Source organism: Primulina eburnea, chromosome 2 (genome assembly GCF_022965805.1).
Source record: "Primulina eburnea isolate SZY01 chromosome 2, ASM2296580v1, whole genome shotgun sequence".
In the NCBI taxonomy this organism is placed as follows: Eukaryota; Viridiplantae; Streptophyta; class Magnoliopsida; order Lamiales; family Gesneriaceae; genus Primulina; species Primulina eburnea.
In genome coordinates, this window is record NC_133102.1 from 5,589,179 (window position 1) to 5,832,971 (window position 243,793).

A 243,793-nucleotide genomic window follows, 5' to 3' on the forward strand; every position below is an offset into this window, starting at 1 on the left:
GTTTCAAGAATTTCAACAATGGTTTCCTCCAAATTCCCAGATGAACAGCTTAATACTTCACGAGATAGAGGATGCCAAAATTACTACTCCAGAAAACCCATTGTTTTTTATTTGTGCATAACTAATCAAACAAAATCTGCTAAAAATCTACCAATAAGAATATTAAAAATAACTCTCTCACATACACATTGTATATATATAGTTTTGATATGATGTTCATTCACTGTGCTCATATTCATTCTCATAAATGAGATGATACTTATGTATTGGATGTGAGGAAGTATATCTAAATTGTATATCAAATATGTGAGTTTCACATCATCGGTGAGTACGAAGGTGGAAATGGTGGATGTGCAACATATCAAAAATATATATGTGTGTGTGTGTGTTTTTTTTTTGGATGCAATAATTGTTCCTGCTGGGTAGAGCGGTCGAACCATGATGTTTGAGCTGTTGTATGATTTAAAAAATTAGAGTTGCACTGTTACCTGCTATTATAACCTTTGGTAAAACAGCAAGTGCTCGGTCCTACAATTGATATCAGAGTCAAAGTCATGACTTCGACACCTATTAATTACAATGATTGTGAGAGAGATTGTTGGAGTGCAATGATTATCTCTATTTAGTAAAACAATTGTATTGTGACGATTTAACTGTTATACGACATCGATGCCCTCAAACAGACGCCTAGAATAACATGACTACATATATATTCAACTATAACGATATGGTTACACCAACCAATCATTCATTTACTCTATTTTGAATTGATTCTTAATTGTCTAATTAATTTTTAAATTATTGTCCCTGCCTTTAGTTTCATTGGATTGCATTTATATTATTGGATTGAATGTATGGAAACTTCATCGATGGCTAATAATAATTGAAAACTTATCAATAGTTTTAAATGTTATAAATCCCTTTAATAAATACTAATTATGGTTGCACATATGAAATAATTTTTCTCCAAATTATGCAATGTTATGTAATAGTTTTCTCCAAATATTACTTTTAATGCTAAGAGTATTATTTTTTATTGTGAATATGGGTACGGTTGACCCGTCTTACAGATTATGATCCGTGAGACGGTCTCACATGAGACTCACTTATGTTTCTATATACCGAGTAAAACATTGCATTTAAATTTCCAATCTCAGTTAATACTTAAGAACAAGGAGAACAAGAGTATTCAAAAACTAAACCAAACCGAACTAAACTATAAAACCAAACCAAAACACGTGATTCATATCATTTTTATGTGAATCATGGTTTGGATTGGTTTCTATATCAATCAAACTGAAAAAATTTTGGTTCAAATTTTGAATAAAAATAAATGGAACCAAACCAATCCTAACATATTATATTAATATAAAAAAATCATGCAATAAAATTTGTTAATTTAATTTGGTGTTATTTTTTAGGATGTAAAAATGTTTTATTTGCCTTTTTTTATTTGTATTATATTATTAATGAACTTTGTAAAACGTCCAATTATATTAAAATTTATTTATTGTATATTTTAGCTCAAATAAACATAATCACGACTCTAAAATTTTAAACTTTTCTATAAGTTGCAAAATTATTTAACATGCATAAGTATTTTAATTTATGATATTTCACTTATGATCATTTTAGTTCTCTATCAAGTGTCAATAGTTATTTTTTTTCCAAATTACAATATCTCATGAAATAATTTACGATGAAATTCAAAAGTTAAAACGAATCGTCTAAACCAGACAAAACCGAGCCAAACCGAAATTCATGGTAAATTCATGGTCTGATTTTTGGTTTGGTTATAAATAATTCATGGTTTGGTTTGGTTGAAATTTTGTAAATATGGTTTGATTTCAATTTTTATGACTTTCCCAAACTTCTTTTGCTCTTTATATACAAACAAAAAATAGCTAAATTGGTTTGTTTTTATATAAAAAAATTTAACTAAATTCTACATCTCAGCCGTGGCCTCTTGGGTTTCGTAGATTGGACTCAAAAGCTGCAACAGAAAAACAATCAACAGTTAACTACCGACAGGAATCCACCCCAATACTAAACACTACCTCCATTTCGAGTATAAAATAGGAAAAGAAAAAGTTTATTGACACAGATCCAAGTAATATTTATGTAGGAAATACAAATGTTTTTGCTCTCTCGATGGAATGATAAGATTCATAAGTGACACGAGGTAAATACATAAATTACAACGGGGGTGAGTTTTGATTTCTCTATTTTTGTTGACTCTTTTTTTCGTTTCCCTTTGTATGCTCTGATTTCTTGATCTTATTTCCATTGCGTCACCGGTCTGAATTTTTTGTTTTGTTTTGGATATGATTTGCTTTTGTCCCGTTGCAAGAACGTTAACTCTTTTTTCGTTTTGTGTAGGTGTTGACTGATTAAAGGTTGGATTTTTTGGTCATATTTTTTCTGAAAGGGATCTGATTTTTTGGTCGGTTGCTCCATGTTGCAAATTTTTGGTGGTGGCACTGAAGATTCTGGGATAAGGGTTTTTTCAGCTAATTCAGAATAATATTAATTTTCTCCTTTGTTTTTTTTTTAAATTCCTTTTCTTTGCCTGATTCTTGATTTGAGGCTTTATATTACAATTCTAGCAAACTCGGATGGAAGAATATTTTATTGCCCTGGTTGTTATGTGGTTTGGAGTGTTGGATTGAATGGTTGGTAGTGAAAGAAATGGTAGAGACTGATGAAAGAACTCAAAGGGTTGAGGAAAGTGGAAGTGGCAGTTTAAATAGTGAAGAAAAGGGACTGGGATTTGGAAGGGATCCTTTGGTTTCGGGCTGGTGTGATGATGATGCCACTCATCCTTCTCAGTTAGAAAATAATAATGTAAATGGACAAGAGTTGGATTTTGATCTGCCTTTAGTTCAGAAAAATATGCCAGAAAATGGTATTTTAAATGGGAAGAGTTCCCATTTCATTAACATTCAACGGAGGATGGAGCATGGTAGAGACGTTGATGATGAGTCCATTAATGGTGTGGTGAATAAGAATGAGAGTTATTTGCCTTTTGACGTTGAAAGTGGTTATGCAATTGATAGAAGATATGAAACTAGTACAAGTGACAGTAATCAGATGGATCACAATGGTGCATCTAGGCCAAATACAAAGAACCCTATTTCTGTTGTGGATGTGCTGAAAACATTGTTTTTCATACTGGTTTGGTACACATTCAGTACAATCCTAACGCTGTGAGTTCTTCCTTTTTTTTATCATTAGAAATCTCTTATGGGATTATGTTTCTTTGAGAGTATGTTTCTCACTTATCATTTTACTTTGAACAGGTATAATAAAACTTTATTGGGGGATAATATGGGGAAATTCCCTGCCCCACTGTTGATGAACACTGTCCATTTTGTCATGCAAGCTGTTTTGTCAAATGCCATTACATGGTTTTGGTCGGACAGATTTCATGCCTCTGCTATGTCATGGAGGGATTACTTCGTCAGAGGTAGCAAATGGATCATTTATTTATTATTTAGTCTTAGTGTCGCAGATTCATGCTGATCTCACCCAAGTTAGCTTAAAAATTTTATTATTTAACGTCTAGCATTTTCATCTTTGAACACGCAGTCATAGTAAATGACACACTAGGTATTATTTCATTTTCTCTTTTTTTTTTGTAATTATGGAAATTTAATTGGCAAATAGGTTAGTATTAAATATTTAGCAATTGCCCGTGAAAATGGAAAAGTAAAGAGAGTTGAAATTTTATTTTTTATGTTAGTGAATGGTAACTCTTAGCTATGGCATTGTTTAGTGTTTTCTCTAATTGTAAGTACCATTATGGTGCTTCAATGGTTAACATGTTTCTGCTTAATCTCCTTACATCGTTTCCCTTTTTCCATTATGGGTATGTGTAGTTTTTACTTAGGCTAGAATGATAGATAAACTTGGATTTAAATGACTGATTACTCGGTCCTCACTTCAGTTCGTGCAGCATGGTCTCAATCATTTCTGGAATACTTTTGTCTAAGAGAAGTTTCATGATTCTTTGACCTTTGTTCTTTGGTGGGGGTGGGTCATGGTGATTTAATTTGCATGACATTTTTTTTTCAAAATAGTTTCGGGATTGTAGTTTCGGAATTTTTGTCCCTTGGAGGGGCATGCGAAACTTTGTCTGTAAACATGTAGGATGATGTCCTGATAGAATTGTTTCTACCCATTTCAGAAGATAGTTGTTTGTTTGTGTACTGGGATAACAGCTTATGATGTCATCCTGGGTCAACCATACTACTTGATAATACTCATGTGCTAGTACCATAGTGTGATCAAACAATCATCATCATCATAGCACATTCCCGCTAACGGGTTGGCTATATGGATACGAGTTATCCAATATTAAACAATGTTAAACATAATTAAACAATCAAGTTTAATTCAGATATTCGATAATCGTAATAATACTCTTGCCAAAAGTATTAATATTTATAGAATTATCAGCATGGTGTGGTAAAGCTATTCACTTATTAACATATTGCTGTTCTTTTATTCTCCTTTTTTGAAGAAACTTGCTTCTGGCAGCAAGTATCATTAACTTCTCTAACAAACTAATGCTACAGATGGCCTTTGCCTTTCACAGTTGTACCAACAGCTCTCAGCACTGCATTGGATGTTAACCTAAGCAACGAATCTCTAGTGTTCATCTCAGTCACATTTGCCACAATGGTTTGTCTTTCCTCTTCCATTATATTGTATGAACTGTGAAGATTGATTTAAACGTTGGATACTTGGATTAAAATTTTCAGAACTTTAGTTTCTTGGATTTTGTGTATATTGTCGAGAAATGCCACCGGCCTCTCTTTGCTGCAATTTCCTCCCCTGCATATCCAGTGGATGGAACTAGATAGTGGCTGATTGTAGTAAATCAGACCTTTAAAAAACTGAAGATGTCTTTAAGGTTTCGCTACCATAAGTTACGAATAGACTGCTGAACCCTTACGTAGTACAGAAATTGACATGCTTCGTGATGAGATATTATTTTTTTTATAAAAATCGAACAATACTACACTAGAAAATTAAAATGCTAAAAAAACTGATGACTGTGATCTTGATGAAGCCTTCTAGACTTACATGTCCCTTTTAGATTCCCCAGGAGCGCCATCTTGTTTACTCATGTTTATTATTTGGTTTACCCACTCGTTTGCTGCATACACTTGCTTCACTTAGACATTCCTGGTTATTTCTTTCTAATTAAGTTTGGTCTTCCTATAATTTGGTGCATTCAGGATTTAAATAGCATCATCAGGCTCAATCCATGACTTTTATTTTTAAACCAACTCTTGATCACTTAGTTAATTCTTCAGGTAGACGACACAAAGTCCTTATCTAAATCCATTACTTTTTGCAGTGTAAATCAGCAGCGCCTATATTTCTCCTTCTCTTTGCCTTTGCTTTCAGGTATTTTCCATGAACTGCGCTCGTTTTTAGCATAACTAAAATTTAGCATTGTTTCGAGCAAGTTGCTCTCACATTAAAGACTGAAAAGGTTATCCAAACTAATTTAAGCCTGAAGTGAAACTGCAAGTAAATTGGATATTGAATTTCATTTGGCTGAAGGAAGTTGGACAAACATGTGCATGGATTGGTGAGGACCTTTGGTGTGATTTGATTTTGGGTTGGTAAATTTGATTTGGCCAAAGGATTTGAAGCTTGAATTTCTAATGATATCAATTTGTATTTGAAATCTATAATAAATATTAATAAATAAATTTAAATTGAGATGGGATGGATTTGATATTTGCTGGAATTCAAAATTATCATTCAAATAACAAAAATGGATTTAAAATCGTAAATTTCAAGGATGCAAGAATTTAACTCTTTTTGGGCAATTTTGTTTAAATGAAATACACATAATAGATCAATATATTTCCATTCTGCATGTGAAAGCTCTAATCATATGCTGCACTATGTTAAAATGTATTCATCATTTTAACCTGCCTTTTGACTCGAAATTTTTGAAGATTGGAGTCACCAAGTGTTAAGCTGCTAGGAATCATTTTTATCATCTCTGCCGGGGTATTGTTAACTGGTAAGAACATTCTTTAGTTATACACTTCTAGTTCATTTTTGTCAGTGCATTAATGTTTAGCTATTGTTTTACGATATGTTGAAGTGAAGTATACTTTTTCAACATTGCTCACTCCATTCAAAGTAAAAGGCTAACCCTCACTTTATTTGAGTGCTTTTTGACCAGTTCAACAATATATTATCAAAACTGTGCCTTCAAATAATGGCTATTGCAGTACCTCTTGAACTTTGGAGAACTATCAAGGCAGTAGTTATTAACTGAAACAAAATATAGAATTTTCAGGATCAGAAAATTAGAATTTTTTTGCATGCATTAGTTTCTGTATTATTTGGCTTTACCACCGACATTTTTGTTTTTAATGCAGTTGCAAGAGAAACTGAATTTGAGTTTTGGGGCTTTATATTTGTTATGCTTGCTGCCGTTATGTCTGGATTCCGATGGACAATGACACAGATTCTCCTCCAAGTATGAACAATATTTATTTGTCGGTTTAATTTTGAATTCCTGGTTATTTCCTTGTTTCCATTTTTTTGTTTTTCTCACATGTCTTCTTCTCTGGTTTATTTTTTATTACTCGGTTTGTGCTGATCAAATCCGACATGAAGAAAGAAGTCTATGGTAAGTGCATTTAAAATCTCAGTTTGGCCTAAAATTTCTTCGCCTTGCAACTATGAGACTAAGTGAGGAGATATTATTGTGAATCAATGACACCATGTTTTGTTGTCAAATCACTTGGCAAGGATTTCAGGTTGACCATAATATCTAGTGGTTTGAAAAGTTGCTTCCCACCACCAAACCAGACAAAATATGTTATTTATACAATTAACCATTGCCACAATTAGATATATTAGATTAAATTCCACGACATTCATTTTCAGTCAAAGGCTAAGGTTATATGAGTCAAGGAAAGGGATTGCAATGCAAATTTTTTTTACTTAGCTACTCAATACGGGAAGGAGTAGAACTATCATCAATAAATTGGAAAAGTGTTGATGGATCAATTATTGAGAACAGAGCTTCATCTAACAGAGTTCTTCCAAAAGTTGTGTAGTAAAACCGACGGGGGAGGGCGGGAATAGAAGGTGTGGAATGGAGCACCGTTTACAATGTTTCTACGTCGTAATGGAAAAACTTTTTTCTGAGGAGGAGACAAAGAAATCAGTTTTTTAGAATCATAGGACATAAACACCGGGCATGGATGGGTTCACAATGGCAGTTTACCAACAGTGTTGGGATATAATCAAAAGGGACATGTTGAAGGTGTTTAGTGAATTTTTTGAAAGGGGAATTATCAATGATACCTACATTTGTTTGATGCCAAAAAAACAAGAATCGGTTCAAATTATATCTTTCGGCCCATTAGTCTGATAATAATCTTTACAATATCATTGCTAAAGTTTTGTCACTAAGATTAAAGAAGGTAATCTCTCACAGTCGCAGATTCTTAGAATGCCTTTATTGAGAGAAGACAAATTCTAGATTGTTTAATTGCAAATGAGCTGGGGGAGAAATGTAGGCTGCAAAAAAGAGCAGATGAGTCTTTAAGGTTGATTTTGAGAAAGCGTACAGTAATGTCGATTGTGGTTTTTTGGATTTGTTGCTCAAGAAAGGTTTTGGGGAGCGATGACGGAAATAGATTAAGGGATCCCTATCGAGTGTATCTTTCTGGATCTTTTTGTCAATGGCAGGCCTAGGGACAAATTCAGATGTGAAAAAGGACTTGGGCAATGTGAAAAAAGGACTTAGGCAGGGTGATCCACAACCACCTTTCCTCTTTAATATGGTGGTGGATGTGATGGGCAGATTGGTTGACAAGGCAAAAGAGATGGACATTTGTAGGGTCGGTTGGTATTAGACAGAGAGAGGGTGGAAATTTTCCATATTCAGTTTGCGTATGATACATGGACATGTTAGCTTGTGAAATTGGCTGTGGAAAGTAGTCTTGGCCCATAAGATATTTAGGGGTTCTTTTGGGCGGGAATCTTTTGAAGGTATCTTCTTGGGAGCCGAGTCCTTTTTAAGATGACTAAGAAGTTGACAAGTTGGAAGAAATTTTTTTCCTTAGGGTGGAAGACTGACTTTGATGTTAAGTGTTAAACGCATTGCGAGCGTATTTCATGTCACTTTTTATGGTCCCCAGGGGTATAGCGAATGCCATGGAGAATATCATGATAGATTTTTTAGTGGGATGGAGCAGAAGTGGATCACATGGTCACTAGGTGGCTTGGGACAAAGTTTGTAGGCCTAATGAGCGAGAGAGTTTGGATATTGGTAATATTTGTATGGAACAGGGCTTTTTGAGGGAAATGGTGGTTGAGATTTTCTAGTGAGGTGAGTCGTCATGGAAGAAGATTGTTGTTAGCAATTATAGGACTGAGTAACGGGTGGGACGCGGGCATTGCAAGAAGTGTTACCTTAAGAAGTCCATGGAAATTTATGTCTAGAATCTATCTGGCTTTTCTTCAGTCAGTGGGAGCAGTGGTCAAGAGGGGAGATACGATTAGGTTTTGGGAAGGTATATGGCAGGGGTATTACTTTTTTCAAGATCTTTATCCATCTTTATTTCTGATTTCAACGATCCATAATAGTCCTATTTCTTACTTAGCACAATTCAATTTTCATCCAACTTTCTACTCTCTTGGAATTTTTATTTTCAACGGGATCTCAATGAGGATGAGGCAATTGAGTTAAGTTCTTTGATCGAATCTTTAGATAGGTAATCAATTGATCGAGGGAGTAGAAGACATTAAGGAATGGGTTCGGGATTCTTCAGGGCAGTTTTATGTGAATTTTTTTTTCCGAGTGTTTAGATACTAGTTACCATTCGTTTTCTCTTTATCAAGCAATGTGGAAGCGCTTATTGTATCCAAGGTGCAAGCATTCTCGTGGATTGCAGTGCTTTTACAATCATATGAGATGTTGCAAAAAAGGTTCTCTTCTTGTTTTTTTTGCCTAAATTGGCATGTGTTATGTCGGTAAGAGGTGGAGACTCAGGACCGTTTGATCATCCGTTGTCCTTTTTCACGTTGTCTTTTGGTATAAAGCATTGGTGAAGTTCGGACATGATTTGGGGAGGAGGGACGTAATGTTTGGAATGAGGTGGTTCACTGTTTGAGTTGGTCTATGTGGATGGAGAGGAATATGAGGATCTTGGAAAACCAAGAAGACTTCGTTGAGGAGTGTTGGGACAAGATTAAATTCAAAATTTCATGCTGGAGTTTGAGAATTGTACGGTTCAAATCGTTCTCGGTCTCAGATTTGTATATGAATTGAGGTCTAATATTATGTTAATTTATTTTGACTTTTGATCTCATTTTGTTGTATGTGGACCATTGTTCGCTCTATGTAATTAATTTCATTAATCAATATAATATTGTTTTTTATTTATAAAAAAAATTCCACGACATTCATTTGGCTATCCAACTAATTGATTGTTTTCCTTTCTATGTGTCAAGGTCTTAAAAATCCACTTACTTTGATGAGCTATGTGACCCCAATTATGGCAATTACAACTGCTCTACTTTCTTTGATGTTGGATCCCTGGCGCGAATTCAAAATGACTAGCTATTTTGACAGCTCATGGCACATTACAAGAAGTTGTTTTCTATTGTTGTTTGGTGGAACACTTGCTTTCTTCATGGTAAATAATTTTGATATCATTCTTTTATTTACTTTTTTCCTAAAGATGGAGTACTATTTATCTGAGCAGTCTCAATAACTCAATGCAGCACATGCGGTCTTTGTTTTATATATTTTTTAAATAATTTTCTTGTGTCCGAAATGAAACCAAACTTATATCTCATTCTCCAATACAATCTCATTTTTATATCTCTCGATATAGTTATTTTTTTCTAATAAAACTTTTTATCGTTTCCTATAATTACTATATTGATATATTATATTTTAACCCAATACAAAACTTCTCAAATTTTAAAACACCTCACACACCATGAAAATTGCTAAAAATATGCGATTAGGCATCAGTAGTCCAACAAAATTGTTGCATGACACAAAATTTTCAGTGGAAAAAAAAACCATGGATATATTGTGTTTTCCAAGAAAATATCCCAAAATAGTTTCATAACATAGCCAAAAACATCAAGCGTTACCACTGTTTCTTATATGTATTATTGGTCAGCCATCTGTGGTTTTCCTTGATGCTCGATCAACATCATCAAAGTCAAATTGATTCTAACTGGTTATGTTTTATATGAATTCCCTGGTCTGTGAACAGCTGAACTTTTGTCTTATTGCAGGTATTGACAGAATTTATTCTCGTGTCAGTCACTAGTGCTGTAACTGTGACAATAGCAGGAGTGGTGAAGGAGGCTGTGACTATATTGGTATAAATTTGCATGCTTCATTTTGCTGTAAATTTTAGGTTTTACTTTTGTTTTCCCCACTACAAATTTGGATTCATGGGGAAGATAAATTTTTAGTTATTTTGATTTTATTCTGTTTCTTATAGAACCTATATATCCAAAGCCATTCTGTGAATCTTTGAAATTTTGATCAGGTGGCAGTCTTATATTTCCATGACCAGTTCACATGGGTAAAAGGTCTTGGCCTCCTAATAATAATGGTTGGTGTTGGTTTGTTTAACTGGTACAAGTAAGTGATCAAACTCCATCTAGTTATCATGTGTTTAAATCACATGACTGTGTATGTGCATAGGAAAAGTAAGACAGTTATCAAACACATACTGTTGACCTATAGTTTACTTATGATGAACCAAATTACTCTAGCAGTGAAACTTTTGGTGTTCCATGATTTTGGTATTGGGTTATTCGGTATCAGTGAGTGTGTAACTGTGAATGTTTTTACCATTTTTTAAAAAAAAATCTTTAGTTTACCTTGTGAAGTAGTATGCTCCATATTTCCATGCTGAAAATATAAAAGAAGGAAAACCTAAAATTTGCCTCAATGAGTCGTCGTTTTCTATATTTTCAGGCTGAATATGTAAAAGATTAGCCGTGTAGATGATAATCAATATCTATGGTCTGACTTCTGTTGTCAATTAACATTTCCAAATAACTCAACAAACTAACTGGGAAGCATTTTATTTTATAATTTTCGTGTTATGTTTGTTCTATGTTATCTATTCTATGTTTTTCCTTTGAACTTGAGAGAAAGAATAGAACTCGAGTGAATATTTGAGAAAGTGGAGGCTGTGTCTATTTTTTGCTTCATTTTCGAAAATGGGATTACTTATGTGGTTTTCAATCGAGAGAGTTTACCCTTAAAGAACAAGACAGGAGGTAAAAGGCGATTCACTTCCATCCTTTGAGTAATTGCATCGCTATAGCAAGAAAAGGTTGATGTTATATTGAATGCTGTTATTGCAAATATTGACAGAAGAATCATATATGACCGCGATTGTACCACTCTTAAAAAATGTGGACGACTTCACATCTTGATGGAAATCTTCAGCATTACTGCAGAATTGTACATTGATTTTGGTCTCTTTTATTTATCAGGTACCAGAAATTGCAGAAAGGCGAGATAAACGTTCACTCACCAACAGAGGATGGTCCTTCGAAGTACGTTATCCTTGATGAACAAGATGAAGAGGACACTCCTTGAGAACAACTTTGTGTAAATGCTACTAAATTTGGGTAAGCTTCTTACTTATTTTCCAGCCAAGAACCTTTGCTTTTGGCATTGTCGTCCTTAAAGCAGCAAAAATTATCCCACCATCTTTTTTTCTCATGTTATCTCTTCGATTTGGGCTGGAGAATTCTTCATAATTAGATGTAACTAAGTCGGGCTGCTCTGGGAACCATCAATTTGTTGGAGGGGTTGGTATGGACATATACTAGATTTCTCTAACTCATGGTTGATTATGTTTTGCAAAACTAAAACAAAAACAAAATAAGTTGGCTAGATCATTGCATTGAGTTTGATCACTTGGCGATATGATCCTGTGAGCCACATCGTGTGACACCATCTTTTTCGAGATCAACGGATATAAACACAAGGATTTGTTTACCCATCCAATGCAGCATTGTATTTCTCATGCAATTTGGCCTATCTCGTGTTTTACAACTTCAGCCATTTTGAGCTACATTGATAGTGTTGAGTCTGGTTAAAAGATTTATCCTCTTGGTCATTACAGGCAGTACTCGAGCTTCCTCTCGGCTCCTTTACCTACTTACATGAGCTTGGACTCAAAGTTTCACAACACACTGGTCCACAAAATTGTATGGATGCCTTTGGCTTATTTTTTGTTCTCTAATCTGTCTTTCTTCTGTTTCTCCACACGCCTCTTTGATATCTAATATTCATTATGATTTCATTTATTGAAATTTTTTGTAACATATTCGATAATCAAATGTCTGAATATTCGTTCCAGGATTGTAATAATTGTGCATTATATAAATTTTTTTGGTTGGTTTGTTTATGGTGTAGAATATATTAATGGACGGAATATATGTTCAGCTTACATAAATATTCATCGTGAGTGTTTTTATGATCAAACAATATATATATATATATGTATATATATATATATGTATATATATATATATATATATATATATATATTGTTTTATACTTCTAAACATAATGTGTAAGCATGTGTGTGTATATGATTCATTATATATAAAAATTTCAAGTTAATAATTAATATATAGTTAATAAAAAATGCTTGATGTACTTATGTACGCTTAAATTGATTGATATTCATGTTTATATTTTATATGATATAAATTACAAAAAAAAAATTAATTCAATTAGATTTTTTTTATTGTTTATTACTTTTGAAGATGAAAAATGTCATTGGATGTGTCAATCAAGACAACTCATTATTAATTTAATTTTTATATACGAGCATATAACATGTAACATAACATTTAAAATGAGATTTTAAAAAAAAAACATAATTTATGAATGATTTTATATTAGATTCATTAGCCAAGTTATTAAATTGAGGAACACAAAAATTCTATGGTAGTTCTTTTATCAAATTCGATTCATAAAAAATTATTATTTTTTATATTAAAATATAAGTACATATATTTATCTTATAAATTTATGATAATGTTAAAATTTTTAAAACTCTATAAAATATAAATTATTATATAATCCGAATCCGATGCGATTTGATTGGAACCAAATCCTGGTCTTGTCCACTGTTCACTTCTTGTGAAACTTTCCATTTCGGGCGGTTGCCTCTCTGCTTTTCCAATTTCTTTCCATCTCCTTCCTTGATTGGCCGGATGCCGTTCCAATTATGGATTCTAGCCTCCAACAATGGAACTCTCTTTCTCTCACTTTGGAAATGAGGCTCCCCTTCCAGATACTCAATTTGCTATGGAGGACTCTATATTTATCGGCGGTGGTGGCTGCGCAACCCCGCCTAGCGCCATAATGACATTCTGCTGGAACGATCGAGGATTGGTGGGGGATTATCTTCCTAGATGTTCTTTTGACAGAAACCCAGTTTTGGGGCCACAAGGCCATGTACATAAGAAATAAAACTGGTTTTCAGAATGGTTTCGTGGTTGATAGCCGAGGACATAGTGGGGGTCTAATGCTATTATGGAGCTCTCTTTGGCATGTAGACATTTTGAATTTTGCGGTGGCTAATTTGGACTGGAGAACTTTGTTCCTGTTGGATGCAACCAAAGTCCCACATTAGATTTAGAGAAAAATCATGGGTTAATAAAGATGGAATGATAGCTCTATTGCTATGAGGTTTTTTGGATGATTCAAAAGCAAAACCATGAGCCAGTGTGGAGATATCCGGATTCCATTGGTCCTAACAGTTTCGTCATGGGGATTTTTATGGCTCTGATCACCGGGCTGTTGTGGAGAATTATGCCATAGTGAAGATCTTTGTTTCATCGTGCCATAATGAAGATCTTTATTATCTGATCTTGGTTATGATCATGAAGGTCACTCTCATAAACGGCATTATCCAATTTTCGGATTTGAATCTATGTGGATTTCTTCTCCTTATTTCAAACAGATGGTGTCGTATTGTTGGCACCAATTGCATATTCTTCATTCGACAGGGAGTAAGCTGTTCTCCGATGCACTGGCATTGTGTGACATTTCTCTTCAATAGTGGGGTAAAGCTACTTTTGGCAACCTTTACTCTAAGATCAAGCAGGCCCATAAGGAAATAGCCAAAATGAATATGGAGCAGATTACTGATAATCTCAAGCTAAGGAAGGTTGCACTAGAAACAGAGCTTGATCGTTTGCTTTCACTCGAAGAATATTATTGGCAAGAACGATCTTCAGTTTTAGTCAGCTATCAATGTTCTCGAATTAATGCATATAATTGAGAAAACTAGAAATATATATCGGACTAATTCATGGTTTAATTAGCCCCAAATTTCACCCCTCTATTTGTATTTTTTTATATCATATGTGTGGGGACCCGGACGCTAATCAAGTTCTTAATCATCATTGGGACTAATTAATCAATTATAAAACAGGGTCTAAAATTTTTTTTTTTAAAAATGCGGAACGTAGTGAAATCAAACTCATATACATATCAGTATAAAATACAATACAAGTCCTGTACTGCATGCATTCAAAATAAACTAAGTTTAACATCTAAATATCCAGTGTCAAAACCCTATATACATCCAAGTCCGAAGTCTCCACTCTATCACGATCTCTCCTCATCTCCTGGACCCTGATCTTGTCCCACCTGTTGTCAGGTACACATACAGACAAGACAACAGCCGGATAACTCCGATGAGAATAATCCCAGTATAAATCAACGAAACATGCAACCATATAAACAAATATAAAGCATGTAATCAGGTAACAGATATATGTATCAAAATCTGAAACATAAACAATCCTAGGCTGTCGACAATGCTCATACTCTATCTTTCAGACTAGACTCAATCCTAGTCTAGGGATCCCGGTTTCCAGATGTGGTGTTCCTATATCGAATTCCGTAATAGAAGGAACTATGTTCCTATTACTCGATATAACCAAATATGGTGTTCCTATATCGAATTCCGTAATAGAAGAATTCCAATCCTAATTACTCGATATAACCAACATCCGGTGTCCTGACCTATCCGTCATGGACTGTAGCTCTATCGCTAATATCATTATCTTGAGACATTGTGCAATATTCCCGTGGCGATTCCACCACTATCAGGAACTTCTGTCACAAGACTACTCATCTGATACCTGCTATCTATAATTCAAGAAAACAAGTACATCAGTCAAATCAATGCAAATATCAATGCAATAAAGTAAAGTATGTGATTTAGGGAAACTCAAGTCTAATCCGACTCAAGTCGATCTCCCAATACCACATTGACTTATACATTTCTTTCGTCGGTTTCTGGCTCAGTCGAAGTCCTGAACTCACAGTCTGTCTGGCAATGACAATATCAATAATCTCATGTCAATATACCTTTCAAATCAATAACAATCTGATCAATCTTGATTTAATTCAAAATCACGGCATAACGGCACAAACTCAGTATCCCCGTCAATACCATATCACCAGATACAGTTACAATCCATAACTCATATCCAATACAATCCGTAATCCAATCACAATTCAAATCTGTCTGGTATAAATCAATATATCCCTAAAAATTCATAACAATTCCATAATCAGTCTGTTTCTCAGTCTGACTTCGATTCTACGATTTCTAACATATCAAGAACATCATATATGAGTTCCATTCAATTCTGACAATATCATAATTCTAAAACATGTCAAAACGTAGTAAAACTTACGTCCAGTTGTAGCCTACGTCGATAGGAACTCAATACCGCAGTCGGATTCAAAATCAGACGGACGGATTTCTCACAAAAGACATAAGGATTTTCAGCAAATTCCCTCAGACCTTTTCTCGATTTTTGGCTGATTATTTCGAAAGAATCATGATATATATAGCCATGCATGAATTCAACGAGGTGGCACCATTTTCACAAAACACGTAGCACCGCGGGTGCGGTAACTGCTAGACCGCTGGTGCGGTCATGCTTCGGCAGCATTTTCATTTTCTGAAATTCGACGATCGCGGGTGCGATCTTGTTTGCACTGCGGGTGCGGTCCTGCACCGCGGGTGCGGTCTTGTTCTCACCGCGGGTGCGGTCTCAGTTTTTCAAAAATTGCTACCCTACTGGACATGCACCGCGGGTGCGGTGTCTTCCTGAGCGCGAGTGCGGTGTTGCTTCGGCAACACATTCTGAAATTCAAAATAAATGGCCGCAGATTATCTTAAATCGTGTCTCAGTTGGCCCTTTCGTAATCACGTTAAATTATAAGTCAATAATCCTTTATTAACAGTGATTAATTCTCGGGCATTACAATATGCTACATGAATATATATGTATTTAATTATAAAAACTATCTTACCAAAGCAACAAAAAGTAAAAACTAAGAGGATATAGCATGACATGTTAAACAACATATATGATAAAACAGTCCCCGGAAGGATCTTGCGAGTTGGACGTGTGGGCACTGTACAAAATATGATGAGTGATACAATATAAAAAAAACTAGATAATCAATAATCTAGTAAATTTGATGCGGATTCTCCAAAATCACCAAAATATTTTCCAAACGTGTCAATATCTTGTTGTACGTGTCTCTCTCTTTTTTGCATAATTTTGCCTCATTCAATTCAAACTATTTTATGCATTTCTGGATCGTCAAGCGTACTTAAATCTATGTACATAACTCTATTCTCCTTTTGAAGGACAACCAATGTCATTTCTTGTTGTCGAGTTTCAATTTTCTAATTCCAATTTATCATTTCATGATTTTAGTATTTAAATATCATAATGTTGTTGAAGTTCAGTGGAACCCTTTTCTAGTATATTCATAAAATTGTGATGTCTTTGTTTCATTGTAGATAATAATTCTGAAATGTTATCATTTTTTTCCCTTTAATTTAGCTATGCAATCCAGGAGAACCTGATATTGAAATCTCTTGTGTCTGAGTTTCTGACTGTGACGAATCCAAGTTTGTAACGTGAATTTTAGATATTGGGCTTGATGGATTGATGTCACTTGAGAATTTTTCAGTATCTTTCATAATAGGCCATGCATGATCAACTTGAATCATCTACTATAATTAGGATCTTGCATGAACAGATCTTTTGCTCTATTCAACTGCGCAAAAATACACGACTTGTATAAGAGTTTAAACTAATAAAGAAAATAATCTATATAAAAAACACTTACAATATCATCTTCAGATTGACCACTTGGTTTGAGGGTTTCAATTTAGTGAATACATCATCTTAATCTTCCAAAGCGACGGAGTGCAACTCTCACGTGACACTGCAGTGATATTTTGTTACGTACTTGTAGAGAATTTGGTTTGGTGATGTTGTAAGCTTTTTCGACACGAGTCTAAAACTGGTCTTTGGATTGGTTGATACATATGATATGATTTTGTCTTATGTCAAAATATACATGACATAGAATGAGGTCTTCTTCAACATTGTAAGAAGCAGTCCTAGCATTGAATGCCTTTAGCTTGCTAGGAAAAGATAATAAGATTGAGATTTTAGGCGTCATGATTTTATGATCCGAATATAGTTTATTTATACCGAAAAGACAATAAGATTGTAATCTCATCAAAAGGTCAAAATGACATGCAATATGATCTAACAATGTTTTTGTAAATAGGATTGGAATCTAATCAAACGGTTATGATTTAGATAAGAAATATAATCATACGGTCCTGATGTAAATAGAAATGTAATCCATCAAACAGATAAGATCAAGATAGGAAATACAATGTAATGGTCCTGATGTAGATATGAATGAAATCCATCAAATCGCCATGATCTAGATAGGAATTCTAATCCAATGGTCCTGGTGTAGATAGTTATGAAATCCATCCAACGCTCCAGATGTAGATATGTAATCTAATCTAATGCTCTGGATGTAGAGATGAATATAATCCACCTAAATATCATATCCTTGACAACTATTATATAATGTGATCGAATTATCCTATTTTTCCACACCACACATTTTACAATCTCACTATCTTGAAATAAATTCTCATTTCTAATCTCATGTATCGTCTTTTAGCTCATCTTCGTTATCGGAAAATGAAGATGAAACATAAAATAATTGTATGAATATCGTTGATCATTTTGAAACAAAAGAAAATCAGTTTTAAATGTTATAGCTCAATAGCAAAACTTGGTTGTTGTGTACATCATCCAAATGATCTAAGGGGTTCGAAAAAAATATTTTGCATTGAAACAAGAATCCTGTAGAAAAAACGTGGAACACGCATTTGCCGTTATTCAATCATGATTTGCAATTGTGGTATCTCCAGCACGTGGTTGGAAGAAACCTCGTTTACATGACATAATGAAATCATGTATCGTAATGTAGAATATGATTATAGAAGATGAACGTAACATCAGTGCACCCATTCAAGATGCGAGAGAAACACCAACTCCAGACGTAGAAATGATTGTTGATGAGCATATCAAATTTCAAGAATTTTTCAGTCGATATAAAAGAATAAAAGAGAAAGATGCTCACTTCTCAATACGAAATGCTTTAATTGATTATTTGTGGGATGAATATAGTCATTCAAATGTTTGAAGTTGTATTCTTATTATATTTGAAGTTGAATATGCATTATGTTTGTATTTGTATTCGTATTTTTCAATTTAAATACTTTTCGTATATTAATTCATATTATATATAATTTAATTTATATTATATAGTTAACTTATAAACTTAAATATCATTATTTAAATTTATTAATAATATAATATTGATTATATGATATAATCATTAGTAATAATTAAAAATATATTAAATAAAAGATAATAATTAATATATGTAAAATAAAAAGAATATTTCGAAAAAATAGTAAGATTTGAAGTAAATGAGTTGGGATAAATGTTTTATTTTATGTAGGGATCGCACTATTTTAGTGTGAAATTTGCATCGAAATAGATTTTGTGGTTAGAGATGACCTCAGAATACATATATAGCATGGATTGTATCCTGAAACGGTTGTGTAAACTTTGTATTCGGGAAGAAAAAATATATGTAGTGCTGGTTGAACAACATTTTCTCTATAATATATATATCGTTGAATGAAATTCATATATTTGAATTCTGCGTGAAATAGATAAGATATCCATGTATTTAATGAATAATATTCCTGCAAACTAATTAATCAAATTAAAATAAGAAATTTTATCATTTGTTATGGTATTAAACAAAGAGTGGGTCTTATGTGAGACCGTCTAACGGATCCTAATCTGTGAGACGGGTCAATCCTACCCATATTCACAATAAAAAGTGATACTCTTAACATAACAATAATACTTTTTCATGGATAACTCAAATCAGAGATACGTCTCACAAATACGACCCGTGAGATCGTCTAATACAAGTTTTTGTCTTAAACAAATTAATTATATTAAAATAAGGAATTCATGGAATTTATTTATTCGGTATTTAATTTATACTTTATTATTAACAAAGTCTGACATCCTGATTGTCTTTTTACCAATATCAGATTTATTCTCATTTGATATAACATTTTTTATTCACGAAAAAAAAATCTATTATCAAAATTTATTAACAAATTATTATTAAAAATACCAAAATCATATACAAATAATATATATAATTTTTATTTTGATTAATTTTTAAATTATCTTTTATATATATTACACATCGCATACCTAATATTAATATTAAATAATTAAAGATATGTTGCCAAAGAGAGTTGCTCTGACCGGCCGCATATTTTTATTTATTTAATAATAATAACAATGGAGTTTCTAATCCGCCATGGCTTAAGTCACTATTCTTGAACTTTTCTTTGGGAAATGTTGGCTTCAGACATTTACTACGAGTTTGAAAATCCGAACTAACCAAACTCAAACCATTAATTTGGTTTTATTTTTAGTTGTTTAATACAATAATTATCTTCGTTGGGTAGAGTAATCGAAACGTATTGTTGAGTAGAGTAATCGAAATTTGATGTTTGAGTTATTCTATGATTTAAAAAATTTGAGTTGCATCATTACCACTAACTATATATTGTGGTAAAACGGCAAACGATCGGTCATATAATTTGTATCAGAACCAAAGTCAACATGTTCGATTCTTTTTGATTTGAATGAGTGCAATTATTGAGAGAGATTGTTTAGTGCAATAATTATATTACGTCGTTACCACCAAATATAACTTTTGATAAAGCGATAAGAACTCAATCCTATATTTTTTTTGAATTTTCAATCTAGGGTTCAATTTTTGGCACGCACACATTAATTAGTACATGTTCAACGTTTTAGCTGAATTATATTTTTATTCATATCCACCACATAAATTATAATTGTTTTAATGGAATATTTTATCATTGAAGAAAGTTCAAATTTTTTGTGCTGTATTCGTGGAGAAGAGTTTGAAACCCACGAATCTCGATTAAAGTTCGATTATTTATAACAAAACAATATATCAAATCAAAATAGAATGAATTTGAAATGACATAAATAATTTATTTAATAAATTTTAAATAGTTTATGATATGGGTGTTCATCGATCGGTTCGGTTCTGTTTTCGGTTGTTTATTTCAGTTTTTCCGTTTTCGGTTTTAAAAATATATACTCCGATATCCTAACCATTTTTCTTCGGTTCGGTCGGTTTTCTACCAAAACGGCTCAGGTTATTTCGATCGGTTAATTCGATTTTGATATAATTATCTAAATTAATAATATAAATATATTGTAAAATATAATATGTTAAATTTTTATATGTTTTCTTAGTAAGATATTTAAATATAAGGTCTAAATTAATTAAACAAACAACTAAAAACTGTTCAAAATGGTTTTTCATTCACTAAATATTATATCATAATATATAATATAAATACAAATATAAAAGAATTATTAATTTACTAAAATTTCGGTTTTTTCGGTTTTGAAAACCAAACCAAATAAACTTCGATTTTAACATATATATCTGAATTACAAAATTCGACTTTCGGTTCGGTTCAATATTCGGTTTTTTTGGTTTGAATTTTCGGTTTTTTTCGGTTTTATCCAAAGTTTAAATACCGTTATGTGAAAGCAACAAAATATATTTAAATCATAATTGACGTATAAAAGAAGTTTTAAAAGGGTGAACTTTTGAATTACCGCAAATATAAAATGATTTTTTTATGGTGTTCAATAATTTTTTCCAACGATAAAAAGTCTGTATTAATCTTCCCCCCCATAGAAACACGGTAGAGCAAGCAAGAGCAACAGTGATGGGAAATTCACAAGAACTGGTGTGCGCCATAATCGCAGCTTTTGTTGCCTTTGCACTGCTCGTGGCGAATTGGGTGTGGTTGAGGCCGAAGAAGCTGGAGAAACTGTTGAGGAAGCAGGGCTTCGATGGGAACCCGTACAGATTCCTCTACGGAGACTTGAAAGAGCTGCGGAAGATGGGTGAAGAGGCAAAATCAAAACCCATCAGTGTCGATGATGATATCAAGCCAAGGGTCATCCCATTTCCCGTCAAAACCATCCAAAAATATGGTATTGCCAGCCATTTCTTTTTTCTTGAATTTGTTGTTGTGTTCTAAGTTAGTTTTAAAGCTCGATTATGCTGGGCTTTGTTTATACATATATAATACTCACCAGAAATTTAGGGGATAATAACCATTTTCGTCCTTTTCGTTAACCGCTTTTTCCATTTCAGTCCCTCACGATTTTTTACTGCTTAATTAATCCTTCGTGTTTTCAAAATATTCCGAATTGGTCCCTACCGTTACCCTGACGTTAAGGTTAACGTTGACTTGTGAAAAACGGTAGAAATTAGCGACGGTTTTTCAAAAGCCGTCGCTAATTAGCGTCGCTACTATTTCCATAAAATAAATTTTAAGTTTTTTTAAAAAAAATTATTAAAAGTAATTTTTTATTTCATGGAAATAATAAACCGTCGCTAATTAGCGACGGTAGTTTTGAAAACCCGTCGCTAAATAGCGACAGCAATTGAAAACCGTCGCTAATTAGCGACGGCTTTTTAAAACCGTCGCTAATTAGCGACGGTTTAATATTTCCATAAAATAAAAAATTACTTTTAATAATTTTTTTAAAAAAACTTAGAATCGGAGTATGCTAACAATATTAATGATCTTAACTAACACTTAAAAATTTACAAAAAATTAAAGCGAAAAAGTTTACCCTAAGTCGAAACTAAAATCGTGTAAGAAAAAAAAAATTTAAGTGATGTGAAGTGGTGTGTATGAAAATGGAAAGAGAGTATATTTATAGACAGTTTGCTTTATGCTTTTGGTAAAATAGCGACGGTGATTGCAAAACCGTCTATACTTCAAGGTTAATAATATTACCGTCGCAATTAGCGACGGTGTTACCAAAACCAGTCGCAAACTGTCTATAAAAATACTCTCTTTCTATTTCATCTACACCACTTAAATTTTTTGTAAATTTTTAAGTGTTAGTTAAGATCATTAATATTGTTAGCATAGTCTGATTCTAAGTTTTTTTTAAAATTATTAAAATTAATTTTTTTATTTTTTGAAAATATTAAACCGTCGCTAAGTAGCGACGAAGTTTTGAAAATCCGTCGCTAATTAGCGACGGTTTTTAATGTCAAGTCAACGTTAACTTTAACATCAGGATAACGGTAGGGACCAATTCGGGAATATTTTGAAAACATGAAGGATTAATTAAGCAGTCAAAAATCATGAAGGACTGAAATGGGAAAAACGGTTAACGAGAAGGACGAAAATGGGTATTATCCCGAAATTTAGGATGCGATTTCAACGATTGACACTAGTCTATACGCAGGTTTCGAAATAATCTCGAGCCTGAAATCACGAATAAGATCCTTAGAAGAGCTTATCCGATGCTCATATCAGAAACTGATGATATAAATGGAGAGCAGGGTGCTGTCAAAAATAATATGGAGAAAATGATTTAATCGTACACTCAAACCTGATATTTATAAGAGAATATTGGGCTTTTTATAAGCCCTCCACTTTGGTTAGAGATGGGCCGGGTCCATCCATGAGATATCAAAATATATATATATATATACACCGGATAAACGCATGGTTTTAGTCCTAAATGAAAATACTGGATAAATCGCAACAAGTTTTAGGGTGGAGCATGACATGTTTAAAAAAAATATTCACATGTTACTTTGAATTAATTATTCCCTGTATATGTTTGCTTGTGAAGACTCATTTATTTATTAACGATTTCACATGTTACATTTTCCTATCATTATTTTTAAATTTAATTTTTCATCTTTCTAAAAGAAAGTCTCGGTTATTATGTTATCTTTTAATGAATAATATTTTGCTCTAGAAAACGATTCAAACGTAATACTTGGATTGTTATCTGGTTTAAAAAGTTGATTCAAACGTAATACTTGGATTCAAACATAACATGATTCATCAGTATTCATGCCTTTCAGGAAATGCGTCGTTTTTTTGGCTTGGATCAAAGCCTGTAGTTATTATCACAGATCCTGTACTTGTAAAAGAGGTTATGTCGAAGAGTGATCTATACCAGAAGCCCAAAACTGAGAATCCTCTGGCCAAGCTTATTGCGCAAGGATTAGCGAGTTATGAGGGAGATAAATGGGCGAAACATAGAAAACTTATCAATCCTGCTTTCCATCACGAGAAGTTGAAGGTTTTTTTTTTTTTTTTATTGGATCACACTCTTTATATACTGATTCCATTCCCAGATCATGATAGAAAAGTTAGGCAAATGGTCTGTATACTATCATTTCATATTGAGAATTGGGAAGCCTTACTATAGGCTGGCCGATGCAATTTGGTCCTGAATAGTTAGGACTGTATATGTTGATTCTTCTTTTGTTTTTATGCAGCTAATGATTCCGGCCTTCTATTCGAGTTGTGATGAAGTTATGAGAAAATGGGATAAAAGCATGTCCCCAGAAGGATCTTGTGAGGTGGATGTGTGGCCGCATCTGCAAAATTTAACGAGTGATGCAATATCAAGAACGGCATTTGGTAGTAGCTATCAAGAAGGGAGAAGAATATTCGAACTTCAAAAAGAACAGATGCATCACTTCTCTAAGGTTATACGATCCCTATACGTACCTGGGTGGAGGTAACAAATAAGATAATGTTCAGTAACCGCTACATCTCTGTATTATAATTTCTTTGGACTTCAAATTATCAAAGTTGATGCAGCATTAAGCAAAGCATATATGAAATTAGAATCGAACCATCTTCTTTAGTTTGATAAGATGTGAGGGCGTGTTGTATCTTCTCATTTCTTATCTTGTTGCTTTCAATATTCTCAGATTTGTGCCTACTAGAAGGCACAGAAGAATGAAAGAGATTGAAAAAGAAGTTCAGTCTTCGATAAGGAATATTTTAAGTAAAAGGGTGAAGGCAATGAATGCGGGGAGAGCACGACACGACGACTTATTAAGCATATTGTTGGAATCAAATTTCCAAGAAATCGAACAAAGTGGTGACAAGAGTTATGGAGTGACCATTGACGAAGTAGTAGAAGAGTGCAAACTGTTTTATTTTGCTGGACAGGAGACTACTTCTGTTTTACTCGTGTGGACGATGATCTTATTGTGTAAACATCCCGAGTGGCAAACGAGAGCTCGAGAAGAGGTTTTGCAAGTCTTTGGGAACCAATCTCTCGGATTTGATGGGTTGAATCGCCTGAAAATCGTGCGTAGTTCTCAATACAACATTTGCATTTACCTAAATGTCTGTCCAAGCATCTCTTGTTTGTAATTCTTGCAGTATTTTTTCCCAGGTTACCATGATTTTGTACGAGGTCTTGAGGCTTTACCCACCTATAGTTGCTCTTACTCGAAGGGCTACTGAAGAAATGAAACTAGGGGAATATACGTTTCCGGAAGGGATGCATTTGTGGATGCCAATAATGTTGCTGCATCACGAGCCCGAGATTTGGGGGGACGATGCATTGGAGTTCAATCCTGAAAGATTCAACGATGGAGTGTCAAAGGCACAAAAAGGCCAAGGCATATTCTTCCCATTCGGTTGGGGACCCCGAATTTGCCTTGGACAAACTTTCGCAATGTTAGAAGCAAAAATGGCAATGGCTTTGATCCTGCAACGATTCTCTTTCGAGCTTTCCGCATCCTATACGCACTCTCCACAGGCATATGTAATTCTTCAGCCTCAACATGGCGCGCACATGGTTCTGAAAAAGCGAATTATCGAGTAAAATAATTAACCAGAATGATACTGTACCGTGTATAAACAAAACCACCCTGTACTGTGTGGCTAGCTAATGTGACAGGGAGAAGCTACTATGTATAGCTAATATAAATAAATATGGTACAAAGATGTAATCAATGTAAATTATAAACAAAAAATCGTATTACATATTAAGTTTTAGCAGAAGGACCTCAAACAAATTATTATTTTTTAAAAAAAATTCTCAACAGGTGATATTACATTATCAAGCTGTGAAAACATTTATTGAAACTTGGAAATACTGATGAAATTGAGAAAGCACCGGAAGCACAGAAAAAGAAACAAAGAAAGCCAACCAGTGGGGAGATGAAACGGTAAGGACTCGTAATTTTTTTTTCTCGCATTTTGTCTTGTACATTCTATTCTACATACCTCTGTTCAATCTTCATTTGGTTCTTGAAAGTAAGTTAGAATGAAATAGCAGGAGTCGACCTTTCTCAAAGAAGGTTTAAAATACTGAATCTAATTACGAGCATGTCAGATAAATGTGTCTCCTAAAAGAAGAGTAGAAAAAACGTCAGAATAGATGTCGAAGACGATGAGATAGTTGATATTTGTTTAAATGTCAGAATAAATGTCGTGACAGGGAAGTGAACTACGAGCATGTCAGATAAATGAGATAGTTGATATTTGTTTCTAACGGAACCTTTGTGATTATATCAAAATGGTGAAGATGTATATTATAACAAATTACATAAGAGGTTTTCTAACTGTCAAATCAAGCAAGAACTGGATTGTGAAATGTCATGTGGATAAGAGAACGTCTATGATTCGTATACTATTTATAGTCATGATTTTTTTGTGGTTTGAATTGTTTCAATTGATAAATACTCATAGACACGTCGTTATTTGTACGTCTTTAAATAGTATCTAAATTTCAGACATATGTTTTCAGCAGTTAGCTATCATATGTAACGTACATGCAATTTTCTAGTACATATTGAGAGATAATATTGTATAAATATCGAAGTTGGGAGCTGGCTTAAGGTCTGGTATAAAAACCTTGTGTAGTAGCAATTGATAATGTTCAAAATAATTAATGGATTCTTCTCAATAGAAAGAATAGAGAAGTAAAAGGATTAAATATACATATCTCTACAAATAATTGTGCAATTTCATTTACTAGATTTAATATTCTTGTTGCTCTTTATCATATTTGTTTTATGTGCTCATTCGATCAAGATATATAGTACATGTGTGTTGAATTGAGTGTGCTTGTTCGAGAGAAGTGTAGAGATGAGCGATCTTTTGTGAAAGTTACATTCCTGTAATAAGTTGTGTCATGCTATTGACGTTGATGTATGATCATGTAAATATATCTTTTTCAACCAACATAATTTTCATAAAAAAATTTATGGAGAGTAACAATATCATTAAAATACAATATTATATTATTTATAAAAAATTTCATTTAAATATTTTTAAAAATTATTCATTTAAAATTTTAATATATTGTGTGTACCAACATAAAATAAATAGAGTCCATAGTATTTTTACTTTTACAAAATATGAATTTCATCACTAGATGATACATAGTATATATTTTGTTGATATAATATAAAAAATAGAACACTTAATCTTAATTTCAGATTTTAATTTATTTCACAATTTATTTTTCCAACTATTTATTGGAAAGTTTAAATATTGCATGAGAGATTTTGAGTGATGGAATGCACTTTATTTTATTGTTTTTTCTGTAATTTTCGGTTAACTCATCGCATATTTAATATGGATATTTATAAATTAAATCTAGCATTTTCCAAGGCGTATTAACTCCAACTTTTGACTAGTTATTCAAATTTCCTAAATTACTTTTGAAATACTAGTAAATATTTTTAGAAGACAAAAATTTGTTTGAGACGGTCTCACGAGTCTTATTTTGTGAGACATGTCTCTTATTTGGGTCATTAATGAAAAAATATGAGTTAGTCTTATGTGAGACCGTCTCACGGGTCATAATCCGTGAGACGGGTTGACTCTATCCATATTCACAATAAAAAGTAATACTCTTAGCATAAAAAGTAATACTTTTTTATGGGTGACCCAAATGAGAGATCCGTCTCACAAATACAACCCGTGAGACCGTCTCATACAAGTTTTTGTCAAAAATATTACTTTTTATGCTAAGAGTATTACTTTTTATTGTGAATATCGGTAGTGTTGATTCGTCTCACAGATAAATATTATTCGTGAAACCGTCTCACAAGAAACCTATTTTTTCTAGAAAATGACTCTAGAGATTAAAAAGTATTTATAGCACTCTCCTTAATTTGTGGTTTTTAATTCACACATTTTGGAGGAACTACTTGGATTGACTTTATTCGAACCATTGAGTCAAATTGGCATCAACTTCACATTGTTGAGCATCTTCCTTTGCAACTTGCTGATTTTTCTTTGTTTTTGATTGATACATCATCTTCACACTTTGTCTTGTAACTTTGTCCAATGCATTTCTCTTTCTTCTTTACCACAAAGATATTTTCTTTCTTTTCTTGAATTAAATTCGCAACATCCTTTAAAAAAAAAAAATTGAGGCTCACAAAAGAACAAGGCAACCCAATTAATGTCAAAAATCTTTTCGAAGATGGAGTTTATTGTGGCTTAAGGCTAGGACCAGTGTTCTAAATTTGACCTAGGTGACGCCTAGGCGACAGGCACTGGCCGACCAATCTATGCAGCAAGGATGCCTAGGCGGCCCTCGGTGCCGACTAATCGACCTCTGCATCCTACATGTCGCTGACGATTATGTATTTTAGTTTTTTTTTTTGGGATTTTTTTTAAAGTTTTATGAACTTGAAAAAATGAAAGGTAATTTTTCTATAAGCCCTTAACCAAAGTCTAACAAGAAATATGAGTTATTGGTTTATTCTAACATACCAAACTTCATCTTCCTCTACGATCTAAAAGGAGAGAAATTCACGAAAATGACTTTGCTCCGAAGATAAAGATGATGATCAGAATGATGATATTGAGTTTGTATCCGATGACCAACAAGTTGCTGAAAATTATGGATAATAAGAAGCAGAGTAAATTTATGATATTTTATTATTTGTCTAATTTTGAACGTATTTTAAATTTGACGATATTGTGTTAAAATTATAATATGTGTATTATTATGCTGATACTATGAAATTCTTCGAGCGGCACCTAGTCCCTACCTAAGCGCTAGCCGCTGGTCTAGCGCCCGAGTAGGGCACGTCGTTATTCTCTTTTCCAAACAAAAACAACCACTCTCGTGAGTTTGAAAATGCTACATATATTGTATTTTCTTCGTTCCTTCCATCTGCAGCTAGCTAGCTTTGACCATTCTCGTGTGAATTGCCTGAAATGAGTCAGGTCACAGCACCACTTAGTTGATGTAAAGAGAAGCATTTTGTCATCATTCAATTAATGAACACTCCTTATTAGACTTTCCACTTGACAATAAAAACAGCTAGCTTTCAACGCATAATCAAAATAGTAATGGTAAAGGGAGCACAAGAACTGTACGCCACGGTTGCAGCTTTTGGTGCCTTGGCACTGCTCTTTTTCGTATGGAGAGCGGCGGATTGGGTGTGGTTCAGGCCGAAGAAGCTGGAGAAACTGCTGAGGAAGCACTGTTTTTGTGGGAATCCATACAGATTCCTCAACGGGGACTACAAAGAATTGTGGAAGATAGCTAAAGAAGCTAAATCAAAGCCCATCAGTCTCGATGATGATATCAAGCCAAGCGTCATCCCATTCCCCCCTTCAAATCATCAAGAAATATGGTGTACCTGCCCAGCTTTCGATTCACATGTTACAATTTCATATCAATTATTATTTTACTATAATTTTTGATAAAGTAACGATCATTCAATCTAACAACTAACATAAGAGGGGAGGTCAGACGATCTTTGATTTCGATGAGTTACAAGGTGGTGGGATTATTGTGAGGAAGTGATTTGAGGATAAATATTTGCTTGTGAGAATGATCGAAATGTGATGCTTGTATTGTTGTAGAGTTTTAAAAAATTAGAGTAAAGCTATAATGTCATTTGTAGTTTTTGATAAAACCACGAGCTCTCAATCCTAAGAAATTTTGGGCTAAATGGATAGTTTTCAACAAAAAAATGTAACGATCATAATGCTTAAGAAAAAGATATTCGTTTGGTACGAACATGCAGATTTTTCTGTAAGCATGTTAAGTTCTTAAAGTAAATTTCATTTTAGTATTCATGCCTTGCAGGAAACGCATCGTTTTTTTGGCTTGGGCCAACGTCTGTAGTTATTCTCACAGATCCCGTACTTGTAGTACGGGATGTCAAAGAATATGGGATCACCGACAGCAATTTAGAGAGCTTTTAGGAATCATTATGGTGGCAAGTCGACATTGGATCGTATGAGAGTCATGGCCCTAGCTGCTACGTCGACATTGGATCGTATGAGAATCATGGCCCTAGCTGCTACTGTGTACCACGTTTGGAATGCAAGAAATAGGACAATGTTCGAAAATGAAGACCCGAGACTACAAGATATGGTGAAGCGGATCAAGATTGTTGTTTTGCGTTGTATACCGAACTCTATTGACTTATGTACTGCTTTGATTTGATTTGATGTCGTAGGTTGTACTGTGATTTGTTTTAGCCTGGGTATGTCCAGTGTATTTGTACTCGAATTTTTACCCATATTTTAATGAATTTCATTAAAAAAAAAAAAAAAAAAGAGGTGATGTCGAAGAGTAATCTATACCAGAAGCCCAAACCCGCGAATCCTCTGGCCGGGCTACTTGCGCCAGGATTAGTGAGCTACGAGACGGATAAATGGGCGAGACACAGAAAAATCATCAATCCTGCTTTCCATCTGGAGAAGTTGAAGGTTTTATTTCTTGGATCATACCCTTCATATGCTTATTCCATTCCGAGATCACAATAGAAAACATAGGCAAATAATCTGTATATGATTTCAAATTGAGAATCGGGAACTCTAATTGTAGCTCGGCCGATGAAGTTTTGTCCTGACCAGTTAGGACTCATTCATGTAGGCATGTATATGTTGATGCTTCTTTTGTTTTTGAGCAGCTGATGATTCCTGCCTTCTATTTGAGTTGTGATGACGTTTTGAGCGAATGGGATAAAAGCATGCCCCCAGAAGGATCTTGTGAGGTGGATGTGTGGCCGCATCTACAAAATTTAACGAGTGATGCAATATCAAGAACGGCGTTTGGTAGTAGCTATCGAGACGGGAGGAGAATATTCGAACTTCAAAAAGAACAGATGCAGCACTTTTCTAAGGTTGCCCAATCCATGTACATACCTGGATGGAGGTAACAAAACAAGATAATGGGCAGTAAACTCTACATCTCTATGTAATCATTTCTTTGGACTTCAAATTATTGAAGTTGATGCAGCATGTAGATTCTAAGTAAAGCATAAAGAATATTTGGCAAGAAACTGTTCTCGAGAATTGAACCATCTTCTTGAGTCTGATGAGTTGTGTGGCGCGTTGTACCTTCTCATTTCTAATCTTATTATTTCTCGTTTCTCTCAGATTTGTGCCTACAAGAAGGCACAGAAGAATGAAAGAGATTGAAAAAGAAATCCAGTCTTCGATAAGGAGTATTCTAAGCAAAAGGGTCGAGGAAATGAAAGCAGGGGAAGCACGACACGACGACTTATTAAGCATTTTGTTGGAATCCAATTTCCAAGAAATCGAACAAAGCGGAGACAAGAGTTGTGGAATGACCATTGATGAAGTAGTAAAAGAGTGCCAACTGTTTTATTTTGCTGGACAGGAAACTACTTCTGTTTTACTCGTGTGGACAATGATTTTATTGAGTAGATATCCTGAGTGGCAAACGAAAGCTCGGGAAGAGGTTTTGCGAGTCTTTGGGAACCAATCTCCGGGATTTGATGGGTTGAATCACCTGAAAACTGTGTGTTCTTCTCACAACTTGACATATGCATTTAGCTAATCATACAAGTCTAACGTTTGAGACATGTTTGTGCAAGCATCTCTTGTGTGTAATTCTTGTACTACTTTTTTTCCCAGGTTACCATGATTTTGTACGAGGTCTTGAGGCTTTACCCACCGGTAGTTGCTCTTACTCGAAGGCCTGCTGAAGAAATGAAGCTAGGGAAATTTACATTTCCGGAAGAGATGCATTTGTTCATGCCAATAATGTTAATGCATCACGAGCCCAAGATTTGGGGAGACGATGCATTGGAGTTCAATCCTGAAAGGTTCAGCGACGGAGTGTCCAACGCACAAAAAGGCCAAGGCATATTCTTCCCATTCGGTTGGGGACCCCGAATTTGCATTGGACAAACTTTTGCAATGTTAGAGGCAAAAATGGCAATGGCAATGATTCTACAACGATTCTCTTTCGAGCTTTCAGCATCCTACACGCATGCTCCTCAAGGATTTGTGATTCTTCAGCCTCAACATGGTGCCCACTTGATCTTGAAAATGCGTATTATCGAGGAAAATAATTAGCTAAAATGGAAGTATACCATGTGTTCAAAACCCTGTACCGCGTGACTAATGTGATGTGGCAAGGGTGTGATATAGTATATGAATAATTGGTATGATATTATAAAATATATTGTGTTTTATTTGAGTAATAGATATGATGTGATAAATTATTGTGTTCAGTATGATATACATATGAAGTGATAAAAAAATTTAGTTTGATAAAAGAGCACATTCATAAGGCATGCCTTCAAAAAGATTTGCGTCAATGGCAGCTAAATAATTTAACGACAGAAAATATGAAAAATAGCATCTAAGATGAACCAAGAATTAAGCAACATGGAAACTGAATGCAAGAAGTAGACACTCGGCAGTAACAGCCTTACCAGAGATTCGCTACAATGGCAGCTTTACAAGAGCAGATTGGTATCCCGTGGCTTCCTCCTAGCCATAAAAAGGATTTCAAGTTACAACGTAATACCATTTTAAGATAAGTAGAGCACCCTGGCCAAGAAACTTCACACCTCGAATAGGTTTCAGGATTTCAGATATTCCATATACAAATCTTGTTTGATGCTCAACAGAACATGATCTAATATGCAGACCGGATTTGCTAAATCATACTTGTTTGAATTTTTATAAGTAATTTTTTTTAAAAATAAAGTTTCACCCTGGGATCTAATTCTGTCATCTTTCTACACAAATTGCAATGCAAAACAAGTAAGCCTAACGCACAGCACTCGTTCTAGTTGAGTTATTAGACAATAAGATTTAATGATTTCAGGTAATCTCTTCCAAACATTCAAAAAAAATTAAAAATTAAAATAAATAAAGAACCTGAAACTTCAAGGAAAACCACACCCCATCTCCAGGGCCCTAATCTCACCCTACCCATTATAGTAAGCAAGCTTCCCGAGCAAATGAGTCTTCTCCGAGATTGATACTTTCTAACTCCCAAGCATGCTTCATATATAACAGGAAAATACTTTACAGGGAAACTAGAGTTTGGATTCAACTCGAGAAAGTGCTAACCGAATTCCAGTATTATTTCCGTACTGAAAGTAGTGGACAAGTCTAACAAATGCAACGAAGATCAGAATACAGTCGATATCTCACCGCGTCAATTGTAAAGTAAGTTCTATTACAAGGTAGAAGTAGATGATTAAAATTCAGTGGTGGTCTGAATTTTAAGTTACGAGGGCCACTTATCCCCGACCAAGATAAAATTTCAAACTTTTAAACTACGCTTGGATGTATAGGTTTGAGCTTCTTGGATTCATAATCCAGTCTCCCAAAATTTTCCTCACGTAAATTTGGCTTCAAAAATTGGAAATTTAAAATTCACTTTTCAAATGCAAATCATTGTTAGGCCATCTCTGCAGTAATCTCCAAGTTCATGTAATCCACTAATCTCCAAGTTCAAATACATGAACCCAATTTTATGAACTTCAATCAGAAAGATACAGTTAAAGACTTTGAATCTCTTTTACCAGAAATATATACACAGAAGCAAGAGGAAATTAAATGCAAATTGAAGTTTGTGACAAATTTCGAACAAAACACAATTCCATAACATGAAGTGATACATATCAATACAGATCCTTACACAGGAGTGTTTTTTTATTCTTAACAACAATTGTACGAAGATAATTCTATGAAGGATCAAACCACTTCCTTGGCAGGCTGCCCATCCTTCTTGAGGTCATCACCACGGTCAATCACCTTAGTTTCTGCAGGAATCTTAACGTACCCGAATTTCTTGGCGGCGCTGACGTCATCGTCTTCGCTATCAGAACCATCGGAAAAGTCAAAATGTCGGGGGGAGAAGAGTGCCCAAACAAAGAATATCGCGACGCCGGTGAGGACCCCGAAACCGACACCAACGAGAAGAGCCCCAACAACTCCCATGATATCTTTGCCGCGATCACGAATAGAGCTCGAGACGGATGAGTAGAATCTGACGGGAGCTTTGGATGACGCCAACGATGACGAGTGGGACTCGTCATCGAAGGAGTTCGAGTGGGAACTGAGGGAAGGCTGGCGGTGTGGGAATCGAGCGGTGGTGGTGGTGAATATGAGAGAGAGGTACCGGGGGTTCTGAAGAAGGGGATCTGGGTTAGGGTTACGGGGGTAATAGGTAGTGGTGGTGGTGGTGATGAAGAACAGGGTTTTGCAGGGGCGGGCGGATACGGCTGCGGCGGATGCGAGGAGGCAGAGGAGGAGGATAGAGGGTACGCACTTGACCATTTTCACAGCTCCCAGGTGAACGAAGAAAATGGCGGATGTGACCTCGTACAGAATCAAGAAACTCTATATATTGTGAGAGAAATATATATATATATATATATATATATATATATATATATATATATAACCAAATACTATTTACGTAATATCTCTAAAAAAAAAAAAAAATCAAGGCCAAGTACATTTAAGTTGATTGTGACTTCGATCGATTAGCTAGGAAAATTGGTTTGGAGGGTTGAAAAAGAGTGCCATACCCAGAAAACAAAGTATAATTTTATTTTAAAAAAATGGTTTTAAAATTTTAATTTAAAATCTTAATTTTCAAAATTTGCAAGGCCTCAGAGCCTGCACGGATTTTTGCCAAGTCTAAATAACACTTGATACATGTTGCTGTGGATATTAGCCCTATACGCCCATATGCGTTGTGACATTCTGTATTGCCCACACAAATATCTCTTGTTTTTATTTTCCCGAGTCAAGGGAGAGTTTTGTTTCAATTGGATCTGTCTAAAACTCGTTTAATATTGAAATATTGATATCAAATAAACTAAGAATCAGCCTAAAACTTATGTGAGACGATCTGAGTCGTATTTTGTAAGACGAATCTCTTATTTGGGTCATCCATGAAAAAATATTACTTTTTATTCTAAGGCTGCGTTTGGTTCGGGTGATTAGTCGGGATAGATTATTTTATCCCGGCTAATCACCTGTTTGGTTGGATTTTTATCAAATCAGACGGCCCGTGATAATAGGAAGAAGCCCGTACTGTAGCTACAATTTGTTGGACAAATAATACTGATAATTTAGGTGTGATAACTTATCCCACTCTTAATACCTCCTATTTTTCCAATTGTACCCTTCTCCTAAATTCAAACTCACCACCACTTACCGCCACGACCGCCGCCGGCCGACCACCGACGGACCGCCTACAGCGGCCGACCACCGGCAAACCAGTTAGCGACGGTTTGTAAAAAAATCCGTCGCTAATAGCGACAGTTTTTTCATAAACCGTCGCTAATAGCGACGGTTTGCAAGAAACTGTCGCCTATCTAAATAAGATCGGCGACGGTTTATCAAAAACCGTTGCTATATAAATCCGTCGCAAATAACGACGGTTTGTACAAATCCGTCGCTAATAGCGACAGTTTTTTTCATAAACCGTCGCTGATAGCGACGGTTTGTAAGTAACTGTCGCCGATCTAAACAAGATCGGCGCCGGTTGCTCAAAAAAAGGGAAGGGCAAATTGGTTTTTTCATCAAAAAATTCAAAATTATCCTACACTTAAAAATCGTACCAAACATAATATTATTTTACACCATATATTACAATCCTATCACAATCATTTTCTTTATCATTTACGTTCTAATCATTAGTTTACTCTATCCTCCAACCAAACGTAGCCTAAGAGTATTACTTTTTATTGTGAATATCGGTAAACTTGACTCGTCTCACAGATAAAAATTCGTAAGACCATCTCACAAAAGACCTACTCCATAAAATTAGTATCTCTCAACGAATTTATGATACTTTGGGGATGAGCTTTCGCGTTATCTGTGTACTCTTGACAAAGATGGCTTGGGTGTTACAATTTTTTTAGAAAGTTTACATTTCTCTAATCTAAAACTATACAAGCTCCGTAAAAATAAGAAAAGAGGAGAGACAAAAATCCTCAAATATTCCAAAACACTCTTCATTTATTATTATTTACCTATTTTTTCCTTTTCTGAGTTAAGCTTCCCCAGTCTTGGGGATACAATCCAAGATTCAATTTCTCCCAAGGATTAGCAAATAATACCTCTAAATATCAGAACTTAATTACATAAAAAAATATTTTGAGAAATGTGAAATTGACCTTAATTTTGATTCTTACAAAATATATATTTCATTCCATCAACTGGACAGAAGCAATAACTGGTATTTTCTCTCTCAACTTTTGGGTTAAAGCTACACGAACTGTCATCACTCCAGCCGCAGGTCCGCTCAGTCGAACTTTTACAACATAGTCGTTTATTTGAATAAGCTCGAGTATACCCCCTCCTGTTCCAGACAGATATGGCCTGATCTCTGATAGAATCTGGAAATGAATCAAAGCTCAAATCTTGGTCACTCTCCATTTACATTTTACAACATCTCGAGCCTGCGATTTACTCGAACTGATTTCAAGCTCCAAATAGAAACTCTTTTTCACTTGAGCTAAGCTCAAGTTGGAGTTCAAGACTTCTATTCATCATAAATAATCTTTTAGAATCAGGTTCCATCAAGCTAATGTTTGAATCATGGATAGAATTCGCAAGCTCAATTCATTTTCAAATATCGATAAATTTATTAAGAAAAATGAGTGCAGTGTTGTATTTCCTCGTCAAACTCCGACCCATGAACAAACTAGATGTAACAAACCTCCTCCCTCTAATCTATCTGAAAGTATCATATCGAGTTATCGCATAGTTATGAACTTTTAGATCATGAACGTTTATTGCTTTAAAAAGTAGTAGTATTGAGCTACTGGTGCCAAATGCCACTTTAAAGCTTGGTTACATTCCATTTTATAAACTGAAGTTATTTAGGGCATCTTTGGCGTCTTAATGGAACATTGAAATTCTCAAAATATAGTATGAAAGAAATTCTGGTGTTACCTTCTCCACATTTTCCTCATTCAATTCGAGCCCGGTTTCAGTATCAAGTATCTGCTCAACTGATTCAATCTCAGGGATCTTGTCCCTAAGGCGAGTTTCGATCCCCATTTTGAGGGTCATGGTGGAACTCGGGCACGACCCACAAGCACCTTGGAGCTTAAGTACCACAACAAGACCATCAATTTCATGTAGGACAACATTTCCTCCATCAGCCATAAGACCTGGCCTCACTTCATCCAACACTTTCTCAACATTATCCTCAGTTAATGGCAACACACAAATTGGTGAAACCACAAGTCCTTCAATCATCAAACAACTTAAATCACAATTTATGAGACCAAAAATTTCAAGAATCATGAACTTGGATCGAATTCAAAGAAAAAGGAGAGACATTCCTATCCCATTTGAAAAAGAGTGATTCTTGTGCAAACGAATCAATTATAGAAACTTAATAAATTTAGAAAACCAAAAAGAATGAAAAAAATTTCCACGATCATTGAAGATCAATGCCATGTCCCACTTCGACTTATGAGATCAATGTGAAAGTATTTATATGATTATACAATAGACTTTTCTAACAACTTGAATTAACCAATATTGCCAAGTATCTGGAGTCTATTGCGCCCAAGGGCCTGGAACTTGAAACCTTTTTCGCCTCATATGAAAAATATTCCAATTTAGATGTCATTTTCCTATAAAATGTAACTTTGACACCTTCAAATTGCACTAAACTACATTGATTTCAGCCTGCAACTATGAAGTCACCACAGATTCTGGATATAGCCCATGGATCATATCGTTAAGTTTACAAAGTTGAATTGCAGAAAATACCAAATTATTCAATCTCACTAACCAATCCTAAGGAATAACGATAACTTATTGCTGCAACACAAAATATCCATACATGTATAAAAAAAATACAACAATCTGCCAAAACAAACATAGAAAATAAACGTCTTCCGTCAAATTACCTGCATTATGTTTCCTTGGCCGACCGACTGTAAATCCAATAATGTTTTTGCTATGAAATCGACCTCCAAGAAAAGAACTCCATTTAGATGAAAACTGACTCCACTCTGAAATGGGTTTCTGCCAAGAAAAAAAAAGGAAATAAAAAGATTAATCACACGTTAAAACGTGGAAATTTCCAACAAAAAAAAATGAAAATCTTAGGTCAGTACCTTTCGAAAAGAAGGAACAATTTGCTGAAAAGAATGATTCATTTGAGCTGAGAGCGCACCCATTACGCACCTTGTTGTTTGTTTTCAAGGAATCATGAGAGACCCAACATCCAATCAGAGATTACTCGAATAGTTCGTACGTAGAACAGAAGTAAAACATACAAGATTTTGCGGGAGATATTGAAATGAAGAGCAGAAATGTGGTTGAAAGATACCATTTTTTTTAAGGAAGAAGACAAATGGGTTGGAATTCGTGGATAGAATCGGAGTTCTTGCAGTGAGCTTAAATGAGGCCACGTCATTAATCTTTTGGTTGATAATAATAACTAGCTACTATGCAACGCACACGTGTATAAATTTTTTTTAATTACCGAAAAAATAATTTGATAAATTATCGAGAAATTAAAATGCTATTTAAATTATTGTCATTAAAAAAAATAAAAACAAAAATATTTGTTGAAATTACAAAAAATAAAAATACAATATTGATATCACATAAGAGCCAAAAACAGACTAAGAGACTATTTTTATCTCTATTATATTATAGTGATTCTTAATAGAGTGGGTCTTTTGTGAGACCGTCTCACGAATCATAATCTGTGAGACGGGTCAACCATACTCATATTCACAATAAAAAATAATATTATTAACATAAAAAGTAATATTTTTTCATGGGTGACCCAAATAAATGATCTGTCTCACAAATACGATCCGTAAGACCATCTCATATAAATTTTTGCCTTCTTAATAATACTAATAGATTACTAGCAAGTTGAAATGGTTAATTTTTTTAACACAAAAAACCTTTATAAAATTTTCTGACTAATAAATTTTGTGATCTGGATTTTATATTTGATTTATAAAAAAATATTATTTTTATATCAAAATTATTAATTTTTAATATAAATATAAATTAAATTAACTAATTTCACGAATCTATATTCATGAAATCATTTTAACCTATCTTTTCAAAGTAAAACAACCAAAATATATAATAATATTAAATTAAGACCCAACTAAAAAAGGTAAAAATAAATATAAACAAAATGCTATTTTACACCTGTATTGTTTAATAACATTGTATCTCGAGATAACATTACTGTCTTCCAGTAAAAAATCACGCGTACCAAACGAAGGATAAAGTAGATTAAATAATATAAACCTACTTTATCCCTCAAACCAAACGGGACCTAATACTCTAATAACATTACTGTCTTCCAGTAAAAAAAATTTATCAAGAAATTACGATTTTTCTTGGCTTGAATTTGAGCAGGCCTACAGCAAGTATCATATATTTAGGTGATATAAAAAGTGCATCGAAGGATGAATTAGATGATTTTGATGATGGGTAAAAGCAAACGGAAGAGGAATCCAAAAATATTCAAAGTTCTACGAATGGGTCTTGCACATCAAACACCAACTAGCAACTTCTTGATACATTTTGTAGATGAGAATTAGAGCCACAATGCCAACACTGATATTGCAAAAAGAAACAATGTAACAATCGAAGCATCCAAAAGTTCATAAAAAGAAGAACAAAGACAAAAACCAAAAGAATGATGAATAATTTATCAGTTGTCACTTGACATTCTGCAAGACTTTATTGCGATTATCCAACCCATATGCACATATTATCTGTCTGGATCCCCTTCACGGAACAGAAAACAGGCAGCCATACTAACCTGTATATATAGCACTTTGCTGAAGTCAATAAAGCCAATCTGCATGGATAGGCCGCCACAATTGATCACTTCGAGTACACCATTGGCCAGGTAACACTTGGTTTCCTTTAGTCAACGAACAAGACTTCTAAGAACTTGAAATTTCACCTTGAGATCTGATTACAATGAAACAGAGGCGAAACCAACCTCAATATATCTCTCTCACTAGACTTCATGCTAGTTTAAAGAAGATATTCTGCTACTCTTTTATTGTAGCAAGAATCATTGTGATGCCAAAAGATCAGTCAAAGTCATTGGCTTACTATTTGAAAGAGCATCATAAGAATAGCCTAGGAAACTGATCTCTCAACTAGTTCCAGACTTCTACCTAGAATCACCCAAAGCATCTCATGTGACATGATCACAATGAACTGCACCTTTAGACGCGGCTAAAGTAAAGAATAGCAAGGAGACGACATGCGATAAACCAGAAGATTACAACATCTACATTCTTAAGTACCTAAAACCTGACACGAGAACTGAGAGCATGAACTGATTCTAGGGAGAATTTCCAATTGGAGAACTAGATAGATTCAAACAAATGAAACGTGACTGACTTTTCTCGGGGAGCTATCAGATTCCTCGTCAGATGAAGGAGAAGAACCAGTAGCTTTGGCTAGAGATTCTAACATTTCTATCACTTCAGATGAGTCATCCAGATAATATTTGGCTTTGCTTGGTTTTTGCCCTACTGTGCAGGCAAAAACTTCAGTGTTGTGATGAAGAAGTCGCCTCGACACAGCATTACCAATTATTTCAAACATGTCTTCATCAGATCTATCGTCACCCACACAGAGTACAAAATCAACCTTTTTCCCATTCTCGGCCATTGATGCAAAAACCTTTTCAGCGACTATGCCTTTTGTTACACCCTGAATCAAAGAGGGTTCACATTGTTAATACTCAACTTCAAATTATAATACAGAAACACAAGCCCAAAAGTGTCAAGTAGATAAATCCCTGCCTACACATGAAAAGGAAAAGGTAAACGAGAAAAGAGCGCGAGTTTAGATGCAGGTCACATAACGTGGGAGCGAAATATAGACAGTAGATGTATATGATTGCCAGCCTCTATTAAAATATTTTTAAAGAAAATTATGGGAACTAAAAACTATATTCAATGTTTATTTTGGTCAACTCTCCAAAATTTTCGTTTCTGGCTATACGAAGAGGAATTTACCTGTTTCATTTTATTTTTCGGAACAAGAAAACTTCCCATTTCAGATGTTTTAAGTTGTACACTACTAGTACGATATTCAATATCTCAATTCTGAAACAAGTTGCATTTGGCACAAATCCTCATTTATCAAATAGAATGGAATTTTATTGAAAGTCAGAGGGAAGATTGTGAAAACTTTAAGCTCAAGAGATGGACCCCCATAAAAGGCTCTGAAACCAAGGTTGAGATGCTGGACAAAACTAAATGAGACTACGCATTGGAAAAATATCAAAAGATATAGAACTAGTGGAAAAAGAAAACTGAAAAGGAAATATAAGGGCAGAAAGCCAGAGTTATTAATTCATGCCTGAGGCTTGATTTCTACAATAAATTGCCCACTCTTGACAGCGACTGGTTCATTAGCTAAAACACTCTCTAGATGATCCAACATTTCTTTCGCTTGTGAAAATCCAAATACAGGATCCGCATCCTGATAATGCCAGACCAACGCACTTTCCTTTCTTTCTATTCCAGAACCATCAGTAGCTTCAGTGTATGATTTCATAACTGGTTCTGCGAGGTGCATCCAACCAAAATCAGAACTCTGGGCAGATGTTTCCCATTCTTCAAGTTGTGGCCATCTGCAAAGTTTAAGGCCCATATTCCATAATGCAGCAAAACAGTACAATAAAACTAAAAAGGATAATAGAAAATTCAAAGGGGCCATTTATAATTTACTGAAATTACTAATGGTGTTTGCATACCCTTTCTCACCCACAACCCCCCAATAATGAAAACAACAACGGAAGGGGAAACAACTAAAGAAAAGTACGATCATCTGTGAGGACAACAAAAGTAAGATCATCTGCGAGGACAACATTGAGTTAAAACTTACTTGTAAGACAAGACACAAGAAAAAGAATCATCCAGTACAATAAATAATAAAGTCCATCCACGATCTTATGAAATGAGGACCAGAACACTGAACATAGCCTTCACACTAAATTGCACACTGCAGTTCCGCATGTGCATTTGACCTACGGGCATCTCCTCATAAACACTGGTCATACAAAAATCAGATGTGTATACAACAGACCAAGTAACATAAAGAAAAAGTAAGATACTCGGTCAAGAAATATTGAAAGAAGGAAAAAGGGTTAGATACTCACAATAATTCTCAAGCAAACATTTCCTCCATAATAAGATGCAGAAAAAGTTAACCATGCACAGTATCTCTCTAATTTTAATATATATGAAAGTATGTTTATTCAACACGATAGTTTCATACAATTTCCATGGTTACTACCTAAAGTCTTATCCAGGCAGAAACCCCACTCAATGGCAAAAAGCTGTCTAAATTTTCGCTGATACTCCTTACAGTAAAAGCAACTGATATTATATGGAACAACAAGAAGTCAAAAATACGACAAGGCAGAAAATAGGGATATACCTTAAAAAGTAGCCATGTTCTGCAGCAAGTCCCAATTTATTGCATGGAAGAAACCACCTGCTTAGGCTGTCCCTTCCTCTTCCACTTACCATAAAAACTATATTCCTCGGATCAGCAGAGAGTCTATTCAACAGAGAGATAACTTGTGCACTTGGAGTCTTAACAATTGAATTCTGAGGCATTAATGTACCATCATAGTCCAACAATATAGCCCTGCTTTTAGCCTGACAGTAAGCATCTACAATATCATCCACGGAAAGCTTTCTAAAATTAGGATCCAGGGCCACTACTCGGAAACCAAAACCAAGTCCAATGCTCCAGCATCTTTTCCTGAAGTGTTCAGCGCAAGTTCTCTCCATGTCTTGCAAGAAGCTTCTTGACCAAAAAGCTACATCATGGGTGCTAACATAACGATAGTGTTTCTCGTGTCGCAACTCTTTCTCTGGATCAGCCATTGATAAAGCCTCATTTATTGCCTCAGCAGTTGATTCAACATTCCATGGATTGACACGAATCGCACCACTCAAGGAGGGAGAACAGCCAATGAATTCAGACACCACTAGCATGCTCTTCTTAGGCCCACTCAAATCAGACCCTGGTTCTGCACCAGATACTCCTTGTCTGCAGACAATATATTCATAAGGAGTCAGGTTCATCCCATCCCTCACAGCTGTCACTACAACACATTCAGCAATGCTATAATAAGCCATTCTCTCAAAGATTGATGAAGGACGGTGAATTAAAACTATGGGTTCATATCCAGGCTTCCCAAGTTCCCTGTTAATTCTCTTGCAAGTCTCCTCTATTTCAGATTGAATTTCATCCACATCTATTCCTTTCCCTCTGCTAGGATTTGCAATCTGGACCAGAACAGCTCGTCCTTGCAAATTTGGATGTAGCTTGAGCATCTGCTCCATCGCTAAAAGTTTCAAATTGATACCTTTGAATATATCCATATCATCTACTCCAAGCAACACTGTTTTACCTTCGAACTGCTGCTTTAGCTCCTCGAACTTCATTTTTTTATCTGCGTGTCTCATTAGAGATTCGATATGGCCCATGTGTATTCCAACTGGCATGATCTTTATCCCAACAGTCCTTCCATAGTAATCCAATCCTATATAACCCCTTTTGGACTGATATTCCAAACCCATCATCCGGCTGCAACAGGAGAGGAAATGACGAGCATAGTCGAAGGTGTGAAAACCAATGAGGTCAGAGTTGAGAAGAGCCTTGAGTATTTCTTCTCTAACCGGAAGTGACCTGTATATTTCAGAAGAAGGAAATGGGCTGTGGAGAAAGAAGCCCATTCTTAATCGGAGGAAGCGCCTCCTCAAAAATGTGGGTAGAACCATCAAATGATAATCATGAATCCACACAAAATCATCCTCTGGATTTAGCACCTCAATAACTTTTTGCGAGAACATTTTATTTGCAGACACGTACGCTTCCCACATAGATCGATCAAAACGATTTCCGTGATCGACCGAATAAGGCAACATGTAGTGAAAAAGTGGCCACAACTGCTTCTTGCAAAAGCCATCATAGTATTTTGTCAGGATATTCAGAGGTAAGAAGGCAGCAACACATTTAAATTTCTCCAGAAGATAGTTGGCAACATCATCTTGTTCAATTGGATCAACATCAACAGCTAATGACCCAACATACAGCACTTCCATGTCATCCGGAAAGCCGTCCTTGACTCGTGAAAGCACAGAGTCCTCGTTCCAACTGAAACTCCACCCTTTATTGTCCAGCCTTCTCTTTGCTTTCAGCGGTAAAAGATTAGCCACGATAATTATTCTATCACCCGCAACAGAAGACTGATTTTCAGATGAAACACTAACGGCAGAATCATCATCTAGCTCGGCTATATTCCCAGGGAGAGTCATTACCCTTGGGAATCGCTTTCGATCCTTCTCCATACCCATAACCGGGACATTCCCAGATGCTAACTCCAAAAGATTAGTATACGATCTTGACATCATCTTGGCAAATTTTTCCTTTCAACAACCTCCAAAAAAATACAAACTTTTTTCTTCAAATCCCACACAATGCTAAAAATCACAATCCCGTCTCTGTTCAAAATCAAATAACCTGAACGAGACATATCAACACACCGTAAATGAACACCAATAAATTCCAAATCAATACAAGAACAGACAGTGAATCACACAACCTAATAAAGTAAATATTTAAACTAATTAATCAAAAAGAGATTTAACATAACAAGCACACTCCAACCAATAACTCATTAGAGCTTCTAGCATAAAGTAAATCGTCGACACATATGTGAAAGAACCCAAATCTTAAAACCCTAATTTCCAAAAACATCTAAGCTGAAGAAGCAACCCGAAAAAAGTACCTGAAATTGAGGATCAAATATCACCTCCGGCATGAAATTGGGTTGAAATCTTCTTTTCTTGAGATGTTCAAGGCCCGAATCTTCAGCGAAATGGGAGTTAGGGCTTCACGTGAACAGGGAGAAAGAAATGCAGGAGTCCTAGAATAATCTGCGGATATGGATATATAAAATGAATCAAACGCGATCGTTTGGTAAAAGAAATAATAATAACAATAATAATGTAAAAGGAAAAAGTAAATAATGGATATGAATATTCAAGCGAATAATTTCCAACTTTTTAATTATATTTTATATTAGGTAAAGTGAACAGAATATTATTTTAATAGTACATGATATTTTTTTCAAAAAAGGTATTTATTCTTTTGTAATTAAATTACATGTTTATTATGTTCTATGATATAAGATTGAGACATGTATCACATCATAATACAATTTTGTTATCGAAAAATTGACATTTTTTGTGAATAAATATTTAATATTCGACAAAAAAATCGGTGCTAGCAATAGCACATAAAAAGAAAACACATGCATGTTTATCGTTCAAAAAATAATATCTCAATATTTGAGGCAAGATATGAGAAATATCATCATCAATCTTTCTTTGAGATTATTTGATGAAAAACATCAACACTTGTTAAAACCTTGAAAATTCGATTATTAGAGGTCGTGAAATTATTTTTTCAATATTTTTGATATGTTTTTAACTAGGATCATGAAGAGTTCACGAGACGAGTCTCAGATTTGACCAAACTCGTTCCTAATCTCACATTGTTTTCATATCTAAATATTGACCAAACATGAGAGGATGGATCTTGCAAGAACTGTTTTTATGTTAAGATCAAATATTTCTATCAACATTCAACACAGTCATATGAGAGAAGGTTCACTAATTTGGGCAATATCATGTTCATCGACTTATTTTTGGCGTTCTTCGATAAAAAAAAAAAATCACATATTTATTTTTTATTTAAAAAATATTTTTTGGCTTTGTAGTCATAAAACATCTTTAATGGGGTTGTATCCCCCGAGGAGCACCAGAAAATAAATCAACATAATTAGCTGGTGCTTGGTTTCAATACTATTTTTATTAGCATATTTAATTTCTAATAACATTTTTTTTTATCTTCCATGTCAATAAAGGTACTAAAGTAAAATTTGAGGTTACATAAATATATATCATACAATAAGTTTAGATACATATATGTATTTGATCTAAAACATGGTCTATATAGCACTATCTAAATCATTTTTATATACCTAAAAATGGTAGCTAAATTTATATATTGGTGTTTTATGAAAAATTGAAATATTACGAAAAACCAACCCAAATATTATTAAACCGAGTTTTTCATAGTTTACATTATTCTGAAGATTTACTCAATATACACAGAAAGATAATGATAATAGATTATATCGTCATATTGAAAAAGTAAATTCTTTAACCTAAATGCAATATAAGAATATAATAATAAGGGAATATGAACCTTTTTATTAAAAAAAATCGTAGTTGGTCGCCTTTGTATATATTCTAATTCAATGAAAGTGAAATCATTATTTTTTTTTTGGAAAGGAAAAGTGAAATCATTAATTAAAACAATAGTAAAGACTGAATTTTTATAACCAAGATTTGATACATTTAATCCAACTCTCCTCCAATCAGAATTCCCCACCCAGAGAATAATTCACCTGTCCACACCGATATATACACACTACATACAAAGCATGGCTGCAGTTTCAGCAGCCCCACTCGCCGCCATTAACGGAGCTGAGAAAATGGCTTCTACATCACTGGCGTATTTGGAGAGCAGCAAGGTCAAAGGGACGAAGACCCTGATTTCTGAGCTATGCCGCCAATTCTATCACCTGGGTTGGGTTTCTGGCACCGGCGGAAGCATCGCCGTTAGAGTCCATGATGAGTCCATTCCCAGGAAACAGCAACTTATTGTCATGTCTCCTTCAGGTACAGCTGTATTTTGTGTGTATGCGCATCTTCTCTTGATTATTTTGCAGCTCGAATGGATGTGGTTTTTTCGCTGGATTTTTTTTGTTTTTTATTTTTATTTTGGTTTAAGTGGGTGTCTAATTGAGTGAATATTGGGTGGGTGTTTTGTAGGGGTGCAGAAGGAAAGAATGGAAGTCGATGATATGTATGTGTTGTCTTCGAGTGGGTCAGTGTTGTCTGAACCATTGACAAAGCCTTGGCCTTATAAGCCTCCCAAATGCTCTGACAGCAGTCCCGTGTTTTTGAAGGTACGCTGTTTATGAAAATCAGTGGTAGCTGTTAAATTATAGGTGTCAGGGGAACATATGGAACTGGATTGGGCCTAGTTTTAATTCGTTCGTTCCTGTCATGTTGTTTCACATGGATGTATTTGCTCTCATATAAAAATCGAGAGACTAGAAGAATGATTATGCCATTATAGATGAATTTATAATGCTAAAACTGTCTGAACTGAGTTCGTAAGTGGTCTTCGATTAATGTTCTTGAAATAGTCTTTTGTGGTGATCTTAATTTTCTGAGCTAACTGTGTCACTTGTGCTCTGAATCTTGTTGGGAGAGAATCAGGGCTTCATTACTATGTGAATTGACATATAATTAGGCGTGAAATTTGATTACCATATTGAGTTTCTATCTCATGTCTAGTTATACGAAATGTAAATTAAGAGCTATGCTTTCACTTTCTTTTCTCTGAAGGCCTCTGATCGTTCTGCTTATTTTTTTTGGGAACTACGTTATGATAACACTGATATATTTTTGTAGGCACATGAATTGCGTGATGCTGGTGCTGTTATCCACAGTCATGGGATGGAGTCTTGCCTGGTAACGATGATTGATCCATTGTCAAAAGAATTTCGGGTACATATATTGAATTCTGTCAAAAAAATTATATAAAGAAATTCCAATTATGATTTTTATCAGCTTGTGGTGGATTTTGTCAATTTATAGATTACTCATATGGAAATGATAAAGGGAATTCAAGGTCATGGTTACTACGATGAACTTGTTGTTCCAATTATTGAGAATACTGCCCATGAAAGAGAACTTACAGATTCTCTTGCTGAAGCAGTAAGGTTTCTTCCTGAATCTTTTCCATGCTACTGCATACTGCCCTTGATTGCTTGCATGATATAGTGTGTATGGTGTGTAAATCATTACACAATTGCATGAATATTTGAAGAACAAAGCACAATAGAGTGTCCTTTTTAACACTATCACACCATGGACATTGGTTCGGTGTCTCAATACAAAATCTACTTCTTTACGTGTGTGAAAATAAGTATGCTAGCTACCATTGGGCAGTTATTAATAGTCAAAGCTTGTCTCTCTTGATGGTTTTTATAGTTATTGGATGACATAGTCGTATGAGTGCACATTTTGAACCATATTATCATATCATATGTCAGAGATGTGAATCATGTGGTGCCATGTAATTACTGGAACCCACAACGGAAGAAACAGTTTGCCCGCTGTGATCGTTTTCAATCAGTAGACTCTCATAATTTGCAGAATAGAGCTCTCAACTGGTTGAACAGCCGAGCTTGAACACTTGGCCAAAGAGCATGACAAAATTTTTACTTTACTTTGTTCTCCCTACCGAGGAGTCGGTTGAGACTTAGTATCTGAATAGAAGATATAGTTCTGAAAAATACGGAAATCCTTTTACAACACGATAACTATAACAACACATAACTATCTTAAATCTAAAAATGTTGAACATTAAGTTTTCTAAGTCATGCTTGATTTTTTACCTTTTGAGTTCTCACTTCCCGAGCTTTTACTTAATTGTGGCCTCTCAAATACTTATTTGAAACACTCATTATATGTTGGATTTGCCACCCTAGTGATCACAAGTATCAAATAACATAATTTGAAAATAGACATACATAATATATTTTTGAAGGGAACATAATCAGTAACAGAACAGAAAATATTTAACTAAGCTTTAAACGAAAACACTAGTTAATCCAAATCAGAAAAGAGCACATATGATGCAAACAACGACTCATACGATGCTAAATCGAATACTTTTCTTCTCTTACAAGTGATTGAATCGTGAGTAGTCATCTCAGTTTATACTCATTGGAAGTATCTAAAAGCGAATGACGACTCTCTTGCCATGGATCATAATACTGCCAATGAGTCACATATAACAGTTACAGAACTAACCATGCCGTCTTGGATTCAAAATAAGCATTAACTCACAATTGGGACTGAGAATCTCCTCAATCACATGTTTTGATTATAACTAGAACTCTAGAAAGTTTATCTGCTGTATCAAAGTTTTCATGGTTGTCCGTCATAAAAATTCGGATTTTTTTACTGCTACGACTTGTAATCATCTGCTTAAAAATATTTTGTGAAAAGGGTGCCAAATTTATTACAAGTGCACACCCTTCAACTTATTGTTCTTGAACTAAAAGCTTCTTCGTTTCTCTGCTGGATACTGTCTTGGCACTTTGTTCATCCTAGCTCACGAACTTCTTGTAAGCGCGTTATATGATTGATATGATTTTAGTTCAACTTAGCCCAATATAAACTTGGAAGAGAGATTATAGTCTTACTTTAATTTGGAATACAAGTGAGCCATATATGGATCATAGTGAAATCTCCACTTGGAGGGTGTACTGAAGTAGTTTGGTAATTGTCTAAAATCATTGTGAAAGAAGGGGTCAATGGCCATATCTAAATTAAATCAATATTTAAGATCTGATTATTCAATGTTTACTATAATTTGAAAATATAAAGAACTCGAGTATTTAAATGTAGTGATATTGAGAGAAATGAAGATGAACGGGATTGGGCACATTTATCACAATGCATCTGTAGTTGGTCTAAATAAAGTCCTTACAAGTGTCAAGTTATGGTGAAGTTGCATTCTTTTGCAAACATTGAACACATTTCCTTGTTTTGCAGATCAAAGCATATCCAAAAACCACTGCTGTGCTTGTTCGGAACCATGGAATATACGTATGGGGGGATTCTTGGATCAGTGCTAAAACACAGGCGAGTGTTAAATTGAATAAACATGGTGCATAGAATAATGAAAGCTACACCATGTGTTATGTGGAATAATACATGACATATGGTTTTTGACTGGCAATTGGTCATTCTATGTTCTTGCATCTCGCAAGAAGAAAAGGTTGTGTACTTGTATTTCTGTTTCTAGTTAGTTTTTCTTATGTTTCACTATACTCTGAGATAAGCGATCATAATTATTTTCATGATTTAACTACTAATAGTGTCTTTTGTTTCACTATACTCTGAGATTAGTGATCATAGTTATTTTCACGATTTGACTATTAATGTTTTAAACTAATATTGTGAAAGTTAATTTTGCTGTCTTCTTAATTGGCAACTTAATCTTCCAGGCTGAATGCTACCATTACCTCTTTGATGCTGCCATTAAACTCCATCAGTTAGGATTGGACTGGTCTACTCCATCTCATAGTCCCATTCGCCATTTGAATGGAGTCATGGGAAGCCATCGAAATGCAAAAATATCTGCAAAGGCTGGCACTCTTTCTTTAAATAAAGGGATTGAGCCGTCAAGAGTAAGTTTCAAGTCATCGTTTATTGTGCAAAACTTTGTCTTTAGCTTTGAATATGTTTCAATAGCTTAATTCAATTTTTTGCAGCGTTGCATTGTACTTGATATAGAAGGAACCACTACTCCCATATCATTCGTCACAGACGTTCTCTTTCCATATGCTCGTGATAATGTGGGGAGGCATTTGGAACTGACATACGACACTGCTGAAACTCAAGACGATATTAAGCTGTTACAAGCTCAAGTAAGTCGATCATTTTGGGAGTCTTTATGTGTAAGCATATTGACTGAGTTGTGCTTTTGATGTCTGATGGTAACATATTTAATGGTGAGGTTTTAAAATTCGCTAGGTGCTAGTCGGACATCAAACCAGCGCCTAGGTGGAGACTAGGCTAGTCTGATTCTACAGTATCAATATAATAAATTACATACCATAAATACAACACAATAACATCAAGTTTAAAATGAGTTCAAAATTACACAACTAATAAAATACTCTCTATGGCTTCTTCGATTTTGCGATGAGAAATATTATCCCCAATTTCCTCCACTTCTTTTTCTCCATAATTTTCAACATGTTCTTTATCAGCCACAAATTCAATATCGTCGTTGTGATCTTCTTTTTCTTCTTCGGATGCAAAATCATACTCGTGAAATTATCTAACTCTAGAGTTCTTTGGGGTTGTAGATTTTTTTCTGCTCCATTTGCTTCATCAACTATTTTCTAAGTAAGCTTTGAACTTGGTTCTACTTCATCTTCTTCCCCTCCATCTCCAATTCAACCTTGTGCATTTGAAGCATCTTTTGCAAGAAGGACACCCCCAGCGCTTAGGACGCATAGGCCAATTAGTCAATGCCTGCGGTCGGCTGACGTCTAGCCGAATTTTGTAACACAATTTAATGGGTTTTCTAGTAATATTTCCATTCCACAAAAACAATCGATTTGACTTCCTAGTCAATCAAGAATAGAAATATAAAACATTTTGGAACGCAGCTCTTTCAACTTAATGGTACTTTTGGTGCGTTACTTTTGTGAGTAATGATACGTATAATTAGATTTACATATTAGAAAAATAAAATCACAGTTGGTAGAGTCGAGATTATGTGACATTTATGACGAAAAAAGTATAATTTTGTGTGATATGATCGAGATTGAAACAAATATGTGATAATGATTTTGTTATGTTATTGTTGGAAAGATCTCCCCTACCATGTTTGTCCAAGATAATTTCTTCTATTATGTAATGAGGTCATGATTGTATTAAAATTAAGAGAAAAATCACAATAAGCATTTTAGCCCTCTTGGATCTTGTAATTTCCCATGGGTGTAGGTTATATGATAGAACCGCTCGATTATTGTTTTGTCTCATATCTATTCACTATATTATTGTTATCATTTATTAAAAACAGAAGAAACAGAAAAACACACAAAGTAGTAAAATACAAGAAAAGTGTGGTAAATATGCTTGAAGGAAATATGAAGTTTCATCCACAGCTAGTCGTGTCAGATGCCAACTCTGGCCCGAATATTTTTGAGGCGGAACAGCCATGATAAGTAGAAGTTATTGCACTTGCATCTTAAAATCCCAGTCCTTGCGAATGTCTGTTGGTGATTCCTGTCCGTACTCTCAGTTGACCTATGAATTTTTTTACTGCTGACTGAGCTTGTTCTCAAGGACTCATGAAATGCATTTAGAAGTTTTTGCATAATAATATAATTCCTCGAGAAATTCTTTCTTATTCTGATATGTTGCTTTTTTTATGGACTTTTTTCAATCAGGTAAGTGAAGATCTAGAAAATGGTGTGGTTGGTGCGATTCCCATCCCATCTGATGGTGAAAAAGAGGATGTAATTGGGGCTTTGGTTGCTAATGTTGAGGCAATGATCAAAGCTGACAGGAAAATAACTTCCTTGAAACAATTACAAGTAAGATAAATATGATCTCTTTCATATGATCTTTTTTATTGGTATTTCTCCAAGTCTTTCAGAAAGAATGATTTTGAGTCTTTTGATACCAATGGTTTGATTTATCCTCGTTAAGGGTCATATATGGCAAACTGGATTTCAAAATAATGAGATAGAGGGAATCGTTTTTGATGATGTACCTGAGGCTCTGGAAAAATGGCATGCTCTTGGAATTAAGGTTATTCTCCATTCCAGCCTACTTCTAATGCATTGCATTTCTATTTTCATTACAATAGCTGAATGTTGCCTCTTCTAGTCAACAAATATATCGAACACCTTTTTGTATGAATGTACATAAAATGTTGGGAAATAACATCTAGCTCACCTGAGATATATCCAAATGACACAAAAATTGCCAAGAAAATCATGTGTGGTTTTGCTTCCATATGAGGTTTAAAATATTGTATAACAAAACTACAGAACATTGACTTCTGCCTTCTCTCCTGCAAAAGTACCAAAATGCTTACACCTGATTTCTAAATTTTCTCAGTGTACTTTCCCTTTATATTTGTAATAAATCGACGGGAAATTTTGTAAAGGAGCTTGAAAATGGTCTGAAATTTATCAATACTTTCTTAAATGATTTATCTTGAATCTTTTATTGAGTTGTTTATCTGATGAAGTGAAACATAACAGAGAACTAGCATTAAGGTACACGCGATGCAAGTTTACAATATATTAATATTTTTTTATGAATGATATATTTTTATTTTTGAATAATCAGTTTAATTATGCATTTTTATATCTAGAATGATAGATAAACAAACTGAAATTTTATTTATCTTGTTTACAGGAATTAGTTGGGAAAAAATGTTGAATTTTCTTTTTTGAAATATGCTAAAATTAGTAACAAGCATATGGAATGAAATTTAAATAACAAACATAATATTGGGTTATAATTGGAAAAAAATTTGGTGTCCCATATCATACCGAAAGTTGTTACTCTAATAGGCTCAAGTCAACTATGGTAATCTGGTATAGATATAATACGTGCCGGAATGGTGTATTAGCGAATTCAACTCATCACTACGAATCATTTATGCTTATTTTCCCTCAGCCGGGGACATGTCATATAGCCCATAGGGATGGAAACAAGTTTGTTCCACGTGTTTAGATAGAATGCCATTATCACATTCTTACTTTGTATCATATTGGTAATCCTTGCCTCTATTTATAGATGCAGAGCACCATGTCATTTTGGAATAAAAATCGTCTATGTTAGGGAATGGAATTTATTGTAACCAAGAATTTCGTTATCAACATAATTCTCATTAAATCTGAATTTGTTTTCTGATAAGAATTTGATTCCTGTGTTTTGTGCATTTGTCGGTCATGACAGTTGGTTTACACTTACCCGTGTCCTTTTATACGCCTTTGCCGATATTCTTCTTTGTACCAGATGCCTTGATTCTCAGTTCGGTCTAGCTTCCGTGTTTCCGATTGTCTTCTCACATTTTATCAATTTGAATAGTCTTCTGACCTCAGATCATACTTCAGATTATTCACTATTGTTTTGTCGAGCTCATGATTGCTTGTGTTTACGACTGCTTGCTTGCATTTCTGACCAACAAATTTTTCTTGTTTCTCTTTTTTTTTCTCTTTCGTCCATTAGGTATATATATATTCCAGTGGAAGCAGATTGGCACAAAGGCTCCTGTTTGGTAACACAACTTTTGGTGATCTCAGAAAGTACTTGTCTGGATTTTTCGATACTACAGTGGGGTGAGCTTAGTTCTCGCAAAAGAATGCTCTTTACTGGAAATGTTTGTGTTTCACTTTTCTAATAAAATGAAAAATTTCTCTGTATTGTTTGCAGTAACAAGAAAGAAACTAAAAGCTATATTGAAATCACTCAATCTTTGGGGGTTGATAATCCATCAGAGATATTATTCATTACTGATGTCTATCATGAAGCTACCGCAGCAAATGCAGCAGGTACGCTTTCGCTGTATCTTTCCATGTCCTTGCATCTTCCGTGAAACTACAAACTTGAGATTGTAATATCCCGTACTACATGGGATTGTGTGAGAGTTATGAATGATTTTATGAGATTAGGCAATTTATTTTTCTACAATTTGGGTCAATCATTTTTATAAATTGAGGGTGGGTACATGATAATTGGTAACAGAGTTCAGGGTGGACCTGGGATGTGACAGAAATAAGATAAATTTAAAATTTCAAATAATAATCCTATTTTATACATAGTTAGTTTTATACATAGTTAGTTACTTACCAGTTAGTTAGTTAGTTAATTATCAGATTAGTTAGTCAGTTAATTAATCAAGACGGTTAGATTGTTAATGGTAGTATACATAGAGATTTGTACTGAACAATATTATTCATTCAGAAATGGAAGGAATTCTTCCGCACTCTCGTTCTTAGTTCAATATGGTATCAGAGCAGAAATAATCACGCACTGCCGCTCCGGCATTCATTCCGATTCCGATTTTGATATTCAATTTCGCTTCACTCTGATTTCTTTCAATCCGAGTTGAAATCTCGCCATGGAAGGCATTGCCCCAACTCGTGTCGCCGCATCAACAGAGAGATCTCTCATTGATGATCCCCTAAATCCATTTTTCATTCATCATACAGACAATCCGGGAATGATTTTGGTGAATCAGGCCTTGACTGGTGAAAATTACTCCGCTTGGAGCCGTGCAATGGTCATCGCACTCTCAGCCAAAAACAAACTCGGATTTGTGGATGGATCGATCTCTAAACCAGAAGGTACTAACCTTGATCTTCTCCCTTATTGGACTCGCAATAATAATGTTGTAATTTCCTGGATTTTGAACTCCGTGTGTAAGGAGATTTCGGCGAGTATCATCTTCTCTGAATCTGCCGCAAATATATGGAACGATCTTCGTGATCGATTTCAACAAAGTAATGGTCCACGGGTATTTCAGCTTCGTCGTGATCTCATGAATCTCACCCAAAGTCAAGATACTATCAGTGTCTACTTCACAAAATTAAAAACACTATGGGATGAATTAAGCAATTATCGCCCAAGCTGTAGTTGTGGAAAGTGTTGTTGTGGAGGCATCAAGGAGCTTCATGAATATTTTGAGCGTGAATATGTCCTATCATTTCTTATGGGACTCAATGAATCATTTGCCCCTATCCGTGGTCAAATATTGTTGATGGATCCCCTACCTCAGATTAACAAGGTATTTTCTCTTGTATCACAAGATGAGCGTCAAAAGAAGATCGGATATCCATCAGTGCTTCATTCCGACGAATCACATACAGCAGCATTTGCTGTAAAGGAAGGGAAATTCACAAAAGGGAACACTAATAATTCCTTCCACCACTCTACACGAGGGCAAAGGCGAGAACGTCCTTTCTGCACAAAGTGCCAGGTACATGGCCACACCGTGGACACATGCTATAAAATACATGGGTATCCTCCCGGATTCCGACAAAATTATCGCCCCTCCACGAACTCCACGTCCCCTGCTGTTGTAAATCATTTGTCTACTATTCAGCACCGAGATACTCCCTCCAACTCTCCTACCAATAATCTGGGCAATCTCCTCCAAGCACTTAATCAAAATCAGTGCCAACAACTCATGACTTTCTTATCAAGTCATCTCACTACTACTGAAGATTCACCTTCATCAGACAAAGGGAACTTGCATTGCTTTCAAACAGGTACATGCTTGTCTATTATGTCCCACTCCGGTCTATCTCATCCACATGCTTGGATAATTGATTCCGGTGCATCACAGCACGTCTGCTATGATATTAAGGTTTTTCTTCATATGCGGCCAATATCTAATGCTTCAGTTACACTTCCGGATCAGTCATCTTTAGCTGTGACACTTTGTGGTGATGTTTGCATTGGGAAACACTTGCTCCTACATGATGTACTCTATGTTCCACAGTTTCAGTTTAATCTCTTGTCTGTCAGTGCACTAACGAAGAACTCGCAACTTACTGTCATCTTTTACCCTGATCATTTCCTAATTCAGGATCTCCCCAACAAGAGGATGATTGGCAAGGGTAGATGCGTTGCTGGGTTGTACGTGTTCGACGGTGATCCCTCGAAGCCTCTTATGCAACCTAATACATGTGCTGTAGTTGGTAAAGCTTCTGTGCATCTTTGGCACACTAGATTAGGCCATTTATCTGATCAAAATCTTGCTGTACTCAAACATACTTTACACCTTGATACTACAAAGATGTTTAGTCATACTCCATGCTACATTTGTCCACTAGCAAAACAAAAGAGGTTACCTTTTGTCTCACACAATCACATGGCTCAAAATGCTTTTGATTTAATACATTGCGATATTTGGGGTCCCCTAGCTACAACTTCGCATCATGGGTACAGATATTTTCTCACTATTGTTGATGACGCAACAAGATTCACTTGGGTATACTTACTCAAACATAAATCAGATGCTATTCAGTCTATTCCTCGGTTCTACAACATGGTGCTTGCTCAGTTTCAAGCTCACATCAAGATCATTCGGTCCGACAATGCTAAGGAATTGAATCTTACTGATTTTTTCCATCAGAAAGGTATTGTTCACCAACTATCATGTGTTGAACGTCCGCAACAAAACTCAGTTGTGGAACGGAAACATCAGCACCTTCTCAATGTCGCGCGAGCTTTATTCTTTCAAGCTCGTCTCCCTTTGATCTTCTGGACAGAGTGTGTGCTCACAGCCGCCTTTTTGATTAATCGGACACCCTCTCGCATGCTGCACAACCAGTCACCTTTCGAAAGGTTATATCATCTCCCGGTTGACTATAATTTCTTACGAGTTTTTGGATGCTTGGCTTTTGCATCTACGTTGTCTCAACATCGCACAAAATTTGCTCCTCGAGCCAGAAAATGCATATTCCTTGGATACCCACCTGGTATGAAGGCCTATCGACTGCTTGATCTTGAACATAATCAAGTCTTCACATCCAGAGATGTTGTGTTCCATGAACATGTTTTCCCATTTCACTCCAATAATCATCCTCAATCGATAATTGAGCCGTTTCCAAAGTTGGTTTTACCCCGATCTCAACCTGATTTTGAGGTCCCTTGTACAATAAATGACCAGAACCAGCCACCTCCGAATTTGCAGCCTCGGCGTTCCACACGTGTATCTCGAACACCTTCATATCTCCAGGAATTCCATTGCAACCTGCTGTCCAGCTTTCCGATTGCAGCACCCGTGGCATCCAAATACACATATCCCCTGTCAAACTTTGTTTCCTACACAAAACTCTGTCCAGCATTTAGGCAATTTGTTCTCAACGTCTCCACTCACTCGGAGCCTCAATTTTATCACCAAGCCGTGCTACATGATGAATGGCGCCAAGCCATGAAGACTGAGCTTCTTGCTTTAGAAGCCAACAATACATGGTCTATTGTAAGCCTTCCACCCGGGAAACAAGCTATTGGTTCCAAATGGGTTTACAAAATCAAGTTTAACTCTTCTGGAATCATTGATAGATACAAAGCTCGATTAGTTGCCAAAGGCTATAATCAACGCGAAGGCATTGACTTCCTTGAGACCTTCTCTCCAGTTGCAAAAATTGTTACGGTCAAGATTCTCATTGCCCTTGCTGCCAGCCACAATTGGCAGCTTATCCAACTCGACGTAAACAATGCTTTTCTCCATGGTGATTTGTTCGAAGAGGTTTACATGGATCTTCCACTTGGTTATCCACGACAGGGGGAGTGCAGTAAGGATAAGGGAAAGCTGGTCTGTCGCTTGCACAAGTCTTTATATGGCTTGAAACAAGCCTCACGACAATGGTACTCCAAGTTTTCAACTTTTGTCATTCAACTTGGTTTTCGGCAATCAAAATCTGATCACTCTTTATTCATTAAAGACTCGGGTGATTCCTTTGTTGCGTTACTTGTTTATGTTGATGATATCATCATCACTGGCCCCTCAGTCCAAGCTATTGACATCATTAAGCGCACCCTGCACCAACAATTTCATCTCAAAGATCTTGGCCATCTCAAGTACTTTCTTGGCCTTGAAATAGCTCGTTCAGCAAGCGGTATTGTCTTGTCTCAACGTAACTACGCATTGCAACTCTTAGAAGACACTGGTTTCCTCGCTTGTAAACCAGCGAATGTTCCCATGCATCCCAAAGCTTGTTTGAATTCTGTCGATGGGGAAGAACTTTCTGATATTTCTCAATATCGCCAGCTCATTGGTCGCCTCTTATATCTCACCATCACTCGTCCTGACATTTCCTATGCTGTTCACAAGCTAAGTCAGTTTGTTGCCCGGCCTAGATCTCATCACTTGATGGCCATCCATCACTTACTTCGATATATTAAGGGTCACCCAAGTCAAGGTTTATTTTACGCCTCTACTTCCTCATTACAGTTACGTGCTTTCTCCGACGCGGATTGGGCCTCTTGCATTGACTCCAGGAAGTCCACCACCGGTTACTGCATCTTCTTAGGTGATTCTCTAATTTCCTGGAAGGCCAAAAAGCAACCAACCATTGCTCGCTCCTCTGCCGAAGCCGAGTATCGTTCCATGGCAGCAACCACCAGTGAACTTATCTGGATTCGACAGCTACTTTCCGAACTATCCATCACCATTCCCTCCCCGGCACTATTGTTCTGTGATAATCAAGCAGCTATCCACATTGCCACTAATCCGATGTTCCATGAAAGGACGAAGCATATTGAAATCGACTGCTACTTCATTCGAGACAAAGTCAGTGATGGTTCTCTCAAACTTCTACCCATTCGCACTCATATGCAATTAGCGGATATTTTCACGAAGCCCTTACCAAAAGCTATATTGTTTCCTTTACTATCCAAGATGGCCCTCAAAGACATTTGTAGTCCCTCTCTCGTTCTTAGTTCAATATCCTATAAAGTTCAATTGGAAGTTTGTTTGTTTTTTTATTAGATTATATGTTTAATGTCAAACAAGATCTTCAAACAACCTCATGAACCATAAGAATCCAAATCCAAACACGTTTTATGACCTAGAAAGATTTATAGTCCTCGGGTTCCCAAAATCCCTACAGCCTCTCTTTCGGTCCCCCTCCATCATATTGTTTTCAATGGAATATTTATCTAAGTTTATCTTTCGATTTACTCGGTTTGCAGGTTTAGAAGTTGATCATTTCCGTTCACCCGTAAACTCTTATAACCAGAGAATCAGGCTTAGAAGAACCATCCAGTAATTTTCAGAATTAAAGATAGTATAGTGTGTTCACGTAACTGTAACACATAAAATCGAAAATATAATGAACATTCAAGAGAGCTTAAACATTGATATTCTTGAAATTTAAATTTTTTTCACAACCGAACTTTCTACGATAACTGATTGATATAGGACTATAATTTTTATTAGACATTGTGATATTTATATTCTTATAAACTTTATTAGAAACATTCAAGTAATATTAATTTAGTTATAAAAGTTTAGATTGTTAGGTTAACCAAAATTTTATATTGAAAACTGAAATCGAAACGAACTATTCTATATTTTAAAAATTAAACCGAACTTTCGAATAAACTAATATAGGACTAAACGTTTGTCGTTTTACCAAAAGATATAGTTGATGGTAATGGTTCAACTCAAATATTTTAAATCGCACAGCAGCCCAAGTGTCATGGTTCGATCGCTCTACTTAGTAAGAAAAATTATTGCACCTTAACATCGAACCGAATTTTCAAATTAATTCATTTCGGTCTGTTATTTTGATTGAAACCGGTGTTTTGTTCACTCATAGACTGTAATTGATGTTTGTCCATTATTTGTTGGTATATGCTTTTTTGGTTTAAAAATAACTTGAGAGTTTTTATTTTTTTCATTCCTTGAGTCACTTAACTAGAAAAATTCCATATTCCTAAAATTTTACAACAAATAATAAATTTTCAAATTTCATACTTATTCAGATTTTGGTATTATAAACAAAAAAATCACAAAACAAACTCGATAATAATTGCGCATCAATAATCATCAAACATTTCAACCAATTGATTATTATTCCAAATATCTACAACAATAGATTTTTAGGGTAATAATTAAAACTCCAAAATCCATATACATCATAAGACAATATATTATTGCAACTCGAATAATCACAACTAAATATTCAATATAATTTTAGAGTCGTTAATATCGTTTATGACTTATTCAGTACAGTTTACATTATTAGGCATAGTTTGGTACATGAGATAAGAGAGTGATTGATAAATAATCCTCCTTATCCCATGTTTGGTATCTTTTTAAAAAGCCCATGATATTATAAATAATTTTTTAGAATGATAAAATGTCTCTTCTATTAGGTGTGATAATTTTAATGTAATGATAAAATACACTATAAATGACTTAATTACCCTCAATTTATACATGGTTTTTATAAAGCTATGCTAGTATGTAGAAATTAAAATCAAATAAATATTTTTATTTATTTTTATATATTATATAATATGATAATTATAAAAATGAATTCGAGATAATTATATAAATAATTTTTATAAATCTCAATAAAATCATTAGTATCACTCGATTAACCTTAAAAATTGATATTTGACTTGACTCACAAAATAAAGGGCTCAATTATCATATTATATAATATATAAAATTAGGTAAAAATAAAAAAATCATGCAAGAAATATCGACGCATGAACAGTTAAAAAATATGAAGTCAAGCAACAACTTTGAAATTATAAAATTTATTATGATAAAATTAATTTTGTCATTACAATCTAATATATAAATTTAATCACTCTTATTAAAATCATATCAAACATTAAATATAATATCATATATATTATTTATCATTAAATTATCTTTATATTATACATCATATGTTTATCTTATAATGTGTAACAAACTATGCCTTCGAGTACTATTTCAAGTTGCATATGATTGGGCTTATTTTAAGAATTATAAAGCCCAAATCCTGAATGACCCAAGCCCAATAAGAAAGCGACGTCTAGTCATCCTCAGATCACCTCATCCAAAATCGTCTGCACTGCACCACTCTCTTCAGATCCTTCAACGATTGTCTCACACCCATACTGTGTGTATTCACATTCCTGGTGTGATGGAAACCCTGACTATACCTCGCGCGTCCTCTATTCCGTCGTCTTCCTTGCCTCCGCCGGCGGGTCCAACCCGGTCTTGCCAGGATTCTGTCAAATATTCCGCGTTCAGAGGACTCAAGAGTCATTCAGCTCACTCGTTGGCGTCGAAGCGTTTGCCCCCCAAGCTTGCTCGCCGTGGGAGTCGTATCTTCTGTGAGGCGCAGGAGACAGCTGTCGAAGGTTTGGCTTACTATGTTATTCGCGCGAAATATACATCTTTTGAAATATAGTGTGCCAATTTTACTGGAAGTAGCTGTTTTGTGAATTTGCACTTTAGCATGAAATTTACCATTATTCTTCTGGAAATTTAGTAAAAAGAGAGAGATATGCTTTGGCTTTCCTAAAGATGTAAAAAAAACAGCACATAGGTAATTTTGTGCTGTTGTTTTCTATTCCAAAGTTCTTATTGGTGTTTTCACGTTCTTGAATCATGCTTCTTAGGTTTTATCTGTTGCTTTAAGAAATGCACTTCAGGAGTTACGCTGCCCACAAGCATGGTTTGAACTATGCTTGGACAGGGGAGCTAAAGTGATAGCTGAAAATCTGTCTTTAGAGCAGCCTTCTGAAAGGCGCCGCCCGATTTTTAGAAAAAACTATGTTTTTTAGAAAAGCGATGTATGTGAGCTTTGCTACACACACACACACACACATATATATATAATTTTTTTTGAATATGATTTGCATTTTACTCCAGCAATTTGTGTTGGATGAAAAAAACGAATATGTCATGAATTTTGAGATTGAATCCAATGCATAGAAATTATTTAAAAAAATGGGAGATGGAACGAGGAGAATTAGATATTTATGCTAAATAACCGTCCAGGCGACCGTGCTTAGGCAGTGGGTAGGGGCGCTTGCTTACGGCCTATCGTTTTTCAGAACACTGTTTTAGAGTGTACATATATACGTTTGTTGTCATCAGATGGCACTTTAACGTTGGTGATCCAGAGAAAACATAAAAAGGGAAACCATTTTCAAATTCTTTCCGTATTAGGCAATCAAAAGAGAGAATAACAATTGGTATAAACATGTCCCGACTCCAACCCTTCGTTGCTGGCATTTATCCTTTTGTTGCTTTGTGTTTGTTGCATTTCATCAACGTCCACTATTTTCCATTGTCGATTAAGCCTAATTCTAGGACAAATCTGCTGATACCGATTGATGTAGCGGTGCATGTTGATGGATGATCATATGATTCTTGTTTTTCTATGTGTGAAAATACCAAAATATAAATGTTGAGTCTTTTTCCTTGACATAAATGAAGAATCTCATTAGAGCGCACTTACATGCTTTTATGCGAGTTTCAACTTGTGTCGGCAAGCATTTCAGCCTGGTGATGTCAAGCATCAATCACAAATATGATTTATAATTCCATTGTGAATAATCTGCAGTGGCTGCTGTTACTGATTCCAATTGGAAATCCCTTGTACTCGACAGTGATTTACCGGTTCTGGTTGAGTTTTGGGCACCATGGTGTGGACCATGCGGCATGATCCACCCCACTATTGATAAACTTGCCAAGGTATATGCTGGAAAGCTTAATTGCTTCAAGGTTAACACCGATGTCAGCCCTGCAATCGCCACCCGATATGGTATCCGAAGCATTCCCACCGTTATCATTTACAAGAATGGGGAGGAGAAAGACACAATCATCGGTGCAGTTCCAGAATCGGCACTAGTTACATCCATTGAAAAATTCATGTAGATTGGTCGGTGTGTAAATATGTTTTCCTGAAACCAAACTCTCATCTATTTGGTTTATTTTTACCTTGCTGAATCTTTCGTTCCAAAATAGTGTTTGATTCCCTTTTTCTTCTCCGTGGATGAAAGATGAAAATGCATATAACAAATTTGGAGGTAATTTGTTACATGCATCTCTAATCTTATACAAATGAATAATAGAATCAACTATTCTTTTGAACATGAGATATATTTAGTTATTTTGGTCATCTATTATATTGTTAATTTTCAGTTTGGTCCGTTATATTTGTTTTTCCTATGTGACATTGATGAAGCGTTGACATGTATAGTGTTTGTGTCATATCAGAGTTTCAAAAAAGAAAGATTAAAATTACCAAAAATCGAAAATATAATTATAAATTGAAATTTGATAAGATGACAAACCAAAATTATAATTTTCTGGAGAAGGTATTGATTTAGGACTATATCTATTTTATTTTTTACAGTTAAAGGCATGATAGTAACCACTTAAAAGACACCAATTTTTTCTCACCTTGATATTACATTTTTGTTTTATTTTTTTAAATTTCAAGACATTTTTTTTTATTTCAACAATTCAAATATCAATTTAGTACTTTCATAATTTGTCAAATTTGATTTTAGTTCATCGATAATGATAAAAAAATTGTACACACATATCGACGTGTACAGAATAACTAGTGTTTTATAACTACTCGTCATGTCCATGGAAGTGTTTTGTTTTGTTTTGTCAAACTAAATTATTCGGAGTGTTGTGTTGCTAACAATCAGGTCTAAAACTATAATTTTCAGAAACTATAGGATGAAAACGGTTTAATGATTAAAGAAGGGACCCTTATGCAATTAAGACTGTCCCTTTTCATGAATCACATTTGTCCGTTGACGGTTCACCTAAATTTCCATTCCCAGCTGATTCTGTGCTCCCTATCTCTACAGATTTGATGACGATCCATTGCTTCAGCTGTTTCTCTCTCTAGTTTTCTCGTTCGATCGATATTTCAAGGTACGATCTCTCTTTTTTGGATTGCTTCGTTTTCGTTCGTGAAATTTTATGCGGTTTGTTCTTTATTTTATTATTTAGATTTTTGTTCGAATTTCATGTCTTTCTTGTGGTTTTTATACATTGTAGCGTTGTTTCTGTACTTGTTTCAAAAGATCTCAGGCATTTTGTGTCTGCAGTTTTCTTTATTTTTCGTTTTGAAGAAGTTTTTTGGCTAAATTGTGGAATTAAAGGTGGGATTGTTGGTTATTTTTTGTTCTTTTCGTTCAGTTTATGGATTTCTTTTATTTTTCTGTTTTGTTGTTTCTCTAGTGAAAATATTTCTGCTTTATCTTGTCGATTCCTATATCTTGACAAAAGACAATTCACAATTGCAGTTTACGGTTGCATATTCGTACATACCTTTTCCATCTCTAACAAGGTGTCTTAGATTCGCCGTTTGGTTTAATCTCCTTTGTCATGCTTCGATTTTGAGTTTTGGATTTTAACTTTTGCGAAAAACCATGGTAAAGATTTTAAGATTCTTGGATTCTTATTAAGACTAATTATTAATATTTATATAGCTGAGCAAAGCTATGAAATCATTGATTTTCACGTCTTCAGAAACTAACAAAATAAGCCATATATCCACTTCTTACGGCTGAATATAATAGTTTGATGGGAGTTTGGTTATACTTAGATTCATGAATTATGATAAGCTGATCTTTTGGAACGAAGTTTTGTTGCTAGTGTGTAACAAGATTTGTTGGATTCTAGTTTAAGATTCTTATTTATTTTATCTAGTTGAATTTTTGGAATGAATGAAGGGTGTAGAGTTCATTGGAGTTCTAAGTTTGCAAGTGCTTTTTAACAAATCAAAAAGCAGAACAAATTTTATAGATGGTGAAATTTTTTAAATCCTGCAAAAAGCTTATGAGAACTATGACATCAAAGTCAGCATAATTAACCCCGAAAAAACAATATTTTCAAAAAATTAGAGAAGTTGTGATCCCCTATGACAGCTTTAAGAGGCTGTCATCGACACGTTATCTTTCTCAATATTTTTTTGGTGTTATAAGTTCTAAAAAAAGTTGGGATGCTATATGAAAAGGCGATCCGAGGGACTGCCGATTTTAGACATTTACGTAGAATTGTCCAGTTATTTTGTACAAATATTGTTTTTGGTGCCTTATACTCACATCACAAAAATAATTCCTTCTCCTGTGCCAACTTTGCAGAGTTTGGTCTCTCTTTATGTAGCTACCATGGCTTTTCAACAAATCTGTGATACCTCTGACATGCATTTTGGTTCCGAGGGGGATTTGTCTCTTAATCAAAAATGGAATTCAGTATCTCCAACAGTGACCACAGAAAATGTGACTGGATGTTTTGATTGCAACATATGTTTTGAATCATCACGTGAACCAGTTGTGACCCTTTGTGGCCATCTCTATTGTTGGCCGTGCATCTACGAATGGCTTCAGGTTCAAACCCCCTCGGTAGAGGCAGACGAGCAGCCGAAATGCCCCGTTTGTAAGGCTTACATATCTTCTTCCTCATTGGTACCCCTCTATGGTCGTGGCTCATCATCATCCGAGCCTGAACCCAAGAAACCCCAAATGGATGCGGTCATACCCAACAGACCCCCGGCACTTGGGACAAATGCTCTAGTTTCTGCTCCAATAACCATGGTTCCTGATTCTAATCAGCAGCAGCATCCACAGCATCAGGCATTCCATCACCAGCAATACTTTCCCCACCCTATCAGCAATCACACTTCAATGACCCCTACTCTTGATGGCACTATTACAAGCGGTTTCTCCAGTCCAACCGTCAATATGGTTGGTGAATTGGTGTTTGCTACAATGTTCAGGGCCTCAGATACAAGTTTGTTCGCCTATCCTCATGCCAATTCTTACTCACTTCATGGAAACAGCAGCCCACGGCTAAGAACTCAAGAAATGCTATTGGACAAATCACTTAACAGGGTAACCATCTTTCTTTTCTGCTGCTTTGCTCTCTGCCTGATTTTGTTTTAGTTTTCGCTGGTGATTATATATAGCTGTGAATGTATTGCGCGTGCTACTGGAAGCCAGTCAGAGATAGATTCGTTATATTAACTTTTTATGGAATTTACCGAATTGTTGTCTTTGGAATGAGGTTTTCTGAAATGTTACCTTCCAGAACATGATATTCTTTAAATGCAGCAGTGCTATGATTTTGGATTTTGGAACAACGTTTTCCTGTGTCTAATGATATATATTGAGTTATAGTTTGTATTGATCTCTCGCCTTTAAAAACTATTTTCTGCATCTTCTTCATCATGCATGGCTAATAAATCGATTTCAAAGTTTCCAAAATCTGATATTCACAACAAAAGAAAGCATACAGCTCAAAAAGAGGGATGCAGTTCACACAACTATTGATGTATCCCAGATTCAGAAGTCTCTCCTCTTGCTTTTAAATATCGAGTGAACCGGCATCCTGTCTAAGGAACGAGGTCTTGCGTTCGAGACACGGACACCAAGTTATAATTCCCTCCCCAAAATATCAACTAAAAAAGAAAACTCAATGTCCTCCAATAATGTGCCTTTTAGACCTTTTTCTCGCCTAACACCGATTAAAAAAGGTATACATATATATACTTTGTAAAAGTTTAGGTGTCTCTATATTATTCTTCTTCACGTCATTAATGATTTAAAAAAACTACATGTTGAGAATATGGTATTAAATAATGTGTATAATCCATGAAAACAACTCTGTTTATTTGATAACCTAAAGATGTGAGTTTATGTTATCATGAGTAAAGTGATGTCTAAAAATACCAAAACTAAGCAAGTATATTTATTGGAGTACGTCTAGTTCTCAGCGATATATTCAAAAATCATAAGAGGTAAAATAATTAATGACACAAAATTATCGCAAAAATTCACGAATTTTGAAAATAACAAAATCATCTTACTCAAATAGTTATTAACAAAAATATTTCCTAAACTTCTTAAAATTCTATTATGATTAGGTCTCTTATGAGACGGTCTCACGAATCTTTATTAGCATCAAAAGTAATATTTTTTCATGGATGATCCAAATAAGATATCTATATAACAAAATACGATCCGTGAGATCATCTCACACAAATTTTTGCCTTCTACTACAATCTCCTAACTTGATATAATTTTTTTTTAAAAACACGAGAAAATCAATTTTGCACAAAGGCAGAAGTCCACTAGTTATTATAAAATAATATCAATATTTTATTATTCTCAATTTCCCTTATAGTCAGTCTCACCGCCAATATATATATATAGATAGTTATGTGGGTCGCCATCCAACCGTCAACTAACCCTAGAGTGTTTGTGTGTTTGGGTGTCCATATATATATATATATTATATATATATATATAATATACAGTTTTGATATGATGCACATCTATCGTGCACATCTATGTGAGCGCCGATGAGGTGTCAATCACCCATTGGATGTGATGAAATATAGAAAAGTTGTGCATCCAATGGATGAGTGACACCTCATCGATGCTCACATAGGTGTGCACGGTAGGTGTTCAGCATATCAAAACTATATATATATATATATATATATATATATATATATATATATATATATATATATATATATATAGATATATATAAAGAAAATCAACTAGCATTTCCTATTTAGGAGGAAATTGCAATTTTGATTATATATGTATGTTTGTTTCCGATTTTGATCTTTTACATTGTGAATTCCAGTGTCAATCATGTATATTTTCATATTTGATATTTTTAGTTAATTTTCATTGAGAATGTTGATTAAACATATCATATATCAGCGTCGCATGACTGTAACATCAGAAAAATAAAATAAAATTGCCACACAATAAAAAAAACGAAGATACCGAACTAAAATTGAAATTTAACGGCACGGTAGACTTAAAATCGCCAAAAAAACAAATATACATATGAAAAATATGACTTAATTCTAAGGTATTGCCCTCTTAAAATTATATTATTCGTCTAAATCTTCACTATCGAATAAAAAATCATTGGCTAAACTATATTTTTGGGATATTATTATTTAAAGAAAATAAAAAGTAGTATTGAACTATTGGTTGGGATAACATAAAATCACCGACACACACATGAAAATGGCCCTCACATGCTCGTGTACCCTTCCGTAAATACCCAAACTTCTTTTCAAAACGCGTTGTGAGAAATCAAAAAACCTGTTTGCATTATTAAATAAGAAATATTGCATTCATATTCGATTTTATGTGAAATTAATATCGAAAATTAAGAGTAAAAAATCGTGTTCATATAACTTTCCCCAAGAAAATAACGAAAATAATAATCACGTTTTCAACCAACTCAGTTAGCTACTCACTGAGCTTTGAGTATGGAGCATCACAAACTCCTTGTCCCTAATACGTTATAGTAGGGTTGACGATTTCTTTCGAACTCTTTGAAGAATTCGATACTGATCTTGATAGAAGGGCGCATGGAGAAATTTTTTTAACCCGATGAAATAATTGAGTAATCGGGTATAAAGATTTTTATGTTCGGTGATGGAGACCGATCTAATCGTATTCTACACATATCTGACTAGAATACCCTATTAAATTGTAATATACGTGTATATATATACACACACACCTATTTATGTATTTATATTACATAAAGCTAGTTCTAATATGCTTTTGTTAAATGATGTTGAATATAATGAAGAAAATTATTAGTATATAGATTGTGTTATTTTTGTAGGATATAGTGTTGGGATTGACTATTTCTAATATCTTGTTATTTCTATGTGATGTTTAGTTTCTAATATTTATATTTAATTTTTTTTTCTTATCTTAAGAATTAGATTCATCGAAACAATTTAAAATTGAAAAGAAATTTAGGTGGTAATTATATGATATTTGGATAAAGTATTTATATCCGATTTTTTGATGGATATGAGAATAAAGATGAAGGTAAATATAATAAATAGATATGTGGACGGAGAGGAGGATATGAAATTTTATCCAAATACAACTTATTGTTCATCCCCTTGTTTTAGAGGTATTTCTCGAGGAATACAGCTCATATTTCATAAATATCGTGTATAAAATAATTTTTTTAAAAGGAGAAAAAAAATTTGAATTCATCTAGATCTTGCCTCCATTTCAATATTTTTCCCAAACTATTAACATTATTTTCAAATAGCATCGAAAATTTCTAACGTGACGAATATAAGTGGTGGAACAAAGATTTGATTGGTTCAAAACATTTAAGGGGCTATTTAATATATGAGACGGTCTCTTGTGAGACGGTTTCACGAATCTTTATCTGTGAGACGGGTCAACCCTACCGATATTCACAATAAAAAGTAATATTTTTAGCATAAAAAATAATATTTTTTTCATGGATGACTCAGATAAGAGATTCGTCTCACAAAATACAACTCGTGAGACTGTCTCACACAAGTTTTTGCCTTAATATATATTACATATAAAAATTACATTTAATCTATGGATCAAACTTGATTTTTTTTTATTAAAAAAATTGAGTTTTGGTTAAATATTAATAATTGAAAAAGGGACGAATATCGATCTTTTTAAATAAGAAAAAACATTTATGCATTATTTTACTTCTTACAATGCTCTAAGTTTCTCATTATTAACATTTTCAAGAACTCATTTTTAATTTGACGATGACTTAGTCACCGACAAACAAACGCGTACAAATTTAGTACTATGTTTGAGTGATCATGCATGCGAAGAAAATCTATATATATATGTGTATGAAAAAATATATTTCAACCATATTGTTTTTAACTCGATTTAAAACAAAATATACACATAAAAATCAAAGTTTAGTGAAAATATTATTGAAAAGGGATCTTAATTATGGCGATCCTCGATTTTTGTCTCTTAATTTTGAATTTTGTTTTGGTTTTTGAAGGGGTTAATGCCCAAAATGGTTGGCTTGATGCGCATGCGACTTTTTACGGGGCAACTCAAAATCCAAGCACCCTTGGTAAGATTTTTTCAGAGTTCGATGAATTTATTATGTTTGGATATATTAAAATTATTATTATATTTTTAATTAAGTGCATTATAAAATTTTTGAACTTAAAAAACAAAGCAAAACATGGGGTTAAGGGGAAAATGATGGTCGAGATCATTTCAGTCTATCTAAATATGTGACCAGGTGGAGCTTGTGGCTATGAAGACACCTACCAAGCCGGTTTCGGAGCTAACACGGCTGCGTTGAGCACTGCTCTCTTTCGGGGCGGTGAGGCTTGCGGTGCTTGCTACCAGGTAACGTGCAACTATGGACGAGACCGGAAGTGGTGCCTCGGCCGTGCATCCATCACGGTAACCGCCACCAACCTTTGCCCTTCCAACAACCGTGGGGGTTGGTGCGATCCGCCTCGCCACCACTTCGACATGTCGATGCCGGCTTTCTTTCAAATTGCTCGTCAGGGAAACGAAGGCGTAGTGCCCGTGCTTTACAGAAGGTATATATATATATATATAAACATGAATGTTATATCGCATAGACTTTTGTGAGACTGTCTCACGGTCGTTCCAATTCATGAAAAAAATATTATTTTTTATAAGAATTATGGATCAGATCAATTTATCTCATAAATATAAATTCGTAAAAATATCTCACAAGATACATATTCATGTTATCGAATAAAATATTAAATATGCATGTCTTTGATATCTAAATATAAGTATATACGTTTCTTAAAAAAAAAAAAAAGAGTATATATTTAGTAATATGTTTATACAACATAATTCCAAATCTTTTTCCATTGATGGAGTATAGGCTATAGCTTGAAGTCGATATTATCATATCGACAAATATAAAAATGGAGGAAAATATGTTTTTATTGAGAACTAAAGCGAAACTTTTATTTAAAAATTATATTTTAATTACTTTAATAAATGACAAAATTATGTATTTTTCAAATTTCTTTGTAGAACCTTCAATGTATAACAATGGTTGCTAATTAATTTGGTTGCTCGTAGGGTGGCATGCAAGAGAAGTTGGGGAGTCCGATTCACTATCAAGGGTCGACCCAACTTCAACAGGATCATGATCTCTAACGTTGGTGGAAGTGGAGACATCAAGAATGTTTTGATTCGGGGCTCCGAAACCGCAACATGGGCGCCCATGACCCGGAATTGGGGTGCCAACTGGCAGGCCAACGTCGATCTCCGGAGCCAAACGATGTCGTTTAAGCTCACTTTGGTCGACGGAAACACATTGGAGTTCTCCGACGTTGTCCCTTCTTCATGGAAGTTTGGCCAGACTTTTTCATCCCATAATCAATTTTCTTAATTCTTTCTGAATTCTAAACAGATCCAAAAGAAGTTAGATACTAATTCTTTATTTATATTTGATTCGAGCTTGAACTTCACTATTCGATCGGTTCGAAGCTCGAAAAATACGCTATTTTTTACTCAAATGTTCGGTGTGACATGAAATATGAATTCAGAGTTGATTTATTTGATTTACACTTTATTGGACTATTAAGCAAAAATTTAAATTATATTGTGGCTAACTTTTTGTAGCTTGTTTGGTTTTTATTGTATTCAGAAAAAAGTTGAAATATATACTAAAGTTTTGATTGAACGCAACTATTTGGTTTGAACTCGACTCAAATGTACTGTTAAAATTGGAACTTGGACTTAACTCAACCCAAAAGCTAGCTCAATAGAAGATTGTCAAGTCCCATATACAGGACTCTCAGAGATTTTATCCAACCGATGTTGGACAACTAACACAATTATGGACAGAGCGGGTAACCAACTATAGGCAGTCTAACACATAACGGTTGAACCTGAACTCTGATACAATGTTAAGATTGAGATTTGAGCTTAACTCAACCCCAAAATCTAGCTCAATAGAAGGGATTCTCCAAGTGCCATATATAGGACTCCCAGAGATTTTATTCAACCGATGTTGGACAACTAACATGTATCCCCGGAATCCATAGCCAAGATGTGGATGAAGCTACAAATAATTCGATTCAAGGATTCTACATATAATCAATCTGCTTTCCATTTATGCTAATTAATACTCAATTTATAAATATTTCGACATGAATAACTAAAACTAATCAAAGAAATATGAGTTTTGGAACAAATAACTGATTATTATTTATGCTGCATATTAAAATTATGGAAAATCAGAGACAAATTTACACGACAAGAAATGCAATTTTCCCTTCAAATTGAACAATAACATAATATAAAACATCAAGACAAAGGTTCATATACTAAAACCCGAGTAAAAAAATCAGTTTTCCCAAAATAAAATTCACAAAAAGTTGAATAAAATCCAAAAAAATACAAGTCTAAGTTAGAACATGATATCTCAACAAAGAGAGAGCTCACACTTCTCAGATCCTCGTGGCAACATGGAAACCCTCTGAATCGCACGAAACTTGGAATTGGAGTCATTACCAATACATTTGGAATATATGTTCATCTGCTGCAAGACCTCAGCATTCTTAAGATAAAGCTCACCATGCCATATTCCCAATCTCGACCCTCGTATGCGTAAATCGACACGGTCCTGATGTGTGATGATAGACAGAACGGAATGTACGCAGGATCCACCCATCCTTTTACATCACAATCAACCTGACAAGAAAGATAACATCAACACATCATATAAAACTGCAGAAGTACAACAAAGTATTACATAAAAAAGACTAAGATTTAGCAGTAATGTTTTTTTTTTTATCGAAATTAGTAGACCTTTCGGATGATGAGAATTTTCAGCATATGAGAAATTTGGAGCATTCTTGGCAAGAAATGCGTATCAGCTACCCAGTCTAGTTTGGTTAAATATCTAAACCTCGTCGTTGTAGCCAAGAATCCAGTGTAAACACACTGCAAATCAAAGAAAATTTCACCAGAATGAAGTTGGCATTGAACTTGTATCACTAACAACAAACAGGACATGATGATTAACACCTGCGGACACATACCGTCATTGTCGGACCGCTTGATAGTGTTAGACACTTAACTTTAGAGAAGCTTTCAAAAAATAGAGAGGAAATCCTCTGATCAATAAATTTACCCTTACAACTTTCCTTGCAAAGGCAAACTTCTGCTTGTACCAGGGATGATAGTTTTGGGGTATAGATATCAATAGATATAGAATCAACTACTTTGAGATATTGAAGTTGAGGAGTATCCAACTCCACAATGTGTTTCGCATAATCGCAGCCCTCGAAATTCAGTGCGAGGCGTCTTAGCACGGGCGACGAGACATATAAGTAGACCATATCTTTGGAACCATACATCATTCTATGAATGTTCAAATCCTCAAGCAGTAAGCAACCCGAGATTAACTTGGAAAGCGATTCATAATCGTCGTACATAACTGAGTCCAGAAACAACTTCTTCACCTTAGGTAAAGATACCGTAAGATTCGCATCGCATAAAAGGCAATTGTGAAGCCTCAAATCTACAAGAGTGTCGCACTTGAAAAGGCATTCGGGCAGCCTAAGTAGATAATTATCAAGATCCATCACCTGAACATTACGGTCAATGGCTTCACTAATCCATGAATCAAGCTTACAATTTTTGCTGTCTGCCCCAGATGAGAAGCTGAAACTGTTTATGCTCCGGGCGTTATGCTGCAAGAAAACCCCGTCAACGAAATCTGAAAAGCTCATTTCTTCCTCAGATTCTGAATCGGAATTTTCGTGTTCGAATTCAAGATTGACGACACGAGTCCAAAGGAACCTCCATCTTCTTGCTAGAATGCTAGTCGCCACCGCATATTTCGTCGGAAGAAACGAGAGGACGTGACAGAGAATGTGGTCCGGGAAACTGCTGATTCCAAGTTCATCACCCATCACCCCCATAATATCTGCTGCATCCTACGTCAAAAACACGTACAGGGCTCGTTCGATTCACTCAAAATCACAGAAAGGGTTTGCCCTGCATGATTTCGCTACCTCACGTAAAAATCTATTTGGTTCACCAGCCATTTTACTACGTGAATTCAGAAACAGAGTCCGTAAAATGAAGAAAAATGAAATAATTACTAATATATGAGCATCTTTTGATTAGTTTACGCAAGATTTTCAGGGTGGAAAATATATTTTTTAAGTTAGGGTTTTTTATCAGGGTTTATCTGATCGCGTGATATTCGGGAGAAAATTACAAAGACGGTTTTACCAATGAAGAAGTTGCTCATATTTATAATATAAAAATAATATTTTTTTATGAATCATTCAAATAGTCTTACAAAATTGACATACCAGCCCGTTTCAAATTAATTTTTTAATTTATTAATTCTTTCAAATTTTATCCATTTTATTTAGACTTTTTTGAAATGTAAAATAATATAACTATTGATACTATCATTATTATATAATTCTAGAAAATAAATTATTTTGATAAAGTTCATATTGAATTATTCTCTTGCATAGAAATAGTTAATCGACTGAATCAATCTCGAACCGATCCGAATTCGGTCATATCGATTCCAGGTTGATTGATCGGATTCAACACTAATAATAAATTGTTGAGACCGGACGCTTGGTCCAGTACTGGTCTCACCTGGAATTCTCAGTATATAGACTCGAGTTTGAGTCCTCCTCATCCCTATATTAGGAGTTCAAAAAAAAAAAAAAAAAACTAATCACGAATTGTTTGTTTGAAATTAAATTTTAAATTATTTTAATCGGATGTGTTTGAAACATTTAATTATCACGTGGTCAGACATTCGAATTCAAAAACAAAAAAGATATTTGAAAATATTTTTCATAAATCTAAAACTTACCTCAGATTTTGTATCTGATCTTAATGACTGTTTCCGATTCTCCACGGATTTTGAATTCAAATCATAACGAAAAATCAGCTAAAAACCCATTTTATTTACGAAAAATCTTGTGTGATGGTCTCACGGGTCGTATTTGAGAGACGGATCTTTTATTTGAGTCACACATGAAAAAATATTACTTTTTATGGTGAATATGGGTAGGTTTGACCCGTCTCACATATTATGATCCGTGAGACGTTCTCACATGAGACCCTCTTTTATTTAACCAATATTTATCATTAATGGGAAAATTTTGAAAATTAAAATATATAACTTAAACTTTCTTCCTAGTTTTACCCTCTTTAATTTTTTTATTATTCATGATCCTCTCATGACAAAAAAAAAACATATAATTCATAGAATAAAAGAATAATCGATGTAGATATGTATACACATATATATAAAAGAAAAAATAAGTGTTTTTTTTTAATAGATCTCATGCGATAATCTCAAAGATTTTATAAGTGAGACGGGGTCAACCATGTTAATATTTTCAATAATAAGTAATACATTTGGGTATAAAAAGTAATTTTTTCATTGGTGAACTAAATAAGAAATATGTCTCATAAAATTGACTCGTGAGATTGTTTTACAAAATTTTATGTGTTTTTTATATTTTATGTCTAATTCAAAGTTTTTTGGAGAATAACAGCAGTCAAACTTTTGATGGGCCAATCGAATTCTTAATAACAATTAAGTTCTAGATTTCATTAATTGATGAGATTATTATCTTTCATCAAATATATATGTGACTTTAAAAAATATTATTTTTACAGTTAGATTTTTAATGCAAGAAGTTCATAAATGCGTAATCTTGTCAACATTCTTCTATCGAAATTAAAGTCAACATTTGTAGACTATTATTTTTCAAATAAATGTGATAATACGGTCTCTTTGGGATCTTATACATAAAATAGTGGCAAAATGTCGCTTTTACGGTGATGTATGATCAATTTTAGTTTTTCAAGTTAAAATCATACAATTAAGAGTAGGTCTCTTGTGAGACGGTCTCATGAATCTTTACATGTGAGATGAGTCAAATAAGAATTTTAGTTTTACGATATTCACAATAAAAAGTAATAATTTTTCATGGATGACCCAAATAAGATATCCATTTCACAAAATACGACTCGTAAGACCGTCTCACACAAGTTTTTGCCTATATTTAAATGATAAATAATATTGTTAAAATTTTGTAATTATGCATTTAAAAATTTGAAATATGCATCTGTGTTTGACAATGTAGATGTAAAATTTAATAATAATATTAGTCATTAAGTTATATGATTTTGGTGAGAATGGACCGTTCTATAATGAAAGTCACATATCTCCCTAATGATATAAATTTTTTTACTTTGAGTCTATGTTATCATGGTTTTGCTTTTAGACTTTACCTAAAATCCCTTTTCCATGAAAATATCATTCTATTTTATTAACATATGATTTTCCTCTGTATTTTCAATGTGAGATTTGGTTGGATTCTCAACAATCTTCCCTTCAAATAAAAGAGCGTCAATTTTCTCATGGTCTCGGCATTCCCTCAATCTCATTCGTCCATCATCGAGGGCACTCATCTCCACTGTGTTTGGAGCACATGCTTTATGTGAAATACATGGAGCAACACTTGCCTCGATCTCATTATATATTTACTAGGGAGTCATTACCTCTTTCATTTAATATCCGATGATTCTAACCACATGACTCGATCTAGACCATAGCTTTTATATCACTTGTTGTAAAATATAAGTCACATAACGCCTACAATAGTATGCTATTGTCCATTGGGCTTAAGCCCACATGGATTCACTTTTGAACTTTTACCCAAAAACCTCATACAAATAAAGATATCATTCAATTTTATTAACTCGTAATCTTTCTTGCGCATTTTTAATGTGAGATTTAGTTGAATTCCCAACAATCATCCCCTCGGAAAGAAAGACCACCATTCTTCTCACGGTTCGGGCATCCTCTCAATCCCATTCGTTCATCATCGAGGCCACTCATCTCCACTGCGTTGAGAACACACGCCTTATATTAAATACTTGGAGTATCGTCTGTCTCGATCTCATCAAATATTTACCGGGTGCCCTAACTTCCTTCATTTAAGTACTCGAAGATTTCACTCACATGACTCAATCTAGATTATAGCTCTGATACTAATTATTGTATAATATAATTCACATATCTCGACAATGATATGATATTGTTCACTTTGTGTCTGAGACCTCATGGATTTGCTTTTGGACTTTGCCCAAAATGACTCATACTAATGAAGATATCATTCTATCTTATTAACTATTTGTTTACTTTGAATGTGAGACTTTTGTTGAATTCTCAACACAAATAAACATATATTCGTAAAAATATCAGACAGCAATACATACATATTAAAATTAACATTTACCGTGAATTAATATTTCTCTTATGTTATAATTCTGCTCAACCTCCATCAAATTAACATTATTAACTTCGAAATCGAAAAATTACGAAATAGTCATGTCTTTCTCTGGCTTATTTATTAGCAAGAAAATCTCTCAATTTTTATTTATTTCGGAATATCTAAGTGTGGAAAATTTTAAATTCTGATTAAATTTTTTTCATAGAAATCCGAAAATAAAATACCTTCAGAATCGGGTCAAAAATAAAACAAAATAAAAAATCAGAAAGATTTGTTTGAATGCAAATTTGGTCGAGGAGGGTCAATACCCTGTAATATTGGAACAACAGCCTATTTGGAGACTCCTTTTTTTCGATATTGCATTAAGGGGAAATTGGTGAAAAATCCCCAATCAAAACATTTCTTTAGATTCACTCCATACCTACAAAATGGTGGTACTATGTCATACAAAATGTGGTACACTTCATGTGTAAATATGTAGGGGTGTTCAACGGTCGGTTTGGTTCGGTTTTAATAAACTTCGGTTCGGTTTTTCGGTTTACGGTTTTTCGAATGCCTAATCCTAAACCAAACCATTTTAATTCGGTCCGGTTGGTTTTTTTGTATTACGGTTTGGTTATTACGGTCGGTTATTACGGTTTGTGTAATAAATTTAGTTATAAATAAAGTTGTACGTTATAAATTTAAAAAAAAAATATAATAAAAAACCACAATCAAATTTGTTTGATTATCTTACAAAAACCAAAATAAAGTAATCAAAAATAGGCATAGCTATCATTCGTGTTACCAATTTGTCAAGTATCTCACAAACATCAAAATAATAAAAATTACAGCAATGACAATTATAAGCAATTTGGAATTTGGATATATTGATAGTGAATAATTCCAGCAATGGATTTATCAACTCTTGCAATAAAAATTCTCATGTGTATGGAAATTAAAATATCAACACATTATAAAAAGAATAAGTTCATATAAATTAGATCAACTTAACAAACCTGATTGTAAGTCACAACTATATAGCAATAATGCAAGAATCTCTTCCATCATTGATAAAATCTAGAAAAATTTAAAAACAAGTATCATCAACCGATAAAGAATAAAATAACTATAACATTAAAGATATGAGATATATAAATTAGAGAGCAGAGAACTACTAAAGCAACACATGTTTCTTCTTCTCCAATCTAGACTCGTGTTGTTGGTTTATTGAAAAGGAAATGTGTGAAGCAAGGCACAAGCACAACAATTCAACAAAGGTGTGCGACTGCGGCTGAAATTTTGAATGTCAAAACCTAAGTTGGGACATGTTTGGTTTATTTTTAAGTTCTATTTTTAATTTTTAAGTTGGGACATGTTTGGAGTACAATATAATAAAAAAAACAAATAATTCTCATATATTCGGTTTTTTCGGTTTTTTCGGTTTTTTTTATGTGGAATTACGATTACACGTTATGGTATACGTGGTACTGGTACTAAAAAGTTACCACAGAGACTGAACACAAAAAAATCGACGGCTGAGGACTGAAGACCAATTTCCCGTTACATCAACACATCAATGTTTTGGTCATTACTCAAAGAGATATTTTTAGACATATAATTTTTATCATGTGTTTGTTCAAAAGATGCTATGATAACAAAAACATTGTTATATCACCATTAGGTCTCTTGTGAGACGATCTAACGAATATTTATATGTGAAACGAGTCAACTCTACCTATATTTATAATAAAAAGTAGCACTCTTAGCATAAAAAATAATATTTTTTCATGAATGACTCAAATAAGAGATATGTCTCACAAAATACGATCCGTGAGACCATCTTACACGAGTTTTTGCCTAGATATAAAGACGATGAAGTCAATTTAATTTGAATTTATTTATTATTTTCTTTCCATAGTTACGCACATTAATTTTATTTAATTTCAGGATTCAGGGTTCAATTAACCGTTCAGACCAAATTTAAATTTAAAAAAATCGATTTTCGGTTCAGTTTGGTCCCGAATGAACACTCCCACTAATTTTTCATGCATTTTTATAATGTGATTACTAATGTATTTGACTCAAATATTAGAAACTATAATTTGTGTACGTAGATCTGCTTTCAAATATTAGTGTACATGACTAAAAGGATATTAGTCATCATAAAATAAAATAAAAAATTCACTGATTATTTATTTATATTTTGATAATAAGTTTGGTTTGTGTCAGAGTAAGTATCTTGTGAGACGGTCTCACTGAATTTTTATCTGTAAGACTGATCAACCCTACCGATATTCACAATAAAAATTAATACTCTTAGCATAAAAAATAATACTTTTTTTCAAATAAGAAATTCGATATTCAAAATTGATCCGTGAAACCGTCTCAAATGAGTTTTTGTGTTTGTTAACTTATATGACATGTTTTTAGATGCATAATCAGTGATCAGATGCAGAGGTAAATCACATAATCCAAGAATTAGATTGCATATACTGGAAGTGGTAAATAAATAGATAATTCGGCATTTATCCTCTGCCCTCGTAAAATCACACAAAAAAAAAAAAAAAATTCCCTTTTTTACGTTTTAAAATAAAATCTGATTGTGAAATACTTGGGATAATTTACACTAGAAATTGGATTATCCAATTTTATAAGTATTCTTAACTTTGAAATCTGTTGAACTTTTTTACTCAAAAAAAAAAAAAAAAATTGGTCTTAATTAAACTGAAGCTGCTTTTTTTATTATTAATTATTAATTATTAATTATTAATTATTAATACACTAACTAAAACTGCTTTAAAGAAACACATTTCTTGAAAATTTAGCAGAAAAATATTCCGACAAACCCCTTGAAACTCGTTCCTTTTACACTGCCCTTCTTCTCCTTTTCACTCTACTTGCCCCAAGACTCTCCGTTCCTCTTTCTTTCGAAAGACACGCCCATTGCTTGCTCTGTTTTTCCTCCAAAAGTTCACTTGCTGCAAGGTTTTACTTGGGGGGAGTAAAGATGAGAGGGTCATTGGGTCCGGTTATAGGAAGATTCCTATCAAGTGATGGGAATGCAGTAAATGGGAATGGAAATAATGATATAATCAAACATCACAGGAAATGCAGAGATGTGGTTTATCTTTTTATGTTCATTGGATTTTGGGTGGCAATGATTGTGAACTCGAGCTTTGGTTTCAATCTAGGAAACCCATTGAGGTAAAGAGGGAAAATGTTGTTCCTTTTCACCATTTTCTTGATGCTAAAGATGGGTTTGTTTAACTTTATGCTGTTCTGATCTGGTTTTTAAGTCTTCACTATGTGAAAGATGGCGTCTTTTGCCTTCTTTTGAGCAAAAAACTGCATCTTTAGATTTTGGTTCAATGGCTTTGAGTTTTATTCAGTGTTTTTATTGTGTTCTTTTTCATTCGGAAGTTTGCGATCTTTCTTTTTCCTTCCTAGATATTCAAGAGTAGGGTATGAGACTGGATTCTTGGTTTTCCTGCTTGTTTAAAAGTTTCAGGAGCCGTGGCTTGCATACTTTAGTTAGAATCTTTTTTGTTTTTAAATGTGAATTTGCTGACATTATTTTAATAGTAACTACTGATATTTGATCTGTTCGATCTTTGGATGTTTTTCTTTTTAATGAGTAGTAACTGTGGTGGCGGGAGATGCATGAATTTTGTTGAAATGGGCAATGGAATGCGTTTTTGTTGAAATTTATGTTTTGATAAAATATTGCTTATAAGACTTGAAATTCTTTTCACTTATCTTTGGCCTCCCTGCTAGCTGAGATTGCTAAGCTAAGTTTTAACTTGTAAGAGCTTTGGGAGGAACCAAGTATCAGATCGAAAATTCTCATTGCTTTGATCAGTTGATGATAAGTTTGTTTCAATTCCTTAATTGTTTTCTCTCTTCATGTTTGATATCCGTATCTTGTGCTTGAAAGGTTAAATTATGGGCTGGATTATAAAGGAAATGTGTGTGGTGACAAACATGGTAATCCTGATCTCCGAGAACTCGAACTCCGGTATTGGTTAAACTCCAATCAAGTTTACCAAAGTGGTTTAAAGGATACCAAATCCCAGCTCTCAAATGCTCGGAGTATTTGCTTAATGGATTGTCCTATCCCGTCTGAAGATTCACTAAATTGGGTCTGTGACTATCCAGAAGGAGATATTCGTCTCTCGGTTGATGATTGGATCGACAGAAATTATGATTATTTTGCAGACCTTACTCCAGAACTAAGGAACACTTCTCTTCAGCTCCAGGGTCCATGCTATCCAGTTATATTTCCAAGTGTCAATGGTGATTTGATTGTTACCATTATCCCCTTTTGCATTTGAAAATACCAAGAAAATGGCATAAGTTATTAGCATGATGTTTCTCAATTACTTTGACTAATCAATGGTTTGGGTTTTCTTGATCAGCAGCTCCAAAAAGTTGGGTTTTTAACTGTGATTGTTTAATATTCATTGTTAGTATATTGGACCTGCCAGTTCATTGCTCGTGCATCAAATATTTCTTTGAAGCATTGGGAGGAGATGGGTGGAGTGAAAGTCATAGAAGACATTGCAATTGATAAAGCTATTCACAGATCAGTTAACTCTCGGTCATCAGTACTAAAGGTTTAATAAATTGCCGAGTTTTCTTTCAGTGTCACCATAGCAAGAATAAAATCAAATAGGGAAGGTTGAAACTCTGTACAAAAACAGAGATTGGAACCTTACTCAATTTATGGATTATATTTGGCCATTACATTGATGTGTTCAAGGACTGAGAGTATATTCCCTCTCTATTTAAACACTGAAAACATATTCCCTCTATGTTTGTCTGCAGAGATATGTTGCTGATATTGGAAAATCATGGCCTGTGTTGCTTGTTTGTGGAGGATTTTTGCCGCTATTTCTATCAATCCTGTGGCTTTTGATGATCCGTCATTTTGTTGCTGGAATGCCGTGGATTACTGTCATTCTTTTCGACATTCTTATTATATCTGTGACAATGTTTTATTACTTGAAAGGTTAGATTTCTTCTCTTGATTTTTTCATGGGCTCAAATCTACCAGGATTCAACTTTTCTGGGTCTATGTCTGATTTATGATGATAAAATCATTTTGTGAGGACTTGTCACTCGAATCTTAAAAATTTACAAACACATACTAACCCCATCATAAAGTACATAATTCATCGTGCTAAATCATTGAGAATTTGACCGAAAACTTAAGCGGAACCGTATTTGAAACCATAATCTTGACGCATTAAGAACGAGTTTTGATATTTCAGATCTACACATTCTTTTCACATTCTTTTCTTTGAGAGAATTCTTCAGTTTCTCTATTTCTATAATGAGGGCAGAGAATAGACAACATGATAACGCGCGATCTGAGAACCATGACTCATATATAGATAAAACAAAATTACACTTATGTCATTATACATGAAAGACATGTAACCTATTAGATGCATTGAAGCTCAATAGCCAAAACTTTAACCGATCACTTTAATTTTGGGCTTAAGTTAATAGACAACCACAACGAATAATTATTAACATATAAGCCAATATAAATAAAATTGATCCAGCTCGTCAATCGAATGTTAAAAATTTACAAACATGTACTGACCCCACCAGGAATTTTTGTGTCAAGTGCACAAATATAGGTCTGCTATTCTTCCTGATTTGGCGTAATTGGAAATTTTCTGTGTTTTTTAATAGCTACAAATGAGAAAAGGTTAATTAAATACCTTTTTTGGTTTATCTTCAGCCGGATGGATTGGAAATGATGCTGTCTCCCCCATCATCGGAGAGCACGACCCATATTACGATGTATCTGCAAGGGTAGGATGTTGAAGTCTAAATGCTCTCATTACCAGCTTAATTTGCCTTTGATTGGGTTTAAGTTGGCTTTTGTCCTTCACTTCCATTCTTCGCCACATTTTTTTTTTAGTTTTAAAGTTCTTATATGAATTGTCGTTTAACCAGGAAGTCAATCATCTCCATGTTGCTGCTGTTTTCATGACCATTGTGATGATTGTTGCTTTCTTATCTTCTATTGCTATAGTCCGTCGCATCCTCATGGCAACATCTGTGCTCAAGGCAAGTAATGTTACCTTGATAAAAATTTCAAAAGTGTAAAAGCCTGATAATAGAATTCAAGAAGTGATGAGTCAATAAGTTCGATTCCCGCTTATTCAAGACGTATGACCTATTATATAAACTGTAAGGTTGCAACAATTGCCCCAATTCTCCATGTAGTTCAGCTTTCTAAGACGTGCAAATTAAAAATTTCGAGTTTCCTTGTTTCTAATAACGTTAGCCCCTTTGGTATAATAGAAAGCAAGAAATAGCTGTAGTTTGTTGTACTTGGCACTGAATGCTTGTAAAACATTGTCTTCTTGTTGTTCTGATCATTTAACTGAAAAAATCATAGGTTGCTGCAAAGGTCATCGGAGAAGTCCAGGCACTGATATTTTTTCCAGTTATACCGTATGCCATTTTAGCAGTTTTTTACATGTTTTGGTTGTCTGCTGCCCTCCATCTTTTTAGTTCGGGAAGTATTATTCAAAACGACTGTGATGCCAATTGCTGTGCTTATGATCTCAAAGCAAAAAGAGTGAGCTGTGACGGTTGCTGTGGATATAGTATCCAGTATACTTCTCATATTGTCGCGGCTATACTTTTCCATCTATTCGGTGGTTTCTGGGCTACCCAATTTTTCATATCATGTTCTTCAACAGTTATCGCGGGATCTGTGGCTTCTTATTATTGGGTTGGTGGGGGAACATCGGTAAGACACGTAATGATGCTAGAATTTAACGAATAGAAAATATATAATTATCCGCTCACATTTTTTCCTTCTTATGTGCAGCCAGAGATACCCTTTCTTCCAGTTTTCTCTTCAATGAAGCGACTTGCGCGATACAGTCTTGGATCTATTGCTCTAGGTTCTCTGATCTTACCTTTCTTTGAATCAGTCCGTTTTATACTCGAAGCATTCCGCCGCAGACTTAAACTTGTCAATTCTACACCAACAAGCTGGATTGGGAAGGTTGTATTTCACTCTTCCCAGTGTTGCCTAAGGTGTATTGGATGGATCATCAAATCTGTAAACAGGAACGCTTACATCATGGTGAGTCCTGTGTTATAGTATTTAATCTCAGTTTCTGTGATAAATTTGATAGTTATTGTTTTACTTTGACATACTTTCATACGATAAAGTAAGTACATCAGGAAATTATTGTTAAAAACCACATTATGTGGAGTCTCATTTCTTTAGCCCCTATTTCTTGGGTGTGATACAAGTTCTCTAATTCTGCCTGCTACTTTTGAATTAACTGGGGATGACAGCGTTAAGAATGTGCAGTGCCCCTTCATCTGAAATATCATGTTTAATACTGTTTTTTCCAAGGGATTACATGTTTTCTTTGTTATCGTAGTTCTTGTTGTCTCTCCTTAATTCTTTCGCATTTGGTGATGACTATTTTCCAGATTGCAATAACGGGAAAAGGGTTCTTTAAAGCTTCTGAAATTGCGACAGGCTTAATAATGAGTAACATCCTGCGAATTGGAAAGGTGCACGTCATTGGTGACGTGATTCTCTTCCTTGGGAAGTTGTGTGTTAGCCTTATGAGTGCACTTTTTGCATTTCTGATGCTGGACATGCACGAATATAAATCAGCACACAACAAGATATCGTCTCCACTGTTTCCTGTACTGGTATGCCACACTAAATCTTACCCTTGGTTCAAATCTTATTATGAAACTCAAGAGAAGAATATTTTTCTCCTTCATTCTAAACTTGGAGACGTACACCATTTGTTATGATTAAAATTCGATCATGCGGGTCTCATAGGTCACATAATCGACTACGAATTTTGTTTTTTCCACTGATGCTCATGCACCTAATGTGCCTCGAGCACATACTTTGGTCTCAAGAGACCTACCATGTCATTGCTTAGTCTTCAACTTATTTGTACCTTTCCCACAATACAATATTTGACTTGGTTTTGCTAAGAAAAGAATTAGGAGTTTATCCGTGTCATCATACAGCGTGCTTGCAAAGACGACTGTATTTAACTTTATCTAACGGTAGTTTTGGAGGAAATTTATTATCACGAGTGTCACAAGAGTGTTGTTAAATGAGACAATGTATGTGTATAGTTGCTATAACTTTACATCATCACGCAGGTATGCTGGGGTCTTGGCTATATTGTGGCCACTCTCTTCTTCGGGGTAGTAGAGATGTCCATTGATACAATCATTCTTTCTTTCTGTCAAGATTCTGATGAACACCAAGGAACTGCTCAGTACGCTCCCCCATTGCTGATCGAGACTCTGAATGACCGGAATGAAGTGCAGAGATTGATGCAATGAACATCTTGAAACGATCTTCTGTTTCAGTTTCAGTGTAGCGTTAGTGAACACCGGTTATCGTGATGTGTAACATTGTTTTGTCTGAGAATTTTTAATGTATACTAGTAAATTATACGCACACAAAATGTGTGTGAAATTATAATCATCTTATATAAGATTGTTTTTTTATTTTATTAAATGATTAATTTCATGTTTAATTTAATAATAATAGATAGAAATCAGTGAGAGATCGTAATGTAATTTGAGATGAGTAATATTGAAAATAAGTTGTGACAATTTCGAGAAAAAAATATTGGTGTAAGGACAATTTGAAAACAAAAAACAGTGTCCTCTAAGTGAGATATTTATATATATATATATATATATATATATATATATATATACACACGTATGTCGACCTTTTCTTGGGTTTTTTTTAAAAATAATATAAAAATAATAAAATTTTACAAAATTGATGCAAAGTAAGCGATGTCACCTGCATATAAATATAACACGAATACCCATAAAATAAAAAAATGAAACCGGGACGGTCTATTGCGGATTTATCAGAATCCATAGCAGATTTTTCGGATTGCACTATTTTTGTAACATCTCTTGCTTTGCATCAATTTTGTAAAATTTTATTATTTTTTAAAAAAACCAACCTTCCTTGGCACCTAAAATTCTTCCCATAATCTTTTGTTTGACTAGTGAAGCCAAGGGTGGAAGTGATGGGAAGATCACTCTCATTCATTTAAAATAGAAAAGAAATTTCGTGATTCTTCCGAAAAATAACTTGCAATACATATACATTAATATATATTTTTCCTAAGCTGCTCCTCTTCGCCCAAAATCTTGGGTCTATCATCCTTGTGATTGAATATTTGAGACGCAGATATCTTTTAAAAATCATCATGCAAATTCCGTTTCCGTTTCTCAAAATTCACTAAATTTTCTTCACCCGTTGAAGTTACTAGGACAAACGTGTCTTGCATATTTTCTTCCTATCCTCTTTCATGGCCACAACCGAATACTTGTTGCTTACTCGGATCCAAATTCTCCATGCCACAAAAGCATATCCTGATTTCTAAATATTTCTGAAGAACTGAAAATCAAATGTAAAAAAATGTTCTCACAGATTTCTTGACTAGACTTCGATCACAATTTCAAGAAATGAAAAGATATACCACACTCTCAATGATTGTATTAAACTTCCTCGCACAACATCAGAGAAGCCATATCTATGCCAGTTGCCATGCTCGTAACAGCATTTGGCCTATTTCAACATCGACGTAAAGAAGCTACAAGGTAACGAAATGGTAGTTGTGTATCAGAAAGAAACAAGTCCCATTTGGCTCATTAGCTTGTCACTCCTTCCACATATCAGCAAACTCATCAACCTCTAATGGATTCTCCATCTCGTGCATCTTCCTCCTGGTTTTAGCTTTAACTTTCTTCGCATACTTACCAGCCTTTTGCCTCTTTTCCAATGAGCGAATCTATAGGAGTTTGTAATTAGATCAATAAATATTACAATTGACAGGTATGCAAAATTTCAGTTCAACCAAACTAAACAATTTATTTATTTCAGTAAGTCGGTTTATTACGTTTTCTGAATAATGAGAATTTAGAGTTTATTTTTTGGGTGTAGGTTTCGGTTAGGTAGGTTTGGTGTTTTGATTATTTAGGATGAGAGAAACATTCAGCTGGTCCGGTTCTTCCAGAAATAATTCGGTTTATTCAGCTTTAAAAAGCGTGGTGGATTGGTAACGGAACAGATTACACATCCCAAATAAATTTTGAGTAAGAATCATATGACTGATAAATAAGCCGAGTTGATCAATATATAATATTGAACAGCAAAACGAAAAACTGTAGAACAATACTAACCTGATTTGGCGAAACATAAAATGGATTTTCATATAGAGTTGGACCCCCAAAGCTGCCACCAAATATCTTAATTGGTTTCAAACAAAATCTTGGGCCAACCTACCATAGGAACAATTTGATAATCAAATACAACTAACGCATATCATGTAATATACAAAAACATGGTGTTCTGTTCTGTTACAAACCTCAACTAAAGTCATCTTCTCCAAGTCCCCGCGATCAACTTTATGTGTTCCAACGTGAGGGCATGAAATCTTAAAAAAAAGATAATTTGTTATGTAAAATATTTGAAGCTAGGTGGTTTATCAATAAACATAAATAAACATAAAAGCTGATTTGAAACTTTTCCCTGTAGTAGATGCTTAAGCAACCATATATGCTACAAACTTTGTAATAGTACCCTGAGCTGATTTGTGTGGTAAAAAAAAGGGAAATGGAGAGAGAAAGATAATGAATCATTTGAGCACTAAATGGAGTAAAGTGTAGTATTATTTGATAATTATTTTTATGTGAAATAGATTATGTGACATAAACTGAAAAAAAATGAAGTAGGGGCAGACTAATAAACAAGACTGAAGCTGATCCCCAATCAAACTAGTTTGCAGGAAATGTTCTTCAATGCTAAAGACCGTAAAGTATATAAAACAGAGATCATACATGCAATAACCTAATAAAAAAACTGAAGGCTGAACATTTTGTCATCAGCAAAATATTCAATCCTCACTACTTTACATCATCAAAAGATCAACTTATGATTCTTCACAAAACTATCACCAACCTGGTAATTTCGGAACCATATATGATCATCAGCAATTGAGAAGACAAAAATGTGATCGTGGTAAGGTTTAGATTTCCGGTGGTCCTTCGGGATGCCAAATATCTGAATAGAGGAAAACAAAATTGAAGATATTCAAAACCCAGACACATAGAGTTGTAATTCGTAAAGATACTTATCACAAATAATAATAAGAAACAAATGGAACAATGCAACAATTCACAAGCTTCAGCGTGAAAATACAATCTACTCTACATAACTCTAATTACACAATAATCTTCATCATCATATGACCATACGACCTACTCTACTGAAATACGAAAAAAAAAAGGAACCACAATGAACGGATTTCATTTTAGCATTTGAGGTGACTATCATAGGGGCAATTTTGCTATTTTACGCTAACACAATTTACAATTTCCAGATTCCGATAGCCTCCAAACAAAAAACATAAAAAATGTCAAATGTTTTGTGCACAAAGAAAATCCATATGATCGGAAGTCAAACCTGCATAATCATCTCCTTTAACAGCTTCCAGTGAGGCTTTTGATCGAAATCCGAGGAAAAGGTCAGGATGGGGCGAGAACCCTTGAGATGATTTCCAGTAAGTTTCAGTTCTTCCTTCGTGTGCACTTAGAAACATAAAGAAAATTTCCACAATAAGGACACCACTCTCTCTATCACAAAATAAGATGGGAAAGGAGGTGGAATTCATTAACCAAATGAACAAGTCGTCCAAAATTTAAAACAATCAATGCATACCTGCATTAACTAAAAACTTGACAGACGGGCCATTGGGGCACTTGACCATCCATAAATAGAGATCTCTACCTTTTCTGCACTGAATAAAAAAAATGGAAAAAAGTGTAAACGAGAATGCGAATGCAAAATCAGAAACACCAGCATATAAATACTCAAATTGGAATTTTCTAATCACATGCTGATATCAATGAAAATAAGACGTGAGAATTGACGAGAAAAAAATTCAGCTTTACACAAAATGTTACTGATTCCAAACACGTCGACACTACCAAGATAACAATAGTTCAACGGGCCCAATCCACAGCCTAAAATAACATAAAGAAGTATAAATCATGTATCACACGGCACCTCAAAAAACAAACAAGAAGAGCAACTCTTCAGCTCGACCAGTTCATTCAAAGCCGTGCCTTTGCTATTCTTCGATTCGACCTTGTTATCTTTCTTACAATGAGGTAAAAGATCCACCATATTCAACATCAAATGCCGATACCTGGTCACCCCAATCCCAAACAGATTAATAATCAAGCAAACAAAAAGAACAGCCAAATAACCCAAAACTAAAATTACATATTATACTATACTATACCTGAAACTGATGCGGCGCGTGCAAGTCACCAATACTTTCTCCTTATTCCTAAAACCAGCTGGAGCAATATCGTTTTCTTTTGTATCCCCATTGCTGTCTTTAAAGCCGAGAAGAGTCCGTTTAGGCCTTTCTTCTGCAACTTCATCCTTGTTTGCAATGGCGGCAGCCTCCGTTTCGCTGTGTTTCCGCTTCTTCCCCATTAGAAACTCGAAGACAATCGGTTCAAACGATCAAAATATACCGAAGAGAAATAGAAGAAATCGGATACAGGCTAAACCCTAAACCCTCTAAGATTGGATCGGGACCCTAATTTTAATGGGCTCGATGTTGAAATTGGGCTTGGTAACCGGCCCAAATATTAGCTCCATATCAAGGGTTATACTACACGGTGCCCCTTAAATTAGGATCATTGTCTATTTGACCTCTCGAAATATAAATAATATCAAATAAGCTATTATCGATCAAACCCTCTTTGTATAATCGCTTGCATTAATTTGAAATTAAATTATTAATCATTTCACCGATTGAATATTTTCTGACTTTAATATTTTTAAAAATATCTTCACTTCTATAAAGTAATAGTAGATCTGTGAGACCATCTTACATTAGATTTATCCATCACAATTAAAGATGTTCAACTACGGTTTGTTTCGGGTTTTGATAAAAATTCAAATCAAATCATATTATGTATGTCTATCGATTTCACAATATTTCAACCATGAATTGTTCATAATCAAACCAAACCATGAATTTTAGGTTACAAAATTTTGCATTTCTTAATTCATTTGATATTATTTTTCTTATTGAAAGTAAATTTATAATATGCCAATAAAATGAATGTGTTGAGTGTAATAATTGTCCTTGCTTGGTGAGCGATCGAACCGTGGTGCTTGAGCTGCTGTGCAGTTTAAAAGATTTGAGTTACGTAATTACTACTAGCTATAGCTTTTGGTAAAGCGGCAAGTGTTCGGTCCTACAGAATGTCAATATATCAAGTGTAATAGAAGTGGGCAAAAACTTGTGTGAGTTGGTCTCACGGGGGTTATATTTGTGAGACGGATCTCTTATTTGAGTAATCCATGAAAAAATATTACTTTTTATGCTAAAAGTATTACTTTTTATTATGAATATCGATAGGGTTAACCAATCTTATAGATTAACATCCGTGAGATAGTCTCACATGAGACCCACTCATATGAGTGAATACAAATTTATGTTGTTTCCCATGTTTCCTCGATACCATTTATTTGATTAAGACAATTGTTTTGAAAAATAAAGAGAAGATACCTCCGAGGGAAGATTTAACCAACCAAATAGTTAATTAAATAGCTAGTGGTTCACTTTGTGTCTTTTGGTGTTTTATTATTTATGAAAATGTCATTCGTCTTTGTAAAATAATAAAACTGATATATATTGCGTTTTGTTGACTATTTGTTTATGAAAACACAATATTTTTTAACTTTTATCATTTAGTTTCATTTAAAAAATAAAATATACAATCACACAACGCGTATGCCGGAGTTCTAATATTATATAATAATAGACGAAGTCGTTTTCAGTAAATGTTATTACGAGTTAAAAGTGTGTGTATACCGAAAGATTGGAAGTCTCCACTTTTTCGAGACTGCTTTTGACCATTTTTCTAGCATACATGTCATCATCGAAATCTTTAACTACCCATTTTCACATTTTATTTAGTAGAATTTAATTGGAGTCTTTGTGTCATCCCAGATATTTTCATTTCTTTATCTTTTTTTATTAAAAAAAACCATTTCTTTAGATTTGATATGAAAGCGGAAGTAGTCAACAGATTTTGACATTTTTCTCTCAATTTAATTCGCAAGTCAAAACGTGCCTTATAATTACATAAATTCTTGAGGCTGATATCTTCGAAGAATAATGCAACATAACTATATTTATATATGTAATATGTGAATTTTTAAATTTTGAAAAGCTGATTGGATATTATAATTATTGGTAAAATGAATTAATTTTTTAATTTAATAGGGATGTTTTTTGAAAAAAAAATTAATTAATGTCACAAAGTCGAACCAGATGTTACAAACAAAAGAAAAAACAAGATACGTGAACTAGTTGAAGATTTAGGATTTTTTTTTATAATGTTGAAACAAATAAAGAAAAGAAGCCGTGAATAGTTGTACATCTTCAACGCTGCAACCGTCCAGGTTCGCCTCTAATCTCTCCTGCTGCTTTGCATAATTTCTATACGCAGAAATTTAAAACCCTTTTGCATTTATTGTGCGTAGTGTCGACGCCTGATAAAATTTTGTATGATGATGATTATTTAAGCCATGCAAAGGAATGGCGTAATCATATGAATATATAAAGGACGACAGGTGTTTTCTTGATTTCCTGCAGGTGTCATTGTGAGGTAGGCGGCGGTGCTGAGGCGGAGGAGGGGCTATTTCAGGACGAGATGGGCACAGAGATGGTGGATGTGGAGGCGCAGATTGATCGGGAAGAATCTCCGGCCATTTTTGAGAAGGCCAATCGCCCAGTCACACTGAAGGTATATATATACATATATGAATAAATATGCATGCATGAACTTGATACAGATCTATAATGTGTAGAGTTTTATATAAACCTTAAACCCAAGTGCGATAAATTTAAACCTCTCGGGGATTTTGATGGGTTCTGTTATAAAAAATGGAAAATTCATTCAATAAGCTATGAAATGCTGAAAACTATATTTAACTAAATTTAAATTTTAATAGTTATTCATTTGAGAAAATAATTGTCAATTTCCTCGAATGTTATTTGCATCTAATTAACCTTGAGGAATTTTTTTTTGAAATTTTTAAAATATTTTGTTAATTTTTTTTTTTTTTTTTTTTTTTTTGCAAATAAAGATGATCATACCTCTTTTTTGATGGACTTCACCTGCTAATACCTGCTGATGATCAAACTTTGATGTAGTTCGAGGAAGTGGTCTACAATATCAAAATAAACCAAGGTGGGATCCTAAAGAAAAATGCACAAGCTGAAGAAAAACAAATCTTGAGAGGAGTCTCCGGACTGGTGCTTCCGGGCGAAATGTTAGCCATGCTCGGGCCATCCGGCAGTGGCAAAACTACATTGTTAACCGCTCTTGGTGGCCGACTTGGTGGGCGATTGGCTGGGAACATTACCTACAATGGCACGCCATTCTCAAACGCAATGAAGTGCAATACCGGGTTCGTTACACAGGACGATGCCCTCTATCCTCACCTCACCGTGACTGAGACGTTAGTATACACCGCACTCCTCCGCCTGCCTAGAACATTAACCAAGAAAGAGAAGGTACTGTTGTGTGAGTGTGTGTTTATTGATCCAACATGTGTAGATATATGTTAATTTGGTTGAAAGAAAAGATGATGGAATGAAAAAAAAACAAAGATCAAAGTTATATTTGTCCCGTCAAGTTTGAGTAATCTTTAGATTATTGGCTGTCATTAATTTTATAGATTCATTTAGAGCCTTCAACTTCAGTCTATTATCAATTTGTTATCCGATTATCATGGTCTGAACTTTTTTAATCTTTTAGTGCTCATAATACAACAGGTACAACATGCCGAAGCTGTTATAACTCAGCTTGGATTATCAAGATGCAGGGATAGTATCATAGGGGAACCTCTTCTGAGGGGAGTCTCGGGGGGTGAGCGAAAAAGGGTCAGTATTGGACAAGAACTATTGATCAATCCAAGCCTTATTTTTCTTGATGAGCCAACTTCCGGGCTTGATTCAACCACTGCTCAGAGAATTGTTTGCAAGCTTTGGGAGTTGAGTAATGGAGGACGAACTATAGTGATGACAATTCATCAGCCTTCTAGTAGGCTGTATTATATGTTTCATAAGGTTTTGTTGTTGTCTGAAGGTAATCCTGTATACTTTGGGAAGGGATCGGGTGCGTTGGATTATTTCGCCTCCATTGGATTCGCTCCTTCACTTGCTATGAATCCTGCAGACTTCTTGTTAGATCTTGCCAATGGTACGCTGAATAAATACATATCTATAATCATGATTTTGAAGAGGTGCTTTCATGTATGTTTATGTGTGCAAGATGACTACTTCACTTTATAGAATGACGTTTGTTTTGATTTTATTAGGAGTTTCAACCGCTGATTCAAATGAAGACCAGACAGCTATCAAGCAAAAGTTGGTGTCGGCATACAAGACTAATCTATCAAACAATGTGAAGTCGGAACTTAAAATCGACTACCAACACCATGAATCAACGATGGATGATAAGCAGTTTCGCCGATGGTCGACCACTTGGTGGGAACAATTTTCGGTTTTACTGAGACGAGGCATAAAAGAAAGGAAGCACGAATCTTTCTCACGTCTCAAGATAGGACAAGTGCTAGCCATCTCAATCCTATGTGGTCTGTTGTGGTGGCAATCTGATATCAGTCACTTACAAGATCAGGTTATAATAAATTTTTTTCGGTTTTCTTTGGCAAGGGCAAGTTAATCCTTATGTTTTTTCAAACGCATACAGGTGGGACTTTTCTTCTTTTACTCAGGATTTTGGGGTTTCTACCCGCTCTTTCAAGCTATTTTCACCTTCCCTCAAGAACGTATGATGCTAGCTAAAGAACGAGCTTCTGGCATGTACCGCCTCTCCTCATACTTCATGGCTCTAACCTTGGGTGACTTACCAATGGAACTAGTCCTACCCACGGTTTTCGTCGTCATAACTTACTGGATGGCCGGCCTGAAACAAACACCACAATGTTTCTTTTCGGCCCTATTCACTCTACTCTACAGCGTTCTATGTTCTCAAGGTCTCGGGTTAGCCATAGGCGCCATTGTTATGAGTCAAAAATCAGCCACTATCCTTGGTTCAGTCATCATGCTAGCATTCCTTCTGGCAAGCGGATACTACGTCCACAATGTGCCTAAGTTCATCGCATGGATCAAGTATATATCGATTGGTCAGTATACATTCAGGCTCTTGTTGGGATCACAATATAATCCTGGGGAAACATATCCCTGTGGCTATGGTAAGACTTGTTTAGTCGAAGATTTCCCGTCCGTGAAGCCGGTCGGGCTCGACGGACGAGCCGCTTCTTTTCTGGCCCTGGCAGTAATGCTTGTGGGTTACAGGGTTATCGCATATGTCGCACTTATTAGAATTGGTGTGCCAAAGCGGTAAAATTATGATCGAGTGTTGTGTTGTTTAGGGCTCTTTTTTTGTGTTAAGTGGGGCGTTGTTGCACTTCCATTATACTACATATATACATATATGTTATATTATATAATGCAAATTGGTGGATATGACTCAAATTTTTGATTAGTTGATTTTCGTTTCTCTTTATTTTTGGAGGTAAAAATAACTCTTTTTACTACTATATCCAAATATTAAAATTTTGAGTGGCTAGACCGTCTCACAGGTCATATTCTGTGAGAGGGATCAACTTTACCTATATTTACAATAAAAAGTAATACTTTTAGCACAAAAAGTAATATTTTCTCATGGGTGACCCAAATAAGAGATTCGTCTCACAAATACGACCCGTGAAACCGTCTCACCCAAGTTTTTGCCTAAAATTTTATGCTCATAATGGTATTTGAATTCATATGTTTTCCTTTCTGCCCTATCTTTAACAGGGGTTGGCTACACTTATAACCCAAATGGAAACCGAGCGTTTCGTGACACGTTAAAATCCATCAAGCAAAAATAAAGAAAATAATGAAAAAATTATGTCCGGACGACAATCAAAATAAATTTTTATTTTTTTTAGGTAGATTATAGTACATGTAATATATATTTTATTCTCATCACATTATCACGTATGAGAGCATCAATGTCAAATAAACAATATTTAAGTTCATAGATGAAAACCAAGTTTTGATAAATTATAATACTAAAATTAAAACATGTCAACTTTCATGAATAATATTTTAATTTCCCGAATTCCAAATTAATTGGATTTCAATTAATATAAAAGTTCTTATATATAAGACTGTTTTATATATCAAATTTATAAGACGAATCTCATATTTAATTTGACCCTGAAAAAATATTATTTTTAAGTCAAAAATATTACTTTTCATTTTAAATATGAACCAGATTGACTCATTTAACATATATAAAATTCATGATATTATCTCACAAGAGATATATTCTTAAACTAATTGTACAAACTGCTTTTCAGATTTCTTGAAATTCAATTTTTTTTCTAAAATTCAACCTTCGAAATTTTAAAAAAAAAATTAAGCAATTTCAGATGCTCTTGAATTCGTTCAAATAAAAGTGGGGTTATATTAGGACCAACTATCATATCAGTAACCATAGGTGAACGGGCAGCGGAACCGTTAGGTATAGATGGATTTTTTGTTTTTACGATGTTTATTATAATCGAGTTTCAAATATGAAATTTTATTTTAAATTCGAAGTTTTATTATCAAATTCGAAGTTATAGTATCAATTCTGGTATTAAAAGAAGTAACAGAATGCATTATTATCAAAAATTATCAACTTCCACTTTTCAGTTTTTCGTTTTTGATTTCAAACATTACTCACTTATTTATTTCTTCACACTACAAATTTTTTTTTTCGCGACAATTTTTGCGACGGATAATGACATTAGCGACGGTTTTCTGCAACGTCGCTAAAGTCATTGTCGCTAAATATTGCGACGGTTTCTCAAAACTTAATTAACGACGGTTTTGAAAACTAAATCGTCGCTAAATTAGCGAGGGTTTTTTAAAAAATGTCGTTAGTTTTTCATATTCCGTTGCTGATTGTTTCGTTTTTATAAAAAAAATGTTGTTTTATAATTTCTTAAATAAATTTATTTTAAAAATTATTTATACAAATATTTAAATAATCTACTCAACTCATTTAAATTAATGATTTTCAAATTTATGAATTGTAACACCTCTTACTGATTTTATAAAATAACACAGCGGAAATTAAAAATTTTACTTAGAAGGAAGAAGGATTAAAAATTTCTTGACTAAACACATTTTCAATATATACAATCAAAAGTATAAACATGATCAATCAAGTGTTGCATCAAAATACAAAATATCATTTTTGATCATGTCAAAATGCTAATAAAATAGTCTCTTCCTTCCCTCTTCTATGCATATGATTTCGGCTCCAATCAACGTCCTGGCCCGTCACCCTTATCTGCATCACATGAAATAACTGAAATGAGTATAAAACTCAGTAAGTGGAACTCTCACATAACAATATGTACATATTATACTCTGTAAAACATGACTTTGAAATCATTAAATACCATCTAACTCTTGAAACATGAATAACATAGTTTAACATAACAATAACGATGGTATTTCTTTTTTCTCTGTTGGATTGATATCTAAATAGTATTTCTATCTCTGTACATATATCTCATCGATATAAATCGATACTCTGTTGGGATATAAGCCTATGGTCGTTGATCAACTAATTGCATGCAATATCTGACTATCTATTTATCAATCCAATAAATCATTTGAACTCTCTCTTGGGCATTAAAACAAACACTTTGAATACTCTTTCCTTTTGTATTCCCTTTTACACAATTGAGACATATAAAAGCCTCTCATATACAACAAATTATATTCATACATAACATGAATCAAATGGAAGGGAATAGCATGTTAAATCATTGAAATACAATACATATAATACATGTGAGCACAAGGGATGAATTTCACTTACTACACTTGGAGCACTTGATTCGAAACTCTTGGTACAATCCTACAAACCAATAACTAACCATCACTACCCAAATAATAACATTAGATAATCATTAATCCAATACATCTAACACAACTATCGTCCTCTAACTACACCATCTTCAATAACTCAAGAACAAGAAGAAAACCCATTTACCTTAGCTCCTTAAACTCAAAAGAACCTTGTTCTCACTTCAATAATCCAATAATTAGCTTGAATCAAAGGATCAAAGATGGAAAAGTAGGAACCCTAGTCTCCCTTGCTGAAGAAATCGAGAAGTAGAGGAGAGAAATGAGGGAAAAGTGAACAACACTTGTATTTAATCACTTAAAACCGAAAACACGACTTTACTGTATATGCCCTGCGGGTACGCTAAGCCTTGGACCGCGGATGCGCAGCGTGTACTGGACATCATCCGAAAATCTGAAAACGACGACCGTGGGTGCGCTTCCTCTTTGATCACGGGTGCGGTCTTGCTTCTGTCCAACCACCGCGGGGTTCGGTGTCACCTGAAGCCAACAAAATACTTTGCAACTAAAAATCGAATCGCAACGTCGCTTCTCCTCACAATCTGGCAACACTCCCAACAAGAAAGTTGCACTTCTAAGTCTCATCTAACCACTCCAATTGGCCTCATACCAATTGGCTCAACGTACAAATTACCATGAATTAAATCGCAACGACGTACAATATAACCACACATCAACTAAAAACAACAATACTATAAACCATAAATCACAATTCTTAACATCAAAACTATACTTAAACTTAACCAAATAGTCCATAAACACAAGAATATTAAACCGTACCGTTCACCAAGCTTGGATATTACATAATAATATATGAAACAATTAAATATTCTGATAATAAGTAAACAACAAAATTACTTGAGAGAGAAAAATATATTACATAGATGAATATGTGTAATAAAATGGATCCAAATGTCCAAATTTATAGATAATTTGCGACGGGTTTTTTGAAAAACCGTCGCCAATAACGACGATTTCTCTGAAAACCTTCGCTATTAGGAACTGTTGCCGAGTTAAATCGGCGACAGTTCATAACAATGTCGCTATTAGCTACGGGTGTTTGAAAAAATGTCGCTAATTAGCGACAATTTTAAAAAATCGTCGCTACTTAACGGCGATTTATATACTGTCACTAATATTTTCGACGGTTTTGTCAAAACTGTCGTTAAAACCTGATTTTTTTTGTAGTGTAAAAATCTATAAATTAAATAATCTCTTAAAAACAAAAACCGTTACAATCACTCTCTAATTGTGTTCACAATCGAGCTCAGATATAATATTTTAGAATTTCAAATATAATATATTAACTGGTTAAAATGTGTGATATGAGTCATATGTACAATGTTTATTTTAAAGTAATATGTATAATGTTGCTGAATGACGCAGAGCCAAAACTTTGTGCACGTGGCTTTAAATCTCCAAGATCCATGAGTCACCTGTTCCACTTGTATTAATATTTACTCATTTCGTTTAAAAGTCCCCACGTGCCATAAAAAATAATATTAACAACCATAAATGACATCATCGTCGTTTTTGTTATTTTAATTATTTTTTTATACAATTTCCATTATGTTAACTTAATAATCTACAAATAAATCGTCTCAGGTAAATTTTGTACGACATAATCTTCCGAAAAAATATTGTTGAGAAAAATCGAATTTGTACCTCCGCAAAAAGCTGAGATATGGGCAAAAAGGTGAGTCTATGCTACATCGGAAGATCTATTCTCAATTTTTGTTTCATATAAGATGATATTCGATCATTTCACGGAGATCTAATATTTTTTCTTTTACAATAAGGGAGTGTTTGGTTTGCTTGATTAGGTGGGTTTATTTTTTTTAAACCCACCTAATCACTCGTTTGGTTCGATTTTATTAAACCAAGACAATCCCTCCTATGAATGATTAAGTTATATTAGGTAGGTTAAAATAATACATTCTCACCCCCTAGGATTATTTATCTCACTCTTAATACCTCATATTTTTCTAATTTTACCCTTCTCTTATATTCAAACTCACCACCACTTCCCGTCACCGCCACGACCGCCCCCGTCCGACCACCGGCCGACCGCCGACGCCGGAGCCGACCATTTCCGGCGCCGGTACTATGCCAAAAATCACTTTTTACTTCAGATAATATCTGAAGTAATAGGGTACTTAAGTGCCGAAGTATATGGACGTGAAGTAATAGATGTACCTTTTACTTCGCATAATACCCGAAGTTGTAGTATTGAAAATACCGAAGTCTTTTGGCCGGTTTTGGGAGAAAAACCGGTCCAGAATTGGACCGGTGTCGAAGTAATAAATGTTTTTTACTTCATCGATTATAGTGAATAATGAAGTAGTATATCATATAACTTCCTCTTAATTATTATTTAGCGACGGAATTCATGTTCAAAACTGTCGCTATTTTGCGACGGAATTCATGTTCAAAACCGTCGCTATTTTGCGCAGAAGTAATGTTAAAAACCGTCGCTAGTTTCGGACGGAATTTATATCAAAAACCGTCGCTACTTAGCGACGGGGTTCATATGAGTTCCGTCGCTAATATGTTAGGTAAATTAAAAAAAAATTTAATAAATCTGTGTTATGAATTGGTGCGGTAAAATATAAAAAATTTAATAAATCTATGTTATGAATTGGTACAATCGTGTAAAAGATAAAAATTTTAAGTATCGTAAAGTGGTAAAATCGTGTAAGAAATAAAAATTTTAAGTGTTGTGAAATTGTAAAATCGTGTTAGTGATAAAAATTTTAAGTGTTGTGAAGTTGTAAAATTGTGTAAGTGAGAAAAAATTTTAATTGTTGTGAAGTGAAGTGGAAGAAATTGGAGAGAATTTGTATGTATTTATAGAGAGTGGTGGAAGAAAATAGAGGGAAAAATAGGCGGGATTGAATTTTTTTGAAAATGGCGACGGTTTTGTAAAAACCGTCGCAACATTTTAAATCGGCGACGGTTAAAATGGAGGGAAATATATCCGGGGTGGAATTTTTTTGAAAATGACAACGGTGTTCTTTTAACCGTCGCCAAATTTTTAATCGGCGACGGTTGACTTTAACCTGTCGCTACTTTTAGCGACGGTCAAATAACAACCGTCGCTAAATATAGCGACAGTTTTTAAAAAACAGTCGCTAGTTTTAAATATGCGACGGTTTTTATTTGACCGTCGCTAAAATTAGCGACGGGTTAAATTAAACCGTCGCCGATTTAAAATTTGGCGACGGTTTAAAAAATTCGTCGCATGTTTTAATCTTTTTACTTCACTAGGTCGTATTTTCATTATTTTTTACTTCATCAAAATTGATATGCCGAAGTAAAATATATAAAAAAAATACAATGAAACCCGTGTTTTTAAACATCCGAAGTAAAATATATTATTTTACTTCGCTTGTGTTATTAATGAAGTTATTGGTAATATATTACTTCGTAATTTATTTTTGTCGAAGTAACGCCTGGCGAAGTAAAATGTCATTTTTCACATAGTGCGGTCGATTTTTCCAGCCGGCCGTTTCAGGCCGCCGCCCCCGTCAGCCGTTTCCGGCCGACCATTTCCGGCCGGCCGCCGCCGCCGCCGCGAAGGGAAAGGGCAATTTTGTCTTCTCATCAAAAAATTCAAAGTTATCCTACACTTAAAAATCGTACCAAACATAATATTATTTTACACCATATATTACAATCTTACCATATTCATTTTCTTTATCATTTACATATTAATAATTATTTTATCCTATCTTTCCAACCAAATGTAGCTTAAGAGTGAGATGATAATCAATCATTTGGTACAACACATCTGAAATAGAACTCTAATTATAACACATACTTACCCGACCAAACCACGTGCCTCCATAATATAGTTCTATGATTTATTTTATATAAATTTAAATAATTGGGTGGTCTCCAGGCACTGAAAATTTGGAGTTTTAATAAATATAAATATCTTAGTACTTCCAGGTAGCAGTCAACATGTATCATGCAGAATATAATATGATATAATATAATTAATATAATATAATATGGATATTCTTTTGCAATTTGTTTTATCTGTGTCATCGAAACCGCACTTCAATTAATTCGTGCCTCTAATTATTATAGTCAGTGTTTGTGCTTATTGCAGACTTATACTCAAAATCTGGCACATTCATATCCCTTAGCTCAAACACTATGTTGTAGGCTTGTAGCCATTTTGCGCCCCCCCCACCCCCCCCCCCCCAAACCACCCCACCCCACCCCACCCCACCGCACCTACAACTACCAGACAAGAATATGTGTTTTATGCTGAAATGGAATATGTTATATTTATCCTATTTGCTTGAATTCTACACAACATTTGTACACTCTCGGGATTTCACGAATTTTACATACCATTCTTGGGTAGAAAATTAATGATCTCAGTCAAACTTTATTTTTAAAAACTAATCTCCTTCGATTTATTTAATTACACGTGAGATCGTAACTACCAAGAGGTCAATGGTTCAATATTTCCTTATCTCTATTATCTCAGTTTTGATTTTTTTTTATAATGAGTTTTTCTAGTGCGATATGCAGACTACTACGTCGACTAGTGTGGTTTTTCAAGAAAAATAAAATAAAAATACACATAAAATTTTTAAAAAATGAACATAAAATTTTTGGATGTGATTGGCAACAAAAAATCAGTTAAAACGTTTTCTTCTATCCAAGTAAAAACAGTAATATTCGCGTCCGCTAACCTCCAAAATGAGGAAGATACCCGTGAATGGGAAGCGGACAAAAGCGGTGGCGGCTGACGTGCCCGGTATTCTAAGACCTAACACCAAATGACGAAACGTGGCTTCTGAATTGTCAAACGTATTTATCTCCGAAGGTCTTTTGTACACTGCATTTGGCCCAAAGACGAACTGGCTTCTTTCCCAATTCCCACCTACACATTATATCTAATATTTTTTTACTCCTAGTTACTTTCTGCATTCACGGTTTGTTTTTTAAGGAAATTTCTATAAGATATGTGTGTAATTTGACTTTAACTACACAATAACAAGATTCTTGTATATTATATATTATCGCTGGCTCTCTCCATGTTTCGATCTCCCATTGGCTAATCTATCTCTGGGTTGCCGCGTTCGCCTGCAAAAGAACAAAATAAAAAACGAGAAACATTTGAAAAACAAATTCATCAAATTCCGTGTCAAAATGGTTGATGATACGCTCTCGCAGATGAATTTGCCACCTGGGTTTCGTTTCTTCCCCACAGATGAGGAGCTCTTGGTGCAGTACCTCTGCAGGAAAGTTGCTGGCCAACATTTCCCCATGCAGATTATTGGAGAAATCGATCTGTACAAATTCGATCCATGGGATCTTCCCTGTAAGTCAAAACTCGAAACAATCATATCGAACTCATGCTAATTCTCTATAATCTAAATGTGTGTTTTTTTAAAAAAAAATCTCGGACGGTGAAGGTAAGGCTGTGTTTGGAGAAAAGGAATGGTATTTCTTCAGCCCAAGAGACAGAAAGTACCCGAATGGATCCAGGCCAAACAGGGTAGCCGGATCTGGATACTGGAAAGCCACCGGGACTGATAAGATCATAACCACAGAAGGAAGGAAAGTTGGCATCAAGAAGTCCCTTGTTTTCTACGAAGGTAAAGCCCCGAAAGGATCGAAAACCGATTGGATTATGCATGAATATCGGCTCTCTGAACCTTCAAGAAAACATGGCAGCTCAAAGGTAAGATGATCAAATATTCCGAAATTTTTCATCATTATATTGTTATGAAATTATCTTTGATGGTTTTATTTATTTTTTAGTTGGATGATTGGGTGCTTTGCCGAATTTATAAGAAGAATCCAAGCAAACGGAGCCTCAGCGCTAGTGAAGTTGAGAGCAGAGAGTACAGCCGCGCTTCTTCCCCGTCTTCCTCGTCTCAGTACGACGGCGTTTTGGAGTCTTTGGAACAGATTGACGACCGCTTCGCCAATCTGCCAAGACTGGATTCTCTGAAGCTGAACCTTCAGAATCTAGGATCCGGGAATTTCGATTGGGCTACGTTAGCTGGGCTTAACCCTCAATCCGAATTTGTCCAAGCCCAACAGATTCAGGCGAATAGGAATGTTGGCTGAAATTACTGTTATACCCCTGTCTTCCCGTTTGCTAGTGGGTGGGGCCGTGTGGTGTATAGATTAGGTATATTATGTAAAAATATATAATCCAATTTTATTGTTTTAGAAAAGTAATCCAGAGAAGTTTTAAATAGACTAGACAGACCTTCACGCTGAACGCCAGCTCTTTGTGCTTCCACAGGCTGTTCCTGGGCATTTACATAAATACAGGGTTTTTTTTATTTACCAGTATAATATGAAAATTTATCAGTGAGACGAGTCAACTCTACCGATATTCACAATAAAAAGTAATACTCTTAGCCTAAAAAGTAATAATTTTTTATGGATGATCTAAATAAGATATATGTCTCACAAAATACGACCAGAGAGACCGTCTCACACAATTTTTTACCATAATTTTAAGGGTTATCAAAATCCTACTCTCGATGCCAACTTTGATTCACTCGCGGGATCCGGACGGTTCGAAGGACCACCACGGCTCTTCTCTTCTCTACATTCGAATGAAATAATATAAGAATGTGACAAGCTTCACAATGAAATAATAAAAATATAAAACACTGTACAAATAAACATTCTCGAGTAAGATAATTTTCGCCTAAGAGATTATGGTTGGTTTGATCCTAATCTTGAGGTGTGGATTCAATTGCATGAAATGGACCACATATGATCTGAAAAACCAGATGTTTTTCATCATTTGACTGACACCACCTAGGATATTGCTTGTAGCATGGAATAAATCCAATTTAAGTCAAAATTCAAATTAATTTATTTTTCAACAGACAAAAAAAAGTTCGACCCGGTCCTAACAAAAATAAAGGCACACGTGAAATTTGGATATTATCATAATTAGTTCATTGAACTTGGACTTTTAAAATTAGTAGCATTAATTGTATCCAATCGAGCCAGAGGTTCGTGTCTGGATACAAATGTTTGAAATGGGGGGTGGGGGCGCAGGGGGCTCTTCCGGTTGATGTTGCCTGCTTGTGTATTTTTCCTAAAAAAAAATTAATATATAATAACAACATATAAATCGAGTTTTTTTTTTATTCGAATGACCGAATTTGTCACAATTGGATCTAGAATCCGATACTCCTTCACAAATTTCGGATCTTAGTACGTGATAGACTATGAGTCATGGAAGACTTACATTGATTTACGTAAAAAAACCCTGAAAATGATCCATTGCTTCAGAAGGACTACTAGAGAGTGGAAGATAAATTCTGAATAAACACAAAAACTCTTGTGAGACGGTCTCACGGATCAATTTCGTGGGTTGAATCTTTTATTTTAGTCATACATGAAAAAATATTATTTTCTATGCTAAAAGTATTACTTTTTATTGTGAATATCGGTAGGGTTGACCTCTCTCGCAGATAAAGATTCGTGAGACCGTCTCACAAGAGACCTATTTAAGAAAATACTTTAATATATCTTATTCGAACCAAAATGAGCCTAATTATTCATAATTCAGAAATAAAATTGGGATGACTCAAAAGAACATTTCCAAAAAGAAAAAGATTATAATTCACTATTGGTGGTTTTTTTAATTTATTTTCCAGTAATATAAACATGTAAGATATCAGAAGAAAATAATGTATGTTTATATCTTTGAATAGCTATAATAGAGGGGAAGAAATTGAAATTCCTTCAAAAAAATATACAAATAATTATAAAATGTTTAATTTAAATCAAATAACCATCAAAGCCTTAATGTGCTCTACACCATGTATCACATTTAGAACTGGAAATAAATAGAAACTACACATTCAATATAGTTGTTGTACGGGTTAAAAGATCCTTTTGCTTAGTGGCAAGTCGGTAAATTGTGATGTTCCAAAACTTACATGGTATTGAGTTCAAATCGAGCTTACGTAGATGATATATAGGTTGGATAGAAAATTCTTTACTAAATTGTAGTTTTTAAATAAAATATTGCTCTACCGTATATGATTTGTCAGATCTTATATTTTTTAACAATATATTTAAACTTTTGTACAGTTTTTTCTAAGCAATTTATACGTATTTTCATTACTAGATGAAGTGAATTTTTTTTTTTTTTAGAAAAAGATATTTACGTGAGAAGTTTCACATTTCAGAATAAGAATTATTTTCTCAAAACTCGAAGTGGTTGATGGGTAACTTTTCGTAAATTTGAATAATAAATTAATAATATACCACTCACAATAAAAAATATAGAAAAAAATTAACAAGGTCCCACCGAGATTTGAACTCGGGTTACTGGATTCAGAGTCCAATGTCCTCACCACTAGACCATGGGACCGATTTGTAAACTGTGCAATATAAAATATATATAGCAATTGTTAAAACAAACATTAATAAACTATCATTAAAATAAATATCTTTCATATAAAACAAAATCAGTCTAAATCTATCACATTAGATTGCAATAATTTTGCATTAAATCGGGCCTTTGAGATAACTTAGGATTTCATTGTCTAATTGATTCTTCAATTTGGTTTTGCTGAATTTAAATAAGTCACATATATTTCTGAAGAGATTAAAATGGATAAATAGAGGCAGAAAACATGAAGTCATGGTGTCTGAAAAAAAATAAATCAAACACAAAAATTCGTATAAAACGGTCTCGTCGATCAATTTTGTGAGAAGATATTCTATTTAGGTCATCTATGGAAAAATATTATTTTTATACCAAAAATATTACTTTTTGTTGTAAATATCGACATGAATGACTCATCCAACGAATAAATATCCTTGAAGTTATCTGTGAAACCTTCTCATGAAAAACTTACTCTAAATCAAATACTTGCAAATGATCACCTAAGTTGCATGCAAATTTGTTAATTTATATCTTACCTAACACAAAAATCGAAAATCTGAAGTTTGAAAAAAAAAATGATAGAACTGTCTCCAAACTTTCTTTTGAAAAAATCGCATCTACTTCTGAGATTGGGAGCCAAAATCGAATAGAGGTCAAATCAAATGCCAAGGCTCAAATAATAATTTTAAATATGTCAAATATTTTATGGATAATTAAATTATTTAATATTTATAATAAATAATATTTACTATTAGTTACGTATAATACTTTAAATTTTATAAAATTAAATCAAGCATAAACTACTTAGGCAGTGGCTTCAAAATTATTTAACACGTAAATTTATTGATCAATTTTCAATTAGATATTCAATGAAATGAAATAATTAATACACAAAAAATTGCTTTTTTTCGTTCAAGTATAATTATGGGTGGGCACAAAAATTTATAGAATTGTATCACTTCCCAACAACACCAAAGTAACAAAAAAATTCTTCTTAACTACGGAGACAAACGAACCGAGTAACTGTCAACTTTTCAATTCGACTCGAAAAATATTTGATTATTATTCGAATTCTGCCAAACTCGAACTTGAATTATGTTGTACAATAGTCCATGAGCCACTTGCGAATTTCTATATTTTATGAATATAATATAAAATATATTAAATCAGTATATTTTGATCTTTTTGAGTATTTATTTTCGAATAATATGTCAAAAAAATTCACTAATATATTCGAATATTTGAGTCGAACTCAAACTCAAATCTTTATTGAAACTAAATTCGAATAATTTTTTTTAAAATTTTCGACATTGCCAATAGAGCTGTATTCTTCAGTTTTCTAACTTTTCCCCGACTCGTTATTTCTTGAAAATAGTCGAAAGAAAAAGGAAAAGGACACGGTTGTTTGAAATTCCAATGTGGGGTTGAGTTTCTTCAATTATGGGACCCTTACTCGCCTTCCTTGTAAATTGACAGCCTAATCAACAGCTTGTAAAGGGACTTTTCTTTTTAATACAAAAAACCAATGCTACTACTTGAACTTGATTGTGTTTTTGAGATTTTATTTGGTGCAAAAACAGTTCACTCTGCGTCACATGATTGCAGGTATTTAAGCTGTGTACCGAGTAAGGTGAATGACATTGAGACCTCAATTTTGGTGGAAACGTATGAAGAAGGACATTGCTGAATTTATTTCTAAATGTCTTGTCTGCCAGCAAGTGAAAGCCGAGAGAATGAAACCGGGAGGATTGCTCCATAGTCTTGAAATCCCAAAATGGAATTGGGAGCATATTGCTATGGATTTTGTGACTCATTTACCTCGTTCTTATAACAATAGCTTTCAGACGAGTATCGGTATGGCTCCGTTTGAAGCTCTATATGGGAGACGATGTAGATCACCGTTATTCTGGGATGAGATTGGTGAGAGACAATTGACTGGACCTGAAATGATACAGGAAATGAACGATAAGGTTCAGTTAATTCGGCAGCGGATGAAAGCTGCTCAGGATCGTCAAACGAGTTATGCGAATAAACGAAGACGACCCTTGGAATTCCAGAAAGGTGATAGAGTGTTTTTGAAGATATCTCCCTTTAGAGGCACTGTTCGATTCGGCATGCGAGGGAAGTTATCTCCTCGATATGTTGGTCCATACGAGATTCTTGATCGAGTTGGTGATCTTGCGTATCGATTGGCATTGCCACCAGCTCTCTCCGCTATTCACGATGTGTTTCATGTTTCTATGCTGAGGAAATATGAACCAGATCCATCACATGTGCTTGCACCTGATGAAGTTGAATTGGATCCTTCTCTTTCCTATGTTGAACAACCTGTTCGCATTATGGATCGAAAGGAAAAGATATTGAGAAACAAATCAATTCCTCTAGTACGAGTGCAATGGACACGACATGGTGTTGAAGAATCAACGTGGGAATTGGAGAGCAAGATGCGAGATTCGTATCCGCATTTGTTTGATCCTACGACATCTATTCCATTGTATTCGATATATTCTGATCCTTTTACTGATTTTAGTTTTGATATGTACTATAACTGGTGACATATGTATGTTTACCAATGTTATGTGTATAGTGATGTTTGAGATTACGAGGACGAAATCTTTTAAGAGGGGGAGAAATGTAAGGACCGTGTATCGTATTATCGTAAATCTTATGTTGATTATCGATAATTAATGAAATTGTCATGGATTATGTATTTGATGTATATCGTGACAATGAATTGAGAAAATGAATATTGTATATGAATTGAGGTTGTACGAATTGATTTGAGAGGCCGGACGCCAATTTAGTACAAACATAAATATTTGTACAGAACGTGTGGCGCCCGGGCGGTAGAAAATGACCGCCCGAGCGCCAAGGAATGAAAACTTGATGTTCGGGCAGAACACTTCGCGCCCGAGCGGTAGTTTGTGACCGCCCGAGCGCGAAGCGAGTGGCATGGGACAGAACATGCCGCGCCCGAGCGGTAATGTTTGACCGCTCGAGCGCGGTACAAGCAACTCTCGGGGACAGAATGTCTCGCGCTCGGGCGCGAGAATTCTACCGCCCGAGCGCGAGAGCGGTGAGGATAAGAATCCTTTCTTTTCTCTTTCCTTCGCCATTTCTTATACGATAACTTCGAGGGAAAGTTAGAGAATTCGATTTCTTTCGTCCGATTCGACTTTGAAACGTTGTCTAAACGCGAAACAAATTATATATTTGTTATCGTCGCGTCGAAGGCTTCTGACTGAGGTAATTTTCTTCGAGTTCCAGCAGCTTTAAATATCATAGTGCTGGAATAGCATGTATTTGAAGTTGAATTTCTGATATGTAGTAAAATAACCGACAATAAACGTATATTCGAAGTCGGAATTGAATTATGATATGATTTGAATTTGATATGAATTTTTGAAGTTTCAAATGATATTTGAAACTCATATTAATGGTTTTGGAGCGTGTTATTGATTGGAATGAGTATGTTATTGATGTAGATCAAGTATTATATCAGTATCTTCAGGCTACATCAATTGGAACGAAGAATTGAGGTATGTTGCGACCGGGTAACATACGACAGATATCTGTATTATATGATATATGATTGGATTGATTTGATTGGATTGGATTGGAATACGTGTCTATGTGCCTATTTGATGATTTGATGTGGCATACATGACATTGAGATTTGAGTATCGATGTATAAAATAAAGGTTTTGTTAACACACATCATTTTATGCATACATCGATACATGACATGCACGTTGAGCTATGATCCTTGGATACCCTGATATGATTTGATTGGATTCCGGGGTTTGTGAACACAATCGCTATGCCGGTATTATATGACCCGTAAAGCATAGACAATTGTGGCCCCATATGATTAGATATGAGATGTGGGATTGACGACGCTTCGTCGACGTTGTCATATGTGTATTCCCATATCGGCCGGTGTGCCAGCTCGAGCATTGATTTGATTTGATAGCGATTCGATTGATTCTGACATGTGCTCAGTGGATGGGCATTTGACCCTATACCTCCACGACATACATGCATTGCATACCATATATCATTGTTTAGATATCTGTGGTATATATGATTGGTTGTTCCATACGGAGCTTTGCTCACCCCCAAGGGGGGCTGTTGTTGTCTTTGTGTGTGGACAATGGCAGGTACTCCAGGACATCAGGAGACCGGAGAGGGTACTTCTGGAGGGAGCCACTGTTGAGTTGAGGTTTTTATATGTTGTTCCCAGTATATATGTATATGTATCTATATACCGGGGCATGTCCCGAGAATATGAGTTGTTTGTATGTGATTGGTTTTGATTATGTGTGGGCGTGTTTTATGATTTGAATTTAGATACTATTTTTAGTATTTAAATATCAGAAGAGATATTTTGGGCTCATTGTAAAGAAATTTTAAACCCGTTTTCCGCTGTGATTAATTAAACCCTAATCAGATTGCATTGTAATAACGATTAGGAGTTAAGGGCCCCACACTAGATGGTATCAGAGCATAGCTGGGAATGCTCTATTGAGTCTTGTGTACACTTGAATAGGCACAAATGAACTGTGCGTATGTGTTTGACTTATTTGTATTACTTGCTCTTATGTGATTTGATTTGAGTAAGTATCTGATGAGATTGATGATATGAGATGATGAGATTATGAATTGATATGAAATTGTGATATTCATCTTTTGATTTGTAGATGGATCACACAAATGAAACTGCGAGTAGCAGTACTGAGAGGATTGTTGGGCAATTTGAAGGATTGTCCATGGATGTTGTGATGGCTCGATTCCAGGATCTGAAACCACCGAAGTTCTTTGGCACTGAGAGTGCTGAAAGAGCTGAGGCCTGGCTGAAGGATATCGAGCACTTGTTTAATATTGTTGAGTATTCCAAAGCTCGGAGACTGAAACTTGCTTTATATCAGTTGAAGGACCGAGCTAAATCTTGGTGGGAAGCCGCTGAGATTGGATTGAAAGAGGCCGGGACTGAAGTCACATGGGATGTCTTCAAGGCCCAGTTTTTGGAGCAGTATTCTCCTCCTTCCTATTATACTGCTCAGGAGAATGAATTTAATAATCTGCAGCAGGGAACGATGTCTGTTGCAGAGTATGCTTCGAAATTTTCTACGTTATTGAAGTATGCACCTCACGTGGCTGGGAATGCGAGGGCAAAATATAACAGGTTTGTAAATGGTTTACATCCTGTCTTGTATACCTATGTTGTTTCTGGATTGCCTACCAGCTACGCAGAGGCAGTTGAAGGAGCCAAGGCAGCCGAGGCTGGACTTAGGCGGGGAGGTCCACAGTATACTCCTCCACCACCGGTGTCAGCTCAGCAGCCTACTTTGCGACCGAGGGGTAAGAAGTTCAAGAAGACTGGATCTGCTTCTTCGTCTTCTTCGAGCTCTAGTGGATCACAGCGAGGGAGTCCTGTGATAGCTCCCTACTGTAGTCATTGTGGAGGCAAACATACTATCGAGCAGTGTCGAGGTATGTTTGGTACTTGTTATCAATGTGGGCAGGAAGACCATTTCTCTCGAGTATGTCCGAACAGGGGTACGACTTCTGTTCAACCCCAGCCAGGATTTAGAGGTGGCCCTAGTATGATGAGACCTGCTGTTCCTGTTCCATCTTTTCAGCAGTCGAGTGTCCCACGATATCGAGGACCGGGTGGTCAGAGTGCCCAAGTTCCTCCTCAAGTGAGAGTGTACGCCATGACTGAGGATCAGGCAAGAGAAGCTCCTGGAGGTGTAATTGCAGGTATTTGCACGCTTTGCGATTATCCTGCACGTGTTTTATTTGATACAGGAGCATCTCATTCATTCATATCTCATGAATTTGTTGCATCTCACGATATTGAGTGTACCCCGTTGTATGATACTTTGTCGATAGCCACGCCAGCAGGGAAGATTATATTGTCTGAGAAAGTTGTGCATAATTGTGTATTGATATATGAGGATAATGTGGTATTTCTGAATTTGATTGTCCTCCCAATGCACGACTTTGATTGTATTGTTGGCATGGATATTTTGACAACAAATCGAGCTACTGTTGATTGTTGTCATGGAGTGGTTCGATTTCGACCTATTGATGGACCCAAGTGGAATTTTTATGGCAAGGGTTCCCAAGCCAAAATTCCATTGGTATCTTCCTTGGAAATGTCTCGATTGCTGACTAGCGGAGATGAGGGTTATCTTGTCTACGCTATTGATATTTCGAAGAAGGAATCTGCTTTATCTGAGATTCCTGTTGCGAAAGAGTTTCCAGATGTATTTCCCGATGAGATTCTTGATTTTCCTCCTCATCGAGAAGTTGATTTTAGTATTGATCTTGTGCCGGGGACTGCACCTATATCTAAAGCTCCCTATCGCATGGCACCATTGGAATTGAAAGAATTGAAAGAACAATTACAGGATCTTCTCGATAAGGGATATATTCGACCGAGTGTATCACCTTGGGGAGCTCCAGTTTTATTTGTTCGGAAGAAAGATGGTACGATGCGAATGTGTATCGACTATAGGCAGCTGAATCGGGCTACTGTGAAAAATAAGTACCCACTTCCTCGTATTGATGACTTGTTTGATCAGCTTCAGGGTACTTCTTTATACTCGAAGATTGATCTTCGTTCTGGGTATCATCAAGTACGAGTTCGAGACGAAGATGTACCCAAGACTGCTTTTCGTACGAGGTATGGCCACTATGAATTCTTGGTTATGCCTTTTGGTCTTACGAATGCTCCTGCTATCTTTATGGATTTAATGAATCGTGTCTTTCGAGATTATCTTGACCGATTCGTTATTGTGTTTATCGATGATATTCTTGTGTATTCGAAATCGAAAAAGGAGCATGCTGAACATCTGAGACTGGTACTTCAAACTCTTCGTACTAGTCATTTGTATGCCAAATTGTCCAAATGCGAATTCTGGATAGACAAAGTGGTATTTCTGGGCCACGTCATTTCGAGACATGGCATATCTGTTGATCCTGCGAAGGTCGAAGCTGTATTGAATTGGCCGAGACCTACGAATGTTCCTGAGATCCGTAGCTTCATGGGTTTAGCTGGATATTATCGCCGTTTTATTGAAGGATTTTCGAAAATAGCTAAACCGATTACTCAACTGACACAGAAGAATCAGCGATTCATTTGGTCAGATGAATGTGAAGCTAGTTTTCTTGAATTGAAGACGAGATTGACCACAGCACCTGTGCTTACTATTCCCACAGGTACCGGAGGATTTGTGGTTTGTACAGATGCGTCTGGTAAAGGGTTGGGCTGTGTTCTGATGCAACATGGCAAAGTGGTTGCTTATGCGTCTCTTCAATTGAAATCTCATGAAACACGTTATCCTGTTCATGATCTTGAATTGGCTGCCATTGTGTTTGCTTTGAAGATTTGGCGCCATTATTTGTACGGAGAAAAGTTTGTTATCTATTCGGACCATAAGAGTCTGAAATATCTCTTTTCTCAATCTGATTTGAATATGAGGCAACGCAGGTGGATGGATCTCCTGAAGGATTTTGATTGTGAGATTCAATATCACCCCGGATCGGTGAATGTTACTGCGGATGCCCTGAGCCGTAAAGTTCATGATTCTGTTCTAGCTTCTGTCAGTGTCGCCAAGGTACATGAAGATATATGTACTTCTGGTTGGACTTTTCACTCGAATTGGAATTCTGTCACTGTCTCAGCATTGCAAATTGAGCCGAGTTTGATATCGAAGATACGAAAGGCCCAACGAAGCGATGCTCAGATTCAAAAGTCGAAAGAACTTATATCTGCTGGACATCAGTCTGGATTTCAGATTTCTTCTGATGGTTCTTTACGACTTAATAATCGGCTGGTAGTTCCTGATGACTCTGATTTGAGATCTACCCTTCTTCGAGAAGCACATTGTAGCAAATATAGTATTCACCCTGGAGGTCGGAAGATGTATTTGACATTGAGACCTCAATTTTGGTGGAAACGTATGAAGAAGGACATTGCTGAATTTATTTCTAAATGTCTTGTCTGCCAGCAAGTGAAAGCCGAGAGAATGAAACCGGGAGGATTGCTCCATAGTCTTGAAATCCCAAAATGGAATTGGGAGCATATTGCTATGGATTTTGTGACTCATTTACCTCGTTCTTATAACAATAGCTTTCAGACGAGTATCGGTATGGCTCCGTTTGAAGCTCTATATGGGAGACGATGTAGATCACCGTTATTCTGGGATGAGATTGGTGAGAGACAATTGACTGGACCTGAAATGATACAGGAAATGAACGATAAGGTTCAGTTAATTCGGCAGCGGATGAAAGCTGCTCAGGATCGTCAAACGAGTTATGCGAATAAACGAAGACGACCCTTGGAATTCCAGAAAGGTGATAGAGTGTTTTTGAAGATATCTCCCTTTAGAGGCACTGTTCGATTCGGCATGCGAGGGAAGTTATCTCCTCGATATGTTGGTCCATACGAGATTCTTGATCGAGTTGGTGATCTTGCGTATCGATTGGCATTGCCACCAGCTCTCTCCGCTATTCACGATGTGTTTCATGTTTCTATGCTGAGGAAATATGAACCAGATCCATCACATGTGCTTGCACCTGATGAAGTTGAATTGGATCCTTCTCTTTCCTATGTTGAACAACCTGTTCGCATTATGGATCGAAAGGAAAAGATATTGAGAAACAAATCAATTCCTCTAGTACGAGTGCAATGGACACGACATGGTGTTGAAGAATCAACGTGGGAATTGGAGAGCAAGATGCGAGATTCGTATCCGCATTTGTTTGATCCTACGACATCTATTCCATTGTATTCGATATATTCTGATCCTTTTACTGATTTTAGTTTTGATATGTACTATAACTGGTGACATATGTATGTTTACCAATGTTATGTGTATAGTGATGTTTGAGATTACGAGGACGAAATCTTTTAAGAGGGGGAGAAATGTAAGGACCGTGTATCGTATTATCGTAAATCTTATGTTGATTATCGATAATTAATGAAATTGTCATGGATTATGTATTTGATGTATATCGTGACAATGAATTGAGAAAATGAATATTGTATATGAATTGAGGTTGTACGAATTGATTTGAGAGGCCGGACGCCAATTTAGTACAAACATAAATATTTGTACAGAACGTGTGGCGCCCGGGCGGTAGAAAATGACCGCCCGAGCGCCAAGGAATGAAAACTTGATGTTCGGGCAGAACACTTCGCGCCCGAGCGGTAGTTTGTGACCGCCCGAGCGCGAAGCGAGTGGCATGGGACAGAACATGCCGCGCCCGAGCGGTAATGTTTGACCGCTCGAGCGCGGTACAAGCAACTCTCGGGGACAGAATGTCTCGCGCTCGGGCGCGAGAATTCTACCGCCCGAGCGCGAGAGCGGTGAGGATAAGAATCCTTTCTTTTCTCTTTCCTTCGCCATTTCTTATACGATAACTTCGAGGGAAAGTTAGAGAATTCGATTTCTTTCGTCCGATTCGACTTTGAAACGTTGTCTAAACGCGAAACAAATTATATATTTGTTATCGTCGCGTCGAAGGCTTCTGACTGAGGTAATTTTCTTCGAGTTCCAGCAGCTTTAAATATCATAGTGCTGGAATAGCATGTATTTGAAGTTGAATTTCTGATATGTAGTAAAATAACCGACAATAAACGTATATTCGAAGTCGGAATTGAATTATGATATGATTTGAATTTGATATGAATTTTTGAAGTTTCAAATGATATTTGAAACTCATATTAATGGTTTTGGAGCGTGTTATTGATTGGAATGAGTATGTTATTGATGTAGATCAAGTATTATATCAGTATCTTCAGGCTACATCAATTGGAACGAAGAATTGAGGTATGTTGCGACCGGGTAACATACGACAGATATCTGTATTATATGATATATGATTGGATTGATTTGATTGGATTGGATTGGAATACGTGTCTATGTGCCTATTTGATGATTTGATGTGGCATACATGACATTGAGATTTGAGTATCGATGTATAAAATAAAGGTTTTGTTAACACACATCATTTTATGCATACATCGATACATGACATGCACGTTGAGCTATGATCCTTGGATACCCTGATATGATTTGATTGGATTCCGGGGTTTGTGAACACAATCGCTATGCCGGTATTATATGACCCGTAAAGCATAGACAATTGTGGCCCCATATGATTAGATATGAGATGTGGGATTGACGACGCTTCGTCGACGTTGTCATATGTGTATTCCCATATCGGCCGGTGTGCCAGCTCGAGCATTGATTTGATTTGATAGCGATTCGATTGATTCTGACATGTGCTCAGTGGATGGGCATTTGACCCTATACCTCCACGACATACATGCATTGCATACCATATATCATTGTTTAGATATCTGTGGTATATATGATTGGTTGTTCCATACGGAGCTTTGCTCACCCCCAAGGGGGGCTGTTGTTGTCTTTGTGTGTGGACAATGGCAGGTACTCCAGGACATCAGGAGACCGGAGAGGGTACTTCTGGAGGGAGCCACTGTTGAGTTGAGGTTTTTATATGTTGTTCCCAGTATATATGTATATGTATCTATATACCGGGGCATGTCCCGAGAATATGAGTTGTTTGTATGTGATTGGTTTTGATTATGTGTGGGCGTGTTTTATGATTTGAATTTAGATACTATTTTTAGTATTTAAATATCAGAAGAGATATTTTGGGCTCATTGTAAAGAAATTTTAAACCCGTTTTCCGCTGTGATTAATTAAACCCTAATCAGATTGCATTGTAATAACGATTAGGAGTTAAGGGCCCCACAGTATTTGTGATGGGTGCTTGTTGACATGTACAAATCTAATGCTGAATTTACTCCCACTGATAATTACTTGCTTGCTTGTGGATCTTCGCAAAATGTGGCATTTGTTGGTAAGAACCGTGTTGAGAGAATATTTTGAATCGAAATAAATGAACTCCAAGTCACGTTTACAACGTTTTCTTTTTTCTCGCTTTAATCACATGAATATAATAAAAATTTCTCTCAAGATACAATGAAGATATTTTGTATTTGTGGGTGACTAAATCAAAACAAAAATTGAATACCTTTCTTCGACTAATGATGTCATATATATAGAAACGAAATTTCGATTCAGAACAGACGCGACTCTTCATAAAAAATGCACTTTTTCATGAAAACGAATCATGAAAAGGTGTTGGTTCCAAAGAGTTGCCTTACCCGTTGTGAAAGATTGTGTGGTTTCTGAATAGCGTCTTATTTTTATCCAATCCCGGGCAACAATTTTACTTCTGCGGAGATCATTGTGGTGACGGACGATTTTGTGCTCGTGGGCGTCATAACTTTTAAGCGCTACAATGGTTCTTACCTCTTCAAAGAATATGCAATCAATGTCACCACAGATAGCTTGTCGATCACTTTTGTTCCCGTGAATGGTTCCGATGCTTTCGTTAATGCCATTGAAGTTGTATCCACCCAGATAGCCTGATTCCGGAACAAGCATATGCAGTATCGCCCTCTGGTCATTCTGAAGGGCTTTCTGGACTTGCTCTCGAAACTGTTTATCGCCTAAATATGGGTGGCCCTCTGAATTCTGATCACATCTCAGAATGACACCCTGGGAAGAACTTGGGAGAATGATGAGAAGTACCTTCATGTGAATAGCTTTGGGGCTAATGTTTCTGTCGACCCTTCGAACATAAAATACGGTGCTTCCGTTTCACCAGAAATAGCACCGAACTATGTTTATGCTACTGCTGAAACAATCTGAGACACGGATGTAGCCAATGTGAACTTCACTATCACTTTTGGTCTTTTTAGCTTATCCGAGTTTCTCATATTTTATACGAGTTCATTTGTGTGATATTGTGAGCAAATCCATGAATAGTCTCATATTTAATCTCTTTATTGTCGGTCTCACGTACGGCAATTTGAGATAATAAATATGAAAATAAAGAATAAATTGGACACCGAGATTTACCTGAAAAACCCTAAAAATTATTAAGGTAAAAACCACGGGCAAGATGAAAAAGAATTCTATTATACTATTTTATGTTGTACAACTCACTTACTATGTTTCCAAAGAGAACGCACACTCTCTTAATACAAGAGAAAAAATATCTCACAAATATTATAGAACTAAGCACTTAAATGTTATAAGATGAGAGGAAACACTCTGAAGAGATGATTTCAGAATGAGGGGAGGGGATGCGTTTTCATCAAATGAAAACATATTTCCTTCATTTTCTGAATTCTCCTCTGCAAAGGATGACTTCTTCAATCCCCCCATTAATGCTTCAAATTTGTTGACCACAACAGAGAATCATCTTTGCCGGCATTTCTCCGATTTGATTGAGGATCAAACCCATCTCCACACATTTTTTTCAAACTCATCATTCTCTGCTGCTTACGATTTTGGTAGACCACTTGAGGATCTGCGCGACTCAAACTTATCAGTATGGATAACATACATGCGCTATGGAGGTGCTTTATACAAGACCGGTTTTGAATCCCGTTCTTCCCAGAAGCAAGTTAACACCGCGGAACGGGCAATGACTTGGCAAAAGAAGGGAATGTTGGACCAAATCACGGACAAGAACATCGTAGGAACGGTTAATTCTTGCTTCTCTGAAGAAATTCGGCGAGACCGCAGAAAAATGCTTGGCTGAACATGGTGTTGATAGGCCCTCAATGGGTGACGTTCTATGGAACCTCGAATACGCTCTTCAACTCGAGAAGACAGCCTCCTCTCTTACGGAAACTGATGATAGCAGTACGAACCATATCCTAGGATTCCCGACGAGTTACTGATATTTTGTCATGCCTACTTGTGTTCTTAAATTGTATTCATTTAAGAAAAATTTTACATGCAGTGGCCCAAACTATGGAAACGAATTTCAAGTTTTCAAATAAGATATGCCTAAACTCGTGATATATATAAAAAAAATCACGTAAAATTTTTACCATTTTAATGGCTGATTTACAATTTATCTGTTGCAAATCTACACTGAAAAATTATTTGCAGTTGTGCCTATTTTGTAGCCAGGCCAGCCATTCTCAGGTTTAACTATGTTCAAATGTATCCTAAGATTTGGAACTAAATCAAACCATCGAGATTATCTGTCTTAAATTGCTATATAGTATGTGATAGGTAATGTCCTTTTTAATTTTTGGTGGTAGTCCAATTATTAATTGTATTAATGGGCCAAGCCCAAGTTGCTTATGAAGGCCCAAGCCCGCTAGGCACTCTCCAAATTCCTATAAATAGAGGATGTCTCTCATTGCGCCAGGTATGCTCTCATTTTTCCTCTAAAGCTCTTGAGTTCTCTGAGTTTTCTCTGAATTGTTTACTGACTTGAGCGTCGGAGTGTCTACGCCGGGAATCCTCCCGGCGCTTCTTGACGAGTGTTTGTGACGCAGGTGACACCCAGCGATTTGCCGTGTATTGTCTACGTGGATCCGTTTACCAGCCAGGCGAGCTCGTTTACGGGCCAAGTGGACAAGTTTGCTAACCAGTCAGATCCCGCTTGTGCAGTCTACGCGACTCATTTATTTTAGCTGCATCAGCTTGGCGCCGTCTGTGGGAAACGTTACTTCGTCACTCGAGGATGCACACTCGTTCGCACTCTTCTCGCGATGCTACTAGGGAGGGGCGCCCGCCTCAGCCTCCTCCGCAACAAGAGATGCTCATCACCCGCGAAGCGTTGGAGGCCTTGATGAAAGAGACAGCCACTCGCGCCGCGGCCGAAGCAGTGGCCCAGGCGCTAGCACACCGCCAACATACTGATACCGGTGAAACAACTCCTGGAGATAATTCATCTTCTCGTGACCCTGGCGATACGTTAAGGAGCAAGGATAAGACGCGCAGAGAAGCTGAATCAGATGGTCGAACACATCGTCCCCACACACATAGAGAAAGTACCACACTCCCTACTTGTGCACAGGGATCACGCACTTTGAGTGGACTAGATAGCCGAATGGCCATTTTACCTGCTCGGCGCAGCCCTTTCACCACCGCCATTTTGGCTGAGTCATTGCCAGCAGGAATGAAAATCCCCAACTTGCCAGAGTATGATGGAACAGGTGACCCGCAAGAGCATCTCGACAAATTTTATGCCAAAGCTGACTTGTACGATATCAGCGATGCCGCTTACTGCAAGATCTTCCGAACTACGCTAGCGGGCCGAGCGCTTGCTTGGTTCAACAAGCTTCCCTCAGGGACCATAGATAGTTTGGAGAACCTGACTCAGCGTTTCCTCCACCAATTCTCTATCAACAAGAAGTACCCAAAAACTGCAGCTTACTTGTTTACTGTAATTCAGAAAGACGGTGAGGGCCTGAGAGAGTATGTACAGCGATTTACGCAGGCTGTGCATGAAGTTCCCCATGTTAACCATGACCTGTTAGCCGGAATAGTACAGCAGAACCTCCGTCACAGGAAATTCAAGGAATCGATAGCTGGAAAACCCCCTAATTCATTGGAGGAATTGTTGGAAAGAGCTGAGAAATATATACGAATAGAGGAGGCTATCGAACCGCGGTACTTGGGTAAAAGAAGAAGGGAAGAAGAGAGACCGGAAAGGAGAGAGGAGAAGCGAACAGCCCAAAGCCCACGGCTCCAGTATACTCCTTTGAAGGCATGTTTGTCGGAGATACTGGTAGTGGCAGAGCAACAGGGTTTGTTGCAACCCCCGCGTCCGATGAAGGAAAATCCTAAGCGTCAGAGATCTGACAAGTATTGCCGTTTCCACAAAGATAAAGGCCATTCTACCGAGGATTGTTTCAGCCTTCGGGCCGAGATAGAAAAGTTGATCAAGCGAGGATATTTAAGTGACTACGTGGATAGGCGTCGCGGTCAGCAGCGAGACAATAGGCGTCGTGACGACAATCATCCACGTGGACAGAGATATGAGCAAGGAGAGATGAGCGAGAAAGCCAAGCATAGAGATGAGAACCTGCCCACTGGGGGCATCATATCTGTTATAACTGGAGGGCCCGCTTGTGGAGATTCAAACCGTGCGAGGAAGAATCTCGCGCGCGCCGCCCGAGCAGATCACACTTCCTCGCACGTAGCCGCACTTCAGCCGATAAACGAGGTATCGATGACAGATGTTGACGTGACCTTTGGGGGTGAAGATTTGGAATCCCCTCGGGGAGAACACAACGATGCCTTAATAATTTCTGCTACGATTTCCAATTTTTGGGTGAAGAAAATATTGGTAGACTCAGGAAGCTCGGCAGACATCATTTTTCATGATGCATTCCAAAAGCTGGGTCTAAGCAATGTTCAACTAGCGCAAGTGAAAACACCTCTCGTCGGTTTTACAGGAGAAGTGGTTGAAGCAATGGGAGAAGTTATTTTACCCATTTCGTTAGGATCTTATCCAAGGCGGAGCACGAAAATGGTAAAGTTTCTAGTGGTGAAAGCTCCCTCGGCCTACAACGTAATACTAGGCCGTCCAAGCCTAAACTTGTTTCGCGCCGTCGCATCCACTTATCACATGAAATTGAAGTTCCCGACTTCTGACGGAGCAGGAGAAGCGGTGGGAGATAGCAGGCTTGCTAGAGAATGTCATGCTTCTATTTTGCAAGACGCGGTGGAAACTCGGAGGAGGCAAGGCCCCGGGATAGATTCCATAAGAGAGAAGAAGCAAAAGCTTGAACAAGACTCAAGCGACAATGGAGTGCACCTCGTAGAGGGAGAGTCAGAGGATAGAGAAAGAATGACCGCAGCAGAGGCTCTCAAGCGCATTGAAATAGTACCAGGTGACCCGAAGAGAACCCTCAAGATCGGATCCGATCTGTCAGCAGAGGTGGAGAGCGCTTTAGTAGCTTTTTTGCAACGCAACACCGATGCATTCGCCTGGGGTGACGGGCCATTACCTGGGATACCCCCTGAGTACGCGCTCCATCATCTAAATGTGAATCCACAGATGAAACCCATTAAGCAAAAAAAGAGGTCTTTTGGCCCGGAGAAAAACAAACATATAGCCGAAGAAGTTGAAAAGCTCATAAGAGCCAACTACATCAGACCTGTGTCATACCCGGAGTGGTTGGCAAATGTTGTTCTAGTCCCAAAAAACGGTGGAAAATGGCGTCTTTGCATAGATTTCACTGATTTAAACAAAGCATGCCCCAAAGATCTTTTCCCATTACCTCGAATCGATTTATTGGTTGACTCGACTGCAGGATGCGAACTGCTCAGTTTTCTCGATGCCCACCAAGGGTACAATCAGATAAGATTGGCACCCGAAGATCAAGAAAAAGCAAGTTTCATCACCGATCGAGGGATCTATTGCTATGAGGTGATGCCCTTTGGACTTAAAAACGCTGGAGCGACATATCAGCGATTGGTGAACAAGATGTTCGCGAACATGATTGGGAGGAATATGGAAGTATACATAGACGACATGCTTGTGAAAAGTGTTCAGGCAGTCAAGCATGTGGATGACCTCGAAGAATGTTTTGGAGTGTTACGAAAGTATCAAATGAAGCTGAATCCGGAGAAATGTTCTTTCGGTGTACGGGGTGGCAAGTTCCTTGGATTCATGGTCTCACAAAGAGGAATAGAAGCAAACCCCGAGAAGATAAAGGCGATCTTAAGCATGAGTCCGCCACGAAGTGTGAAAGGGGTACAAGAATTAATGGGGAGAATGACTGCGTTGAATCGTTTCATTTCTAGAGCTGCAGACAGAGGTTTGCCCTTTTTCAGAATTCTAAGACAGGGAAAGGGGTTCAAGTGGTCGGAGGAATGTCAGCAGGCATTCGAAGAGCTGAAGAAGTATTTGACTACACCACCACTCCTAACAAAGCCCCAATCATGGGACACGTTGTTGCTCTATCTGGCAACCTCGTCCGACGCGATCAGTGCTGTGCTCGTGGTGAATGTGGGAAGAGAGCATAGACCCGTATATTACGTCAGTCGGACATTGCAAGGGGCAGAGCTCCGATATACCAACATTGAGAAATTAGCGCTAGCCTTAGTAACTGCAACAAGAAAATTACGGCCATACTTACTATGTCACCAAGTGGTCGTGCTTACCAATCACCCTCTCAAGCAAGTGCTATCTGGTCTAGAGGCATCTGGGCGAATGGTTAAGTGGGCTGTTGAGCTGAGCGAATTCGGAATTGAATTCCAACCTCGCCCAGCTATTAAAGCGCAGGTCCTCGCAGATTTTCTCGTTGAAATGACGACTAATGAAGCAGAGTGCTCCATCCCAACTTGGGTGGTCTATGTGGACGGATCCTCCACCGTGCATGGGAGTGGAGCCGGGGTGGTGCTAGAGAGTCCTCAAGGTGATATTTTTCAGTATTCTATCAAGTTGCTGTTTTCTGCATCGAACAATGAGGCCGAGTACGAAGCGCTCATAGCAGGAATTAAGTTGGCCCTATCGGCTGGAGCAAGAAGTTTAGTGGTGCATAGTGATTCCCAGTTGGTCGTTAACCAGGTCAATGGAACTTATGAAGCCAAAGAGGAAAAGATGACCGAGTACGTGACTCGGGTCAATGAGTTACTCGCTCTTTTAGAGAGTTGTGACATAAAACAAGTGCCTAGAGCAAAAAATGAAGTGGCAGACCGTCTAGCTAAATTAGCTAGTTCTTGGACAAACATCGACAGTAGGAAGATCACCTTCTTGACGATCAGTAAGGAGGAAGCAGAAGAGACCACATGCAATATATTGTGCTTAGAAGGACAAGAACCAAGTTGGAAAGATGAAATTCTTGCCTACCTGAAGCACAACGATCTTCCCCAAGATCCTGCCGCCGCACGCAAGCTAAGGGTAAGATCTGCGCGATTCACAATCATAGATGGAGAGCTCTACAAACGTGGCTATAGTCAACCATTTCTGAAGTGCCTAACTCCTAGCAAGGCTGATTACGTTCTCCGCGAGATCCACGAGGGGATTTGTGGAAACCACTTAGGAGGGAAAGCATTGGCTGGGAAAACCTTACGGCAAGGTTACTTTTGGCCGACCATGAAGAAAGACGCATTAGAATTGGTGAAGCACTGTCGAGCTTGCCAAGAGCATGCCAATCTCCACCATCAACCCGCGACGTTGCTGCAACCACTGGAAAGTCCCCTGCCTTTCGCCCAGTGGGGAATGGACTTAGTAGGACCTTTTCCCCCAGCTACGGGACAGAGAAAATTTCTCATAGTTGCCGTAGATTACTTCACAAAGTGGGTTGAAGCAGAGGCGTTGGCAAAAATTTCGGAGAAAGAAGTGATAAGCTTCTTGTGGAAAAACATAGTGTGTAGATTCGGGATTCCCCGAGCGCTGATCTCGGATAATGGCACGCAGTTCTCTGGAAGAAAATTAAAGGAGTGGTGTGAAGGTCTCTCTATCAGACAGTTTTTTACGTCGGTTGGAAATCCACAAGCCAATGGGCAAACAGAGGTAACCAACCGAACTATATTGCAGCATCTGAAGACCCGTCTCGGCAAGGCTAAAGGCAATTGGGTGGAAGAATTGCCAAGCACCTTGTGGGCATACCGAACTACACCTCGCACGTCGACAGGGGAGTCTCCTTTCAACCTGGTACACGGTGTCGAAGCTGTAGCCCCCGCCGAGATAGGAGAGACCTCGTTAAGGGTAAAACAATACATGCAACTCGAGAACGATCGGGCCCTTCGAGCCTCTTTGGATATGATCGATGAACTGCGAGATGAAGCATCAGTCCGAGCAGAGAGATACAGAGCACGCATGGCCAGGGCTTACAATGATCGAGTAAAACCAAGAGCCTTCCAGGTAGGCGATCTGGTCATGAGAAAAGCGGATGTCTTGCACCCCGTCGGCAAACTTGACCCTAAATGGGAAGGCCCTTACAAAGTAGTGGAGATAATCAAGATAGGAACTTATCGCCTCCAACACCAAGATGGGAGAGTACTACCTCGACCATGGAATGTAGCAAATTTGAGGAAGTTTTACCCGTAGAGGGACGCAGCTGAATAAAAGAATAAAAGTTTATATCTTGTTGATTAGGTTTTTGCATTTTTCTCCATGTAATTCCACCATTGCGAGTTTCAATAAAGCTGTCAATTTTCTCTCCTTTAATAGCAATTACTAGTTGTTTGCAATGCTCCAAGCGCCAATGCTTAGATCGTCACATATATACCCATGTAGTCGTCGAAGGTTTCCCAAAAGAAAAAAAAAAAGAGGTCTGGCCAACCTCGCGGGATAGCCGGCATGACAGACACTATAAGAGGTCAACGACGACATAAGTCCCGGGATACCTCACCACCCTTAATGGGGGTTTAGGACTTCCCCTTGAGACAACATATTGGGAGATTGATCCCCTCCCAAGTATAAAATAAGCATTGCGTTAACATAACATACGAAGCTCCCGCATAAACAAATCCAGCAAATATATAGAATGAAGAGCGTTAATTCCCAAACAACTATCCAGTATACATGGAAGTACCAAAAAACAAAAACAAATAGAGTAACTACCATAGTAACGAATGAAAATCAAATATAAAGAATGACGATAAGTGCGACGTAATACTATGTTTCTTCTTCAGCAGCCTGAAGATCCAATGCCTCTATCATCTCGGCATCGCCCAAGGGGATATCGTCAATGGAGATTCTACTTATCTCCAAGACGCTAGGCTCGATCATCATCACTACCTCTTCTGGCACACGTCCAGTCTTCCTCAGCTGATCACGGCAGTCCAACACCACATCATCATGAATTGTCATGGCCTGATCAAGAACGTCGTCGCGAAAGGCATCAGACGCTTTGAAAGTCCGAACACTTTTTTCCTCAACATTTTTCAGAAAAGTTTTGCCTGCCTCAGACTCAAGAAACTGACCACCAGTATTCAACTCTGCAGAATGTTTCTCTTCAAGGATTGCAAGATTTTTTACTTTGTCAGCAAGTTTTCTCTGCACTTGAAGAAGTTCCGCACTGATTTTATTCTTCTCCTCGACAAGACGGCAATTCTCCTCCTTCACCCGAGAAACCTCTTCTCGCCACTTCTCTTGATCGTTCCGCAACTTTTCCTCCCGAACTCGCACAGCACATGCTAATGACAAACCCTGCAACAAGTAGAATAAACAATTAGCACGCCGACAAAATCAACAAGATGCTAACATGATCAACACACTACCTGACACGAGTTCCACGCAAGAGAGTGCGCAAATGAGTCTGTAGACAACGACACCAAATGGACCATGTCATGGTCCCCCACAATGCTCCGTCCCTTCTTCCACCCAATCTCTGGGTCTTCTAAGTCCCAAAAAGAGTCAGCCTTCTCCTTATGATTGACCCCATCTACGAAGATATGCTTGGCACGCGGAATCTTGGAAGACGTCCCTTGATCATCCACACGGACCCTCTTGACATTTTTTGGTATCTCTTCAGCATTCTTCTTTTGCGCCGCCTCTTGACCTCGTTTTTTATCCTCTCTTCCTCCATTCGACGGCTGCGCCTCCAAAGCTCTATGTGATGGAGAAAAGCCATTTTTCTTTGGAGTACTAGACTCCGGCCCACGGAAATGCTCGGAGCGGCCTCGAGGGAACCCTCTTCGGGCGGTGTCATGAGATTCTAGAACCGCACGATTTGTAAGTGCTCGACTATTCCCGGCAATCGGGGAACGCCTCCCTGCAATGGCCTTGCGAGCCCGGATAGCTGCCAAGTCAAATTTATTGCCTGCAAATAGATTATTGGTCAGAAATGTCAAATAATATGATGCGATCCAGGAAAAGAAAGGCTAAGGAGAAGCAGCAAGCAAGAAATAATTAAATAAATAAATTTATATATATATATATATATATATATATATATATATATATATATATATTTATACCCGCGATATTTAAACTCCCAATATTGAACAACTCTTCAAAGAGACCTAAGTCTCGGCATTGAAGTTGCAGCGCATGGTGAGTTTCTGTCATAGCAATCTTCCGGAGTCCCGAGCTCCAAACCGCAGGTATTCCCCACCCACAGTCCTTGACATAAAAAAATTGGGATTTCCAAAAACTCTTTGGGGAAGGAATTCGGGACAAAAATTTACATTTAGGTCGAGGTTGGAAGTAGATAAATGAATCCGGTTTACTCCTGCGTCCCGAGAAAAGTGAGTGGAACAATTCTACACTTGGAGGCATTTGAATTTCCTTTACCTTATGGCAAAAGGCCGTAAAGACTATAAGGGCATTCGGGGATAGTTGACTAAAGCTAATACCGAAACTGTCGACCAAGTTCACTAACAGAGTTTGTGGAGCAAACACCAAACCGTTGGTAAAATATTCAAGAAAAATAGTGAAATAACCCGACGGTGGGTTATGACAATTATGTTTAGGCCCCGGAACCTTAAGGTCGCACTCCGGTGATATCCTAAGCACTTCACGCAAACTCTCAAGATCTTGACTAGTCAGAGCATCGCCCAACTCGTCACCCAAAAGTTCACTCGGTTCATGGTCATCCTCCACTAAAGGACTCTTTAATGGTCTTTTGGAAAGTCCACATGGGGCTAAAGATCGAGTCTCAGGATTAATCCCAACGCACGACCCACCAAGGGATGGGAGCGTATCTGACTCTGAAAGGTAATAGTCGGAATCGTCATTCTCGCTAGAGCCACGTGTGGACATTTGGCTGCGTTTACGGTTAGCCATCAGCAGAGAGTATTCTTTTCCACGAGGGGCAGAACCTGCATTTATATTTCGGTAAAATAATTCATCAAAACATAATTGTGTATGTACAGGTGTTTATATTCGTAATCGGGAAATTTGTATCAACAGAAATCCGATTTGTCTTGCCAGCAGCATGGTGCGCGGCAAGCAATGATCCCAAAAAGTCATTCCCGAAGTTTTGTTCTTGTCCTTTGAACACTTTATCCTCTATTTTCCTCACTATTTCCACGATAGAATTGCATAAAGATTGTTCGATTTCATCTGATTCAACATCATCTTTGGTCTTGAAACCTTTGATCAAATCAGAAACTCGAACTTTGTCAACATTTTTGAATAAGAGAAGCCCGAGCTTCGTCAACGCAGCGGATATGTTTCGCCCTTCCAAGTAACTACTTCTAATGCATATGGAAATCTGGAACGGGAAAGGGTTTCTTTCCTTCACGTCGATGCGCCATTGGTTCTCCTGGTACTCACGCGGGCAGCACCCTCTTCTCGCAGCTGCTCATCATCATAACCTTTGTTGACGTCATCGCCCGCTCGAACAAATCCTCGACCCGTATAAGAGCAGGTCAAGATGAAGCACTGTCGCGCCTCAACTTTTTCACGGGATTTCGAAGGGTCTGGGCCGGGAGCTACGGTTACATTTTTCACCCGCTGAATGAGTACACAATGCTCTTGCAGTACAAGCCCACGATTTCTCCAAATGCAAAGGATCTTCGCTCGGAATCGTAGCGTGCTCTGCAGATGGGAATTGGGGAAAATTCTTGGAAGAATCGTTGGAAAAGTCCCCAAGGGATTTATCTCCATGCACTACGCCTCCACCCACGTAAAAGAGTTTTCCACTCCCAATCGCCTGTGAGAGCCGCGACACATTCGAAGGAGATCTCGAGGCTGAAAAGGGGGCAGAAAGGACGCCGGGTTGTCCAGCACCGCCGAGTTCATGGTATTTACCTCATTCAATATCCCAAAACTGGGGATATTTAGAGCTACTCAAATACTGATACGGAACCGAGACCATGAAAGCGTCACGGAACATCAGATGGTGAGAAGTGATACGAGCGGAAGCACGTTCAAGTTTCAACATTGATAATAAAAATAAGAAGTACAAGATAAGTCGAGAGTGGCAAAGGGAAAAGTAGTGCAGAAGCTTACCCATCGCAAGTATGCTGGACGTTTGCTGCTCTTGTTTCCACCTTCCTCTTTCTTTCTTTGTGGCCTGAGAGTATACGCATATATATATATATATATATATATATATATATATATATATATATATATATATATATATATATATAACCGCGAGCACAGATTGGTGTGGAAAGGAAATCCCGTGGATTCGGGTCGAATCGCTCAATTAGGGGGATTTTTTGGTTGCGAAAATATGTCATTGCAGCGGCAGGAGATTGCTATCTCAGCAATCGGCCACCCAAAGTGCACCGAAGATGAGATGGCACATTCTCGAGGGCCACGGTAGTCAAAAGCATAAAAGAGATTTAAATTCTAGTCAAATAAAAATTAATTAACAAAAAAAAAGAAGCGAGCAAAAAGCACAATTCTTTCAAAATTAATACAATTTACTCTCGATCACTTCGTCTAATTACAAAGTGACCGAGAGTGGGGGGCTTATGATAGGTAATGTCCTTTTTAATTTTTGGTGGTAGTCCAATTATTAATTGTATTAATGGGCCAAGCCCAAGTTGCTTATGAAGGCCCAAGCCCGCTAGGCACTCTCCAAATTCCTATAAATAGAGGATGTCTCTCATTGCGCCAGGTATGCTCTCATTTTTCCTCTAAAGCTCTTGAGTTCTCTGAGTTTTCTCTGAATTGTTTACTGACTTGAGCGTCGGAGTGTCTACGCCGGGAATCCTCCTGGCGCTTCTTGACGAGTGTTTGTGACGCAGGTGACACCCAGCGATTTGCCGTGTATTGTCTACGTGGATCCGTTTACCAGCCAGGCGAGCTCGTTTACGGGCCAAGTGGACAAGTTTGCTAACCAGTCAGATCCCGCTTGTGCAGTCTACGCGACTCATTTATTTTAGCTGCATCAGTATGAATACTCTTAATTTTTTTTCCCTGAAATATCGGACATGGATACGGATACGATACGCGTGTCGGTTACGAAAAATCCGTATCGTTGATCTTTTGTAGGTTTGACCAGTCGGATACATCTTGGATACAACTAAGATATGTTATGGACACATATATTCTAATAATTATCGTATCATATCCTTATCATGTCTTATATTTTAAAATTTTGTTATAACGTCGTACCCGTATCGTATTCGATAAGATACTCGTACATGAGGCATATTTCTACATGCTACCCTCAAATATTCTTCAAAGCTAAAAAAATTTGGGCGAGCCCCTCATCTCTTCTGTGCCAAGATGGCTTCTTGCTCATTTGTTTTGCAATGGTGGACGATGAATTTGTGAAGGTTAGTAATGGATGTTGTTCAAATCATAGACAAAGGACTGTTCAAAATGATCAATCTGATATGTTCAGATCATACTATATACAAAGAAATTATGGATAACGTACATGCGCTAATTATGTTAAAAACAATTATATCAGATAATTTGACATCAAGATCTCAAATTTCAAATATTCTTTGGTTTTATATGATATCAAAATCTCTAAGTTTTGAATACTCCAAATCCATCGTGTCCAATCCAAAATAGTAGTTCAATAAGTGAGGTAATCCGTGGAAGATTAAATTATTTGTTCCTTAAAAATTAATTTTAATACAAAAAAACAAAGATATCCCATTATGTAAAATAAATAATTGAATGGTATCCTCTTCACACAGCAATTAATTAAATGGCTTTTTTAAATAAATGGTGGGTCGTGGACTCGTGTCAAGTACTGAAAGGCTACACCTATAAATGACTATCGTCACCAGATAATCTTCATTATTGGACCAAATATTATATTACAATTTTTAATAGAAGCGACATTATTTCTCTTTTTTTTCAAAAAAAATTTATACTCATTTGCTGACTAAATATTTTGTATTTTCATAATATAAGAGGAAAATCGTGTTACTCAATTTTTCCTAAAAAAAACCAATTCGACTCGTCTCAAACTCGAGGATTACATTCAGATATATGATAACCTACAAAAATATATTTGAATATAATTTTTCTTTATTATCAATATCATCCTAAAGATAATTTTTAGGTGAACTTACTATTTAGATGTTTTCAACAGTTATTCGCTCCGCAACTTAGTTACTCAACGTTTACTGTGAGCATGATAACTAGTACATCAGAGATACGTCTTTCTTGATCCTCTTGTGCTAGGAAAATGTCATCTCAATACTGTGGCGTTCACATCGGATATAGATCAAACTGTCTCACTACTTTCTGAACTCAACTTACACATTGTTTTAATTGGAGAACAACTAAATCTTTGGAACATACTACAGTCACAAGTGACAGAGAGGCAAAATCGAGATGAGACGCCAAACCTTCTCGACACATAATTTTTATTTGATTTACTCGAACTCAAATTTGATAATGTTGATTTTTTGGAAGGTGAATAATCAAAACTTGAAAGAGTATCCGTTAATTTTTAGAAAGTCTACCGTAAAATATTAAATAATAAAATATTAATTTAAATGATAATTAAAATTAAATATTATATTTATATATATATATATACACACATTAAAAACGACGCCAGCTACGACTTCTATTTCTCTATCATTCTTCCTTGACGTTCAATCAAGGCGCAGGTCATCCAATCGGGGACGGTTCTCGGTGGGAGGAAGAGGGGAGGGGAGGGGAAACGATCTCGGCCGTCGAACTCTCATATTATTCTCTTACCTGCACGGATTTCGAGAATATTATCAGCTTTCACAATGAATGAGAAGGCCGGTGTTTCCAAAGAGCTCAATGCCAAGCACAGAAAGGTCTTCGTTTTTTTTATTGGATTGGATTTTTTTTCTCGATCTTAATTTTTCCATGATTGTTGATTTTCGATTCTCATCGATTTATATCTTGTTCGGATGGTCGATGCTTGTGTTTATCATGTTAAATTGATAGAATTGAAGTCTTTAGGCACGTGATGTGATTGTTTTGTGTTTGATTGATTGTCGGAGATTTGGCTTGTCAGATAAATTGTGATTTTTGCTTTGGTTTGTTTACAAAAGAGAGGAGATCTGGATTTGGTTTGGATATATTGAAGATTGTAAGGGGCTTTCTAACTTAGAGCCAGAGTTTGGTTGGAGAAGCCCATGGATTAAAAAAAATTATTTATATATTTTAAATAAATCACTTTTCTCACAAATTATATTGTTTGGTTGCAAAAGTAAATTTTAAAAAGTACTTAAGAAGCTAGAATCTTTTACTTTTAATTATATTTAAAAATAAATATTAAAGTACTTTTCAAACATTTATCAAATACCAAAATTGTTTATGTTTTTTTAATAAAAGTACTTAAAAATGCAGGACTTAAATAAATGCTTTTTTTAGATTACAGTTCATGTATCCAAACCACCTCACTTAAAAATGTTGGACTTATTTAAATGTTTTCTTTTTAAATCACAGCTTCTGTATCCAAGCTGACTCTTAACATGCTGCATATTTTGTTAATACCGGTGCTTTTTTGTAATCACTGAAGTGATTGTATATGCTTAATCGCTCATCTTATGGAAGAATTCTGAGTCGTAAATGGTAATTACTGATGATGGTTATTCCATCTGCTATCAAGGAGCAAAGATTCTGGATTAGAATTTTTGGTGGTTTTGTCTTGTTTCTGCGATTATCTGTTTCATATCTATCTTATTATGCTCTAATGATGAAAGTTGTTAAATATGCGATTACATTGATTGAAATTGGAAGAAACGAAAGTTATGAGTGTCATTTGATGGGGAATCAGGAAACTGGTGGATGTGCTTAGTGCTTACTGCTTCTTGTTTTGCTATTTCCATGCATTTGGTTTTTGACTTCTCTGATTGAGTTTCAATGACGTGTTCTTTTTATTAAGCAATTGGATTGCTACTTTGCTCGGTTGCTCTGCTGTATGTTTCCCAAATTTGATTTGTAATAATGTTTCTGTGTTTGCAGGTTTTGGAAGGACTTCTGAAGTTGCCAGAGAACAAGGAGTGTGCGGATTGCAAAAGCAAGTGCGTATTTCTAACATTTGATCGAGTTTATGATGTGCAGGATTAGGAGAAAAATGAGACTGATCTGGCATCATGCATCTTTTGTGGCTTCTGATTTCTGTTTTTTTAGTTGTTATTAGATGTTATCTTTTTGTTTGCTTTTCTTTTCACGTGTAGAGGTCCTCGATGGGCTAGTGTGAACTTGGGTATTTTTATATGTATGCAATGCTCTGGGATCCACAGAAGCCTTGGAGTTCACATCTCAAAGGTGACATCTTGATTCATAGTTATATTTTTCCCTTAAATATGATTCCTGCATGAATAAGGAAGGTTAATTTTACTCATACAACTATTAAGAGGTATGAGGTCTTGTACAATCATAAGCTTGTGTTCTACTTTTAGGGGCATCCATCTTTTCTTTTGTTCACTGGAATGTTGAGTTTTAGTCTGTATGGGTTTTAATAATGTTTGGATGCGTGAGTTGACTTTTTGGTTTGGTTCTTATGGTGCAATTGCACTATTAGTCATGCAGGTCTTTTGTTACTGAAATTTAAAAAATATAAGGTGGGAAAAATTTTCTGACGTTAGAATATGACCCTTCCAGGATTCTTCTTGTGTCTGACTACGAAATTTGATAGTAGGGACTTGCTTTGGGTGGCTGAATGCCTGAATCAAATGGATATGCTCATTTATTGATGAAATAAGAATTTTTAACCTTTATTACTTATTCTTATTTCAGATTCCAAAGTTGGGAGTTCATTTTGTAACTGTTGTCTTTTGAGTTTTGGCAAGGTTTTTATTTTGTCACTTACTTCCTTATTTAACAACTGCGAAAGAGTCAGACTCATAGTCCTTTTGTTTATACATTCTTGGCAGGATTATCTCTTTTATATGCTTTCTGTTTTTGAAATAGATGGTGGCATAATAGTTAATTTTGAATTTATGGTTGATATCCAATATCTTTGTAGGTCCGATCTGCCACACTAGACACATGGCTTCCTGAACAGGTTCAATTTATTCAATGTAAGAGTTTCCTGAGTTTGGACATTCTTGGTTAATTTTAATTTGATAATTTCCTTTACTAATCAATATTTATATTTATTGTTATAAATATAGCCATGGGAAATGAGAAGGCTAACAGCTATTGGGAGGCAGAACTACCCCCAAATTATGATAGAGTTGGGATCGAGAATTTCATCCGTGCTAAGTATGTGCTTTGCATATTCAAGGACTTGAGTCATGATTTGTACTGTGATATGCCTATGCAAAACTCAATTTTTTAAATGCTCAAACTAAGGTATGAAGAGAAGAGATGGGTATGCAAGGAAGGAAAACCAAAGTCACCTTCTAGAAAAACAGAAGAAAAAGCATCTGTTCAGTTGCAAAAACCTGGTGATAGAAGTAGTGGTGGACATGTAAGCAACTTTGGAAACTCATTTGATGGCAAGAAGAATGTCCCGGCGAACACTGCAAAGGGAAATATTTCTGCCACTGGGATCAGTGTTCCTGTGCCTCCTGAAGGGCCTGAACAAGTATGTTCAGTTGCTTATGCATTGTGCTTTTTCCCTGTCTCCATGATAGTTTCACCACTTCTTTTCGGAATCCATGTTATGGCGATAAGTATCTTATTCGCGCAATCATAATCTTCCCCATTTATCATGAAATATTATTGTTGGCAAGCTTGGCTTCTTTCGTTCTGCTTCCGAAAAACGGAACATGTGGAGAAAGGTTATAAAGGAAAGAAGTCAAGCTTGGGCTTAGGGCATTGCATTGTGCCACGAGCTTATGCAAAACTAATAATGGTGCTCTAGACACCATTGTTGCCATGCTTTATGAAATAATCGACGAAAATATTTTATTGCTGCATTGTGCTGAAGCTAGTTTATGTTACACGGTATACCTCTTGGATGGATGAAAATTCTGACCGTGGGCTCTTACTTTCCTGATGGCATACAGGTGGCTCCGGTTCCAGTGACTGAACAAGCTATTCTTAGAACAGAGCCTTCTCCTGAGGCAGTCACACCTCCTAAAGTTGATTACGCTACTGATCTTTTCAATATGCTTTCTATGGACGGCTCTAGTGAAAATGCTGCTGGGGCATCCGGTGATGACGATTCTTGGGCAGGGTTTCAATGTATATGTTTAAATGAATCTCATTTTCATTTTCTTCATGGTTGAGATATTGGTTTTTTGAGATACAAAACAATAGATTTGATAATTATTTTAGGTTGTTAGTTTGATGCATATCCATGTAGCCTCAATACTCAAAGTCACCTTTGGAAATTGCAGCTGCTGATGGGTCGTCATTGAAAGAGAATATTGGCCCAGCAAAACTCGTTGATACTAAGAGCCAATCCACTTCTGAGGTTGGAGATATTTTTAGAGATTCGCCTTCAATCACATCTACTTCCATGCCAGCAACACCTGAAGATGCCAAATGTGATATTATGTCTCTATTTGATAAGGTATGTTATCAGTTAAAGAAGTGCCAGCAGAATATAATCCCCTCACCCTCTCACCCTAATCTTCACTCAAAAAAATTATATGTTTTTCTTTTAACCAGAGTAAATAGACAAAATATTTTTATCTCGAACCCCACAGCTTCCAGATTTTTTAGGTTTTCATTCTGACTGTACTTCAATTGCTGCTTCTCCCAAGATTCAGGATCCAAATCAATACTATTTTTTCATGTGCAGTCTAACATGGTTTCACCATTTTCTGCTCACCAACTCTCCTTGCTAGCTCAACAACAGTCTCTTCTAAAGGCTGCCACAGTGAATAGTTCGGGTGGAATGCCAAATGTTCCTGACAATGTAATACAAAGGCCAAATGGCACCACCTCGTCTAATCAAAGTCGGCCAAACGTTGGCTACCAGTTCCCTGGAATGGTAATGCCAGCGACTGGAAAGGTTGATTTAGATAAATACATGCAGGTGGAATCAGGCTTTATATAATTCTGTTAATTGAAAATCAAAAAGATATTTGTTCTTAGTTTCTAGTATTTTTCTCATTGGACAGATTGGGAACATGGGAGCAACTCATCCGGTTGGGAACTCTTTTACTCTGTCCATGTCTAGGTATGCATGTTTAAGTGTTTGACGTAGTTGGCATTATCTTGAACTTCTTGGGATGTGGATCTAAGTGCTAATGGAGAAACTCCAGGCATTTTTCTTCTCATTTTATTTGATACAAGTTACTGATTATTTTGATCGGCGTTAGATATGCTTTGTCATCTCATCATATCTTTAATCAAGAAACAGCAACCTAACACAGAAATTTGCTCCAACATTTGACATTTGTCACATCCGGACTTGTACCAGAAATAAAAACAACAAACATGTTGTTTTAGGAATTTGATAACGTAAATACACACAATGTTTGCCTGCAATCATGAAATTAGAAGATTTTTCTTACCTACGCAGCATCCTGGGGTGCCGCAAAATGGAATTATAATGGTTTGCAATTTGCCATGAATTTACGAGTTTGTTGATGGTAGACCTGATAGCATGTGTTATTATTGACAATGCTATCAAGATTCTAATTTGTTTATTATCACAGCACATATACCACGGGTCCTAACATTTCAAACAATGGCAATATGCCTTCCAGCCAAAGCAGACAGCCGGCGGCATCTTCTATCCCCTCCTCTTCTCCACAATCAGGAAAAGATTATGATTTTTCTTCTTTGACACAAGGGTACTTCTCAAAACCTTGAACGGCCTTGTTATTTTGATTCCTTCGTAACATTCTACACGTACAAAGAACGAGGTGCTGGGCATTAATTTTCTCATCTGTTTGGAGATTGTAAAATATTGTAGGGAGCAGTTTGAGCATTTCATTTGTAGCTGTATGCCAGTAATAAATATGCTTAGCTTCAAACATTCTTTCTTGACATCTCTCTGGTCACCTGTTTGTTTGATTCATTTAGACCCACAAGGGAATAAACCGAATTATATTTGTAGCGAGTTTGTATTGTTTTGCGATGATCGTATTCATGTTGAACAAGTCATATCCTTTGGTGAGATCAGTATTCAGTATAGAGTCAGAGTGTTTCATGTTGTATAAGCAGCTATATGGTAGTTGGATGTTGTATTATATATATATTGATGTATTTATCTTTTGATGTCTTTTTATTTTCTAAATCATCAGGATACTTAAATAACTATACACATCCACTAATTTAGACACAAACATTGCATGTGCAATGTCGCTTATTGAATATTTCTATTATTTGCCTTTAGGGATTGAATCTGAAGATTCTATTTTATTTATTTATTTTTTGGATTGAAGATTCCATTTTATTCAGATAAACTACTGATTGTAATGGGAAGACATGGACGGCTAGTCATATAGTTTGGTTTCGATTTCATTTTATGATAAGAAATACAATTAAATAATCATTCACTTTGTCTATATAAATCTTTTAGCTGATGTTTGGATAGAATTAATTTGGTTTCGAATTCACATATCAAATCTGTTTGTATCTTTTGATTCAAAATTAAAATGAAAGAATTGATTTTTTTTTCTTGATTTCATATTCATGTAGATTTGAAATATCTCTCACGTTCAAATCGATCAAACACAACTTTAAGTTTTTTTAAAAAATTTATGTATGCTAAAAAAAGATTGTTAGCGTCTGGTACAAACCTCGCTGCTCTAAATTTTTGCCAAGTGTTTTGCACAACTCGATGCACGATTTGCACGGTGCAACACTGTACACAAATTGTTTGTGGGTATCTTCAAATATGTGTGTTACTGAATCGATCGATTTTTCAATATTAAAACCGAACAAATGGAATTTATAAAAAAAATTAAAATACTTAGTTTATTCAAGATTTTTTAAAGTCATTGTTAAAACTTTTTAAATATATAATGTTTCTTGGACAAGATAATATATGCATGAAATTCTCAAGGCTTTTCCCTCATCAAATCTGGGCCACACAAAATTAAAAAGCAATGCCCAACAAATCTTATAATTTAGGTCCTAACAATTTTAAATTATTTTTAATAAAAACCTAAATCGGTTTAATAGATTTTTGAAATCCAAAAAGTAGCCGAACCGATTAAACGAAATAACCTATAATTTTTTAAAAAATTAAAAAATGAACTTCCAAATTAACCTAATTGAATTTCAAAATAAATTTAATTTGGTTGGTTTCTTGGTTAAACGAAATTATGCTGACCAATATAGCCACACTTCCTTTTGTTCATTATTATATGTTACATATTATAGATTATGTCGGGGGGCTCGTGAAGAAGGTGTATGGGTTGGTATAGTAGATAGATGCTTAAATAATTGTCAGATATCGATTTTTCTACCAACAACTTTTCGTGTGAGTCTGTCACACATGACTTGTCCAATATGATTTACTTGAGCAGCATGATTTTCAGATTATTGCGTTAGCCCGAGAGTTTACCTAATATGTATCGAAAATAACAGTTACGGGTTCCACCGTAATTTTAATTACGAGCGACTTAATTTTTATTATGTACCATAGTCCATAAATATTGATAACAACGTGTATTTATTGACTGTTTATTGTTGTTGAATTAATTGCAATGATCAATAGATATAAATCGCAATGTGAACTTGATATCCCGTGTTTATTTTGGTGTGTCTTAATTTGAAGCAATCAAGCAGAGTCCAACACAGGAGAACACTCCAAGAGTGAGTCTTATGTGAGACCGTCTCACGGATCATAATCTGTGAGATGGGTCAACCCTACCCATATTCACAATAAAAAGTAATACTCTTAGCATAAAAAGTAATACTTTTTCATGGGTGACTCAAATAAAAGATCCGTCTCACAAATACAACCCGTGAGACTGTCTCACACAAGTTTTTGCCACACTCCAATTGCGGCAACAGGAACATAACATGACAGCCCATATTCCGTTTTGAATAATGATGCATATATTTAGACTTGGCATATGTGTTATGTGAAATGTGTCGATGTAGTTCATATCAACGGTGAAAAATAATATATCTGATAAAAAAATATTCATAGGTCAGTTCAGATATTTATGTCACAAAATAGAGTAATTCGACAGTTTCATACGAGTTTTTATATTTGTCAAAATATTTGAATTTTTTAATCTTAACAAATATGAAGACAAAAACTTGTGTGAGACGGTCTCACAGATCATATTTTGTGAGATATAATTCTTATTTGGGTCATTCATGAGAAAGTATTACTTTTTATGCTAAGAGTATTACACTTATTATTATTATTATGAATATTGGTAGGGTTGATCCGTATTATAGATAAAGATTCATAAGACCGTCTCACAGGATACCTACTCATAAATGAAATAGTCATATTTTGTTGCCGGTTTGCCTCATTTTGTTAGAAGCAAAAAGTCAATTTTAAAATCTGCGCTATATTTCATAAATAAATATAAGAAGACATCTTACTTTCTCGAGTTTAATTAAAGATCAGGAAAAATGAGACACAAACAAGTAAAATTCAGTGGGACACATCCAAATTCGAATTTCAATATAAAATTCTGATTATGAGAATTTAAAAACAATCCATTTTTTTCTCTATTTTTTTTCGATTTTTTTGGAAATAATATTAGATATCTAAAAGGTCCAATTTGAGAATACCTTCTTTTTTTCTTTTTACTGTTTCTATTAACTGATATATATTTTTATACTTTATTACATTCTTTTTTTTTTTTTGAAAAAAACCAAACAATAAGAAAAAAAATATAAATATAATCTTTGGTGATCTAAATATTTGAAGGTAATTAGAGACATGCATGTCAGCAAGAGGGCCTGCAGCTGACCTATTCAATAGAAGATATTCCATTCCATTTGGTTCCAGTTTATGATTAGATTCCAAGCATTGTCTAGGAAAAGGATAATCTGGATTTTTCTTGTCTCCCTCGATTTTAATTTTATTTAATTTCCTAGATCATATTCCCATGGTAGATTCTAGATTTTTCCTCTTTCACGAAAGCACGACCCATTAAATAAATCGTACATTTAATGTTAATGTATTTAATCTACTCAACACATGACATATATGATTAAAAGATTAATAATGGTTGTATGTTTTATATGCTGAGTGGACTAAAGACACTCCTCTTAATGGTAGAGTGGAATAAACCGGCTCGACCCTAACTCCATCCCGATATTGTAATAAAAAAACATAATTCCTCCAAACATCTTTTTGAAATTTTTAAATATTTCATTTTTCAATTTGCTTAGTCGAGATTTAAATTTCTATAGTATATTGGTTAAATGAATAGGCCATTTATATTTACTGGTGCGGCGGGCCATTAGAAATAAGTCATTTTGGCATTTTGCTACAAAAGTAGGAGATCATAAATTTTGAATTTAAATCTAGGATCTTGAATAAATTTAAAGAGTAGATTTCTTGTGAGACGGTCTTTACGAATCTTTATTTGTGAGACGGATCAATTCTACTGATATTCACGATAAAAAGTAATACTCTTAGCATAAAAAATAATACTTTTTCATGGATGACCCAAATAAGATATCTGTCTCACAGAACATGATCCATGAGACTGTCTCACATAAGTTTTTGTCAAATTGAAATCATCAAACGAAGTCACCTCGAAATTATAAAAAAAAACCAAAATGTTAAACTCAATGCATGTGGCTCAAATCGAAATATAATCAAATATCTGATGTATGATTAAATAGAACTCAATTAATGGTATAATTTTTTTTTATTAGTGTTAAATATTTGAATAAAAATGAGATAATCCCAATAAAATCCGAAATCTAAAAATTTACGAAGTGGAACCGACGGTTAAATTTTGGTTTTGTTCGAGTATGTGAATTTTACTATTTAATCGTGTATGTAATAAAGTTCAGTACTTTTTGGGGTTGTTTGGTTCATGGGATTAGGTGGGTTTATGATTGTTAAACCCACCTAATCAAGCGTTTGGTACGATTTTTATTTAACCAACTCGATCACTCGTATAAATGATTATGTTGTATAAGGTGATAAAATAATCACTCCTCACCTCTTAGGATTATTTATCCAACTCTTAATCCATCATATTTTTCCAATTTTACTCTTTTCTTATATTCAAACTCACCGCCACGACTGACGGCCGCCGCCTACTGCTGGCTGACAGCCGGAATACCGCAGCCGCCGTCGGTCGACCACCTCCGGCCGGCTGCCGCCTACTGACGGCAGCCGCCCGACCGACCATCGCCTCCACCGACCATCACATCGTCGCCGGAGTAAAGAAGGAGGAAAAAAGAAAAGGACAATTTTGTCATTTCATAAAAAAATTCAAAAATACAATTTTAAATTATATATTACATTTTTATCACAATCATTTCTTTTATCATTTACATTCTAATAATCAGTTTATTTTTATCTTCTAAATCAAACGTAACCTTAGTTATTTAATTATATGATTTTGAAGTGATTTATTACTTGATTGTCAGAATATAACTACGATATTGTAATTAAATTTAGTAAAAAAATATATAGGAATAAAAATATCAAACCTCATTAAATACAAGAAGTATAAAAATATCACGTGCATAGAGGAGGATTTATCAGATCGAAAAGTTTGGCACAACCCGACATTCTCCGAGGTTTAGTGGCATAAAAGGGAGAAAACATGGGTTAAAAATTTAATGTTCGGTACAAAACGAGAGTACGACTAAAAATTACATTAATATCTACATTTTAATTCATTATTTGAATCCTGAAATACGATGATAAATACTTATAGTATGAAGATAATGGATTGAAACATATAAATAACTAGAGGTGAGAAAAAATATGGAATTTTCGGTATGTCGATAATATCATATCGAAAAAATATCGAATTAGTGGAATTTTCGGTATACTGAAGATTTCGGTACAATATTGTAACGATACTGAATTTTTAGTTATGATAATGATATGGAATTAAAAAATTTTACTATATACCGAAAGAATATATAATCTTAAAATATAAAATATTTTAAAACAATAAATCTATAAAATTCAAAAAATTTAAGGTTTTTTCTATATATCGATATGGTACCGAAATACTGTACACTTTCGATGTAATCGATATGTTAATTATATGTATCGAAATTTTCGATATGTTGAAAAAAAAAAATCAAATCCCCGATATTACTTACTTGAACACCATAAATTAAAGTAGCAACTTAATACAAATACAAAAATCCAAATCAACTATAGAACTAGATTAATTTATGATTTATTAAATGCATAATTATTTTTTAGACAAAAACTTGTGTGAGACGGTCTCACGGGTCATATCTGTGAGACGGATCTTTTATTTGGGTCACCCATGAAAAAATATTACTTTTTATGCTAAGAGTATTACTTTTTATTGTGAATATGAGTAGGTTGACCCGTCTCACAGATTATGATCCGTGAGACGGTCTCACACGAGACTCACTCTATTTTTTAAATGTGTAAATTTACAAATTCATAATTATTTAATTTCAGCTCAAACTCTCTATCAACTTTGATAGGGATAATATCTATTTTCGTCCTTTTCGTTAACCGCTTTTCCCATTTCAGTCCCACATGATTTTTGGTCCCTACCGTCATCCCAAAGTTAAGGTTAACGTTGACTTGACATTAGCGATGGTTTAATATAAACCGTCGCTAATTAGCGACGGGTTTTCAAAACTTCGTTGCTAATTAGCGACGGTTTAATATTTTCATAAAATAAAAAAAATTAATTTTAAGAGAGAAAAATTAGAGTAGGTTTAATAGACAGTTTGCGACGGATTTTACTAGAACCGTCGCTAATAGTGACGGTAAAATTATTAACATTGAAGAATAGACAATTCAGCGACGGTTTTTAATAAACCGTCGCTAATTAGCGACAGGTTTTAAAAACTTCGTCGCTAATTAGCGACGGTTTAATATTTTCATAAAATAAAAAAATTAATTTTAATAATTTTAAAAAAAAACTTAGAATCGGACTCTGCTAACAATATTAATGATCTTAACTAACACTTAAAAATTTACAAAAAATTAAAGCGAAAAAGTTTACCCTAACTCGAAACTAAAATCGTGTAAGAGAAAAAAAATTTAAGTGTTGTTAAGTGGTGTGGATGAAATGGAAAGAGAGAAAAATATTTTCGACGGATTTTACTAGAACCGTTTGCGACGGATTTTACTAGAACCGTCGCTAATAGTGACGGTAAAATTATTAACATTGAAGAATAGACAATTCAGCGACGGTTTTTAATAAACCGTCGCTACTTAGCGACAGGTTTTAAAAACTTCGTCGCTAATTAGCGACGGTTTAATATTTTCATAAAATAAAAAAATAATTTTAATAATTTTAAAAAAAAACTTAGAATCGGACTCTGCTAACAATATTAATGATCTTAACTAACACTTAAAAATTTACAAAAAATTAAAGCGAAAAAGTTTACCCTAACTCGAAACTAAAATCGTGTAAGAGAAAAAAAATTTAAGTGTTGTTAAGTGGTGTGGATGAAATGGAAAGAGAGAAAAATATTTTCGACGGATTTTACTAGAACCGTTTGCGACGGATTTTACTAGAACCGTCGCTAATAGTGACGGTAAAATTATTAACATTGAAGAATAGACAATTCAGCGACGGTTTTTAATAAACCGTCGCTAATTAGCGACAGGTTTTAAAAACTTCGTCGCTAATTAGCGACGGTTTAATATTTTCATAAAATAAAAAAATTAATTTTAATAATTTTAAAAAAAAACTTAGAATCGGACTCTGCTAACAATATTAATGATCTTAACTAACACTTAAAAATTTACAAAAAATTAAAGCGAAAAAGTTTACCCTAACTCGAAACTAAAATCGTGTAAGAGAAAAAAAATTTAAGTGTTGTTAAGTGGTGTGGATGAAATGGAAAGAGAGTATTTTTATAGACAGTTTGCGACGAGTTTTGGTAACACCGTCGCTAATAGCGACGGTAATATTATTAACCTTGAAGTATAGACGGTTTTGCAATCATCGTCGCTATTTTACCAAAAGCATAAAACAAACTGTCTATAAATATACTCTCTTTCCATTTTCATACACACCACTTCACAACACTTAAAAAATTTTCTCTTACGCGATTTTAGTTTCGACTTAGGGTAAACTTTTTCGCTTTAATTTTTTGTAAATTTTTAAGTATTAGTTAAGATCATTAATATTGTTAGCATAGTCCGATTCTAAGTTTTTTTAAAAAAATTTATTAAAAGTAATTTTTTATTTTATGGATATAAAAACCGTCGCTAATTAGCGACGAGTTAGATCATCGTCGCTAATTAGCGACGGTTTGTAAAACTCCGTGGCTAATTAGCGACGGTGTAACAAACCGTCGCTAATTAGCGACGGTTTAATATTTCCATTAAATAAAAAAAATTAATTTTAATAAATTTTTTTAAAAAAACTTAAAATTTATTTTATGAAAATAGTAACGACACTAATTAGCGACGGCTTTTGAAAAACCGTCGCTAATATTTGCAGTTTTTCACAAGTCAACGTTAAACTTAACGTCAGAGTAACGGTATGGACCAATTCGAGAATATTTTGAAAACATGAAGGATTATTTACGCAGTCAAAAATCATGTGGGACTGAAATGGGAAAAGCGGTTAACGAAAAGGACGAAAATGGGTATTATCCCACTTTGATAAGTTCAAGTTTTTTTCCTTCTTTTGAGGTTGGAAGCTGAAAAGGTGGCAAATTAATTGGATTATTATTTTTTCCATTTTCAAACTCAAATTCCCTTTGTCAGATCTCAACGCTCCTCTGGTTGGCTGGCTCTGTGAAGTATTTCGAATGATTATATATTATATATTAGCAAAAGCTGGTCTAAAGAACTCAATTGCAATATTTTTACTCGAATTTACAATATCGAGCCACCTTATACTCTGTTTTTCGTGAATGTTGGCTTTTTGGTGTGGATAAAGCGTGGAATTTGTGTTCGATTCATGGTAATGCAGTCTTCAAATACGAAGGTTGTGGCCGTAATTTTGAAGTATTTGGGATTTTGATCTGGGTTTGGGTTTTATGCTCTTGTTTTGAGCAATGTCACCTTAGACGTTGTTTGGAACTTGCTTTCAGAAAAGAAGAGTAATCGCAGAATTTTTGATTGGATTCAGAGCTCTTTTGGGCGGAAATATGTTGTCTATATCGTCAAATTCGATGTCCCGGAGCTCTTTGGAGCAAATGTTGGATTTGCTCCAGCGAAGAGACGAGAATGAGAAGCCGAAGGACTTGCCTCCAGCACTTCCCGTCCGTCCCAAGCTCGCCTCTCGGGCAAGGCTTCCTTCCGCCAAGCGACCGCTGCCAACGGTCATCGAAGATGGGGAAGCTGAACCACATTCGAGTCCATCAGATTGCAATGTGAAGAAGGAAATTTTGAAAGGCTTGATAAGGAATGAGCCGAATAGTTTTATGGCTAAAAAGGTCAGAGGAATGGACGCAGGAGAATCGCCCTGTATCATGGTTTCAGCTGAGAAGGAAGAACAAGAGTCACAATTGGAGGAGGACACCGCCAAGCTCGTGGATTCGTCCCCTGGATCTCTCTTGGGGTTCAGGGACTTTGCGGGGAACGATAGCCTAAAACATTTCATGAAAAAGGTAGTCAATTCGGTTGATCTTTGTTTGTTTCTTGTTTGAATTAAGTGATATTTATGTTAAAATTTCTAAAAACGCAGTCATGATTATTTTTAACGACGGGTTTTGGATGGATAGAGGGGAATTAGACAAAGAACGTTTTATAGCCTGTTCAAGCTTCTTCATTTAAGCTCCAAAATGTACAGTTGAAGTTTGTAGAAAAAAAATTATCTCTGCTGTTTTGGGGTTATTATTTGCGTACTGTTCTTGTTACTATTTTGTGAAATTTTGGGACATCTTTGTGTACTGTACATTAATCAATTTTCTGAGATTAGGCCTTTTCTGCAAAATGGAAATCAATCGTTGCCCACATCTCTGCTTCATCATCTGGCTATTAATACAATTTACACATTTAGATCTGCACATTTAAACATTTTATTAAGTTGAAATTCTTATGATCTACATGATATTAAGATTCATTGACCATTGAATCATGTGTATTTTTAGCATCACTTTCTCATTTTTTTTCCAGAAACTTCGTGTTTGGTGTCAGCTACATAATGGACTTTGGGAATTAGGGAAAATAATTTCAACTACAGGGGAGAAAGCTTCTGTTGTGCTACCCGATAGAAGTGTTAGTTATATGTTTCACTATCTATCATAAAGTAATCACGTTGAAGATGAATAAGTAATGTTTTTTTTTAATATGGAAAATAGATTTCCACAAAGCGAGTTGCTTGCTCAACATTGTTTTTGGAGATATTAGTTTAGTAATTAGTTGATATAGCGTTCTTTTATTAGGGAGCTTTAAGTATGATTGGAATCAGCAAAGAAGATCAGGAACATGCCTTTGAGATGATTTCTGCAGTATTGTGGTTGGGAAATATATCATTTCATGTTGTTGACTTTGAAAACCACATCGAGGTTGTTGCTGATGAAGGTAAGTTAAATATCTGACTTCACTTTTGTTTCTTTTGCCTCCTCATTGCTTGTGTTTGTTCTATATGGTTCGCTTTGAAAGAGATAACATTTTTGAGTTGCATAAGAGGAGAAAAACTTTTTACATAAGATGAACTTCTGTTAGAAAAATCATCAAGCATGAACGTCTAATCTGTTGAGTCGGATGATGTAGATGATCGGCAGCAGCAGCAGCCTCACAGCAGCTTGTTGATATGAGAGAAGTAACCGATGAGATTAGATAACTTTTGTTGAGTATGAATGAGGACATATCTGTTCAGAAGCAACCTAGACATGTTTCTCCGCCCTAGTAAATTAGTTCTACACGATCTTAATGCACCTGTAATTATCTTAAATTTCTTTGTTTTCTTTGACTCGTAGCTGTTTTTAAGGTAAGGTTGAACACAGGTGCCTGAAATTTTTGATATCCATGCTAATGTATAGGTGCTTTCATTTACCAAATCATAGTTAGTTTCCTTTATCTGATGCAGCTGTTACCAATGCCGCTAGCTTGATAGGCTGCAGTGCACAGGACCTAATACATGCTTTGTCATCCTGTAGAATACAAGATGGAAATGTAGAAGTCACCGAGAGGCTGACACTACAAAAGGTTCATTAAAAAATATTTCATGTTTGTTCTTCAAAGATTAGCTGTTTCTTGGTCTCACAACCATACAGAGTTGCACCAATATTTCTTGCCAGTCCTCTGGCACATGCAATGCGTTCTTTGAGAAAGATTATGTATTCTTTAATAAACTCAACTACCAATCCGTTTTAACTAAAATAGAATCTATTTTTATTTTTGATTTAGGCAAGAGATACAAGAGATGCACTAGCAAAGTTCATGTATGCGAGCTTGTTCTATTGGCTTGTAGAAGAGATCAATTCAGCTCTTGCAGTGAGCAAACAGCACTCTGGGAAATCCATAAGCATTCTAGATGTTCACGGGTTTGAATCATTTGAAGTAAAAATTGGTCAAGTTTTTGTTGTTTCTGAATTCTGATATTATAATATACCCATATTTCACTCCTGTTCATTCTTCTTTTTTTTTGCATTTTTGCTCCAGAAAAATAGTTTTGAACAGTTTTGCATAAATTATGCTCATGAGAGGCTCCAGCAACATTTTACTCGGCATCTTTTCAAACTTGTGCAAGATGTAAGCAACGTATATGTTACCATGAGTGCAAAATAAGGCATGGCATGGTTGGTTCATACCACGCCCCTTTAACATGTCCATTTGCAAGAAATTGAACCACATTACTGCAGTTATCATTGATTATGATAATCTGCTAAAAGGCTGGGCTTCCTATCTGGCGAAACAATAAATCTGAGGCAGATTATTGTGCTTGCAATTTTATCCTATATGACTTATCTTGCACAATCAAGAATTTACTGAGACTCAAATATTTTTTTGTCCAGTTTCAGATTCTTACACTGTTTCAACACTTGTTTGGCATGACATTTTGAGTTTAGAAAAACTTGGGAAATGGCGGCTTTGGACATGGCTAGCATGCATATGGGGGTCACCCTGATATAGTTTAATCCCTGAGGGTGTGCCAACAGTTTAAAAATTGTAGAGAAGTTTTTAATAATTTTCAAATTCTTCACATGAATTTGAGGCTTGATTAATGACAAATTTTGTTGCTTGCATTCACTCTTTTGACTTTTATGCGAACATGAATCATTATCTAGATTTTTAATGTCGCAGACTTGCTTTAAGTGCTTTGTTAGTGTACATGTGGACATTTTGGTTCTTTATTAATGTATGCGTGGACATGGAATAGCATTGTCATGTCTTAAAATTTTCAAGAGTTCTGCCCCATCTGTGCACGTTGATGTGCCATTTCGTGCACAAGATAGCACTCCTTGGGCTTTCAGTAGCTCATAGATTTTCAGTTGAGTCTTTTTAGAAGATTCCTGGAATATTTTTCTAGTACTCTAAATGTTATGCATAATGATGACATAAAGATTCCAGGAGTACGAGGTTGATGGAATTGACTGGACAAAAGTTGATTTTGTAGACAACCAAGACTGTTTAGATCTCTTTGAGAAGGTATTTCTTTTCTCCATGTATTGTATGCTTAGGAGTCTATCATGTTTTCTTACCTCTTCTTTATTTTTTTATTTTTTCATTTTTTATCCTTTTGGTTTTCTTATTTCCTTTTAGAATTCCTTTTCTAATGCATTCAAGATTTTACATGGTTAATCTAAATATATGTTTATGTGGTGGGGTCCCTGTAAATTATGTCTAGGCCAAGACTTATTGTTGGTAGAGAATTGGTAACATTTCTTACTTCCAAATTCATGTGTGCTCCCTGCTTCCATCTTTAGATTTATGTTTAATATAAACCTGTAATAGACTTATAGGCATATTCACTCGTGCAAGAAAAATAGAAGGTTGTTGGAACAGTATAGTGTAATTCTTATAGTTTGTTTTGTCTATCGGCAGAGGCCTAGTGGGATAATATCTTTGTTGGATGAAGAATCAAGTTTCCTCAATGCCACAGCATTGACTTTTGCTTGTAAGCTTAAGCAGCACCTGAATGCTCATAGTTGCTTTAAAGGAGATAGAGATGGAGCATTCAGTGTCTACCATTCCTGTGGAGAGGTTAGTTTTAAATATCGTTGTGCCTTTGCTTCTCGGATGGTCTATGATAAATGATAATCATATTGTCAGGGAATGTTTTATTTTTGAAAAGCATTCAGCAAGTATTTGATTTTATATAATACTTTAGTATCTTATGCGTTGTCTAGTTTCATGTGAGTTTGCCCAACTTATTTATGTGCACATTAGATTTCCAAGTGTCTTGGGACTGCTGCTGCATCTAACCATTTGCTTCAAATTATTAAGACCTGGTCTTTCCAGCAACATATATCAGTTTCATGTATTAAGTTCAATCATGCAATAAAGTGATTTTAATAGCTAAGCCTTCTCTTCAATTTTTCTTTTTATGTTACAATAGTTCTGTTGAGAGGCAAAGCTGAAAATGCGTCTCTTCCGAAAATCTTAATAGAGTTATTTCACTGAATATCTTAACTGCAAGTTGGTTAGAAACGGGCATGTATTCAACACTAATGATGCCTTGCTCCAACTTTTCTTTAACAAAGTGTCGATCAACTTTTACGTACCTTGTCCTATCGTGATGAACAAGATTTTGAATGCAGATTGTTGTTTTGTTGTCACAAAAAGCTGTGGGATCCATGAATGTTAATTTTAATTTTTCCATCATGCGTCTTATCCAATTGAGTTCACATACTCCTTGAGTCGTGGCTCTATATTCTGATTCTGCACTACTTCTTGCAACAACAAACGGTTTCTTTTTGCTCCAAATAACCAAATTTCCCCAAATTGAAGTGCAATACCCAGATGTAGATTTGTGTCAGTGATAGATCCAGCCCAGTCTGTACCGGTGAAGTCCTTCACTCGATGATCACTGGTTTTTGCAAAAAGAGACCTCTGCCCGGAATCTGTTTTAAGTATCTCAAAATTCTGTATACAACATCTAGATGGCCCTAACATAGGGAGTGCATATACTGACGTACTAAACTCACATCAAAATCAATATCTGGGTGAGTATGAGACATAAATAAGTTTCCCAAGAAGATGCTGATATCTTTCTTTATACACCGGTTTTCCTTCGATACCCGACTCAATTGGAGTTTTACTAGGTTTGCAGCCAAGCATGCATGTTTCTTCTAGAAGGTCTAAAGTGTATTTTCGTTGGGAACTGAAATACCCTTTTGTTTCGAACAAATTCCATCCCCAGAAAGTATTTCAGAAGTCCAAGATCTTTGACTTCAAGCTATCATCGACTTGATATCTTCAATATCATGGCGATCATTCACTGTTACAATGATGTCATCAACATATACTGTAAAAATAATGATGCTTTCTTCTTTTGAATGTTTGACAAAAAGGGTATGATCTGCTTGTCCCTGGCTATATCCGAATTTTTTTATTGCCTTGGAAAACCTTTCAAACCATGCACATGATGACTATTTCAACCCATAGAGAGATTTGTTGAGTTTACAACAGTCTGCTTTCTCGAATCATGGAGGTTGGCTTATATAGACTTTTTCAGTTGGCTTATATAATGCATTTTTATATAGCAAAACTGATGCAGTGACCAGTCAAGATTTGAAGAAGATTTGTAAAAGCAGACTGTTTGTAAACTCAACATGGTAAGGATCGAAGAATTTGGCGACTGGTGCGAATGTCTAGGTATGATCAATGCCATAGGTTTGAGTGAATCCTTGGCTACCAGATGTGCTTTGTGCCTTTCAGTTGAACCGTCTGCCTTGTACTTGATTGTAACACCCATTTGCATCCCACTGTGTTTTTCCCTTTTGGGAATTCAACCAAGTTCCATGTCTGATTCTGTTTCAACACATTCATTTCTTCGAAAACTGTTGTTCGCCACTCAGGAACTGTTAAGTGCTTCTTGGATTAGACCCGAGAATCATCAGACTTGACAGACTCGAGGTAAATGCACATAATGAATTAGATAAATTTGAATAAGATACAAAGTTAGAAATCAGGTGTTGAGTGCAAGATCTCAAACTTTTTCTGACTGCAATTGGAATATCAATGTCATGACAAGTACCTGATCAAGAATCTACCACTTGTTTGTTTTGTTGGCTTAGATCAGAATTCACAATAAAGGATGTACACCAAAATGTTTTTAAGGGAAGACGGTTGGAATTGGATAAATGTTGATATGGTCTTCTAAGGAGAGATAACAGGGTGTCAAAATTGATGGTTCGACTGGGTAGGCGATCGATGATATATGCAACATTAAGGATGACATCCACCATAGGTACTTTGGAACATGCATGATAAACATGATGGCACAAGTGACTTTTAATAAAGGACAATCATTGCGTTCTGATACCCCATTTTGTTTTGGACTATCGACACAAGAACTCCGATGGATTATGCCTTGATGCCATAGGTATTCCTCGATAACCATATGGGAATATTCTCATTTGTTATCAATTCTAAGGTTCTGAATACCGCTTGGAATTGAGTTTGGACCATTTGGTGAAATGTTTTGAAGGTTTTGTTGGCATCAGATTTATTATGAAGAAGGTATACATACCCAAGTAGCTCGCGTGTGGTCATCGATGAAAGTTATGAACCATCGTTTCCCATGGGATGTAGTGATTGATGAGTGACCCCAAATGTCGCCGTGGATCAATGAAAAAGGTGTAGAAGGTTTGTGGGGAAAAGATAAACGAGTATGTTTGGCTAATTGACAAATCTCACAAGAAGAAAACCAATATTTTTGTTATCAAATAACGATAGGAACAATCGTTTCAAATAAGAAAAAGTAGGACAACCAAAACGATGATGCCATAGCATTATTTCCTTAGAACTAGAAACAAAATGAGAAACTACACTAGGCAAACAAGACTTAACGAACCATCAACAATCTTAATATGAGAGTGACTCGAACTATTGAGTATAAGAACAAAAAGGCTCAAGTCTCCTATCATGTGATCGGAGGCACCAGAGTCAATTATCCAAGATGGTTGAAATGATACACTAAAACTGACTGGAATTTATAAGATTGAGTCAAAGAATAAGACCCGCCCAACAATGGTGTTTGATTATCGACCAAGGAATTTTGGCCTTGTTTTAATTCTTTAAGCTTTGAATGTTGCTCAAATTATGAGAAGATTTTCCCGGTCAGAGTTCATTTTTCACGTCGCATCCCACACTTCTTTTGCGGTCTGAAACCAAAGATAGTGACGATTGATGTTTTAGTTTCCATGGAGTTGATCAGCCAGCCAAGCACAATTGAATTTTCTGCCATCCAAGTTTTATACGAGGAGTCGATTAATTTGGGTGCTGTAAGATTGCCCAAGAGATAGCCAACTTCCCTCGGCTGCAAATAACGATCTTGACTGACTGGGCCCATTTTGTTTGTCGAGTATGATTTGCAGCGACGAAAAATCACCTTCGGAAAGGAAGGAATTTTCTGTTGGGAGCTTGTCGCCTTGGATTTTAGAAGCATAAGACTTGTTTGCATCGGAATGTCGATGGAGAAGAACCCTTCGGCTCTTGATACCATAAAGAACAAATTGGGATAGGAAAAATATATGAGAAATATTTCCCGTATCATCTGCAGCATACAATACACAATAATATGATATAAGGCTAGAGCTAACCTCACTAAATTAGGCCTAATTAAATATTATCCTACCAAATACAAAATAAATTATTTATCTTATCAAATCACAATCAAATATTTTTAAATATTTAACCAGATTCATTCTAATCTTCACAGTTTAAGATTTAATCATGGCCATGAGATCATATTCAACAGAACTGGAACTATGATTTCCATATGTCGACCACTTAGCATGTGGCTCGACCGGATGCCTAATGTGCATAGACATAACTTCTTTTTTGTAACTTAATTTGAACAGTTGACATGTATGACATGCATTGCATTCCTGCCTTTTACTTCTTGTGCTGTGGTCCTTCTACTGGTGCAAGGATGACCACCTAAGATGGATGTTTTAAAATGGCAATGTTTTTATACACGGCTCATTTTTTTTTATTTCTCTGTTAAAATGATTTCAAACTTCTTACTGATGTTAAATTTTGTTTTTAGGTACTTTATGACTTGGGTGGATTCTTGGAAAAGAACAGAGATCAAATGCAATTTGATGTCATTCAATTATTCTCGTTATGCACTAGTCGGCTTCCTCAGTTGTTTACATCTCTATTGCTTAATGAATCCCAGTTAGCTTGTGAACAGCAAAGTGCAGCCACAAAATTCAAGGTGTCGCTTTTTCTCCCATTCCTAGCCCCATTTATTATTGGACCACTTACGCCAAAAGAATAAAAAGTTGGAAACAACTGGATAACTGCACTTCGGCAGATGGAAAAATGCTGAAACTGTTGAGCTAATTCTTCTTTTAGCATAATCAGTATGTTGGATAGTATAGAAATGATCGTAACGTCCACCCTTCATTTTTCCCTTTGGGCATAAACTTAATCGATAAAAACTTTCCGTGCAAGTTGCATGAGTTAAGAATGTTTTTTACTTTCTTTCGTGATTGCAGGGTCAGCTATTTAAATTAATGAGTCATCTTGAAAGCACAACGCCACACTTTATTTATTGCATAAAACCAAATACTAAGCAGCTTCATGATGAGTTTCAAAAGGATCTTTTGCTCAAGCAGCTCAGATGCTGTGGGGTTCTAGCAGGGGTTAGGATTTCAAGATCAGGTTACCCCGCTCGAATGGCACATCAAGAATTTGCAAGGAGGTATAATGTGGCTATCTTAATTTTTTTAGTCACTCCTTATGGTTGTATTGATATTTTATAATCTGCTGGGAGGGATTTCAGGTATCGCTTCCTGCTTCCAGAAAATAATGTTTGTCAAGATCCTTTAACCACATCAGTTGCCATTCTGCAGCAGTGTGATATCCTCCCAGAAATGTATCAAGTCGGTTTCACGAAACTGTACTTCCGTGCAGGACAGGTGTGTTTTTGTGTTTGTGTTGGGTTAGTTTCTAATATTTATTGTTCATGCTCTTCTTATATGGCCGCAAAGATTTGGATCTTGATAGTTTGGCTTTCATTATATTGTATTCCAGGACATGATATTTTTGAATTAATATCAATAAGTAACTAGCTTAAGACTAACAGCATTGCGGAAGTTTTGGTTTTCAGAATCTACTGGAAGTGTTACTAGTTGATGCACTTCTTTTAGATTTTATGGTTAGTTTCAGAAGTAGTAGAAGTTAATACTGAAGCAAAGAATGATTGAATCCGGTTTATCTTTCATCTAGCAATTTCAGTTGATCCTATTATTTTCTGGAGTTGCGCATCTGTTGCCAACATTTCCTGGAGATTGCTTCTAGGATGTTAGTCTCTCTCACAGATTAGTATGCCTCATCGTCTGTATACTGTGTGCAACAGATTGGTGCCTTGGAAGAAGTTAGAAAACAAGCTTTTCAGGGTTCTCTTGAGGTGCAGAAGTGCTTCCGCAGTCATCGCCCTCTTCAAAATTTCCTTGAAGTCAAGCAAGGAGTGACCAAATTGCAATCATGTAAAACTGATTTTTACTGTAATTTTTCATCATCAAATCAATCAACTCTCTTTGAAATTTTAGAGAGAATAATACTTTTCTTCTCTGATGATATATTTGAACTAATGCCCCAATCAGATTCTCTCTTTATTTTTGGGGACAGGTTGTATATAGCTTCAAGAATTGGTTTTGCAGAAAATATAAATATGTAAATATTAAGTTGTTTTGCAGCATATTTTTCTTGATAAATGATAAGCTCAATAAGCCAAAAAGGGAATCTGTTTTTAGATGTTTTTCAGAAAATATAAATATGTAAATATTAAGTTGTTTTGCAGCATATTTTTCTTGATAAATGATAAGCTCAATAAGCCAAAAAGGGAATCTGACTCCTCATATTGGATTTTTTTATATTTATATTGTTATTATTTAACAAGTTAAATACATTTTATATTCTTCGCATTTGAGTTAAATTTTAATCTTTTTACATAGTTCATTTATCTACATTCGTTTTCTCCTTAAATAAATATTATATTTTACATTTGATTGGTTTTTACTATCCAAATTATTTTTTGCTTTGATATTATTTACAAATTATTCTTTTTTTGAACATGTCTTATGAACATTTTTAATGTTTTATTGAATCTATTCGTTTTTATGTAATTTTATTTTTATATATCTCTAATTTTGTATTTACTAATAGGAATTTTACTATTTTTATTATTATATGCGTTTTTTTTATTTAATTTAAGAATAACAAACGCAAAAACTAAAAACTACTTACTGATGTTATTCTTCAGTTATTTCAACAAATAAAAATTGCTTTTGACCACTCATCTCAAAGAACTTGCATTGTTTTTAATCAAATATATTTTTAATTTCATCTTTTTTATTTCTTTTCCAAAAGATTGAATTATTTTCATCCAATAAGTAGAAAATGAGACAAGGAACAAAACATTTTACTCCTCTACTACCTATCTAAACTTAGCTTCCTGTTTGAAACCTTGTATCTGCTAATTTTGTTAATGCTTTTACTTTAAATTTTAAAATTTTATTCACACGACAGATAGACTTCGTTTTTCTGCCATTTTACTTTTTTCTTTTATTTTTGAAAAACACTCTGAATGTCAAGCTCTTATGTCTTGGGTTACATTGCAAGGAAATGCTTTATCAATTATTTCACGTTTTGGTTCTGGGTATGTTTAATTGGCAGTGAAGTGAATGTAAGTGCAATTGAACTGGTGCCCATTGGTCCACTTTACTGCAAATATCTTAGAATTGTTGTGGATGTAATCGTCTATGAAGGGAAGTTGAATAAAACTGATACTGGTTACAACAATACATGGAAAGCTGTTTGTGCAATCAGAATATGCCTAATTTCGATCTACTGAGCAGGATTTGCCACCACATCTGTTACCTTTGGGTGCTGAAGAACTTAAAAGGCAGGTACTGATGGCAGAGGTGACACTTGTACAGAAGGAAAATGAAATCGAGGTTTTGAGAGCGCAAGTACAGCAATTTGAGGCGCGGTGGTCAGAATATGATGGCAAGATGAAATCCATGGAGGAAATGTGGCAAACTCAGTTTTCATCTTTACAAGTGAGTTATTCTTGTTCTTTTGCTATGATTTCCAGTATATGGCAATGAACACTGTTGACAGGAAGCATCCAGCTAAAGGATGCCCTCAATTGCTGAAAGTGGGTTGCTTTTGAACTTATATATTAGTTAGCGGTAATCAATAGTTGCTTTGGTTTGTTAACATGAAGTTGATATTCAAGTCTGTCTAGGATGAAACTGAGCATACAGGCAGTCCTCTATTCACTCATAATGATCTATGGCTGAAGTTAGGCTAATGTGAGACAAATTATGATTCCAAAAAACGGAGGGCTAAAACATTTGTAATGTTAAATAAAACAGGGAATTAAATATATCAGCTTTTCTGAAGTCTAGCTTTATTGTCACAGCGGCTGTAGCGACATAGCCAGTTAACCCATGAAAAAAAGAAAGTATTTAAAACTAAATGATTTAATAACTATCTGTAGGGCTGCTCACTCCTTGTTTGTTATTGCAGATGAATTTGGCAGCTGCAAAAAAAAGTCTTAATAGTGACAACACATCGGGTCAACCTATGGGAATCCAGAATCCTGCTGGTAACATCCCCATCAAATCCTACAACAATGGTGTGGAGGCCAGGGCATGTCGTGAGATGAATGGTGGGTTAAATGCAATCATTCCTCTTGTGGAGGAGTTTGACCAAAGGAAAATTGTTTTTGAAGATGAAGCCTTGGCAATTGTGGAAGGCAAGTCTGGACAGTCCTATTCTGTAAATCCTGTTGAGGAAGTGAAGAAACTGAAACAGAGGTTCGAGGTTTGGAAAAAAGGCTACAAGGTTCAGTTAAGTGAAGCCAAGACAAAAGCCCACAAGCTGGGGCTGGACGACATGGAGAAAAATCGAAGGAAATGGTGGAGAAGGGCATGTATAATGTTTTAGCTTCCAAGTTTGAGATGCTTCTTTTCAAGACTGTTATTATCCCCATGTCGCTGATGGGGGACTATGTAAGTTAGACTAGGACAGAGATGAGCAAATGTATATAGATCTCTGTTTTCTATTTTCGGGGGAATTTCAACCATCATTCTCCTGAGTGAATGATTCTGTGTTTAGAACTAGTCTGTGTGTTGTAATTAGTTAGACACAGCAGGAAGAGAAACATCTGTATCATTTGACTTCTCCAGTAAGAACGATATTATGACATTATGGCACAAGTAAAAATTGTGGCAGCTTGTGATTTTCCCTAATTAAGTTTCTTAAATTACATCTTTGTTCATGAGATTTTAGCTCGTGTTTATCTTTAGTATGTTATCCGGCCAGGTCTTCGAGGTTGCTGAAGACAAATTGTCACAGTCATTGAATTGAATAAATCTGGCGAGGGGGTTCTCCCCGGAAAATTCGACCCTGCCCCTGCAGGCATTGCCTGCAGGGGCAGATCCAAGGGCCAGAAATTTTCTGGCCCTTGGTTTTTTTTTTTTTTTTAAAAATTCCCCCCCCCCCTCCCATGAAATGATCTGGACCGTTGATTGGGTGTCGGGGCACTGCCCCCACACTGAGTATCGACCAGACCGTTCTCCCCTATTATGGAATCAATACATTGTTTATGCAAACACTTGGGACAAAGTGTAAACTTGGTGGTATAAACCCAGGCATTATTAGCTACAGGGTTATCAAGATGATCCAACAGATTCTCCCGGGGACCTTTGCCCGTGAGTATTTTTTGTCAAGAATCCAACATGGAAAACATAGCCAGTCTTCCGTTCTTGATTTCCTTTACTTTAAGCTCAGCAAATGTAACAGGATCACCGGCTACGCCAAGAGGGTCAAAGTACTGGCCATCAGGGTAGAGATCGTTGCCATCTCCAACTCCATCCAAGCCTTCGATTCTATATCCTTCCACCAGTCCCATTAAAATAACTTGGAATCCAAGAACTGGGGGATGCTTTGTGCATGGACAAGATTTGGATTGCCCAAGTAGTCCAATCCACCATCGGTGAAGATCTGGGATCTGGCCTTGAACCACACGGGCTCTTTGAATTCAGCATTCAGCCGCTTTTGAAGAACATCAGGGGTGATGCATCCTAGAGCTCCGAGCATGGCCCAACGACCGTGGATCACCTGGACAAAATTTTTAGGCTGGGAGCAAGTTGCTAGCATTAATTTACATAATGATGCTATTTATGCTTCTTGAAAATGGGAGATAGGACTAATACACCATATATCTCGAGGCCTCTGTTCTTGGCAAATGCCTCAGGATCAGCTGATAGACCAGCAGTATCCCTATCCGGTCAGGTACGATGGAGCCGAAAAGGGTCCCAAGTACTTCACACGATCTGTGCCGTACCATAAGTCATTACCCTGTCAAGTATCACAAACAAATTCATATCGCAAGTGAGTATCACTCCCTTTACTTCTTTTTTAATGATTGCATCTGTTCATATGGCTGATGTGAATCCAGAAATTTAGTACGAACTTCAAAAAATAGTTTATAGTCTTTAACACAGCTCAACGTATTTTTCCCTATGTGTTCATGTGACTCTTATAATCTTGAAGGAGTACCATGGTGTATTTGCCATTCCCCATTGAGACAACATCTCTTAAAGGATTGACATTCTTGGTTTGACCCAAGAATGGAGTTGCCTGAACAACAGCCGCTGGCAGCCATTGATGCCATTTCTGCTTGTCACATTTGTTTCTGACTTCCTGTGTCTGATTCCCCTTGCTGGAGTTTTTTTATCGTAGTTTTTTTTTTTTTGGGGAATGCAAGTTGAGATATGAGAAGGGAAGATTATATCCTACAACTTCCTTGAAGGAGAATATCGGATGAAGGGATGGTGTAGATTGATTGTTATGGGAATTGTAGCTGTCGATTATATGATCAAACGGCCAACCAATCAGAAGGCTTCTAAAGATTCTGGTATCTCCAACTCATGTCTCTCCATCCCAGATTTTATCTAGTTAACTGAATAATTTTTTTATTTTACACTGTTAAATTTTGATTTTAGTGTCAAGCATTTTACTTTTATTAGATTTGTTTCCAACGCAAACTAAATAATAATAATTGTGGAAACAAAAAATGAAGTGGTGTTTGCGATATAATATGTCGTACTAGAGAAATCAAAATTTGTAACACTTCGGACCTTAATCGATATAGTGTAGAAATTATCAAATTAAAACTTTATATTCCTCAAGCTTGATCAAGAGTATAAAGGATGGATAGATAAAAATATAAAATTATTTAAGAATTCTTTTTTTAAAAAAAGTAATAACCATTTTAACTTGATTTTGTACAATGGTATTTAATATCTTAATTTGAGTTAAGTTTTTTGAATAAATCAAAGTTTTTTACCAAGGGCCAAAATACTATTTCCCATTTTAAGTAATTTAATTGATTTTACGTTTAGGATTGCGCATTGATTATGTAGTAGAATTTTGAAAATGTGCATACAATTCTACTGCAGAATAGTTAACATATGGATTAAATATGACTGTACATATGGTCTAAACAAAAAAAAAAGAAACAAACAAAAAAAGAAAAAAACTAATGCAACTACGTCTAATACTATTCAGCAGAACCAGACCTCCCGGGTCGATGTCTCCTCCTCACGTACCACCAGAAAAAATCCACAACGAAGCAGCAGAACAAGACGTTTCACCTTAACTAAGATGTGCCAAGTCAAGAAGGTCGGGTATTCGAAAAGTGTTGGCTGCACCTAACTTCTTTCGCTCCTCGGAGTTTTCATCTTCATTGCTGTCATATTCTTCATCATTGTCATCTTCGCAACTATACGGTGATGGAGGTGCATTTATGCTTCTGGATTGGCAGTGAGTGTTGGCAAGCATGCTGACTTGGCCAAAATGGGATATTTCAATCACAACAGTATCATCATCCATTGGAAGTGGTTGTTTCCAAGGTTCACCGTCAATCCTCATGAATGTGTGGTCGGTTGTGCCCTTGTGAAACTCGAAACGAATTCTGTTTGCCTATGTATGCATAAAGAGATTGATATTCAGGTAAAATATGCATGGCAACTATTGATGCGTCACACTCAGTCCTCAGAGCATATTTATTGATTGATTCAAATTTACCTGAGCAAGGCGAGTTCCATGACCCTTTGGAGCTAGCAAGACAAGTCCATGCCATGCATCTCGAAAACCAACCACTTCAATAAACCCATCATCAACATATGGAGGAGTTAAGTCCCTCTGTTAAAAATATGAACAAGAAACCTATATGTTATTGGGAACGAGGTACACATCAAAATACATCTGGATTCAAGCTATGTTGTAATGCCAAATGCATGATTAAATATGTGCTAACCGAATGAAGCTTCTTCCTACTAGGTCTTCCCCAAGGATTAAGACCCCCTGAAAAACTTGGCAAGTTAAGGCAGACAATGGACCTGATGCTGTGTATAAATAACAAAAGTACGTGAATTAGCTGACAGTTTAATAACATTACTAGATTCTGGATACAAGGCATTAGATAGGATATTAAAGTGCTACCTCTGAGGTATATGAAGATCTATCCATTCACCCTGCTTTTTCATTATTTTGACCTTTGTTAACTGGGCTATGTTTCTGTGAACAGAAGAAAGTTATCACACTCCAGTTATTAACATGAACTTGAAAAAAAAATTGCAGGCCAATGGAAAGAGGCAGTGTGGTAGGCAAATGCATTTGACGTTGTAAATCTAAACAACTATGTTATCCTTGAATAGAACAATAAGGTCAGAAAAAAATCAAAGATGGAAGTTGGAAGATTGGTGATGGAACCTTGAAGATGGATGCAAGAGAGATGCACAAAACCATCCTTGTTTACAACCAAGCTTTGCATAAGTACTCTGGGGAAATGAAGAAAAACAAATGTAAAACAGAATTACCCTAAAATTAAATGTGGGATGAACAAATTCAGCTGAATACCACATAAAAAGAATCATGAGCTACAACCAACAGGTAGGGTCCATAAAATACCCATCAGAGTTCCTACTCTAGTTTGACTTCACCGATCTAATAAGAATTCCTGTTCACTGCCTAACCATTTATGTTATGCAAATGCTGCAATGTTTTAAGAATATGGAAACAGTTCATACTTTCTTAAAGTGTGACTATTAATTTGGTAACAAAACTCTCCAAAAGTGAGGACAACACGGAAGCAGGAATGTCAAGCTTATATTAAGGAGTCACCCCCTTAATTAGAGTCAACATAAGATTTGAAACCCTTAAAACAAAACCAACGCACTTTCAATTAACATGCCTAATTCTGCAGCCAGTCATAGAAATGCTATGTTTCTCCATGTTCATATATGAAAGCATTAACTTCCTCCAAATTATTTTCCAACCGTATCTCATAAAATAATCACAACAAAATTGTGAGAAATTTCATTTTTATCATACCAAGAAGAGAAGTGAACCTGATTAACTAATTGATCATCTAATGTGGTAACCGATAAGTAGTAAAGAGTAACGCACCTGATTAACTAATTGATTTTTAAATTTCTCAGGGTGTAGCTTTCTCTCGGAGTGAAATACATAAGAAACTTGAGCATCCATTCCTGTAAGGGAAAATTTAAATGAAGATCCCAAATTAACAGCAAGAATTCAGGTCCTCTGGATATGCATACGTCAGCAAGAAAACAGAATCTTAACTATGCCAAATGATTACACATCTAGGCGATATTGCCCCCAAACCTAAGGTTAAAAAAACAAAGTTGGCATGGTCAGTTTTGAAAGAGTTTCAGAAGATTCTTGAGACTTATCAAAGAGATGGACATAATCACAAAATTAAGACCTAAATGGAGAAAATAACAGGAAACAAAAACCTACCCATGCTAAAATAATTCCAAAATCCACCACGAAATGTAAGGAATCCCTCCTGAAATGTATATGTTGAATATAATTAGTGCACTTTGGAGCCCTTTATAAATTTATGCATTGATTGCATATAATTTATAATCAAGCAGGGTTGATTATAAAAGATTGAATATAAAAGATATATCAGTTCTTTTCAGGTTCCTGTTACCACATTTTGAGTTCTTTCTTATAAATGGAATTACTTTATATACAGGTGGTAAGGAGATAAATAGCAGAAGGCTTTACATCTCACGTTTTATATTGCAAAACCTGTATATTGATGGTATGCATTTCATGTACAAGATATAGTTCGCAACCTTAGGAATCGTAAAATGAAAGGAAAGAGATATATGCAAAGTTAAACAAATAATAACAGTGAAGTCAAAGCAGAAGAAAAATAGCAGCAAGGTCAAGTACCTCATTTAATTCATCTCTTGGGGAGACACGGTGAAAGGCATGCAATGAGTGAGGTAGCTCAAGAGGTGCAATGGGATCACATGAACCTTCTTGGAGAGCTCTCATCCGCATGAGAATATGCCAGCTGAATGTGAATAGAATAGCTCATAATTTATAGCATATTATATGTCTATTTAACAAAGATACGGAACTCTGGTCCATGAAAGTTTATGTAAAATGGCAATGTGATGGAAAAGGATGACTGTAAATTTATTTTAAGCCAATCAATTAGTAGCATAAAGTGCCCCATACTAAAAAATACATCCCAACATCACTCAGCAGCACATCATATGGTCATCATAAAGAAGTCTGAAATTCACAATGGATCAAGCACTGAAGAAGTTTGATGGTCATCAAAGTCCAATCTTTATATGAGATTCATTAAAACCATAATCTGGAACTCATTAACGATGAAAAAAAGATGTGATAAGTTTTTGGGAATCATCCACTCAGTATACAGATCTCCTCTCAGCACACTACTCTACCAAAAACAAAACATTTTGAAGTACATGCAACTAAGTTGCCAAAGTTACAACAAACCTATTAAACTGTACATCGAAAACATAATTCCAAGCGCTGAAAATTTTAGGATTCAATCTACTATGTATTCTTGAACAGTAGAACTACAATAAGATCCCTATTTCTAAAGTAGCACTTCAAAGCTTATCTGTTGGGAACTACTTTTCGAATAGAAACGGTAAAAGTTCACGCTTTAACATGCACAACCTATGGATTCCGACTCTACACAATTTATATCTCCAGATAGGACACTAACTAGCAGAGCATGCAGAGTGAACATAGAGCACGGGCATCAATAATTAAAAAAATAAAACATAATAGCCATAAAAAATAACTTTACACCTGAAACCTGAACAGGTTCCTCGATATGAACAAGGAAACTGTATACTTGTTGATAGTATAATAACTGGAAGTAGAACCTGTTTACCTGTCAATTTTCATCTCTTTCGCATCCTTTACTTGATCCAAAAATAACTTAACAGATTGATAGTTTGTGCCAGGATTTTTCTTCCCCTGAAAATTAGCAAATAAGTTTTAGTACAACCACGTTATTCATGTAACAAGCATGTTGATATTATATTTTGCTGATCGTCAAACTAAAAATTCTTTTCATACACTACATCAAAGTTGTGTTACTGGTGGAAAAGAATCAGAGTAAGACAATAATTTTCTGCCATAATTAACTAATACAGAGGAGAATTCAGAGGTAGTTTTGGAGAGGGAAAGAAGTTGAGGAGGCTCAACAAGAAGATACGAGTTATATAAAAAAGTGAAATGCAAGAAAAACGACAAGCATACAAAATATGAGAACAGTCAAATGCCTTTTCGCAGTAAGTATCTACGTTCATGCACACTACTGGCAGGTATTAGATGCAAAAATATCAATTAGATAATTTGCATGAAAAAAATACAAGAAAAAAGCCACTGGACTTGCATGAGGTAATTGGTGCCAGTATAAAATATGCCGAAGCTAGAAATATATATATAAATGACGTGAGTTCAGTTGAGGTGTTGAAATTCCACACAAGTTATTTTATATAATTTTGGTGTGTTAAGAACTAAGCAATGATTAGCGGCCATACTAAGATATATATATAACTCACCCAACCAAATGAAAAAGGAAGATTGTTCCCAGTTCCTAGTGGCATTGTAGCAATTGGTGGTGGTCGTGCCAGCTTAAGATCACAAACTACTCCAAGGATCCACCCAGCGGTACCATCCCCACCAGCAACCTACAAAGTTAATTATGTATGAACTGATAAATGAATGTAACATGACCCGATCACATAGTTTTTGGATTTAATATTTTCTGTATGAACTATGTATCCAATGATCGGAACTTTGACCAAAACTATATCTCGAGAAAAAGAGTTTTAACTGAGGTTACAAGAAACAGTGACTTACTATGATTCTTAATCTCCTCAGAATATCGGCAGACAAACTATCACCATTTTGCTTATGCTTTTCTAAATTGAAATAGAGCTGGTGCAGCACTTCGTCGGGTTTCTTTTCTCCCAAATCAAGCACCTAAAAAATAAGAATCCGAAACTCAAAGTTTAAGTAAAGATCTCTCTCCATTTCTTTTGGCAGTTCTTCCATGGATTTGAGCAGCCAAACCACAGACACACGCAAATGAAAAAAGCAACCTGATTTCTGTTGAGAAGAGAACAGTATGTATGTAGAAGTTCACCGCCCAGCTGCCCTCCACTTTTCGTATTAATGAACACGATCACAGGACATGAAGGAACGTGACATCCTTTTACCGTTTCTGATTCAGGTAGAAGTATGTAATCCGGAATGTAGTGGTCATACAATATTTCCACTTCTTCAGGATTTCCAACAGCACATTCTTGACTGAAATAAAACTCAGATAAAATTCAGGTCTAGTTCAGCATAATGATGGCTGAAACGTGTAAATTACGAAAGCAAAACAAGATCTTTCGTCCTTCTCGTTTTCCAAAATACTGAAGGTTGGACGAACATATTGCTCAAAAAGTTTGCTCAACACCATGGCATAGTTGAACCATTTATAAATTTGAATTCAATTCTCTCGTGCAATCCTGACAAATAACACTCACTTTTTACTAAATAAATGGTGAACCGATTGTTTCAGCTCCTTGGCCTTCATTTGTGCTACCATGGACATGCTAAAAAGTTCAGCGAAATTGAAACAAAACCTGCCCACAAAACCCATATTATCTTTCTTTCTGATCGCCGATACAAACTAGTCGAAACAAAAAATAAAATAAAAATGATATGATACAACCGAAAAAAAATCTAATAAATAAAAAACCACATGATCATAATGCTTCCTTACCTGACAAACAATTCAGCTGGGAATCCACAGCCGAAATCAAAATTCCAACGTAAAACAATAATTTCCAAGGGATGATCAGTATCAAGGTCAACTGAAGGCAGTTACGTACTCACTTTCAAAACCAGATATTCAAATCTGATGGGTTTCACGCTTTTGTTTATAATATGCTGATTGGCAATCCTCAGATACAGTTATTTATATAGGATCGTCCGAAAGACAGAGAAAACGCGTGATTGACAGAGATTGGATGAAACAGATTTTGTCTGGACGTGATTGAATTGAATCGAGACGATCGTGGAAATTTAATTGCTCTGACTCGATTGATGAATGGAGACGAATTTGGATCGGAAGCTTCGCCTTTAAGGATCGGGACTGGTTCGCGCCTTCTTCCAGCTTTTCTTGGCATGGATGGATTCATACTATCCGAATCCGAGCCAACTTTTGGAATCTCATCTGTTTTTATTAGATTCAGTATTTCTTAAAGCGAATCATTGTAATATTTTTATTTCAATTAATAGAAAATAATTTTTTTATTTTTCGATTTTGATAATAAATTGTTGGATTAAAAAATACAAAAGAAAAATAATCAATAACAACAAGCATTGAGATATTAAGATAAGCGTATTCCTCTGAACTCATGTGTTTAACAATTCGATCCATTAATATAAAACAAAAACTTATGTGAGCCGATCTCACGGGTCATATTTGTGAGACGAAACTCTTATGTGGGTCATCCATAAAAAAATATCACTTTTTATATTTAAGAATATTACTTTTTATTGTGAATATGAGTAGGATTGACATGTCTCACATGAGACCTACTCCTTGGTAAAACAAGACATCATTTTAGTAACTACTTTTTGGTGAGATTATTTTCATAATTTAGGACAATTATCTCTAAAACCACTTCCATACAAGTTACTTTCCTTAATCAAACCTTAATCGTAGCTAAATTTAATATAAATTATTAGAATATTTTATAATAAAGAAATATATAAAAAATTTATGTCGAATAAAGCACGTACAAACGGGTGTGCTAGTATTATTTATTATCCACAATGTGCACGTATGTATATCTGTTGCCTTCAACAATTAATAAAGTTGCTTTAAAATTTGGAACATTGATTTCTTTTTTCCAGCAAACTCCAAAGCTGTTACATCACTTTAATTATATCGACAAAGTCAGTCACCTTTCTCGATATTCTCGATTTTATATACGGTTGCAACATTGTTTTTGAGATTATAAAACTACTTCAAATATATTTTTGAAACGCAAAAACTTGTGTGAGACGGTTTCACGGATCGTATTTGTGAGACGGTCTGTTATTTGGGTCATCAATGAAAAAATATTATTTTTAATGCTAAGAGTATTACTTTTTATTGTGAATATAGGCAGGGTTGACCCGTCTCACATATTATGATTCGTGAGACGGTCTCAAATAAGACTCATTCTTTTTTAAATTAAAATAAGTTTGTAATAGTTTTATGATCTAAAAAATAACATGTAATCGTATGTATAACTTTCATCGAAAAGTATGTCTCTTGTAAGATAGTTTCACGAATCTATATCTGTGAGATGAATCTTTATCTGTGAGACGAGTCAACTATATCGATATTCACAATAAAAAGTAATACTCTTAGCGTAAAAAGTAATATTTTTTCATATATGACCCAAATAAGAAATTTGTCTCACAAAATATGACTCGTGAAAATGTTTCAGACAAATTTTACTGTCAAAAAAATATTTATTCTGATTGTTCTGCTTTTACTTTTTTTTAGAATAAAAAAATTATGTTTTAAACAGAGTATAACTATATTTTTTCAATGGAACCATGCGGTTTTGGGTCCAAAGTCAATCTTATTTTAGTGGAACTGAAAACAAATGCCGGTAAAAGGTTTGGAATTGATAAATTGGGTCCGGCCCAGTCCAATATCAATCTTCTAGGACCCAATTTCAGGCCCAAAAACTGAAAACAGTAACATAAAGTTGCTTTATTTTTTTACTAGATATTGCATATATAGCAGTTAATATTAAATGCTAGAATATAATTATAGAATATTTTGTAGGGATAATTATCAATGTAGTCCATAATTTTTTGTAATGTTCCCGATTTAGTCCTCTATTTTCCGATTGACTCGAATTAAGCATCTATTTTTCGTTTGTTTTCTGGATTTGATCATCCCATTAATTTTAGTATTAAAACGGATGGAATTTCAGAGGATAATTCTCTATTCAGTCTCTCATTTTGTTGTACTTTATCGATTCAGTCCCGAGTTAATCTTCATTTTATTTATTTTTTCCGATTTAGTTTAATTTTTTTTTTTACCAAATGAAACATGTACACACGTCGATAATTTAATATATCAAATTAGGAGTAGGTCTCTCATGAGACGGTTTCATGAACGAGTCAACCATACCGATATTCACAATAAAAAGTACTATTCTTAGCAAAAAAAGTAAGACTTTTTAATAGATGACCCAAATAAGATATATGTCTCATAAAATACGATCTGTGAGATCGTCTCACACAAGTTTTTTGCCTCAAATTAGATACAATATAAACATGAATATATTTTTTGACAAATAAGATATGGAAGTAATTGTGATGCGTTGAAACATGTACCCAAATAAGAAATTTGTCTCACAAAATACAATTTTTTTAAAAAAACCAATAAATATATTTCTCGAATTTAGTTATTATGAATTAAATGTTTATTTTTTATCGTATAATTAACCTGAAACTAAAACGAAAAAAATGATGTAAAATGAAGGATTAACTCGGGACATTTGAAAAAAAAAAAAAGGATCGAGTAAATTAAGAAAATACATAAAAAAAGGAGGACTAAACGGGAATTGTTAGAAGCATTTGCTCACTTGTTAATAAGAAAACTAAATATATGAAAATGTCCCCTAAGCTTCCAACCTGATCTGATCTCCACCCAGTCAACCTTCCAATTAGAAGTAACCCAATCAAAACCCTAACCCCCTATTTTCCCACCGAAAATGCAGCACCTTCCGCCGGATTCCGATCTGCCGTCGCTCGCCTCCATCAAGGTACGCTCCTCCTCCCCTCGCTTCCCACCTCCCACCACTCCACTCGCCACTGAAACCCCTACCGCCAACGCCCAGCGCAAGATCGGCATCGCCGTCGATCTCAGCGATGAGTCCGAACTCGCCGTTAAATGGGCAGTCCATAATTACATCCGCCCAGGAGACGCCGTCATTCTGGTGCATGTACGGCCCACCTCCGTCCTGTACGGCGCTGACTGGGGATCTGTTGATCTTTCTATAGTCGATACTGGCAACGAGGAATCTCAACGAAAGCTTGAAGATGACTTTGACGCTTTTACAACCTCCAAGGCGGCTGATCTCGCTCAGCCGCTTGTGGAGGCGCACATACCGTTCAAAATTCACATTGTGAAGGATCATGACCTGAAAGAGAGGCTTTGTCTGGAGGTTGAGAGGCTTGGATTGAGCGCCCTGATCACGGGGAGCAGGGGATTTGGTGCGGCGAAGAGGGGACATAATGGGAGGCTCGGGAGCGTGAGTGATTACTGCGTGAGGCATTGTGTGTGTCCCGTGGTTGTCGTGAGGTATCCTGACGAGAAGGATATCGCGGAGGGCAACCGTCCCGTTGTTTCTGTGGGATCTGCGGAACAGTTTGAGGAGGAGCAGCAGGTGGAGCATGCTGCTGCTGCTGGTGATCGAAAAGGTCATCCATACCCTTTTTTCAAGATTTTTCAGTTGAATATGTTTAAGTTGTTTATATTGCGTTTCCCCCCCTATTTCACTGATCAATTTTGAGGTTGTGCATGCACTGAGCGTAGCTGGTTGACATTCTTTATTTAAAATTCGACTATTAGGTAGTTGATTATTTGGTAAATGAGAGTTATTGAATAGCACTTTGTTACAATTTCACATCTATTCCCAATAATTTGTTGAATGACATATAAATTCAAGAAGATCTCCCACTGGAGTGTTTTTGGTTTGCGTACTTCATTGGCACTCTTTTTCTTGGTGGCAAACTGGAAAAGGAACGTGAATACCATTGGGTTGATCATGCACACTGATCAGTGAATGGAGGGCTCCTCAGATTGCAGCCTGTTAATGTTACAAATCACATCGATTTTGCAAGCAATTATACAATTTCACGTAAGCTTAAGACGTTCTTTTGGGTTTTGACTCTTCTGTTAGAAATATGCCATAAAATACCTCCTGGTGGACAAATGATAAATGCTCTATTTCGATCTGCAGCGCAAAATATAAAAGTTTATTCTGTCATTAATATGTTCAAACTATAGCTCCTTTTTCCCCCTATCAATCTGAAAAAATAATGGTGCCAGATGTTTGTCTCAATATGCTGTCGTAATTTATCTTAGTCTACTCATTTGACAGACAGATGTCTGCCGAACCTTGACTTTATTTGTTTATTGCTTGTTTGTTTTTTGTTTCTGTACATTATGATTGGAACGCTGAAATTAAAAAAATATCTCAATTTTGGAAGTTTTAGAGTTCTTATTTCCTATTACACTCAAAATTCCTTATAGAAAAGCACTCGTGCTCATAAGTGATCACAACACTTTGTGTCCGGAACATTGCATTCTAATTGATTTAGGTTTGCCAACTTAAAAAAGTCTAGTTATTAAAAGTGCTAGAGGCATGTTCGTGGTGCAAAGTGCATGCAAGGTGCGAGTTAAGGAGCAGCCCTTAATGAATCATGTGTCTCGGCATTGAAATGCAATTCTTGGAATGTTTTAAAAGCTTGAGGTGCTTCTTGAGTGCCTTAAAATGCAGGGATTATGAACATTTGGTGAAGTGCATCAAATTTGTTATCGATGATCAATATTTTGGAAAGTAATAATTGGATGTTATATATAATAGTATTTTTTAGATCTAAATTGAAAATATTATTTTTTAATGCATTTGGATTAGGTCTGCTCGACTAGGTTCTGACATAGTTATTGCAGCACACATGGTATGCGCCGAGAGGCAGCAGCCTTTTAGTGAAGGGTGCATCTCGATGTTTAAATCTCTTGGCACTTTTTAGTGTGCTTCACATATTAATAACTATGGGCTCATGGTGCTTATGCACCCATTGACATCAAGCTTGATTTGCTGAACATTCCAATCCCGATCACAATGAAAGCAATGTTTTTGAAAAAAAATTGTGAGAGTGTTATGATCTAATGGCAGGGTTCTGCCTATTATTTGGTGTGAAATTTGTTCGCATTGTTTCCTGTTGGGACTTATTTCAAAAGAACAAAGCTTATACACTGACATGAGCTATCAAGATGCAAATAATAAGCTGATAAACTTTGGTCATTTGGATGAAATGGATTTGGTTTGCATTAGTAATTAGTAATAATTATGACGATTAGAATCGATTATAGTTGTTTTCAAACTTGTAGTTTGTTATTGTCACCAGAACTTGAGTTCATTATCACATACCAAAAATAAGGTGAGCATTTCTTTGGCTGTACTTGAATCACAGAATTTTGATTCATTGTCTCTTGAAAGATCTTCATGCTTTTGCTAGGAAAAACTATGAATTCAGTTTAAAACAGATATTTCCTTCTTTGTATGGGAGAATATTATTTTCTACTTTCATTCTTTTCCCCCTGAAGTATCTAGAGTTTTTTCAAGTCTTCCTTTTGTGTTCTTTTGGTGACATATTTGGTAGCCATTATTATCTATCCTCTTAGCCAGCTTGCTATTTAAAAGACTTGTTTACATCTGAGCTTTGACTGAATCTTGATCTTTATTCAAAGCAAATGCTTCTCTGATCGATTTTTCAAGTGTAGTTGATCAATGGAATTCCTGATTCCATGTGTGTCAACACAGTTCATTTCCCGACCATTTTACACACTTCTATTTCAACCTTTTATCTTGTCTATATACATGATGGGTGGCTGGACATGTTTTCTGCACTAGATTCTGGTTGGTCTAGTACTCTAGTTTTGAAGTCATAGTTCTTGGGCACAACTTGGTTCACTTAGTTCGCAGATTTTGAATATTTAGATAGGATTTTCTAAAGGTACCAATGTATGTGATGAGCTGTTGAATTTTCCTAGCACAAATGTAATTTGCTTATGATAGAAACAAGGAACAAATCTCTGAAATGGTTAGATTGTATTTTACACTCGAAGGAACAATCATCAAGGAAGACAATTTTAGTGCCTGGTCTTTTGACCAGTGCCACAATATCAAAATGAAATTACATTATATTGTAAAATTTGAATTTCATAGAATCATCAAATATCTCAGAACCTCCATGTTTTCTTTTTGTCATAAATTTTACACTTGTCTAATGTTGCTAATGTTCAATGTTTCTGACAGATTCCTAGCTGATGCAACGGTTAATGGCTTCATGCCATTACACTAGGTAAGTAATTATGTTGTTTAATATTTGTGTCCCTATTGCTATCTACGTATATCAACCAATTCTTCAGTTGTTGTATCCCGAGTTTTAGACTTGGTATAAATATTTTCTTTAAGTTTGATGCTTTTGTTTGTGAAAAAAACTTGCTGATGTTTCTTTTGCACCATTTCTTACGCAGCTTGTGGAATTCATCACTGTTTTCAAGCTCTGGGTCAGTTATAACGATCAATGAAATTTACTTGATGTGGAGTATTGTCATGTATATGAACGTTTGCTGCTTTTATTAATGCTCACACTATCTACTTTGTTGTGTAACATTGTCAAATGATACATGTATTTTAACTTTTAAGTGGGTTTCGTGTTATGGACCAGTGTTGTCTGTCATGTCACCTTTGCTATGTGTATTTCATTGCAGCACTTGAATACAGCTATCGCACAATACTACTTTATTTTACTTATGGTAATCGAATAAGATTGTCAGAAGAATATAGTTTTCCTAGTATTATAAAGAGCGTGCGCTGCATGCATCTGTAATATTTTGTGTTCGGTAGATATATATTCATGTAAAATACCTATATGTTTAAATATCTTTTTTTGTATGAATAGTTTTTTCTTGGTGTTTTTAATTTACTTTATTCAAGTTTATTTTCTTCTTTCTGTGTTTTTATTTTTTGTTTCTTCAAGAGTGATGTGTTTTTCATTTGGGGTAAGTTTTGTGTATTTAAAAATAAAAGTTTATAATGTTTATTTGGTTTATTGTTTTACTTTTTAGATGAATTTTGATTTAGTATAATATTTATTTTGTATAGTACTCTATTTTTTATTTTTTTGTTTTTAAGGTGATGTGTTTTTCGAAGAAAAAAAAATCGTAAGACGGTCTCATATTAAGATCTGCAAGGTGGCGGGTCTTTCGACTGTCTTGTATTAGGTGAAGAGAGGGGGTGGTAGGCTTAGTAGGTTTCTCATTTTTATATCCGTGAGACGGGTAAACTCGACTCATACATATTATGAAAAGTAATGTTTTTGACATAAAAAATAATATTTTTTTTATAAATTCGATCGAGTCAAATATCTCTCACAAGATTAATCCGTTGGATTATTTCACGAGAGTTTTTGTGACAATGGTAAAAGTTTATCAAGACTCCTTCATAAGTAGTACATATATATTGGGATGATTTCTTAGTGATAGAGGGCAAACCGAGTTAACTTGGCGCAAAACTTAGTTTTTGTTTGCCGTTTTTGATGGGTACCACGCACTGTTTTATTCTTTTGGAGCAAACAAAAGCAAGTAGCCTGATGTAGATTCTCCATCTCGGGTTTTCACAATTAATTTTAGCATCTCATTATCGTGTTACCTTTGGATGACTGATCAGGAAGGTTCAAGAAACAGAGAACGTGTGATTTGAGCGGCCGATGTTTGTAATTTTAGTGCATTTTTTCAAGTAAGCAAGCAAGATTGTCGAGTTTGGAATATGAGATGAAAGTGGAAAGATTGGTTGGTGTGTCGCCTTTGCTTAGACTTCCAAGCTCCTGGTTACCATAAATGGAGATTTATTTTGCCATCAATATCTTGAAACCCATATATAAGGCGAAATAAATAATTTATCAACGGGTGACTTGTTTATAAGTTTATATTTTGCCTACAAACTAAGGTGTGAGATGTAAACATAATTGTAAAAGTTTGTCAGAAAGAAAGACGATTTACATTTTGATAAAACAATAAATGTTTAATTTGTGATTGATGTTGTTCGATTCCGGTGAACAATCATCAAACTTACTTTGAAGAAGCATTTCTTCATATATAACATAGAATAAAATCTCAACCTTTGGGATCTTCTTGTTTATCATTTGTGGCTATTTTTGTGATAGAACAAACTAGATGTGGTGTTCCAATCACTACACGTTTAAAAAAAAACTTAATCGAAGTCGTGTGTATAATTCCCATGCCAAGTGGTGTTTGACCAATCTCTTGGTGGGATACCGTAGGCCTACTCCAACATCAATTCTCATGTATCAACCATATTTTGGAGCATAATCATATTTTTTGTTCCTATGGTCGAAACTGTTTTAGTTTTTCTTGTTTGCCATGTGCTAAAAAAATATCCTCACATATCAATTTTATAAGCTCACGGAACTCAACTCTAATTACCATGAAAAATTACGAAAAAATACGACACACGATCTAAAATAAACAAGATTAAACCAGTACCGATTATTTTTTTAAAAAAGACCATACATTTGATTGTGTCCTAGGGTGAAAAAGCATTAAATAAAATATTCAAATACTTTGAACAAGTCTCAAAATGCATGACAATTGCCAAGGATGATAACCACATGTTATATAGTGAACAAGAGGGCAATGGCTACGCAGCAAAGTGAAGGTCCCCCCATATTATTTATCCACCCCACGTTTTATATCACTAAGTACAAAGTCATTACACCTCATTCACCTTTTTTCCTCACTCTTTTCTTCTTTGTATATTCTTATTTTTTACAACAGTCAAAATACTTTATATATGTATATATATACATACTTTGAACCTAACTGATATAAGTCATTATTACTGTTATGCTAGATCCAACGACTTTAATGTATCTAGTACCGAGTGGGTCCGGGACTGATGGTCATAAATATCAGGCAATTGTGTTGTCGAGAGTCATTCTGTACTTTGTTTTAATATTTGTGTGATCAATGGCAATGAAGTAACCAAATGTCATCCACAAGTGGGTAGAAACATACCATTCACCATCAGCCAGCCACAAGTTTAATCTTCAAACAACCAGACATTCAAAGTACACTTCTGTGTTGACACAAACAATCTATGATCAACGTGTGTTGGCTCGAGTGGCAAGAAATTTGAGTTCGATATCGGGTTCGAGTTCTGTAAATCGAGATAAAAGAAGTTGGAAGAGCTTCCTTTGATACGATTCAAACCTACTTTAATCCAAAAATAACCCACAACTCGAATAACATTAAGGGTTATATAATATCGAATGAAAGAGTAGTTCGGTATCATTATTTTTTTGGCGTGAGTTAGATTGTAAGGAGATGGATAGAGGCCACATTCTGAAAGGGACGGTGAAGATTTGGCCACGTATACATTCTTGTCCCTCCCGTGGAGCGATAGAATCCACATCTCACTTTCTTGGCAACAACTTGGTCTCCATTCATGTTACATTGAATCCATCTCTTTTGCGTTGTGTGTCTGCGTGAGCAAGTGGATATATGACTAAACCAACTCATTTCTTTAAAAGCTTCGTGTAAATGTAATTTATTTTGGGGAAATTTGTTCATATTATGCAACATTAATGTAATTAATACTCTTATCAAATTCAAATTTGATTTCTATGTCACGTACGGCTTAGCCTAAGAGTATATCGGTTGAAGCAAATTAGCCTTTTTGATGGATCAATACTCATTCCCAGATTGTACAAGCTTCTTACAAAGAATGCGACATTCTGGCTTTCTGGATGTAGATGATGGTATCTATACAATAAGATTCATCATATATATATATATATATGTATATGAATCCACATCTGCCGAATCACTCATGGTATAATCTTCTACGTCATAAGTCTTTCCGTTTTGTCATCTGGCTTATGTTCATATATAACATTCAGACTAAATGAATATATGAAATTACATTGCCTTAAGTGACATCTCTATTTAAGATAATTTTTTTTTGAATTTTAAAGTGTTTAGAGATCTCAAGAGAATAACTTGAGTGAGAGAGATGTTTCAGGACACACACAAAATGAATGGTCATAATCTACTAAGTCAATAAGTGAGAGATACTGAGAAAATTTTATGTTATACCATAAACATTTCACCCGATGGACTCACACCAAAAGAATGGTTAAGATCCACCGGGTGAAGGAGATCTAAAAACAAATATAAAATACAACCACTAAGAATCCCAAATTCTTGAATCAAAAGTTCCATCTCTTGTAAGTAATGCAAACACACAAAGATCATATTTATCGGGCTTAATCAAATAAAACCAAGAACTAAAAAAATCTACCTCCCATTTCCAGCAGTATTGTTTTTTTTTTTTTTGGTGAATATAAAAAAAATTCGACAACGAGCATCAAGCTAATATTGGAGTCCGAGGAATTTCAAGTTTCAAGAATCTCTGGTGAGTTTGCAATTCCTAGGATCATTGAAGAAGTATCTCTACCTTCTGCCATGGTTTTCTTGCTGGAATCTTATGACTGTGCGGACAATAGCTGCCGATGAATTCTCCGGACTCTGGCCTGAATCTGTCCGCTCCGACGGGATCGACACGATGCCAGTACTTGTTCTCCGCAGTTTCAGTGGTCTGAACAAGGTCTGCTCTGAAGAGTCAAGATTCTCAGATTCTTGAAAACTTGAGTCCGGTGAAGCCAATTTGGAGTCCAGATTGTGTGAAGAACAGCAACCTTCTTCGTTCTGCATAAATCCAATTAAATATTCAAAACTGGGATCCCCAATAACTAGAGTTCCAAACCAGTTAGGTGTAGAAATTTCTAAAGTTCGCTCTCAATCATACAAAAAATTGGCAAGAACAGTACGATGTATAACGAATTTCTCAAAGATGCCAGAAAGGGAAAGAACAAACCTCGGACTCAAGAGGGTGGTTGTGATCCCTCATTCTTTTCCACAAGGAAAAAGGAGCATCATCCTCGCTACTAGAAGAACTCGGCGACTTCGGCGCCGCCTCGGATGGCGTTGCTGCACTGCAGATCGACCAGGGGACAACCTGATTCTCTCCCTCCTCTTCCTCTTCCTCTTCCCCTTCCTCTTCCTCTTCCTCTTCCTCTTCTTCTTCATCATCATCTTCTTCTTCATCATTGTAATATTCTCCATCATCGCTCTCACTTTCTTGGGAATCACAATCACGATTCCCATTCCCAAACCCGCCGCTCCCTTCCGCTCCACCGCGCCCCTCACCCTCAACACATGAACTGCAGACAGAAACAGCGTGGCCGAGCTTCAAGCCGGAGGCTTTCCACGGCGTGGGAGAGGCGCAGGCGTGGCAGAGGAGTGTGCGGCAGTGTTTCGCCACCAAGAAATTAGCGGCGTGCACCTTCTCATCACAGTCCCAACACAGGCGGGCTTGATCCGACTCGCAGAACATTCTGGCCGGTTTGCCGCACAGTTCACAACCATCCTTGTTCGACATTGAATTCAACAAATCTCTCCTGCTCGCTCTAGATTCTTGGGCTCCCAATCAAGAAAAATTTCGCCTTTCTTCCTCTGCTTGGTTGGAAATTTAAGTAATCTTGAAGAATGGAAGAAAGTTGAGAATTGGGAGAGTGGTTAACAACGGAGCAAAGGACAAGGGCAAGTTTCGTTTTTAACCACTTGATATTAATAATAACTTTTATTTTATAAACAACAAAACCACCGCCATAGCTAAGGATTTTTTTTTATTGATTTCTCCCTATTTCTAGCTCAAGGAAAAAAAAACAATGAAATTTCATGTTATTTGTTTTTAAAAAAGGTAAATATTTTATTTAGTATAATATTTGTACAAAATTAAAGATAAACTTGTTTCACTCCCAACAAAATTTAGTAGATGATTTTGATACAAAATTCATAAGACAAAAATTTGTGTGAGACGGTTTCACAGTTCGTATTTTGTAATCCGAATATTTTATTTGGATCATCCATGAAAAAAATATTACTTTTTATTGTGAATATCGATAAAATTGATTCGTCTCATAGATAATATTTCGTGAGATCATCTCACAAAAAACCTATTCAATATATGATATTCGTTTGATGGAAAATGTTAAGACAAACATCATTGTTTAAAATAATGTCTGAAAAATATATATAAAAGAAAAGGGATATTTGTGTGGTCCTGTTACTTATCTTCTTTTATAAAATGGGTTGATGACGTGGCGTCATAGAAAAGCAATATAAGATTCTTTCAAATCTTGGGCCACATGTCAGCTTACAGTCCACAGAAAGAGGGATTGACCCACATGAATTTCACTTGCCCCAAATTTTGGGCCCACTTCATGGTAGCCCAATCTTTAAAATATTCGAGAACAAAAGGCATGGATGGAAGAGAATACGATATATTATAAAATCTTTATTCATCTTCCTCCCGAGTCCACGTGAACAAAGAAGCCCTGTGTGGCTGTGGATTTGGCATCGATTATATATATATATATATATATATATATATATATATATGATTGATTGTGAATTGAGATATTGAAATGTCAACCTTACTAATTGTTGTTATATGATATTTAGCAACTATACAATATATGATTAATTTGTTATTTCCGATCGGCGAGAATGATATTCGAACTTAATAAATCATACTTTTTAACACATATATAATAACATTTCAGTCAGTTAAATCATATATTATAGTTGATTCAATAAGTGAAATCAAGTATTTCAGTTGGTTAAATGTGTTTAATCAGTCGATTATGATTAATTTTAAACTATTAAGTATTTCAGTTTTATAAAATAATATATAATAAAATTTCAATATCATATTCAATTAATATTCTTGACTATATCTTTACTTTTCAAATCCTTCAACTTCATTTCACTTATTATTAGTTACTACCTTGAAAATATCAATCACAAAAGTTTGAAAACTCTATTTTTCACGAAAATTATTAAAACAATCGAATATTTTTATCAAGACATACTTCATTCTAGAAAACATAATTGACCTATCATTCGCAACAAACTACATTTCATCGTCGTCTGTTATATATACTTGTCTCCCATTAAATTCTATGACGGAATTAAGAGGGGAAAAAAAGAAAATAAAAATAGATAATAATGCTGAATTTAAAAAATTTGAGGTCTAAAATATTATTATTTTTTTATATAGGGTGGTTTTTTGTTTTTGTTTTATTTTTTGAAGCAACTAACCCAAACCTATCCTTGCTTAATTATGATTCTATCAACTAAAAATCAAACGGTGAAGACTTATTATATGTTGGATAATAATACCATTCAAAATTAATTTCCATGTTTAACTTTCAATTTGTCCAGTTTTTATAAAATTTTCAATCTTTATCTGAAAGACGAGAAAAAGTTTTTTACCTGACTAAATATTCTTTGACTAAATATTCTTTGCCCATGTACGATTAAGCTCCACACCTAACATATATCTCGAGAAAATCACTTGCTAGTTAGAATCTTACAAAAGATTTTTTTTTTTTTTGTTGTGAAAAGAGTAACATTTTCGGTGTAGTATAAAACATGCAAACTCTATGTCGAGTGCAAATCTTATTTGTGGCAAAAATTTATTAGTATTTGAAGTGAAATGACTCCAAAGTTTCAAGGAAAAATTACATTTTTTTCGTTTTGTGAATTGCATTTTTTTTCAATTTTTATCATCTTACGATGAATTTTTATTTTTATCATTGTAATTCATTTTTAGTCATTTTTTTTTACCTAAGTTCATCTTGTATTTCAGTCAAAAAAAGGACCAAAACACACAAGTTAAAAGACAAAAAATGGGGGAAAAAAGTTACATGACTAAAAAATAAAAATTCACCGTGATAATACCAAAAACGGAAAAAAAAAATATGTTAAATTACAAAAGTAAAAATACAAATTCACTGTTATCATGAAATTACAAGATAAAAAATATAATTTTCCCAAAGTTTTGACTAGGTTTTAAGTTAAATTAAATAAAAAATCCGGGATCATAATTTTAAAATAAAGACCAAAAAAAAATCTTGAACATTTTTATTTGGGTTATTATTTCTCTTCGTCAATTATCCAACTAATCAAACACTTTGTAGGACCAAGCGCTTGCCGCTTTAACAAAAGCTATAGCTGGTGGTAATGGTACAACTCAAATCTTTTAAATAACACAGCAACTCAAGCACCACGGTTTCAGTATTTAATAAACAAAATATTTAAATTCAATCAATCAAAGTATCCACAAGACTCAATTAAATCTTTATGACTCTTTTCTCTGAAGTTAAATTAATTTGCCTATTTATTAGTTATTTCTCTTTGTGAATGCATGCATACATGCTAATAGATTTATTCCACAATATCCTTTGGTAAATTACGGAATATATATATATATAATTTCAAATGTTAGATGTGCTAGGAACGAGACACCAGTGCACTAACAATAAGACTGCAAGTTTGCAACATAACATATTTCCTATCTTGGATCTAGCTCGGTGATGGTGAGATGATTCGGCGAATTCGTTGCGTGCGTGGACGATGAATCTTGAGAAACAACGGGCTCTCTTTCTGTGAAGAAACCGGGCTGTTTAGCTTCAGGTAGCACGCCATCATTGCCCAACATCAGGACCACCGAGGACATGCTTGGTCTATCCTCAGGATTCTGCTGCACACACAGCAGGCCAACATGGATCGACCTTATCACTTGAGGCAAGTCCCGAGGATTTTGTAGGGAGGCTTCGGCTAATCCGTGTGACCTTTCTTCTTTGTAAAGGGTCCACGCCTGATCACAATTTTAGGACTTGTTTATACCAAATATCATACGGATAGGAGCTGTTTTCAGAATAATGGAGACACATCACTTACATGTCCGATGAGGTTGAGGTGGTGATCGCTATGTGAAAATCCTCTGTTTCTCTTCCCACTCACGATTTCTAGGACTAGTACTCCAAAGCTGAACACATCCGATTTTACCGAGAAGATTCCATCCACTGCATATTCGGGAGACATGTAACCACTGCAAAATGGGTGTTCATCAGATAATAGCTAGTGTCACAAGAACTGAAATAGAAATACGTTCAAGCTAGTAAGATTCTTATTACTATGTCCCGACAACTCGGCGTGTCTTAGCTTCAGTCTCATTGCCTCCGAAACTTCTAGCCATTCCAAAGTCCGATATCTTTGGGTTCATTTCTGAATCCAGCAATATGTTGCTGGCTTTGAGATCTCGATGAATAATCCTCAAGCGGGAATCTTGATGAAGATATAAAAGTCCCCTGGCTATTCCATTGATGATACGAAAACGTTTTGGCCAATCAAGTAAATCACCTGTTGTATCATCTGGCAATGACAGTTTTGTATTATGTCAAAATGTTGGTTAGGCAATTTTAGTTCAATAAAGTCCTAAAGTCACGTAGACACCGTGATGTATCGCAACTGGGAATGCATGGGGAATTTCTTAACGACGGTAATATATAAATGTATGATTGATACTCACGAAATAAAATCACATCCAGACTTTTGTTCGGCATATATTCATATATCAACAAGTTTTCGTCTCCTTGAACACAGCATCCTAGAAGTCTCACGAGATTTCGGTGCTGAAGCTTAGCAATAAAGATCACTTCATTCTTGAATTCATCGATCCCTTGCATAGAGGTTCTTGCCAACTGTTTCACGGCAATTTCTTGTCCCTCTTTGAGCACACCCTAATATCAGAATACCCAAATGACAAATGTGAAGTCCACTATTGTCCATATTAGATCATATGAGATTGCCCATTTATAACATTCCCTTTTTTGGTTTCTTAAGCAAATCATGAATAAAAATCGATTATGCTTTATGTTCGTCACTTGTTTTTGGATATTTGTATTTATATGTCTGTGATATTTTACCTTATAAACAGGTCCAAAACCTCCTTCGCCAAGCTTGTTTTCCATGGCAAAGCAGTTAGTAGCTTTGAGGATAATATCTAATTTGAAGAAAGTAAGCTCTGACTCTCTGTCTTTGCTCTCTTTGCATTCCCTGGCTACATATAACATGAACATGTAGAATTTATCACTGGAAAAGAATGGAAGGCTCTTTTTATCTAGATAATAGTAAGAACTTATATTAGTATTTTTTTTTTAATAGTTGTTAAGCATGAGAAGCGAAGTTTGCCTCACCTTCTTCACCTGTCATTGAACCTTTATTCCTCTTCCAAATAAACAGGATGAGGCTTAGGCCTAGAAGAATCATTCCCATTATTGAGGTCAAACTTGCGATAAGTATTCTTCTCTTCATTCCTCTACTTGTGTTGATGATACTTACTATCTGGCCTTGAAACCATAAGATTTCCGTTTTTAGATGAAAAAAGAAAGTATTTCATAAGCTCTTGAAGCTTGTTCAGATCTAATTTCTTGTTAGTTTCAAAACAGTTAATAAGTTGTGATAAAAATTTAACATATTGGATCATATAAGATGTATGATACATTCCATTGCACTCCCTCTCAATTGATTTGTTGAAAAGCATGTTGAGTAGTAAACTAGCAATATAAGAAAGTCAGCATGTCTCTTGTGCTTCTTAGACGGCTCAACTAAGTGAATGTACATACGAGGGAAAATGTGTATGTAATGTGTGTTCTCCCTTCTGTGATTTTGTGATTTTGAGCAGGCTACGACAGTAAATACTAAAAGTTTTGAAGTATTAGGGACTTTTCTAAATTGGTTGTCAAATATCTATCCCCAGGTTCGGAGGAATATAGTATATTAAAAAAAGGGACATAGCTTGTATTCTTTCATCTAAGATTTGATGCCCTGTAACCAAGTTAAATTATTTACAATAGTAGGCCATAAGCCCAAGAGGAGAGCCTCTCCAGCTTAGTAATCATTCTGCATTTTGTCATGAACTCGATATAGTATGGTGTGGTGTGGTGTGGTGTGGTGTGGCTCATTCTCCATTTGTATGCAAAAGGATAGTGTAAGTAAAAGAAATACAGTAGCTGCAAAAGATAGAAAGATGTTGATCGATATTTGTATGTGTGAGATTGAGTTCTTACCTATTTCAGAAGATGCCATTTTGATGTAAATATCTTGTCCCATCTACACTCAGAGATCTGATATCAACCAAGTCACCAAACCAAAGAAGACATCCAATCCCATTGCTTATATTTAATTGTGTGTACGCCGAACATGAGCAATTCTTTAAGCATTCCGCTTCGCATTCTGTAAGTGTCATACTCTCGTTGATCCATGAATTTTGGGCATCTGGTAGTTTGATACTGGAGTACTTGATAAATCCATCCCCTTGGCAACTCAAGTTTGTCCTTCGAATGCATCCTCTTGTCCAATCTGCTAAAATCCAACCCTCTGAATCTTTTGGGACAAATCTATCCAGACAACGGCATGCTGGAGAATTTTGAATATGACATATCCCATAAGCACCGCAAAGGCCATAACTATCACAGTTATCAGCTGGTCTATCCATATAAACTTCCCACTTTTGCGTTCGATTTACCCATGTTAGCTTCTGTCCAACTCCACTTGAAAACAACTTAAACCTCCGAACAGCTTGCTTGTCAATTGCATTTTCTTGATAATACACCCCATTTTTATCCATCACAAAATCCATAGAATACGTGGGGTTCCCTCTGACATCTGGAAATCCACTAAAGTAAATTCCATTCCAGGGTCCAAATCTAGTGAGTTCCAAGGTGTTTCTTCGCAAGAATATTTGTGGATATCCGCTGAGTTCCAAGCGATATACGAACTCTCCTGGAGCTGGATCATCATCAGCCTTCCATGCTGCAAGGTACGCATCTACACCAGTCACCAAATTCCACCCAAACTTCATACTTGGCAGATATGTATCAGTAGGATAATCAAAACTCTGCCAGAGATAATTCTCTTCCGTATCATCATCATCTCTCAGAACAAGATTCCCCGAATCCAACAACTGCGCAACCGGAGTCTGCGCCGATCTTGATCTCTTGGAAGACCACACAGCTTCACCAGTGTCATTAACAAGTACTAAAACGCCTGGCTCCATAACCTTCAAGACACCTGTCTGATTTACGAGTGGTCTTTCTCTGTTTGCCACCCAAACTACTGTTTGAACCACGATTCCGTGGTACCATATACCCACGTAACGATTCTTGGAATTGCCAGGGCTAAAGAATCCCAGTTCAAACATCCCACCGGATGAAACAATGGTCTCCCCATCTCTAAGGCTTTGAATCGAATTTATGGTATCCGTCAAACCGGAAGACGTATAGAAATTCAGGGAGATGAGAAGAAGAAGAAGAAGTGGTAGGAAGAAAACTTTCCATGTTGCATCCATTGGTGAAGTTTTCTTGTCTGATCATCTCCTGGTCATGCATGGCCTACATATTTATTTGGAATACATGGCCTCAGATCGAGGTCCATGGAAAAATGATTGAATTCATGTTTCATAAGCTGGTTGACTGATGCATGATTCTTCTTGAACTTGTCAACTTATCAGCATTGTTGAATTAATTTTTATATGGCAAAAACTTGTGAGAGACGGTCTCACGGATCGTATTTGTTAGACGGATCTCTTATTTGGGTCATCCATGAAAAAATATTACTTTTTATGCTAAGAGTATTACTCTTTATTGTGAATATGAGTAGAGTTGACTCGTTTCACATATTAAGATCCGTAAGACGTTCTCACATGATACCTATTCTTTTTATATGTATTTGAGTTTGCAGTCAAGTCTGGTTTTTTTCTTTTTATCATATTTTTTTCGAACAATAGACCTAAATATAGTCTCTTTTTTTTAATATTTATTTTTAATTGTTGGTTTCCTTGTATGATATTAGTCAACATTATTGATTTCATCATTTTGACTTAATTATAATACATGTTCTAAGATAAAATTCGTGAAGTCTATTCATTATTTTATTAAAATGTGCTATGGATTGTTTTTTTCAACAAAAATTTAAAATACTAGTTATTAATGTATTTTTTTAGCAATTTTAATAAATCAATTTTTTATAGTATTTCTCTTAAATATTTATTTTTTTAAAATAAACATGTGCTCATTTGCTTTTTTAAAGTATAAAAAGCATTATTTATGTAATAAATAAAGACAAGGCATAAAAATATGTACAAAAAATCATATTATATCGCCTTATATATCAATTTTTTGATATGAGCCTCTGATCTGGTCCGACCCATAAAAACTATTACTTTTTACTTTAGGTATAAACTGACCCGTCTTACGGATATAAATATATAAGATCATCTCATTATACACCTACTGAAAAATGAGTATGTATCTTGTGAGACGGGCCGACTCAATCCATAATTATCATGAAAAATAATAATTTTGACATAAAAAATAATATTTTTTTATGAGTTGAGTCAGATAACAGATCTGTCTCACAAAATTGATCTGTAAAATAATCTCACGAGGGTTTTTGTGTATTGAATAATTTCAGCACAAAACTCTCGGGGATTGTCTTCCAGAATAATTTTGTGAGACAGATCATTTATCTGACTCAACGTAACTCATGAAAAAAGCTAATTTTAAGTTAAAAATATTATTTTTCACTTCAAATTTGGTTCGAATCGATTCGTATCACAAATATTAATATGTGAAAACGTCACAAGACACATGCTCAATGGAGAAAAAGAATTATTTCTATAATAAATAAAGACAAACCATAAAAACATGTACAAAAACTCACATGACATCGTCTCATATATCAATTTTATGAGACTGGTCACCGGCTCGACCTTTATAAATATTACTTTTCGTTATAAGTATTGAGCAGATTGATCCATTTCATGAATATACATCTATAAAATTTTAGTGGTTATCTCAATTTTTTTGTTGAAAATTTAAAATAGTTGTTAATTTTTTTTCTTCGTATTTTTTGTTCCTAATTTCTTTACGTAAAAAACCCCTCGATTCTTTTAAAAAACTATCTCTTTGTTAAATTATTATACTCATGTGATTTATGTTTATCAAATTGAGTGAATCATATATCATATCGTTTTTTTATTGAATGCAATTTTTTTATGTGTTTGTATATTGTGGTTGATGTTTTATTTTTAATTGATTTGATTTCTAGTATCCGGGATTCTATAATCTCGTAATTTGCTTAATTAGCTCTTAAACTGATTTTTACTCAATCCAATCATAATTATTTCTTGTATATGTTAATATTTAAATTATAATTTTTATTTGTTTTGTGATAAAAATAAATTATTAACATGTTTTTTTATTTTGATAATTTTTATTTGATCATGAGATTATACGTAGAGAGCTAATTCATTGCGTTCTTTTTAGTTTATATATGTTATTTTTATAATTTAATATATTTACATAGCATATTGGATATTTGTGATAATCACATATATTTAATTATCAGTTCGTATATAATATTTTTATATATAATAAAAAAAATTCTCGAGCCGGCAATGTCTAACGACATACTAAAAAATATTATATATATGCTAAATCTCAATCGAAAGTCATTGTCGTTCTCCGTTGATTAATTATCGCTCTGGCGCGGAAATTATTGAAACAATATTAATTGTTATTCGTTGAATCAAAATAATATCAGTATATTTAAAAAAAAAATCAGTATTAATAACTATAAATAATTGAACTGAAAATCACTAAAAAAAATATTTGAAATAAATCCTTTATTCCATTCTTTTTTCTATTAATGTCCATTAGAATTTTTTTTTTACTAAGTTCCTTTAAATTATTATACAGATATTTTTATCCAATTATATATAATATTTGAATCTATCAGCACATTTTTATTTATAATTATTCTTTAAATATATCAATTATTGGAATGCATTTGACCTACCCTCTCCAAGAAATCTTAATAATTGTATAATAAATTAATAATTTCCAACATTTTTATTTTAAGTATGTCTTTTGTGAGACGGTTTCACGAATCTTTATCTGTGAGACGGGTCAATCATATCGATATTCACAATAAAAAGTAATACTTTTAGCATAAAAAATAATAATTTTTCATGTATGACTCAAATAAGAGATCAACTCGTGAGACCGTCTCACACAAGTTTTTGTCTTTTATTTTTAAGTTGGTATAGCCTCGTGGTCATCGTGAGTTGTTATTTTGTTTAGAAAGTCAAATATTATACCTTGAAATATAATAAATACATCATTACCAATTATTTTAGCCTCAATCATCGTTTGCTTCTCTAGTCAATGAAGTTATAACTCCTTTCCCTTCGACGTTATAATTTTTTTTCACTTTTTTTGTAAGCTATTATTAACTTCAGGGTATGGGATAGTTAAAAATTATGTATATGCTGTATCTATAAGGTTTTACTGGTTTGAATTTGAATCTAATACGAAAAAACGATTATATCATTTTTATTAGATCTTTTGTGATATAATCTCACAGATGAATCAACTATGACATTTCCCACAAAAATACGATTATGTCATTTTTAGTATGTTTTTTGTGAGACAGTCTCATAGATTCTTTATCCGTGAGACATGTCAACTATGCTCATATTTATAATAATAAATAATATTTTTGATATAAAAATAATATATTTTTTTTCTTCTGTGATCCAAATAAAAAATATATCTCATAATATTAACTCATTTCATCGTCTTATAAAAGTTTTTGTGATTCATTTTATGTTAATGTTATTTGTTGTGTGTAGTTGTGGCAGAAGAATTCATCCTCTCCTTTTTTGAAAAATCAAAATCTCCCAAATTTTACGCTGACTTTGCCATACGAATTGGTCAAAGATCCAATGCAACAAAGCCACATTATCATCTTTTACTTCCATGGCGACGAGGAGCTTTGTTGGAGCCGTTGATAAAACAATACCGTGTGACCAAAAAAACTAGAGGGGTTCATTAATAAGGATATTTAATTCAATGGTTAAAAAGAGTTGATCATTTTTTACATTGGTATCGCATTATATTAAAAATAACGTGATTTTATTGTCTCACGGATCTTTATATGTGAGACGGGTCAACCCTGCCGATATTCTCAATAAAAATTAATAATTTTAGCATAAAAAGTAATATTTTTTTCTTTATTGATGACCCAAATAAGAGACCCGTGAGACCGTCTCACATGAGTTTTTGCCACATACATGTGGTAAGCGAGAGTCTATGGTTGATTTGGTCTTTTTAATTTCTCGTTTTTTTAAAAAAATTTCTTATTTGTGTTATTTATATCTATACTATTTGTTAAAAACAAAACAAAACAAAACAAAAAACACGATATGTAAAATTATCAGTATGTTAAACTTCATATTTTTAAAAACCAAACATAAAACCTCTTATGACAGGGTAAATGTGATTGAATTTATATAATATAAGAGTATAATGTGTTTCATTTTTTAAAAAAATAAGGTATGTTAGCCTATTAATTTTTTTTAGAAAGTTTCATGTCTTTTAGATTTTCACAAAGGTGGTTGGTGTGATTAGCCTATTTTTATTTTTGATTTTTATTTATTATTAATTACTCTTTTTCCTAACCAAAGTTGTTCCTATAAAACTGGAGGATTCAATTTTGGGTGATTTAATTAAAAACTATACTTTATATGATAAAATTTTAAAACTATTGGAATTCACACTTACTAAAAAAATATTTAAATTCCTTATAAATGCTATAATTATCCCCCAAAAAACTACACCATAATATTACAAAAAACTACAAATGTGGACAAAAGTCAAACATGATATAATCGTGAAAACAATATATATGTTCCAAACCAAAATATGAAAGCAAAACTTGTGTGAGACGGTCTTGTAGATCGTATTTTGTGATACATATATCTTATTTGGGTCATCCATGAAAAAATATAACTTGTTATGCTACGAGTATTACTTTTTATTGTAAATATCGGTAGGGTTGACCTATTTCACAGATAAAAATTCGTGAGACCGTCTCACAAAAGACCTACTCAAATATGAATAGACATAGTAATATCCAGACACATAAAGTAAGGCAATACAACTTCACATATGTATCTACTTCGATGTAACAAAAGTAGAATTGCAGACGGCTATTTGATCTATCACACAATCATCGTCACCAACAATCTAATCATCTCATTTCAACTTCCCAAGCATACCATTCAACTCCGTCAAAAGACTTTGAAGCCCTCTTCTCATCAATTTTTTCGCGATAACATAAACCGTGCTTTTCGTAACAAGATCATAACAAAGTTTCATCGTTTGATTTATGTACACAACATTGATTCTACTCACATTTCATACTAAAATTTTCACCACATTGTACTCTATTTCTAATTGTTTCAACCATCACATTTTTACGTATTTTTTTGGTATCTCATGCACATTCATACATTTGGGAATAATCGAAATATGTCTATACGACACTCTGATTGTCTCAAAGTAATGACATGTGCATTTGATTATTAGTTTCAACATCAAAAGTGACGTCTATGATCTTATTGATTGTCCAAATGATCTTATTGCAAAATTAAGTGGATTTCCCATGAATGAAGGTACGTAGACGATCAAACTCAATGTCTAAAGAATTCACCAATTCTTTTATTTTGTAGATTTCGAGTGTGTAAACAAATGTGACATGTTTTAGCAATGGATGATTTTTCACTAAAATTGCTGGAAATTTATGTCGGCACTGTATTCTTCTTCATTTTTTTTTCTGCATATGTTTTTGAATTGCTTCGAATCTTTTTACAGATTCAAATAGAGTAAGAGTTCTCTTTCCACAATATTTCAAAATAGAGTTTGTGCATTCACTTCTAGAAGTAGCTTTAAGCTCATCACAAAATTTATCGTTACTAAATGTCGTTGACCATTTACGACGTATTTTGTACATTCCCCTTAGCCACAAATGGTTTTCAAGACCAAAATCATGAATCATTTTTGTCCACACTCCTTCAAACTCTTTCTTCAAAATTACAAAACTGCATACACTTCAAGAACATGACCTTAAATGCTTGATTGACATTCAAATGGGCCCGTATGTGAAGGAGCATTTTTTGAAATGTTTCATTGCCAAAAACTATGTCCTGAACAACGAAATGCTGATTCAATAGCATTCATCATAGTTTGACATTGATTTGTAAAAATTGTTTCTAGTTATTTTCCTCCCATATAACATAGTTTCTACATATTTGCTCAAATGTGAAGTTCCAACCTCAAGTTGGAAGTTGAAACTCAAATTTTGCAAACGACTATACTCTGGCGAGCTTTAGTATTTCAATTATATCTCATAGATCTAAATGACCAATGAGAAAAACGACTGAACAAAAAACTCAATTTTTTACAATTCATATTTCAGATCGATCGTGCTAGTTTGGATGTTACCTAAGCAAAATAGTGGTTTCAAAATTAGGCTAGAAGTCATAAACACAAAAAAAAGCTAGATATGAACAGTTCCGGTATTTTCGAGTAATTCTTTCTCATATGAGCTCAAAATTGGGTGATTCTTGATGCTATGCAAATCTAAAATACATGCTACAAGTTTTATGTTCACCTCTTTGCTCAGAAATCAATTAATAAAGCTCTATAATCACACGACCACAAAACTTTAAGTCGTTCATCGGACTGTTTATTGAGTAGTTCTAGTATTTTGAGCTTATATCTTTCATATATAATCGAACTTGAGTTATTCTTGATTATATGGAAAGATAAGATACTACAACTTATATGCTTACCACTTTGCCCGTAAAATCAACGAATCAAGAGTTATACCCAAGAGAATAGACCAGCCTGACTTGACTCAAAATTCAGTAGCTCAAATTCAAGCCGCTCAAATCCGACCGGGCCGCTCCGAAATTCCAGCCGCTCAAATATTAATAGACCGCTCCTAAAGTCCATCCGCCAGCTCGATATCAAAAAGTGGTTAGAAAGTCAAATCTGATTGTTTCAATGTCAGAAACAATACAAAACTTTTCCAAACGATCATATTCATGTTTCAAACGTTAATATCATTAATGAAGTCCATAAATACAATACTTTGAAGATCAAACAACAATCTTTGATGTGGATTTAAAACATGAACATAATATATACAAGAAAAACAAGTTAGAATGAGAGCAAACCCAAGAAGAGAATTTTAAATATATATTAGCTTAACGAGAGCTTTTATCTTGTGTAAGGATGCATTTGATATATAAATACAATGTCACGAATTAATTTCCTCACACACAATCACTCATACAAAAGAGAGTTGAGATTCAAGAATAGCTTGGTGATAGTATTCACATAAAGACATTAAATATTGTGTTTGTAGTCTTCACAAAAAAGACGTTAAACATCATACGGATTTGAGGCTGTGGACTACAATCGAGAGCGCGCTGGGGTTTTCGATTAGGCAACGGATAATTCTTAAGTCAAAATGAATTTGTACAAAAGATTGTATAAATCAAAGTATTCTAGTGAATCCTTCTTAAGTGAAAGAAGGGATGACATAAGAGTTTTATCTCCGAAAATCCACAAACAAAGTTGTGTTTCTTACTTTATTGCATTTATTTATTGCTATCGTTTTTAAGATGCGTTGTTGAATCATTTTATGTGCCTTCAAATACCAATATATTGCATACCAAGTGTTTAATGGCTTCAACCAAACTTTTTTATTATTTCAACTTGCAAATTTTTAAATGCTTTACAAAATGATTAATCCATTATTTGAGAGATTATTTTGAGTTTCTTTCGCAAGATTATAGAACCAACATTGATTTAATTTCTCGGTGCTCGGTTCATTTTTGAATATTTCAAGAACAAGTTATTGCAGCTCTTTTAATCGCAAAATATTTTAAAGTGTTTATTCATCATCTCTCTAAACACGTGTTTGTTCCTAACATAGTCTGATAAATTGTATCAAAGAAAGCATGTCACCAAAGTATTCATAATCAATCCTAGCTCGAGTATCTCCGTAGAAAAAATTAAACTCCATTTAGATATCCCAATAGAATAAATCTTCATTATTTGATTTAGTTTTTAAATAACATGCCAATTCAAAAGCATCACCATTTTCAACAATTGAGTGTCCCTTATTCATAAAATTAAGATAATTATATACATTTTTTCTAATTAAACATAAATTCTATATCCTTTGCGACTCTTTTTCCATATATGACAACACGCTTGAAAGTTCTATCCTGGCCACTGACATCGCTTTTAAAGTTTCACCTTGAGCATATTAAACTTTATGATTCGACCTAAACAAATATCTTTCACTTTTATCAATTATTTCATGATTATGTTCGATCTCAAAAATTGTTACTCTCCATATTTCATTTTATTCCTCCAAATTATGAGTCTAGCCTTACACTTGGTTTTTTTCTCTCTCTAAATTTTGATACATAGGCTTAGTTTTATTTACACTCTGTTTTTCATCTTTTATTCCTTGAGATGAGCATTCAAATTCTTCAATATAAAGATATTTAGAACCACTAAAATAAGCTTTTTGCCCTTCGAACACTAAAATCTTTCGTGTGTACATACTCACAATATGGTAAATATGCATCGTCAATATTTTAAATAGTTTGGCAAATAGCTAATCTTTGCCCGAATTCTTCAACAGTAAAATCAAGTTTTTTCTCAAGGTCCAACGTCTTAAAATTCTCAGCTATGTTGTCCCATCAATACAATTAGCATTAACACGTTCTCCATCACATGACATCGAATCTATACAAATAATAAAGATAAAAACTTATGTAAATACAAACCATCATATTGAAAATTTAACCAAAATCTCATATTGAAGATATACGAACAAGATCATGAGTGAATAAATGAAAAGATATTTTTATTGGTATGAAGTTTTTTTAGTAAATTCTAAATACAAATCCATGAGAGCTTATTTTCAAAGTAGACAATATCATATTATTGTGAAGATATGTGTGATCAGTTGTACAATAAATGATACAAAGTCAGGCTCTAGATCGAGACATGTAGGTGAAATCCTCATATACTAAATTAAGGAAGTGAGAGCTCTAAGTAAATCAGTGATGAGATCAAAGTAGATGATGCTTCAATTATTTCACATAAGATGTGCTCTCAACGCAGTAGAGATGAGTGACCCCGATTGAAATGTGCGATCTTCCAAGTAGAAAAGAGGGGCATATTGACTTAAGAGGAGATCCCACCATGAGAACACTGGTGATGCTTCATTTGAAGATATGATTATTGAGAATTCAAAATGTCTCACATTAAAGATGAATGAAGAAAATCACATGTTAATAAGATGAAAATATGTCTTTGCTGATATAAGGTTTTTTGGATAAAGACCAAAAACAAATATATTAGAATTTATGTTCAAAATAAACAATATTATATCATTGAACATATATGTGTTCCATTAAAAAACACACACTCTATGTAATATAACTATATTTATACTATATTATTAAGTTTGAGATTTTTATTGTAATTACTTTAAAAGACACCAAAATATTTAATTCTGTAATTATCCTTCTTATCCTGCTAAAAACATCTTCAAATCACTTCATATTTTACATAGAAAAAATCTAAGCAAAACTTATGTTTTAAATCGAACAACTCTTCTAAATTGAAAATAATTACGTGATAATTGTTTAGTTTTAATAATAATAATAATAATAATAATAATAATAATAATAATAATAATAATAATGTTGTATGTATTTTTTAGTAGGCAAAAACTTGTGTGAGACGGTCTCACGGGTTGTATTTGTGAGACGGATCTCTTATTTGGGTCTTCCATGAAAAAGTATTATTTTTTATGCTAAGAGTATTACTTTTTATTGTGAATATGACTAGGGTTAACCCGTCTCACAGATTAGACGGATTCACATGATACCCACTCTTTTTCTTTTTAGTAATATATAAAAAAAGCTTGAAGCTAGATCATAAAACAAGCCTTTTCACTGGATTTAGTAAATCAAGTCATTTGCCCGAATTTTTCAAGACAGTCTATCATAAAACAGTGGTTGCATAATTAGGATAATGGCTTTCAAGAAGATTGGTTACTCCCAAGATATCTTCACAGTTTGGGGTAAAATCAAAAACCAAGTTTCAAAAATCTAAAAGTTCGAGAATTGAACATACGTATATTTGGGGTAAAATCTCTTTCTAATTTCTCATGTTTTCCAGATTGTGTGATTTTCTTGTCCTTACGTGTTTGATTCTTCTTGTAGAAAACAGTTCTTTTTAAAATTGAAATTTGGGTTTTCTTGTTTGTTTAAGCATTGTGACATAGATTACAAATTAATTATCGGCAATATGCCAAGTTTTCCCGAACAAAGTAAATGTATTCAGTTTCTTTCTATTTCACTGTTGTATATTTATCCGTTAGTTTAGGCAAATTTTAAATGTATTCCAGATGTTTCTTTGATATAATACAAATGTTTCTGTATTTGATTAATAAAATAGTTTGACTTATGATATGTTGAGATTCTAGGACTTCGTTTTCTCAGAAGTCTAACATCTTAAATTTGTTATAACATCAACAAAACCATATCTCAGAATTTGGGATGTAGCAGATAATCATATAATAAAGAAAGAAATATTCGCTTCACTAATGTCATCTACATTGTATAGATGTCATGCCAGTTTAAGTTATCGGAATACCGTGGACTCGGTAAAGTGGTAGAATATATTCTTGATCAGAATCGGGTTTCAGTAGAAAAGTGGGGTTTATTTTAGGGGTGTGAACAAATAAAATTGAATTAGTTAAATATTTTTTGCTCAAGTTAACTCGATGGTTGAACATAATTGCTTGAAAAAACTTATTTTATATACAATTGTTCCCGAACAATTAAACAAAATAATTTAAGTTCAAATTCGGTAAAAAAAAATTCGAACATGTCGAGCTCAACTCGAATTCCATAATTTCGGATACGAAAAAAACTTGTGAGCCGGCTCATTTTGTTTGGATCCCTAGTCTATTTCTGACTTCTCCATCTAAATGCACATGGAGAGATGAGACATTTCAGGCGGATAGGCCGAAAAACACATGCAACATATAAATGACACAAGTGCACAAACAATAATGTAGCAACATAACATATTTCCTATCTGGGATCTAAAATGGTGATGGTGAGTTTATTTGGTGAATTTGTTGCTTGTGTGGTCGATGAATTTTGAGAAACCACGGGCACTCTTTCTGTGTAGAAACCAGGCTGTTTAGCTTCCGGTAACACGCCTTCGTTACCCAACATCAAAACTACCGAGGACATGCTTGGTCTATCTTCAGGGTTCTGCTGCACGCACAATAGACCAACATGGATCGACCTTATCACTTGAGCCAAGTCTTGATGTAGAGAGGCTTCCGCTACTTCATGTGATCTTCCTTCTTTGTAAAGGGTCCATGCCTGATCACAATTTCAAGACTTCTTTCAATAAATATAATATTGATAGGAGTTGTTTGCTGACTAATGGAGACACAACTTACATGTCCGATAAGGTTCAGATGATGATCTTTGTGTGAAAATCCTCTGTTTTTCTTCCCACTCACTATTTCTAGGATTAGTACCCCAAAGCTAAATACGTCTGATTTGACAGAGAAGATCCCATCAACTGCGTACTCTGGAGACATGTAGCCACTGCAAATTGGGTGTTTATCAGAAACTGGTGTGACAAGAATGGAAAGAAAAATATATTCAAACTATAAAGATTCTCATACTATGTCCCCACAACTCGGCATGTCTTAGCTTCAGTCTCACTGCCTCCGAAACTTCTAGCTGTTCCAAAGTCCGAAATCTTTGGGTTCATGTCTGAATCCAGCAATATGTTGCTGGCTTTGAGATCTCGGTGAATAATCCTCAATCTGGAATCTTGATGAAGATACAAAAGTCCCCTGGCTATTCCATTGATGATATGGAAACGTTTTGGCCAATCTAGCGAATCACCTATTGTTTCATCTAGCAATGAAAATGCAGTATCATGTCACTGTTGGTTAGACAATTTTAGTTCATTGAGTTTCAAATTTCTCGTAAGCTTAATGATGTATCGCTGCTCCAAATGCACTGTGAATTTCTCAACGACTAGTATATATACAAGTATGATACTCACCAAATAAAATCATGTCCAGACTTTTGTTTGGCATGTATTCGTATATCAACATATTTTCGTCTTTTTGAATGCAGCATCCTAGAAGCCGCACCAGATTTCGGTGCTGAAGTTTGGCAATAAAGATGACTTCATTCTTGAATTCATCAAACCCTTGAGTAGAGGTTCTCGATAAACATTTCACAGCAATTTCTTGTCCCCCTTCGAGCATTCCCTAAGATCAGAATATGCGGATGTGAAGGTCACCATTACCCATGTTTGATCAAATGAGAATAGCTATACCATTATCTTTTTGGTTTTTCAAGCAAACCATGACTTAAAAACGAACTTATTCTATGAATCTTTTTTTTCCCTAAATTTTTTTACATGTCTGAGTCTGGGAAATTTTACCTTATAAACAGGTCCAAAACCTCCTTCCCCAAGCTTGTTTTCGATGGAAAAGCAATTAGTAGCTTTGAGAATTATAGGTAATTTGAATAAAGGTAGCTCTGACTCCTTGTGTTTACTTTCGTTGTGTTCTCCTCCTACATAAAACATGATGATGTAGAATTTATCACAAGAAATGACTGAATGTGCTTTTTTATCTCGATGACGTTAAGAACTTTTATTACTCTCTTTTCATAGTTGTTAAGCACGAGACACCACTTTTTTGCCTCACCTTCTTCACCTGTCATTGAATCTTTATTCGTTTTTCGAATATACAGGATGAGGCTCAGAGCCAGAAGAATCATTCCCATCACTGATGATAAACTCGCGATAAGTATTCTTCTCTTCATTACTCCAGACTCTGCAATATAGATGACAGTAGTTACGAACTAATGCTTGCACTGTGGTGATGATAATAATGATTTTTGCTTTCAAATCATAAGAGATTTCTTTTGTTAAATAATAAACAGCTCATTCAGATTTAACAACTTTGTTAGCTTCAAAAACGTCTTACAAGTTCTAACAAAATTAACATCTTCGAGTAACAGACTCTGACAAAAGTTTAACATATTGGAGGTTCTAAGTTGTATGATACAATCCATTGCACTGCCTCTTATGTTTTTTATGATTTTGAGCACGCTATAACATTATATTCTAAAAGTTTTCAACTATTTGGGACTCTATGAAAGTAGTTGCATAAATAAAAAAGACTAGTTTTCAAAGTAGGATAGCCTTTTAAAACTTATCCGTCACTCCCAAGTTTTTCTGTCGAAACATAGGCTATATCAGATTCTTCATTTCTATATTTTTCGAGAATCAAGTCATACAACAGGATATCTTAAAGTAAAGAAATATAGTATCTGCTAAAGATCAGCAGATAGTGAGCATTATTTGTATGTTTGATATGAATTCTTACCTATTTCAGATGATGCCATTCTGATGTAGATATCTTGTCCATCTGCACTCAGAGATCTGATATCTACCAAGTCGCCAAACCACAGAAGACATCCACTCCCTTTGCTTATATTTAACTGTGTGTAAGCCATACAGGAGCAATTCTTTAAGCATTCCACTTCACATTCTTTAAGCGTCATATTCTCGTTGAACCATGTATTTCGGGCATCTGGTAGTTTGACCCTCGAGTACTTTATAAATCCATCCCCTTGGCAACTCAAGTTTGTCTTTCGAATGCATCCATTCGACCAGTCTGTTTTAATCCAACCTTCTGAATCTTTTGGCACAAATCTTTCCAGACAACTGCATGCTGGAAATTTTTGAATATAACATATCCCATACGCACCACAAAGGCTATAACTATCACAATTATCTGCTGGTCTATTCATATAAACTTCCCACGTCTGTGTTCGATTTACCCATGTAAGCCTCTGTAAAACTCCACTTGAATTCAACGTAAGCCTCCGAACAACTAGCATGTCGATGAGCTTCTCTTGATAGTACACCCCATTCTTATCCATCACAAAATTCAAAGAATACACGGGGTTCCCTCTTACGTCTGGAAATCCACTAAAGTAAATGCCATTCCAAGGTCCAAATCTAGTGATTTCCAAGGTATTTCTTCGCAAGACTATTTGCGGATATCCTGTAAGTTCCAAGTGATGCGTAAACTCTCCTGGAGCTGGATCATCATTGGCCTTCCACGCTGCAAGGTACACCTCTATACCAGTTACAAAATTCCTCCCAAACTTCATACCTGGTAGATATGTATCAGTTGGATAATCGAAACTCTGCCAGAGATAATTCTCTTCCGTATCATCAGCATCAGCGTCTTTCACAACAAGGTTCCCAGAATCCAACAACTGTGCAACCGGCGTCTGCGCAGATTTTGATCTGTTGGATGACCATACAGTGCCACCAGTGTCATTGGCAAGGACTAAAACGCCTGGCTTGGTAACCTTCAAGACACCTTCCTGATTTGTGAGTGGACTTTCTCTGTTTGCCACCCAAACTATTGTTTTAACCTGGATTCCATAGTACCATATACCCACGCAACGATTCCTGGAATTGCCAGGGCTAAAGAATCCCAGTTCAAACATTCCACCGGATGAAACAATGGTCTCACCATCTCTAACACTTCGAATCGAATTTATGATATCCGTCGAACCAGAAGATATGGAGAAATTCAGGGAGATGAGTATCAGAAGTAGGATGAAAACTTTCCATGTGGCATCCATCAATGAAATTTTATCATCTCGTCACCTGTTTATTTGTTTGAATCGAATGCATGGCCTAAGGTCCAAGTCCATGAAAAAGGTTTGAATTCATGTTTCTTAAGCTGACTGATACATCTTCTTGATCTTGATCTTGAACCTGTCAACTTCTTAGCTTGTTGAATAAACTTTTATTTGTATTTATTTAAAGCTTTTTCATCATTTTGTAGTCAACTCGGGTTGTTGAGTGTTGAAAGTGATATTGAGTATTCACTTGAAAAATATCTGCAAACTAATACTAGTATTATTGCCCTCCCAATGGTCGTTGGTGGGAACAACTTGATTGAAGTTCCAGGTTATTTTTGATCAAGTTTAAACCGGGTTTTGCTGATGCTCGAGTTCAAGAATTTTTTATATTTAATTTTTGAGAGTACAAGTATGATGTTGTACCGTACCATAAAGATATAATGTAACTGCATGTACTATTGACAGGACTTGAGTATGGACTCGAGACTTGTTTATTTGGAGCAAAAAAACAACTAAACCTACCTAAATAAATTAGGAAAACTATCTGCAATTAGCAGGACTCGATAAATTATACAAATTTATTGATTAAATTATTATGTCAATTTAAATTTGGCAACAAATAAATATTGTAACATTCAATTTTTCGAAATATTTAAAGGGTTTTTTTTGGTAATTAATATTTAGGTATCGAAGGTTCCATGAGTCGAGTCAAGCTCGTGTAGACATGTTCCATCAAATCTAGTAGTCAAGCAGACAAGCTTGACTTGGCTCGACAGTTACCTCAATTATATTGTTATTTAAAATCATGAGGGGGCCACGATGAATCCTAGGACTATGTTGCATCTAACGTAATCCTCGGGCTCAATAATTTCCCTATTTCCAGAACTATATAGCGATGGATAATTAAAAATAACACAGAATAGGTCTAATGTGACAAATTAATAGGAAATGTTATTTGCTTTGTAAGAATAAGAATTCATTTGTATTAAATAAAAGAATACACTATGAAAACATATCAGTTTCCAATCCAGATGTTTATTTAATATCTATATAATACGTTATCGTATCAAATTTTCTTTACGAGATCACCATTTCTCCGTAATAACATCATAGTTTTGCTTACGAGTTAACAAGTGTTAATCTCAACAATACTAAATTTCTAGATTTGGGATGTGACAGATAATCATGGGATAAAAAGGAGATAACAAACAAGAAGATTGCAACATAACATATGTAATTGCTATCAGGATTAGTTGATTAGGTGAATTTGTTACCTGCTTGGTTAATGCTGAATCTTGAGAAACAATGGGCTCTCTTTCTGTGTAGAAGCCGGACTGTTTAGCTTCCGGTAACACGCCTTCGTTGCCCAACATCGGGACGACCGCAGACATGCTTGGTCTATCCTCAGGGTTCTGCTGCACACACAACAGCTAGCCCAACATGCATCGACCTTATCACTTGAGGCAAGTCTTGAGGATCTTCCCCCACTTCGCGTGACCTTTCTTCTTTACATAGATTCCACACCTGATTACATTTATGACACTTCTTTCCAACAAATATCCAAAGCTGAATACGTATGATTTGATAGAGAAGATCCCATCAACTGCTTACTCTGGAGACATGTAGCCACTGCAAATTTGGTGTTTACCAGAATTTTGTGTGGCAAGAAGTGAAAGACGAATGCATTCAATCCATTAATTAGATTCTTATTACAATATAGTGTGGCGAGAAGTGAAAGACGATTTTTTTTTTGTAGTGTATTTCCACATAACTCGGCGTGTCTTAGCTTCAGTCTCATTGCCTCCAACTTCTGGCTGTTCCAAAGTCCGAAATCTTTGGGCTCATGTCTGAATCCAGCAAAATATGTTGCTGGCAAGAATCCTCAATCTGGAATATTGATGAAGATACAAAAGTCCCCTGGCTATCCCATTGATGATATGGAAACGTTGGGTTCATGTCTGAATCCAGCAATTCATTCTTTATAATTTATACTTTCTTGTATCCATTATGATTATTCTTGTATCCATTATGATTATTCATTTATAAGTATTATGAATAATTACTCAAATTATGAAAGTAATCTTTCATAATACTTATTAGTATTCATTTATTTTACTTTTTTGCTACCATCGATATTTATTCATAATATATATTGGTATTCATTGAATCTCAAGATAATATTTTATTTGATATTATGCATTAGTATTCATAATGATACATATAAGACCGAGCTATTGCCACTTTTTCAAAATATATAGCTGATTACAATGATGCAACTGAAATATTTTAGAATGTACATCAGCACATGTGTTAAAAAAATATTGCACCCAACAATACATATTGGTATTTATGAGAATATAAATAATAATTAATATGTATTATGAGAATATAAATAATAATTATTATTAAATACTTATTGTATGCATTATTAATGAATATTTATAAGTATAATTCTAAGTATAATAGATTATTATCAATAAATATTATGAATTATTACTACTAAATATAATGGACGAGTATCACTAGTATTGTGAATGAATACCAACAATTATAATATCAAATTAAATATTTTCATAAATAAAAATAAATATTATAATACATATTATCAAGTATATACACGTGTATTTTATAACAAAAAATGGGCATCATATGAGCACAATCAAGTATCTAGTATCCAAATTTAGGTATTATTAAATTAAATTTAATACTCACTTGTATTGGAAGGTGAGAATATGTTTCTTTTTTGTATTAAATCACATAACTTCGTCCTAATGCATCTTCAGTTGAAACTACAGAAATATTTCGTTCATGTAACTACTCAAATATCAAATGTATTTTCAAACTCTATATGGGTTTAGTCGACCCTGGGGGTAAGGGCACTGCCCTCACCCCTTCAATTGCCGACACGTGTCTTTATCTATTATTTAAATTTTATTTTTTTTGAAGGCTATTTTCCAAACCATGGGTTAGTTAACAAACGATTTTTAAATTGTTTATTTCCAACCAGGGTTTAGGCTATTAGATCAGGACTTCCGCTCAAAAGATTTGGGACTCCCACCATTTTGTTAAATCTTTTCACGGTCCTCCTCCTCCTCCTCGTTCCTTCTCCTCCGTCCTCGCCACCACCGGCGAGCGCCCTTGCCTCGTCGTCGCACAAAGTTTAACAGGTTCGTGTTTATCTCGTGAACAAACTACCGTATAATCGCACAAACACACTACCGTAAAATTGATTCTTGATTTGGGGAAAAAGTGGGTTCTTTCTGTAAGAATCTGTATTTTGTGTGATGCTGTACTCGGCCTTGTTGTTGTATTTCCGGCAGAAGAAAGTATTTCATCTGTAGACTACAAGTTATGATCTCCCAAATTCATTAATTTTGAAATTGGTTAGCAAATGCTATTAAATTCTTGGGTTCCTTGTACACGAGTCTTAGTTGGGAAGAATTATTGTGTTTGTATGTAACGAGGATTGGCAAGAGGTTGGCAAGTTATCATCAATTGCTATTATTGTGTTTGTATGTAACGAGGATTCTTGATTTTTCAGCATGATGAAGAATTGTGTTACTAAAATATTTAACCGCACACATACTTTTATATACACTTTATGTTTTGTTTATTTACCCTTAATGCTCACTTCATGATGTATTGAACCGTATTTTGCAGCTCTTTTGTTGTGCCTCAAGACAAAGCTATATGCCGCGATGGTAAATTTGTTAATTTCGTGTTCTATATTCATTTAACCATTTTTAATTTGAACATATGTTATTGTTTTTTTTTATATCATGCTTATTTATTGTTTTTTTTTTTGTAAAAATTTTTGTTGTTGTAGGAAAAAACATATGTTGTTTTTAATGGTAGAACACCTGGTGTTTATGAGCGCTGGGAAGAGGCTCAAGCACAAGTTAATGGCTTTCGAGGTGCTTGTTACAAGGGATATAGCAATAAAGAGAAGGCATTGAGAGCATTTGATGAACATATGAAGAAACCTTTTGTTGCTGCTGGTTCGAGTTCAACGTCCGCTCCAATTTCTAGTGCAACGTTTGGTCCGACTTGTAGTTCGACAGCTGCGCCAAATTCGAGTTCAACCTCCGCTCCAAGTTCGAGTGCAACGTTTGGTCCGACTTGTAGTTCGACAGCTGCGCCAAATTCGAGTTCAACCTCCGCTCCAAGTTCGAGTTTGAAAAAAAAACAAAACGAAAAAATAGCTGAATTGGTTCATGCTCAAGTAGAGTTAGCACGCGAGCATCAGAGAAATGCATTAAGAATGGAGAAGCTATCTGAAGAGTTGAAAGTCTTGCTGGAATCTCTTAAATTTGGTGATGATGACTAGAGTTTTTGTTGGTATTGCTATGACATTCTATGTAAAAGTAATTTGGTGATGATGACTAGAGTTTTTGTTAGCAGTAGCTTAAAATTATCTAATATTGTCAAGAATTTGTCTAAGATATATTTAAGTTAATGCATTATTATTGGTTAAACTGTGAGTTGAAGTCAATGGTCATTCATTAACGAGAAGAATGTATTTGTATCTTGGTGATGGGCCTCTGTGCTTATTGTTAAATGTTCTCAGTAACAAAGTTGTGGAAATTCATGAATATTTCCCCAATTAAACTCGACATTTTTGTTCAAAGATATAATTTTGATATATGTTTGATGGCTCGCTATGTGAGAATTATTTTATCCAGTGTAGAATGTAACTAATATTCTAGTGGAGTAAATTATTTGGTAAACGATCTAGTGTGCCTTGAAAATGCACAGCAGATATGTGTGCCTTGAAAATGCACAACAGACCTTACAATAACCCAGCCGAACATGTTAATTGGATTCAACATCCACACATGGGATAACTTCATCCAATGCTGTAAGATGAGAAGTACACAACATCCACACATGGGATAACTTCATCTAATCGACACAACAGCCCCTACATTGGATTCACAAACAATTAAGAATTTCTCAGAAGTACACAACCAAATTCTTTAATGTAATCAGAACAAGAGTTTGTTCTAACCATCATGATACATTTAAATCATATCAAACTACAAAACACAAACAACAAATTCTTTAATGTATGTCCAGCTTCACTTCATCCAAACTACTGGTGGTCCTGTCACGATTGAAATGAAAGCATCCAGAGCTCATTCGTCCTCCGCTGGTTTCCGAATAATCTGACATTTTATAAGTTCGAAAATTTAATGCTCAAATTTGTCATGAATGCTCAAAATTTAATTACCACGCCACGGACCTTACTCCGTACTTTTCATGAATGAGGACCCTGAAACTGATAAGGGAATAAATTCATTTCACCACTTGTATACACATTTGTATTACCTTCCTGCACGAGACATAAAAAATATCGAATATAATAATGCATTGAAAATTAAAAAAAAAAATTCGCAATTTGAATGTTAAAAAATTATACAGAATAGTGTTGGTAAAATTTTACAAAGTTCGAAAATTTTATGCTCAAAAATAACAGAAATTACATGTAACGGATATGAAAACAAGAAACAATTACCACGCCACGGACCTTACTCCTTACTTGTGATGAATGAGGACCCTGAAACTGATAAGGGAATAAATTCATTTCACCACTTGTATACAAATTTGTATTACCTTCCTGCACGAAACATAAAAAATATCGAATATAATAATGCATTGAAAATTAAACCACAGAAAATACAGGTAACGGATATGAGTGCTGTACAAAATGTTGAGGAGGTAAAAATGGATTCTGCGAGACACTTAAATTTAAGTGTTGTTGGGATGGTATGTTGTTTATTTCCCGTGCGGTGGTGTCATCTTGTGAACTTTGTCCTTTTCTTTTGCCTCCTTTTGCCCCTAGCACATCCAAAGAAGATGGTCATCTAACGGCATAATTAGTATATGATCACAATTTTGAATAACTTAAAACTTACTTGGAATTTCAGCTTTCTCTTTTCCTTTTCGATTTCCTTTTTTGCTCTTATTATCCCAATGTCGTGTAATATTTGCATTTGTAACTCCTTTTGCTTTAGCAGTGAGTGGGTTACGTATGAATACTTCATCGATGTGACCGTCACTTGGAATATCATCACACGGCGTCTCATCATCTACACTCAAATTCTGGAGAAGGTTGGATATTTCACAAGTTGCTGTATCAACCAAATTATACAAACTTTTTCTCGCATCCTCATGAGATTTGCTCAATTGAGTTAGATCATACATCGATCTCATTATTTGGTTCACAAACACCATCTCAGATTTATAACCACCACCACCACCACCACCATTTTCTTTGAAGTCATTGTTAACCATAGTTTTTATATTCTTCATCCATCTCTTCAAAATGTAACAGTTGGGTAGAACAGTGACGTCAAAAGAGTTAAACACCATCAAAACATGCTTACACAAAATCCCCATTGTCTCAAACTTAGAACAACTACACTTTATTTCATGATTCTGCTTTCACACCTTCACATGAGCAATTAAATTCCTTCGATTGAAGTTCATTAGTTTTGGGAAAACAACGTTGATCACCCTTTCTCACACTAAATCCCTTGGCATGCGCGTATTGACAATACAACAAATATGCCTCTTCAACACTATTCACAATTGAACCCACTGCTAGTTTGTTCTCCAAAATATCGACAACAGAGATTTCAGTTGGTACCTCAACGTTTTCTGCCGAGCGAAACTCAGGAACTCCACATTGTTGTTGTGAAATGTGATCCAGTTCTACTCCTTCAATATATTCTCCCCCCAACTCTCCAATTGGGTTGTCATCTTCCATTGTGAAGTACAAAACCTACAGCAACCAACAAAGATTCAACTACAACAATAAACATCAAGTTGAAAGCTTCTGCAATTTAATACTTGCCTAAAAAAAACATCTACTGCTTACTATGCTAAATAAAAATAATCGGGCATGATTAAATCAGAATACAAGTCCTAGAATCATATATATGAAAGCTTCACTTCATTACATCATTCACTTGATTAAATCAAAAGATAAATTCCCAAATCATGACTCGATTTTTCACACTAACAGAAAGAACCTACTTTTTTCCAATATTCAAGAATCGATTTTACAGCAGTGTGTTAGACACGAACCTATTAAAATTTGTGCGACAAGGAGGAAAGGGCTTCGCCGGTGTGGTGAAGATGACGGCGATGACGGAGGAGCTCGCTTCAAAGGTGACCTTCCACGGTGGGTGGTGAATGTTGAGCGGTACCGTGAAGATAATTGGTGGGAGCCCAAAAATTTTGAACGAATGGCCAAAATTTTGAACGATGGTCTGGGAGGCCCAATATTTTGAACGAAGGTCCCTGATTGGAAATAAACAATTTAAAAATTGTTTGTTAACTAACCCATGGTTTGGAAAATAGCCTTCAAAAAAAATAAAATTTATATAATAGATAAGGACACGTGTCGACAATTGAAGGGGTGAGGGCAGTGCCCTTACCCCCAGGGTCGACTAAACCCTCTATATGGGTATCAATTTATGTCAAATCAACTAATCAAGTATCTGACATCTCAATTTAGGTACTTTATAAGTTATATTAAGTACTTACTTGTGTTCGATGGTTAGAGGGGAACGTATGTTTTTTTTTTTTTTTTTTTTTTATTGGAGATAAATTAATAATAAAATATTTATGTAAAGAATTTAACTAATTAAATAAAAATTATAGTTTCATTAAAGTTTATTATTAATATAAATTTAAAAAATAATTAATTTAAATATAAAATAAATTAAAAAATGAATATATGGTATATATTGAAATAATAATAAAAATAGAAAAATATATTAATTAGGGAGTGAAAATAAAGTTTATGGTACTTTGTTGATATAAAAACTGAATTCTAAATTTAATATATGATTAATGATTCTTTTTTCTAGTTTAACCGTGTTTTATTTTTTACTAGTATTTAACCCGTGCGATGCACGGAATGATATTATTAAAAATTATTGAAGTTGAATAGATATTTAAATTGAAAAATAATATAATTATAAAGTATAAAAATAAAAACTACTTTTCGCTAATTTTAAAGAACTTTCTTAAATACAACGCATGTCGATTAATTTTTTTGGCTAATAATCACTATCATATCTCAAAATTTTGTGTTAGTCTAAGACAATGACATGGTGCTTATCGTGTTTATTGTATTGATATCGGCCGCAACCTTAATACATATTTAATTCTTTAATTTTCGAAAAAATATATATTATTATTTTTTAATATGTGATAAAAAATATTTTCAAATCACATTAAATAAAATTAATGAAAAATATTTTTTAAAAATTCAAAAATTTCGTCTAAATCCACATTCACAAACAATTTTGTGACACGGCACGTGTTTGACACATTTGAATGATAACAATAATTGTTTCATCAATATATTTATTCAAATGAGTTGTGATTTAATTTACAAAATATCTTCATAATATATACAACAACCTATTATTTCAAAAGAAAAATGAAACATATGATCATAAGTAAATTATGTATAAACCAGAAAAGTTATTTAATTAACATTTATTACGTGTGTTACAAAACAATGTCAATAAATTTTATAAGGTGCCTTCTAATAATATGCTTATTTTTTTAGAAAGGATTTAATCATTTCCATTACACGAAATTTTATACTATCATAAATCCGTGAACTTTTTAATATAGAAGAAAATTATCACATTAGTAATAGTTAATAATTAAATTTTTGTATAAATAGATGAATAACAACGAACAAATCTAAATTTAAACGAAAATTACATCTTTGAATGATTCAACTCATATATGGTGTTGAAAAGAGGGTTCATTTCAGAATTCAATTTTGGAGTAGATAAATTTAGTAAGATAAATAAAATAAAATTGATTTCTAATATAGTATGCAATATTGCATTATTTATAATTTTAAATTCAAATAAAACATCCCAATGTACAAAAATTATACATTGGATGTCATTAACTCTTTCAATTATGGCAATTTCGAAATAATATGTATTTGAGATAAAAAAAAATTTATGATTATTAAATGGTAAATTTGGAAAACCTTGTTATAGTGATAACTTTTAACACCCTACCAAATTTTATTTTTAAAAAAATTAAATAAACTAATTAAATATTGTATTTCTTTTTTATTAAGTAATTTGGGCAGAAAATTACTCAAATAGAAAAATTTATTTTTGAATTACTTACTTCATGAGTGATACTGAACATTAGAATCATTTGTATTTTAAATTTATTTATACATTTTCAATTGAATTGATTGATATAATCAATGCAAAAAATTTTAATATAGTTTATGTTTTCAATAAATTTTAGTTTTAATTTGAGTAAAAAAAACAAAAAAAAACATATAATATATAAATTACATTTGAATTAATATAAAAATTAATTAAATTCAAAATTGAATTAAATGAATTGATATAATCAATACAAACAATAATTGAAGTCATCATTTATTGCAGTACATGTATAACAATATTCATGATAAATCTTTCCTTTTTTAGAAAGGACATTTTGGCGAAAAATTACTATTTTTGGCAAAAACTCTACTTATATATATATATATATATATATATATATATATATGTAATTTGGGCAGGAAATTACTTAAAATAGAAAAATTTATTTTTGAATTATTTACTTAATGAGTGATACTGAACAGTAGAATCATTTGTATTTTAAATTTATTTATATATTTTCAATAGAATTGATTAATATGATCAATGCAAAATTTTTAATATAGTTTATATTTTCAATAAAGTTTAGTAAAAAAACAAAAAAAAACATATAATATATAAATTATATTTGAATTAATATAAAAATTAATTAAATTTAAAATTGAATTAAATGAATTGATATAATCAATGTAAACAATAATTGAAGTCATCATTTATTACAGTATACATATATCAATATTCATGATAAATCTTTCTTTTTTTAGAAAGGACATTTTGGCGGGAAATTATTATTTTTTGCAAAAACTCTGCTTTTATATATATATATATATATATATATATATATATATATATATATATATATATATATATATATATATATATATATATATATATATATATAGAGTTTTGATATGCTGTACACCTACCGTGCACACCTATGTGAGCACCGATGAGGTGTCACTAATCCATTGGATGCACAATTTTTCTATATTTCATCACATCCAATTGGTGAGTGACACCTTATACGTGCTCACATAGGTGTACACGGTAGGTGTGCAGAATATCAATATCAAAACTCTATATATATATTGATATAGAAGTAATTTGGGCAGTAAATTACTTAAAATAGAAAAATTTATTTTTGAATTATTTACTTCATGAGTGATATTGAAATTAGAATCATTTGTATTTTAAATTTATTTATACATTTTCAATTGAATTGATTGATATAATCAATATAAAATTTTTAATATAGTTTATGTTTTTAATAAAGTTTAGTTTTAATTTGAGTAAAAAAACAAAAAAAAAAAACATATAATATATAAATTATATTTGAATTAATATAAAATTAATTAAATTTAAAATTAAATTAAATCAATTGATATAATAAATGTAAACAATAATTGAAGTCATCTTTTGTTGCAGTATACATATATCAATATTAATGATAAATCTTTCTTTTTTTAGAAAGGAAATTTTGGCGACAAATTATTATTTTTCACAAAAACTGTGCTTTTATATTTATACTAGTTTTTCACCCGTGCGATGCACGGACAATTATTTTATCTAATTGATTATTAAAATTAGTATATATGATAATTTGTTTACTTTCTCTATAACTTGACTTTTTATCAAAGTGAAATGTTTATTGTTTTCATATACATATAGATCTTAACAATGAAATACTGAATAAAAGAGTTATTTTTGTATTTTGGCTGAAAATTAATATCACGCTTGTATTAGACAATGAATGACATAACTATATTGTGTTCACATATAAATTTATGTATCATGTAGAAAACAATAACTGTAACAAAATAAAATGATAAACATGATACAAATTTTTAATGTGGTTTTAATTTCCATAAATAATCTAAATTAAAATACAAATAAACTAAATGGATTATAGATCATACAATTATAAAACAAAAAGAAATTACAAATTTTGAAAAACTTCCTTAAATATAACATTTGCCGTTGAATTTTTCGGATTGCTATCACTATCACATATAAAAATTTTTAGACTCTTAGGATTCATAACTCTGGATACAGCAACGTACGACTGACCATGACTAAAAACTGGGTTATTTAAAAAAAGTCCTATATGAGACAATGATTGCCCCTGACTTTTGTTGATTATCATTGAATATAATACAATCAAAGAATACTGAACTATCTTTGTTGAAATTTAAAAGGAAGCCTTAGATAAGAAGACGTCAATGGCATTCTTGGAATAAACACTTTATGACATGCATTACTTCCAGTAAGAATTTTTCCTTCCAAACATGGTTTCCGAGCCTTGTCACGATCAATCTAGTGTCATTGCATAATTCAAGAGAAAGATCTATGTTGGAGATAAAGTACTAATTCTAAAAGAAACATTTATAATGATAACTCACAAGATAAAGTTATTCAAGTATAAAAAAATACTAATTTGTATTTAATATAAATTTATTTAACATGGATTATTAATAATAGCTTAATAACAACTCCATAATCAAATTTTGGCCTTGAATTAATTTAACAAACAAAATTTGCCTGTTAAGTATGTCAAATTTCATACATATATTTTAATTCTAAATATGTTAATTAACAATTTTTTCTTGTTTATATTATTTTGCATGAATAAAAAAATAATAAAAATGATAGTTTATATTAAATTGACTTACGATTATTTTTTAATCATCTATAATAATTCGAGAATTGTTGGTCTAAGATTAAAGTTAATAAATTGAAGAGAAAAATGATTTTATACTATCACTGGAATAAATATATTAGATCTCAAAAATAAAACCAAATTAAAAATAGTTCATCTAAAATATAGATGAATTTTTTAATTATAATAACCTTACATCTAGATATATGTGTCATTAATTTTAAATTAATAAAATAATTTCAGAGGAGCACCATTTTTTAAACATGTTTCAAAATTTCAGAATTCATATTTAAATTTTGAATAACTATTTGAATTTGGTTTATAATTTCCAAAATGGAATTTTATTTCTGGATTTGAAATTTAATTTAATTTGGTTTGTAATTCCTAAGAAAGATTCAATTTTCAAGCAGTTATACATACAGACATTAATATACAGTTTTAATAACGAATTAAATATTTTTAGACATTTATTATAATATATATTACCACATTTTTCGTTTATTTCCTTTTTTAGAATGTCATTTAGGCAGGAACTTACTAAATTTAGCAAAAACTCTATTTATATATATATATATATATATATATATATATATATATATATATATATATATATATATATATATTCAACCAATTTTATTTTTAGAAAATTTAAATAAACTAATTAAATATTGTATTTCTTTTTAGCAAGTAATTTGAGGAGTAAATTACTTAAAATAGCAAAAATTATTTTTGGATGATTTACCTTGATACTGAACATTGCAATTATTTTTATTTTAAATTTATTTATACAGTTTTTACTTAAACTGATTGATATAATTAATGCAAATTTTTTTAATATTGTTTACTTTTTCAATATAGTTTAATTTTAATTTGAGTAAAAAAATTAAAAACATATAATACATAAATTACATTTGAAATAATATAAAAATTAATTAAATTCGAAATTGAATTAAATGAATTGATATAATCAATGCAGACAATAATTGAAGCGGTCATTTATTGCCGTGCACGTATGTCAATATTGATGATAAATCTTTCTTTTTTTAGAAATGATATTTTGGCGGGAAATTATTATTTTTGGCAAAAACTCTGCTTTTATTTATATATATATATATATATATATATATATATATATATATATATATATATATATATATATTTATCGTTTTATCAAATCGACAGATATCTTACCTTTATATATTCCGTTCCGCCACGCTTCACTCTACATTTCGATAACCGAATCGTCGGCTTCGATAAGGGATTTTATCCTTTCCCAGATTAGATTTCTTAAACAGGAAGCCAAACCCTTGAAAGAAGTTAATTTTTTGTTAATCAATTCGAATCCTTCATTTTCTCCTGTTTTCCGGTAGTGACTATGGGTGGCGGAGCGATGAGGGCTGCGGCGAAGCTGACCGGGGTCACGGTGGCGACTGGTGGTATCCGTGGCATAACGGCGGAGCACCTTCCGATCTCATCATCCAACCGCGGGCCCTTTTCTGTTCGGGCTGCCGCGACCACTATATCGTCGGGGGAGGAAATGAAGCTGGTGTCTTCGCAGTCTCGGAACTCGTGCTCGGAGAGCGATGATTGGGTGCACACTGGTGGAGAGGAGGATGTGATTATGTGGGCGGGTGAGCCGATGCCGAGAGTTGTGTTCGGCGGTGCGCCGACGCTTCAGGAAGCCAAAGAGGCCACTTCTGAACTTGCTGTCACTCTTGAAAAGTATCTTCCTTTCAACTTTTAGAATTTGAAATTTCTTTCCGGTTGGAGCTTTTTTAATGTACTTTTCATGTGATTGCTTGGTGTGTTCACTTTCATTGTGACTTGCGGGTTTGTTGCTAATCTCGATTCTTCACAGTTAGTTGAGGTGGCGATGATATTAGCTTTAAGTGTTGATTAATTTTCTTGGGCTGATTAATGAATTTTGGATTGTTCGATCATCATTATTACCTCACCCTAGTTAATTAGGGAAGCCTCAGCGGTGCATTGTACTGTGTTTAGTGGGCGGCAGATCTAGGGAAAAGACATGGATGATCTCCCCTCACAAATAGAAAAAGAAAACCAAGTTTGATGTGTAATTTTGTTAAAAATTGTAACTTTAGCCTCTCCATGTCCTGCTTGCAATTAAATGCCTGCTGAGAAACTTTTTATTAAGCTCTGACGTGGATCTAACCAGAATTTTGTCTCTTGTAAAGCAGCGAACGATCTTTAGAATCTTCTGTTTTTTCAAATTTCTTGATTCGCAGGGCGTATCTGTCATCTCGAGATACAGCTATTGCTAAGCACGACTTGGGCTCATCTCTTTCAAACTCACAAGTTGATTGTGCTAAAGCTTATGGCATCAGTGAGATAATGGCACCTGCACTAACATCACCAGCTGTCAATGCTTTCAGGCTCTTGCACGAGAGCTCTGAGGCTCAGGTTTATTTACTTACTTTCTACTTATCTTTGGGGCAATAATTTCACCAGCCTAGAGTCCATTTCTCCTTTAGGGGTGGACCCAGATTTTTAGCTAACTCCGAAGCATGCGACCAGTAAGCCCACGCAAGCAACAATGTAAACAGAAGGTTCAGCTTGCAATTATGTCATATTTGTACTTGCTTAACCGAAATGATTAAATCCAGGTGGCTGCAGGAGTCTTACATGTACACTAATAAATCATTATAAAATAATCACATGCACCAATGTTTGATAAAATTATTACATTTAGCTTTGCTTGCATATGTTCGAATTTTTCTCCACTCTTCTGCAGGGGCTTCAGAAGTGAGATCTTCATTGTTACTTTACATAAAATTATGAGTTAATTTAACAAGAAGTTGGTGTTGTTGGATTGTGTCTGATAAGCAAGGTTCTATTTTAATTGTGGGGATTTAATCCCGTTTTCTTGAATCATATATTACGTGGTTACTCAAAAATGAGTTTTTTTCCATGTGTAATTGTATTATAATTGATTTATCGATTTTTCCACTGTGTGGATCAAAGATCATATAATCCTGTGATTATGACATCTTGATACGATGTTTCGGTAGAATGTTGTCGCTTCAATTGCCTGTGATCCGAATGTGTGGACTGCGGTACTACAGAATCCAGAGCTTCAAGAGTTTCTGCATTTGCAAAAGACAAGTATGCTTTTTTTTAATCATGTTTTGAAGTGTTAATAACCCTTGGAATTAACTAACTTTTTATGTGAAATATGTTATAGCCATTTCACTGAAATCCTTAGGCCTTTTGCTAGTTCTTAACATGATATCTTACACCTGGTATTTTAACTTGGTAAAAGGTCTGGGCTTATCAGATTCAGTTACTGATGCTGCTGATCATCTTGAGAAGTTATCCGCAAAGAGCAGCGAGGACTTGTCCAGCGATGCGGAATCTGAGCCGGCCAACGCTTTTGTAGAGGACTCGTCCAGCAATGTGGAATCTGAGCCGGCCAACGCTTTTGTAGACCTTGTTCAGAAAATGAAGGTTACATTGGTTGGTATGATGAACAACTTGTCTGATTTCGTCCAAAATTTGTTTGGAGGGAAAGTGGCCAAGGTATTTGCAAATGGTGATGGGACTCCAAGATTAGGTGCTGAAAATGTAATGCAAGCATCCTTCTTGGGACTGGCGGTCATGGCCATTGTGGTCATTTTGTTTAAGCGACGCTAATCATCATTCTCTGCTCTCTATACCTCTATTAATCTGTCGAGTCTACCGAAAAACGACATCTACTACTTGTGTCGTAGTCAAATCCTACTTGTTTGGATTACAACTTGTGGATTGTGGTTGCTTGCATTTCTGTGTTTTGGTTTGACACTTGTGATGCCATGTGAAAAATTGCGTTCATCGCTCTTGGTTTGGTTTTTGTTTTCATATATCCATTACCATTTTTGTTTTCATATATCCATTACTATTATTAACTATCACTTTATTAATAACTAATGAAACATGTGTAAAATAATGATTATTGTGTATATAAATCATGATCATTAATAGATTGAATTGGTTCATAAATTTTGGTATAATTTGAAATTATTATTTTAATAATGATAACACAGTTATATTAAATATTGAATTTGTGAAAATAATATGTTAATTTTTGAATTTTTAAAACGGATTAGGTATTATTATTAAATTATTAGAAAAATATTAATTGCCTAAATTAATAACGTATCTGTAAAAACTCGTCGATGTCACTAATTAACTCAATTTTTATATATAATATAGATACATAAATGTAGGCTGAGATTCATGAACTAGATTACATTATGATACTCACGGGAAATTTAGGGTTCGCTTCCCAGCAAGTGTCACTAGTACAGACGCAGGGTTTTGAATTTGTCCTGAGCCTGAAATCACGAAAAAGACCGTTAAAGGGAGGCCAGGAGGATGTCCTGGCGTAACCCCTCCGACGCTCAAGTCAGTTACTGAGGATATATGGGGGGAGCAGCTAAGGGTGCTGCTGAAAATAATATAGTGAATGTCATATCATACGCTCAAACCTGGTATTTATAGGAGAATACATGGGTCCTTGATGGGCCTGTCGTCCATTTGGGCTTGGGATGAGCCAGGGGTTTGGGCTGGATCTTGATGGGTTCATCCCTGGGGTATCACAAGTCTCCCCCTCCCGAGTCGAACTGAATCAGTAGGTTCAAAGTTCGATTAGTTGTGTTGTCCTTGGTTTATCGACGATGAGGACGTACCGTACTAGAAAAATCTACTTCGTTTGCCGTTAACGAACGATGTTCACCGCTGTGAAAATTACGGGGATCGACCTCCACAAAAATTTCCGCTGAAATTCATTCACCACTCACCAGCTCCTCCCTGCCCACGCTTTACCTGCGCGATAACCCTAGCGCCGCCTCACAACCACTCCACCGTCACTTTAGTCCTGCCGCCCCGGCCACCACTGCACACCGTCCCACTCTCGCTCGATCCCTCGCACGCCTCGTCTTAGCCAGCGCGCGCCTCGTCCGAGCCCTGCAGCGCGCCTCGTCCGAGCCCAAGCCACGAGCTCGCCCCTCGCCGAGCGCCCTACTGCGCACACTCGCCTCTCGCCCATTGCTCGCCCTGCCGCGCGCGCCTCCTGTCACGAGCTCGCCCCTCGCCGAGCGCCACGCTCGCCCGGCGCCCCCAGCCGCGCGCGCTCGCCTCTCGCCCATCGCTCGCCCTACCGCTCGCCCTTCCGCGCGCGCTCGCTGTCTCAAGCTTGCCTCTGCTGTGCGCACGCTCGCTCCTGCCGCGCGCACGTCCTCGCCCCTACACGCTCCACGCCCGCCCCTGCCAGCGCCGAGCGTGCCCGAGCGCCAAGCTCGCCCTAGCCCGAGCATCCAGCTCGCCCTCGCCCGAACGCACAGCCCCAGCCGAGCGCCCTTGCATGAGCGCCACGCTCGCCCTTGCACCTGCTCGCCCGACGCCCCTAGCCGAGCCCCGCCGCACGCGCTGCTCGCCCTCGCGTGCACCTGCCAGCCCACGCTCGCCCGCGCGCCTCACGCTCGCCCACGCTCGGTTCGTTCTGTTGGTCCTATTCCGCGAGTATTTTGCATTTGAATTTACCGCTTCTCACGAGTTTATCTTTGATGTTATTAAACCACCAGGGCTAATAAAATATCCAACTCTCCTTCTCTTCTACTAGGCGATGTTCTAACAGAAAAATAAAGATTCAACGTCTCCACCCTCTAACTCCTCCACCCTCTAACTCCTCTGCTAGGTGATACTTTAGCAGGAAAATAAAGATTCAACACCTCCCCCCTCTAACTCCTCTGCTAGGTGAGACCTTAGCAGGAAAATAAATTTGCAACACCTCCACCCTCTAACTCCTCTGCTAGGTGACACCTTAGCAGGAAAATAAAGATTCAACATCTCCACCCTCTAACTCCTCTGCTAGGTGACACCTTAGCAGGAAAATAAAGATTCAACACATCCACCCTCTAACTCCTCTGCTAGGTGACACCTTAGTAGAAAAATAAAGATTCAACACCTCCCCCTCTAACTCCTCTACTAGGTGACACCTTAGCAGGAAAATAAAGATTCAACACCTCCACCCTCTAACTCTTCTGCTATATGACACCTTAGCAGAAAAATAAAGATTCAACACATCCACCCTCTAACTCTCTGCTAGGTGACTACCTTAGCAGGAAAATAAAGACTCAACACCTCCATCCCTCTAACTCCTCTGCTAGGTGATAACTTAGCAGAAAAATAAAAATTCAACACCCTCACACTCTAATTCCTTCTGCTAGGTGATACCTTAGCAGAAAATAAAATTTTTCTTCTACACGCTGCTCCTCTACTAGGCGATGCCTTAGTTAGAAAATAAAATTTTTCTTCTAGACGATGCACCTCTACTAAGCGATGCCTTAGTAAGAAAATAAAATTTCTCTTCCACCCCAACTCTGCTCCTCTGCTAGGCGATGCCTTAACAGAAAAATAAAATTTTTCTCCTCCTCACCTCTGCTCCTCTACTAGGCGATGCCTTAGCAGAAAATAAAAATTCAACATCTCCACCCTTTATCTCCTCTGCTAGGTGATACCCTAGCAGAAAAATTAAAATTCAACATCTCTACCTCTAATTCATCTGCTAGGTGATACCTTAGCAAGAAAATAAAAATTCAACATTTACACCTCTAACTCCTCTGCTAGGTGATACCTTAGCAGGAAAATAAAAATTCAACATCCCCGCCCTCTAACTCCTCTACTAGGCGATGCCTTAGCAGGAAAATAAAAATTCAACACCTCCACCCTCTAACTCCTCTGTTAGGCGACGCCATAGCAGGAAAATAATAGTTTGTCTCTACCCCACTCTGCTTATCTACTAGACGATGCCTTAGTAGAAAAATAAAATTTAATTCTCCTCCTCCACTCTGCTACTCTGCTAGGCGATGCCTTAGCAGGAAAATAAAATTCTGCTCCTCCACTCTGCTCCTCTGCTAGGCGACGCCTTAGCAGGAAAAATAACTTTAATTCTCCTCCTCCACTCTGCTCCTCTGCTAGGCGATGCCTTAGTAGGAAAATAAAATTTTCTTCTACACGCTACTCCTCTACTAGGCGATGCCTTAGTAGGAAAATAAAATTTTTCTTCTACACGCTGCACCTCTACTAGGCGATGCCTTATTAGGAAAATAAAATTTCTCTTCCACCCCAACTCTGCTCATCTGCTAGGCGACACCTTAGCAGGAAAAATAACTTTAATTCTCGTCTTCCACTCTGCTCCTCTGCTATGTGATGCCTTAGCAGGAAAATAAAATTCTTCTCATCCTCACATATAACAACATCCACGAACTTAATAGAATAAATTGACTTTATTAAATTTCAACTGATAACATAAGACAAATTCAGAAACGAAATACAGAAAAATTCAAGTCAAGATCAATATTCTCTAATGTGGTAAGCGTTCACTGAGCCTCTTTAGAGCCTTTCTCGGCGCATTCTCCAACTTTTCATTTCTACTCCTCTTGTACCTCCACAGGACAAAGTTACCCACTTCTTCTTTTCATAATCATGTTAAGCTCCACACGTGCTCTTTTTCCCTCCTCCCTCACTAGCCCTTCATAACACCGACGCGCGACTTTTTGGTCCCCGCACAAGACTCCAACTCCTTTTCCCACAGGAAACCTAAGCTTTTGATGAAAAGTGGAAGCTACGGCTTTGAAATCCTTCAGGGTTGGTCGTCCTAGAATTCCATTATATACTGAAAGGGTATCCACCACGGTGAATGCTATCATCTTTGTTACCCGCCGAGGATGAGTTCCCAAGGATAGGGGAAGCACAATTTGACCCAAAGGCGGGATGACGTGTCTTGCAAACCCGTACAGCGGGGTGGAGACCGTCTCAAACTCAAATCCTTCCACCTTCATTTGATCTAACGTGCTCTTGAACAATACGTTCACGGAGCTTCCATTATCAATAAATATCCTCGCCACATCATAATTGGCAATGGTGGCCATCACCACCAAGGCATCATTATGTGGAGTCACAACGCCTCGGAGGTCTTCCGGCCCAAAGCTGATGATGGGGTCTTGTGGTAAGTCTGCACCCCTAGATATCTCAAAGTTCTCCAACCTTCTCCCATGTGCCTTCCGAGCTCGCTCAGAGTCTCCATCACTATCACCCCCCGAGATTATATGAATCATTCCTCTCGAAGGGTGGTTATCCTCGTTCATTCCCCTTCTCGGCTCGACGGGCTCCTGAGGGACATCTTGACCTCGACCTTCCTTTCTCTGCTCCCCGATCCTCTGATTTATCCATGGAGGGCCTTGACCACGCCTAGGGGACGGGCGAGACCTTGGTTGACTCTCGGATGCGGATCTTTCTCGTCTGTCCCGCGAAGCCAATCTAGCACTGCTCTTAACCCTTCGCGACTTCTCCCACCTCCCCTCGGGCTCCCTCACCTCCATCACCTCGTCACGACTCATATCCAGAGAAACATGTGATGAGAATTGTCTTCTGTCCCCTAGCTTTATCCTCCTCCTTTTCCTCTGCACCCCTCTTCCTTCCTCCTCTCTCCGCTCTCTCAGTTCTTCCTCCCCCGGGCCGCTGTTCCATCTTCTTGTGCCGCTGGGATCCTCTAGATTTACATATTTTTCCGCCCGAGCTAACAAGTCATCATAGCTCGATGGAGGTTTCTTGACCAGCTATTTGAAGAATTCTCCCCCTCAACCCTTGGGTAAAGGCGCTTATCATGATGTCGGGGGTAGCCGCTGGTATTTCCAACGCTGCGCTGTTGAAGCGCTGGACAAACTCCCGTAAAGTTTCGGCCTCTTGTTGTTTCATCACAAACAAGCTCAAATAATTCTTCTGATGCCTCTTGCTTCTGGCAAATCTGTGCAAGAAAGCTATAGCAAAATCCTCAAAAGACTGTATGGAGTTGGGCTGCAGGGTATTAAACCATTGCTGGGCTGACCTCACCAACGTGCCTAGGAACACCCTGCACCTGACCCCATCTGAATATTGATGCAACATAGCCGCATTCTCAAATCTCCCCAATGTTCTTCGGGGTCTGTATGTCCGTCAAATTCTCCAACGTTCGATTGTCGGAAGTTTGGGGGAAGCCCTTCTTCCAAGATGGATAGTGAAAAAGGGCTTCTTTTCTTGGGTACCGGCTCCCTGCTTCCTACCTGCTCTCTCAACCTTTGTATCTTCTTCCACATCTCCCTCATCTCACTAATCTTCCCACTTTGGAGGGGATGCGTCTCTTCAACCCTGCTCTGGTGGACTTCAACATTTTCTTCACGCTCCTGACGAGCGGCCTGTTCCTCTACAAACATAGACTCTTGATTCTTCTTCATGGCCTCATCCACTGTCCGGGTGATAAATTGACCCAACTGCTTCAGGGTCAAGTTCTCCACATTTTAATTAGGACGGGGTTGCTCGACCCTGTTCTCTTGACGAGGTTGTTCTGTTCTCGCCTCCTGATGGGGTTGTTCATGCCTTGCCTCAGCATGAGACTGTTCAGGTCCCCTCTGAGGACGCGATGACGCTGAGGTAGCTCTTCTACTCCCTCTCTTCCCTACCATCTCTACGTATCATCTCAAATTTTCCCACAGACGGCGCCAAGTGATACTCACGGGAAATTTAGGGTCCGCTCCCAGCAAGTGTCACTAGTACAGACGCAGGGTTTTGAAATTGTCCTGAGCCTGAAATCACGAAAAAGACCGTTAAAGAGGGCCATGAGGGTGTCTTGGCGTAGCCCCTCCGACGCTCAAGTCAGTGACTGAGGATATATGGGAGGAGCAGCTAAGGGTGCTGCTGAAAACAATATAGTGAATGCCATATCATACGCACAAACCTGTTATTTATAGGAGAATACCTGGGCCCTTGATGGGCATGTCTTCTATTTGGACTTGGGATGGGCCAAGGGTTTGGGCCGGATCTTGATGGGTTCATCCCTGAGGGATCACATTAGTACAAATAAGCCTTTTTTTTAAGATAAGATAACTTATAAATGTCTCGTTTTCGCATTTTTTATTGTTTTATTATTTATTTCATTTGATATCTCGTCCAACATGACAGACATTAACTCACGCAATCTGATTGGTTTATTGAGTTTAGGTAGTCGATTTTTGTTCAACTATTGTGATAGATACGATGTTATCTATTCGAAACTGAACTTATTCTTATTATCATGAATGTTTGGAATGGATTTGCTGGAGTTGGTTTTGAGCTTGTTTTTGTTCTCTATATTGCTATTGCATACGTTAAATTAGGGATTATCTTGAATTGGTCGCAGTATTCTCTTTGGCGACATGCAATGTATCCCCAAGTGTTTATTTTTTGCTTCTTCTTGCAATTGAACGAACTTCCCAAGTTTCTTAGTCCGTGTCTGAATATATACTGAACTAGTTTTTTACTAGCATCAGGGGCCAAGAATATTGTGCCTAGTGGATGCCGTGGCATGATTGGACAAGTTGCTGGAGGAGGTCGTACAGAGAAGCCACTCTTGAAGGCTGGAAACGCTCATCACAAATTCAGAGTGAAGAGAAATTCAGGGCCCGAGGTTCGTGGTGTTGCTATGAATCCCGTCCATGGTGGTGGTAGCCATCAACATATTGGTCATGCCATTACTGTGCGTCGCGACGCTCCACCTGGACAAAAGGTTGGTCTTATCGCTGCTAGAAGAACCGGTCGTCTTCGAGGGCAAGCCGCAGCTACTGCTTCTAAAGCCGATGAAGCTTAGTTTAAATACTACGGTTAGCTTCACTTTTGCTGTCGTTTTCTCTTGTATATTTGGCTGAATGTTGGATTTTGAGTACAACCTTTTTTGGTTGAGAAATGAATTTCATCTTTGATTCTCCCAATGCCCACTGGACTGAAACTGTATCAGCGTTGGATCCACTTTTGGAAGGAAAATGATGGGCCTAGGGCTGAAGCCCATCGAAATACCGGAGCTAAATGGATTTAGGCTTGGGCCCAATTGGGACTAGTGAGGTAGTGAAAGACTTTAATGCCATTACTGGGCCGATAGTCCACGTTCAATGGAGCACATAGTGAGAAATAATTGGAGCAAGCTAACTCGATGTATAATATTGTTAGAGAAAAATGTGTGAGACGGTCTCACGGATCGTACTTTATAAGACATATCTCTTATTTGGATCATCTATGAAAATATATTATTTTTTATTGTGAATATCGATAGGGTTTACCTGTCTCACAGATAAAGATTCAGGAGACTGTCTTACAAAAGAGATTTTCATATTGTTAAAGCATATTTTATTTATTGAATTGTTTGTTGGTTATAAATTTATTTACTGTAATAAAAACTTTCTTGTAGTTCCATATTTTATAATTTGTTTAAAAAATCTTATTAAATCTCATAATATATTTAATTTAATTTATAGAATATTATAATTAAATTAATAATTTTGAGAACAAATTGTGTAAAATACACAATAATCAAATAATCGAGAACCAAATGTAATATTTATATCACTGACCGAATTACTCGTCGAACAAAACTTTAGATAAATAAGTATTATTTTTTTCCAAAAAATAAAAATAATCATGCATGATTCTCTGGTTTATAGTTATTTAGTTCAACTCACCGGAGGATGATCAATGGTCGCCGATTATCTTGAAATATATATATATGTTCAATGACAAAAATTCGTATGAGACGGTCTCAAAGACCGTATTTTGTGAGACGGGTCTCTGATTTGGGTCATCCATGAAAAATCATGACTTTTTATGCTAAAAGTATCATTTTTTATCGTGAATATCGGTAGGATTGACCGGTCTCACAGATAAAGATTCGTGAAACCTATTCATATTCAATCACATCATGTAATGATAATGATTGCGGGTTTTATTTATCTTATCAACATATTTCCATGGATTTTATCGCAGATAACTTGTTCAATATGATTAAATTGACAATCATCATCTATAAATTGCTCCGTTAATTAAAGATTTACAAAATTTAGATCGAAAGACGACAACTACGGATTAAAACAACATAAAATATATAATAAAAGTAGAGAGAATACATAAACAAATAAATAAATAGTGGCTGCTTGTGATTCTGTGGACGCTACTCGGAAGTCAGAAGTCAGAATCAGCACTAAATGCTCAATATTTTATTCTTTTGCCATTCAATTTTTTTCGAACATCGTATAATAAATTACTTGTTGTGTCATTTTCCATAATTTTTTTGGCATTTCTTGCATACCAGACGACAACAAATTCCATAAATTCTTTTATTTTTCTCAGAATGAATACGAGTAAATGTCGTATTTTATTTATATATATATATAATATATATATATATATATATATATGGTTCTGAATTTCCATTTTTTGAGTCTTATTATAAATTATCTATCCGATTAGGACCACATGCACCTTTGTATATGTAGATTACACTGTAAATATTATTTTAACAAATTAAAATAAAATATTCTATATATTAAAAATTTATATTACTAATTTAATATGATATATAAAGTTATAAATAAAACCCAATATACCAAATTTCACGTACATTAACTTGGAGGATTTCAAAATCGGTCAATGCATGGCCTGACAGAGGAAGGAAATGAGTGGCTTCGCACAATTTGTAATAGTGACAAAATGTTATTATTTTAAAATTTATGTAATAAATATATTTGTTTTTTTTCTTTTAATTGGACATTACGATGATTAAAAATATTTTTGCTCAAAAAGCTTTTAAGAAATTTTAATATGATTTTTTCTTTAATTTAGGTGTGATTCATTTCATTGTCTATGGTGGATAGAGAGAATGGAGACACATGGTGGCTCAATGGTCCCTCATTTAATGAATTTTGCCTAATAAATGGAGACTTGCCAAACTTTTTTTAATTAACGATGGACTTCGGAGAAGTTATCTTTCTATACGAGCGTTGAATAAATTCTCGAACTAATATAATAGATTTCGATACATATTAAATAAACTCTCGGACTAATTCATTAACCCGCAAACCTAATTTTGTACCAAATTATCCTCCACATACCTTACAATTTAGAGTGTCTCATGTGAGACGTCTTACGGATCTTAATCTGTAAGACGAAACCCTACCCATATTCACAATAAAAAATAATACTCTTAGCACGGATTATCCAAATAAGAGACCCGTCTCACAAATACGATCGTCTCACACAAGTTTTTGCCAACAATTTAAAAGAACATTGATTAGAAAACTCAATTCTTTAGTTGTTATATCATGCAATTGTATAGAAAAATATGGAAGCTCGGTGTAATGTCAACAAATATACCAAGATTTCACAAAACATTTGAATCCACAACCTGCGGAAACATTAACGAAAAAACAGAGGAGAGACCGAAGAAATCTACTAAATCTTGAATTCATCTTCTTCATGTCTTGCAAATCACCACGAAGCAAGGAAGAAGTGCTCTAGGATTCAGCAAGTACAGCTCCTCAATGTTAGAATATACGCCGACTTTACCCGCCAACGAATCGAATCCTGTCTGTCCGGCCATTTCTTGAATGTTTTCCAACGGTTTGTGTACTCTTCCCGCGATTACCCTACACACAATCAAAGCCTTTCTCACAAACAGGTCGTCCCGGCGATCCGGTTCTACGCATTCCAATGCCCTACAGCTCGTGGAAGTCGTGAAAACTCCGATCCCACCTGTGAACTCCCGTTTGCCGAACCCCCTTCTGATGATTTGGCACACACGACATTTATCGGATAGACAAAGATTGGATGATCCGTTGATGCCGAGGGAGCATCCCAGAGTCGTGCCGTAGAATCTCAAGAGTTCGTTCCCATCGGCTATGCAACGAGGGTGTTTCTTAGCGAGTTTACTCGCTTTTAACTTCACCACTTCCCGGTATTCTTCGAATCGAGCGAGGGTCTTTTGCATGTTATGCACTTTCAAGATTTTGTCTATTCGAACGTGATGGTTATCTGCCTTTAGCCAGCTCGAACGACAGATTATTTCCACGATCTTTCTTGATGAGTCGCCTTCCAGAAGTTCAGTCACTGTGACATGGGAATTAACAGCTTAGAAATCATATAAAAATGAAAAGTAAAAGAGACCAGGTTTTTTCATTCAAACAACGTTGTTGATATTGAAGAAAGAGAGGGCAAAATCTTGGAATACAGATATCTCTTGTAAAATCTCTGTTCAAAAAGTTCATGCCACAATTCTAGTTACCAAAGATTCAGTTATGAGTATCCTCAGGCCTCAAAGATGAAGAGAACAAGCAAAAAGGGCTTTTAAATTTTTTTTTTATGCAAACGAGAAAAAAGGTTAAAAAACATAACCTGAATACACAAACAATATCCAATTGAGTGAGTTTTGGATTCAAAGTAGCAACAAAAGTGAAAAAGCAGAGAGTAAACAAATCTAACAAAAGATCCTCACAAGCATGCTTGGAAAGGTGGTGTGATTCAAGAGCCTCCCACTTGACAAAATGTTCTCCACATTTGTGGCAAGTGAACCCACAAAGCCCATTACTCTCTTCATCAATTGAAGCCCTTCTTTTTGACACAAAACCCTCCCTTTCCGTCAAAGTAGTCTCTTTTTTTCTCGGTGGTGTGGCTCCAGAATCCATGTATGAAGGCTTAAAGTAATGCATTGTGGGCTGCCCTCTAGGACCAGGCGTGCCAGGTGTTAAAGTACCCAGAAACGTCGAACCACCGTCACCTCCTCCGCCTCCGCCGCCGAACCCACCACAACCAGTAATCTTGAGCTCACATCTTGAGTTGCTCAGAATGACTTCGTGTGTTATGGGGTTGACAAATTCACTGCTCCCAATGGATCTTGGGCTACAACTAGGGGGCTTCTCGAAGTGCCTTTTGCTCCCATGAATCACATCTTTCAGATTCGAGATAGACCTCGAACAACCGGACCTGTTTCTCGTTTTCCTGGTCAAGATTGAGCTCAAATTCTTCTTGTTCTTCGGTGTATACACATCTGATGTATCTGATTTGCAGTCGAACGATTTCTTCAGAGAAAACCAGACTTTTGGCAGCTCTTTCTTCTTCTCCCCCATACTCCTCCTTCAGTACCCACAAAAAGTTCTCAAAACTTCTCCATTGTGTTCCAGAAATTTTCAAGAAACACAGACCAAGTTTCTTGAATTTTGAGTTTTACCAAGGAAAAACAAATTAGAGACTGGATTTGTGAATATAACAAAGATATGAAAAATGATAGCAATTTGAGATACAACCTGACAATCAAATCTTTTAAATAGATACAGTGATGCAGATAAATTTACATGCATTGAGTGCTGAATGTACAGGCTGTAAAAAAAATCAGAGAGCTGCGAACCATATATAGGAGTAACTGTGAATCCTCGTTTGGTCATGCTTGTCCTAAATCAATTATCGATTAGTCAATATTTTATCAACTGAATTAAAATTATAAAAAATTAATAATTAATATTTTAATTAAATGATTAACACTAATATTCATATTCCTTATTTTGTGAAATATTGTATTTGATTTTAAAAATATGACATGGATTATCGATTTTGTACCGAAGATTTAAAAATTCGTAGACTAGGAATTTTATAAATTTTAGTAGGTTGTTTAATAAAAATCGAAATATTTCATTTAAAAATTCTATTTTATATTGAGTAGGTCTTTTGTGAGATGGTCTCACGAATCTTTTTTTTTGTAAGACGGGTCAACGTATTGATATTTATAATAAAAAATAATATTTTTTTCATGGATGACCTAAATAAGAGATAGTATCACAAAATCCGACACGTGGGACCATCTCATACAAGTTTTTGTCTTTCATATTTAGATGGAGAAAATTAGAACTTAGACTTTAATGTATTTTTTTTAGCTAAAATATCTAGTTTTAAATAGTTGTCATCCATGGAGTTTTATTGATTTACGAATAACAAATAATTGTCCAATAATTATTTAATTTTTTTTTTTTCGAACTCATCCACGGAAATTGTTATATAAGATATTTAAAGCATATAGAATTATTTATTATTTTATTTTCTAAAAAAATCAAAGCTATAATCGAATATGAAAAATAACACTGTAATACATTTTATATTAATTTTGGTTAACGTAAGGCCCGAAATTAATGGTAACGGAAATAAGACGTCAAGAATAGACAATTGGAAAAAATCAATAAAATTCCGAATATGGACAATCTGAACATGTTGAGGCATGGGAAGAAGAATTAACAGGAAACGTAATGCAACGAAATCTATCTCAGGCAATAATATAATCGAGTAAGATTTATGTGCGACGATTTTATTAATTTATATATTATAAATAGGTCGATTTGGCCGTAGTAGTCAAAGTAATTTTTGACAGAGATGTGATTTATTTTCATATTCGAGTAAGAGATATGTATCACAAAATTAATATATAAAATATAACATATGAGTTTTTGTGATAATGATTTATATCTATTCATAAGTGAATAAATCAACATATATTTCAAAATTAAGAGTGTTTTTTTAGAGAAGCCAACAGACTTTGGGCTTTTTTGTCTTCAGTTTCTACATCTATCTAAAATAAAAACACAATCATTTTTTAATATTTATCCAAAAAATAGGTTTCTTGTGAGATGGTCTCACGAATCTTTATCTGTGAGACGAGGTAAACTTACCGATATTCAAAATAAAAAATAATACTCTGGGTTTAAAAAGTAATATTTTTCATGGATAACCCATATAAGAGCTTTGTCTCACAAAATACGACATGTGATATCGTTTCACACAAATTTTTGTCTATATACAAATATCTACTATTTTTATTTTATTTTTTAAATAAAAACACATTAAAAAGTTGCACTTATTTAATGATTTTTTCAGCCATTACTTACACATTCAAATTCCAAATTCACCTTCATATCATATATTTGACTGGTAAAACCATTTGATTTTGTTGCTTAAATGGCTCATTGAACCTTCGATTGATTACCCGGTAGTCGGTATAAATGTTCTTGACGTAAATTTATCCGTTTTTAAAATTATGACACATTTCGTATAGCAGCAATAAGCTTTTGGCTTGAGTAATACTTATTATTTTTTAAGACAATGGAACATCAACCACTGTCATTTCGTAGTGAACTGACTAATTATTGGACTGACACAATAACATGCAAATTCTAAATCACATTAGACAAACTCTGTGCTACAAGAGTTTGTCCTAAAAATATTGATAGAGAAATCAAACTCCCGACTTTTAGTTAAGCACATTTGGCTAATTGAATATCTCATCATCATGTAATTTTCTACTTGTCGTTACCACTTCCGAAAACTTACCATGTGACTTTTCTTTGTCTAATAGTTTTTTTCAAAACTTGATTTTCTACCTGTCGTTATCGTTAGCAAATCCCATGGCGAATTATTTGAAAGTTAACGAGATCATGGTACAAAGCCAATCTAAATTAAGGTATTTTCGTTGTAGATAACAATATATTATAACTAATAAATAAAAAAGTAAGTATTTTAATCAAATAATCATTTAACATCACAAAATAATCATTTTATAACTAGTGATGCTCGCGTTCCAATCGTACTATTCAGATAAACTGTATTGTGTAAATCAATTGTGATATGCTCGCAATCATATGAAAAAATGTTGGTAAGAAAATTGAAACATGATCATTGGTCAAGTATTCAACTACTCCAATAACTCATATAACGAGACTCCTTCCATTTTTTATATGTTGGATTACGGGAAATAGAAATGTCAAAATGAGCCAACTCAGACCAACCCGACTCGACCCGACCATACATCAAACAAGACGAGCTGGAAAGCCCACCAATCGAAGGGTTGGAAAAGCATCGACCCAATCCAACATAACTCATTTTGCGTTGCGGATTAGACACACGCACGTATAATCTTGTGCTCAAATTGCTAATTTAGTATTAAATCCGAAGACAAGTTTTGATTGATAAAAGGAGAAACGAGATATACATGAGAAGTTGATCGTGCTTTGAGTTTTGAAAAGGCATCGTTTGTGGCCCAGTTCATCGTACATTCCCCCACTGTTGCGTAAGATTCCCAAAAATTCGATCGCGTTACTAAAAAATATCAGAATTTATGAGAGAAGAGAAAAAAACAAAACCAAGAAAGGGTTGTCCTTTCAGTTTGCTGAAATCCGTTATCCTTTAAACGCGGAGAATCGGAAGCCCTTCGTAAATCAATCCATTTACGCCGTTGGATTTGTCCCCGCCGGGAAAGTTCGTCCTTTTTCCGGCTTCAGATAGGAAATGATTTCCCCGGAGACCACGAATTGGCTGTACGAGTATGGGTGCGAGGATATCCCTGTCCCGGATGCCCCAGGTTCTGGGTTTTCTTGGCATATTCAACCCTTGAACGGATCATCGAATGTCAGGTAGTCTTTTCGACTATTGATTGTCTTTTTAGGCCTTTTCGTAATACTTGAGTTGCAGTGGTTGATTTCAACATTATTGGGCTTGTATGAGGTTTTATGACTGGATTTTGTTTTCCTTTCCTTTCCTTTTCTTTATCTATTATTTATTGTTTGAGCTTATTGTTTGCCATTTAAGTGTTGGAAAATACAATTTAACTGGAATCCAGTTATGCGCTTGATAAATATTTATGGTTCAAAAATCATTCTGACATCTTTCTTTTGTCATATGGTTGGTTCCTGCTGGAAATTCTGTACCCAATGTGTCTCTCACTCACGATGAACATGATTCTTTACTTTACTAAATATTGCTCATATAATTTTTATCTTTTGATAGTTTCGAAATCGATGACTCAATTGGGGAATCAGCTGTTCAGAAGGAAACTGGCTCAAAAAAACGGTAAAGAAGTTAGATATGTTGTATGGTTGTGTTATCAACTTGAGCTTTTCAATGATTTTGATCAAGGGTCAAATCGTTTTAGAACCAGCTCGATTCCTTCATACTCCTAGGATTGATTACGATGGAAGTATTAGAATCACATGTCACTTTTCTTCGAGCTTGTGTTTTTTTGGGAAAATTTGTGGGGGGTTGAGGTGTTGGTCCTCCCACCCAAGTGATTTTTTTCTCTCTCGCAAAGCTTACATTATTCTTAACACCATCTCACTTGTACATGCCATTTCCAGAGCTAGAACTGAATCATGTGCTCCATCAAGCTCCAAAGCATGCAGAGAGAAACAGCGTAGAGATAGGCTCAATGACAAGTAACGTTGTTTATTAATTTTTCCCTTTATGGATGTCCCTTTTATTCTTTTTCCCTCTGATACCTGCGTTGACTTCTTTAGGTTTGTAGAATTGGGTGCGCTCCTTGAGCCTGAGAGGCCTCCCAAAACAGACAAGGCTGCTGTTTTGGTTGATGCTGTTCGAATGGTGACTCAGCTAAGAGGTGAAGCTCAGAAGCTGAAAGACTCGAACTTGAATCTCCAGGAGAAGATCAAAGAGCTGAAGGCAAGAGTCTTAAGACCGATTATCTGCCTTATGTATCTTGTGTCGAATGTGATTGCAATCTGTTTCAAAATTGTGATCCCTTTTTAAAGTAGTAGTAACTACTTGTGAGATGCTGGCGATAGATAGATAGATGATGGACCAGAATGCAGGAACTAACTTATGACAATCTTGGCTTGGGTTTTTACTGCATGTAGGCTGAGAAGAACGAGCTCAGGGATGAGAAGCAGAAGCTAAAGACTGAAAAGGAGAAGCTGGAGCAACAGATAAAGGCAGTGAGTACGCCCCAGCCAGGCTTTTTCCATGCTCCTCCTACCATTTCTCCCACGTTTAATGCTCAAAGCCAAGCTGCAGGCAACAAGTTGGTACCTATCATGAGTTACCCAGGTGTTGCTATGTGGCAGTTCATGCCTCCTGCTGCTGTTGATACTTCACAGGACCATGTGCTTCGCCCACCAGTTGCCTAAGAATGTTAAGTTTCAGTCACGGTGAAGCTGTTAAAACTATTTGTCAATGATGCTATGCTAGATTTTACTCTATATAACATGAATTTAGTGGATTATGGAAACACTGTTCTGTTAAGACTTAGAAACAGCTGCAAAATGACATGTAGTTTATACCTTTTAACATATTAACATGAAACCCATTCACAAACCCTTCAAGTTGTTTCTCCTAAAAAATAATGTACGAGGGCGATTAAAGGGTCAATGGAGGTCGGGATTTTGGATATTGGTCTACAGTGGACTGTAAAAGGGGGCTGGTAAGGTGGGTCGACGCATAACCCGCCACAACTCACTGCAATCATTAGCTATATTCTAGGTGGTGGAACGGACCCGTCTCTTTAACAGCTCTTATGTGCAGAATTTGCACATTTATTCTTATGGTAAACGGTTGGCCGGTGCTCGGCCGCGGTCGGCGGTCCTTCGGTGGTCGGCCGACGGCGGTCGTGGCGGTAAGTGGTGGTGAGTTTGAATTTAGGAGAAGGGTAAAATTGGAAAAGTAGGAGGTATTAAGAGTGGGATAAGTTATCACACCTAAATTATCAGTATTATTTGTCCAACAAATTGTAGCTACAGTGCGGACTTTTTCCTATTGTCACGGGTCCATATATTTGATAAAAAACCAACCAAATATTGGATTAGCCCATGATTGTTAACTTATCATGGGCTAATCCATGATACCAAACGGGCCCTAAGGCTTCGTTTGGGAGTAATAAATAGGAGGGCAAGGAAAATATTTTAGAATGAAAATTTTAAAATAGTGTTGTTTGGGAGATTTTTAAGAAAGGAAAGGAAAAAAATGGGTGTAAGTCGTGAAAAAGTTTTCTCCCAAAAGTGAGTGGAAATTGAAGGAAACACACAAGAAAATTTGTTTTCGAATAAAATCTTTCCTCTCTTTTTCTAACTTTCAAAATATCTTTATTTACAAGGATCAATTATATCCATATTTATAATAAAAATTAATATTTTTGATATAAAAATAATATTTTTTCATGAATATCTCAAATAAAACATTTTTCTCATAAATTGACTAATAAAATCGTCTAACAAATTTTTTTGTTAAAATCGTGTGTACACGAAAAAAAAAGTTTAAATCCCAAAACCAATCCAGTATCAAATTGCTTGAGCAGGAAAAAGCCCAAAATCGATTATTTTTTCGTCACTTCAGTTCGATTTCAAAACGAAACAATCTACGATTTGATTCAAACTTTTAATTTGCGCTTTTCAAACTATAATTGAAAGATATGCCTAAGCTATATTTGTTATGATACCATTGAAACACCAATTTTTGGTAACAAAATTAAACTAGTGCTTACTGAATCTTATATCCAACTTTATTTCTTGAATAAAATAGAGCTCCATGTCGTTTTCCCAAGATAAATGTTACAGAGAACATATAGCGCACAGTTTTTAGCATCCATTCGCAAATTTCCAATATTTATTACACAAATTTCCATTCAATCAAACAAAGGTCAATGCAACATCAGAGATGGTGATAATTAGGGTAAGATGCTCATATTATCTACATATATCTGTCTCAATGGATCTTATACATATTCTTGCATTTTATTTACAGAATCTCAGAGAAAAGAACCAACCAACAAACTAATGCACACTATCAAATCATAGTTCAAAACCTCAAGTTTCACTCACTTCTTTTTCTCTATATATTCTTCCACAGAACGACCGACCCTTCAACAGAATAAAAGAATATCTTCAACCTGCGAAGACATACAAGACTGGACATTACTCCATTGAACATGAAAAAGAAGAGATTGACAGTGAATTTGAGAGTGCGTGTCTAGTTATTATAAGTGAATGGTGAAAAAGCAGAGCACAAGATTTCGGTTAAATGCATGTCATGTCCCAACCCGCGAAGGGGATCCTCTGAGTAGGATTTCTTCCCTTGGAGAAAAGGTTCTTACGCGCTCTACCCCATTCTCCAAATTCACCGATTTTCTAAAAGTTGGCATGACACAAGGTGCTAACATAAGAACAGGTAATATTAAGGCCATGGAGGTCTATAATTGACTTGTCTTTTACCCACGTTTTATCATCAAGAATCAGTAGGAAGGTATCGTAAATTATTAACTAAAGAAACAATTCAATTGCCGACAACCTTTCAATATTATACATGGTTTGCCAATCCGGTAATTAACAAACTCAATAATGGCTTTTTTATAGTAAACATGCATTAATACACAACATGCCTAAGCGGATAGAAGTTTTTCCACCATAAGCATTACCAGCATAAAACTATCGTTTTTACATACTTCCCCAAAATGCATGCAAAATACTGTTCAGATTTTATCAAATTAAAACTGTGTAATAATCAAAATACTAAGAAATCAAGAGAAGCATCACGATTATATATAACAATGGTTAAAAGGGGAGACGTTTGATTCAGGGCTTTTGGAGGAATTACCTTATGATACATAACAATGGTTAAAAGGGAGACGTTTGATCAGGGCTTCTGGAGGAATTACCTTTAGTCAAACTCATCATGCTCTTGGCTTGACTTCACAGAGTTTCTTCATATTTACAGTATCAAGCTGAGTGTTTGCTACTGGGCTATTGTTAGTATTTACAAAGCCCCTGCTTGTATCAGTGATCAAATGAAGATCAAAGGGCCCTGCTTCAGCATCATCATTGTTCGATTGATTCACAAAATGTCGGCCATTGGGCATGGGTTCAAGAGAACAAGAACCCTGATTGCAGGAAAGTTTGACATCCTCGGAGGCCTCAAGTCCCTGATAGTGCAAGGGTCCATTGTTGCCACTATTCATCAGAGGAATCCTGGATGATTAGAAACACTGATTGTAAGATCAATCTCACTATTCATCAAAAATATAAATTACAATCAAGAAGCACCGAAATGATTTAAACAAAAAATGTAGTGCGGGACATGTTATAGGCAAAAACAATCAAATTGTAACAAACTACACTTCAAACCATATAACAAGTTCCCTCAGTTTTGAGAATGAAAACCTAAATTCACATGACAAAAAGAATTCATGTCCAAATACAAGTAACCACTATAACATATTCTCACCCAGAAAATGTTAGTCAAACATCTCAACATACCTCCCATGTCGAATTTTGGGAGCTTGAAGAAAATCGAAAACCGGAACCAAGTTTTTTGACCTTGCTTCAATAACACGAATGGGAAAGTTTTCAAGCTCGATTTCTCCACCACAACTACTTTCTTCGTCCACGTTAAATCCATTAGCCAGGATTGACTGAAAATTTATCTGACCGAGGTAGTACAAAAAAAAAGTAAATCAGTCATCCAAATGATTTTTTAGAAACGCAGTCACAAGCATTCTCGACTTCCAATAGATGATTAAATACCTCAGATCTCCCCCACAATGGATTTTGGCTCTGATGCATCTGGAGCTCGGCTTCAGATATATACATATGGTGTGGATTCCTTTCTTCAGTGGCAAACCTACTTGTGACATTAGAAAGCATACTGTTTTCTTGTCTCATTCTTTCCGGGTATACTTTACTGCTACTTGAATTTCCATTTTCACCATATAAGTCAAAATTATCTTCCCGATCCTTCCGATTCTGCTTTTGACAAATATTCCACTTTTGGATTGCATCAATCAGTAATCTTGCATCACAGTCAAGACCAGATTCACAAGTGACATTTGATCCAGGTAAAGTCGTCATACCACTAAAAGCAGGAGAAAGTTGAAGTGCATACTGTATCATGGAACCAGAAGGAGAGAAAACAAGCAGATAATAACACTTCTTCATTGAACTCGCATCTGTACATGTATCATTGCCTTTGCAGTTGTGAAAGGCTGATGCAATTGTTCCAGAGAGAGAGCTCACCCGTCCAGTTGCAGCTGCAGCGGCACCACTAACAGTACTTCTCCAACCATTATTTCCATTCCGTATCCGGCTAACAGCGGAAAGTGTAATCGGAGATCCAGACACACAAAAGCTCTGCGGAGTTAGCACCTGCAATCCTGAATTTTGCGATCCATGAACTGCAGGCATTGTCATCAGGCTGGATGCAGTATTTCTGGCACTAAGACAAGAATCAGAAGGTACAGCACAATTGCCTGAAGGTGATATAGAAAAAAGGTGGCTCGTCCCTCTTGACGAACTGATCATAATCCATTGGCTATCCATACTAAAACTTATGTCTTGTATAACCTGACATACACAACCAAACAACAAATCTAAATCATTAATGGACAGAAGAGAGTTGTGATCTTACAAATAATTTTCTCACTGACAAGGAAACTCAGGTAGAAAACAAAAAACAATGAAACCTTACAGCATTTGTGAAACCTCGCTGCAGCCTGTAAAGATGGACATAAGATGATTCAGCACATCTCGAGGAACCCCCAGAAAGTCCAGGCAGTATGCGAAACAAATTTATGTTGTGCCCCTGAACTGAAGCTGTCACTAAAAGAGTGCCACTGGGATCAAAGCACAGTGATAAAATAGGACTCTTATGAGCCCTAAACTGCGCTATCACGGTTTTGCTGACTATATCTCTGACAATCACCTGATTAACATAACGGCAGAATGAGATCCGACAAACATTAAACTAAAAGTGTGTAGATGTAAAAACAGACAAAAAGGACACAACGACCACTGAACCATTCAAGCAGTAAAACCAATACCAAGCTTTACAAGATTAAATGATGTGAATTATAAGACAACAAATAAAATTGTCCCATTAATGTTTTGCGAAGGAATAAATTTCAATACAATAAAACATAGATAAAATAGGGTCAACAATTTGCAAAATGGTTCACTCTACATTTGATGAAATACAGCATACCATGCCAACATTGTCAGCATCTGGCATATGTCCATTTGCAACACCTTGTAACTTCAGTCTAGCAGCTCCTGATTGGCAATTGTTACCTTCAGATAACAGTTCAGAATAGTATCTTGATAGCTTCTTATAACCCATGTCCCCTAAAGTCATAAAACCAGCAGCAAGTTGCTTGCTCGACTCTTTTGCATAATGTGCAACAAGGCTTCCATTTGAAGCAGAATTAGGGAAAGTAGCCGAGGGAGCAAGTTGCTGCGGACTCACACGACCATATTCTGAAATCGCAACTTGACTCCCACTATAAGCCATCCACCGAGGACCCACTGCAAGGGGCCCCAAGCCTATATTTCCAGCTCCATAACTCCCAGTAACAACCGGATTTGTAAGGATAGTATACTCTCTCTCTAAGGTAGCAGCGTCAAAGCAATGTATCTGCAAGACAAGTGATTTATGGCCTAAAAAAGAAAGCAAAAAAACTTGAAGCTGAATAAACTGTGCCCTCAACAATATAGTTAGAGGACAGCATACCTGACTCCACTGTAAAACGGCAACAACTCGAGAGCTGCATCGCACTAAATGAACAACTGATCTAAACCTTAATAGATGTACATATGATTGAGATCTCAAGGAATAAAACCAAACTACAGTTGGCACAGAACTATCATTAAGCTGCCCATGGACGGCCCCATTAAAGGGAGTAACTGATCCCTCCTGAACACTATTACCGCCAGAAAAGGATCCATCGGCACAAATAATCAGTAGTGGGCGGCTCTCATGCAAACTTATCCACAGATTGCTTTGCTGCCACTGGTTTTGGTACCATTTGCATGAATGAAACTGGGCCATCATTCCTGGAGACTAGGCTGTGTACATTGTCTGCTACTTCGACATCCCAAACCTGGAAGCCATAGCTGTACCCCAGCAAGAGTATTTTCCTAGTGACACCTCTTTCAAATTCTATTTTGTCAAAGCCAGCCCAGGATACCTTCAATAGAAGGACAGGATGGTACCATTGAGTCAGCTAAACCAAAAAGATCACAAAAATTCTAAACAAAGTAACATGCACTGAGCCGCACAAATGCTAGGAAACCAGTAATAACATAGGCTACATCAATCATAGATATGACAGTCATAAATTTTGATAATGCAAAAAGCTTCGAACCACAAGAGTGCCATTTGGCTGCAACACGATGGTAAGCTAGCATAAGTTCGCTTACAATCAGCAGAAAACATATTTTTCAACCGATACAAATACAGTCGACGCACCCAAACAAAAGCTGTAAACTATAAATAACATTCTTTCAAACAACTCCAATACAGTAATGATCTGATGGTTTATAAGAATAGGGTTTATTAGTTCAAAATGACCACACATGTAAGACAAGTTCGGACTGAATGCAACTACCAGAAAAATACTTTCCTGTAAGAATACTAGTTATCTTAGAACCATGTCCACAAACAGAAAAGTTTCAGATGGCTACTGAAACACTAGTTTCCTACGAAATAAATTCCTGGATTAAAAAAAGGCAAAGAAGAACATCGACAGTTCCATCATCCATGAGCCATCTTTGCGGCAACAGATATCCAGATCCTCGACAGATGGTAAAAGAAAAATATAATGGTTTCAGTACCCTTTGTTTTCCAATGCAAGACATTGGTCCACCAACTCAAATTAAGGGTTCTCCAATTGAAATATATAAATGAAAGAACATACAGAAATATTATTTTGGTTTCTGTTTTTCCAATTTAAGTTAAACAATAAGCCGTGCATTCAATTCAACATCCAGAATGCAACCAAACATGAATCGTGCACATCTTTCATCATCGATTCAAAATCATACTTGATGTGAATAGGAGGTGTTTACAGCCTCACCTGCTCAGTGTTTGTCTCGATGTCCCTTTCTACAACAGCCGATGCAGCAGTAGCAGCAGACCTCACGGTGGATGCCACGGTCGATGCACCCGAAGAAACAATCCTCAGGTAGCTTGAAATAGCTTTAAACGAGTTGGGAATAATCCCATTATTCCCTTTTCCCTGACGTGGGGCGATTGCTCCACCATCACCGCCACTTCTCTGGATATCATTCCTCATTCCGAAACAACAAAGCTATACAGCAATGATCGAACCCACAAAAGCACCACACCACACTGATCTGATCAGCCTTCTCGCTTCTTCAACGAACATAACCCCAAGCGAATCTGCCCCTCCCACTCTAATAACTTTTAACATCCAACTAAATCAAAGCGTCCAACTTACATGTGTTGGCAACCTTAGCATCCAACTCAAAAGCCATCCATAACCATGCGAATCAAACGGTCTGATTACACTTGCTACACTTTCGTCTTCCTTTTTCCTTATATATTCCGGTCTTCGCGTTTTCACATAAATCAAACCACCACAACCAAGGAATTTTTTTTATATAAAAAAAAAACAATTCTCTAGGTTCGGATTATGTGAATCTCATCAATAATCATCAATAATAATAAAAACACATCAACAAAATTCCTCAAAAAAAAACTCCTTTGTTGTATGTATTTCTTTTTGGGGTATCAATTTTCCTATCACAAACCAAAAGCACGAAACCTAACTTCAAAAGAAGGGCACGCAAAACAAATTAATGAAAAAAATTTACACAAGCTACGAACAAATTAGTACGATACAAAGTTTACATACAAATTGAATCAAGAATCTTAAAGGGTTTCAATCAAATTAAAATTCGTAGGGCTCCGGTGATTGTACAAATCGATTGGTGTTATATATATACTTCATACGTAAACAGAGAGAGAATGAGATGTACGTATCGGTGTATGTACAGTTTTAGAGAGAGAGAGAGATAAAGATGGACGCATCCGATAATCCCCATCACAATCTCATTGCTTCATTAACTTCTTTTTTAAAATAATATTTAAATTACGAATGAGTCTCGTGTGAGACCGTCTCACGGATCATAATCTGTGAGACGGGTCAACCCTACCCATATTCACAATAAAAAGTAATACTATTAGTATAAAAAGTGATATTTTTTCATGGGTGACCCAAATAAAAGATCCGTCTCACAAATAATACCCGCGAGACCGTCTCACACAAGTTTTTGACTTAAATTACATTAATGTCTTAAATAAAATTATTCTGATTTATAATATAAAAAATTCGTTAGACCGTCTCTAAAAAAACTACTCAGATAGTCAGAACAAAAAAAAAAAAAAGTATTTTACAATTATATGAAATAGGATTTCACAAGAGATTCCAAAAATATAGCATCCAAGTTAAAAATTTATTCGATTCAATATTTTCTAGAAGCTCTGAGAACGAATACGATCATATTATTGGATGTCTATATATTTGTTGCATTTACTATTAATAAATTTTAACCTCTAAAAATTATGAAACTAATCATATGATAATTATATGGACTAATGCTAAATAATTAGCATCTCATTTTTTTGAACTTTATAGCTGTTATATAATTTTTTAAATTTAAAATCATAAACTAATTATTAATTGGATAGGATAATCATGTTACCCCATTTTGAAAAGCGGATGATTATTTAGACTTGTATCATTCTCCTTTTAACAAACTTATATATATATATATATATATATATATATATATATATATATATATATAAATTATGAAACTAATCATATGATAATTATATGGACTAATGCTAAATAATTAGCATCTCATTTTTTTGAACTTTATAGCTGTTATATAATTTTTTAAATTTAAAATCATAAACTAATTATTAATTGGATAGGATAATCATGTTACCCCATTTTGAAAAGCGGATGATTATTTAGACTTGTATCATTCTCCTTTTAACAAACTTATATATATATATATATATATATATATATATATATATATATATATATATATATATATATATATATATAAGTTTTTTGTACACCAATTGTAGTAATCTTTGTGTTAAACTAGTCATTTTGTGTTAGCTACTTTATTACATCTTTATGATTCGAAAGTTATGAAAGCTATTTGCAACTCTTAGAACTCATATATAAATAAAATTTCACATTTTAAAAAATATCTAAAATTATTTATAAAAATTGATGGCAATTGTGGAATATCATAAAATTCTACGGATACAAATGTCAAATCATAAATTTAAACAATTAACAAAATAGCAAAAAAAAAAAGAAGTATATCAGTCTTATTTCAAGTTGAAAATGATAAAGTTCAAGTAGAAGAATATATTCACAAATACGTCAAAGCACTTCCACGCAAATAGAATTCCAGAAATGCTTCATACAAGCTCTTTCATATACGCAATAGCTTATGTAGATCCTCGACTCGACTCGACTCGACTCAATTTCAGGTACGATTACCGTTTCCATGGCTCTATAAATAGTCATTCATCAATTCATTTACAGTACGTAGTTCATTAATGATTAGAATTCAACATTATCATCACAATATCAAACATGCATTGCAGTATGATAAATGTGAAGTTCAGTATTGATATTGCTGAAATCGGTGATGCTAACTAGGAGGTCAGATCCTTGCTAGGAGGGCTCGGATCAAACCTTGGAACGCTGGCTGGAAAGTAGGCACGTCACTCAGGGAGCTCGGATTGGACTTGCAAGAGTGAGCTGGGAGCTCGGATTTGCGCTTTGAGGGAGCTCGGGTCAGATCTCCGCAATCTGAAAGCACAAACAGGAGTGTGAGAAGGGGGCCGGAAGGTTGTTCCGGCGTAGCCCCTCCGACGCTCAAGTCAGAGAACAAAAAATTGAGAGAGTAATGTGTGTGCTGAGAGAATGTGTGTATCTGAATCGAATGCCTAAAGAGTTAACGAAACCTGGTATTTATAGGTGAACCATAGAGTCCTAGTTTTGGTAAGTTTAGATCCTCAGAATCTTCGGAAGATTTGGTGAGATCTTTTGCCAGATTTGGTATTTGATTAGATTTTTAATGGGCCTTACCTTTCTGGGTCTTGATTTCTGTGGGCTACGCGCTCGATGTCTGAGCAAGAACTCTCGTAGGCATGAGCCCGCCTGAGGCCAGGGCTTTATGGGAGCTCGGCTCGGGAGCTCGGCCGATGAGTCTCTGATCGTCCCGGTATCACCTTATTTGAGGTCGGCTCGGCTTGGGAGGTCGGCCAGGGAGGTCGGCTTGGGAGGTCGGCTGACTTCTCCAATCATCGTAACTGCTGATATGGGAGGTCGGCCATGGATGACCTCCCGGATGACCTCCCGTGCTCCTATGAATACTGGGCTTCTATAGAGGTGGGCTATCGAGAGCGGGCTGAGCCCATCCTCAATCCGGAGGTAACACGAGTCCCCCCCTCGAGTCGAGCTGACGTTGAAGACCAAAAGCTCGTGGTGGTATGAGCTCTCGATGGCACATGATTACTCTGACCTTTAATGCTACTCGGCTGTGCTGAGCTTAAAGTGATAAAGTCATCGGATGAGCTGACCCCAGCCGGGAGACCTTTAGTGTAACTCTTAGCTTTTGCCTTTCCTGATCTAGAAGACGGAGCATTCGACCAAGCTCAGCGAATAAGCGAGACTCCCTTTACATTGGGATGTGACCGGGTTCTAACTGGGCTGAGCTTATATTTGTACCCAAAAAGCAGCGATTTCCCTTACCCGTGCTGAGCGGATCAAGAGCTGAGGTTCGCAGCTTATAACCTTAATAGCTCCCGAGTTATAAATGAAGCGTCGCTGCCACCTGTCCGTCAATGGTTGGCTTGCACGCTTGTCAAGACGATCCTAGCCATCCACGTCGCCTGAAACCAACGGTCCGATCTCTCCAAGGCCCCTCTATAAATACTATCCAAACCCCACTCGATCATACTCTTGCGTTTTACTTCCTTCACCTCGGTTCCGACCTTTCAAAAGAACTCTTCCCTTACTCTCTACTCCAGCTCCTCCGATCTTCGATAGGTACTGTTCTATGGCTTCCCCCAACCGTTCTTCCCTGTCGACCTCTGAGGGGATATTTCGAGAGGTGGATCAGTATGATCCCCTCACGGAGGTAGCCTCGGGGTCAGGTGGGTGTCCTGAGATTGTGGGGGTCAGCTCCCGCCTTGTTACTGGTGATGATGGCGCAGCCCTGAACCAGCTCAGTCTCAGTCACCCCCAGGAGCCGATCAGGACATCTGATCCCTGGTTCGAGCTCCACCCGTCATGGTTGGATGCCTCAGATGAGCTTCGCATCCGAGCTATCTCTCACGCCCCTGCTGACTACGATTTTATGTTCCCTCACTCTGAGGAAAGAGCCCACAACCCTCTCCCTGGTTATTACACCTTTTATGAGGACCAATTGGATGCCGGTCTTCGATTCCCCCTTCCTCCTTTCTTCCAACAGCTCAGCCAATTTTACCAAATCCACCTCGGTCAATTTACTCCCAACGCCTTCCGTACTCTATGTAATTATGTAGTTCTTTTCAAAGCCTTAGGTTTTGAGGTTGATCCCATTTCTTTCTCCCATTTCTACCTCCCAAAGAGGTCAGAAGAGGGTCCTTTCTACTTCTCAGCTCGGCCAAAATGTCAATTCTTTGAGGGGGCCCCGAGTTCTAACAAACATTGGAAGAATCACTTCTTCTTTGTTCAGCCCTCTGATCAGTGGGACATTTGTTCTCAGTGGAGGGTTTCCCTGCCCGAGCTCCCGTGTCCCATCTCGGGCTTCCGCAAGAGTGAAACTTTTCTGGGGCCCTTCGGGGCAATCAAGGGGCAACGTTTCCATACACCCACCCTCCTAGCCGAGGACCTTTTGTGTTACTATGGGCTCAGCTCGGCCAAAGTCACTTCCCAAGGCAACGAGGGTATGGAATCTAGCCCGACCTCTACTGACCTCCATAGCTTCCTTCAATCCCTCCTCTTCTTCTCCTTTTTTTTTTTTTTTTACTGAGCTTCTGTTATTGTCTCAGCTGCCAGAGTCATGAATGCTCTCATAAAAAAGGCTGAGGCGCGAAGGCAACAAAAGGCCAGCTCGACTAGCGAGGGCAAGGGAAAGGCGCGGAGGAGGTTACTGTTGTTTCCATTGCTGAGACTCACGTGGTTCCTCCGAGCTCCTCCCGGAAACGCCGAGCTCCCGAGACCCCCCATTCTCATGGGCAATCTGGAAGCAGCGGGGAGCTCGGTCCTGTTCAAACTGAAGTCCTGCCCCTTCGGCAGGTGAGGTCAGATACCTCCTCACAAGTTCTCCGCTGTCGCTCCAATCTGTACGATATGTATCGGGAGGACCTGCGCATCGTTGGGGCAGGGCCATCTCCTCTCGCCGGGGCCGTTCTCCGGGATGTCGCCTCAAAGGCCGATGCATAATTCCTGGATGGGCTGAACTGGGCTGAGCTTATCAGGAGGTCCACCAGCGCCAGTGCTGAGGTAAGTAACCTCAGCTTGTTTCTTTATGCCACTCAGACTTGGCTAACACTTTTCTAATGCAGGCCGCTCTACTGAATGCCGAGGTGGCATTCAGAGCCAATAATTTCCGGAAGCAGTCTTCCAAGGATGCGAGGTCCTTCCAATCAACCTCGGCCGATCTGGAGATCAAACTTGCTGCCCTTACGGAGGCCTTGGAGAAGGAACGGGCCAACTCGACGAGGAGGGAGGCCGACATGCGGGAGGGCTTTGTTTCCGAGACCAGGAAGCTGAAGAACGAGCTTCGCTTGGCTGAGGTTCGTCTAGATGCTGCTCAGGAGGAGGCGAAGGCCGTTAAGGAGGAACTTAACTAGCTCAGCAAGAGATCGTTTCAGCCCGAGCTGACCTTGCCAACGGGACTGAGGTCTTCAAAGAGGCTTTTTTGAAGTCGGAGGAGTTTTGGGACGTCGTTGCTGAAAAGGCCCTCAACTTCATCTATGTGGGTTTTGATGGTGCGGTGGCCCAATTCAAAGTTGCTGGCTATCCTCCAGAGGGGACCTCAGCCGACTTTCTGGATGCCAAAAAGGTTGTAGAGAACCTCCCCCCCGATGCCTGACCACCAGAGTCTTCCTTTGATTTGAACTTAGTTTGAGTTGTACTCTATTTATATTTTATTGTATTATTGTTGTCATCCCAAGCAATAGATCGGCTAGTTAATCTTAGGTCGGCCCGGAAATAATAAATTGATTATCATGCCGGGAGAAGTCGGCTGGGCTCTCGAAGCTCAGCCAAACACTTGCCAGAATAATGAATTAATGAGACCAAGCTGAGAGAGGTCGGCTGGGCTCTAAGAGCCCAGCCAAACACTTGAATGAAATAATGAATCAATGAGACCAAGCTGAGAGAGTTCGGCTGGGCTCTTGGAGCTCAGCCAAACACTTGATACAATAATAACTTGGTCGAAATAAAATAGCGATAAGCTCGGCTCGGCCATGGGAGCTCGGCCAGCCACTTAACCACAATAACTTGGTAAGAATAGAATATCAATGAGCTCGGCTCGGCCATTGGAGCTCGGCCAACCACTTAACCACAATAACTTGGTAAGAATAAAATAACGATGGGCTCGGCTCGACCATGGGAGCTCGGCCAGCCACTTAACCACAATAACTTGGTAAGAATAAAATAGCGATGGGCTCGGCTCGACCATGGGAGCTCGGCCAACCACTTAACAACAATAACTTGGTAAGAATAAAACATTGCTGAGCTAGGCTCGGCCATGGGAGCTCGGCCAGCCACTTAACCGTAATAACTTGGTAAAAATAAAACATTGGTGAGCTCGGCTCGGCCATGATAACCGTAATAACTTTGAATCGCAAAATTTATACCGAGCTGAGGTGAGATATGAGGCTTCTGAACTCACTGAGGGTGAAAACCCTTCATACTTGGCGTACCCAAGGTGAGGTGAGCTCCGAGGCTCCTGAACTGACTCAGGGCGAAAACCCTTTTCATACTTGGCGTGGCCAAGATGAGGTGAGCTCTGGGCTCCTGAACTGACTGAGGGTGAAAACCCTTTTCATACTTGGCATGACCAAGATGAGGTGAGCTCTGGGCTCCTGAACTGACTGAGGGTGAAAACCCTTATCATACTTGGCGTGACCAAGATGAGGTGAGCTCTGGGCTCCTGAACTGACTGAGGGTGAAAACCTTTATCATACTTGGCGTGACCAAGATGAGGTGAGCTCTGGCTCCTGAACTGACTGAGGGTGAAAACCCTTATCATACTTGGCGTGCCCAAGATGAAGTGAGCTCTGGGCTCCTGAACTGACTGAGGGTGAAAACCCTTATCATACTTGGCGTGACCAAGATGAGGTGAGCTCTGGGCTCCTGAACTGACCAAGATGAGGTGAGCTCTGGGCTCCTGAACTGACTGAGGGTGAAAGCCCTTATCATACTTGGCGTGACCAAGATGAGGTGAGCTCCGGGCTCCTGAACTGACTGAGGGTGAAAACCCTTATCATACTTGGCGTGCCCAAGATGAAGTGAGCTCTAGGCTCCTGAACTGACTGAGGGTGCAAACCCTTATCATACTGGGCGTGACCAAGATGAGGTGAGCTCTGGGCTCCTGAACTGACTGAGGGTGAAAACCTTTATCATACTTGGCGTGACCAAGATGAGGTGAGCTCTGGGCTCCTGAACTGACTGAGGGTCAAAACCCTTATCATACTTGGCGTGACCAAGATGAGGTGAGCTCTGGGCTCCTGAACTGACTGAGGGTGAAAGCCCTTATCATACTTGGCGTGACCAAGATGAGGTGAGCTCTGGGCTCCTGAACTGACTGAGGGTGAAAACCCTTATCATACTTGGCGTGACCAAGATGAGGTGAGCTCTGGGCTCCTGAACTGACTGAGGGTGGAAACCCTTATCATACTTGGCGTGACCAAGATGTGGTGAGCTCTGGGCTCCTGAACTGACTGAGGGTAAAAACCCTTATCATACTTGGTGTGACCAAGATGAGGTGAGCTCTGGGCTCCTGAACTGACTGAGGGTGAAAACCCTTATCATACTTGGCGTGACCAAGATGAGGTGAGCTCTGGGCTCCTGAACTGACTGAGGGTGGGAACCTTAACATACTTGGTGTGACCAAGATGAGGTGAGCTCTGGGCTCCTGAACTGACTGAGGGTAAAAACCCTTATCATACTTGGCGTGACCAAGATGAGGTCAGCTCTGGGCTCCTGAACTGACTGAGGGTGAAAACTCTTATCATGAGGTGAGCTCTGGGCTACTGAACTGACTGAGGGTAAAAACCCTTATCATACTTGGCGTGACCAAGATGAGGTGAGCTCTGGGCTCCTGAACTGACTTAGGGTGTAAACCCTTATCATACTTGGCGTGACCAAGATGAGGTGAGCTCTGGGCTCCTGAACTGACTGAGGGTGGAAACCCTTATCATATTGGCGTGACCAAGA

General features: G+C 35.6%; 26 protein-coding genes, 2 long non-coding RNA genes, 1 other non-coding gene and 5 pseudogenes across 47 annotated transcripts; 20 read left to right on the top strand and 14 right to left on the bottom strand.

Annotated features, from left to right (window-relative positions):
• Nucleotides 1-1,954: 1,954 nt before the first annotated feature.
• LOC140822726 (probable sugar phosphate/phosphate translocator At1g06470) lies at nucleotides 1,955-12,444 on the top strand. 3 transcript variants are annotated; one of them, XM_073183584.1, is made up of 14 exons: nucleotides 1,955-2,182; nucleotides 2,380-2,500; nucleotides 2,607-3,206; nucleotides 3,300-3,466; nucleotides 4,598-4,683; nucleotides 5,366-5,415; nucleotides 5,979-6,046; nucleotides 6,411-6,511; nucleotides 6,652-6,664; nucleotides 9,502-9,686; nucleotides 10,303-10,389; nucleotides 10,563-10,657; nucleotides 11,524-11,661; nucleotides 12,162-12,444. In XM_073183584.1, the coding sequence occupies exons 3-13, from the start codon at nucleotides 2,689-2,691 to the stop codon at nucleotides 11,627-11,629; spliced, it is 1,476 nt and encodes a 491-aa protein (XP_073039685.1). In that variant the 5' UTR covers nucleotides 1,955-2,182; nucleotides 2,380-2,500; nucleotides 2,607-2,688; the 3' UTR covers nucleotides 11,630-11,661; nucleotides 12,162-12,444. The 3 variants fall into 3 exon arrangements, with proteins under 3 accessions (XP_073039685.1, XP_073039684.1, XP_073039683.1); XM_073183583.1 differs by having other exon boundaries at nucleotides 1,955-2,206; nucleotides 2,380-3,206; XM_073183582.1 differs by having other exon boundaries at nucleotides 2,380-3,206.
• Nucleotides 12,445-21,195: 8,751 nt separating this feature from the next.
• Nucleotides 21,196-25,406, top strand: LOC140822727 (cytochrome P450 CYP72A219-like). Of its 2 annotated transcripts, none has more exons than XM_073183585.1 (5): nucleotides 21,196-21,552; nucleotides 23,459-23,679; nucleotides 23,879-24,123; nucleotides 24,320-24,704; nucleotides 24,793-25,406. In XM_073183585.1, the coding sequence occupies exons 1-5, from the start codon at nucleotides 21,282-21,284 to the stop codon at nucleotides 25,225-25,227; spliced, it is 1,557 nt and encodes a 518-aa protein (XP_073039686.1). In that variant the 5' UTR covers nucleotides 21,196-21,281; the 3' UTR covers nucleotides 25,228-25,406. The 2 variants fall into 2 exon arrangements, with proteins under 2 accessions (XP_073039686.1, XP_073039687.1); XM_073183586.1 differs by having other exon boundaries at nucleotides 21,273-21,552; nucleotides 23,443-23,679.
• Nucleotides 25,407-28,474: 3,068 nt separating this feature from the next.
• On the top strand, nucleotides 28,475-31,842 carry LOC140822728 (cytochrome P450 CYP72A219-like; annotated as a pseudogene).
• A 3,877-nt stretch (nucleotides 31,843-35,719) lies between these two features.
• On the bottom strand, nucleotides 35,720-38,039 carry LOC140822729 (nifU-like protein 3, chloroplastic). Its single transcript, XM_073183587.1, has 4 exons — nucleotides 37,751-38,039; nucleotides 37,541-37,658; nucleotides 36,570-36,868; nucleotides 35,720-36,010 (listed from the first exon to the last, which is right to left on the bottom strand). The coding sequence occupies exons 1-4, from the start codon at nucleotides 37,811-37,813 to the stop codon at nucleotides 35,819-35,821; spliced, it is 672 nt and encodes a 223-aa protein (XP_073039688.1). The 5' UTR covers nucleotides 37,814-38,039; the 3' UTR covers nucleotides 35,720-35,818.
• A 1,079-nt stretch (nucleotides 38,040-39,118) lies between these two features.
• LOC140822730 (probable alpha,alpha-trehalose-phosphate synthase [UDP-forming] 7) lies at nucleotides 39,119-44,619 on the bottom strand. Of its 4 annotated transcripts, none has more exons than XM_073183588.1 (4): nucleotides 44,446-44,613; nucleotides 42,081-44,177; nucleotides 40,998-41,271; nucleotides 39,119-40,343 (listed from the first exon to the last, which is right to left on the bottom strand). In XM_073183588.1, the coding sequence occupies exons 2-4, from the start codon at nucleotides 44,066-44,068 to the stop codon at nucleotides 40,005-40,007; spliced, it is 2,601 nt and encodes an 866-aa protein (XP_073039689.1). In that variant the 5' UTR covers nucleotides 44,069-44,177; nucleotides 44,446-44,613; the 3' UTR covers nucleotides 39,119-40,004. The 4 variants fall into 4 exon arrangements, 3 of the variants coding, with proteins under 3 accessions (XP_073039689.1, XP_073039690.1, XP_073039691.1); XM_073183589.1 differs by having other exon boundaries at nucleotides 44,470-44,601; XR_012116020.1 differs by lacking the exons at nucleotides 39,119-40,343; nucleotides 40,998-41,271 and adding exons at nucleotides 41,289-41,448; nucleotides 41,479-41,690 and having other exon boundaries at nucleotides 44,446-44,619.
• A 1,464-nt stretch (nucleotides 44,620-46,083) lies between these two features.
• LOC140822732 (probable bifunctional methylthioribulose-1-phosphate dehydratase/enolase-phosphatase E1 1) lies at nucleotides 46,084-53,954 on the top strand. The gene is made up of 11 exons (XM_073183591.1): nucleotides 46,084-46,405; nucleotides 46,559-46,695; nucleotides 47,207-47,302; nucleotides 47,393-47,512; nucleotides 49,361-49,450; nucleotides 49,816-49,998; nucleotides 50,083-50,238; nucleotides 51,775-51,921; nucleotides 52,037-52,138; nucleotides 53,573-53,682; nucleotides 53,777-53,954. The coding sequence occupies exons 1-11, from the start codon at nucleotides 46,168-46,170 to the stop codon at nucleotides 53,937-53,939; spliced, it is 1,542 nt and encodes a 513-aa protein (XP_073039692.1). The 5' UTR covers nucleotides 46,084-46,167; the 3' UTR covers nucleotides 53,940-53,954.
• Nucleotides 53,955-60,899: 6,945 nt separating this feature from the next.
• LOC140824521 (uncharacterized) lies at nucleotides 60,900-62,907 on the top strand. Its single transcript, XM_073186100.1, has 2 exons — nucleotides 60,900-61,219; nucleotides 62,431-62,907. Exons 1-2 carry the CDS (start codon nucleotides 61,000-61,002, stop codon nucleotides 62,742-62,744), a joined length of 534 nt encoding a protein of 177 aa, XP_073042201.1. The 5' UTR covers nucleotides 60,900-60,999; the 3' UTR covers nucleotides 62,745-62,907.
• A 695-nt stretch (nucleotides 62,908-63,602) lies between these two features.
• LOC140822733 (E3 ubiquitin-protein ligase RMA1H1-like) lies at nucleotides 63,603-65,965 on the top strand. Its single transcript, XM_073183593.1, has 2 exons — nucleotides 63,603-63,761; nucleotides 64,976-65,965. The coding sequence occupies exon 2, from the start codon at nucleotides 65,003-65,005 to the stop codon at nucleotides 65,774-65,776; it is 774 nt and encodes a 257-aa protein (XP_073039694.1). The 5' UTR covers nucleotides 63,603-63,761; nucleotides 64,976-65,002; the 3' UTR covers nucleotides 65,777-65,965.
• Nucleotides 65,966-69,580: 3,615 nt separating this feature from the next.
• Nucleotides 69,581-71,091, top strand: LOC140822734 (expansin-A12). Its single transcript, XM_073183594.1, has 3 exons — nucleotides 69,581-69,752; nucleotides 69,927-70,236; nucleotides 70,757-71,091. The coding sequence occupies exons 1-3, from the start codon at nucleotides 69,623-69,625 to the stop codon at nucleotides 71,067-71,069; spliced, it is 753 nt and encodes a 250-aa protein (XP_073039695.1). The 5' UTR covers nucleotides 69,581-69,622; the 3' UTR covers nucleotides 71,070-71,091.
• A 1,016-nt stretch (nucleotides 71,092-72,107) lies between these two features.
• On the bottom strand, nucleotides 72,108-73,725 carry LOC140824020 (F-box/LRR-repeat protein At4g14103-like). The gene is made up of 4 exons (XM_073185625.1): nucleotides 72,727-73,725; nucleotides 72,494-72,628; nucleotides 72,260-72,376; nucleotides 72,108-72,161 (listed from the first exon to the last, which is right to left on the bottom strand). The coding sequence occupies exons 1-4, from the start codon at nucleotides 73,609-73,611 to the stop codon at nucleotides 72,108-72,110; spliced, it is 1,191 nt and encodes a 396-aa protein (XP_073041726.1). The 5' UTR covers nucleotides 73,612-73,725.
• Nucleotides 73,726-79,778: 6,053 nt separating this feature from the next.
• On the top strand, nucleotides 79,779-85,450 carry LOC140822735 (choline transporter protein 1-like). Its single transcript, XM_073183595.1, has 10 exons — nucleotides 79,779-80,157; nucleotides 80,888-81,246; nucleotides 81,421-81,566; nucleotides 81,778-81,961; nucleotides 82,703-82,776; nucleotides 82,921-83,034; nucleotides 83,369-83,725; nucleotides 83,807-84,067; nucleotides 84,427-84,654; nucleotides 85,126-85,450. The coding sequence occupies exons 1-10, from the start codon at nucleotides 79,961-79,963 to the stop codon at nucleotides 85,309-85,311; spliced, it is 2,106 nt and encodes a 701-aa protein (XP_073039696.1). The 5' UTR covers nucleotides 79,779-79,960; the 3' UTR covers nucleotides 85,312-85,450.
• A 959-nt stretch (nucleotides 85,451-86,409) lies between these two features.
• Nucleotides 86,410-89,583, bottom strand: LOC140822736 (ribosome biogenesis protein BRX1 homolog 1). The gene is made up of 8 exons (XM_073183596.1): nucleotides 89,304-89,583; nucleotides 89,066-89,207; nucleotides 88,718-88,796; nucleotides 88,463-88,587; nucleotides 87,959-88,060; nucleotides 87,366-87,434; nucleotides 87,181-87,279; nucleotides 86,410-86,789 (listed from the first exon to the last, which is right to left on the bottom strand). Exons 1-8 carry the CDS (start codon nucleotides 89,501-89,503, stop codon nucleotides 86,658-86,660), a joined length of 948 nt encoding a protein of 315 aa, XP_073039697.1. The 5' UTR covers nucleotides 89,504-89,583; the 3' UTR covers nucleotides 86,410-86,657.
• Nucleotides 89,584-91,668: 2,085 nt separating this feature from the next.
• Nucleotides 91,669-94,540, top strand: LOC140824522 (ABC transporter G family member 9-like). The gene is made up of 5 exons (XM_073186101.1): nucleotides 91,669-91,833; nucleotides 92,244-92,606; nucleotides 92,868-93,294; nucleotides 93,413-93,732; nucleotides 93,805-94,540. The coding sequence occupies exons 1-5, from the start codon at nucleotides 91,741-91,743 to the stop codon at nucleotides 94,459-94,461; spliced, it is 1,860 nt and encodes a 619-aa protein (XP_073042202.1). The 5' UTR covers nucleotides 91,669-91,740; the 3' UTR covers nucleotides 94,462-94,540.
• A 7,379-nt stretch (nucleotides 94,541-101,919) lies between these two features.
• Nucleotides 101,920-103,324, top strand: LOC140822737 (NAC domain-containing protein JA2L-like). Its single transcript, XM_073183597.1, has 3 exons — nucleotides 101,920-102,369; nucleotides 102,464-102,732; nucleotides 102,813-103,324. Exons 1-3 carry the CDS (start codon nucleotides 102,198-102,200, stop codon nucleotides 103,122-103,124), a joined length of 753 nt encoding a protein of 250 aa, XP_073039698.1. The 5' UTR covers nucleotides 101,920-102,197; the 3' UTR covers nucleotides 103,125-103,324.
• A 2,009-nt stretch (nucleotides 103,325-105,333) lies between these two features.
• Nucleotides 105,334-105,405, bottom strand: TRNAQ-CUG (transfer RNA glutamine (anticodon CUG)). The gene has a single exon. It is a non-coding gene; the product is annotated as a tRNA-Gln (tRNA).
• Nucleotides 105,406-116,240: 10,835 nt separating this feature from the next.
• Nucleotides 116,241-117,348, top strand: LOC140824021 (receptor-like protein kinase THESEUS 1; annotated as a pseudogene).
• Nucleotides 117,349-119,016: 1,668 nt separating this feature from the next.
• On the top strand, nucleotides 119,017-124,341 carry LOC140824022 (uncharacterized). Its single transcript, XM_073185627.1, has one exon. The coding sequence runs from the start codon at nucleotides 119,017-119,019 to the stop codon at nucleotides 124,339-124,341; it is 5,325 nt and encodes a 1,774-aa protein (XP_073041728.1).
• Nucleotides 124,342-124,911: 570 nt separating this feature from the next.
• LOC140822738 (uncharacterized) lies at nucleotides 124,912-128,288 on the bottom strand. The gene is made up of 2 exons (XM_073183598.1): nucleotides 125,517-128,288; nucleotides 124,912-125,445 (listed from the first exon to the last, which is right to left on the bottom strand). The coding sequence occupies exons 1-2, from the start codon at nucleotides 125,580-125,582 to the stop codon at nucleotides 124,912-124,914; spliced, it is 600 nt and encodes a 199-aa protein (XP_073039699.1). The 5' UTR covers nucleotides 125,583-128,288.
• A 2,432-nt stretch (nucleotides 128,289-130,720) lies between these two features.
• Nucleotides 130,721-136,120, top strand: LOC140822739 (ADP-ribosylation factor GTPase-activating protein AGD5-like). Of its 3 annotated transcripts, none has more exons than XM_073183599.1 (11): nucleotides 130,721-130,952; nucleotides 132,109-132,167; nucleotides 132,324-132,414; nucleotides 133,115-133,169; nucleotides 133,263-133,353; nucleotides 133,444-133,678; nucleotides 134,103-134,280; nucleotides 134,436-134,611; nucleotides 134,843-135,079; nucleotides 135,165-135,223; nucleotides 135,705-136,120. In XM_073183599.1, exons 1-11 carry the CDS (start codon nucleotides 130,902-130,904, stop codon nucleotides 135,859-135,861), a joined length of 1,389 nt encoding a protein of 462 aa, XP_073039700.1. In that variant the 5' UTR covers nucleotides 130,721-130,901; the 3' UTR covers nucleotides 135,862-136,120. The 3 variants fall into 3 exon arrangements, with proteins under 3 accessions (XP_073039700.1, XP_073039701.1, XP_073039702.1); XM_073183600.1 differs by having other exon boundaries at nucleotides 134,843-135,055; XM_073183601.1 differs by having other exon boundaries at nucleotides 134,843-135,034.
• A 7,655-nt stretch (nucleotides 136,121-143,775) lies between these two features.
• LOC140824023 (myosin-2-like) lies at nucleotides 143,776-156,634 on the top strand. The gene is made up of 15 exons (XM_073185628.1): nucleotides 143,776-144,726; nucleotides 145,235-145,336; nucleotides 145,504-145,642; nucleotides 146,151-146,269; nucleotides 146,471-146,623; nucleotides 146,726-146,815; nucleotides 147,635-147,712; nucleotides 148,109-148,267; nucleotides 152,280-152,450; nucleotides 152,734-152,939; nucleotides 153,021-153,156; nucleotides 153,597-153,913; nucleotides 154,916-155,031; nucleotides 155,084-155,301; nucleotides 155,774-156,634. Exons 1-15 carry the CDS (start codon nucleotides 144,265-144,267, stop codon nucleotides 156,191-156,193), a joined length of 2,886 nt encoding a protein of 961 aa, XP_073041729.1. The 5' UTR covers nucleotides 143,776-144,264; the 3' UTR covers nucleotides 156,194-156,634.
• Nucleotides 156,635-156,731: 97 nt separating this feature from the next.
• Nucleotides 156,732-158,118, bottom strand: LOC140824024 (chlorophyll a-b binding protein 3, chloroplastic-like; annotated as a pseudogene).
• A 589-nt stretch (nucleotides 158,119-158,707) lies between these two features.
• Nucleotides 158,708-164,838, bottom strand: LOC140822741 (diacylglycerol kinase 1-like). Of its 2 annotated transcripts, XM_073183602.1 has the most exons (14): nucleotides 164,397-164,838; nucleotides 164,158-164,256; nucleotides 163,726-163,933; nucleotides 163,484-163,606; nucleotides 163,183-163,311; nucleotides 162,507-162,592; nucleotides 161,522-161,645; nucleotides 161,078-161,126; nucleotides 160,724-160,806; nucleotides 160,028-160,095; nucleotides 159,758-159,832; nucleotides 159,573-159,660; nucleotides 159,341-159,457; nucleotides 158,708-159,235 (listed from the first exon to the last, which is right to left on the bottom strand). In XM_073183602.1, exons 2-14 carry the CDS (start codon nucleotides 164,223-164,225, stop codon nucleotides 158,909-158,911), a joined length of 1,545 nt encoding a protein of 514 aa, XP_073039703.1. In that variant the 5' UTR covers nucleotides 164,226-164,256; nucleotides 164,397-164,838; the 3' UTR covers nucleotides 158,708-158,908. The 2 variants fall into 2 exon arrangements, with proteins under 2 accessions (XP_073039703.1, XP_073039704.1); XM_073183603.1 differs by lacking the exon at nucleotides 164,158-164,256 and having other exon boundaries at nucleotides 164,397-164,836.
• Nucleotides 164,839-167,298: 2,460 nt separating this feature from the next.
• LOC140822742 (universal stress protein PHOS34-like) lies at nucleotides 167,299-171,201 on the top strand. Its single transcript, XM_073183605.1, has 3 exons — nucleotides 167,299-168,109; nucleotides 170,734-170,779; nucleotides 170,955-171,201. The coding sequence occupies exons 1-2, from the start codon at nucleotides 167,401-167,403 to the stop codon at nucleotides 170,739-170,741; spliced, it is 717 nt and encodes a 238-aa protein (XP_073039706.1). The 5' UTR covers nucleotides 167,299-167,400; the 3' UTR covers nucleotides 170,742-170,779; nucleotides 170,955-171,201.
• Nucleotides 171,202-174,819: 3,618 nt separating this feature from the next.
• Nucleotides 174,820-176,139, bottom strand: LOC140822743 (uncharacterized). Its single transcript, XM_073183606.1, has 2 exons — nucleotides 175,378-176,139; nucleotides 174,820-175,208 (listed from the first exon to the last, which is right to left on the bottom strand). Exons 1-2 carry the CDS (start codon nucleotides 175,939-175,941, stop codon nucleotides 174,954-174,956), a joined length of 819 nt encoding a protein of 272 aa, XP_073039707.1. The 5' UTR covers nucleotides 175,942-176,139; the 3' UTR covers nucleotides 174,820-174,953.
• A 2,682-nt stretch (nucleotides 176,140-178,821) lies between these two features.
• LOC140822744 (G-type lectin S-receptor-like serine/threonine-protein kinase At4g27290) lies at nucleotides 178,822-182,940 on the bottom strand (annotated as a pseudogene).
• Nucleotides 182,941-192,295: 9,355 nt separating this feature from the next.
• Nucleotides 192,296-196,006, top strand: LOC140822750 (uncharacterized). Of its 5 annotated transcripts, XR_012116024.1 has the most exons (6): nucleotides 192,296-192,495; nucleotides 193,356-193,474; nucleotides 194,524-194,687; nucleotides 194,848-194,913; nucleotides 195,151-195,206; nucleotides 195,798-196,006. It is a non-coding gene; the product is annotated as an uncharacterized lncRNA (long non-coding RNA). The 5 variants fall into 5 exon arrangements; XR_012116023.1 differs by lacking the exon at nucleotides 195,798-196,006 and having other exon boundaries at nucleotides 195,151-195,288; XR_012116026.1 differs by lacking the exons at nucleotides 193,356-193,474; nucleotides 195,798-196,006 and having other exon boundaries at nucleotides 195,151-195,288.
• Nucleotides 193,242-197,064, bottom strand: LOC140822745 (G-type lectin S-receptor-like serine/threonine-protein kinase At4g27290). The gene is made up of 7 exons (XM_073183607.1): nucleotides 195,789-197,064; nucleotides 195,105-195,233; nucleotides 194,837-194,970; nucleotides 194,450-194,660; nucleotides 194,061-194,298; nucleotides 193,830-193,980; nucleotides 193,242-193,749 (listed from the first exon to the last, which is right to left on the bottom strand). The coding sequence occupies exons 1-7, from the start codon at nucleotides 197,062-197,064 to the stop codon at nucleotides 193,450-193,452; spliced, it is 2,439 nt and encodes an 812-aa protein (XP_073039708.1). The 3' UTR covers nucleotides 193,242-193,449.
• On the top strand, nucleotides 196,366-197,244 carry LOC140822749 (uncharacterized). Its single transcript, XR_012116022.1, has 3 exons — nucleotides 196,366-196,539; nucleotides 196,650-196,807; nucleotides 196,902-197,244. It is a non-coding gene; the product is annotated as an uncharacterized lncRNA (long non-coding RNA).
• A 2,851-nt stretch (nucleotides 197,245-200,095) lies between these two features.
• Nucleotides 200,096-201,503, top strand: LOC140822748 (uncharacterized). The gene is made up of 3 exons (XM_073183612.1): nucleotides 200,096-200,234; nucleotides 200,728-200,768; nucleotides 200,894-201,503. Exons 2-3 carry the CDS (start codon nucleotides 200,766-200,768, stop codon nucleotides 201,392-201,394), a joined length of 504 nt encoding a protein of 167 aa, XP_073039713.1. The 5' UTR covers nucleotides 200,096-200,234; nucleotides 200,728-200,765; the 3' UTR covers nucleotides 201,395-201,503.
• A 537-nt stretch (nucleotides 201,504-202,040) lies between these two features.
• LOC140822746 (uncharacterized) lies at nucleotides 202,041-203,490 on the bottom strand. Of its 5 annotated transcripts, none has more exons than XR_012116021.1 (5): nucleotides 202,983-203,490; nucleotides 202,772-202,905; nucleotides 202,600-202,684; nucleotides 202,310-202,399; nucleotides 202,041-202,232 (listed from the first exon to the last, which is right to left on the bottom strand). XR_012116021.1 is itself a non-coding variant. In XM_073183611.1 (5 exons), exons 1-4 carry the CDS (start codon nucleotides 203,464-203,466, stop codon nucleotides 202,325-202,327), a joined length of 771 nt encoding a protein of 256 aa, XP_073039712.1. In that variant the 5' UTR covers nucleotides 203,467-203,490; the 3' UTR covers nucleotides 202,041-202,232; nucleotides 202,322-202,324. The 5 variants fall into 5 exon arrangements, 4 of the variants coding, with proteins under 4 accessions (XP_073039712.1, XP_073039711.1, XP_073039709.1 ...); XM_073183611.1 differs by having other exon boundaries at nucleotides 202,322-202,399; nucleotides 202,607-202,684; XM_073183610.1 differs by having other exon boundaries at nucleotides 202,607-202,684.
• Nucleotides 203,491-210,070: 6,580 nt separating this feature from the next.
• Nucleotides 210,071-212,758, top strand: LOC140822751 (uncharacterized). 2 transcript variants are annotated; one of them, XM_073183615.1, is made up of 4 exons: nucleotides 210,071-210,606; nucleotides 211,131-211,305; nucleotides 211,914-212,007; nucleotides 212,180-212,758. In XM_073183615.1, the coding sequence occupies exons 1-4, from the start codon at nucleotides 210,260-210,262 to the stop codon at nucleotides 212,533-212,535; spliced, it is 972 nt and encodes a 323-aa protein (XP_073039716.1). In that variant the 5' UTR covers nucleotides 210,071-210,259; the 3' UTR covers nucleotides 212,536-212,758. The 2 variants fall into 2 exon arrangements, with proteins under 2 accessions (XP_073039716.1, XP_073039715.1); XM_073183614.1 differs by having other exon boundaries at nucleotides 210,073-210,606; nucleotides 212,165-212,758.
• Nucleotides 212,759-222,075: 9,317 nt separating this feature from the next.
• LOC140822752 (uncharacterized) lies at nucleotides 222,076-224,093 on the bottom strand. The gene is made up of 2 exons (XM_073183616.1): nucleotides 223,211-224,093; nucleotides 222,076-222,825 (listed from the first exon to the last, which is right to left on the bottom strand). The coding sequence occupies exons 1-2, from the start codon at nucleotides 223,839-223,841 to the stop codon at nucleotides 222,194-222,196; spliced, it is 1,263 nt and encodes a 420-aa protein (XP_073039717.1). The 5' UTR covers nucleotides 223,842-224,093; the 3' UTR covers nucleotides 222,076-222,193.
• Nucleotides 224,094-226,760: 2,667 nt separating this feature from the next.
• On the top strand, nucleotides 226,761-228,866 carry LOC140822753 (transcription factor ILR3-like). Its single transcript, XM_073183617.1, has 5 exons — nucleotides 226,761-227,165; nucleotides 227,539-227,601; nucleotides 227,886-227,963; nucleotides 228,045-228,207; nucleotides 228,402-228,866. Exons 1-5 carry the CDS (start codon nucleotides 227,041-227,043, stop codon nucleotides 228,669-228,671), a joined length of 699 nt encoding a protein of 232 aa, XP_073039718.1. The 5' UTR covers nucleotides 226,761-227,040; the 3' UTR covers nucleotides 228,672-228,866.
• Nucleotides 228,867-230,194: 1,328 nt separating this feature from the next.
• On the bottom strand, nucleotides 230,195-236,356 carry LOC140822754 (autophagy-related protein 18f-like; annotated as a pseudogene).
• Nucleotides 236,357-243,793: the final 7,437 nt, after the last annotated feature.

Bases quoted from the DNA above. Each gene is read 5' to 3' on its own strand.
- LOC140822741 (XM_073183602.1), bottom strand. From the start codon at position 164,225: ATGTCCATGGTAGCACAAATGAAGGCCAAGGAGCTGAAACAATCGGTT. The intron at 161,646-162,506 runs GTAAACAGGTTC...ATTCACATTCAG, and splicing joins AAAGAGATGAAAATTGACAG to CTGGCATATTCTCATGCGGA. The intron at 159,661-159,757 runs GTAGCACTTTAA...ATTTATACACAG, and splicing joins GATCTTCATATACCTCAGAG to CATCAGGTCCATTGTCTGCC.
- LOC140824521 (XM_073186100.1), top strand. From the start codon at position 61,000: ATGGAAACCCTGACTATACCTCGCGCGTCCTCTATTCCGTCGTCTTCC. The intron at 61,220-62,430 runs GTTTGGCTTACT...AATAATCTGCAG, and splicing joins GCAGGAGACAGCTGTCGAAG to TGGCTGCTGTTACTGATTCC.
- LOC140822737 (XM_073183597.1), top strand. From the start codon at position 102,198: ATGGTTGATGATACGCTCTCGCAGATGAATTTGCCACCTGGGTTTCGT. The intron at 102,370-102,463 runs GTAAGTCAAAAC...CGGACGGTGAAG, and splicing joins CGATCCATGGGATCTTCCCT to GTAAGGCTGTGTTTGGAGAA. The intron at 102,733-102,812 runs GTAAGATGATCA...TTTATTTTTTAG, and splicing joins GAAAACATGGCAGCTCAAAG to TTGGATGATTGGGTGCTTTG.
- LOC140822751 (XM_073183614.1), top strand. From the start codon at position 210,260: ATGGGTGGCGGAGCGATGAGGGCTGCGGCGAAGCTGACCGGGGTCACG. The intron at 210,607-211,130 runs GTATCTTCCTTT...CTTGATTCGCAG, and splicing joins CTTGCTGTCACTCTTGAAAA to GGCGTATCTGTCATCTCGAG. The intron at 212,008-212,164 runs GTATGCTTTTTT...ACTTGGTAAAAG, and splicing joins TCTGCATTTGCAAAAGACAA to GTCTGGGCTTATCAGATTCA.
- LOC140822729 (XM_073183587.1), bottom strand. From the start codon at position 37,813: ATGGGTGCGCTCTCAGCTCAAATGAATCATTCTTTTCAGCAAATTGTT. The intron at 37,659-37,750 runs GTACTGACCTAA...TTTTCTTGGCAG, and splicing joins TTGTTCCTTCTTTTCGAAAG to AAACCCATTTCAGAGTGGAG. The intron at 36,011-36,569 runs GTAACACCAGAA...ATTCATTTCCAG, and splicing joins ATGAGGAAAATGTGGAGAAG to ATTCTATCAGAGATCAGGCC.
- LOC140824020 (XM_073185625.1), bottom strand. From the start codon at position 73,611: ATGGGGGTGATGGGTGATGAACTTGGAATCAGCAGTTTCCCGGACCAC. The intron at 72,629-72,726 runs GTATGTGTCCGC...TTTGATTTGCAG, and splicing joins CAAGCGGTCCGACAATGACG to TGTGTTTACACTGGATTCTT. The intron at 72,162-72,259 runs GTGAGCTTTATC...CGTGCGATTCAG, and splicing joins GAGATTGGGAATATGGCATG to AGGGTTTCCATGTTGCCACG.
- LOC140822736 (XM_073183596.1), bottom strand. From the start codon at position 89,503: ATGGGGAAGAAGCGGAAACACAGCGAAACGGAGGCTGCCGCCATTGCA. The intron at 87,435-87,958 runs GTTGGTGATAGT...CTTTTTTTTAAG, and splicing joins TATGGTTCCGAAATTACCAG to ATTTCATGCCCTCACGTTGG. The intron at 86,790-87,180 runs GTTAGTATTGTT...AAACTCCTATAG, and splicing joins TTTATGTTTCGCCAAATCAG to ATTCGCTCATTGGAAAAGAG.
- LOC140822745 (XM_073183607.1), bottom strand. From the start codon at position 197,064: ATGGATGCCACATGGAAAGTTTTCATCCTACTTCTGATACTCATCTCC. The intron at 194,971-195,104 runs GTGAGGCAAAAA...TGTTTTATGTAG, and splicing joins TTCAATGACAGGTGAAGAAG to GAGGAGAACACAACGAAAGT. The intron at 194,661-194,836 runs GTAAAATTTCCC...TTCTGATCTTAG, and splicing joins GTTTTGGACCTGTTTATAAG to GGAATGCTCGAAGGGGGACA.
- LOC140822734 (XM_073183594.1), top strand. From the start codon at position 69,623: ATGGCGATCCTCGATTTTTGTCTCTTAATTTTGAATTTTGTTTTGGTT. The intron at 69,753-69,926 runs GTAAGATTTTTT...ATATGTGACCAG, and splicing joins TCAAAATCCAAGCACCCTTG to GTGGAGCTTGTGGCTATGAA. The intron at 70,237-70,756 runs GTATATATATAT...GGTTGCTCGTAG, and splicing joins GTGCCCGTGCTTTACAGAAG to GGTGGCATGCAAGAGAAGTT.
- LOC140822733 (XM_073183593.1), top strand. From the start codon at position 65,003: ATGGCTTTTCAACAAATCTGTGATACCTCTGACATGCATTTTGGTTCC.
- LOC140824022 (XM_073185627.1), top strand. From the start codon at position 119,017: ATGCACACTCGTTCGCACTCTTCTCGCGATGCTACTAGGGAGGGGCGC.
- LOC140824522 (XM_073186101.1), top strand. From the start codon at position 91,741: ATGGGCACAGAGATGGTGGATGTGGAGGCGCAGATTGATCGGGAAGAA. The intron at 92,607-92,867 runs GTACTGTTGTGT...ATAATACAACAG, and splicing joins CATTAACCAAGAAAGAGAAG to GTACAACATGCCGAAGCTGT. The intron at 93,733-93,804 runs GTTATAATAAAT...AAACGCATACAG, and splicing joins TCAGTCACTTACAAGATCAG to GTGGGACTTTTCTTCTTTTA.
- LOC140822738 (XM_073183598.1), bottom strand. From the start codon at position 125,582: ATGGTCCATTTGGTGTCGTTGTCTACAGACTCATTTGCGCACTCTCTT. The intron at 125,446-125,516 runs GTAGTGTGTTGA...TACTTGTTGCAG, and splicing joins TTGCGTGGAACTCGTGTCAG to GGTTTGTCATTAGCATGTGC.
- LOC140822742 (XM_073183605.1), top strand. From the start codon at position 167,401: ATGCAGCACCTTCCGCCGGATTCCGATCTGCCGTCGCTCGCCTCCATC.
- LOC140822727 (XM_073183585.1), top strand. From the start codon at position 21,282: ATGGGAAATTCACAAGAACTGGTGTGCGCCATAATCGCAGCTTTTGTT. The intron at 21,553-23,458 runs GTATTGCCAGCC...CATGCCTTTCAG, and splicing joins CAAAACCATCCAAAAATATG to GAAATGCGTCGTTTTTTTGG. The intron at 24,124-24,319 runs GTAACAAATAAG...CAATATTCTCAG, and splicing joins CTATACGTACCTGGGTGGAG to ATTTGTGCCTACTAGAAGGC.
- LOC140822735 (XM_073183595.1), top strand. From the start codon at position 79,961: ATGAGAGGGTCATTGGGTCCGGTTATAGGAAGATTCCTATCAAGTGAT. The intron at 81,962-82,702 runs GTTAGATTTCTT...GTTTATCTTCAG, and splicing joins AATGTTTTATTACTTGAAAG to CCGGATGGATTGGAAATGAT. The intron at 83,726-83,806 runs GTAAGACACGTA...TCTTATGTGCAG, and splicing joins GGGTTGGTGGGGGAACATCG to CCAGAGATACCCTTTCTTCC.
- LOC140822739 (XM_073183599.1), top strand. From the start codon at position 130,902: ATGAATGAGAAGGCCGGTGTTTCCAAAGAGCTCAATGCCAAGCACAGA. The intron at 133,679-134,102 runs GTATGTTCAGTT...GATGGCATACAG, and splicing joins CTCCTGAAGGGCCTGAACAA to GTGGCTCCGGTTCCAGTGAC. The intron at 134,612-134,842 runs GTATGTTATCAG...TTTCATGTGCAG, and splicing joins TTATGTCTCTATTTGATAAG to TCTAACATGGTTTCACCATT.
- LOC140824023 (XM_073185628.1), top strand. From the start codon at position 144,265: ATGTTGTCTATATCGTCAAATTCGATGTCCCGGAGCTCTTTGGAGCAA. The intron at 148,268-152,279 runs GTTAGTTTTAAA...TTTTGTTTTTAG, and splicing joins TCTACCATTCCTGTGGAGAG to GTACTTTATGACTTGGGTGG. The intron at 152,940-153,020 runs GTATAATGTGGC...GAGGGATTTCAG, and splicing joins CATCAAGAATTTGCAAGGAG to GTATCGCTTCCTGCTTCCAG.
- LOC140822746 (XM_073183608.1), bottom strand. From the start codon at position 203,466: ATGGGGATTTTGTGTAAGCATGTTTTGATGGTGTTTAACTCTTTTGAC. The intron at 202,906-202,982 runs GTAAGTTTTAAG...TGGATGTGCTAG, and splicing joins AGAGAAAGCTGAAATTCCAA to GGGCAAAAGGAGGCAAAAGA. The intron at 202,400-202,594 runs GTCCGTGGCGTG...TGTCTCGTGCAG, and splicing joins CATCACAAGTAAGGAGTAAG to GAAGGTAATACAAATGTGTA.
- LOC140822726 (XM_073183583.1), top strand. From the start codon at position 2,689: ATGGTAGAGACTGATGAAAGAACTCAAAGGGTTGAGGAAAGTGGAAGT. The intron at 3,467-4,597 runs GTAGCAAATGGA...TGCCTTTCACAG, and splicing joins GAGGGATTACTTCGTCAGAG to TTGTACCAACAGCTCTCAGC. The intron at 5,416-5,978 runs GTATTTTCCATG...AAATTTTTGAAG, and splicing joins CTCTTTGCCTTTGCTTTCAG to ATTGGAGTCACCAAGTGTTA.
- LOC140822752 (XM_073183616.1), bottom strand. From the start codon at position 223,841: ATGGGGGAGAAGAAGAAAGAGCTGCCAAAAGTCTGGTTTTCTCTGAAG. The intron at 222,826-223,210 runs GTGAGGATCTTT...CCCATGTCACAG, and splicing joins CCACCTTTCCAAGCATGCTT to TGACTGAACTTCTGGAAGGC.
- LOC140822730 (XM_073183588.1), bottom strand. From the start codon at position 44,068: ATGATGTCAAGATCGTATACTAATCTTTTGGAGTTAGCATCTGGGAAT. The intron at 41,272-42,080 runs GTATATCCCTAT...TAAACTTTGCAG, and splicing joins GAACATGGCTACTTTTTAAG to ATGGCCACAACTTGAAGAAT. The intron at 40,344-40,997 runs GCATGAATTAAT...TCTTTGATTCAG, and splicing joins TTGTAGAAATCAAGCCTCAG to GGTGTAACAAAAGGCATAGT.
- LOC140822753 (XM_073183617.1), top strand. From the start codon at position 227,041: ATGATTTCCCCGGAGACCACGAATTGGCTGTACGAGTATGGGTGCGAG. The intron at 227,964-228,044 runs GTAACGTTGTTT...TGACTTCTTTAG, and splicing joins AGAGATAGGCTCAATGACAA to GTTTGTAGAATTGGGTGCGC. The intron at 228,208-228,401 runs GCAAGAGTCTTA...TACTGCATGTAG, and splicing joins AGAAGATCAAAGAGCTGAAG to GCTGAGAAGAACGAGCTCAG.
- LOC140822743 (XM_073183606.1), bottom strand. From the start codon at position 175,941: ATGTCGAACAAGGATGGTTGTGAACTGTGCGGCAAACCGGCCAGAATG. The intron at 175,209-175,377 runs GTTTGTTCTTTC...GGATTTATGCAG, and splicing joins ACCACCCTCTTGAGTCCGAG to AACGAAGAAGGTTGCTGTTC.
- LOC140822732 (XM_073183591.1), top strand. From the start codon at position 46,168: ATGGCTGCAGTTTCAGCAGCCCCACTCGCCGCCATTAACGGAGCTGAG. The intron at 52,139-53,572 runs GTTATTCTCCAT...TTCGTCCATTAG, and splicing joins GGCATGCTCTTGGAATTAAG to GTATATATATATTCCAGTGG. The intron at 53,683-53,776 runs GTGAGCTTAGTT...TATTGTTTGCAG, and splicing joins TTTTTCGATACTACAGTGGG to TAACAAGAAAGAAACTAAAA.